This window comes from Pinus tabuliformis, chromosome 3_1 (assembly GCF_031772625.1).
Source record: "Pinus tabuliformis cultivar Carrire ecotype Pingquan chromosome 3_1, CPIR1, whole genome shotgun sequence".
NCBI classification, from domain to species: domain Eukaryota; kingdom Viridiplantae; phylum Streptophyta; class Pinopsida; order Pinales; family Pinaceae; genus Pinus; species Pinus tabuliformis.
The window spans coordinates 954,625,648-954,914,005 of NC_142301.1; the positions used below are offsets into that span (position 1 = coordinate 954,625,648).

Consider the following 288,358-nt stretch of genomic DNA (forward strand, 5'->3'; position numbering starts at 1 on the left):
AGGGGAGCCCAATCTACCACCCTCTATCCATCGGAGAGCCACTTCTACCACCGGGAATCACTGCCAACGGGAAGCAATGTTTCTACCTCGGAATCTCTGCCAGCAGGGAGCCAATGCTACAACCCGAGTAACTTTGCCAGCAGGGAGCCAATGTTATGACCTGGGAAACTCTGCCAGCGAGGAGCCAATGCTATGACCCAGGAAACCTCTGCCAATAGGGAGCCAATGCCACCACCCAAGAAACTCTGCCAGCCAGGAGCCAATGCTACGACTCGGGAAACTCTGCTAACAGGGACCCTAATGCTACCAATCGAGAAACCACAGACAATAGAAGGGATGCCACTTACCTTATGAGGCAAGGATCGTGCCTATCCCACTACCTGGTGATAATAGGAGGGATACCAATTACCATAAATGGTAAGTATCATGCTCATCCTATTATTTGTTGATTTGCCCAACTTGACCCTCAAAACTCAGTGGTAGAACACCTACATCTCTAGCTTAAGCAGGATACCACTTACCATTAGTAAGGATCACGCCTAACTCAAGCAGCTAGCACCCATTAGCCAGATGGGTGGGAAAGACATATGCCAATTGGGGTATACTCTGCATAGAGCAAGATAGGGGAACAACATCTTCCACCCTATGGGTGACAGATAGGGTGATACCCTATTGTCCAGATATCCCTCAACCCAAGAGCCCTACATCTCAATTTCTCACCCTGGGTGCTCAAACAAGGGGGGAGAGTTGGCCCAGTGTCCTCGGTCAGCCCAAACCCTTACTCTGGAGGGTCACATCCATCAATCCATGTTTCTCTCTATAGATCAGAAACATATCAACGTCCTCATATCTAATACTAGCTTAACCAACTCACTAAAGAGTTCAATCGCACTGCCTTACACAGCAATCCTCTATTTTCCTCTTCATGCAAGACATCAATTCAAATATTATATTAGAATAAATACATGTCACAAAAAGATACCTTATTCATCTTTCCTCTCATGGAGGCAACAACCACAAGCCTAAGCGTGTCTCATACAACAACATTGTCTCAATCTATGAAGATAACTCTATCCCAACTATATACACAGGATTCTTTGCCAATTGATCTCAATCTTGTTGTCGTAGTATATCATTATCATATCCAGAACTTGCTCAAACATCTCTCTAAAGAGCTTCCTTAACTAAATTGTCTTGTAGATAGCCATGCTAGCAACAATGTACTCAACCTTGGTTGTGCTTAAGGCTACGAACTTCTATTTCTTGCTCATCCAAAATTCCCAAGCCAAAGCAGCACCCAGATGTGCTCTTCCTATCAATAATGGTTCCAGCCCAGTCATCATCATAATATCCATGTAGTCTCACATCTCCAAAAGTAGTGCATCATACCAAGGTCCTTCAACATGAACTCAACGTCTAACTCCCTCTAACACTCAATCATAAGAGGCTCACTACTTGTCAAGAATAGATGTCAACATATAAAATCAAAATCAAAGGCATACCTTGGACCGACTTAGAGGTTCGAATCGGAACTGCTTCCAAGCTTCACCAAGTAACTGCCAATGCAGACATGCCAAGCTCAGGGACCTTGCTTCAAACCATACAATGTTTCTGCTCATAGAACTCTCCATCATATACTCTATGTCTATAGTGCGCTCTGTTGGAAAATCAAAGATATTATATTAAGGTTTGATTCTCGAATCTTGATAATTACTTGTGAGTGTGTTGGCTTCTTTTACTCCTTTATTATCTTGTCTTTCATCAAGCAATTATACATACATGAAGATCACAAAACAAGAGACACAAGATATAGGCACATGTCAGGGCAAAATCCCCCTCGAGGGGAAAACCCAATCAAAGTAATTCTTCCTTTCAATAGCATTCTTTGAGACTCTTCACCCTAGACCAAGACCAAACTTTCCCTCCACACCATATCAACCTCCAAGATCTTCGACCCTTTCTAGCAACTTCGACTATGCAGCAGATCCCAGCTACATGCAGCTTCTGATAGCGGCAAAACCCTAGGAGACTTCGATCTCCTAAACCAAACCACAAAACAGAGAGAATAAGGCACCAAAACTTCGATTTTTCTCCTCTAGAGACTCCCCCAAACTTGCACTTTTTTCCTCCTTCCGATAGCAGACTTCGCATCCCCAACACTTCCCAGAAGATATCAAATTGCTTGTGAGAGTGATGATTCCAAATGACTTCGACTTCCTTCTTTATATATCCTTCTTGTGGGTCGAATGAGGGTCTCTAGGCCGACATGATGTGGAGGAAACATAATTCATATTTTGCTCGATACAAAACCTTTTTACATGATCTAAAAGCCCAAGAACGGTCTCTTCGAATGTACAATGACTATAAATTCAATATTAATCCTAGGAGTCCACAATCGAGACTTTGACTAATATAATGATGACCCAACAATGAAACCCATGCTTTAATAAGTCATTGTTACAATAATAAAAATTATTTTCTTTATTCTTTTAACAAGTACATTACATAATGACTCAAGTACATTATTGAAGACAGAACATAGTTACCTTTTCCAACACGCTCCTAGTCTCGTGCATAAGATTTTAGTTTTTGTATCGTACAGGCTTAACCACACCCATAAGCCTTCTTCTGTGTGGTTGGGAGGCTTGTAGTCACACCCTTAAGCCTTTCTCCCAACAGTTGGGGCTTGGACTAAGAGAAACCTTCTCTGCTCTTATCAAAACTTGCCAAAACTTCTTTAACAACATTAGATGGTTATTCATGACCAGAAATCTTCCTTCAATAGGCAAGTGTCTTCTTCTCAAATAATAATAGGCGTTGAGATCTTATGGAGAGTTTCTCCCTCTAAATGGGAAGCCACTTTAATCATCGTCATTCAAAACATCAACCTATCTATCATAATATTGTCATGCATTAGCAACACTATCAAGTCACGGAGTCAAACTATGTCAGGTTTTAAAACATATATTCATCATAGTCTTAACAAATCATCATCAACTACTTCATTGTCACATATGAACATGTCATCAAATATTCATCAAAGATTAGTGTCATATAATTAGTCTAGCTGAAAAGTGTATCTTCAGCCATTATCATGTCAAGTCATCCATTTTTGTCATTGTCAAATTTACTAATCTTATCAAAACCTAACCAAGGTCAACAAGAAGATCTTGAGCATCAATCTTATTGTCACACTTTCACCATGTTTATCACAAGCATTAACAATAGTATCATGTTTCCATATATCAAAATCAATGAATCTAGCCTGCTTCAAGAAATTCATCATGTCTAAAATGTAAAATACTTGCCAAACATCAATATATCACATGTAGCATAGATCAAACTTACTTCCATATGTATACATAAAGGTGATATTATTATCATACCTTGGGGCTTACCTTGCCATCTAGCATTGCAGCTTACATACCTTGTAGCATTCAAATACCTTAGCAACTTGTAACACTTATTCGTCATTGGCAGTTGTGGTATTTGCATATTGTAATTTATGGATGTTATTCAAGTATTTCTTTCCTTTTCCAGCACCATCTCTTCTCTACATACACTAACTTTCTTTCCCTGCACCTTGGATGATCCTCAAAAGGTATTTGTTTATCATATCTCATCTAGAGGTTTCACACACTCAAATATTCATGCAAGAAGTATAAGCAATAATCAAAACAATAAATCTACTATCACAGAGAAATGACATAAGTTTAAAAGGTATTTATCTTTAATGAGAGATGATCAGCTCCCTCTTGAACCAGCCATCAAGAGTTAGTATTATCCATTATCCATGTAACAATGTTTCCTCTTAATATTTCCATCGACTTCATCAACAATCGGGCCTAATTGAAACTAGCCCAAGTAGGATTACACTAAATCTATCACAAGTGCTAGAACAACTTCTCACTTAACATGCTAGGGTTTCAAAACTGCAAAACACAAGCCATTATCTTATCCCAGAGTTTCTTCCAAACCCTAACCTCATGATATCCATCAAACCCTAATAACCAAATTGTCTAGGGTTTCCTTCAAATCCTAGCATTCTTTTAGGTCTCCTCCATCTTCTCTTGCTTCCATCACAAGTGTTTTCTTAGGGATGATCTCAATGACTTTTTTTTAATGCATCTTTGATACCATGTTAATTTTTCTTAGGGCTATATTGTTCTTTGCTTTAGATAATTGCATTTCATCATTTACATATTTAATTCACCCCACAGCATCATAACGTTATTCATCAACATATGCAATTATATAGAAAAAACAATATCATCATCAATGCAGCGAAACATAAAGGAACAATAGAATAAAAGCATACATACATAGAAACACCATGATTGGTCGAAGACCAGAGCGAAACCCCACAAGGGAAAAACCCTTTAAAATTAGTCTTCTTGTTCAATTGTCATTGAATGTTTCAGCAAAGAGAGAGTATAATAATCCATATCTTCAAACACAAAACTATCTAGTGAAATCAACTAAATAACATCCAAGAGATGAACCCAACAATGCTAATAATCAAAAACCTTGATTCAGAAGCATGCAATCAACTGTCAATATATGTGGTCAACTATTGAATTTTGTGGTCAATTGATGAAATAAAACCCTATTTTCCAGCCGCACAGAGAGTGTGTACATGCATGCAATTGAAACCCTCCAACCGCACGGATAAGCCTGTGTGCCTGCGGTTGCAACCGAAAATTCCATGTGGCAACCCTACAGTGGCAAATCAAAACCCTAGATCTTACGTGTGAGCTTCGGACCCTACAATTTTGGACCTATACGAACCAATCTTTGTGAACCACTTCAAACCTGTGCGAGCCAAATCAAAGAAAGAAGAATGATGATGATGATGTCCAAATGAGGGTCACTTGACTTGTATTTATAGCCATCCATGGGTGTCCAATTTCCTTTTGGGTCAACCTGCCCTTTTTGTGCACGTGGGTTTCCATATTAAAATATATTTTTCCTTAACCAAATTAATTTTTTCCAAGGGCTAGGAGGGGTCTTTCTTGACGAGGAAGAATGTCCAAAGGTGGGAATTTATCCCTGAACTGCCAAAAATTAACACAATTCTCCTTGATGCCCTCAGGGTTAGGCTTTGCTAATAAGCCGGCGAGAAGAGATCCCTTCGGTTGGATCTGCCTGAATATTTCTCCGAAAACAAAAACAAAAGAAAGAGAGAAGCTAAAAGATAGTTACGAGAAACATTGAAAAAAAAAGACCTGCAATTCAACAACCTGACCTGACTACTGTTATATATATATGACATGTTAATAAACTGTATTATGAAACATGGTCCATTCAAAAGAAATTTAAGAGCATGCAATATGCTCCCCGGATATTATATACAAAGCAATGTGAGGCAACAGAACATTTTAAAGAATTTAGGTGTGGCAACCGAAACAGTTGATTATATCAAGACAAACCAATGGAAATAACGAAAGCCAAGCAGAAATAATGAACAGAAATATCATCAGAAAAACAGCAGCATTTTGTGATAGTTGCTTATAACAGCCAGACCCAAGATATTGTCTCCTGTAAAACAATTTATTGTTTCTAGCATGGTAGCAAATCCAAGCTACAAACATGGAAATTTGCAAAAATACCTAACACACTGGTTTTCGAAGCATAATTTCAAATGGTATTTGCTTATATAATGCCAGCCTTGATGAACAAAGCAAATTTCCAGTCTGTTTCATACTTTTATAAATACATTGACCTTATATACTGAAATCTGCCTTATACTTCATCCGGACAGAAAATAGAGAATCATCGGAGATAAAGATTGAGATTAATTGTTCTTCAATACAAAAATGAATTACAATGCATTATCCACATTGTTCCTCTATTTCACTTTTCACACACCCACAGAAGGATAGGAAATTTTCTCCACAAAACCAACGATAGTAGGTAGGAATTATGAAATTTCTTCAAAGCATATCCTCATCGTCATGGTAAATATTTTCTGCCATCTGCCAAATCTGCAAAATGTTATCTTCTGCTACACTAGCAATTACCCGATCATCATTCAGATTCCATGAGAAATCCGATATCTTGCTAGTGTGCCCTCCATGAACAAAAAGCACCTCAGGTGGCCCATCTTCCTCATCTTCTGGTGTTTCACCAATTCTGCAAGACAATAAACAGAAGGATATTTTTGCAATATAAGTTGCAAAACCGAGCAGGCACCCAACCTCTAAGTTAAGCCTTGGGAATGAAACAAGATAAAATGCCAAATGAGAACGATTTGCAAATTTCGGGAAAACATTAAGGTCTTGTTTGAGGTGAAATTTATGAATAGCTATTTACAGAGTTCCGACTCAAGACATAAAACTGCAACATAAAAATACATAGACATGTTAAGAAAAGAAATTTATAACATAATCTTAAGGAAATTTCTCCACAGCAAACCAACGATAGTAGGTAGAAACTATGAAATTTCTTCAAAGCATATCCTCATCGTCATGGTAAATATTTTCTGCTATCTTGTCCCTTTATATTTTTTTCTCGGCACTCACATCATTATTCAAAAACCTTCTTTTAATCTTGAGGATGGGCAGTATCTGCCCGAAACAAAACGTCGGACGTTTCACCTACTTGCACAGTTCAACTCCCAAATTCTATCTACAAAAAGTTATAATTTAATTAATTATTATGATTTTTTTAATCTTTAACATGTGAGATGTATCATGAATCAAGTGTCTTGATGTTTATCATGGATTGATGCTTATTGGCATTTACCAGCCATTTAATTTATATAACTGTGCTAGTTATTTTAGCAGTTGACATTCCAAATTCTGCATATTGGATTTCTTGTTATCAGATAAGCCCCAAAACATTGGAACATGGGACATGCAGATACAAGTATCTAACATGCGACACGTCGATCCCCAAAACAGGGCACAAGGGACACACAATATATTTATATTCAACTGGAATTATTTCGAATGTTTGGAAGGAATGATTGTTATCCTCCTCACCTAGGTTCAATTTCTGCAAGTGACATGATTAGCTCATATCAAGTATATTGTTGTAATGGCTTCGAACCTTGTTGTTGAATGACCTTAAACCCCGATGAATAGCTTACCCTTGCTTATATATATATTACAAATACAAAAATAAAATATGGACACAGATTCAAAAATATTAGAAATCAGAATATTTACAAAATATTGATATATTGATACAACTAATTACTACATTCAATGATGATCCCACACAAAATATTAAAATGTGTGATACTCATCCTTTTAGTGAACAGCACAGTACAATTTAAAAGGGAATTTAAAAGTGTAATACTCATCCAGTAACAACGTTATTCACGCCATCAAAGAAGGGAATTTAAAGGTGTCTAATACTTATGTAGCAACAACATTATACAAATTATCAATGCGTAGCAGTTGAAAAACTAGCAACAGCACCATTTACTGTGCAGAAGTAATCCAGCGATAAAAACTAACCTTTGGTGGAGGAAGGTTACTACATGATGTATAGGCACGGGATCATAGTTTCTAGACTTTGAATGTTGATATTATCAGACACATAAATAATTTATCAAGGATGCAAACTTGGCATTTAAACATGAATCATGGCCAATAAACAAACCGAAGCTAAGAAACTCTAGAATATGCAGAAATATAAACAAACCAAAGTTTCCAGACGTTCAGAAGAATAATGATTGGAAGAGGTTATTGAGTATAACATAATACAGGGTTGTCAAGCCTAACCAGATTGCTTTTCACGCTGGGACCAAGCTCATCTTCTCAAGTGACACAACTTTAAAGGAACCCTTCTAAAGGTCACAATTAGCAACAAACAACAAAATTTTAAAGAGCCCAAACCCCATAATAAGCTGTAATCAACAGAGCAAAAGATCTTTCCTTCAAAAAAGCACTCGCTCAATTCAGACCTTGGATTCTTATTGTTTTCTAGTTTTCTGAATTTTCAAACTAACCAGGTTGCTTTTCACGCTGGGACCAAGCTCATCATCTCAAGTGACACATCTCTAAAGGAACCCTTCTAAAGGTCACAACTAGCAACTAACAACAAGAATTTTAAAGAGCTCAAACTTCATAATAAGCTGTAATCAACAGAGCAAAAGATCTTTCCTACAAAAAGGCACTCGCTCATTTCAGACCTTGGATTCTTATCGTTTTCTACTTTTCTGAATTTTCAAACTAATATATCAAATGATTGTTAAAAACTTGTCAAGGCTCAAAACAATCCTAGTCTTCGCTAAAAAGATGAGAATTAAAAAAATTTAATTTTCCTTTTTCGCATACTGGTGTCCAACATGTCGGGACACTGCTAGGATGTGTCCTAGCATGTCACATGCCTAACGCACATGATATGGACATGCAGGCACTGGGGTGCATGCCCTATCCCTTAATCTGAATCTAATCAGCTAATTTTCAGCAGGCATGCAAGTTGTTTGTGACACTACTATTTTTGGCAATTGGAGCAACAGGGATCACATGGTAAATCAAACGACATATTCTAGTTCTTTGGAAGCCCACATATTGAATAAGCCTATTGTCATCTACATACCTAAGTGCTATATTTAGCAGTGCCTATTTTTAGACATGTTATTTATAGCAATGTTTTAAAACTCCGACTCGGGTTCGGAACCGGCCGAGGATCGACTCCAACTTGGTATCGACTCAGCCGGTTTGATTTCAATGACTCAGTCATTGTAATAAATACATTAAATATTTATTTTTCTATGAAAAAACATAATTTTGAAGATTTTCATGTTTCCAAACACAAAGCATTAGAATATAGAGAGAAGACAACATATGATCAAAGTAGGCTCATGAATATATCCATTATATCAAAATGGCACCTAGTGCATTGTCCAATACATACATGATATAGAGATCAAAACAAAAACACATAACGAATGAGACTCTAAATGATCTCTACAACAAAAGTAAACTGCAAAACTGTTAAAATTGGCAACTAGGGCCAAACTCCATGTGGATCATCTTATTTATGGCAGCTGATATTTTTCTTCAATTCCTCTCTCCAAGAGGTGTAGGATTGAACTAAAGATCATTCAATTCCAACATGTATTTATGGAGATATGAATTTATTTGTATTATTTGACAATTTGTCAAGGTTGGCCAGCAAGCAAATTACCCGCAGCTTAACCTCAACATTGCACTTAAATAGAGGAGACCTCAAGTCATTTGTTACACACATCTCTCATGATCTCTCTCCACTCGTGTGGGTTTGGTGGCAAGAGAGGTCAAGAAGAATCTCTCATGATCTCTCTCCACTCATTTGGGTTTGGTGGCAAGAGAGGTCAAAAAGAAGATCTAGCTGCAGTCCTAAAGAAGGAGATCTAGCCGCAGTCCTAGAGAGGAGATCTAGTCGCAGTCCTAGTGAGAAGATCTAGCCCTAGCCGCAGATCTAAAAGGAGCCATAGCCACAGTCTCAAGAAAGCCCTAGCCGCAGTCTAGAGAGACCTATCCGCAGCAAAAGAAAGCCCTAGCTGCAGTCAAAGGGAAGGCTCCAATACGCTGTCAAGAGGAGCTCTAACCCGCAGTTAAGGGAGGCCCTAATTCCGTAGCAAGGAGACCCTAATACGCAGCAAAAGAAGAGCCCTAGCCACAGAAAAAGAGAGGCCTAATCCATTGTCATAAGGAGGCCCTTAACTGCAGTCAAGAAGAGCCCAGCCACAGCAAGAAAAGGTCATAACAGATCTGTTTAGATTGGTTGTCTTAGGGTAAGACTGGAAGCCGAGTTTGTTGGGCAGTAGGCCGAGTTTAGGAGAAGGCAAGACATTGTTGTTTAGGTGATTGTTTGGGCCTGTTGTAGGAGACCGCAGTCACAGCTAGTTGCTTTGCTAGGTTGCAAGCCATAGCAAGCAGCTAAGGTTGTTCCAAGGCAGCGTTGAGATGTACAATGCTTGCAAGAGGCAGCATGGCATAAGGGAAGACTCTCCTAGGTGGACTGCAGCTCTAGGAGGGTTAGTTTGCTGACAGCGTAGAGGGTTAAGGGCTACATATTGTGCCCTAACCAGATTTGCAAGAGCAGCAAGAAAACAGTGGAGGACAACAGCATTTTGTGAAGGAGTGTTGGGTCAATGTGTTGACTGGATTGAATCGTGATTGCAGCAACCTATTGCTGCCATGTGGAGGATCTTCCAAGCAGCAAGAAGGATGCATTGAGCTTATTGTTAAAGGCCGATGTTGGATGGGTTTGACCAAGCCACTTAGTGGAAGATTTCTATCTTGTTTTACCATCATTGACTTCTTTGGTCAAGGCCTTATCTGCTACAGTTATTAAATATCAGTTTTATATATTTGTATTATCTCTCTCTGCTGAAATATTGAAGAATATAAGAAGATTTGATCAAGGGTTTCCCCACATTGGGGTTTGTCCTTGGCTGGTGCCACATCTTGTGTCCTCTTGTCTTGGCTTGTCTTCTACTATTTATGTTTATGTTCTATCTGCATTTTACTATCACGCTGATGTGATTGCTAATCTGGAAATTGATATTGGGCTAATAAGAAAAATTGAAGTAAATTGCTCTTAAGCATAGAACATACCAGAAATTAACAAAAACATCACTAGTCACTAGTACTACTGGCTACTGCTAGAGCCAACATCATCTGGCTTAGACTCTGAATCGGAGTCAGACAAGGAAACCCATGGCTCCTCCTCCTCCTCATCACCATCTCCAACTGCAATTGTAGAAGTAGTAGCACTAGCAGGCGCAGCAGCTGCACGTTGAGATAGACGAGATATGCCCTTTTGTTGTGCCTGAGTAGAGGAAGTGTCTGCAACTGGAGGACTTGGGCTTGGGCTTGGTACAAGTGGATCTACATTCAACTAAACATTATGTTCAACTAATGCCTCCGTCTGTAAATCCAAATCAAGACCAATATCCTCATCAGAATCAAACTCTGCTCGATGACTCTCCACTACCCAATTTGATGTTGGATCAATAATTTCCAACACAACGGGATCTGTATTAGGTCTTTTATTCAACAATTAGTTGTGTCTTAGCCGGAGGTTCTATGGGACATAGACTAGATCATTTAACCGTTTTTGTTCCAAACGGTTTCTCTTCTTCGTGTGAATCCTCTCAAAGACAGACCAATTGCGCTCACACCCAATAGCACTGCAAGTTTGACTCAAAATATGGATTGCAAACTTCTGCAATTGAGGACAATGGCTACCAAATGCCTCCCACCATTGTGCTGCAAAAAAAATAGTTGTGTAATGAGTTAGCTCAACAAATTATATCCAACTTTCAAATTATAAACAATTTAACAAAATAAGAATTTGAAAATTGAAATTGTTTGTTTACCTGGCTCATCTGCTTCCCTTGCAATCCTTGCTAGGTTTTTGCCAAAGGTACCTGTGGCTCTGCTGAAACAAGTGATCTGTCAGTGTATCTCCAACTGATCACTCTCCTTAGGGACCATGCGGTCAATGCAGTTAATCAATCCATCTCTAACCTCCCCAGTCAAAGCTTTTGCCTCCAAAGCTTTATAATGATACCTTGGGTTTAGGAAAAACCCAACTACATGTATAGGGCAATGGAGTTGATTGTTCCATCTTTGATCAATGATTTCCCAAATGGGCCCATACTTAGCCACTCTATCCTTGTATGTTGTCTTTATTTGCTCCTTTGCTTGATCCATAGCCTCATAAATGAAGCCCATAACCAATCTTTCTCCATCCACCAACCGCAACACCTTAACCAGTGGCTCAGCAACCTTCACAATCTTTGCTGCCTTTTTCCAAAATATTTCTTCATTAACTTTCTTTCTCACATCTTTGCCATCCTGTTTACAAGACCATTGACATTCATTCCATTCATCACTGGAAAACACCCTTTGCAAGTTTCTATGTTGGGAAAGCATAGATTGCAATGTCAAAAAGTGAGTTGCAAATCTAGTGATGGCAGGCCTAATAGTATCCCTGCCCATGTGTGTTTCCTCATCAGGTTCAAAATCCATGAGTGATTGTAGATATATTTTGATATGCTTTTGGCATGCTCTATGGTGTTCTTGACCAAATCTATCTTGCCAATATCCTCAAGCATGAGGTCTATGCAATGTGCAGCACATGGGGTCCATAAGATGGTTTTGTGTTTTTCCTCAACATTTTACCAACAAGAACATAGTTAGAGGCATTATCTATGATGATTTGAACAACATTAGCCACCCCCACCTCTTCAACAACCTCATCCAAAATCTAAAACAACAAGTGTGCATATTTCACCCTATCAAATGCATCAACTGATTTTAGAAACACGGTTCCCTATAGGCAAAAGATAAGAAAGTTTATGATGGTACCATTTCTTTGATCAGTCCATCCATCTGACATGATGGTAAATCTTGTTTTTTCCCATGAGATTTTGAAATCTTTCAAATATTCATCAATGGAAAAAACTTATTTTTGCAAAAGAGATCCCCTTAACTCATGCATAGTAGGGCCTTTGAAGACCTTTCCAGCAGCAAATATGGCATCAAACATAGGTTCATAATATGGTGAACGAGTAGCATTGAAGGGGATATCAACATCATACCACCATCTAGCTATGTAATCACAGGGATTTTCTCTCAATTCTTTCTTCCAATGGTCATCTAAAGTGGGTTGCATTTGACCTCTATTAGCTTGAGGACCATGTGCACTATCAGAGGGAGAGGAGGGTGTGAAATAACTTTTGATATCACCCTTATTTTTCATTTTACCCTTACCCTTTTCTTGAATAGACTCCAAAGAGGGAGGAACATAGAGAAAGGGGTTGGATGCATCAGTGCAAGGGATAGATGAAGAGCCCTCATAATCAAAGTTGGGGTTGGCAGCCATCATGTGTTTTATACTCCTCTTCCTCCCAATTTCAGCTTCTATTTCTTTTTTTCTAGCTTTTTATTCCTCAAACTCCTTAAAATTTATCTATCAACTCTTTCCTAATCTCCCCAAATTGTTCTATTGGTGCTTCACATGGAGTAATTTGGCCTCTCACACCAACCAAGTGTCGTTTCAACCTATGAATTCCCCCTCCATCTCCCTTAATTTTTTTATGTAAAAAATTGTAATGCATTTGATTATCAATCATCTCAGCATATGCCCAAGCAACATCTTTCATTCTAGGAGTCGTTTTCTAATATTTGGACTTGGAAATGAAAGGAAAAAAATCTGAAAATGAAAACAAACAAAAAACAACGCTTCAATGTTCATTTCTTTTACAAAAATTACTCTTTTCAATTTCCAGATTTGCAAAAAAAAAACAAGAAAAGACAGATTTTAGAAGTGAAAAAAAAATACCTCTAGGCTCTAGCCTCCTCAATGCTGCTCCAATGGCTGCCCAAAAAGCTCTTCACTGCTCCAATGATTTCCCAAGAAACTCCTCACTGCTGCTCCAAAACCCAACACCACAACTCTTCACAAATTCCTCACAAATGCTCACACAAATCCAATGAGATAGTTGTGAGAAAATGTGAGGGGTTGGGTAGCTTTTATAGGCTTGGGAGAGGTTAAAAGGACATACAAAACCCTAAAACCAAAATTAAACCTAATTTCAAGTCTGTTTCCCTCACTTTTTGGGTCGCGGCTTGGGTTTCACTAGTTCAACCGAGCTAATTCGGGCTCGACCAAGCCAACTGGTTTGTTACCGAGTCGACCGGTTTGTTACTGAACCAGTCGAGTTGGTGATCGGCTCGACCAGTTCGGTAACAAAGCGGACTTTTGCCTATTTTTTGTATCAAGTCAGCCTGGGCAAGGGTCCGGCTCGGTCGATTCCAAGTCGGCTCAGTCGTTTTGTAAAACACTGATTTATAGTGAGTGTTGCCAAGGATGTCAATTTGGCATTGTGAGCAAGTTCCTATTTTTTAGGAGACAACTTGGCATTTGGAGGATCCTATTTTTAGGAGGGGTCACTGAGATTTTAAGCACACTTGTTTTTAGGTCGTGATGTGGTACTTACACTGTAGTTACACAGTAATGATTGGTGAGATGTTGCCATGTGTTGGAGTGTGAGGAAAACATCATTTTCGTATTTATAATTTGATGAGAATGGGGATATTGACATGTGTCTTGGTGTGGATAAAGACAAATAATTAATAAAGTTAATAATATTGTTGTCAGAGATATATTTGGAAAAGATTCCATCTTATCCATGCGAGGGATAGTTCAAGTGGAGATTATTTATGGCAAAGGAATTAACTCTTATCAATGTTGCAAACATCATGTTCACGAAAGTATTACCAAGGCACTGAAAAAAGAGAATATCAGTGAAATTAAAAAAATACAAGAATATTCATTTTTTTAATATTTAAAGCAACAATATCAAATAGATGGATTTCCAAATAAATATGAAAACATAACTTATATATAAGAAGTATAAGTTGTCTGGTGCTACATCACACATCAACATTGAATCATGTCTTGACTCATCCTCAAAATATCAACAAAAAGTATAACAAATGTATCTCATTGTCATGAGTCGTCTAAAATGAAATTAGATAAATAAACTAGTGATTTCTCTACCCCTTTTACAAGCAAAGATAATGGCTTCATAAATGGCTTTTCTTCTAGAGGAAGAAGGTCCTAGGGCTAGTGTTGGACTTTGACATCCTCTAGAAGAAGAAGCAAGAGGTAGATTTTGAGGTCCTTATTGGTGCTACTACTAAATCTAACTTGTTCTTTCAAAGTCCATGAAGGTGGTGTTGTTGGCTCACTCCCAGTCCCAGTAGTCACCTCCACTCCCTCCTCCTTCGCATCCTCTACCTCTCTCTCCCCTGCTACCCCCTCTAATGCCTCCTCTAACCAATTAAGGATCAATTCCGTGACAAACCTCTCAATCTCAACCCTCCATGTAGTAGTAGTGTCAATCCCATCCAATGACATGGAATCCATGTTAGGTGATTTCCAAAGTTGCTTCACCCATAATCAAAGATTGTAGTAGACGTAGACAATGTCAATAAGGTGCTAGGATTTGAACTTGTATGAGGGTCATGAATCATAAATTAATAATTATAATACATAATTTAGAGGGTGTAAGGGCATAAATAATAATTATAATTTATAATGAACTCAAAATTTAATTTGAAAATTTTCATCCTTTTGCACTTCTTAGTGTGTATTTTTTTAAAAACACTCTAATTGTGGTTGCATCTAAAGGAGCTACATCTCTAACTAAGCACCACCCAAATGGAAAGTTTTTGTAGATTGTGTACTCTTGCGCTATTGCTTGTCCACCAAGAACCTACAACAATAAGTGATACATAAGAAAAAACATTGAAACTTCAAAGTTGAAAAAAATATGAACAGACAATGAAATTTGAAATAAAGTGGAGATTACGTAGCATTTTGGTCTTTTTGTCCTAGATAGCCATGTCAAAGCCAATTGTTCCACCTTGCATCATATATATCTCCATTTATTTAGAAATTTATACATGTTCTTGCAGAGATAATATTGTTGCCACACAATCTAACATGGCCCTAAGGAAGGGAAAACCTAAGGGACAACTACTAGATTAAGTGACAACAATGGGGCGATGACCCAATGTCACCTCAATCAAGGTCCCCTGCTCTTTACGGACTTTCACCAATGGGAGGAGTCTCAATAGGAAGGGAAAAACTTCCAATGAATTGATCAATGATTTAGGTACGATGTGATTCCACAAAGCCCATTCAAGGAGAGACACAACAATGGCTCAATGCTTCAGGGAAGCTAAATGCTCTCCAAGAAAGGCCTAGGAAGAAATCAAGACTTAGGGTTTGAGATTTATGATTATAATAGGTATTCCTAAGATCAAGACTCCAAGTGATGGGATAGGACCTCTCAAAGAAGCTCAATGTGATGTTTTAACCAGTGTTGTTAAAATCCCGATAAAATCGCGATTTTTTCAAAAAATCGCGATTTTATCCATAACCCGATCAAATAGCGATTTTTATCCATAAAAATCGCCATCAAAAAATCGGGATTTTTTCGAAAAAATCGGGATTTTTTGTGAAAAAATACCTACTGGCGCGGGCAGCGGGCTTTTATATGCAAAAATCGATTTTTTTATTTATTCATTTGGCTGTCCGCGCGGAGGACATCAGTGAAAGCAGTGACATTTTCTCGCAAGAGGGGCAGAGGAAATCAATAGGATTAGAGTCTTAGACTTTCATTTTATTGTATATGACATTATGACATGATGAGATACATTATCATATTTTTTGTTGATATTTTGAGGCTGAGTTGGGACTCAGGACTTACTATTCAGGACATGATTCAATGTTATGTGTGATTTTAGCGCTAGAAATGATATTCAACATCTTATATATTAGTTTTTTTATCATATTTATGTGTCAATGTATTTATTTTATGTTGTAGATGGTTTAGATATTAAAAAAATTGAAAAAAAATGAAAAAAAATGAATATTTTTGTGCCAAACGATTTTTTCCCGATTTTTTCCGCTTTTTTCCCGATTTTTACGATTTTTTCCGCTTTTTTCCCGGCGCCGAATAAATCCCGATCGCGATTTTAACAACATTGGTTTTAACACTTCCAAGGGGTTCTTCACTTCCTTTGAGAGACCTAGGAAAGACTTGCGCTAGACCTAGGGTTTTATGAATAATCATGGGAAGAAATACTTCCAAGGTACTCACTAGGTCAAGGCAAGGGAGGAGAAAGGGTTTCTTATGATTTATTCCAATGAATACTAAGCTCATACAACCCTCAAAGAAGTCCCCAAGGTGAGAGAGAAAGACCTAGGTTTTCCCTCTTAGAGTAGCACCTAGGGCAAGAGATTTTATGGATGAAACTCAGGCAGATGCCGGCCAAACTTGGAGCATAGGTAGCCCAGACCCTACTAATCTTAATGTTTGGACTCTTGGATTCCTGAATAATCACCTCCCTAACATTTCATTGCAAGCCCTAGATTTCTGCATAGATAGCCTGCATAATGCATAATGCTCCAAATGAAGGCTTTGATGATGGTGCCTGCCCTCCCATGTCTCAAGGGTGAGACAAACCTCCTCTGGGCCTTGGATCAATTGCCATAATATGCTAAGTTGGTTGGGGTGCACTGGTCCAAGTGCATCATCTCGCGAATAATGTGGGCCAATGAACAGACTGTTGGGGGCGCTGAAGGTGCCCATGGCATGAAATGATGCTCTAACACATGGAGTCCCATGGCTCTCAACACATCCCCTAGGAGTGTCAATATGATCCTCTAGTGGGCTTGGGCCCCAATTAAGTTGCCCAACCCATGATGAAACCACCTACCAATTACATATAAGATCCAATGTGCTTCCTCACCATCAGGTACAATAATTCATTAGTGCATCTAAGTGAACCAAGCTTGTTAATCAAGGGCACAATGAGACTTCATAATGGGCTTCCCTTCCAAATTTGGGGCTTTAAGCTTGTAATAGTGTTACCTCCCTAGGTAGGAGTGGCTAATAAACAACCCTATTAGGTGTTCCCAACCCCTAAGGGGAAAGACAGGTCCAAGGTACATCCTTCAATTGATAGGGGTCATGTGAATAATGATGAGATGGATGGGGACACGGGGGTCTCAAAGCCAAATGCCATGGGTTCAAGGATGGTAATGATGAGGGATGTCCACATATTTAGGTGTATAGATGTAGGAGGGAGCAATTGTGGATACATGAGTTACCCCGGCCTTTGTTTTTCCACCCTTCTTCATTTTCCTTTTGCCTTTTCTTGATTTTCTTTGTATTACTACTCAAGGCTTTAGGAGATGAGAGAATGTTGTGTATGATATAAGCAATTATTATCCTCTTAAGGTGGGGCAGTTCATCGCCCTCCAGGGATTGGAATGTGCATGGGCTCCTTAATGATGTCTAGGCACTCATGGGGCCCTAAGAACCAGGGTGATGGCCATAATGATAAGGGTAGAGCTCATGCTTGGCTTTTGCCCACGTGCTATTTTAATGTCTCAAGCATCTTTTGCATTTTATAATATTATTTCCCTTTGTTTCTTGCCTGTGGCCATGACATGCTTTTAACATTATTTTGGTTGCATCAGCCTCTGGGCCAACGTTTCCAGGCCCGACCCAAACATGTGAACAAGGAGAAGGGGTGAACTAGTGCCTTGTGGACCTAGTGGTCATGTGGACCCAAAGAGAGAAGATGATGAAATAGGGCTTGTAATGTGCCTATGGGAGTGAAAAATGTGAAATGGGAAAATACGACTATGCTGCCAAAATCGGGGCTTCTCAAGTAGTGCCCTTCCTGAAGCTATAAGCCAATAAGGGAGATCCCATGGGACTAGGATTGAGGATTAACCCTCCATTTAAGGTGAAGGAACAAAACTACAGTCAAAACCCTTCCTTCTTCCAAGTCACCCAATAATCCATGCCCAATGTGCCCAAAGAAAATCAAGCATAAGCACCCAATTGCACAATGAAAAACATATATTTAGGATCAAATCGCCCACCTTCAAACGTATGCTTTCATGTTTCAACAGATGGGTGAGGGGACATACAACTGACTCAGGGAGCAGAGATCAAATGGCACAATACATCAACTACACTGGTGGTTGTCAAGGGCTGCTAGCTGTCAACTGAAGACAAATCTAGGAGAAAATTTCTCCTACGAGATCACCCACTTTTGGTGGGTAACAAGCACCATCCTCTAAACACAAGTGAGGAATCCATCTGTCACCTCAACATCAAATATGAAACAACAAGAGTGAGAAAATCTAGGGTTGAGGTAGATTCCTACAGCATGAATGGGGTGATGAAGTGTATTTTTCTGTCGCTCATCAATCACTCTCCATATCAATATTTGTTTCTCAAACCTATCATCTCCCTTGTCTTCATAATACATATGGATGGTTTCTTTGGCCCTATCCATGCCCTCCTACAATTGTCCCATTATGAGCTTGTCTCCATCAACCAACCAAAGAACCTTTACCAAACGTTCGCTAATGGCATACACCTCCCCCATTCCCACCCAAAAGATCTCCCCATATGAAACTAGCTTGCACATGGCCTCCTCCTCTGGTTTACAACTAAGTGATGAAGCATGTCACTCTAAAAGAAACATTCTCTTCACATCCCACATAGAAGTCAAGAAATACTGAACAGATATGAAGCTAGTGGCAAACCATGTGATGCTAAGATGCACCAACTCCTTGTTATTTGTAAAACCTTCTCATCATGCTAAGCACAAATGCATGTTTATATATAAATTTTGTTATGCTCTTAGTTGATTCAATCATATCCTTGATATAAGGAATTTTCCCCGTATCCTCTAAAATCGAATCAATACAACATGTGACACAAAGAGTCCAAAACAAGGTAGGATACCTCAACATAGACAACCTTCCAACAATGACATAATTCACAATGTTATCTCTTATGACTTGGACAACATTCCATGGACCTCCCTAATAAATGAACATGTCTAACAAATCACATAACAATGTTGCATCTTTAATATGTGCAAATACATCAACAGATTTAATAAACATTGTCTCCCTGGAGCAATTACCTAAGAAGTTAAAAAGGGCCATACCCTTCTAATCAATCATCCTAGTGCATCTTGTGATTACTCATGATGCCTTCAACTCCAATCTAATAGTGCAATTAGCCTTTTCATTTTGAAGAGCAGACCCTCTCAACTCATCATAAGGAGGGGCCTTATAACTTAGGTCAACAACAACATCAAACATAGGCTAACAGAATGGATTATTCTTAGCAATGTTGAAAGGAATATCACTCCATAGAAAACACCTACCCATCAGCTTGTTAGCTTCTTCCTTCTATATTTTAGGCATCAACCTGACAGAAGGTTGTGCCCCAGGTGTGGTTGAAGGAACAAAAAAAACAAGGTTGATGAGGGACCAACCATTTTGGAAGGTGATGCTAACAACCATTTTCACTTCTTAGCCCCCTATTTCTTGTAACTCCTCCCCTTGCAACTTGACTTTTTACATCTTCCATGTTCTCTCTAGCTAAATCCATATCTGCAAGTGCTTTGTTGGCAACACAGATGATTTTGCAGCTTGCTCATATGTAGATTCCCACTTCATGTCCCAAAATTTGTGCAAGGTGGTATTTAAACCAGGATATTCCCCCCATCATTTCCTTGCCACACAACTAGCAATTCAACTTTTGCCTATTGAACTCCCCTCCCCCTCCCCCGACCCCACCACCCCGAGTTCACCATATTCCCACGTAGAGTCCAAACATCATGGCATTTTTAGTCTTCAATGTAATGATTAAAACTAGGGCATTGTTATCGCAAAATCTAGCTCAAAGCCTCACTAAGCAACCTATATTAAGTGCAAGAGTGGGAGTACTACCACTACCATCTCAACAACCACTTTCCTAATTTTGGTGATGGACATAATCCACCACAAGTGAGGCTTCTCTAATAGATCTTAGGGATTGAGTAACCGAAGTTAACTTAAGTGAAATGCCCCCAAGGGTTCTAACCAACATAAAGATATAGCAATTAAGGCTTCAAGTGGATTAAGGTATAATTCCAAGATTATGAGTTTAAGGGTTCCTATGGTTTGATCTAGAGGCTTAGGTCAACCAAAAGAGACTCAATTTAAGTTCCCAAACACATACAATCAAGAAATTATACTTGGTTGTCATAAAATAGGGTTTTAAACCAAAAATTGCAGCAAGCAAATAATTTATAATAGCAAAAAGAAAAGGCTTTGAAAATTTATGATAAAAAGTATAAAATTAGGGCTAAATAAAGAGTAAGCAAGAGAATATATTACAACAAATTTTTTGTGGTACAAATATGCATTGCAACACAAAAAACCTTGTCTTGACCCTAAATAATGGCTGACAAATGTATGTAAATTAATATTTTTGTTTTTCTAATCAATTTCAAACAAATACTAACCCTAGGACAATGACATCCATGATAAACAATGTTGAAAATGTATGATTTTGTCGTAAATAAACCATAATTCACCCTTAGATCAAATAAAATAAGAAAATATGTAGGGTTTTAAAAGATTCACACAAGAGATAAGACTGGGGCCTTTCTCAATCTAGGGATAATGGAGTCTAGGAGTAAAAATCCTTGGCAAAAAGAGATGGATGTGGATTCAAATAAACTAGGGGAGACGAATTAATGTCCCTAAATCCTTTAACCCTAGCGTCTTTCTATCTTCTTGTAAGATTCAAAGGGAGGGTGTTGTTGAGAAATCTAGGGCATAGAGATTAGGTGATTTCTCTTCTTTAGATAACTGCTTGTGAATGATTTTTACTTTCTTAGATTAGGATCTTTCTTTGCTTATGTTATTAGTGTTCTTTTTCATCAAACAACTACCTATGCATAAACCATAAGGAGACAAGAGACACAGAATATAGGCTATTAGCCAAGGCTAAAACCTCTCCTTCTTGAGAGGAAAACCTGAACAAATTCTTCTTCTTATAGAGATTCCAATTGACGAATACCAAGACCAAGACCCTAGACCTTTGTGCCACTCCAAGACCAAGTCACAAACCTCCTTGATGAGATCCTTCTTGAAACAAACTTGTAGCACTTTCCTCCTATAGTCAACGCAAGTCAAACTGTCTGCACTTCTGAAATTTTTAGTCTCTTCCACAGATCTGCAACTTTCGGCCTATCTGTACCTCTATAATTTACACGTGTGGGTTGTTAGGAGGTATCTACCTTCTTCGCTTGACTAGGAGATACTATCTTGTGACTTTGGCTAGCATGTATGTTGGTATGGAGAACTTCTTCTTGGCTTCTTTGCTGACTGTGGAAACCTTACTTCAGAACCCTTAATATCAGACACGTGTGAGGAGAAATAACCAAAAATCAGTGCCAAAACAGCTCGTATTCTCCTCCTCCTTCCCATGTTGGTTGAGAGGCTTCTACTCCTGTTTCTCGCACTTTTTTGTTATGCTTCAGATGTATGACCGAAAATCTATGTAGAATGAAATCTAAGTTGGCTATAAATAGTAGTTTCCCATCATAATGAGCCAACATGAGTATATGTGAGCTAACATGTCCTTTGGAGAGTTTACATTATTCCTTTTTGAAGCCGACTTGAGGTAAGTGCTTGTGCTTGGTCTTGGAGGGCTACTTGACATTTCCATTGACTCATATATAAATATAATATGCCCAAGAAGGGTCCTTCATACATGACAAAGACTTTTATGACTAGATGACACAACTGTGAAAATTCCTAGACTCAAAGGAACCCCTACTACAGCAAATCTGAATCTACTTCACCAACTTGATTTTTAAATTACATTCATTAAGTTATTCTCCTGAATATTGAAGCAAATTACTTTTGCAGCCTACACTAATTAAATATTTGATCTCATGAAACAAAAAACAAAGCAAAGAACAAGATACATAGGACACAAGTATTTTTTGACTCAATAGTCCTCGGAAAAACCCAATGCGGGAAAACCGGTGCAGCAGCTCTGAGGGTTTTATTATTATGGAGGAGAAATATCATAATACAAATCTAGGATGCTCATCTAGCAATCCTTTACAGAGAAAATACTGGCAGAAAATGTGAGTTTTACCTCACTTCACCCGGCAGAATTTCGGCTGATCCGGCACAAGACTAGCTAACCCGACTATTTCTGCGTTGGCTCTACGTCACCTTCTCTACCCTCTGCATCAGCTCTCCTGGTTGTTCTAGCAGTTTTGGCTATTCCTGTGGTTTTGGATTCTGCGCGACAGACAACTTTTCTGCATCATCTCTCCCTGCTACTATGTTGCCTCTACATCAGCTCTCCCGGTTGTTCCAGCAGTTTTGGTTATTCCGACAGTTTTGGATTTTGCATGACAGACAGCTTTTCTACGTTAACTCTCCCGGCTATTGTGTTGCCTCTCTGCAAACTCTCTCCACCTCTCTGTTTTGTATTTTCCGGAGAGTCCTTCTCTCGGATTCTCTCTGCCCCTTAGCTGCAAGATCTCCCCAATCGATTTTCCTCCTCAGAGCTTCTCACCTCAGAAAATCGATTTCCTCAATCTCTCTGTGTGTGTTTTCAAATGAACCCCAAGCCTCCCTTTTATACTTTTCCTGTTGAGTGTTTAACTGCCGAGATTAAGTCTCTAATCAATGGCTAAGATTAAAACATGACTTGATACGCCTTCTAGATCATTCTCACCCATATTTTGATTAATACCCATTAATTTTTCAATTTCCCTAAGTTTAGACTTAGGAATTCCATTAAAAATATTAATTATTTTAATAAAATATAATTCAAGTGGAATTTCACCAAATGGTTTCTGGGTTCTTTAGAACTCATGTGCCTTAGCCTCTCCACCAAATTTCAAGGCTAGAGCACTTCCGATGCTACCAAAAAATAACACTCCCTCTTAGCGAGGAAAGTGCTCTAGCAACAATGTCCACTAGCATGCTGCTTTGTTTCTGAAGCATCTTCTCTCTGCACTACTGCTGCCACCAACATTGTGCTACTGCTACTACTGTACTGCTGCCCATGACACTGCCACTACCACTGCTGCATCTATACTACAATTCCCTCTCAAACGCTGCATCTGCTATGCTGCTAGCACTGCCACTACTAACACTGCATCCGTACTGCAACTCAGTTGTTGAGAGAAGCAACTGAAAAACATCCAAAATTAGTTGAACTTAACTATGTTCAACATAATACAATGAATGTTGGAATCTAACTGCTCCTGATTCTGACCCTTTGAATCTTTTGCGTTGTTGTTGACTCCTACACTGTGCCAACTGCATCTATCCTCCAAACACTCCACTGCATCATCTGACACTAAGTCCATCTCGCTGCTACTGAATCTTGGGCTCCCATAGCAAGGAATTGATCCAAGAGGTGGACTCCTCAAGGATCCTGCCCACATGTAGTCCTCTCGACTACAACTCAATATCACCCCATCTCTCTCCTGGAGATGCGTGGGCACTCATGGCAAACTCATCCTTGTCAATCTTTGTTGAAGCAACCTTAGGATCATGTTTCTCATCCTTGTCATTTTTCTTCAAAGGACACTAGGATGCATAGTGGCCCATCTCACCATAACTAAGACATTTCACCTTCGAAATGTTCTTCTTTCGCTTTGGCTTCTGCTATCCCTTCGATACTAGAGCTGCATTCTCCTCCTCCCCCTTCGTCTTTGTGCCACTCCCACTGCTACCACTAAGGTTGGCCTTCACTAGGTCCCTCCTTAACTCCTGTTGAATAATCGCCCACATCTCCTCCCATGAAAGTAGTTTTTCTCTGCCCAATATGCTTTGGACGAAAACTTGCCATTCATCTGAGACTCCATTCAGGGCTATCCTCACCATCGCGGTTGGCTGAGAAGTGGACCCCACTGCAGCAAGTTGGTCTCTAGTGTACTGAAGACACTAAAAATAGAGGTTCACCCCTTCTCCTTTCTGAGTCAAGGTCCGCTGCAACCTCTGCTCCATATACATCTTCCGTTGTTCAGAAGAGCCTTCATACAGAGAAGACAAGGCTTCCCACATCTCCCGGTCTATATCCTTGCCCTGCAAGTGTGAGACCACATGATCTTGAACTCCATTGAGAATGAGCCTTTTTGCCTTCCCCTGCTCAGCTTTGTACTTCTTCTTTTGATCGTTGTCAACAGGAACAACTACAAAACTATTGATGTAGGCCTTGAGATCATATTCCTCAAGAGATCATATTCCTCCAAAACAGCTAAGATTCTGGTCTTCCATATGACATAGTTGGAAGCACCTTCCAACCTGTCCTGATCTCTAAGCCCATGCCATGCCATCTCACCCAACTATCGAACTAACTCCTCTAGTCACTACTTAGCACTACTCAGCTGCTCAGCAAGTGAGAAATTCGAACTTTCTAGCGAAAAGTTCCCTGACGAGAAAATTCCCCTTCTACGTGTCTTCGTTCTTTTCCAGCAGATTTCTACCCCGACAAAAATTGCGCCCTTCAAGCACTGCGTTGAGGCTTTGCGTCACTACCTTTGCGTCTGCAAACTCACAAACTGGAAATCGTACCTCTCTATCATCTCACTCAAAGAGGGATTTCCTCGGATCTGCTTCCCGACAAGGACTGCACAATCCCTTCAAGGGGATTCGAATTGCTGCCAAATGCAGCGATTGGCCTCTCTGCTCAGCGCTGGATCTACTCTTCCTGTTATCAATCCTCTAATACCATGTGAAAATTCCTAGACTCGAAGGAACCCCTACTGCAGCAAATCTGAATCTACTTCCCCTACTTGATTTTTAAATTACATTCATCAAGTTATTCTCCTGAATACTGAAGCAAATTACTTCTACAACCTACACTAATTAAATATTTGATCTCATGAAACAGAAAACAGAGCAAAGAACAAGATACATAGGACACACTTATTTTTGAACACAATAGTCCCTAGAAAAACCCAATGCGGAAAAACTAGTGCAGCAGCTCTGAGGGTTTTATTATTATGCAGGAGAAATATCTGAATACAAATCTAGGATGTTCATCTAGCAATCATTTATAGAGAAAATACTAGCGAAAAAACTGAGTGAGTTTTACCTCACTTCGCTTGCAGAATTTTGGTTGATCCGGCACAAGATTGGCTAACCCTTGCTAGTTTTGTGTTGGTTTGTGTCACCTTCTCTACCCTCTGCGTCATCTCTCCCAGTTGTTCTAGCAGTTCCGGTAGTTCTGGATTCTGCGTGACAGGCAGGTTTTCTGCGTCAACTCTCCTGACTACTGCATTGCCTCTGCATCAGCTCTCTCGGCTGTTTCGGTAGTTCCGGCAGTTTCGGTTGTTCCGTCAGTTCTGGATTCTACGTGACATGAAGCTTTAATGCTTCAGCTCTCCCGGCTACTGTGCTGCCTCTCTGTAAGCTCTCTTCGCCTCTCTGTTTTGTATTTTCTGGAAAGTCCTCCCGGATTCTCTCTGCCCCTCAGCTACAAGATCTCCTCAACCGATTTTCCTCCTCAGAACTTCTCACCTCAGAAAATCGATTTCCTCAATCTCTCTATGTGTGTTTTCAAATGAACCTCAAGCCTCCATTTTATACTTTTCCTGTTGAGTCTTCAACAGCCGAGATTAAGTCTCTAGTCAATAGCTAAGATTAAAACATGACTTGATCCGCCTTCTAGATCATTGTCACCCATATTTTGGTTAATACCCATTAATATTTTAATTTCCCTAAGTTTAGACTTAGGAATTCCATTAAAAATATTAATTATTTTAATAAAATACAATCCGGGTGGAATTTCACCAAACGGTTTCTGGATTCTTTAGAACTCATGTGCCTTGGCCTCTCCACCAAATTTCAAGGCTAGAGCGCTTCCGATGCTACCAAAAACTAACAACAACCTAAAGGCTTACAATGGGAGCCATCACTAAAATAAAATTCCTTGCTCATGAAACCCATGAGACAAGCATTACAATAATAATTTTATTTTTCTTATTTTCATCAATTACATAAAATCACAATTTCACGTCATTATGAAGACCAAACTTAGTTACAATTTTCAACAGGAGTTAAACCTAGGTCAACTCAAGACAACTTGATGAAAAATCCTATGCAAAGGTATTCTAGTGAAAATATCAACAAAACCTTAGTGAAAAGTTTGTTAAACTCTAATTCATCAACAACAAAAAAATATTGGAAAAAGATAACTCACATTCACAAGCACATATCATCAAAAATCACCAATAATCATCCCAAAGATAGAACCATCCACAAATAGCATCCAAGAGAAGTTTGTTTCACTAGTGCTCCATAGCGCACAAGAGGGAAGACACAAATAGCTAGAACAATTGATCTCCAAGTGTGACAATAAATCCAAGGGTAAACAACCTTCTATTTATATGGGAGCTACTAGGTTAACTTCCCTAATTTTAGTCTAAAAAACCCTATAATAATAATAATCAATGATTCAAGTTCGATAGGTCACAAGTTGTCTCCCACAAATAGTTAAATCAATGAAATAACATGAAATTATGCCTTAATTAACCCACATGTGTGAGTTATGTGTCATCCAAGGGTGATGTCATCCTCCCAATGTGAGTTTTTGTAGCATCAAAGGTGTTCTAGTCTCGAAACTCTGTGGAGAGGCTAAAACACAGGAGTTCTCCATAACTCAGAAATCATTTCTAGAAATTCCACTTAGAAGTGTTTCAATTAGATTATTAGCCTATTTTTAAATATTTTCTAAGCCTAAACTTAGGAAAAGGGGTTAATTAATCAATCACAATCCAGAAAGGTGTGAATTATCTAGAAACTCACACAGATCGATCTAAAAATGATCTCAGCCATCGATTATGTTTTAATCTTGGTTGTTAGAGTCCCAAGTGGAGATTATAAGAGGAGGTCGATGGGTAGATAGAGAACACACACTTGTGATCGATTTCCTTAAGCAGTTCAATTTCCAGAGAGCGGCAACAATTGTCGAAAGAGTTCGAGCCAGAGAAGGAAGCAAAGACAGAGAGGGGCAAGGAGACTGATTCGGAGGAAGTTTTCCAAATACGAAGAGGCAGCAACAAGTGACAGAAGTATTCCACACAGAAGTTGTGCAAGGATTGCGCAGAAGCTTTAGCAGAACAGTTTGATTTAGCAGGAGAGGAAATCAATTCAGCTTCCAGAGGCCCGAAAAGTCACTTCCAGTAGTAGAGACAAGTAGGACAGCTTGATCAGAGGCTGAACAGAGCCACACGTACGAGAGGCAGTGCAAGGACTGCATAAGGGTTTGGATGGCCATATTTCTTGGAGGAGCCAGTGTCGGGATTGCTTGTGGAGTGAGAATTTTCTCTCTAATTACTTTTGTCGGATACTTGTTGATTCGATAGCCAGCTGGGCATCCATAGGCTGTACTCAAATTATTTCACTGCTGCTTAATAATAAAAGCCCTCAGTTGCTGCATTGGTTTTCCCAAGTTGCCTTTTTCCGGGGACTTTTGTCCAAAAATAACTGTCAAATAATAATACAAACCAGAGTAATGAGTTGTTTGCATCTTCCATGATGCTTTATTTTGTCATGATTTATTAAGAAACCAGACACTTTAAACATCCAGGCATAGCAAGTGCAGAATACCCTCAGTATTGAGTACTTTTGTTCTTTTGATTTGAACCTAGGTCAGTTCTATAGATTCTCATGATTCAAAATTTACAGAAGTACCAAAACTCGTAGCCTCCAGCCATAATGATTATGAGAAAATATCTGCAAGCTTTATTAATGTGAGAAACCAGGAGTTAAAAAGGGTCTCCTTTTGGCATCTTGCAACATTAGCATTTTAGAAAAAGATCAAGCTGGCTAGGGCTGCTTGCCATTCAATCCAAGGAGTTGCACCAAAAATTAAATGGGAAATCTGGGTTCTCACTACAAAATTAGAAATGCACCTTGGTAAAATATCATCAGATACAACAGTCATATCTCAGCACAAAAGCAGGATTAGGGTTCCATTAACTTTGAAAAAAGTGATTTGAAATGCAGTTGTTTTGGAAATCAGGGCTCATTGTTTTCAAGCAAATTTTGAAGGCATGGCAAGTAGGCTTCAGCCAGCTTCCGTGGAATTATCAGAGCCTCAGCAAATGTTGGGACCTGTGAAGTAACAGCATTTGGTGCTTCAAAATATCAAATGGTGCATTGGTTACGATCCCTGAGTTGAGGAGGAGTTGTCTATAAAGGCCTTGACTGTTCAAATCACTTGTAGATGCAGATAGAAGGGAAGTATTAAATGTGGAATGAAATCCCATCAAAGGGATGTGCCAATCTAGTAAGAGATGGTTGGTATCCGTGGAGAGAGGTCTCTGACTCTCTAAACACAGTCCTTTGTAAGAAGCAAAATGTAGCATACTCAAAACAGTTCATTTCTTGAGTCGGAAAACCAATTCAAAGAATTCAGGTGGAAGGAAGGCCCAATTAAGAGAAACGAGGCATGGCCTAATGGCAAATATAACTCGCTATAATGCCGTAAGAATAATGGTATGGCCTAATGGTATCATGTAGCAAGGAAATTTGGAGCTTCTCATTGTTCATCAGCTTACACCAGTACCTTCTTATTGCTAACTTTCAATGGTTTTAAGCAAGATTTTTGCAATTAACATCTGTTGTTTTATTAATAACTTGACAACACAGGTTTGTCCTCAACTCCATCAGGTGGAAGAGGGACTCGGTCACATACTTGCCCTCCACACCCAAGAAGGGGAAAAATCTCTACCTCTCCATTAAATCTTTAAATTAATTGATTTTGTATTAGAATTTAGAATATGCCTCAATTTTTACCAAAACATAAAAAAAAAACTCCCCAATTTTCCTTGCATCTGAGGTTGTCTCCGTTTTCTAAATTAATAAATTTCACTTTTTAATCACTAAGGTAATTGCTTCTAGACAATATATAATTGGAAACGTATATCCTTTTGTTGAATTGAAAATAAAGTCTCCCATATTTCAGTATGCTGACCATTTTATCTGTTGTATCAAATGTTGCAAATGTTGTTTTAGAGACTATATCACTTACGGTCCAGAAATAAACTTAACAGAGATATCAGAAAATATCAGCAAGCATAAACCTGAACCTGAAAGTTTCAGAAAATTTGACAGCCTGAATAACACAAAAAATTCAGAAAAAATTGGTAGAAATTGGAGATATTTGCAGCACTGCTCCTATCCATTTCCTGGCTACTTTGCAGAGGTGACCTTTAAACGAGCGGTATATATATATATATATATATATATATATATATATATATATATATATATATACAGCATAAAGCATGAACTTTTAATCATAGGTTTTGTATGATTATATAAACAAAATCAAGTCTACCAGAAGTTGATATAAAGTGTGCAAAAGACAACCTTGCAAGGTCCCAAACCATGAGTCTTCTGTCAGCACCAGAGGAAGCTAATATTGTCTCATTCATCGGACTCCACTCTATTTGAAAGACTTGGTCCCTGAAATCCATAGAAAAGAAAAGCAACATGAAACTCACTTGTCTGCATAGGAACGAAAGCAACAAAAGAAAACGAAATACGTTGCAGGAATCAGCAGATGACAAATTTCAATAGCTTCTACGACATTTGCACTTACATCAACAAAAATAAAGCATTCTGATTTAGCAACAAGCAGTACAAACACAGATGAGCTGAAAAGGGTGTTTATTTCAAAGCAGCCTCCCAAGATCAATTTCGGAGCCTAGTTAAGAGTCAACACCAACCTTCAAAACCAGTGACGGCTTGAAGATGTCATAATAAATGAGTAGACCAATATAGCACGTAAAAACAGATAATATCCAATTATAACTGAAACAGCATAATTTCCCCAAATTTCCCCATAGACCAGAAATGATACAGAAACAGGGGGAAGATGACTAGTCCCTGGGAAACATTATGTAGCCATTTTTCAATAGATAAATACCGTTTCCCTTCTGTGTAATGGATGGGCCCCACATTGCATTAAACATTATGTAAGCATGTTTCATAAGAGAAAAACAGTTTCCCCTTGTGTAGTGGATGGGCCCCACATTGGATTCAACTTGAAGAGTATTTCGTGTATACATTATAAGAGGAAACGTAACTTTTGTTTCACCATCCCAAAAATGAAACATGATTTTCAACAACAGAAGAAGCCGTAAGAATTGATTTATGCCTAGAATTCCATACAGCGTCACTACCTGACCAGAATTTCCTACTGGAACAAACAAGTACAATGATTTGAACAGTCTCCACAAAAGTTCACTTAATATACCAAATTAATATAAATATTAATATATAGTACTGTATCAACAGCAACAACAATATAAGTGATCGATAATTAATATCATGAATACATCAATATTAAAGTATTCCGATGGCCCTTAGCGCTAATTTTAGTCCATTATCCCAGTTGATCCTTAAGGAGAAATCATGGAATATCTTATTGTTGCTTGATTGCTTGGCAACATATTTGTTTATAATTATCGATCACTCTTTCGTGGAAGAAACTTAACAATGAGACCAAGAGAAATACCAAAAGAAAATTGTCAGCATGATCTATTGAAGGTAGTGTTGACATTTCAAGGGCAACTACATCACCTATGAGAACTTTATGATCGTATATCCAATGTTACATTTATCATTATTGGCTAAATCCAATGTTACATTTATCATTATTGGCAATTTAGCACCAACGGTGTGAAATTTAAATTATTGGCAGTACTGGTAAAATATCAGAAATTATAAAAAATTATAAGGAAATTTTAAAAAATACAAAAATAATCATTTTTTCAATATTTTAACTTCTAAAGTAAAATCAACATTAAAAACCACATTGCTACATAAATATGAAAATAAAATTGATATAAGTTGTATAAGATGTTAGGTGGTACATCTGAATTGATACTGAAATATGATATTTGTCCTCAGTCAGATGATATGATAGAATAATACAAAATCACACCAAAACAAATATAAATGTATCTCATGAGATGAATCATAGTAATAAAAACAATGTATTTCCCCTTTTTTCTTAATGGAAAATGGTCACAAAATTCTCAGCAATGTTATCAGAACCAGACCAAAAGATTGGTCGACCAAAAAATACATAAAATATTCAAATTTGAAAAAAAATATAATTCATGTGCATCCATATAAATCCAAAATATTATACACAAATATGCAAAATTTCTCATGTATATTGCAAGGGTGTGTATAACCAAATCAGCACCGAGCGCAATCCATCTTTGAATCAAAATAGATCAACAAAGAGACACTAAATGGCTTCTAAAGTCCAACAAAAAAACAATCACGCTATGACAAATAGCTACATAACATCAAATCCATTGCCTATATTGGGATCCTCCTCATCGAGGTCACACTCTAAGCATTAAAATAAGATAGAAAAAGCTTAACATGCTGGATCAATGATTTTGCTTAAGTAAGTGTACATTTTTACTAGGGTCATGGCAGAGGAGTCCAATAGTCAATGCCACCAACATCGGGGTGCATAGAGGGCTTGGTGTGCATGATTAAATGTCAGTTCCATACACTCATATATCACAGAACCCAGTAGAACCGTTGCAATCTTGTCAATCCTGAAATCTTGAAAACTAATAAGTTTGCTGAATTTTGAATGGGATCTAAATTTATGCTTTCTCCATATGAAAGATAAAGGAGAAATGTTTAAGAATTTAATATTACCATTAACTACTAGGGTATGTATCTCATGAGATGAATCATGGAAAAAGAAAATAATAGATTTCTCTTTATTTATTTGATGGGAAATAATCACAATATCCTCACAGCTCAATCCCCTAACTCACTTTTAAAAAATGAGGGTTAATAGAGCAAAAATTGGGTTATAACTTGAACCTGACAGAAACAAAACAGTAATTTCCAAGTTATCATGATAATTTCAAAAGGGAAAATTATTGTGATAAATATTGCCGATATTGTCACCTAGGTTGGTTTTGGCAATATTATCACGATAATTCTAATATCATCATGATAAGTACAACATTGGGTATATCAGCTCCTATGCATTACACCTCAAATTATATGTGCATTCGCAAACAATACTTCATGGTGATCTTTTTTCCAATTGATGTGCTATGATTTCATGTGTGTATTTCTTAATGGTTTCTTGAGTTGTTGTGAAAGTAATAAAATTCTTATATGATCTAATAGCATGTCTTAACAATAAAGAATTTATTATTATGTCTTGTGTACCATGGGGGCACATAATTGCCCTTAATAAGTGTTGTCTTGACTTAGGCCAAATCGTATTACTAGTGATGTAGTAGAGTAGCATACCACATATCTTAACCATACTTAACATTTTCCATCGTTTCCCTTTCACTACCATCCCATTTATAAAAAGATATTATACCACTTATATTTGACTTATCAAATGTCACGTAGCAGAGTCTAAATGAAAAAAATTAAAGAACAGTGATACCCCAAAAAAGCTAAAGTTAAAGAGGATGTAATGCTAAAAAATGAAGAAATATCGAGGCTAGAACTATGCCACCTCATTAAAAGGGCCCAGTCCTAAGGTTGTTGAGAAATCAGGATGCTTGTAGATTAGGGTAGATTTATCTTAACTTGATAATTACTTGTGAATGTTTGTTGGCTTCTTATTAAATTTATAGTCTCTTCATCAAGCAATTACCAAAATGTACAAAACATAAAGATCACAAGAGACAACGAACACAAGAAATTAGACTCCAAGCCAGGGAAAAACCCCACAAGCAGGAAAACCCAAGAAAACCTTCTTCTTATAGGATCAGATCAAATTGAGATATCAAAAATCCAAGACCAAGACCAAGATTGTCACAAAGACCCAAGTCAACCCTCCTCCAATCCATCTCCAACAAATCATAGTCAATAGAAGTCAACGTTGGTCAAATCTCAAAAATTTGGTCATCTCCTGAAATTGCAGGCCTGCAATATCACAGAAATTGCCTCAGAAAAATTTTATGTGTGAACATAATTAGGGAAGAAATCAACTTTTCTTCTCTTTCCTTTGACTGTCCTCTCTCTCCTTTGACTTTGATTGGTTATCTTCTTCATCTTGGCACAAAAATTGATGTGATGGATGGTTGATCAAATGAGGTTGAATTGCCTTGTATATATACATGTCTAGGAGGTTGAAAAGTTGCCTCTTTAGGTCAACTTAACCAGGAGGGCCTGTTGCCACAATCTAGCAGGGGTCCTAGGACGGCACCTAAGGGAAAATTACTAAACCAAATGACAACAATGGGACAAAAACCCATTGTCACCTCAATGAGTGTCCCCTGCTCTTTACGGAGTTTCACGGATGGGAGTGGTTGTTGAAGTTTCTAACTTTTCTTAGTTAGAAACGCTTCATGCACTTCTTATGATTTATCCTACCTACTTGTTATTTTTCTTTAACAAGTTATTTACAAAGTAAATACTGAAAATAAACACCAGTGCATGCTCAACATATTACAAATCAGCAACTAAAAGAAACAAGAACAAACACACCACATGACACCATTATTTTTGGACCAATGTCCCTGGAAAAACCCAATGCGGGAAAACCGGTGCAGCTATCTGAGGGTTTTCTTATTAAGCAATATCAGAGTACAATCTGGGTGTCAAAACTGGCCTACCCAACAGAGAATTTTCTTAGCAGCTATATCTCACAGTTTGAGAGAAATCTCTTGGTTGAAACCTATTAAGTTTAGCTATGTTCTATGCTAGAGCAATTTATTTCAATTTTCATAGTTAGCTCAATATCCTTTTCAGATTAGCAATCACATCAGCATTAAAGTAAACTGCAGATAGAACATAAATATAAATCGCAGAAGACAAGCCAAGACAAGAGGACACAAGATGTGGCGCTAGCCAGGGACAAACCCCAATGTGGGGAAACCCTTGATAAATTCTTCTTTTATGTTCTTCAAAGTTCAGCAGAGAAAGAGAGAGATAGTACATTTACAATAGAAGTCAACACTTTGACTTATCAAGATCTGAGCATAGATCATCTCCTATAACGATGATACTTGAGATCAGTTGAAGACATTCTGCTTCAACTGATTCTCCAAGGTGACGGCTTCATCTAACATAGTGTTGCAGCTTGTACTCATGTTGCACCCGTCACTGTGCTGCACCTAGTCACTGAGATGCTCCCATCATCATGCTGCCCATGCCCATCATGCTGCATCATTCATCATCATGATCTGAGACTGTTCATCCTTATCATTCTCATTATGTTGAGACTGTAACCATCATAAACATTACTGCTTATGATCATTGTGACTGCATATTAGAACATCATTTAATACTCCACGTCACTGTTGTACAAGATGTTTGTACTGCCATACGGATTTCACCGAGATCTATATTTCAGGACTGCTGTGTGAGATAACTCAGTCCCTTCATCCGAGATTTTCATCCAACCGAGATCCTTACCCTTGTCACTTCTTGTAATTCAGATCACTGTTTGCAATAGATACGTTACTGGATTATCTTCATACTGCTATTCAATATACTTAAACAGCTACAGAAGAACCACCGAGATCTGGTGTCAAGACTACTTCTTTCCATAGACAACCTTGGATTTTACCACGTTGTCACCTACAGCTACGTGGCATTAACACGGATCCCACGCTCTAGTATAACTACTTTATAATAGATCAACTACAGGTATATCATAGATGTGTGGAGGTTGAGGGTATTCATTCATGGTGACTGTGTCCTTATGCCGAGATCATTCAATACACATTGCCTGATCTATGCTGCCAGATCCCACGCTGCCAGATCAGCGAACGTTACAGGATGCCGAGAGTGCCATGACTGCACCACGGTGCAGTCAATACCTTACTACGGATGCGGCTCCCTTATGCGAAGATTCTCCATTGCTGCGTATAATGACAACATATAGAGTGTTGTGCGTACATAACTGCGTATGCGTATAAGGTGACAGCGTATAGACTGTCCACGTTGTGCGTATAGTCCATTGCCAACGGATTAGGGCATCACGTAGATGTTTTCATTGTTGTGCGTATAGAGTCTCCATGACAGTTTCTAGGGCTTCTGCGTTCAGATCTAGGGCATCATTCGTACATAGGCCAGCGTATCCTCTATGCGTCTCTCCTTCACCAAAAACCCAAAGACGTGGAGAGGAGGAGATCACATGAAGTTAGTGTACCAAATGACTTCAAGTCCTCTTCTATTTATACTAAAAACGTAGAGGTTGAATAGACATGTCGGTTGGGCTTCTGAGCCTACTCAAGTTGCTAGCCGACTTGACAATATGTTTTATAACATAAATATATTTATAACTTCATAAATACTTATCAGAATCGGATGATCTTTAGATCAATCCTACACCTCTCAATGAGAGGGATCCAATAAAAATATCAGTTGCCATAAATAAGATGACACACATGGAGTTTGGCCCTAGTTGCCAATAATCCTTCCGGCAGCTCTTTAACACAAAACTGCTCTTGCAACCCCAGCGTCTACCCAATCTGGACTACGTCAGCCCCTCTCTATCTCACGCTGGCCCTGCATTAGCCTTTCTTGTCTTGCGTCAGCCCCAGGAGGCCCTGCGTTGGCTCTGGGAGCCTCTGTGTCAGCTGCGCTTGCCCCTCTGGTGCTCTGCACAGCACTTGGTTGCCTCTACGTCACCCTCCTTGGTTATTGCGCTGCTCTCCCGACACAATCTCTATCTTCTCTATTTCTCTGTACTCAATGCCCCACAGCTACTCTCTCGGTCACTAATTCTATCTCTCTTAGCAAACCCTGCTCTAGAGAATAAAATGACTGATCATCTGGTGTGTTCTCCAAGTGACCCTCAAGCCTCCTCTTATACTTTTCCTGTTGACATCTCAATGGTCGAGATTAAGTCCCTAATCAACGGTTAAGATTAGATCTGGCTTGATCTATGTCTTTTGGACCATTCTAACACAGATTCATATTAATACATATTAATATTTAGGAATCTACCCAAACCTTTTCTAGGTATTGGAGATCTCATGTGCCCCAACCTTTCCACCAGATTTCATGGCTAGAGCACATCCGATGCTACCCCAAATCAACACTCCCTCTTAGCGAGGACTGTGCTCTAGCAATACTCCTCACTGAGTATTACTTTGATCATCCGGCATCAGTACCTGTGGTGATGCTAGCCCTTCCTGCCCAACATCCTCTGCACTGTTGCATCCTGCTGCCCATGGTTCTGCCACTACCACTGTTGCATCTGTACGACAGCTCCCTCTGCATGCATGCTGCTGATGGTCCTTTCTCCCAGCACTGCATCCGCACTGCACCTCCTCTCATCAAGTTGCATCGTGCTGCCCACTGCTGCACTGCAACTCAGTTACTAAGAAGTAAGTAACTGATCTCCCAATTGACCTCCCTGTTGGGCTAGAGACACCCACTGATGTTGAAGCTCCCTCTGTTGTTGACAAGTGCTCCCTATCTCTAACCTTTGCGCTACTACAACAACTCCCTGCATCCCGCACCGTTGCACACCTCTATGTGTTGTCCTGCACTGGTGCAACACTCATGTTCCTCTCGCACTGTTGCAGCCTGCTAGTTCTGCGTTGTCTCAGGACTCCTACATTGTAGCTCTCTCTGTCGCTCCATCCGCATCCGTCTCTACCCACCCAGGCAGTCCTGCTACCCTTCGTCGGGGCTCTCATAGCAAGGTCTAATCCAAGAGGCTGGGTACCTCAAGGATCCTGCCCCTCATCGCCTGTAATCCTCCTGACTACAGCTCGATGTCTCCCCACTTCTGCTCAAGTGGTGCGTGTGCACTCATGGCACAATCATCGTCTGTCAAAACTTCCTTCTCTGCTCGTGCTGGCACTGCCTTAGTCTCGTAAGACTCTCCCTTACTCTTCTTCCTTGGGCATTGGGTTGCATAATGACCCATCTGTTGATTTGGGGTAGCATCGAATGTGCTCTAGCCACGAAATTTGGTGGAGAGGCTAAGGCACATGAAATCTCCAATACCCAGAAAGGGTTTGGGCATATTCTAAACAGTTTGGGAGATATTAAAATAATTAATATTTTTAATGGAGTCCCTAAGTCTAAACTTAGGAAAAATAAAATATTAATGTGAATTAACATAAAATTGTGTTAGAACGGTCCAAAATTCATGGATCAAGCTAAATCTAATCTTAGCCATTGATCAGGGACTTAATCTCAGTCGTTGATTTGTTAATGAGAAAAGTATAAGAGAAGGCTTGAGGGTCACTTGGCGAACACACTGAGTTGATCAAGATTTCGACTTTCTGGGGCAAGGTTTACTGAGGAAGTCGAAAGAGTGATCAGAGTTGCAGTTGAGGGGCAGTGAATACAGAAGCAGAGAGGCAGAGATAGTGTCAGGAGGATCAGCGCAACAGCCAAGAAAGCTGACGGAGAGGGCAAAAGAGGCTGACGCAGTCCCTAGAGGCTGACGCTGGGGTTTTTCATGGGGCAGATTGGAGCTAAGGAGTTGCCGAAGTGTTTATCCGGGGTTTCAGCTAGAGCATCTGTCTCCGAAGGAGAGGTACTACTACCGAGATTATTCTTTGTTGGGTGAGTCAGTTTTGGCACCTAGATTGTATTCAGAAACTACATAATAATAAAACCCTCATATAGTTGCACTGGTTTTCCCACATTGGGTTTTTCCGGGGACATTGGTCCAAAAACAACGGTGTTACTTGTGTGCTTGTTTTGTTTCCTTCAGTTGATGATCTGTAATCTGTTGAGCATGTACTTGTATTTATTTCCAGTATTTACATGGTAAATAACTTGTTAATTAATAGAACAAGTAGGTAGGAATAAATCAGAAAGTACATGAAGGGTTTCTAACAGGTTAGACTTAGAAATTCCAACACCATCTCCTCACAATGGAAGCACTTGATCTTGGAGAGATCTTTCTTCTTCTGCTTCTCCTGCTTTCCCTCAAATGCTAGGGCCACATCCTCCTCCTCCTGCTTGACCTTGATCCCTTTGCTACTGCTACCTGTCTTCGACTGTTGTCTGATCTCTTCCTGGCAAAGAGCTGCCCACATCTCATCCCAAGGTAGGAGAATCGCTCTGCCTAGGATACTCTGGACAAACACTTCCCAATCTTTTGAGACAGCATTCAGGGTTGTCCTCACCATAAGCTCTTGATACAGTGTCACTCCTATAGCAGTCAACTGGTCTCGGATTTCATTCAGTCCTCCGAGGAGTGTGTCAATCGATTGACTCTTCTTCATCTAATATGACCTCATCTGGTTCTCGAGCAGCATTCTTCTCTGCACAGAAGTATGCTGGTACAGGTTCTTGAGAGCCTCCCACATCTCAACTATCATTTCCTTCTCGGCTATATGTGGTACAACATGATTCTTGACCCCGCCAAGGATAATGCACTTGGCCCTCGCCATCGCCTCTTCATACCTTTCATTTTCATTGAAGTCGACTGGGAAAGCTATAACCTTCAAGGCGAAGTTCTTGACACGATTCCTATCAATCACTGATAAGATTCTAGCATTCCAGACTGCGAAGTTCGATGCTCCATCCAGCCTATCCTAGTCTCTTACCCTATGTAGTGCCATGACACCCCTCTACTTCCCTCTTGGAAGTTCTCTGTTCGACTCCTCTGAGTCTCTACTTCCCGTCTAGAAGTTCTCTTTTGGACTCTCTCTGAGTCCTGATTTCCCTCCTGAAAATCCTTCTGCCGCTTGTCGAGATGCCCCCTACTCTGATCGTCTTGTGCTATTGCACTGCTGATCCAAGTTCCTCAACTAGAAACCCTCGGTAACAACTCCTTTGACCCTACTCTGTCAGGCACTGCTCTGACTATAGTACCTCACCAGCTCCACTCTGCAATATTCCTGCAGCCTTTAGACCCCAGCAACTACCTCTCTGTGAACTGCGTCAGCCCCTCTGCCCCAAGCTGGCTCTGTGTCACCCCAGATGGGTCTGTGTCAGCCCTGGGATGCCTTGCGTCTAGCCCTCTATGTCAGCAAAGCTGATCTCTCTGAGGCTCTGCGCAGTTCCCGACTTCTTTTGCATGGCTCTGGCTGGCTCTATGTCACACTTCCTTGGCTTCTACGGTGCTAGAAACAGCTTCTGTCACCTCGGGACAGCTATTTTCTGCTGCTATTGCTCCACTCGGCTAATGACTTTTAGTCCTCGTGTGATCTGCAATTTTATTCCAAATAGTATGTGCACAAACCCTTACAAAAGCCAAAACACCTAAACGTTCAAGATGAGTTTCAAAGTTGGATCTAGGACTTGAGATTTCTCGAGAATGAATCATTGGAATTGCATGAAACCTGGAGGATCAGTAGAGGAGACACCAATGCAATAGCCTATTTAAGCGGATTCGAAAATAGTCCCTCTAATGAATTTCGCAGGAAGCCCTAGCTAGGTCGTTTAGGTTTGGACGCTGAAAAATTTGGAGAAAAATACAAGGGAAGAAAGGGTGATCACGAAATTTACTCAGATTAGTGACTTGTCCTTGGGCTATGGAGTCTATGTGAATCAAAATTTGGTCGAAATTGTCTTCAAGGAGGCTAGAAAATGATGCCCTAGCGAACACTCTCTAGCATTTAGCCACCCAAGATTTATGGATTTTCATAAAAGAAAAACAAGTTTTACTCCACTAGGAACATTCATCCACTTGTTATCAAGGAGTAATATGCACAAATTTGCAATCTAACAATCTTTTACAATGATATTCAATAATTAGGGCATAAATGAAAGAAGTAGTTACAAAATTTCCACACATTAGACATTTTTCATGCAAAAATCTTCAACAAGATTACTTACAAGACAACAAGGGATATATCCAAATCCAAGATCAAGAAGATGGCTCCAACAGAGAACGCAATTTCAGCTCCAAAGATGTCAAAATGCATCAAGAGATATCCAATAAACTGTTGATTTTTGGTAGCATCAGATGTGCTCTAAGTCTCAAAATTTGCAGGGAGGCTTAGACACATGCATTCTCCAATACACAGAAATCGTTTTGGGAAATTCCACCTGCAGACAGTTTTATTAAAATAACTAATTATTTTTAATGGTCCTGTTGACCACTACATGTCAACGACCCATAGTAGTACGCCCCTTTTTTTTCACAAAAGGGATAGCGCTTGATTGACATGTCCGTGCAATTTGACTACCATCATCAGCCTGATCATGTTATTTTGTAAACCCAGTCTGCATGTGTAAATCGTAAATAATCCTAGCAGATCTGTGTCATGTATGTAATTGCCTAGGTGAACCAAATTTTCTAGTGATGATCTACATTCCGGAAGGTTTTTGTCTCACCGATCCATGATCAGCAGAGTTTTCCTTCAGCCTAACCCTAAAGCCGGAATAGATTTTGTCATTAGAATCTTAGGGGAGTCCTAGTGTGCTAGGTCGAGTTTATGTAAAAGTATTTTAGAGATAATTCTAACTATTTGGTTAGCTTAATACAAATTGCTTGATCTGCTATATTATGTTTCTGTCGCAGAACTGGGTAGTCAATGAGGATATATGTCAAATGGGTTTTCCCCCCTTCAGATGTAAAAATGTAAAAAATCATGATGTAAAGTGTCTTGAGGGTTAGAAAATGTTTTATCCACTCATAAGCCCTAGGTCCTAGGTGATTTTTCCAAAGGCTAAGTTCGAGGGTCCAATAAAAAATATATATATAAATAATAAAAAAAATAATAAAATTAAAAAATAAAATAAAATAATAATAAGTCAAAGTTTGGAGGAAATAAAAGCAAAATTTTAATTTTTAATATATTAAAATGCATTTAAAATTTCAACGGATGAGATTAAAAGAGATTTTGATCCTCATCAACGGTCGAGATCACTTTGACATGGATCACTCGAACTAGCGGTTGGGAAATTTTCCTTTAATTAGGGTTTCAGGGGTCATTTGAGATCATTCGATCTTAGAGTCGTGTGCTAAAGAAAGCTCTCTTATAATCATTTTTCATGTGCAATAAAGAAAGACTTTGGGGTTGAAATCTTGTTGGTGTTACTCTTTCGGAAATGTTGTAAGATGTTTTATTTCTATGCATAATTTTATTTTCACCCATTGATGATAGTTTTATGAAGAGTGATTTTAAACACTAGTATCTTGTTTAGTTGCTAGGGTTTGAATGATAGTTAAATTTCTGAATATGATGGCAGGTATCTCCATTAGATCTGGATTTTAGTATCGTTTTCTCTCTCTTTCTTAATGGTTGAATTAAGTTGTGCAGGATATCCTTGATTTTGAGTTTACCGGGTGTTCGGGGAAGTTCTCAGCTGAACCAACCAACTCCAGGATTGCATTTTTTGAAGAGCCCAGCTGGTTTTGATCCTGGGCTTATCATTAGAATTTTTGTTGCGGATGCATGAAGGGTTTTCTGAAGCACCTCATCTTAAATTCAAAATCTTAAAAAATATTTCTGTGGCATAATGACAGAATTGGCTTCTTAGAGTCTTTAACTTGTGAATACTATAATTATTTAGCCGATTTAGGGTTTTTAGTTTTGTTTTTTACATATTTTGTTTCTGGGTATTCTGTTTTACTATTGCAGGTTGCAGATCTGAAGAGGAGATTTTGTTTGAAGCTAGATCTAAGCCCTGGAGGGTAAGATCTGGCCTCAGAGTCAGCTCTTATAGGTGTATTTTCAAGATCTAGAAAATTTTGTGGGTTTTTCATTTGACAATCTGAGACAGCTTATTTAAAAAATTCTAAATTAAGTTTTCTGGAAAAGGTTTCTCAAGAAATTTGAGGTTTTCCAAGCCATTTGTCTACTGTCTGGGGTTTCTTTTTCGCAAGAAATTTTTCGAAATTTTTTAGGGTATGCGCTGCCCTGGGCCTGCAACAAACCCTCAGTCTTCACGCTGCCATTTCTGCGTTCTTTGCTCCACGCATATCCACAACTCCATTTGCTTTCACAGAGACCATCCCACACTGCTGCATTTCTCTTCATTGCCGGTTCATCTCCACATGGCACGCTCCTCAAACCCTCTCCTCAGCAAATCTGCCATATCCACGCATTCTCCTCATCTGCTATCACTCTTCATGCGGATTGCTTCAACGCTGCCCATGCAATACTATTTTGCTCCTCACGCAGTCAAGTCCGCATTCTCCATTTTGTTGTCATAAAAAGTGTTGCCAGCGTTCAATCCTTTGTTCAATCCAGCGTTCAAAACTGAGCCATCCTCACTCCCTAAACCCTCCTTCATTCCCTACACACTCCCTTCAAAACCTGTGGTCATCTCATTCCTACGATTCCATCCAGCTCTCTTGAAATTGTTGCTTGTCATTGCTTCCCATCTGCTCCACACCCTCACATGGCACCTGCAAAGAAATCCCCACGCAGCCATCACCAGCGCACTGCCCATCCCCGTCGTCTTCCATTTGCCCTCACTCCCATCGCACTCCTCTCCTCATGCTGTCAGCCTCAGTGTATTTCCCCTTCTTCTCCTGGATCAGCCCCCTGCCATCGTATCCTCACCAGCACGCTGCCAAGAAACCCTCGACGTCCATCCTCCTTACTCTTCCACGCTCCTGCACCTACACACAATAAAAAAAATAAAAAATAAAAAATTGATTCTTTTGTTATTGTGTATGGTAAAGTTTAGGGTTAGGCATCTGTTGATTTAATTATATTTTTAGTTTATGTATTCAGATTTTAGTTTAGAATTTTTCATTCCTCAAGTTACGATTTATTTGGCTTCATTTTGTTTGATTTTTATATTAAATATAAAAAAAACTTAAAAATCAAAATCAAAAATCAAAAAGCACTAAAATTTAGCTTTAGAGTTAGACCTTTTTTTTTACTTTTGGTTTTATAGTTTTAGTCTTAGAATTAGATATTCCTCTGGATTAGTTTAGTTTTATTTCAAATAATCAAAAATCAATAAAAAAAGTAATAATTATAATAATAAAATTTTAGATTTAATTTAGGTTTTAGATTTGAATTTTTATTTAGATTTTAGTTTTATTTAAATTTAGTTTTAATTTGTCTAAATTCTGACCTTAAACAAAAAATATATTAAAAAATAATAAAAAATATAAAAATCCTGAAAAAAGGGGGCATAAAAGTTAATGGTTTTGATTTATTTAAAGATTTTCAATTCTTTGTTTCATTTAGATTTTAGATTTATTTTCATAAAAAATAAAAAAGCCTTTGAAAAAAGACTAATTGAAAATTGAAAATTCCTTTGATGTCCTTTTTTCTATTGTGGGATTAATATTTATCATTTTCATATAGTTAAATGCGCTTAAGTTTTAACTAAAGATTAACTATCTAAAAGTGATGAATCATTTTATGAACTGGTCAGCATTTGAATTTCATGGTTGAGTAATGAATTTTGATTCTTTGAAATTTAATTGCTAGAGTTCTGTGCATTTTTTGAATATCTTGCATCTGGTGAAATTAGTCATTGCTTGGATTATATAATGCTCGTTACATGTTGGATATTTTGCAAATTTTTCAAGCAATCATTAAATTACTTCATAAGCAGCAGCAGCTAGTTAATTACTTGGTTTTTATTAACTCCATAAGGCATTGGTCTTGAGCATTCAAAGATCTAATCAAATTCTAAAATCGATCAAGTTCTTGTATCCCCTTACTTTGTCTCCCAAGCCAGCTGATTCCCAGTTGGTCTTATTTTATCCCATAGGGTCTACCCCCCTTAGCCTACTATAGGGAGACTGCTTAAACGGAGAGATTGGGGATCAGGGTGACAACCCTCGGTCTGAGCGTTGTCGCGCTGCCTGGACAATTTGTGCGACAACATTTTTTGGCGCCGTTGCCAAGGACATTTTATTCTTGGCGTTTCAACGACATTTCCTCATTCATCTTCTCATTTGTCATCATTCATTTGAGCCGGCAAAGTCAACATTTTTTGGCATCATCTCATCTTTTCCGCCATTCATTAGCCTGTCAAACGGCTAGCATTTTTTGGCATCATTTGATCTTTTCATCGCCCTATCTTTCGTCATATCATTTAATCGTACCTTTAGCACCTGGACTTCTTGGATCATTTCTTGTTTGGGTGGCGATTCCATTCCTTCCATTTATTATTTCCCATACAAGAAGCCCTCCCTTATATCTGATTGTTTGTTGCTATGTGGATCCTAGAGTTAGATTCATGTTCAAGTGGCGACTCCACTTCTTTCATCTCTTGAATTTCTTGAGCAGAGATCTCTCTCTATCGTCCATTTGGTCCCTCATTATTCATCATGGATTATTCGTTTACCCCGTGTCATTTTACTGATGTTCTCCATGATATTCCGGAAGTGGCCATTCATAAATTGCCTTTGTTCTCGGGTGGTGATTTAGTCGCTGTTAGAAAGCATTTATGGAGTTTTACTCGTATAATGTTCATATATTGTAGATCTCCTCAGTATGATCATGAAGATGTCAAAATGTGTCTATTTGTCTTTTCTTTAGAGGGTGATGCTTTGAATTGGTTTAATAATTGTCCTGAAGACTCTTTCACTTCTTTACAAGACATTGTCAATGCTTTTAAAGATAGATATGGTTATCAAGATAGCTCGCCTTGTGCCCCTAAAATTGTGCAACAGAATGAAAGTAATCTTATGAAGGGTCTAGCTGTCGATGAAAGATTTCAAGACAATTCTTCATATCAGAATGTGCCATCCACCTATACCATTGCAGATCAAATCCATGATAGTGGAAAAGCAGGGACAAATTGTAAAATCAGTGTCGACAATGAAAGGGAAAATCAGAAGCAAATTATAGAACTAATGCGGTTGGTAAAAAATATGGAGATCAATCAAGAAAAATTTGTAACTGATTACACCAATGATATGAGAACTTTATGCACCCACCTGGAAAAATGTGATAAGGAGATGGAAATCATGAAAATTAAACACTCTGATCACGTAACCGACATGCAAAGTCAGCATGCTAAGGAAATTGAGACCATGAAAGCTAATCATGACAGGGAAATTAATTTTATGCAAAGCAAGTTGTCAACTATGGATGATGAAATGACCATCATGAGAATCGATTATAATAATCAGTTGGCTACCCTGCAAGCAAATCATAAGAAAGAGATAAACTCTATACAACATTGCTTGATGACCATAAAGGCAAAGGACGACAAAGTAATAAAAGATATGGAAGCTAGTCAGATACCTCTTCAGAATAGATTATTGGCCATAGAAGAAAAGCAGGTACCACGTGTCATAAATATAGATGGAATACATATCATCGAAAACAGATTAAAAATAATGGAAGTTAATCATTCTAATCAGATGTCCATTATTCAGAATCAAATAAAGGCTATGCAAGCTAATCATGTCACTCTGCAAGAAAGATTCGTGAAAACTGAACTCAATCAAGCGAAGTTAATAGTAAGACATGCCAGAGAAATGGGTTCATTACATAAAAGGCTGGAAGAGAGGAAATCACAGGTCCCGTCTTGTTGTGAATATCCCGAGAAAGAGGCTAACTCCATTAACGAAGATTTAACTAAGAATGACATGATTGAAGAAGAAATAAAAAAGGGTCAAGTTATAACTCATGATACCTGTGCGATTGATACATCATCCTTGACAGAGCAGATGCAGAATGAAGAAAGACATGTCATGCATATCTTACATACTTCATCTGAGAGTTTCGAAGCAGAATGTTCCACATCATCAGTGATACAGCCTGCCACGAAGAAAAAACGCAAGAGAAAGAAAATGAGAAAAAGATTTGATGCATCAGATGGCCGCGAGCAACTTGATTTTCGGATAGGAAAAAGTCCTACTGTATGCAGAATTGGACATGGCACATCCGAGAAGCAGCCGACAGATTTGCCTGAAAGTAGGCAAATGCTCAGTATACACTATATTGAACGCATCTAATGCCATGGGGCATCCTCTATATTTCTAACCCTACTCCTTGTTTTTTCAGCATTTTCATTTCTATTTTAGGATTAGATTTACTTTTCATGTTACTAGATAGTTAATAAATGAAGAGCTTATATCTTTCCTATGCTTAATATTATATCATGATTTTTTTTGGATGGACGCTACTTATTTTTTGTTGTGTATTGCGTGGATGCAGATTCTGGATTCTCGCATTCCTACATTGCAACAACGTGTCCCCAAGTAGAGCCAGATGTTGACCACTACGTGTCAACGACCCATAGCAGTACACCCCCTTTTTTTTGAGATAACGCTTGATCAACGTGTCCGTCCCATTTGACTATCATCATCACCCTGATCATGTTATTTTGAAAACCCAGTCTGCATGTGTAAATTGTAAATAATCCTAGCAGATCTGTGTCATGTATGTAATTGCCTAGGTGAACCTAATTTTCTAGTGATGATCTATGTTCCAGAAGGTTTTTTGTCTCACCGATCCATGATCGGCAAAGTTTTACTTCAGCCTAACCCCAAAGCCAGAATGGATTTTGTCATTAGAATCTTAGGGGAGTCCTAATGTGCTAGGTCGAGTTTATGTAAAAGTAATTTGCAAATAATTCTAACTATTTGGTTAGGTTATTACAAATTGCTTGATCTACTAGATTATGTTTCTGTCGCAGAACTGGGTAGTCTATGAGGGTCTATGTCAAATGGGTTTTCCCCCCTTCAGATGTAAAAATGTAAAAAATCATGATGTAAAGTGTCTTGAGGGTTAGAAAATGTTTTATCCACTCATAAGCCCTAGGTCCTAGGTGATTTTTCCAAAGGCTAAGTTCGAGGGTCCAATAAAAAAAATATATAAATAAAAAATTAAAAAATAAATAAAAATAAATTAAAAATAAAATAAAATAATAATAAGTCAAAATTTTGAGGAAATAAATGCGAAATTCTAATTTTTAATATTTAAAATGTATTTAAAATTTCGACAGATGAGATTAAATGAGATTTTGATCCTCATCGACGGTCGAGATTACTTTGACATGGATCACTTGAACTAGCCGTTGGGAAATTTTCCTTTAAATAAGGTTTCAGGGGTCATTTGAGATCATTCGATCTTAGAGTCGTGTGCTAAAGAAAGCTCTCTTGTAATTATTTTTCATGTGCAATAAAGAAAGACTTTGGGGTTGAAATCTTGTTGGTGTTACTCTTTCGAAAATGTTGAAAGATGTTTTATTTCTGTGCATGATTTTATTTACAGCCATTGATGATAGCTTTATGAAGAGTGATTTTAAACACAGGTATCTTGTTTAGTCGCTAGGGTTTGAATGATAGTTAAATTTCTGAATATGATGGTAGGTATCTCCATTACATCTGGATTTTAGTATCGTTTTCTCCCTCTTTGTTAATGGTTGACTTAAGCTATGCAGGATATCCTTGATTTTGAGTTTACTGGGCGTTCGAGGAAGTTCTCCGCTAAACTAGCCAACTCCCGGATTGCATTTTCTGAAGAGCCCCGCTGGTTTTGATCCCGGGCTTATAATTAGAATTTTTGTTGCGGATGCATGAAGGGTTTTCTGAAGCACCTCATCTTAAATTCAAAATCTTAAAAAATATTTTTGTGGCATAATGACAGATTTGGCTGTTTAGAGCCTTTAACTTGTGAATACTGTAATTATTTAGCCGGTTTAGGGTTTTTAGGTTTTTTTTACATATTTTGTTTCTGGGTATTCTGTTTTGCTATTGCAGGTTGCAGATCTGAAGAGGAGATTTTGTTTGAAGCCAGATCTAGGCCCTGGAGGGTAAGATCTGGCCTCAGAGTCAGCTCTTGCAGGGGTATTTTCAAGATCTGGAAAATTTTGTGGGTTTTTCATTTGACAATCTGAGACAGCTTATTTAAAAAATTCTAAATTAAGTTTTCTGGAAAAGGTTTCTAAAGAAATTCGAGGTTTTCCAAGCCATTTGTCTGTTGTCTGGGCTTCCTTTTTCGCAGGAAATTTTTCGAAAATTTTTTTAGGGTATGCGCTGCCCTGGGCGTGCAACAAACCCTCGGTCTTCACACTACCATCAATCTTCACGCTGCCATTTCTGCGTTCTTTGCTCCACGCATATCCGCAACTCCATTTGCTTTTACGAAGACCATCCCACACTGCTGCATTTCTCTTCACTGTCAGTTCATATCCACGCGGCACGCTCCTCAAACCCTCTCCTCAGCAAATCTGCCATATCCACGCATTCTCCTCATCTGTTGCCATTCTTCACGCGGATTGCTTCAATGTTTCCCATGCAATACTATTTTGCTCCTCACGCAGTCAAGTCCGCATTCTCCATTTTGTTGTCATAAAAAAGGCTATGTTTTCCTCCATTTAGAAGTGTTGCCAGTGTTCAATCCTTTGTTCAATCCAGCGTTCAAAACTAAGCCGTCCTCACTCCCTAAACACTCCTTCATTCCCTGCACACTCCCTTCAAAACCTGTGGTCATCTCATTCCTACGATTCCATCCAGCTCTCTTGAAATTGCTTCTTGTCATTGCTTCCCATCTGCTCCACACCCTCACGTGGCCCCTGCAAAGAAATCCCCACGCAACCATCACCAGCGCGCTGCCCATCCCCGTCGTCTTCCATTTGCCCTCACTCCCATCGCACTCCTCTCCTCACGCTGTCAGCCTCAACGTATTTCCCCTTCTTCTCCTGGATCCGCCCCCTGCCATCGTATCCTCACCAACATGCTGCCAAGAAACCCTCGACATCCATCCTCCTTACTCTTCCACACTCCTACACCTGCACACAATTAAAAAATAATAAAAATTTCCAATTCTTTTGTTATTGTGTATGGTAAAGTTTAGGGTTAGGCATCTGTTGATTTAATTATATTTTTAGTTTACGTATTCAGATTTTAGTTTAGAATTTTTCATTCCTTAGGTTAGGATTTATTTGGCTTCATTTTGTTTGATTTTTATATTAAATATAAAAAACTTAAAAATAAAATCAAAAATCAAAAATCAAAAACCATTAAAATTTAGCTTTAGAGTTAGACCCCTTTTTTTTTTTACTTTTGGTTTTATAATTTTAGTCTTAGAATTAGATATTCCTCTGGATTAGTTTAGTTTTATTTCAAATAATCAAAAATCAATAAAAATAATAATAATAATAATAACAAAATTTTAGATTTAATTTAGGTTTTAGATTTGAATTTTTATTTAGATTTTAGTTTTATTTAAATTTAGTTTTGTTTTGTCTAAATTCTGAGTTAAAAAAAATATTAAAAAATAATATAAAAATATAAAAATCCTTAAAAAAGGGGCATAAAAGTTAATGGTTTTGATTTATTTAAAGATTTTCAATTCTTTGTTTCATTTAGATTTTAGATTTATTTTCATAAAAAATAAAAAATATTTAAAAATAAAAAAGCTTTTGAAACAAGACTAATTAAAAATTGAAAATTCCTTTGATGTCGTTTTTACTGTTGTGGGATTAATATTTGTCATTTTTATATAGTTAAATGCGCTTAAGTTTTAACTAAAGATTAGCTATCTGAAAGTGATGAATCATTTTATGAACTGGTCAACATATGAATTTCATGGTTTAGTAATGAATTTTGATCCTTTGAAATTTAATTGCTAGGGTTCTGTGCATTTTTTGAATATCTTGCATCTAGTGAAATTAATCATTGCTTGGATTATATAATGCTCGTTACATGTTTGATATTTTGTAAATTTTTTCAAGCAATCATTAAATTACTTCATAAGCAGCAGCAGCTAGTTAATTACTTGGTTTTCATTAACTCCATAAGGCACTGGTCTTAAGCATTTAAAGATCTAATCAAATTCTAAAATCGATCAAGTGCTTGTATCCCCCTGCTATGTCAACCAAGCCAGTTGATTCCCAGTTGGTCTTCCTTTATCCCATAGTGTTAAATTGGCAACTAGGGCCAAACTCCATGTGGGTCAGCAAATCGCAGTCAACCGTTCGCACATGTGGAGGAGAAGAAGGTTCTCTTGAAGTTGTACGACCCAATCAGATGAGGACAGAGAGATATGTGTAAGAATGAATGATGTCCAAAAGAGGTAAATGCTCCTTCTATGTATATGCAACGTTGAGGGTGAAGAGACATGTCTTTTGGGCTTCTGAGCCTACACTAGTTTGTTGGCTGACCTTGACAATTTGTCCATAAAAGAAATAAATTCATAATTCCATTTGTACATGTCAGAATGAGATGATCTTTAGATCAATCCTACACCTCTCGAAAAGAGGAATCCAATAAAAATATCAGCTTCATCATATGAGCTGTCCAAGGAGGAGTTTGGCCCTATATGCCAAATTCAACACTTCTGGATGAGCATGATCTCAAGATGTATGTCGATAGTGTGGTAGTTGTACTCAATGACGCAGATCCACTAAAGAAGTACAAGGCTGAGATGGCAAAGGCCAAGCGATTGATCCTCAAATGGAGTGAGGGATCACGTTGTATGTCACATTGTTGGCAAAGGGACAGCCAAAGAGATGTGGAATGCCTTGACTACACTATATCAAGGATCTTCCGAGCAAAGGAAGATGTACTTGGAGGAGAAGCCGAGATCAGCAAGGATGGAGAAAGGGGAACGCATTGATTCATTCCTATCAAAGCTTCAGGAAGTTTGAGATCAGTTGGCAACTATAAGATCAACACCTCAGCCTACAGAGATGGTGAGATTGGCCCTGAATTAAGTTTCAGAAGAATGGCAAGTGTTTGTCTAGAGTATCCTGGGAAGAGAGAAATTGTCGGATTGGGAAGGGATGTGGGCTGCTCTTCAGTAGGAAGAGATGAGGCGAGACTTAGTCAAGTGCAAACTTGATGGAAGCAACAACAGTGGGACGAAGACCAAGGAGGAGGAAGAGAATGCAGCCCTTGCATCAAAGGGGTAGCGGAAGAAGAAAAAAGATGTCTCAAAGATCAAATGTTTCTAGTGTGGTGAATTTGGTCACTACGCTACGCAATGTCCTCTCAAGAATAAGGACAACGACGAGAAACATGATCCACAAGCTGCAACCACAAAGATCAAGGAAGAGGAGTTCACCGTGATTGCCCAGATACCTCCAGGGGAGAGGTGGGGTGATCTAGTATTGTAGTTCGAAAGAACTGCAGATGGGCAGGATCCTTGAGGATTCCACCTCTTGGATCAATACCTTGCTACGGGAGCCCATATCAGAAGTAGTTGGATGGACCAATGTTAGTTGATGCAGAGGAGTGCCAGAGTGACAGTTGCAGTGGCTAGGAGCACTAGAGACTGAGCAGCGCAGAGCAGAGTTGGCAGCAATGTAGTTGGCACAGTGTAGAGTCAGCAACAACACAAAGGCTTCAGAGGGTCAACGCAGAGACTAGCAATAGTCAGAACTCCAGCAACAGATGCATCATGGTGAACACCTGTTCAGTATTTTGGATACTTTTCCGTTGTTGTTGTAGCAACAGTAGCAGTTGGAGAGGGTTGTAGTGCAGATGCAATGTTGGTAGTGGCAGGACCAACAGCAACACAGATGCAGCATTTGCAAGGGTTGCAGTGTAGATGCAGTGTTGGCAGTGGCAAGGCCAGCAACAGTACAGATGCATCAATTGCGAAGTAGTTGATGGGCAGTGATGTTAGACATCAGCAACGTAGAGGGAGATGTTATAGAGTCAAGGTGAAGCTTCAACAGGTTGCCTTACTAGAGCAAATTCCTCGCTAATAGGGAGTGTTGATTTCTGGTAGCATCGGATGTGCTCTTAGCCTCAAAATTTGCAAGGAGGCAAGGACACATGTATTCCATAATACCCAGAAATCATTTTGGGAAATTCCACCCAGAGACAGTTTTATTAAAATAATTAATTATTTTTAATGGGTGCCTAAGTCTAAACTTACGAAATTAAAATAATTGAGGGGTATTAATTAAACTAGGGGTGAAACTTCTAGAAGAAGACGAGGATCAAGTTGAAATGATCTAAGCCATTGATTAGAATCTAATCTGGGTCGTTGATTACTCAACGAGAAGATTATAAGAAAGATTTCGATGGGCATTTGGAAAAGACATCGAGTGAGAGATCAAGAAATCAATTTCTGAAGAGAGCAACGCAGCAGTTGTCAGAGAAGTGATCGAGGTGATTTCTTGTAGTGAGGAGCTGAGATAATTTTCCAGAGGAAGTTTTCCTGATCCAGAGAGTACAAAGCAGAGAGGGCAGAAAGACGTCCAGAGAGGCTAACGCAGGGCCACGCAAAGATACACTATGGCAATGCAGAGCTTCAGAGGGAGTTTGAAATTCTGTTGAGGAACAGTGGGGATCAAGTGTCAGAGCTGGGGTGTGAGACCGGGAGGACAGAGGGTTGAAGTTTCCAGCCAGCAGAAAATCAGAGGAGGTGCAGCACAGTCCCAGCAACAGTGACGGAGTGACTGCGTGGGTGTGAGGCAGTACTGCGCAGAGGTAGCGCAGAGGCTCATCTCCAGCGTAGATCAGTGCCAGATTTTCCAATGACAAGGTGAGATCATCTCACTACTTTTTGTCCAGTTAGATCTCTGTATAAGATTGCCAATTTGGGCATCCGAAGAATTGTACTAAAAAATTATTGCTTAATAATACAAACCCTCAACTATTGCACTGGTTTTCCTGCATTGGGTTTTTCTGGGGAAGAAGGAGGTTCAAATTTCTACGTAGGCAGCAATTTGAAACCCCAAGGGCAGTGTATTTCCTTGGCCAGGAGGGTCAATTTTTCGTGCAAATTTTACTTCTTTGAATGAGTCGACAGAGAACAAAATTTTCCAGATTGAAGAGTACCAAAGGCAGAGGGAGTAGCAGCAGTTTCCTTGTAGAGCAGATCTTCAACTAGGACGTAGATTTTGTAGCAGTTTGCTAGTGCAAATAACGTCAGGAGGAAGGAAGAGCACACACTAAGCGAATTTTTTCCTCAAGGGACTTCTAGCCAAAAAGTTCAAATTTTCCTAAGCAAAGCAGCAGTAGTTGTGTGCGGGTTTTCTCACCCCAGAAGGGAGTGCGAATAGTTGGGCAGTACTTGTGTAGAGGAGAAGAGGAGTTCCTGCCTTCTAGATGAACATGATCTCAAGACTTATATCAATAGTATAGTAGTTGTACCAGTAGATGCAGATCTACTTAAGAAGAAAAAGAAGGAGATGGTAAAAGCGAACAAGTTGATTCTTGATGGGGTTCGAGATCACGTGGTATCTCACACAGCTGGCAAAGATATTGCCCAACAGATGTGGGAGGCACTAGCTACGTTGTACGAAAGATCTTCCAAGCAACGAAAGATGTATCTTGATTCTTGAGGAGAAGCTGAGATGCACAAGGATGTAGAAAGGGGAGCATATAGACCCCTTCCTCAATAGGCTTCAGGATGTCCGAGACTAGTTGTCTTCAGTAGGATCAGCACCCCAGCTTACAGAGTTGGTGTGATTAGCTCTGAATAGCGTTTCCGAAGAATGGCAAGTTTTTGTCCAGAGTATGTTGGGCAGAGAAAAACTCCCAGAGTGGGATCGTATGTGCGCTGATCTGCAGCAGGAGGAGATGAGGCGAGATTTGGTGAAGAGCACCATCAGTGGTGCTAGCAACAGCACTGGGACGAACCAAGTAAAGGAGGAGGAAGATGGAGCCCTCGCATCTAAGGGGCAGCAGGAGCAGCGCAGGAAGAAGAAGGACGTTTCCAAGGTCAAGGGAGCTTCAGGTGTGGTGAGCTTGACCACTACAACACTCAATGTCCTCTCAGAAAGAAGAACAAGTAGGGGAAGCAAGATTAATAGGCTGCATCCGCAGAGATTGACAGGCTATCCTCTAGATTGGAGGAAGAGTTTGCCATGATCATCGAGATACCTCCAAGAGAGAGGTGGGGTGATTTGGAGTTGTAGCCCCAAAGAGCTACAAGATGGGCAGGATTCCTGAGGAGGTCCACCTCATGCATCAATAACTTGCCACGAGAGCCCAAGACATACAGTTGTTGGATGGATCAGTGGCCGTTGGTGCAGTCAGGTGCTAAAGTGACATATGCAGTAGCTAGTAGCGATCAGACACTAAGCAGCGCAGTATAGAGTTGGCAGCAGTGCATTTGGCACAGAGTAGAGTTAGCAGCAGCGCAGAGACTTCAATGACAGCGCAGAGTCTAGCAGCAGTCGGGACTCAGGTGCCAGATGCATCATATTGACCACAGTTGGTTCAGTATTTTGGATGCTTTTCAGTTACAATTGTTGCAGTCGCAGCAGCAGCAGTTGGAGAAGGAGGCAGTGCAGATGCAGTATTGGCAGCAGTTCAGCAAGGCCAGCAGCAGCACGGATGTCGAAATCAGAGTTGCGCAGTAGTTGGTGGGCAGTGGAGCTAGACATCAACAGCATAACAAGCGGTGTTACAAAGACAAAGTGTTGCTTCAGTGGGTTACAGCGCTAGAACACATCCCTCGCTAAGAGGGAGTGTTGATTTTTGTAGCATCAGTTGTGTTCTAGCCATGAAATTTCGTGGAGAGGCTAGAATACATGTATTCTCCAAAACCCAGAAATCATTTCTAGAAATTCCACCTAGAGATGATTTGATTAAAATAATTAATCTTTTTTTAATGGTGCCTAAGTCTAAACTTAGGAAAACTGATTAATTAAAGGGTATTAATTAAGTCATGGTGAAATCTTTTAGAAGAAGACATGGATTGAGTTCTAGTTAATTTTAGCCATCGATTATGTTTCAATCTTGGTCATTGAAGCCTCAACAAGAGATTACAAGAATAACTTCGATGGGGGTTGGAGAACACACTTGGAGCCACCAGGAATTCGATATTGCTAAGAAATTGAACTCCAAAGTAGCAATTGTGAGTTGTCGGGGGTGATTCAATAGTTTCGAAGCAGTGAGAGAGGGGCAAGGATAGTAAGGTGAGAAGGAAGTTTTTCCAGTCCGATGAGTGCATAGCAAAGAGACAGCGTACTCCACAGAGAGGTTGACGCAATGCAAAGAGGCAGCGCGGAGCTTCGGAGGGAGATCTGTATTTCTTGAGAAGTCGAGTTTCAGAGGTAGGAGCCGGAGTGGGAGCCCGAAGAGCTAGAAGATCGAGTTTCCAGAGCAGCAGTTGATCAGCAAAGTGAGAGAGACCTTGGTCCCAGCAGGCTGACGCAGATCTACGTAGGCTAACACAAAGGCAGCGCAGAGGCAACTAGGGGTAACTCATCTTGAGCTGAGGTCAATGTCAGATCACAAATGGAAGTGTGATTTTCCTCACTAGACGTTTGTCAGTTATTTTCTCTGTATGGAAAGCTAGATTTGAGCTTCCATGGATTTGTACTCAGATTACTACTACATAATAATCAAACCCTTAGTTGTTGCACCGGTTTTCCCACATTGAGTTTTTCCGAGGACATTGGTCCAAAAATAACAATGTATATGTGTGTGCATCTATTCTTCAGTGTTTTATTTATTCCGCAGTATTTTTATTTTTTGTAGGCTGCAATGTATGTATTTCGATGTTTGCCATAGAAAACAGCATATAATTTGTTGAGTAAATTTAACAAATAGGATAAGTATTATCAGTTGCTGCAGTAGGATTCAGGTTTCCAAATTTTCACAAGGTATTCATAACAACAGTCATAGATGTTCTCAAGTTGACAAATTTCTCTAGGAAAAGGTTATATCAAATCATCATCGACATCACCATCTACTATCAGCATCCACTAGTGGCCATATCTGGGGCGGTACCAAACCCCATGGCGTTGTCATCAGCATATCAGGACTCACTCCTCTAGAGTGATCGGTCCTCAAATCCCAAGGCTTCTGTGTAGGCCAAAATGTTGAGACCCTCAACTGGCAAGCACTCACTCACCATTCCTGGTAAGCACTCTAGGCCAAGACCTCGCTCAACCCCTCCTTGGTTATAGATCGGGTCTAGATGTTGAAAGACCTCACTACACCCTCCATAGTGTGTGATCAGGTCTAGATGTTGAAGGACCTCACCACACCCTTGTTGGAGTGTGATTGGGCCCAAGACTTCACTACACCCTTACTAGTGTGTGATCGGGTCCAAATACTAACAGACCTCACTACACCCTTTCATGGTGTGTGATCGGGTCTATCAGGTCTCCTCCGAGAGACATTCACTCAACCCCACCTGTTGAGCAGTCTGGGCCTCTCGGACCATTCTCACCATCGCAAAAGTGTCCATCCATGGTGTCAAATCAACACTCCCTCTCAATGACGGGTAATCTCCAGAAGCCTCATCTTGTCTCTTAAGTACACGAACTTTTCTCTAGGCAGCAGCTTCATCAAAATATCAATTGTCTGCTCATCAGTGGGATGTATTTGAGCCTTATCGCTCTCCTCTACACCATGTCACAGATGTAGTGGTACTTAATTACTGTATGATTTGACCCATCATAGAACACGGGATTCTCTGAAAGCTTCACACAGATTTGATTGCCACAGTGTATCACCGTCAGTTCCAACTCTTGGTCGAACAATCCTGCAAACAAACTTTGGAGCCATAATACTTCGATACAAGCCTCGCAAGCTGCAATGCACTTTACTTTTGCACTGTTGAATGCACCTGGCCTCTGCTTCCTGCTAATCCAAGATATCATAGCAGAGCTCAAACTGAAGTATACTCCCGAGGTACTCTTCCTGTCTTCAACACTTCCATCCTAGCCTGCATCTGTATATCCCAGAAGTTGTACATCCTTGTTAGCAACATATCTCAAGCCATAATAAATAGTACCACATATATATCTCAAAATGTGCTTTACTGCAATCCAGTGCTTGTGTCTCAGTTACACCTGGAACTAGCTCAATGTATTCACGACAAAGCATATGACTGCCCTGGTATTAACCAAATACATCAACGAGCCAATCAATCATAGGTACAAAGATGGAACTACCAAACTGGAATCAGAGCCTCTCAACTTCTTCAAGTTAGTCACAATGGGAGAAGCCATGGATTTAAAGTCCATCAAACCAAATGTCTGAAGGATCTCTATAACATACTTTCCTTGACTAAAGAAAATCTTGCAAGGCTTCTGCCATACTTCCAATACCAGGAAATAGTGCATCAGCCCAAGATCCTTCATATCGAACCAATGTTCCACCAAGTCTCCGGGACGGGGAGACGCACAAAGGGGACGTGTGGGAGAACCCTGAAATTTTAGGGAAATTTAGGGGAGACGGGGAGACGTCAAGGTATATATAATATAATTTTTAATTATATATATTATAAATTTATATATATGTATATAATTTTGGAATTTTCATGTTCATATTCATTGTTCAATAATGCTAATTCATCAAGATTCAATACCATAAGATTCAATAATAAAATTCAATATGAAATTCAAATATTCAAATACAATGTACATTGATCCATATCAATTATCATTCTATAATTTACATCATTCTATAATTTACATTGAAAACCAAAATAATAACTGAAACTAACATATATTCCAAACAGTTGTTTCTATATGATTAAATCAAAAAGTTATAAATAAATTAACTTCTAATATATCTGACCAACCTCTGCTATTTCGCTTTGGTTTTCACTAAAAGAATGACGATAGATGAACCACATACCTGTAATCTTACAATGCTCTTAATTTGTTCACGGTCTAGAGGTTGGAAAACAATATACTCATCAATGCGATTCATGAACTCAGGGCGGAATGTCGTTTGAGCCACTTCCATAACCCTGTTCTTCATTCTCTCATACAGTTCCTCTTTTGAGCTAGGTTCATCATCAAGCCTACTTAGAATGTACTGAGAACCAATGTTTGAAGTCATAATAATGACAGTGTTGGTGAAGCTTACAGTTCGACCCTGAGAATCAGTGACCCTTCCGTCATCTAAAATCTGAAGTAGAATATTGAAGGCATCTGTATGTGCCTTCTCAATTTCATCAAACAGAATAACTGCATAAGGCCTTCTACGTATAGACTCAGTCAACTGTCCCCCTTCTTCATAACCCACATACCCTGGTGGTGCTCCAATCAGCCTTGAAACTGCATGCTTCTCCATGTATTCACTCATGTCAATCCTCACTAGAGCTTCATCAGTATTAAATAAATAGGATGCAAGAGCCTTAGCTAATTCTGTTTTGCCAACACCTGTTGGGCAACGACTGTTAAGTGCTAACAGCAAGACGCTGCGTGGAGAAGAGTGAGGATGCGTTGAAGCTCTCGTGGGTGCAGTGAGAGCAGATGGAAGAAAAAAATGTGTTGAGGTAAGAGCATAATGAATGGCGGCAGAATGAAAACTTGAAAAATGGAGTTAACCCTAACTTGTTCATGTAATTTTTTATTTGTAATTGTTAATTTAGTTTATTTTTATTTTTTATGTTTTTTTAATAAATTAATTTTCATTTTTTTTTAATTTTTTTTTGGTTTATAAAGGGTAATTAGACAAAAATGAAGGGGGGGCGCCCAGAAGAACCCCATTTTCGGGGGGACGTCCAAAAGAACCCCATTTTTGGGGGGGACGCCCATAAGTACCCCTTTCGGGGAGTCAAGTCTCCCACATTGGGGAAACGCACCCCCTTGCGTCTCCCCGAGTCTCCCCAAAAGGGGGACGTCGGGAAACGCACCCCCGAGAGTCTCCCCGTCCCGGGTGCGTGGGGTGCGAGGGGTGCGCGCACCCCACCCTGGGGGACGCGTCCCCGTGGAACACTGTATCGAACCCAGAAGCCAATTGCTTCTTGCATTGAATGATGAGAGACTCGGCACTTGTCAGAAACAAGTCATTAACATATAATAATAAAATCACAGGTTCATTCTTTACAACCCTAAAATAAAGGTTCAAATCAGCATCGCTCTTGGGAAATCCTAGTCTCGTCAAATAGTTGTCAATATGACCATACTCTTGGAGCTTGCTTGAGTCCATACAAGGCCTTCTTTAAACTACAAACATGAGACTCCTTTCCATGCACCTCAAAACCTTGAGGTTGCTCTATGTACACCTCTTCCTCAATCACACCATTGAGGAAAGCAGTCTTCACATCCATCTGATCTAAGTTCTATTCCAACAAAGCAGCAAGAGAAATGATGGATCTAATGGAGGTGTACCTGACAACTGGAGAAAAGGTCTCTTTATAATCTTCTTCCTCTTTTTGGGAGAACCCTCTAGCCACAAATCACGCCTTGTATTTATCAATACTCCCATCTGTAGCATGCTTAATCTTGAATATCCACTTGGAAGTCACTATTGACTTCTCTTCCGGCCTTGGCACAATCTCCCAAACATCATTCTTCATGATCGATTGATATTTTTCATTCATGGCCTCCTTCCACACTCGTTGGCTAGCTACTTCTTCAAAGGCTCAGCATCAATAAGTTTAGTCATGAGACCTGTTACCGCTTAAACTAGCAGGGGACTTAAGGGGAATCCCTAAAGGGCAAATGTTAGGCCAAGGGCAACAAATGGAGTCCTAGCCCACTGTCACCTCAGCTAAGGCTCCCTTCTATTTACGGACTTTCACCAATGGGAGGAGATTCGATATGTGTGGAGTCAATAACGAAGGATGAGTCAATGGATATGAGTGACCCGAATAACCCTTTCCCATAATTTGAAAGATGAAGATTGCTCGCTTTGTAAGCAAGGTACTAGGTAATCTAGGGAAAGGAAGAGAGGATTTTAGGGTTAGGTTTATGGGATAAGACTTGTGAAGGAGTTTCCCAATCCCTAAAATCCTTGTTAGAATTGGTATCCCAGATGGTTCTTGAAGAAAGGTCTTTCAAAGGAGTGGGACACACAGGGCCAAGTGGACACAGTCTACGGTATGAGGAAGGAATGTAGCAACCAATGATATTGTTACCCTAGACAAGGTGGAGAGAGGATCAAATAAAATATAATTACTCAAAGATGTTGGTTTGACCCTGGTAAGTACTAGCCTTGGGGATGGCAAGGCAACTTTCGGTCTCGGAGCTAGGGCTTGGCTTTTCTCTCAACTCCACCATCGAAATGTCTTCAAATTTGGAGGAGGGGTAGAGGAAAGGCTAGCGCATTAGACCCTAGGAGAACGAATTTTTTAGTGGCTAGCTTGTCAGGAAATTGATGCCCTAGGAACCCTAATGTGGCTAGACTTGGGAGAAGGTGAAAGAATAAGAGTTTTGGTGACCACCCTTGGTAGATCAGTGCCTTAATCCTTCGGAGAATGGAAACTATGTTGATTATGTGTAAGATTTCTTGGTTCCCAGTCAAGGAAACCTCAAAATTACTTCACAAACCCCCTAGCTCAAGTGAAAGCAATCTTGTAGCTTTTATACTTCAAATGCACAAGAGGAATGGCTTATCAAGGTCAAATTTTAACCATAGGAGATTTCGCTCACACTACATGGCCCATACATGGAGAGAACATTATAAAAGAGACAATTCCACAATATTAAGAAATGATTGCATGCAACAATTAGCCCTAAAACAACGAAAATCCCAATCTAGCATATATGACAAGAAACAACAAGAATAACATCAAAATTTCGTACTTACATGTAGTAGAGTATATCCAACCATTCATAAATGACAAAAGAGAAGCTCCAAGAGAAGATAGACCAACAACCATACATCAAAATTCATCCATAAAAGCTCCAATTCATCCTCCAGAAAAAGTGTGAAATTCTCCAAAGAAGAGAGAGATCCAATCCAAGAGATGATGAAAAATGAACTCATCTCACTATACACAATTTAGGAGTTCAAATTAGCCTCCTTGGCCTACATAAGCCCCAAAAATAAAATAATATTCTAATAATACAACTTTTGGTGACAAGCCCACCAAACTTGTTCATAAATGACAAAGTAAGCCTCTCAAGAGGTCAAAAAATAATCTATACATGTCGTAGGGCCCTCTAAGAGACCCAATGAGATCCATGGGTGCCATAATGAAGAATACGACCCTCAAAAGTAGTGGACAAGGGGTCAGCCCCTTGTAATAACCTGTGGTGCTCCAAATAACATGTGGGGGCACACAAGTGTCCTCATGGGTCTCCAAACAAATCGAAGATGCATGTAGATCGCCGGCAAGGGTTAGGATGATGGTGTAGCTGATGCCACATCATTGTGCAAGTCTTGGATCATCTGCCAAGTGTATGGTGTAGATCCGGGGCCAGTTGGGCATGATGGATTAGGTTAATCCTCCTCGCCCAATAAGTGAACCACGAGGAATCTCTAAATGGCTATGGGGATCCATGGAGTGCAATCTGCTGCTGTGGAAGCCCGTGGCTCTCAACGCTCACCCTACATGCGCCAATGTAGCCCTATGGAGGATTAAGACCCCGTACAGGGAGACCAAACCCAAGATGGAAACCATCTGCAATCTTGCATAAGATCCAATGCATCCCCTAACCTTCCAATACAGCAAGTCATTAGAGAAATCTAGTAAATGAGCTTATCTAATCATGGACCACAGGTGGGGACTTCATAATGGCTTGCCCTTCCATAATGGGCTTCAGGATGTGCCAATGTCTCCTAAACTTCAAATGGGGTTAACCAATAATCCTATTAGGTGGTTTCTACTTCTAAAGGAGATAATATAGTCAAGGTACATCCTTCAAAAGGTGGTGGCATGTGGTAGATAGGTGAATGAGGTAGGGAATCCAAAGGGGCAGCCATGGGTCACATGCTGGGATACAAGGGTAGCTAATAAGAGGGAAGCCCACACTTGGGTTTATAATGTATAGGAGTGAGTACATGAAGTGCCCCAGCCTTGATTTTTCCACCCTTATTTATATGCCTTTGCCTTTTTATGATTTTCTTTGATTAACTGCTCGGGGCTCAAGGGGGAAGAGCATGATGTATAAGATATAGCAGTGAATACCCCCTTTTAAGGTGGGGCGATTCATTGCCCACCAGGAATTGGGACAATCATGGGTTCCTATATGATGAAGGAGGCTCATAGAACCTGGAGGAACCAAGGTGATGGCGATGATGATGGGGTAGAGCTCATGTATTTCCTTTTGCCTGTGTGCTAAATGCGTTTGTCCCAAACATCTTTTGCATTTTGTGGTACATTTTCTTGTTGAATGTGGCCATATATGCTCTTATATTTCGTTTTAGCAGCATCAACCTACGAGCTTCATTCCAGGCCATGACCCAAGGTGTGGGCAAGGGGAAGGGGTGTGCTAACCCTATGTGGACCTTGTGGAGGAATGTGGACCCAGGTAGGAGAAATGATGAATGGGGTAATAATAAGTGGAAAGAGAGTAATATAAGCATATAAGGGAGCAGGACCACGTAACCAAAATCGGGGTTTCCTATGAAATACCATCTCTAAAGCCAAATGGTCAGTAAAATAGATCCCACGGGACTAGAATGCAAGGTTAATATCCAAAAGGGGTCCAGGGGACAAGGGCACAGACCTAACCCATTCTTTCCGCCAAATCCCCCCATTAATCCATGCTAAGAAGTGTCCATGATAAGCAAACTACAATACTCAATTACCAAATGATAAAAGAAACCTTTGGGTTCAGGAGGCCCACCTTCAAACATACGATCACGGCAAATGGGCGAGGGACCACATAGCTTGCTCAAGTGAGGGAGAAATGGCACAATGAGCTAGATGGTGGCTGCAAGGAGTTGTTTGTTGTCGGCTGAGGACCATCTTGGAGAAAGAAAAAAATCTCCTAGGGATATCACCCACAAAATGGTGGGTAATAAGACCTGCATAGCTAGAAAACCTCTTAGGTTTCTTAACGTCCCTGAATGTGCCATCAGGAGTTGCATGTCATTCTGCCTCTTCTAACGTAGATCTAAGCCATGCTGGTCTTTTCTTGATCTCAGGAACAATAACTGGTTCACGAGGCCCTTCTAGCTCTTTAGGACATTCTGTAGAACTCAAACTTTCTCCCTTCGAAGCTTCACGCTTTACTTCACAGGAGTCCATAAAGACTTCCTTAGACCTCCAATATGAAACCTTCTTATCGGAGGTGACATCTTAGATGACCTCAATCAGTCGCTACTCTGGAATATAAATTTTGTAGGCCTTTGATGATTCACTGTAACCAACAAATATGCCTTTCTTTCCAGAAGGTTCCAACTTGTTCCTTTTGTCCTTAGGAACATGAATGTAGACCAAGAAACCAAAGATTCTCATATGCCCAACCTCTAGCTTTCGTCTAGAGAACGCTTCTTCAAGAGTCAAACCTTCCAGAATTTAATGAGAACTTTTATTTTGAATCTATACAGTTGTCAGCAATGCTTCTCCCCATAAGAACAATGGTAAATCCAGATCATGCATCATAGCCTTGATAGATTATTCAATGGACCTGCTCTTTTGTTCTGGTACACCATTCTATTATGGATTATAGCGAATAACCAACTCCCTCTTAATCCCAACTTCCTTGCAAAAGGAAACGAGCTCTTTCGAGGTGTATTCTCCTCCATTGTCAGATCTCAAAATCTTGATCTTATTACTTGTCAAGTTTTCTACTTCAGTTTTCAACTCTTGAAACTTGGTGAAAACTTCATCCTTGGTCTTCAAGAGATAGATCCACATCTTATGAGAGAAGTCATCAATGAACGTTACATAATACAATGAACCTCCAAGTGGTCTCACAAGCATCGGACCACATACATCAACATGAATCAAATCCAAAACTTCTTTAGACCTATTGTCACTACCTGGAAATGGTTTCTTGATGTTCTTTCCAAGTGCACAGCCTTTACATACTCCATCATGCTCTATCTGCAATTCAGGAACTCCTGAAACTATTTGATTCAATTCAGGCAATGCTCTATATTGGAGATGACCATATCTTCAATGCCATAGCTCACTTGGATTAATTTTATCATGCACTAGGACTTGAGTTGGTTGACTCACAAGCCTATATAGTCTCACATCGTAAATCCCAATAACCCTAGAATTATCTATACTAGAGCCTTTGGACCATACAAGTACTTTTCCATCCACAAAAGCTACTCTATCTCCTTTATCTTCTAAACACAAAATAGAGACTAGATTCTTTTTCAAACCTGGTACATATAGAACATCATTGAGATGCACATTATTACTAGATTCTAGCTCTATGGATGCCTTTCCAACTCCATTGACTGCATAGTTGTGTTTGTCTCCAAGCTCAACCCTTTGGAACAACCTCTTTTTTGTCATGCTAGAAAGATTTCCACTCTCTTCGATCATATGCCTTGATGCGCCACTATCTACCAAACACATATCATCATCATCTGCAATGGAACCTGTTAGAACGGAAAATAAAAATAGATCCTTGTCACCTTTAGCCTTCTTTGGATGCTCATCTTCAACATCAGTTGTGGAAACATGTTGTTTTCCCTTTCTCTTTCTGTTGTTAGGCATCTCAAGACAATCTCTTTCAAAATGTCCAAATTTTTGACAATCATAACATTGAATCTTTGACATGTCCTTCTTCTTTTGGAAAGACTTCTTATGTTGAGAGCCAAACTTCTTCTTTCCTTTGTTCTTGAAGCGAGTTGCAAATGCTTGAGAAGCTTCTTTCTTCTTGTCTCTTGACATAAGCCTTGATTCTTCTTGAGCACAAGATGTCCATAGTTGTTCAAATGAAGGAGCTTCCTTCCAACTTCTTATACCTACTGCAAATGCATCCCATGATCTACATAGACCATTGAGTGTTGTAGTCACAAGTTCTTGATCAAGGACAGTTTCTCCAATTGCTTGAATTTGGTCTCCTATTTGTGATTTTTTATGAAATAAGAAGCCACGGTGTCGTCATTCGTCATCCTCATATCACGAAGTTCACTCTTCAGACTCATCAATTGACCAACATTCTTGATAGTGTACAAATTAATTAGGGCATCATACATCTCCTTGGAAGTATCATGCTTTGTAATGTAGGGGATTAGATGATCTATAATGGAGTCTACTATAAGACTCATGGAAATCATGTCATCCTCCTTAAACTTCTCTTCCCTACTGCATCTGTTGGTTCCACAACCTTCCCTATTGCAATGTCCAAAACCTTGTACTTGGCAAGAATAAGATCAATTTTAACCTTCCAAGCTCTAAAGTTTGAGGCTCCTTCTAACTTGTTCTCAGATTTCATAGAGGAAGCCATGGATGCAAATCAACAAGGACTTGAATAAAATGATCTTCTAGGGTTTCTTCTGTTAAACACACATGGACAGCAAACAATGTGAAAGATAAATCATGTGAGTTCATTTTTTTATTAACAGGAGATGTACATTTATAATACAATGTTGTGACTCTTGGGTTTCAGATCCCAAGGTCTCTTGGACTGCTTAGTCTTTTCGGCTTCCACACTAACCCTTTAGGATTAGGTGTCCAACATTCCCCCCCTTAATCTGAAGGGTTATGTATGAGTCCAAGAAGAGAGCTGTAATACAAAATGTGCAAAAATGCATGGCAGCACTAGGCTGAATGTGCTCTATGAAATGTTGGTATAAAGGGCGGTGGTTTAAGGATGACCACCAACACTAGAATGCTTAGTGCAGTTCCCGGAACTCTTCCAAAACTGGCAAGAAACTGAAGTTTTCTGCTAGAGGAAGTGATCCTATTGTTTTAAATAGGGAAACCTTCAACCATAAAAGGGAGGTCTCACCCCGCATAAAAGGTAAAACTTCAACCTGAAAAGGGAAGTCTCAACCTGTGATGGTTTAAGGATAACCAACAACTCTGGAATGCTTAATGCAATTCCTGGAACTCTTCCAAAGCTGGCAAGAAGCTGGAGTCTTCTGCTAGAGGAAGTGTTCTTAATCTGTGATGGTTTAAGGATGACCAACAACTCTGGAATTCCTGGAATTCTTCCAAAACTGGCAAGAAGCTGGAGTCTTCTGCTAGAGGAAGTGTCCCAGATTGCCAACTGAAGGCATGTTCAGGCATCTTTGTCTCTGGCTACAACTCTGAAACTGGTGTGGCAGGTTGTGGCTCAGGCTCGCTTGATGTGGCTTTGAAGCTTGTAGATGACCATCATTTCCCCCCCTGTCAGATACAAGGTGAGATGATGGAGAAAACTCAACTGCAAGACTGTTCAATACTCTGGAACAAGTTCTGACATGTGTTTGGAATATCTTCTTGGCTGTTGATGCCCATTGCCAAGAAGCGATCCATCCAAGATGAATCTTTGTTCTTGCAGGACGTTTATTTCTGAAGCATCTGTGTGAAGAATGGCTGGTTTTATGACAGTGCTTACATGGATGAAGATCAAAACAGTGATCTTTCAAATGGCCAACTCGGTCACAGTGTTGGCATTTCACGATCTGTTGTTGTTGTTGTTGTTGTTGTTGTTGTTGTTGTTGTGGAAGAGGGGCAGAGTCTGGAACAGCTGGAGGTGAACTGTCATGAGGAGCAGGTGAACTGTCATGAATAAATCCAGCACTTTGAAACTGAATGGGCTTGGCATAGTCTGGAATATGAAAGGACAAGTCCTTGTCATATCCAAGACCAGTTTTGTGCTTGTTGTGGACAAGCTGTTCCCAAGGTTTGATGATGGGCTTGGGAAGTGCAGATTGAGTTTCTGCATCTGCATGTACAACTGCTGCTTTATCTGTAATATTATTAACATGCTGCTGATGGGTGGTTGTCTCAATGTTCTGAACAAAAACAGGTTCAAAATGATGACTCCACTGTTGTAATTCTTCCTGCTGTAGCTTTGTCTCAAGCTGCAAAAACTCAATATCTTCTTGTACATTATACAAACAGGTTCTAATATCAACCAGAGAAACTTTGCTTATTCTCACTGTATCATGATCTGAGGAATGTATGAGAGTTTTTAAGAACTCTAATATTTCAGTAATTTGAGTCATTTCTTGATATCTTTACTAAACAGAAAAAATATATCTAGATGCAAAAGTTCAGCAAATCTCTCTCTGAAAATTAGCCCAAGCAGAACAAAAGCTTCTTCCTTCCCTTCAAATTTACAAAATCAATAGGTTTTCTCTGTCAACAGCAAAACTCTTCACATGGCAGCCAAAGTTTAACCCAGACCACTCTACCGAACAATACACGAATGGGTCACTAGAGATAAAGATAAGATCGCGCAGCAATGAGTGGAGTGGAAATAGAGATGGATCGCGCATATCAATTGCCTTCTTAAAAGAATCCCAAACTCATCCCACACATTCAATGCCAATTGCAGTGCAGAGAAACGCATTAAAAAATTGTGTAACACCAACAGGCTTCGAGAGGCAGCGGAAACCTTCAACAATATGCCTCTGAAAATTGCACAGCCATTAAAATAAAATAGTACGAGATCTCTTAAAACTGGGTGCCCTCTTCAATATTATGTGAACTGTCAAATTTGGTGAATGCCTCTGAAAACTGAACATACATTAGTACGAGATCTGGTAAAACAAGTTTATCACGCAAGGGGACCAGCTTCCAGTTTCACGTGATGTACATTTAACCAAAGTTATCGGTGACTGATGGCAAGAATGACTTTCTAGCACATTTCCACTGTTTGTATCAAAGATCTTCAATTCTCCCGCATGACTTCCAGTAGCAGAATTTAAGACTTCCAGACACTTTGATAAGAGATCTATAGACATCATGTATTCATTCTATTAATTCGCCGGGCGCTCAACGTCACCTTCAAACCGCCTTTCATGTAAAGAGTCACCCCAAGCTTAGATTTCACACGTTTAATACTATCAACACTTCTAACCTTAAACCGACACAACATGGATGCCGCTACGTATTTCATTTGCAGGTAGGAGAATTCTTTTCCCATGCACAGCCGAGGACCTCCATTGTGGGTTCGTGTCCCACCGGGCGTGCCAGACTTCAACGCTTCAGGCTTCAGAGGAACTCATCAACGCTTCAGGCTTCTCCAGCTGGGCCACAATGAAAGAAGGTGCGATGGGGAAAACTATTATTCAAGCAGCGTTTCCAGCGAAAATTCTCAGATTTTGAGAAGGAGCTTCAACGCATCAACGCTTCAACGCATTCGGCTTCTCTAATCTCTACGACTTCCTAATCAATGCGGCCATGATACCTTGAAATTCTGAGCATAAATAAATCTGAAACAGGCTCCTTATTTGCACATCCTCAAGAATTTACACAGAATCGTATCAAGTCCTCTACCTCACAAGTTACATTTTCTTACATAAAAACAATATGTCATACAGAAACACAGATGCCAACAGTATATACCCATTCTCCTGCCTGAAGATCTAGTTTATTGGTAGCTTGACAAAAGCTATTTCTTAATAAATTTGCGCAGAAATTTCATACTTCAATACCACTTAGACTCAAACCATATTCAGCTAAGAGTCCCCACACACAAACGAAAAAATAAAAATAATCCCTCTAAAGGAGCGGATTCAATTTCTGCACACCGCCGATAAGTCAGAAATCTCAGCATGGATGTAAAGATTACGAGCAGGTTTCTCCGCCATTTTGGATCTGGAAACTCTCCGGAATGAATCCATGAAAAAGTACCTGGAGTTCTGCAGTGAAAGCGCGTAGCGCCTTATGATCTCAGACGATTTATTCAGTCAATTCGCATTCGACAAGAAGGTCGCAGTGGTGAAGGATGTGAAGATTACGAGCAGACCGATTCAAGCCCGTGCAGATCTACCAGAAGAGAAAAAAGGAGAGATTCTATTGAATCGGATTCAGAGAATGGAATAGACAGCGTTGTGGAGAGATTGCAGTGGCGTTTCATGAACCAGAAACGATGCCAGAGCACTAGAGCGTTGGCAGAGAGGACAGAGACAGCGCTCATACCATGTCAGGCATAACCGATACATTCAGGTATGCGCAGAGAGGGGCAAACGTTTATAAAAAACAATGCGCAGTCTCTGGTAGTCAGAGAGCGCAGGGCATTCAATAAAAATCAGAAACGTTTTGCAGTCAGGTCAGCAGCGTGAGAGAGGGCAGCGTTTAATACCATTCACTGTCACCATGTCAGGCACCAGTATTCATGCGTAGAGAGGCAGTAAAAACGCACCAGTAACAACGCTTCTATGCATTTATCAACGCTCAGGTAAAAAACGCATCAACTCTCAGGTGTATTGCACATTCAGGAGGGCAGAGGGCGCAGTGTCAGGGCAGAGAATGAAACGCATGACAGAGGCAGCGCTCAGGTATGAGCAGCTCAGACACAGAATTATGGGCAGAGGTGCAGGACTGACGTGCACATAACAGGCCACAGAAAAACAAGCGGCTCTGATACCATGTTAAACACACATGGACAGCAAACAATGTGAAAGATAAATCATGTGAGTTCATTTTTTTATTAACAGGAGATGTACATTTATAATACAATGTTGTGACTCTTGGGTTTCAGATCCCAAGGTCTCTTGGACTGCTTAGTCTTTTCGGCTTCCACACTAACCCTTTAGGATTAGGTGTCCAACATTTTCAAAGGTGATCTCAACGCCCCTTCTTTACCAAAGCTTTGATACCATGTTGATTTTCTAAGTGCAATATAGACTAGCACAATATTTCTGAAAAACTGATAATTACTTTTGAAGTAGATATTCTTTTACTTATTCCAATATTATCATTCAGTAATTATACTTCAAAAATTCAACCATAAAGAACAATAGAACAATAGTGATCACAATGCATAGAAAGAAGACAAGATTTACCTTGGGAAAACCCACCAAGGGGAAAAACCCAGCAACCTTTTCAATAGAGAAATTCTTTTGTTCAACAAGAGACGCACCTAGGCCTATGGTCAAATCTGGTCTTCCCCTCCAAGTCAAGCCTCCCATTATGATCTAGAAATTTAGTTTGCCTGTCTTGACCCAGAATCTCGGCCCTCCTGCAATTGCCAGTTGTTGAAAATAAGTGTAACTAGGTTCGGTCTTCATAATGACAAATCTTGTAATAATGTAATTTCTTTGTATCAAGAAAATTTTATATCGATTGCTTGAGTCATGGGTTTCATGCTCAAGAAGTTTCTTGATCTAGTTGTGGCTCCCATTGAGAGCCTTAGGTTAGGTAATTTAACGTGAAGACAATCATGTATTGTTACACTTGAAAAAAATGTAATTTTTATAAGTCAAAAGTCTTTCAAGATAATGGTTGAAATACTCCAAAATGTACCCTCTGAAATGTTATCAAGAAGCTACTCGAAATGATTTCTTTTCATCAAGTCGGCCTGATCAAGGGTTCATGTCGGCCAAAAGGATGAGAACTAAGGCCTATATATAGGCAGCCAAGATACCTCCTCAACGACACATTCGAACTTGGTCTCTAAGAGAAGAATAGTTGAAGTGAAAGGTCGAAGAAAGGATCCACGGTCCAGCAAAGAAGTCTGTTCACACGTGCGGCAACAGATCCAAGATTAGGGCATCATCTTGTATGGTCATTTTGTGAAGTAAAGGGTTCGATCTTGAAGCATTTTGAAGGAGAAAAACACCAAGAAGAAGTCTACAAGAGAGCAAAGGCATAGGAGGGCTAGAAGAGCCCTAACACCTCTCTTACGTGTGACTGTTTCCTAAAGAATTGCAGACCTATCCTCGCTGTTCTAGGACAGTGATCCTCTCGGCCTTAAAAAGCTTTGTTCCAAGGATAAGGTTAGGGGTATTGGTATGGGAAACCAATCTCCAAGGACAGCGAAGGAATAGGAAGGCTAGGTGAGCCTCTCCTTGAGCTAATGAGTAGCCTATTACAGTAAAATTGTAGATCTACATTGTAGAAAAAAGTTGCAGGAAGAAGAACTTGATTGGGTACATTTTGGATGTATTGTCATCTTGATCTTTGAAGGTGTTCTTGAGTCAAAGTTTGGGTCTTGGAATTTGTCAATAAAGATTCTATAAGAAAGAGTCCAAAGGGTTTTTCCTCTCACTATTTGGAGAGGTTTTTGCCCTAGCTTGGAGCCTACATCTTCTGTACTTGTGCCTTGATGATCTTCTTGTTTTGATAGTTGGTTGATGATAACACATCATAATAATAAGTAGAACATAAGTGAAGAAAAGATATCACAAGCAGTTATCATAGTTAAGAGAAATCAAATTTTTAAATTGCCATAGATTTCTCAACACCAGTCAATCTAGAATTTTAGCCCCTGCAGTTGCCCAAAATTTTGGCCCCTTGCAACAAAATGCCTAGAAAAACTACGAACCAGGGAGAAGAGAGACTATCCACACGTGAGCATTGCAAGAGAGAGAAAGAGGGTCAAATTCGTCTTCTTCTTCGTCCTATTAATCCTTCTTGTCCTTCGCTTGCTTGCCCAGGAGATGTCTTGTATGTGAGATGTCAATTTCCCAAGTGGAGGAGACCAAACTACCTTTATATAATGATATGTCTTGGCCGAATGGGTGTGTCTTTTGCCAAAGCCGACTTGACTTGGAGGAAAGTCGACTTAGCAACTTTTGGAGCCAAAAATTACAACTTAAAAATTCAAATTTTCTTCTTTAAAAAGTTGCAATGGGACTTTGACTCAAAATAAATTTTCTTTTGACTCTAAGCATTTAAAATATGCTTTAAAATAATAAATACAAATACATCAAGTGGCCAAATATACATTACGAGGACCGACCATAGTAACAAATTCAACAGGACTAACCTCCCAAGCAGTGTTGCGAAAATTGCGATATTATCGCGATAAAATCAAAAAATCACAGTTTTTTCACTTAATCGATAATATCACGCGATTTTTACGAAAGTTTTTTTTCCCAAAAAATTGCTGAAAAAATCGCAGAAGGAATTGTGGACTGTTACAAACAAATCTGAGATCCATTACTTGGTTTGAAGAGTCTAGTGTGTCTTCTGAAAATCGATGGCATGATGTGACAACCAGAACTTGTGGAACGAATGTATCAACGCTAGACTGCCATTTTTGTATTCTCTGCATTGTCTGCAATTCAATCTCTGCGTGGAGCTTGTTTGATTCCTGTTAATCGTGGAAGGAATGTGAATGCCCAACAATGTTGGCTCTTGCCTATTAGTGAAACACCCAGATAATGCACCCAACAAATGTATATCTGGAGCTGCAACGGTTATTATTTTTGTATTTTCCGACTTTTTCCCGATTTTTTCCCAATTTTTACGAATTTTTTCCGACTTTTTCCCCTCGCTGACATTATCCCGATTACGATTTTCGCAACATTGCTCCCAGGTCAACTGAGGGAACAAGAATATAGTCATGATTTGTCAATCATCCAGATCACCCCCTGATTCATATTAGTATGCCCCAAAACATTAAGTAAAAGTATATGATTACAAAATGGTTAAAGTACTTGTTGATGGATGACCCACCTTCCTTCAAGAAGGAACAATGTTGCAGGAAGCATCCCCCCCCCAGTTCTAAGGCCCAAAGCACGTCCCGTGCGGATGCATCCAAGAAGCGTCCCCGGAAGCGCACGTCCACCTGTTTGGGATGTTTGTTTCGAGTCTAAATGCAAAAATATATATATATATATATATATAGCAGACGCTTCACTTCCTAGATTTTTGGAAAATGACGCTTTCGCGTCCCCACTTCCAAAAAACGTCCTTGCTTCGTGCAACATTGAGAAGGAATGTTGGATGGGAGAAAGAAATCTGACTAGAGCAATATGTGGATGATCTATGGCATCATGTCATGTGTTGATCAATAAGGTTGTTGGCTGGCTGGCTGTCCAAAGAGGAGAAAAAATTCTCCTATGGGTTACCCACTTTTTGGTGGGCAACAAGCCTTATAAAGTGTTGGATGTGGATCATGAATCCTCGAACTTAGAACTTTCTCTTGCTGCTCTTAATATTGATGATCATGAATTTGGAACCTCTTCTTCCATTCCACAATCCACTTTTTGAACATGCACCTTGTTCTATTTTTGATGATTCAAATGAGGATGAGATGGATATATATTAGGCTTTAGCTCATGTTGTATTTTGGCACATAAAGCTTTGTATATAAAGGCTGATTTGGATATATAGCCTCACTTATGATGGTTGTTTTTGGATATTGCATAATGTGATAAGCTATGGCAATCAATATAGACATGGGCTTCCTTCTATGTCATTTGTGTATATCATTCTTATTTTCTTGAATCATAGCATTTTACAATTAAAAAAAAAAAAATTATAGATCTCATATTTTTATTTATCATGTTTCACATTTCCAAGGGATCACATTTCCACAGCAGTCCCATTACCAAGTCTTGTGCAACTTAGAAATAAGCCTTATCAAGACAATAGTGTGGACAAGAGTTCTGACATGTTGCTAAAATTCTTGTTAGAAATATTTAATAGCTATTAGGTACTTACTACAGGTAATGGATATCGTAATGGCATTTTCCAACTGGAAGCTACAATGTTTTGAGTGAACACGGTTTGGTATCTACTCACCGAGTCACCATAGATGTGAAATATGCTTATGCCAGTTTTCTAGTTGAAGTTAAAACTTTATAGTAATACCGTCATGTCTTCAAGACAAAGTGCCTGAGGACCAATCAACAGTAAATTTATTTCGCATCACATGTATGATACTAAGGGGATATACATATATTGTTACTGCTGAATTTTATCTTCTGAAATAAAGCTCCCTTTGCACACCCGCAACAGTTCTAACTAAGAACAACTTTGTTATACCACCGAGTGGGCTCAAGGACACAAGCAATTCCAATCAAAGAGAAACTTACATAAACAGGCATTCTCAGCATAGATCTAATCACATCGTCATGTACAACATAATCAAAGCAGTAAATGGTACAAAACCACCACATATCCTTAATGCTGAATTTTATCTTCTGGAATAAAGTTCCCTTTGCATGTCCTCCACAGTTTTGACTAAGAACAATTTTGTTTTACCGCCAAGGGGGTTCAAGCACACAAATAATTCGAATCAAAGAGGAACTTACATAAACAGGAATTCTGAGCATAGATCTAATCAAAGTGTCATCTATATCATAATAAAACAGTAAGTGGAACAAAACCACCACAACTACTAACACGGGAACTCAAATCGAGGTTTACAATTGAAAAAATAGTCACATCAACTTGAAATAGAATGTATAAGATTCAAAATACTTTGCTCCCATATTAATTTGTAAGCAGGATCTAGAATGTTGAAGACCTGGATATCTTTATCGTATAGATACGAGAGAGATTGGACAGCTCCTTCATAAGAAAAGTAGCCAAATTAAAACAGACAGTGAGAACTTAGAACTATCTATCTGCATGAGCAACAAATACATATTGAAATGGTTCAACTAATTGCTTAATACAACATAAGGATACTGTGATTATAGCTTGAAAAATCAATAAGACTGGCCTCTCTAGGTTTAAAGGCTAATATTGGGCACCCAGTTCAGTTTTATAATAATAATAATAGTAGTCTAATTTTAAAGTAACGGCCTAGCCAAACACCAAATTGATGTATGAAACCCCTTCTTTGTGGCACAAAGGACCCCCTCCATACAGTGATTTGACTGCTTAAGTCTACTGAGGTGTACATACTGTAAACCCCTCCAGATTTGAATCTGTGACCTCCCAAGAGGAAACATATGCTCTTAACCATTAGGCTCACTCAAGCTGTAACAAGCTGTAAAATATCATGAAATAATAACAGATCAAGATACAGAAAACCCACCCTCTCTCCCCCCCCCCCCCCCGCAATCCTGTCTTGACAAAAAGCTCATTTGAATTAACAAATTAATCAAAAGATTTGTTCCATTATATTCTCCATAAGGCAACTTATACAACAACACCAAAGTTCAAATTAATGTGTGCATTTTTATAAATAGTAATGTAAACCAGAGGAAAAGCAACATACGTATGATTGGAAAATGTATGTAACGAACAACTGAGTTTCCGAAGATCAAATAATTTGACAGTTTTGTCCATTGACCCTGTTGCCAACAGCCACTCATTGAACGGACTAAAGGCCAAAGAGTTAACCTGGTGATACACAACCCATTAAACATTAGGAAACAATGCATTGCCTTCTAGAACCAAAGTGTAAATCATTAATTGTTAAAATGAACACCACGTTAACTGAAAGTACAAGAAGCAACATCATGGCATCAACATATGAAATAATCCAAAATATGCAGAGGGAATATACTTGCGCTTAACAGTAGAACAAATTTTCCTACAGCATAGGTACCAAATACAAATCGAAGAGAGAGCAATCCCAAAACTTACTTGAAAACCAATACAAAATAATCAAGAGCGATGACACATAAAGAATCAAGGGAACATGTTGCGTTTAATTAGAGGGCATCAAATAATTATATAAAAAATGCAAAGTATTGAAATGACTGTCTCAATTTGGATGCAATATCTTGCTAGCAATCAAGCATCTCTTCCTAGTCATGCTTTCCAGTAACAGTTCATGGAAACCAACGCATCTCTCAAAGGGAAGAATATGCAGTATCCGAATATTTGGCAAGATTAACTTTTTTCCTAGGCAACCGAAAAGAAATAAGAAAAGAGAAAAGTGCAACATGAGCATGTCAAGAAGATGGAAACATCAAAACAAATTATTACACAAAACGATCTATGTCATTATTGTTAATTTGGGGTAGCATCGGATGTGCTCTAGCCACGAAAATTGGTGGGGAGGCTAAAGCACATGAGATCTCCAATACCCACAAATGGTTTGGGCAGATTCTAAACAGTTTGGGAGATATTAAAATAATTAATGTTTTTAATGGAGTCCCTAAGTCTAAACTTAAGGAAAATAAAATATTAATGTGAATTAATATAAAACTGTGTTAGAAGGGTTCAAAAGTCATGGATCAAGCCAGAGTTAATCTTAGCCGTTGATTAGGGACTTAATCTCGGCCATCGAATTGTCAACAATAAAAGTATAAGAGGAGGCTTGAGGGTCACTTGGAGAATACATGGAGTTGATCAAGAATTCGATTTTCTAGGGCAAGGCTTGCTGAGGAAATCGAAGGAGTGATCAGAGTTGCAGCTGAGGGGCAGTGAATACAGAAGCAGAGAGGTAGAGAGGGTACCGGGAGCATCAGCGCAGAAGTCGGGAGAGAGGGACGCAAAGCCAGCTAGAGGCCACGTAGAGCCAGTCAAGGCCCACACAGAGACAGCTAGCAATGGCGCAATGCCAGAGAGAGCCAGGGTGGGTGATGCAGAGGCTCCAGAGGCTGACGCAAGACGAGTTGGGGTGACGCTGGGCCAAAGAGGCTGATGCAATCCCTAGAGGCAGACGCTAGAGATTTCGTGGGGCAAATTGGAGCTAAGAGCTGTGGGATTGTTCATCCGGGGTTTTAGTCGGAATATCTATCTCCGACTGAGAGGTACTACTGCTGAGATCATTCTCTGTTGGGTGAGCTGGTTTGGCACCTAAATTGTATTCTAAAACAGCTTAATAATAAAACCCTCAGATAGTTGCATCGGTTTTCCCGCATTGGGTTTTTCCGGGGACATTAGTCCAAAAACAACAGTGTCACTTGTGTGCTTGTTTTTTTCCTTCAGTTGATGATGTGTAATATGTTGAGCATGCACTTGTATTTATTTTCAGTGTTTACATGGTAAATAACTTGTTAATTAAACAGAACAAGTAGGCAGAAATAAATCAGAAAGTACATGAAGGATTTATAACAGTTAGACTTAGAAATTCCAACATGGTATCAAAGCGTGGTTGCAGATCACAAGAGAACTGAGGGCATCAGCCGAGCAGAGCAACAGCAGCAGAAACAGTTGTCCCGAGTGACAAAAGTTGTTCCTAGTGGAGAAGCAGCAAGGGAGGGGTGACACAGTGCCTGTGTCATCAATTTTGAGCCAAGAGGAGGAACAGTGCAGTGCCAGAAGGGCGCAGACCTAACCTACACAGTGCCCAGTCATCTTTCTCAGTCAGGAAGGATTGACGCCCGTGGCCAAGAGGTGTGGATTTTGCTGGTGTTGGGATTGCGCAAAACCTAGAAGCTCTAACCTTCAATTTGTGAGGCATAGGAGGTTGCGGGTAAGTTGCGGAGTGAAGCTGGTGGGGTACTATGGTCAAAACAGTACCTAACAAGGCAAGACCAAGGAGTAGGGAGTTGTTGTCGAGGATCTCTAGCCAAGAAATCCGGATCAGTGGTGTAGTTGCACTAACGATCGGAGTGGAGGCATCTCGACATTGGCAGAGGGATTTCCAGGAGGGAAATCGAGGCTCAGAGGGAGTCACACCGAGAACTTCTAAAAGGGTAGTAGAGGAGCAACGAAATGGCAGTAAACGGGGTAAGAGACCAGGACAGACTGGACGGAGCCTCAAACTTCGTAGTCTGGAAGGCCAAAATCTTGTCCGTTCTAGACAGGAATCGTCTCAAGCACTTCGCCTTGAATACGATAGCGATCCTGGTTGAGAACGACAAGTACGAGGAGGCAATGGCGAGGGCCAAGAGCATCATCCTTGACCCCGCATCATCCTTGACAGGGTCAAGGACCATGTAGTCCACATATTGCCGAAAAGGAAACAACAAAGCAACGTGGGAGGCCCTGACGAAATTGTATCAACATACTTCCATGCAAAGGAAGATGCTACTAGAAAATCAGTTGCGGTCATACCAGATGCATAAGGGAGAATATATCGACACCTTCCTCGGTCGATTGAAGGAGACCCGGGATCAATGACTTCCATAGGGGCCACGCCGGATCAAGAATTGATGGTGAGGACAGCCCTGAACGCAGTCTCAAAAGACTGGGAGGTGTTTGTCCAGAGCATACTGGGCAAGTCAACCCTTCCAAATTGGGAGGAACTGTGGGCGGCTCTTCGCCAAGAAGAGATCAGAAGGCTGACCAAGGCGAGAAGCAGCGGCAAGGGGGTCAGAATCAAGGAGGAAGAGGAGGATGCTACCCTAGCATTTGAGGGAAAGCAAGAGAAACGGAAGAAGAAGGACATCTCCAAGGTCAAATGTTTCCATTGTGGGGAACTGGGTCACTATGCGAGCCAATGTCCAAGGAAGAAGAGCAAGGGAGAGGCTTCCAAGACCAAGGTTGCGCCAGCAAGGGCGGAGAAGGAAGTGGAGATAGATGATGACTGTGCCATGAGTGCTCACACGCCACTTGAGAGGAAGTGGGGAGACATCGAGCTATAGTCAGATGGACTACAGGCGATGAGGGGCAGGATCCTCGAGGTACCCAGCCTCTTGGATTATACCTTGCTATGGGAGCCCCAAAGAGGAGTAGCAGTACTGGCAGATGTCAGTAGAGACGGATGCGGATGGAGCAACAGAGGGAGCTACAGTGTAGGAGTCCCAGGATAGCATGAGGTAGCAATGCGAGATGCATGGAGTTGTTGCAGCAACGCAGAGGTCAGAGAGGGAGCACTTGTCAGCAACAGAAGGAGTTTCAGCATCGTGGGTGTCTCTAGCCTGACAGAGATGTCAGAGTTGGGAGATCAGTTACTTACTTCTCAGTAACTGAGTTGCAGTGTAGTAGTTAGCAGTGGCAATGCTATGGGCAGCACGATGTAGCATAATGAGAGGGGTTGTCATACGAATGCAACAGTGGCAGTGGCAGGGCCATGGGTAGCAGTACATGAAGCAGTAGTACAGAGGATGTTGGGCAGCAGGCCTAGCATCAGCACTAAGACCAATGCCGGATGATCAGAGTGATGTTCAGTGAAGAGTATTACTAGAGCACAGTCCTTGCTAAGAGGGAGTGTTGATTTGGGGTAGCATCGGATGTGCTTTAGCCACAAAAATTGGTGGAGAGGCTAAAGCACATGAGATCTCCAACACCCACAAATGGTTTGGGCAAATTCTAAACAGTTTGGGAGATATTAAAATAATTAATAATTTTAATGGAGTCCCTAAGTCTAAAATTAGGGAAAATAAAATATTAATGTGAATTAATATAAAACTGTGTTAGAAGGGTCCAAAAGTCATGGATCAATCCAGAGTTAATCTTAACCATTGATTAGGGACCTAATCTCGGTCGTTGAATTGTTAATGAGAAAAGAATAAGAGGAGGCTTGAGGGTCACTTGGAGAATACACCGAGTTGATCAAGAATTCGATTTTCTAAGGCAGGGCTTGCTGAGGAAATTGAAGAAGTGATCAGAGTTGCAGCTGAGGGCCAATGAATACAGAAGTAGAGAGGCAGAGAGGGTACCGAGAGCATCAATGCAGAAGCTGGGAGAGAGGGAAGCAAAGCCAACTAGAGGCCACACAAAGCCAGTCAGGGCCCACGCAGAGGCAGCCAGGAGCTGCACAGCGCCAGAGAGAGCCAGCATGGGTGACGCAGAGGCTCCAGAGGCTGATGCAGGGCAAGTTGGGGTGACGTTGGGCCAGAGAAGCTGACGCGGTCCCTAGAGGCAGATGCTGGAGATTTCATGGGGCAAATTGGAGCTGAGTTGTGGGATTGTTCATCCAAGGTTTTAGCCAGAATATTTGTCTCCGACTAAGAGGTACTACTGTCGAGATCATTCTCTGTTGGGTGAGCCGATTTGGCACCCAGATTGTATTCTGAAACTGCTTAATAATAAAACCCTCAGATAGTTGCACCGGTTTTCCCGCATTGGGTTTTTCTGGGGACATTAGTCCAAAAACAACGGTGTCACTTGTGTGCTTGTTTTTCCTTCAGTTGATGATCTGTAATGTGTTGAGCATGTACTTGTATTTATTTTCAGTATTTACATGGTAAATAACTTGTTAATTAAACAGAACAAGTAGGTAGAAATAAATCAGAAAGTACATGAAGGATTTCTAACAGTTAGACTTAGAAATTCCAACAATTATCAAACTCCCCTAGCTCCTCAAGCTTGTTCAATGGCACGCCAACCAATCCCTAATACAAATCTGCACCTCCACATATCTCTAACCTTTGGATTGACATCCCTTCAGGTACTCAGATATCTTCATATACTAAAGCTGTAAGGCACTATCAATTGTACTCGTTGCTTTGATCTCCTAGAGGAAGGTCATAGCAGATAAAGTTAATGGACTAGATAAAGTTATAAGCAGATGAAATTCTCTTAGCTGTAAAGGAATAGCAATTTAATATAGTAAACGAATAAGAAGTAAACAAAGATTTGGAGCTCAGATCCCACATATCCTCCATCACCTAATCAATTTCCTTTGGGCTATGATGAATCAATCCTCCCTCACCTCCAATATGTTGAAGGGGCCACTGATTTTACAAATGAAGAAACTGTTCACAATGCATCCTACCCTCATCAAATGTGAACATTGATGCCGCAACAGCCCTTGGAGAGGGGTACCAAGTGACAACAATGGGGTAGTGGCCTGTTAAGTTTAGATAACAATAGTATGCTCTATGCTTAGCACAATTACTTCAATATTCCTTTAGCAGCCCAATTTAGATTTCCAATAGCAATCACATTAATCAACAATCACATTGACAATAAAAATAGACAAAACATGAAACAACGTGCAGAAGACAAACCAAGACAAGAGAACACCAGATTTGGCAGATGCCAGGGAAAAACCCCAAGATGGGGAAAACCCTTTGATCAAATTTTCTTATTATTATATCAAATGTTCAGCAGAGAGAGAGAGAGTACAAATACAAGAGTCAAAGTCAAAATTGAATTGCCAAATCACTGTTAAAACAACCCTGTCAAATCTGCAATTTTCTGCAGCAGTCAACAGCCCTAACCAACAGGACCTACTGAAAATGTGACAATAATGTTAATGTCCATTAATACCTGCCCACCCATATAGAGTTGTTTGATCCTGATCAATTCTATCTCATCTCCTCCTTATACAAGCTAATCTTTGGCATTTGCTTTTCAAGCTATGAAGGTGGGGGTGCATGAAGCCCCTATAGCTAAAGCCTTCCTAGACATCTCCTTATAAAATAGGATAACCAATGACATGGAATTAAATGCCAAAGAAAAATTGCATGTTATAGAAATCAAAGATCTTGTTTATAGCACCCATCTTTCTTCAACGACCTCTTTTCACTAATTTTGAAATCTGATTTACTCCTTGTTGATACAATGGATTGAAGTTATGAAGAGACATTATTGATAGAAAATGTTCCTTAGTTTTTTAGGCCAATTGCAATTTCAGTATTTCATCCTTTTCTTGCAAGGTTAATTTTGTGCTTAGAACTCCCATTGTAGACATGCACAAGAGGTGCTATTTCATCATATTATAACTCCCACCAAAATGACCACCACAAAAGTGAACCATGTATGTGACCCACCAATGTATTTAGCTTTGAATCAGATTATTTTTGTCACATTTTGGAGGATGGATTTCTGTGGGTTGTAATATGTATAGACCCATTGTGACTCCTAACAAAACTTTGTAAGGCCACTTGTTTCCAAACACACGTCCAGCTGCAATCCCACTCCATGTTTTGCCAATCTGGCTAACCTCCATTTCCTCATCAAATCTTGATTGAGAAAACTGGATCCTTTTGTCTTTGGTATAGGACCGACTTGTTTTAGTACAGGATTTTCAAGTTTTGATGTCTAAAAGTAAAAAACTGAAACTAGAATCCTTATAACTTGGAGATAAAACTTTGAAAAAATGCTTTTACTCGCTCTAAAGTCACAAGAAGCTCCCTTACCTAATCCGAGCTGAAAATCTTGCCACGCCAAGACAAATATCTCCTCCAAACACAAAAATGGTTCTTGCCACTCATCAACTCTTCTCCTCTTGCTGGCCTTGCCTCCCTTAACTTGCAAAATAGAGTTTTAGGCTTTCAAACCACAACGGAGATTTAAATTGCCCAGTGGGAACCTTTCATAACAGGAAAGTGGAAAAAAAAAATTAAAAATTAATAAATTAAATTGTTTTTATTGTTTTTCGACCCCAATTATAGGTAACAATTGAATGACATGCATGAGGATCAATGGATGTCCTAGAAGGCAAGGGAAATCCTTTGAACCTCGCAATTAGGAAAGGAACACCCATGCATTTCATTTGTCTTGGACTCTTGGAGATAGGGAGCATTTCCTACTTGTCCCACATCCCCAGGATGCAAGAAACATAGGGAATGCTTACCACACCCCTAGACACATGTCCCTGTGGTATATTATGTTTTCAAAAACTAAGAAATCAAAAAGAGGCTATTATAGGTGCCATTATTTGACCCCAACAGCTCAGCTCAACTGATTGTTATCAATGTTTTTGGGCATTTAGATAGTTATGTGCTAGCAAGTGCTTGATTCAAATCCTCTTAAGTGAGGCATGCTATTCTATGCCAACAAGTTTACTAGAGATGCCATCCACAACTGTTGGGAAGCATACCTTGGATTTCCCTATGAGGTTTTCCCTTTAAAAAATAAGTGTCATTGACTTAAAAATCCAACAAAAAGCAATTGTTTAGGTTTGCTTTGAAAGTTTCAAAATGTACAAAATCATTATTAACCAACAAACAATGACTAGCTTATGATAATTATTAATAATTTTTGAAAGCTAGATTTTGGCAAGTTTCATTTTCTAAAGGCTTGTGATGCATTCCTAAGCAAATAACAAGGAAATAAATAATAAATTATCATACTAAGGCTAATCCATCAATTATCATTTAAAGATAAATCATCCCTTCATAAACATTAAACAAATCAGAAACAAATTATGACACCATGAGAGGACAACCAGATCAGTTAGAGTGGAGTAGTGTTATTGTTGAAAAGTGTAATTAGGTCCGGTCTTCATAATGACATGCATAATTGTGATTTTATGTAACTGATGAAAAGAAGAAAAATAAAATTATTATTGTAATGCTTGTTTCATGGGTTTCATGAACAAGGAATTTTATTTTAGTGATGGCTCCCATTGTGAACCTTTAGGATTAAGTCATCTAGTCATAAAAGTCAAATTGAGTCTATGTCATGTAAGAAGGACCCTTCTTGGGCATGTTACATTTTATATGAGTCATTTAATAGGTATGAAAATCCCTCCAAGACAAGCACAAGACCTCTCCTTGATGTCGGCTACAAGATAGAATTAATTATCTCCTCCAACAGACATGTCGGCTCACCCTCTTCATGTCGGCTAATTTGAGGGGGAAACCACTATATATAGGCAGCTCGGCCTCAGTTCAGATCACCAAAAATTTCAGAGAAGTACAAGTCTGCAGTTTGAAGTGCGAAAGAGTAAAAGGAAGAGCCTCCCAACCAGCGAAGTAACAAAAGAGAAGAGTGAAGTTCTTAAGGGTGTTTTTGGGACTGTTTTAAGGACAGAAAAACTTCTATACATGAAGTCTGTTGCAGCAGTGAAGGAGAAGTCTGTTGCAGTAGTGAAGGCCGAAAGTAAGTCTGTTGCAGCAGTAAAGGAGAAGTCTGTTGCAGTAGTGAAGGCCGAAAGTAAGTCTGTTGCAGTGGAAGCCAAGGAGAAGTGCAGTCCTCCTAAGAAGCCGAAGTGGAAGAAGGGCTAGTCAAGAAGGCCGAAGGTCTAAAGCAGAAGGAAGCCAAGGTTGAAGAAGAAGCCAAGCAGGAAGAAGGAGCTGAAGGTTGACTATCATTGACTAAGGATCTTGTGTATTGGTCTTGGAGTGGCAAATAGGTCAAGGATCTTGGTCTTGGTATTCGTCAATTGGAATCTCTATAAGAAGAAGAATTTGTTTGGGTTTCCTCTCAAAGAGTGTGATATTCCTACTTAGTGTTTCACTAAGTGAATATCGAATTTTGCTCAATTTTGGCATATTACATTGTTTCACTTAGGAGAAGTGGGCTTAGGGGACCCACATTCGATTTTTGGCATGAGAAGCACCCCAACATTAGAGTTCGATGGAAAGATTGTGGCTTTGGTGGAGTGTGGGGGCCACCACAAAGGAATTCCACATGGAGAGTACGCTCTCATTGGAGCAAAATTGGTGAGGGAAATTCGATGTGGGCCCACATGGGCAACCTTGGAGGCAAATTGACAAAAGGAAGGAGGGGCTCTCATTTTTCATCATCATCTATCATTTTCAGAATTTGTCTTTTGACAAAAGCACACTTGAGCAGTGAGCCAAGCTTGCATGTTTTGTTTAGCACACCGGGTGTTTCTGAGTGGAAATCCCAACCCTTGCTGCAGTGGACTTCGAGTGCTAGCCCTAGGAGGGGGTTCTACTTCATCCCAATTCGTACCAGCAGCAATGAATCGAGTTACAACAACAGGGAGAGTTACTCAACGCAGGGACTGCACAATCATAGCTACAGGCACTCCGGGAAGTTGTGGAGATAGGGGAGTTTGTGGAGGAAATTCAGAGGGAAGGCTTGGGGAGCCTTCTAATAGGGTTTGCAGACATTTTTGGGGCATTTAGCAGCAGAATCTTCAGGTGGGTCGATTTACCCAACAGGGGAGTCAATCAAGCCCAAGAGGGTCGAAGTTTTAGGGTCAAGCTTTGGCCAAACCCTTTTATGGGTTATTATGGGTTTCTTGAGTAGAGGTCGAGATTAATTTCCCAGAATTTTCTAAGCAGCGGAGAGGGCTCTAACAGCAGATCATTTCAGGCAGCAACACCTTTCTGGGCATTTACAGCGCAACACTTGGGCCGAATTAGCAGCAGATTGGAGGAGGGTGTTTCATTGTTCATTTTGGGCTTTTGCTAGCTTGCCTAGAGCAAGCCCAGGTGCACACATTCCAGCACCTTGTTGTACACCTCTTTCCATTAATAAAATGAGTACACAATGCAGTTTGGATGCCAATTTCGTGGTCTGATTGTTTGTTTTGATTTCATGGTGTGTTTGTCTATTTTGCTTTGCATATTTACTATTAATTTTCCCTTAGGGATATTACATTGGTATCAGAGCTCATAGACTTGGCACAGCCTGTGGGAGCAGCGCAGTCTATGACACCAGAGGATAGGCAGAACGTGACATACTGGAGGCAAAGGTATAGAAGCAAGGAACGACAATTAGAGATCACCTGTGATCCTATGACTACAGAACCGGAGGTAGAAGAAACCAACATGGGGGACAATGAAGGAGGAGGAGAAGAAGTTTGCCCAACTCCTACTGAAGGCAGTGCAGGATTTGTGTCAAAACATTGAAGGAATGGGCTAGCGAAATGGCAATGGCAACAAGGGCAAGGGAGTCCAAGGGGATTTCCACTATGGAGAAGGATCTAGCACTTCACAGCACCATGCATCTCTCGATGCCAACATGCCATTTATTCAGAATACACCCCCTAGATCCACCATTCCTACAATTCTACAATCTGGAGCAAGTGGGCAACCAGAGCAGGAGGAGGCACGTTATGGGGACTATTTCCTGGAGTATCAGTCATATGGCCCTGATTTTGGGAGGGTCATTACTTTCAAAGATTTATGTCAGTTGAAGGGCAACAACAAGCCCAAGGGACAAAGTGGAGGAGGTTACATGCAGGGGACAGATTTGCAACGCACTGTGGGGAGGCTATTTCTCCCAACCTTCGATGGGTCCTCCAAGAGCTCGGCCAAGGCATGGGTCAAAAAGTTGGATGTTTATTTCCAGCTGAACCAAATGACAGAAGGAGAGGCAATCAAGATTGCCACATTGCATCTGGAAGGGGAAGCCCACAACTGGTGGTTCCACGGATTGACCAAGTTGGAACTTGGGACATGTGGGAGTAATTGCCTATGATGATTTCACTAGGAGGGTGTTGGAGCGGTTTGAGAGGAAGGATCTGGATGAGTATTTCGGGGCTGACAAGGCTCAAGCAGACCGAGAGTGCAGAAGCCTACATCTCAAAGTTTTTGCGATTGTCTCTGATGGTGCCTAACTTGTCAGAGTCTAGGAGGATCTTCATGTTTGTGGATGGGTTAGCAAAGCCATTGCGCGGGTTAGTGAGGTCCAACAAGCCCACTACATTACAGGATGCGGTAGGGAGAGCCTGAGATTTACAGGATGCCCTACCTAGGGCACGGGCACCATTACCCCCTAGACAGGGTTTCCAGCAGAGGGGGAAGGACACCAGGGCTCCACCACCGAGAGCCAATCAGGGGCATGGGCAGCTGGATGATGAGACCCGGAGAGACCTCAGGAGGAGGAAACTGTGCTTCACTTGTCAGGAGTCATGGGCACTAGGCCATAGGTGTGCAGTGGGCAAGGCCCACTATATCGAGGTCTTCTCTAATAGTGATGCAGAGGATGAGACCTATTTTGAGATGGGTGGAGAGGACAACACAGCACCTCGGGGGGGAGGACCACCACCACCACCACCACTAGCAAGGGGAGTTTCCTTCGCTCCTACTGGAGGGGTCCTTGCATCACTGCGTGGGGTGCCCAAATTCTTGACTATGAGGATTAGAGGCATTGTTCAGGGGCAGCATGTATCAGTTCTGGTGGATAGTGGGGCTACCCACAATTTCATTGATGCTCAATTGGTCCAGAGGAAGGGCATCACAACTGAGGAGTTTGAGGGATTCTCAGTTCTTGTGCCTGGGGACAGAACCATGCAGTGCACTTGTTATGTGCCAGCCTTGACAGTGACCATGGGGAACTACTCCATGACAGATCATTTCTTTGTGGTGGATGTACTGGACACCAACGTAGTGTTGGGATTCCAGTGGTTTTGTACGCTTGGCAGAGTCACAACAGATTGGAGAAAGTTGGAGATGGAATTTGTAAGGCCAAATGGCAAGACCGTGTTGCCTCGAGGGATGCGCTCGTACCCACCACAACCTGTTTTTGCCCACAGGATGGAGGCTAACATGAGACATGGAGACATTGAGTGGGCTGTGGAGTTGAGGATCTCAAAGGCTGGGGGAAAAGTCCAAGCCACCACATCCAGAGATACAGGCTATCCTTGACAGGTATCCAATGGTGTTTGGGGACATACCACCGGGACAACCACCTGACCGGGGGTTTGAGCACACTATCGACTTGGAGCCAAGGGTGTATGCTCGTCATCACGACCCCTTATCGACATCCCAAGGCTTACCAAGATGAGATCGAGAGGGCCATCCACGAGCTATTCGCATTTGGGCATATTAGGCCCAACTCTAGCCCTTTTGTTTCATCAGTTGTGCTGGTGAAGAAGAAGGAAGGGTTCTACTCCTTAATCATGTGCATTGATTATAGGGCCCTCAATAAGAAGACGTTGAAGAACCGCTACCCCATTCCCCGTATTGATGAGCTGATGGATGAGTTAGGGGGAGCTAAGTTCTTCTCGAAGATTGAAATGTGGTCGAGGTACCATCAGATCCAGGTGAGGGACCAAGATGTCCTGAAGACAACATTTCGGTGCCATTATGGGCACTTCGAGTTCCTGGTTATGCCCTTCGGGCTGACCAACGCACCTGCGACATTCCAGTCATGCATGAACCACGTGTTTCGTAGGCAGTTGAGGAAGTTCGTGCTGGTGTTCTTTGATGACATATTGATTTACTGTAGAATGTGGGAAGAGCATTTGCAGCACCTTGAGACGGTACTGCACATTCTAGAGGAGCAGCAGTTCTATGCCAAATTGTCCAAGTGCGAGTTTGGGTTGACCAAGATGCTCTACCTAGGGCACATCATTGGGGAGGATGGTGTCAAAGTACATGAGTGTGAAAATTTCTGAATCTAACACATCAGAAACCCCTACTGCAATATTTGGTTTACTATCTCCTACTTGTTCTTTACATTAACAAGTTATTTAAACACATAAATATCAAAGTAAACACAAATGCAACCTTCACAGATATACAGATCATGCACTGAAGTAAACAGGAACAATAACACAAGGGACACCATTATTTTTGGACAATCATCCCCGAAAAGACCCAATGCGGGAAAACGGGTGCAGCGTATAGAGGGTTTTATTATTAAGCAAATTTCTGAATACAACTAGGGTGCCAGAAATGGCTCACCCTTCAGAGAATATCCTTGGCAACAATACCTCTATCCGGAGACAAATATTTCGGCTAATCGGCAACTAGATAAACAATCCCACAATGACTCTGGTTGTTCCTTGTGCTGGACAGCGAAAGCTGCTCCACGCACTCCTCCGAAACTGCGTCACCCTTCAAGAACTATGTCACCCTCTCCAGCTCTGCATCAATTAATCAGCGCCCAGTCTGTCCCACAAAATCACCCAGCACTGCCTCCCAAGCCTTCTGTGTCCTCTGCATCAGTTTGCTTTTGCGTCAACCTCTACGGCCTCTGCGTCCTCTGCACTGGCCTCCTTAGCCTCTGCGTCAGCCCTCCTAGGCTTTGTGATGCCTCTTCCAGCACTCTGTTGCCTCTCTGATATGTATTCTTCAACCTTGGATCGAAATCCTCTTGTTGAACTGCCCCTCGCTACAACAGATCACTCACTCGATTTCCTCAGCAAACCTTGCCCCAGAAAATCGAATTCTTGATCTCTCTTGGTGTATCTCCAACTAACCCTCAAGCCTCCTCTTATACTTTTCCTATTGATGAATCAACGGTCGAGATTAAGTCCCTAATCAACAGCTAAGATTAGATCTGTCTTGATCCTCGTTATTTAGAACTTTCTCACTCATAATATTAATACACATTAATATTTTAATTTTCCTAAGTTTAGACTTAGGAACATCATTAAAAAGATTAATTATTTTAATGTCTCTTCATTCGGGTGGAATTTCTCCGAACGATTTCTGAGTCTTGGAAATCTCATGTGCCTTAGCCTCTCCACCAATTTTCATGGCTAGAGCATATCCAATGCTACCAAAAATCAACAAGGAGAAGATCAGCGCTATCCAGGATTGGCCAGAGCCCCAAAATGTGACCAAGTTGAGGGGATTCGTGGGCATTTGCACTTATTACAGGAAGTTCGTGAAGGGCTTCTCCCAGTTGGTTGCACCCCTCACATACTTGACAAAGAAGGGGATCTTTGAGTGGACCACTACAACACAGGAGGCATTTGATCGCCTCAAGGAGGTCATAAGTAGTTGTCCGATGTTGGCACTTCCTGACTTCACTCGACCTTTTGTGTTGGAGTGTGATGCATCAAGAGTGGGTGTGGGGGGCGTATTGATGCAGGGGGGGCACCCCATAACGTTTGAAAGTTGAAAGCTACTGCCCCATGAGCTACTTTACTCCATCTATGATAAGTATATGTTGACCATCATCCATGTGTTGGCCAAATTCAGGTAATATTTGGTGGGGAACAGGTTTAAGGTCAAGACCGATCACAATAGCCTCAGGTTCTTTTTGGAGCAGAAACAATTACAGGAGAGGCAGCAGAAGTGGGTGAGCAAACTACAAGCATATGAATTTGACATTGAGTATGTCAAAGGGAAGCACAACGTACTGGCTAATGGGTTTTCCAGGAGGCCAGCCACTCTTTCCTTGAGGAGCATCGCCCCGAACTAGAGGGCGCAGTTATTAGTGGAGTACTCCAAGGACAAGTTTGCATGTGAGGTCCTTGATGGGTTGGTGACAAATGATCGGTATCGGGTGATGAACGAGGTGATCTACTACCGAGACCGGATTTACTTGGTACCCAACTCCCCGCTGAGGGAGAAGATTCTACAGGTTGCTCATGATTCACCATTAGCAGGGCATCAGGGGTTCACAAAGACATATCAGACCATTAGGGAGCACTTTGCGTGGAAGGGCCTCAAGGATGATGTTCTGAGGCATATCCGAGAGTGTGACACATGCCAGCGGAACAAGGGAGAGCATACACACCCTGCAGGCCTATTGCAGTCGTTTCCCATTCCGGAGGGGAAATGGGAGAGCATATTGATAAATTTCATTACTGTGTTGCCCACAATACAGGGCAAACACTGCATCTATGTAGTGGTGGACCGCTTGACGAAGTACGCGCACTTCTTCGCCATTCCAACCCAGTACTCAACCTCACAGGTGGCCGAATTGTTTTTCAGAGAGGTGTTTCAGTGACATGGTCTCCCGAAGACCATCGTCAGTGACCGAGACAGTAGGTTCATGGGTGGATTTTGGCAGGATCTATTCTGTGTTAGTTTTTGGTAGCATCGGGTGTGCTCTAGCAATAAAAATTGGTGGAGAAGCTAAGGCACATGAGTTCTAAAGAACCCTGAAATCGTTTGGTGAAATTCCACCCGGATTGTATTTTATTAAAATAATTAATATTTTAACAGGGTTCCTAAGTCTAAACTTAGGAAAATTAAAGTATTAATGAATATTAATCAAAATATGGGTGAGAAAGTTCTAGAAAGTGAATCAAGTCAAGTTTTAATCTTAGCCGCTGATTAGAGATTTAATCTCGGTCGTTGAAGTCTAAACGTAAAAAGTATAAGGAGGCTTAGGGTTCATTTAGAAACACACACGGAGAGAACGAACTGATCTGGAGTTCGATTTCTGGGGCTAGGAAGCTGAGAATTCGAACTGAGTGATCATTCTGCAGCAGAGGGGCAGGGATAGTTCAAGAATATTGGGTAGAGAGGCGGAGAGCCACTAGTGGAAGCAGCGCAGCAGCTAGAAGCATTGACGTTGGGCCAATCTGGGCCCACGCGGGCCTAACACAAAGCCAGAAGGGCTAGCACAGAGCGCAGAGCAGATGCTGCCCTGCACACAAAAATTAAAATTGCCGAGGCGCTGCCAAAAAAGCCAAGAGAGGTTGACACAGAAGCTGTAGGAGGCAAAAGAGACAGCGCAAGGATGACGCAGAGACAACGCAAGGATGACGCAGGGCCAGCACAGAGATAGTCGAGGTTAGCCAGTTCTGCTGCCAAATCAGCCAAAATCTGCCAGGCGAAGTGAGGTAATCTCACTCAGTTCTCCACCATTATATTTTCTCTGTTACTGCATTGCCGAGAGGGCATCCAACGTTGTATTCAAAATTATTGCTTAATAATAGAAAACCCTCAAAGTTGCTACACCGGTTTTCCTGCATTGGGTTTTTCTGGGGACTATTTTGTCCAAAAATAACGGTGTCCTGTGTATCTTGTTCTTTGCTCAATTTTCTGTTTCATGTAATCAAATTTAAAGTAGCGTAGGCTGCAAAAGTAATTTACTTCAGTATTCAGAAAATAACTTGATAATGTATATTAAAGTCAAGTAGGAGAAATAAATTCAGTTTTGTCGCAGGAAAAGAGCGAAGAAATTTTCTTCTCAGAGGACTTTTCTCGCCAAAAGTTCGAATTTTCACTTGTCAAGCAACAGACCAACGCTGAGCATTGACTAGAGGAGTCAATTCGACAGTTTGGGTGAGATGGCATCGCATGGGCTCAGAGATCAGGACAAGTTGGAAGGAGCTTCCAACTATGTCATATTGAAGACCAAAATCTTAGCTGTTCTAGTAGAGTACAATCTCGAAGACTACATCAAGAGTGTTGTGGTTGTTTTCGCTGACAATGATCAGAAGAAGAAGTACAAGGCCGAGCAGGCGAAGGCAAAGAGGTTCATACTCGATGGAGTTTGAGATCATGTGGTCTCACACTTGTAGAGCAAAAATAAATCCCGAGAAATGTGGGACGCTTTGTCTTCACTATATGAAGGTTCTTCCGAACTGCAGAAGATGTACTTAGAACAAAAGTTGTAGTGGACATTGATGTAGGAGGGAGAAGGGGTTAACTCCTATCTTCAACATCTTCAGGACACCAAAGACCAACTTGTTGCAGTGGGGTCTACTCCTCAGTCTACCGCTATCGTAAGGACGGCCCTGAATGGAGTATCAGATGAATGGCAAGTCTTCGTCCAAAGCATATTGGGTAGGGAAATACTACCTTCATGGGAGGAGATGTGAGCAACCCTTCAACAAGAGGAATTAAGGAGGGATCTGGTTAAGGTCAACCTCAATGGCAGCAGTGGGAGTGGCACAAAGACCAAGGAGGAGGAGGAGAACGCAACTCTAGCATCAAAGGGACAGCAGAAGCATAAGCGGAAGAAGTGTTAGTTTTTGGTAGCATCAAAAGTGCTCTAGCCTTGAAAATTGGTGGAGAGGCTAAGGCACATAAGTTCTAAAGAACCCATAAACCGTTTGGTGAAATTTCACCCGGATTGTATTTTATTAAAATAATTAATATTTTTAATGGGGTTCCTAAGTTTAAACTTAGGAAAAATAAAATATTAATGGGTATTAATCAAAATATGGGTGAGAATGATCTAGAAGGTGGATCAAGTCATGTTTTAATCTTAGTCGTTGATTAGAGACTTAATCTTGGTCGTTGAAGACTCAACAAGAGAAGTATAAAATGGAGGCTTGGGGTTCATTTGGATACACACATAGTGAGAGAGAATTGGTCGGGAGTTTGATTTCTAGGGCTAGGAAGCTGAGAAATTCGAACTAGGTGATCATTCAGCAGAGAGGGGCAGTAAGAATCCGGGAGGACTTTCCAGAGAATACTGACAGAGAGGCGGAGAGAGCTTGCAAAGAGGCAGCACAGTAGCCAAAAAAGGTTGATGTTGGTCCAGTTTGGGCCCACGCAGTCCTGACGCAGAGCCAAAAAGCCCTGCGCAGAGTAGAAAAGTTGCATGTCACGCAGAACCAAGAACTACTGGGAACAGCCGAAACAACCGGGAGAGCTAACACAGAGGGCAGAGAAGATGACGCAAAGCCTACACAAGGCCAGCACAGAAAAAGTCGGGGTTAGCCAATCTTGTGTCGGATCAACCGGAATTTTACCCGGTGAAGTGAAGTAAAACTCACTGAGATTTTCCGCCAGTATTTTTCTCTCTAAAGGATTGCTAGATGAGCATCCTAGATTTGTATTTAGATATTTCTCCTGAATAATAATAAACCCTCAAAACTGTTAAACTAGTTTTCCCGCATTGGGTTTTTCAGGGGACTATCGTATCCAAAAATAAGTGTGTCCTATGTATCTTATTCTTTGCTCTGTTTTCTGTTTCATGGGATCAAATATTTAATTAGTGTAGGCTACATAAGTAATTTGCTTCAGTATTCAGAAGAATAACTTGATTAATGTAATCTAAAAATCAAGTAGGTGAAGTAGATTCAGATTTTCTACAGTAGGGGTTCCTTCAAATCTAGGAATTTTCACACAGTATCAGAGCATTGATTTTGAAACAGGAATAGTAGATCTAGTGCTAAGCAGTGAGGTCGAAAGTTGCACGTGGCAGCAATTCGAATACCCTTGAAGGGATGGCGCAATCCTTGCCGGGTAGCAGATCTGAGGAAATCTCTCTCTGAGTGAGATGACAAAGAGGTACGATTTCTAGTTCATGAGTTTGCAGAGGCAAAGGGAGTGACACAGAGCCTCAGCGTAGTGCTCGAAGGGCACAGTTTCTGCCGAGGCAGAAATCTGCTAGAAAAAAACGAAGACACGTAGAAGGGGAATTTTCTCCTTAGAGAACTTTCTTGCCAGAAAGTTCAAATTTCTCACTTGCTAAGCAGCTGAGCAGTGCTAAGCAGTGACTAAAGGAGTTGGTTCGATAGATTGGGTGAGATGGCATCACTTGGGCTTAGAGATAACGACAGGTTGGACGAAGCCTCCAACTATGTCCTATGGAAGACCAGAATCTTATTTGTTCTAGAGGAATATGATCTCAAGGCCTACGTCAAAAGTGTTGTAGTTGTCCCTGCTGACAATGATCAAAAGAAGAAATACAAACCCGAGCAGGGGATGGCAAAGAGGCTCATTCTCGATGTAGTTCGAGATCATGTGGTCTCACAATTGCAGGGCAAGGATACAGCCCAAGAGATGTGAGAAGCCTTGTCTTCTCTATATGAAGGCTCTTCTGAACAATGGAAGATGTATCTAAAGCAGAAGTTGCAACAGACTTTGATGCAGAAAGGAGACGGGGTGAACCTCTATCTTCAGCGCCTTCAGGACACTAGAGCCCAGCTTGCTGAAGTGGGGTCCACTCCTCAGCGAACCGCAATGGTGAGGATAGCCCTGAATGGAATCTCGAATGAATGGCAAGTTTTCGTCCAAAGCATATTGGGCAGAAAAAAACTACCTTCATAGGAGAATATGTGGGTGGCTCTTCAACAGGAGGAGTTAAGGAGGGACCTAGTGAAGGTCAACCTCAATGGCAGCAGTGTGAGTGGCTCAAAGACGAAGGAGGAGGAAGAAAACGCAGCTCTGGCATCGAAGGGACAACATAAGCCAAAACGAAAGGAGGACATTTCGAAGGTGAAATGTTTCAGTTGTGGCGAGTTGGGCCACTATACATCCCAATGTCCTTTGAAGAAAAAGGACAAAGATGACAAACATGATCCCAAGGTTGCTTAAGCAAAGATTAACAAGCATGAGTTTGTCATGAGTGCCCACTCATCTCCAGGAGGGAGATGGGGCAATATTGAGTTGTAGTCAGGAGGACTACATGTGGATAGGATCCTTGAGGAGTCCCCCTCTTGGATCAATTCCTTGCTACGGGAGCCCAAGATCCAGCAGTGGCGAGATGGACTTAGTGTCAGATGATGCAATAGAGTGTTTGGAGGAAAAATGGAGTAACTGGGGACCAGAGACTGATCAGCGCGGAGCAAGGTTGGCAGCAATGCAGTTGGCACAGTGCAGGAGTCAGCAGTAGCGTAAAAGATTCAGAGGGTCAAAATCAGCAGCAATCAGATTCCAACATTCATTGTATTATGTTGAACACAATCAAGTTCAGCTAATTTTGGATGCTTTTCAGTGGCTACTCTCAGCAACTGAGTTGCAGTACGGATGCAGTGTTAGCAGTGGCAATGCTAACAGCATATCAGATGCAGCGCTTGAGATGGAGTTGTAGTACAAATGCAGCAATGGCAATGGCAGTGTCATGGGCAGCAGTATGGTAGCAGCAGCAGCACAGTGTTGGTTGCAGCAACAGTGTAGAAAGGAGGTGCTTCAAAATAGAGCAGCATGCAGGTGGACATTGTTGCTAGAGCACTTTCCTCACTAAGAGGGAGTGTTAGTATTTGGTAGCATCAGAAGTGCTCTAGCCTTGAAAATTGATGGAGAGGCTAAGGAACGTGAGTTCTAAAGAACCCAGAAAAGTTTGGTGAAATTCCACCTGGATTGCATTTTACTAAAATAATTAATATTTTTAATGGGGTTCCCAAGTCTAAACTAAGGAAAATTAAAATATTAATGGGTATTAATCAAAATATGGGTGAGAATGATCTATAAAGCAGATCAAGTCATGTTTTAATCTTAGTCGTTGATTAGAGACTTAATCTCGGTCGTTGAAGACTCGACAGGAAAAGTATAAAATGGAGGCTTTGGGTTCATTTGGATACACACATAGTGAGAGAGAATTAATCTAGAGTTCGATTTCTAGGGCTACAAAGCTGAGAAATTCAAACTAGGTGATCATTCAGCAAAGAGGGGTAGTGAAAATCCGGGAGAACTTTCCAGAGAATACTAACAGAGAGGCGGAGAGAGCTTGCAGAGAGGCAGCGCAGTAGCCAGGAAAGGCTGACGTTGGGCTAGTCTGGGCCCACGCAGTCCTGACGCTAGGCCATAAAGGTCTGCGCAAAGTAGAAAAGTTGCCTGTCATGCAGAATCCAGCACTGCGAAGAACAGTCAGAACTGCCGGAACAGTCGGGAGAGCTGACACAGAGGACAAAGACACTGACGCAGGGCCAGCGCAGAAATAGCCAAGGTTAGCCAGTCTTGTGCCGGATCAGCCAGAATTCTACCGAGTGAAGTGAGGTAAAACTCACTTAGATTTTCCGCCAATATTTTTCTCTCTAAAGGATTGCTAGATGAGCATCCTAGATTTGTATTCAGATATTTCTCCTGAATAATAATAAACTCTCAGAACTGTTGCACCGATTTTCCCGCATTGGGTTTTTCCAGGGAAAATTGTGTCCAAAAATAAGTGTGTCCTATGTATCTTGTTCTTTGCTCTGTTTTTTGTTTCATGAGATCAAATATTTAATTAGTGTAGGATGCAGAAGTAATTTGCTTCAATATTCAGAAGAATAACTTGATGAATGTAATCTAAAAATCAAGTAGGTGAAGTAGATTCAAATTTGTTACAGTGGGGGTTTTTTCAAGTCTAGGAATTTTCACAAGAAGGACATTTCGAAGGTGAAATGTTTCAGATGTGGCGAGGTTGTTCCACTTTGCATCCCAATGTCCTTTGAAGCAAAAGGATAAAGATGAGAAACATGATCCTAAGGTTGCTCTAGCAAAAATTGACGAAGATGAGTTTGCCATGAGTGCCCACACATCTCCAAGAGGGAAATGGGGCAATATTGAACTGTAGTTAGGAGGACTACATATGGGCAGGATCCTTGAGAAGCCCACCTCTTGGATCAATTCCTTGCTATGGGAGCTTGAGATTCAGCAATAGCTAGATGGACTTAGTGTCAGATGATGCAGTAGCCTGAGACCAGAGACTAATCAGCATAGAGCAAGGTTGGCAACGGTGCAGAAATCAGCAGTAGTGCAAAAGATTCAGAAGGTTAGAGACTAGTAGCAGTCAGATTCCAACATTCATGGTATTATGTTGAAGTTTTGAACACAGTTAGTTCAGAAATTTTGGATGCTTTTCCGTTGTTGAGCAGCAGCAATTGGAAAATGACGCAGTGCAGAGCTAGCAGTGGCAATGTTAGCAGCAGATGCAAAGGGAGCTATAGTACAGATGCAACAGTGGCAGTGGCAGTGTCATGGGCAACAGTATAATAACAGCAGCAACATAGTGTTGGTTGCAGCAACAGTGTGAAAAGGAGATGCTTCAGAGACAAAACAGCGTGCAGTTGGACATTGTTGCTGGAGCACATTCCTCACTAAGAGGGAATATTAGCTTTTGGTAGCGTCGGATGTGCTCTAGCCATGAAAATTGGTGAAGAGGCTAAGGCACATGAGTTCTAAAGAACCCAAAAATCGTTTGTTGAAATACCACCCATATTGTATTTTATTAAAATAATTAATATTTTTAATGGGGTTCCTAAGTCTAAACTTAGGAAAATTAAAGTATTAATGGGTATTAATCAAAATATGGGTGAGAATGTTCTAGAAAACGAATCAAGTCAAGTTTTAATCTTAGTCGTTGATTAGAGACTTAATCCGACCGTTGAAGTCTCAACGAGAAAAGTATAAGAAGGAGGCTTGGGATTCATTTAGAAACACACACGGAGAGAACAATATGATCTGGAGTTTGATTTCTGGGGCTAGGAAGCTGAGAATTCGAACTGAGTGATCATTCTGCACCAGAGGGGCAAGGATTGTTCGGGAATACTAGGCAGAGAGGCAAAGAGCCATTAGTGAAGGCAGTGTAGCAGCTAGAAGGACTGACGTTCGGGCAATCTGGGCCCACGCAAGCCTGACTCAAAGCCAGAAGAGCCAACATAGAGTAAAAGATGCCCTCCACGCAAACATCTGAAACTGTCAGGGGGTTGTCGGAACAGCTGGGAGAGGTTGACGCAGAAGCTCCAAGAGGCAAAAGAGACAGCGCAGGGCTGACGCAGAGCCTGTAAGGCTGACGCGGGGCCAGCGCAGAGATAGTCAGGGTTAGCCAGTTCTACTTTCGTATCAGCCGAAATCTACTGGGTGAAGTGAGGTAATCTCACTCAGTTTTCCACAATTATATTTTCTCTATCACTGGATTGTCGGGAGGGCATCCAGCATTGTATTCAGAATTACTGCTTAATAATAGAAAACCCTCAAAGTTGTTGCACCGGTTTTCCCGCATTGGGTTTTTCTGGAGACTATTTTGTCCAAAAATAATGGTGTCCTATGTATCTTGTTCTTTGTTCAGTTTTCTGTTTCATGTAATCAAATTTAAAGTAGTGTATGCTGCATAAGTAATTTACTTAAGTATCCAGAAAATAACTTGATAATGTATATTAAAATCAAATAGGAGAAGTAAATTCAATTTTGCTACAGTAGGGGTTCCTTGAAGATAAGGAATTTTCAGATTCCGATTGGTGGGTACTGAGCTCACCCCGAGTACCAATTACCACCCTCAGACAAACGAACAAACGAAGATAGTTAACAAGTGGTTGGAGGGCTACTTGCGTAACTATGTGACAGGGCAATAGAGAGCGTGGATACAGTGAATACTGCTACAACACTACGCATCACATGTTTATAGGTATGTCGCCATTTTTTAGCTTTGTATGGTTATGATATGTTATCTTTCGCTGACATTATGTTTGGAGACAGTAGGACCCCAAGGGCCAAGGACAGGATACAGGAGAGCCAAGATATATCGAGGGTTCTGAAGGACAACCAGCAAATGGCCCAAAATAAGTAGAAGCTTTATGTAGACAGGGGTAGAGTTGAGAGGCAGTTTGAAGTTGGGGACTTGGTATTTTTGAGGCTCCAGCCCTACAGGCAATCTACCCTCAAGCATAAGGGGGCCGAGAAGCTCAAGCCCCATTTCTATGGGCCTTATCGTGTCACTCAGAGGGTGGGGGAGGTAGCATATGAGCTAGAGCTACTCCTGGGGAACCGGGTGTACAACATTTTCGTGTGTCTTGCATAAAGAAGGCACTGTGACAACAGGTTATAGCTACTATGGAGTTACCCCCTATGGACGATGAGGGGCATTTAGTGTTCGAACCAGAGGCTATTTTGGACACCAAAGAGAGGCATCTGCATAACAGGGTCATCAGGGAGTTTTTGATTCGATGGAGGAATCTACTAGATGAGGATGCCACGTGGGAGGGGAAACAGATACTACAACATCATTCTTTGCAGTTGCTTGAGGACAAGCAACACTTTGGCGAGGAGGACTGTGATATTCCTACTTAGTGTTTCACTAAGTGAATATCGAATTTTGCTCAATTTTGGCGTATTACATTGTTCACTTAAGAGAAGTAGGCTGAGGGGAACCACATTCGATTTTTGGCATGAGAAGCACCACAACATTAGAGTTCGATGGAAATATTGCGGCTTTGGTGGAGTGTGGGGGCCACCACAAAGGAATTTCAACCCACATGGAGAGTACGCTCTCATTGGAGAGAAATTGGTGAAGAAATTCGATGTGGGTCCACACGGGCAACCTTGGAGGCAAATCGACAAAAGGAAGGAGGAGCTCTCATTTTTTGCTCATTATCTATCATTTTCAGAATTTGTCTTTTGACAAGAGCATGCTTGAGCAGTGAGCCAAGTCTGCATGTGTTGTTTAGCACACCGGGTGTTTCCGAGCGAAAATCCCAGCCTTTGCTTCGGTGGACTTCGAGTGCCAACCATAGGAGGGAGTTCTACTTCATCCCAATTCAAACTAGCAACAATGAGTCGAGTTGCAGCAGCAAGGAGAGTTACAGCAACGCAGGGACTGCGCAGTCATAACTAGAGGCACTCTGGGAAGTTGTGGAGATCAGGTTTTTTGTGGAGGAAATTCGGAGGGAAGGCTTGGGGAGCCTTCTAACAGGTTTGCATACATTTTTGGGGCATTCAGCAGCAGAATCTTCAGGTGGGTCAATTTACCCAACAGGAGAGCCAATCAAGCCCAAGAGGGTCGAAATTCCAAGGTCAAGCTTTGGCCAAACCCTTCATGGGTTATTCTGGGTTTATTGAGTAGAGGCCGGGATTAATTTCCCGGAAATTTCTAAGTAGCAGATAGGGCTCTAACAGCAGATCATTTCAGGCAGCAACATCTTTCTAGGCATTTACAGCACAACCCCTGGGCCGAATTAGCAGCAAATTGCAGGAGGGTGTTTCATTGTTCATTTTGGGCTTTTGCTAGCTTAACTAGTGCAAGCTCAGGTGCACAGATTCCAACACCTTGTTGTACACCTCTTTCCATTAATAAAATGAGTACACAGTGCAGTTTGGATGCCAATTTCGTAGTTTGCTTGTTTGTTTTGATTTCATGGTGTGTTTGTCTATTTTGCTTTGCATATTTACTGTTAATTCTTCCTTAGAGATATTACAAAGAGTAAGAAGTTTTGGCCCTGGCTGATAGCCTGTATTCTGTGTCTCTTGTCTCTTTCTGGTTTATGCATTGGTATTTGTTGGATGAAGATGAACACTAATAACCTATGTAAAAGAAGATCCTAATCTAAAGAAGTAAAAAGCACTCACAAGCAGTTACTAATAGAAGAGAAATCACTTAATTGCTATGTCCTAGATTTCTCAACAGTTATAACCCCAACAAGGGTCCAATCACTCAAAAAAGTGGTCAACACATTCTTGTAAGGGAGCTGTTGATAAGCAGTTAAGCTATCATGGTTGTTAAATTAGGCTAATTGATCAAACACCAAAACTGTGTAAACAATGTCCAACCTCTTGATAAGTGGGGCATACTTGATAGATTCAAAAGAAGCTTCTGAAAGTACATATTAACATAACAATCATTATTCAAAACATTACGATGACAATGCCTCAATATGGATAAAATGTTTTAAACACATTACATTTCCTTAGGATTGCTCAAATACTCCATAATCCCACAAAGAAAGTCACATTTTTTTATCTGCTAGTATTATACCTCACTCTGATGAGCTACAACTGATTGTTGAGGCTTGTTAGGTGCAGGTGTACGCATGTCCCATATGAGCAAATGGCAATCATCTCCAACAGAGCCAAAAAGGTATTCATGCTTCAAATGCCATGAAACATCCCCAACTGCCCCCTCATGGACCTACATCAAAAATTAAAATTTAGAAATGTGAAGTTATGTTCCTTGAACAATGTTGACATACACAGGCTGACTGAAAGAAATGCTTATTGATCCATTCATAACTAATCTGTAATGAACCAAAAGAAGACAAAAACAAAAACAAAAGGTACTGGAAAATTTCATCTAATAGTGTATTTATGGAGAAATATAAGATATACTACCAAATTAACAATACATGCTTTGCATTAAACAAGCATCAAGGTTAATCTATTAAACAACAAAATAATGATTAAAATCAAAGACAGACAAATATAAATCAGTGATAGCGCCATTTCTTAAAATTTCACCAGGGGAGAGTTTATGATCCTACAATGTGTAAAAAGTTGAACGAGAACTAAAAATTCCGTGGGAAAATGTTTAACAGTAAAGAGAAAAATGCTCCAGACTTTGCAAGGCTTGCAGGTCAATAAATAGTTTAAATTGACTCTTGAAACAACCTAAAACTTCGTATCATGTTCTTTTAGCTCTACAACAGTATAATATAGGTGTCAACCAGAGTTCTAGGCAAAAAGTTGTAACTATTGCATTGAATGGACCGCTTTAATGGATGTAAAACAGAAAAGCCATGAACAGAGAATCCATGATATGGATGACTCTTCTACCCAACAGGAATGCCACATTAGCTGCCACATAATAACAAAAACAATAATTATAATCTAATTTTAAGGTCACAGCCAAGCCAAACACCAAATTGGTGTATGAGAACTCCTTGTTTGTGGAACAAGGGACCCCCTTCCACACAGCGATTTGACTGAAGTCTACGAAGGTGTACATGATCTAACCCCTCTGGATTTGAACCTGTGACCTCATATCCATGCTTAAAATACATTATAAATGACACTATTCTTAATCTCTGTATATTCCAAGTAGGTTCCAAGACAAAACTTAAAGACTACCATGAAGCGAAATCATCATCTCTTCCATGTAAAAAGGAATCGGTTGCCTAAAAATACAGCTCTTGATTGCAGCATCATTTAACATACCATAAGGTGAATCAATTTTTTTCTTTAACTGAGTCTCCATTAGTGAGTGCTATTGCTTCCTTTCCATTATTATTTATTATGCTTGAAACAAAGTAATGCATCAAATTTTAACATCAAAGCATAAATGTGATACCAGACAATATCAAGCATTCAATACAAAAAGCCAATACAAAGAAACAGAAGGGCCAAAAATAAGGAGACCAGAAGCAAGGCACCATGTCCATACAAGAATTTGATAAAATTCCATAAAGAAAAGACATAACAGATGCAAGACAATATTCATGATGTGAAGGTTCATATAAAAGAGCAGATGAATGTAATGACTCAGAGGATGTCAATTATCTCCACTTCGACTTCAACACAGACAAAGAACAAATATCCAACACATAACCAGTTCAAGTTAAACCTGACAAATGGCAGACCGGTTGTAATTCCAAGGCAACATGAAAGAAACTCAGATTACAGTTTGGGGCGATAAAATTATCAGACAGATGTAAACAATCTAACACCAACAAACTAAAGCAGGCAGTAGAGAGAAATGTAATCTCTTTAAATCAGAAAGAAAACAGAGCAAACAGAGATTGGTTGGCAGACACAAGCAGAAAAATAAAGTAACTTTAAGTGTTCAAAAGCTCAATAGGTCACAAGCCGACCTAGAGGATAGCTCTCAAAATTATAAAACATAAGAAAATGCCTCCTTTTACTCCACACATGTGGGAGAAAAGGCTCTCTGAGCATGATCTCATCCTCCAAACGTGAGTATCTCAATCAAGAAATGTACTAGAAGTGAGGTCATCCAAGAGTGCTCCTCACTCCAAGTCATCTCATCAACATGACAAGGTGCATCCTCCAGTCACAACGCCTCAACCACATGTCATCATCAATAAGCCCACATCATCACCCTATGGCATACATGGTTGAAAACCTATGGCACGACATCATCATCAAGGAGTGTATTATCCCTCTAAAAGGATCATAAGTCATTATCATCCTCAACAAGGTCTTGGAACAAGGCAACACCCATCAAGAAGGTGCAAGGCCAGCCTAGGGGCATCCTGGTTCCTCTAGAGTACATCATCAATCTTGGCAATGTCCTAGCTTCTTAGTGCAGTGTTTCAAATTTTGGAGGTGTGGAAGGTGTCATACATCAGTGCTAGGCCTTCTCAATAGCCAACGCTTGAAGCAAAAAAACTTAGAGTTGTTGTGCTTTAAATGTAAATACACAATGTATTGTAGTAATATACTTATTAATAAGATGAAATGTACAAGGATGATGAAGGTTACAATGAGGGCCTTTATATACCTAGGCAAGTGCCCTTTCATGACTGAACATGTCTTTATATTTAACTAATGACTATTTAATAATCATTGCTATGATTATCTATTTATATTTATTTGTATTTATTGTATTTTTTATATAAATTATATTCATAACATTGCCCCTCTTCAAGAGCTTTATCCTCAAAGCTTAATCACTGATAAGTTTCTTCACCTTAATCGCTAACAATTTTTTCGCTTTGCTCACGTCATTTTCAGTAAAGTGTAAATGGTCACTGGTACATGTATAATTTGCTGGTAATACTATCTTGGAACTAGAGTTTATGTATTTCTCCTTCTCTTTTCTTTATTTTTATTTCCACTTTCATTTTTCTATTTTTTCTTAAATTAAATAATTAAATTAATTATATAATTAAAACTTTGTAAAGTAATAATTATATAACTTGGGATTATAAATTATATTATATAATTAATAAATATAAAATCTTATAATTATAAATTATACAATATAATTATTAACTTTATAATTGATAATCAAAGAATCAGGGGTCAACGGACAGATGGGATCAAAAGTCACACAATGGTTTCGAAAAACACTGCAACAGTTGACGCAATGTTGGAGGGACACGAATACAACAAAACGGGGTTGGGGAGACAGCGTTTAGGCGGACCAGAAACGAGTGGTCGATGGTTGGACATGGTAGGAATATGGTCAACTGCGTCAGGGAAAAAAAATGGTTTGCACAACAGGAATATGGTCAACTGTGGCATGGGAAAAAAAATGGTCCATGCAGCAGGGGATCAGCACAATCAGCTAGTAAATGGAATTGGTCGAACAGATAACGGCTGAGAGATGTTGGGAATGTAGCGGAAATGTTAAGTGTGGCAGTTGGGAATCAATGACCGCGAATGGTTGGACGATGTGGTCGGAAGCGATGTATGCATTGGCGTGGACGGTGGGGGATAGGGCGGAAGGGGGGTAAGCAACGGCGAAAAAATAATAGATACAAGGTAACAGGACTTGGTGCGATCGGGTGTGGTCGGGGAAAAATAGGCAGACAACACAAACCGGCGGCAAGGTGATATTCAAACGATAGTGCGGACGACGAAGGGGTCTGGAGTTGAACAGCGGAGTGGTTGTTGATGCGGCCTCCACAATTGTGATGAAAAATCACCTAAAATAGCAGCTCGAAAGTTGTTTGTTAAAGAAGATGTTAAGGCTGCAAGTAGCTCAAAATCCAGTCCTTGCTCCTTAAGCTTTGTAATAATCTGACTCTGTCGATGTTCAAATTCATTTTGAACATCTTTTGACTGTTGCTTTAGGGTTGTCCTGATTGGAGCATTTGGACGAGTCTTCCAACCATATAATCTATCCACCTTATTCAATGCAACCACAAATGGTGTGTGTCACATTTTCAGAAGATTCAGTGACTCAATCATTTGGGATTCCAAACCATGCATGATATCAACAACCAATATTGCAATATCACATAAACCAAAACCACGTGATCTCAAATTTGTGAAGGATTCATGCCCAGGTGTGTCAATAACAAGTAATCCTAGCACTCTTAAATTAGCATCAGCCTTTATCTCTTTGGTTCTCTCCCTTATATTTTCCATGGGAAAGTATGTTTCTCCAATCTACTGAGTGATCCCTCCTACCTTGCCTTCCTGCACATTTGTCCAATGAATACAATCGAGCAGTTTTGTCTTCCTAGTATCAACATGACTAAGGATACAACAGATAGGTGAGCGTAAATCATTTGAACTCCTTTTTGACAGTGCCTCTGCCTTCCTTGATTCTCGTTTTGTAGTTGCCTCTCGTCGTTTCTTATTTCCTGCATCCTCTTATCTACTATCAGTCTCTTCACTTTCAGGTTGAGGTTGTTGGACCTTTTTAACTGGTGGAGCAGGTTTAACAGGAGGTACAAACTTTGCCACATTCATAGTTATCGGTGTTGAAGTAGGAACAATGTTGTTTTGGATGTCGGCACTCTTAATAGACAAGGCAACATCCTTTTCATCCCAAATTTTTGCATCCCAATGATCTTCCTCCTCTTCTATTTCTAATTTCTCTTCTTCCATTTCCACGTCTGGCTTAATCTCAACAGGCTCAACCTCCAATGCACTTGCCTCTTCTGGTAGGTGGCTATCATCTAGGGCATCATGACTTGTAGTCACTGCAACATGCTTAGCTGCCACAGCATCAGCAACAATTGGATTGTGTCTCTTCTTCTTTGTTTCATACTTCGGTTTCTTGGTCATAGTAGGATTTTCCTCTTTTGAGATATCTGATGCAACTCCACTTTGATTATCAGTGTTATTAAAGTCACCATAAGGAGATCCTAATTAAACATGTTCAACATTACTTCCTTGGTTAGAACATTCTTTATTGTTAGTCTTTTTCAAATCAATGTCCTTTTCCATTGTAAATGTTGAATTTGGTGTTCTAAAAGCCTTTAATGATTCTACATTTTTTTATTTGTTGTATTTGTTGTAATGCTTCTCCAATTTCATTTAACAGTTTAGATTTATGATATTCGCTTAAGTCCATGATTTCAAGACCTAAACTTAATGGCAAATTGTGCAGTGGCTAACATCCAGAGGATCAGATGGCTCTGATACCATTGAAGCGCAAAACTTAAAGTGGTTGTGCTTTAATTTTTAAATGTAAATACACAATGTATTGTAGTAATATTTTTATCTATGTTGCCAGGAAACGTGGCTTCGGGGATGGGTCCGGGGGCGGGCACAGGGACAGGGATGGGTACGTCATTTTTTGAAACAGGGTGCGTGGGTTCATCAAGGGTATATTATAATTTATATATATATATATATAGTATATTTTATAAATTATAATATATATGAATTTGTATATTTTTCAACTTTAAACAAGAAAACTAAAATATTTATGATTTAAACTTTAAATATTTAAACATGCACATCATTGAACATTCAACATTCACAATGAAATTTCAAAATTTCTAGTTTGATATCAAGGGAAAATTGGAGTTTACGTATTAATAAGAATCATGATATATGTCCATTGTCATACTACATTCAAAATTTGCCTTAATGCATCTCCCAACAAAAACTAGGAAATTTTAAAATACTAAAATAAAAATAGCTAATAGTGAACAATGGCTTCCTCAACCCATGTCATCAACAACACTCAGATCTTCAATTAACATGTTCTCCAAATAGGAATCACTCTCATCTTGAGGTTCCTGCTCATCCATAACAACTAGAGGTAGCTCAATAAAGCCATCTAGTTGTATCCCCTCGTCCACACACATAGCATCATCTGTGTATTGGTCTAGTCCCTTGAAAGGACCCTCCTTGTACCCAGGGTCTTTTCGACATAAGAGACAAAGTGTGCTATGAATGTTGTTAATTTTAGGCATGTTCTATGCTGATAGCAAATTTACTTCAATTTTACATATTAGCTCAATATCAATTCCAAATTAGCAATCACATTTAGCATGATAGTAAAATGTAGATAGAACATAAACATAAATCGCAGAAGACAAGCCAAGACAAAAGGACACAAGATGTGGTGCTAGCCAGGGACAAACCCCAATGTGGAGAAACCCTTGATCAATTATTCTTATATGTTCTTCAATAGTTCAACGGAGAGAGAGATAGTACATATACATCAGAAGTCAACATTTTGACTTATCTAAATAAGAGCAGAGATCATCTCTAAGAATATGACACATGAGGTAACTTAACTGAACTCAGATGAAGGCATGCTGCTTCAACTAATCCTCCAAGGTGACTCCATCACCATGCGGCACCTATCATTGTGTTGCACGATGCTGCGCCATCATACCATGTCCAGCATCAATGAGTTGGACCATGTTTCACCATCATTGTGTCTCACTATGCTGCATCTTTCATACTGTTGCAATATGCATCATACCATGTTGCGCCCCTTTACATCATCATGTTGCTCTGTGCAGTGCTGCACTATACATATTGATGTCATGTACAATGTTGTCTACTTACAGCATTCATCATAAGACACCAAGGTTGCTTGCTATGGTGCTATGGCCTGCGGCCTAGCACATAGCAATGCCAATGTTTTTGAACAGCGTAATTGATTTGGGCATTATGTTTGCTACAACAGCCCTAACAAATTCATCAAACAACCCTTACAATCTAAGGCCTAGGCAAGGGAGACTTATCTTCAACCGTGCTGTTGTTCTGGGCATAAATCTGCTCCAAACCTATCCACGTTGCCCTTGTTCTGAGGTGATTAGGCTTGTTGCCTATCACAGTTCAGTTGTCATCTACAGCTCACCCCAAAACCAGTTTTCCTTACCTTGATTGTTGTCCAAAAAACCTTGATTAGGCTCCTGAAGATACTCGCTGAAGCAACAGCCCTACACATAGCTCCTAAAAGGCTCTAGGTAGCCTCTTTTCCCACGCAGTAGTAGCCTCTCTTATGCGGCTCAATAGAAGTGCCCTAACTGCCTTTACTCCAGCATCTCGATGCTCTTGAAAAGCCTTCAAGATAGGCTTGCGAGGAGCCTCCTCAACATGGCCTAACCTCCAGCGCTATGATCCTTGAGACAACCCTAATCTCGGGCCTGTTTGCACCCTCAAACAGCGCTCAAACTAATCCGCACTCCCACATCAACTCGTCCTCTAATATAGGCTCTCCACGTTGTCTTTAAGTGACCTTACCACGTTGTCTTCAATTCCTCTTTGTTGCGTCTAAGGGTTGTCCTCCATGACAGCGTAGAGTATTAGGAACCCTTCCATAACAGCGTATAGGATTACGGCATCATGACTTCGTTTAACTAGGGCATCCTCATCATCTTCATCACTGTGTTTAGGCTTTCTTCTCCATAGTTTCGTTTAGCTAGGGCATCCTCATCATAGTTGTGTTTAGGGCTACATCCTCCTAGATTTATCTTGCCACTAAAACCCAAAACAAGTGGAGAGAAATCAAAAGTGAAGTGTGTCTAAATGACTATCAAGCCACCTCCTTTTATACTAAAACGTTGAGCACAAGTGGGGGTTATTTGGTTGCTCGACGACCTTGAAGAATTGTCTCATAACACAAATAAATTCATATCTCCATGAATACTTATCGGAATTAGATGATCTTTAGATCAATCCTACACCTCTCGATGAGAGGAATCCGACAAAAATATTAGCCACCATAAATAAGATGACCCACATGGAGTTTGGCCCTAGTTGTCGATTTTAACACTCCCACTCAACTAGGGAGAACTCCATCCGCTGATCCATCTTCCAGACTGTGCTATCTTTGTCATCAGTGCCCTGCACTGCTCTGCTGAACCATGAAGAAGAAGAATTGATCGAGAATGTCTCACACCATTCTCTACTGACCCGAAGTCAGTCCCATAAGAAGAGAGTGTGTCATACCACTCTTACTGATCCCAGATCAATTCCAAAAGAGAGTGAGTTATATAACTTTTACTGACCCAAAGTCAGTTTCATTGATCCCAGATCAATATCAAAAGAGAGTGTCTCAAACCACTCATACTGACCCGAAGTCAGTTTCATTGATCCCAGATCAATATCATCCTAGCATAGGGAGTACAATAGTAACACGATGCGTCCATCGGTACTACTATGGTCCCTATCCTCATTTCCCTACTCATTGGCCAGATGAGAGGTACTTCCCATGAGTCCCAGACTGCATGGGTAGGATGTCTCGGCAGGAGAAGGATGAACCACTCATCCTGCCTACATGTCGCAAGGGGTATCCCAGGGGAAGGCTGAACCACTCACCCTGTACACAACAAATCACTAGGGGAAGGCTGAACCACTCACCCTATGATTGTGTCTCGGCAGGAGAAGGATGAACCACTCATCCTGCCTACATAGCAAACCACTAGGGGAAGGTTGAACCACTCACCCTATGGTTGCTCATCACTCCACGATGTACCCCCAAGCCCCCCGAAGCTCCCAGAGCTCAATGTCCATATCATATAGGACCCTTAAGAGAGAGTCTCTCCATGACTCCTAGTCGTTCTCGAAAAGTCAAAAATTTGACCTTTCCCAGGGGCTTCGACAAAATGTCGACAACCTGCACATCAGTCCCAATGTGATGGAGCCTTCTTGCTCATCGATGTACCATATCCCAGATAAAGTGGTACCTGATGTCTATATGCTTGGAGCGATCATAGAATACAGGATTCCTCAACAATCGAATCCCCCTCTGGTTGTCACAGAAGATCACAATGGTATCCAGCATGTGTCCAAACAGCTCACTGAAGAGCTTCCTCAACCAGGCAACTTCACACAAGGTCATACTCGTAGCTATGTATTCGGTCTCAGCGTTGATCAAAGCAACCGACTTCTACTTCCTGCTCATCCAGGATATCGTAGTAGAACCCAAAGAGAACCAGCACCCAGAAGTGTTCTTGCGATCCTCCACACTGCTTGCCTAGTCAATATTCGAATAATCATGCAGCTTCACATTTCTGGCAGTGTATCTCAATCCATGAGAGATTGTGCCCCGAAGATATCTCAGAAGATTCTTGGCACCAATCCAATGAGGCTCAACCATAAATGAGCTCAACATGCTAACTGTAAAACATATATTCGGACAGGAGTTCACCAAGAACATCAATGCTAGTATGAGTTTATGAAGCTTAGAGGCATTTCCCAAATCAGGTCCGGCATTACTACCACATAACTTCTGAAAGTTAAGCTCCATGGAGGTAGTCACGGGCTTGCAGTTTACCATTCCAAATCTAGAATCCAACTCCCTCTTACTTTTGCAAATGAGAGAGTTTGCACCTGTCAGGAAGAGGTCATCCTCATAAGGTGCCATTATGAGAGGTCTATCATCCACAACCTTCAAGCAATGGTTTGGATCAGCTTCACTCCTAGTGAATCTCAGTTTCATCAGACAACTATCAATCCTCTCATATCAAGCCCGGGGTGTTTTGCTTCAAGCCATAGAGGGCTTTCTTCCACCTGCATACATGAGATTCTCGATCATGAATCTCAAACCCCTCGAGTTGTTCCAAATCTATGGACTTGGTACATAAGAGGAATGGTCCCCTTGTAACATTTCAGACATGTACCTCCATGCTCTTCTTGAATTCAAGCATCCCTGACACCATTTGACTCACATCGGGTAGGATCCCATAATAAGCAGACCTCCGGTGCTATAGAAGAGATGTGTCAACTAACATGGTCCCCAATGGACTTCTTGCAACTTGATACAAATTGCCAACCCTTAACCCAAGAATAAAAGCATCTTTGAAAATTCCATTTTCAAACACATACCTTTCGATCGATGAATGCCACCATGAAACCTTTGATTTCCATTGCCAAAATGGACACCAGGTTATTCTTGAGATCAGGTACATAAAGAACTTCTTGTTAATGAATCGTGCTACCCTTATCCAATTGAAGGGTAGCATTCCCTACACCCTTGTCGGGATAGGTGGCATTGACTCCAAGTATAATCCCCACGATTGCTTCCATCTCTACCAAATTAGAGAGAGCTTCCTTGTATCCGATGAAGTGCCTTGAAGCACTATAATCAATAAGCTAGATTCCCAAAGACTTTGGAGGAGTAGTAGTGGAGAGGGCCAATATAGGATAACACTCTTTTATCTTATCAGAAACAACATTTGATTCTTCATACCTTGGGTTCCTTGCTTCCTTTAAAGAGTCGGCTATTTCCTTGATGCCCTGCATTACCTGTCATTCCTCTAATCTGTCCCTGGAATGATTGTTATCGTCATCAAGTGATGTGTCCTTACCATTTGGACACTCATTCGCATAATGGCCAAACTTATTGCAAGCAAGGCATCTGTGTTTCCTTTCAACCTTAGATCCAGACTTCCATTGAAGTGATCTTTCGGTAGGCCATCAAATGCTTCCACTCGCCACTCGGATAATATTCTCTGCTTCGACCTCACCCTTGGTGAATTTGAAGAGGGATGAGGAACCCATTGAGCATTTTGTCCTTTTGTCCTTTTCAACTGTCTTCGATGATTGCTCTTTCACTCTTGCTTGGGCTTTGTCTTCACCTCAGCTCTAATACCATGTTAATTTTAGGCATGTTCTATGCTGATAGCAAATTTACTTCAATTTTACATATTAGCTCAATATCAATTCCAGATTAGCAATCACATTTAGCATGATAGTAAAATGTAGATAGAACATAAACATAAATCACAGAAAAGCCAAGACAAGAGGACACAAGATGTGGTGCTAGCCAGGGACAAACCCCAATCTGGGGAAACCCTTGATCAATTCTTCTTATATGTTCTTCAATAGTTCAGCAAAGAGAGAGATAGTACATATACATCAGAAGTCAACATTTTGACTTATCTAAATAAGAGCAGAGATCATCTCTAAGAAGATGACACATGAGGTAGCTTAACTGAACTCAGTTGAAGGCATGTTGCTTCAACTGATCCTCCAAGGTGACTCCATCACCATGCAGCACCTATCATTGTGCTGCACCATGTTGCACCATCATACCATGTCCAGCATCACTGAGTTGCACCATGTTGCACCATCACTGTGTCTCACTGTGTTGCATCTTTCATATTGTTGCACTATGCATCATACCATGTTGCGCTCCTTTACATCATCATGTTGCTCTGTGCAGTGCTGCACTATACATATTGATGTCATATACAATGTTGTCTACTTACAGCATTCATCATAAGACACCAAGGTTGCTTGCTATGGTGCTATGGCTACAGCCTAGCACATAGCAATGCCAGTGTTTTTGAATGGCGTAACTAATTTGGGCATTACATTTGTTGCAACAGCCCTAACAGATTCATCAAACAACCCTTACAATCTATGACCTAGGCAAGGGAGACTTATCTTCAATCGTGTTGTTGTTCTGGGAACAAATCTACCCCAATCCCATCCACGTTGCCCTTGTTCTAAGGTGATTAGGCTTGTTGCCTATCACAGTTCAACTATCATCTACAGCTCACCCCAAAACTAGTTTTCCTTACCTTAATTGTTGTCCAAACAACCTTGATTAGGCTCCTAAAGATACTCGACCTCCTAGCTGAAGCAACAACCCTACACACAGCTCCTAAAAGGCTCTACGCAACCTCTTTTCCCATGCAGTAGTAGCCTCTCTTCTGCGGCTCAATAGAAGTGCCCTAACTACCTTTACTCCAGCATCTCGGTGCTCTTGAAAAGCCTTCAAGATAGGCCTGCGCGGAGCCTCCTCAACTCAGCCTAACCTCCAACTCTTTGATCCTTGAGATAGCCCTGATCTTGGGCTTGTTTGCACCCTCAAACAGCCCTCAAACTAATCCGCACTCCCACAGCAACTCGTCCTCTAATATAGGCTCTCCACATTGTCTTTAAGTGACCTTACCACGCTGTCTTCAATTCCTCTTTGTTGCGTCTAAGGGTTGTCCTCCATGACAGCATAGATTATTAGAAACCCTTCCATAACAGCGTATAGGATTAGGGCATCATGACTGCGTTTAGCTAGGGCATCCTCATCATCTTCATGACTACGTTTAGGCTTTCTTCTCCATAGTTGCGTTTCGCTAGGGCATCCTCATCATAGTTGCGTTTAGGGCTACATCCTCTTAGATTTCTCTTGCCACTAAAACCCAAAACAAGTGGAGAGAAATCAAGAGTGAAGTGTGTCTAAATGACTATCAAGCCACCTCCTTTTATACTAAAACGTTGAGCACAAGTGGGGGTTATTTGGTTGTTAGCCGACCTTGACGAATTGTCTCATAACACAAATAAATTCATATCTCCATGAATACTTATCGAAATCGGATGATCTTAAGATCAATCCTACACCTCTTGATGAGAGGAATCCAAGAAAAATATCAGCTGCCATAAATAAGATGACCCACATGGAGTTTGGCACTAGTTTCCAATTTTAATAAATGTACACTAACTTCTTTGCCTTCTTTGAGCCCAACCTATTTCTCTGGCACTAGTTTCCAATTTTAATAAATGTACACTAACTTCTCTGCCTTCTTTGAGCCCAACCTATTTCTCTTTACTGAATGGATAAAGGCATAAGTACTCCAATTCCTCTCGCAAGATGAAGAACTAGCTACCTAGAATATTAGGGGAAGCCCATTAAATTAATTAAAAATTTAAAAATAAAAACTAAAATGAACCCCAAAGAACCCGATTTTGGGGTTCCAAGTACCCATCATTAGGGTTCTCCGTACCCGTCAAGACAAAAGAACCCAATTTTTTTAACGGAGAACTCGGTTCTTCATAGAAGAACCTAGTTCTTATGGGTTCTTCTCAGAAGCACCCGTACCCGAATCCGGTACTTGGGGACGAGAACCTAGGACGGGTTCGAGAACCCCACCCCCGGGTTCAGGAATCCGTGCAACATAGATTTTTATTAATAAGATGAAATGTACAAGGATGATGAAGGTTACAATGAGGGTCTACTTATATACCTAGGCAGGTGCCCTTTCATGATTGGACATGTCTTTTAGACATGCTTTATATTTAATTAATCACTATTTAATAATCATTACTATGATTATTTATTATTTATATTTATTTGTATTTATTGTATTTTTTATATAAATTATATTCATAACAACGTTCATCTCAGTGTGGTCAACGTTGTGGCATCAAAGACCATAAGTGCTCTCATGTTGGGCTAGATGTCCTCATTAATGTGCTAGGAAGTGTCAAGCCATCCCTCAAACCTCGGAATAAACACATAAGACATACCCTCAAAATCAAGCGAGATCACAGTCATTAGGTAAAAAAAAAATGAAAGCATCATAGTGGACCATACCTTACACTAAAGACACAAAAGTACTTCACACAAGCATTGCCTTCAAACATCTTTTTAGCTAATGATTTGTAAACATGTTACCACATTTAGGTATGGAGGACGATCCCAAGGCCCTATTAGGTGCTTCCAACCCTGAAAGAAGGATAGCTTCTAGGTCGATCCATCAATCAATACGTGCATGTGAGTACAGTGGACATGGAAGGGACGGACTTCATGGAAGATGCTATTGTCTTGGCACCAACTAAGGGAGGTCCAACATCTTAAGTGCAATGATATGAAGACTAGGCAATCATCAGACCTCAATTACCTCTTTCCTCAGCCTATGTTTACCATCCCTTTGATACACCTTTTACTTGCATAGCTTTGGTTACCAACTTTCTTGATGTAATCCAATACCCCTTTAAGATCTAGTGGTTTCTTGCTCATCAAGGTTGGGACATTCATTAGTTACTTTCATCTAGATAGATCATGATATGCCCAGAATTGGGTATGTGCTAATAGGGGGTATAGAGTTCAAGCTAGGCTTTTGTCCAGACGTTGCTAATTGTCCCAGCGATCCTTTCCATTTTACATTGTCTGTCATTTGTGGTTATAGATGATTTTATCATTCTTTCAACTGCATCAACTTCTTAAGGGAAAAGTTTTCAGGCCCTTACTAAAATATGAAGGATAAAGGGTGCTAGTATTGGTGACAAACTAAGAAACCGGATTCGTGCTTAGGCTCCCTCGTGTCCCGAATCGAACATGATTCGGTGGGAAACGTGTCCTCTGGATCGTGTCCCAATTATGGGACACGTGTCCTGATTTTTGGACTATCGCGCGGGTTGGGCCATTCTAACATAACATTTCTCATTTTCTCTTGTTGTGGGTTTGTTGTGGGTGTGTGAGAGCAAAGAGCAAAGGGTGTGGGAGCATTTTGAAGGCAATTCAAGCAACAGGTAAGTCCATTTTGTCTATTTTTTTTCATTTTTATTACAGCAGTTTGCACGTGCAATTTTTTACAAATTTGTATATTTTTTCTTTATTTTTTTACAACATTCATGGCTCAATCAAGGGCAGTAGGGAAGGGGCTAAGGAAGAGGAAGAATGTCCCCATTGGAGATGCCCCCCTTGTTCCAATTTCATCAGTGTCTGCAAGTGTTCCCTCTATTGGAAGTGGGGCTGCAACAGCAACTTCAAATGTTGAGAGAAGATAGCAGCCTCAAGATAACAAATATCCCTTATGGAAATATGTCGCAAGAGGGCAAACGCCAGGCAGCAAGATGAAGGGAGTTGGCAATGTTGCTTGGAAATGCAACTATTGCAACAATCATTTCATGAGCACATATTATCGTGTGAAAGCTCATTTGTTGGCTTTACCAAGTTGTGGAATTGCAACATGTACACGTGTCTTTAGCTAAGAAGAATGAAATGGAAAAAGAGGCCAATGTTGGTATGGCAAAGGTGGTTGCAACATCTAAAAAAAACAAGAATGACGATCCCCTTCCATTCTTGAGGAAAAGCAGCAACAAATTTCCATTTGTGAGTTCTAGTGGGGGACAAACAGCAAAAAGAAAGGCAATGGGACTTGGTCCAATGCACAAGATTTTTCAGAAAGAGAAACGGGAAGAGCTTGATCTCACCATTGCTTTTTTTTTCTATCAGAACTTCATATCCTTTAATGTTGCACGCTCACCTTTATTTATTGAGATGTGCCGAGCTCTAACTCAAGGGGCTCCATCAAGGCATGTGCCTCCTGGGTCAGAGAAGCTTAAAACCACATTGTTGGCAAAGGCAAAGAAAGAGGTAGACAAAATGCTTGAGCCTATTAAATCAGCATGGCCAACATCTGGGGTTAGCATTGTTTCTAATGGATGGACAAATCCAACACGACACACACTCATCAACTTCATGGTGTCTTCCTTGAATGGTCCAGTTTTCTTGAAATTAATGGATGCACTTGGACAATATAAGGATGCACAATATGTGGTTGAGTTGTTTATTAAAGTTATTGAAGATGTAGGTGTTGATTCTTGTGAGCAAAACATTACAAATAATGCCCCTGTTTGCAAGGTTCTTGGCATGATTGTGGAAGCTAAATATCCACAAGTATTTTCGACACCTTGCATTGTCCATTCTTTGAATTTAGCACTTAAATCTATTGCTTCTGATGTGCTTTGGATTGGAAGCATTATTGAGGATGCACGGCATATCCACAGCTTTGTACAAAATCACACAAATTCCCTCACTATCTACAAGGAGTACACCAATCTATCATTGTTGAAGATCGCGGATACACGGCTTGCCTCTTCATTCATCATGTTGAAGAGGTTGAGGGGGCCATGCTTATTTCAGAGTTTTGGTCTTTTTGGAGAAAGATAGATCAAGCAGCCTCAAAAAGAGTGAAGGACACAGTGTTAGATGATGCTTGGTGGCAAAGGGTAGATCTACTTATTTAGATCATGGACCCTATCATTTCTTTGCTTTGATTTACAAATACAGACCAACACATCCTAGGAGAGGTTTATGAGGGATGGGATTCCATGATTGAGTCTGTGAGGAGCATTATTTTACAGAGTGAGTGCCCCGAGTATGAGACATCATAAGAGGCCTTCTTCACCACCATACAAGATATTCTTGTCAACAGAAGGGAAAAGAATTGCACACCTTTACATTGGTTGGCTCACTAACTGAACCCAAAATACTACAGCCATGAGTGGTTGAATGGTGGACCTTCCCGCAGATTCCCTCCTCACATGGATGGTGAAATTTCACAGGGGAGGAAAGATGCATTGAGGTGGATTTTTCAGGATAGAGCATCCCTTGATAAGGTGGAGGATGCCTTTCCAGAGTTTTCCACTGGCACTGGTCGATTTGCAGGATATGAAATGATTAGAGAAAGGGAGGCTAAGAAGCCCTATTCTTGGTGGGCAACTCATGGGGCAACAAGCCCTCCTCTATAGCAGTTAGCCATGAGGCTCCTCTCTCAGGTGACTTCATCCTCTTGTTGCGAGAGGAATTAGAGCACATATCGGAATTTATATAGTGTCAAGAAGAGCAGGCTTGAGCAGTCCAGGGCAGAGGTGTATGTGCACACCAACCTTCGTCTTATTTACAAGTAGAGGGATGAGTGGTTGAAGGAAAAGACAAAGATGTGGGATGTCTTTCCTAATGATATGGGTTTGGACAGCAGTGTTGAGTTGGCATTGGCCAACTTGGATCTTAATGAGCCAATGCTATAGCCTGTCACTTTTGATGATGGTGATATTGTAGAGGGGTCATTCTCCACACCAACAGATGCAGAGATGACATTCGATACAAAGGAGGAGGATGCAACAGAGGAGCGCAGTGGTGACCATGCTGATGAGTACAGTGATGTTGATTTTGATGATGAGAATTGATGACTCATGAGCTACCCACTGCCTTGAGGCCTGTAGTTGTTTTGTATTTGCTATTTCTATTTGCCATTGGCATTGTTACTACCTATGTGACACATTTTTATTTTGATGACTTAATGAGAAAACTACAGTATCTTGTCTTTCTCCTATTGGATCATTGATGAATATGTATTATGTCACAATTGTGTTTGTATGCATAATGTTACTTTGTAATTTTGTGAAACTTGCATCTAGATGAAGATCTATGTTTGAATCAATGAATTTGTATCATGAACGAGAATTTGTGTAAAAAATATCTAAATTTTAATATATATATATATATATATAACGTGTCTTGTTCAAGGGGGTCAACGTGTCCATTTTCAACACTCGAATCCTCGTGTCCCCGTGTCAGGTGAATTAGGTGACAAATGACTATCAACCTAAACAATGGAGATGAATAAAGGGACATATGGAAGGTGATAAGTACGGATTACCATGGACACACTACATCAACCAGTGCCTCCTCTTTGTGCCCCTCCTAGAAAGCGGAAAGAAAATCTTAAGGAAGGTCACACTAGACTAGAGGCAAAGGATAACCACCAAGGTCAAGTGTGGAACAAGGATACAATCAAGAATGGTGAATCCTCCAACTCAACTTGTAATTCATACTATACTGCCCTTAACATTAAATCAAAGGACGTAATTACAGGAATGGTTAGTGTACCTTATAATAAATGACCCATCGTCCAAGAAGTAATCAAGATGATGGAAATCACTGACCAAGACATATGTGGAGAGCTCTTAGGCATAACTACCTATGGATCATCAAAGTTGTTGGCTAGCAAGCCGAACAAATAGAACATTTTTTTCCTAGAGGTTATCCACTTGGGTGGGCAACATTCCCCATTTCAAGATAGTCCTTATTCTCATGGCATATGCTAACTTCCTCTTGGCGACATTAAGTTGGAATCATGTTGGTCAGTTATGACCTAGGTCAATATGTGAGTCTTGGGATGGATCTATTAGGACACATGATATAGGGGAATTTCTATGATCTATCGCTTTTCATATGTAATTAAAGTGTTGCTCGAGTTCTAAAGGTCATCATATCTATTGCAAGCACACTTATCTTATGCCTAAACATGGACTCCCATCTCATGTATTTTTCACACTTTAGCAATAGACTCTTGAAGATGATTTTGCAATTGATCATACAATTTCACATTTCTCGAGGTATTTTCAGAAATCTCAAGGTAGTTTATGCATCCCAAGGTATTGGTCATATCATCTGAGGTACTTTTGTGCTATTTCTACATGTATGGATCTCCTCTTGACATGTTATATTGAAGACCCTTGAGTACCCTCTTATGTCATCACTTTTTCAGTTATTTCCTACTTGATATAAGGGCTAACCTCACAAATGTAGACGTCATAGTATCCATTCAAGAATTTTATGACTTATTTTGACTTGGAGGGTCACTTTCCACCCTTTTTGTATGTTCCTTGTTTGATATGTTGATGTGGTCATACATTGGAGACATCATTTGAAGACTTATTGTAGTTTTCGATTGATTTGGTATCATCGGACAGGTGTTCTAGTCTCGATTTGTGTCTAAGAGGCTAAGGAACACGAGATCTCCAAAACACAAAAAAGGTTTTGTGAGATAAGCTTGCGAAACGCCTTAATTAAATTAATTAGCCATCATTTAAATATTTCCTAAGTCTAACTTAGGAAAAGTGGTTAATTAAAGTGAATTAATTGAGAAGATCGACTTACACTCTAGAGGCTTCCAAAAAATGAATTGGATCAAGTCTAAGATGAACTTAGTCATCGATGAGGATCTGATTATGGTCGTTGAATCTCTAGCGAGAGATTATAAGAGCAAGTCAATGGTATGGAGAAGGACACAAGACGGAGAGTGAGTTACCTTAGTAGATCGAGCTACCCAATTGCAATGATTCAGCAAGGGAGAAAGTTCAAGCCAAAGAAAGAGCATCAGATAAAGGGAGCAGCAGATAATTTGGAGGAGGATTTCCGGAGAGTTTCCCAACAGTTTTCTAGTACTAGAGAGGCAATAAAATGGAGGCCGAAATTATATTGCAGAGACGTCAAGCAACCAAAAACCCCAGTGCCAGTTGCCGAAAAGAGATCGTTTTAGTTGTTGGAGGCTGGAGATCACCCGAAAGGCAGAGAAAGTCATTCCAGAGGTAGAGGGAGGCTGGGCAACTCAGTTACAGTTGATTAACAGGCAATGCGAATTATCCAAGCCAAGCAGTGTGAATTCCAAGAAGAGCGAGTTGTCAGTGAGAGGGTTCGAGCAGGCCTGAAGGAGGCTGAATTGTTTGCAGAAGGGAGAAAATTTTCTCTTATTGATTTTGCCAAATTATTTCCAGAGGATTGCCAGTTGGGCATCCAATTGTAACAATTTCCAAATTGTTGCATAATAAAATAAACCCTCATCTGTTGCACCAGTTTTCCCTTCTGGGTTTTTCCAGGGACATTAGTCCAAAAATATTGGTGTCATTTTTATGTGTGTGCATCTATTTCTCAGTTCCTGATTTTATTTTTCGTGACATATTTTTTGGTGAAGATTGTAATTGTGAATTATTCGTTAATTGTCGTAAACAATTAAACTACTAACAACTAGGAGAATAATATCCAGTAATTGCAATGAAGGAATTTTCACATGGTATTAGAGCATTGCTGATCGGATACGAGGCTCAAAAGCAAAAGATTAGTAGATCATGCAGTTTTAGAGGAAGCCCTGAAGCACAAGGTTCAGATCTGTGCAGGCCAGCTAGGCAGTGTGAATTGATGGGCAGGAAAATCGATTTCCAAAAGCAGAGTGCAAGAAAAGTTCAATTTGCCCAAACCAAAATTTCAATAGGCAGAGTGGATTTGTCGAGAAGCAGTTATGGTGAAAATCAGTTGATTCATTGAGCAAATCTAGGTGCAGAATTTGCAGCGAGGGTTACAGCTGCAGATCTGCAGAAGGCAACAAGAGAAAAGCACAATAAGAGAAATTTCCAAAATTTCTCAAAAGGGTTTCTAGATCCAGTTTCAAGGAGTAGATCCACAATTTTCAGTTGCAAAGGGTCATAGTAAGAAAAGTAATTTGCCAATGCGAGTTTGCAAGACTAGCTAGTTCGAGTTGCAAAGGTTACAGTTCGTGTGCCAGTTCCCGGAGAAGGATATTCGAAATGTAGAACAAGTAGTCTCAATGAGCAGCTGAAGGAAGTATATTAGTAGAAGGACATTCGAAGGCAATCTGCGCATTCTTCAGGGAGTGCGAGTAGCAAAAGGAAAGTAGAGTAGGAAGGAGAAGGAAATTTCCAAATAAAGTCTCTAGTTTATTTGAGTTTCACAGAGATGGTCGCGGCAGATCTCAGAGATCATGATAGACTTGATGGAGCCTCTAACTTTGGTGTCTGGAAGGCCAGGATGCTATTCCTATTGGATGAGCATGGTTTGAAGGAGTTCATGACAGCAGTTGTAGTTGAACTGACAGATCCTATCCAGTATCTTGACTACAAGAAGGATATGGCCAAAGCTAAGAGGATGGTCCTAGACGAGGTTCGGGATCATATCGTCCCACATATTGCAGAGAAGAATATGGCAAAGGACATGTGGGAGGTCGTTGTGAAGCTATACCAGGATCCATCAGAGAATCATAAAATGATTCTCAAGGAGAAGCTGAGGACCACAAAGATGCAGAAGGGTGAAGGCATTACTTCCTATCTCACCAAACTTCAGAATGTCTGTGATGAGCTGGCAGTTGTAGGAGAGAACTCTAATGACAAAGAACTTGTGTGAGTTGCTATAAACGACTTTTCCAAAGAGTGGGCAACTTTCATTCAAGGAATTACTGGACGAGATAAACTGCCAAATTAGAGGGGCCAAAGGTTGAGAAGGAAGAGGAAAATGTAGCCCTTGCCAGTAAGGGAAAGGTGAAGAAAGGTCCCAGCCAGGGACAAAACTCAAAGGGAGGCGAGAAGAAGAAAAAAGACTTGTCGAAGGTCAAATGCTTCGGATGTGGTGAGTTTGGTCACTACATCACCCAGTGTCCCAAGAGAAAGAAGGACAAGAAGGGGCAACAGCATACAGTAGCTTCAGTAGAGATAGATGAGTTGACCTCCAAGTCAGAGTAGTTTGCATAGATAGTGGTTATACCTCCAGATGGAGGAGGAGCATGAGGCTTTGGAGTTGCAGGATTGGGTAGGGTCTGAAGAGGCACCACATCGAACAAGTGCTTCCTCACGGATCATTACCTTGGCTAAGGGGGCCCATAGTATTTAATAGCAAGAGGAAAGAGATGTCAACAAGGCACAGTCAAATCATGAGAGACAGTGCAGAGCTAGTTGCAATCAGATACTAGAGGGGCACAGAGGTAGGTGGGCGCAATCAAATACTCAAAAGACAAAGTAGAGCTAGTTGCAGTCAGAAACTCAGGACATAGTTGCATAGGCAGTGGATCAGTTCTAAGTTGCAATAGTTGTTGCAACAGCAGCAACAACATGAGATTAGATGCAGCATAGGCAATGTTGGCAAGAGTGCAAGGAGGCACAATGCAGTGTCAACAGCAGCGCAGATGCAGAGAGATTCAGTTATAGGGATGGCAGGTGCATTAGCTTGGTGGACGGTGACAGTATGTTGCAGATGTCAAACACCAACAGCGTGGTCCAACTACAGAGGAGAGATTTTGGGGAGAGAACACCTTCCTTACTAAGAGGGAGTGTTAGTTTTCAATTGATTTGGTAGCATCAGACATGTGTTCTAGTATTGATTTGTGTCTAACAGGTTAAGGAACATGAGATCTCCAAAACCCAGAAAAGGTTTCGCAAGATAAGCTTGTGAAATGCCTTAATTAAATTAATTATCCATCATTTAAATAATTCTTAAATCTCACATAGGAAAAGTGGTTAATTAAAGTGAATTAATTGAGGAGATCGACTTGTGCTCTAGAGACTTCCAAAAAATGACTTGGATCAAGTCTAAGATGATCATAGTCGTTGATGAGGATATAATCATGGTCATTGAAGCTCCAATGAGAGATTATAAGAGCAAGTCGATGGGACAGAGAAGGACACAAGAGGGATAGTAAGTTACCTTCTCAGATCGAGCTACCCAGTTGCAGTGATTCAGCAAGGGAGAAAGTTGAGCCAGAGAGAGGGAGCAGCAGATAATTTGGAGGATTCACGGAGAGTTTCCCAACAATTTTCCAGTGCCGAAGAGGCAATAAAAGGGACACCAAAATTATTCTACAGAGAGGCCGATCCGCCAAGAACCCCAATGCGAGTTTTCTAAAAGAGATCGTTTCAGTCGTTGGAGGTCAGGAGATCACCTAGAAGGCAAAGCGAGTCATTTCCAGAGGCAGAGGGAGGTTGGACGACTCAGTTAGAGCTGATTAGCAAGCAGTGCGAAATATCCAAGCCAAGCAGTGTGAATTCCAGGCAAAGCGAGTTGCTAGTAAGAGGGTTCGAATAGAGGCTAGAGGAGGTTGAATTGTTTGCAGAAAGGAGAAAATTTCTCCAATTGATTTTGCCAGATTATTTCTGGAGGATTGCCAGTTGGGCATCCAGTTGTAATAATTTCCAAATTGTTGCATAATAAAGTAAACCCTCATCTACTACACCAGTTTTCCCTTCGAGGATTTTCCGGGGACGTCAGTCCAAAAATATTGGTATCATTTTTATGTGTGTGCATCTATTTCTCGGTTCCTGATTTTATTTTCCACAATATTATTTTTGGTGAAGATTGCATTTGTGAATTATTCGTTAATTTTTGTAAACTATTAAACTACTAACAATTAGGAAAATAATATCCAATAATTGCAATCAAAGAATTTTCACACTTATAAGCATGATTAGAGAAGTCTTCCACTTCTTGGGGGCTATTTCACTCCATTCATGAGGTCATTCCACCTTTGGATGCTAGACATTGGCTTGATTATTCCTTGGAGGTCTATTTCACCAGGATTTGAAGCTTGTACCATACATTTGAGGAGAAGCTTCAGCTTATTCACCCAAGTTGACTTCATTCTTGAGGGTTGACCTCCTAACACAGAGGGTTCATCATTCATGTGGCATGTTTTACTTATATCTTGACTTAATCTCCTTAATTTTGTGGACTACAACTCACTTTTCTAGGTCTCTTAGGCTAAAATTAAGGAGATTAACAAATAATTAAGAATGAGAAGGATGTAGAAGTTTCCTCTAAATATAGCGGCTCTCCTTTCATTCCAAACTGTTATTGTTGTTGGATAATACCTGAGAATACAATTTGTTGAAGAATTACCTATTGGAGGTTTTGGTGTTTGTTACCCACCAAAAGTGGGTGAACCCTAGGAGAAACTTTTCTCCCATTCATCTCTTCCAGTCAACAGCCAATAGCCCCTGATAGCCACCGAGTAACTGATTTGATGTGCCATTTATATCTTATATCTTCGCCACCCACATCACTCATATGATTCCTTGCCCATTTGCCAAGAGCACATGTTGGAAGGTGGGTATCCGACCCAAAAGGTACTTCATTCATTTTGCATTCAGATGCTTATGTTTGTTCATATTTGGGCATTTGGCATGGATTAACGGGTAACTTGGAAGAAGGAAGGACTTTGACTATAATCTTGTTCTCTCGCCTTAAATGGGGGCTTAATTTTCAATCCTAGTCCAATGGGACCTCCCCTAATGGCCCATGGCCCAGATTGAGATAGTGTAGTCCCATCTCTCCTTTTCCATACTTACCACTTTCCATCTCACATGATAAGCCCTATACTCCACCTTCATTCTTCAACTTTAACTAACTATTGGTTCACTGGGATTTGGTACTGATATATCCTCAATACCTGTGTTTGGCCTAAAAATTTGCCCAAGGAGGTTGATGTAGCTAAAATAGAAGTGAAGAGCATATAATGGCCACAAACAAAACAAAAGAAAGAAAATTATAAAATGCAAAAGATGGTTGGGACTCATAAATTAGCATGTGGGCAAAAGCCAAGCATGAGCTCTACCTCCATATTGTGGCCATCACGCGGTTCCTAGGACAATGTTGCATTGCCACATCATGAAAAAGGAACCCTTGCATGTCCCAACCATTAAAGGGGTAATAATTGTTATACATCATACAAAGCATGCTCTCATTCCTTGGAGCTTCGAGTAGTAATACAAAGAAAAATCAAGAAAAAATAAAAGGCAATTAGAGGGGTGGAAAAACAAAGGCCGAGGTAACTCATGCATCCACGATTGCTCCCTCCTCACATCTATACACCCAAGATGTGGAGCTTCCTTCATGTTGGTCCCTTTCACCATGGCACTTGGCCATGAAGTCTTCTCCCCCTCCTTTCCATCACTATTCACATGGCACCTATTGATTAGAGGGTGGACCAAGGACATGTCTTTCCCCTTAAGGGATGGAAACACCTAAGAGGGTTGTCCATTAGCCACTCCTACCTAGGGAGGTAATACCATTACGAGATTAAAGCCCCAAAATTGGAAGCGAAGCCTTATAATAAGTGTCAATTTGCCCATTACTTTCAAGCTTGGTCCACTTAGATGCAAAAATGACTATATGTACCTAATGGTAAAGTTGTAGCATTGGATAGTGTGTGTGATAGACAGGTGGTTTCATAATGGGTTGGGCAATGTAACTAGGGCCCAGGCCCACCAGAGGAGCATAGTGACACCCCCAACTGATGTGTTGAGAGCCATGGGACTCCAACCAGTTGTAGAGCATTATTTGTATCCATGGGCACCTTCAACACCAACAGAGCTCCTACACTTTGCCCTATATCATTTATGGGATGATGCACCTGGACCAGCATGCCCCCAATTAGCTTAGCAGTACTATAGGGTCAAGCAGTTGATCAAGGGCCCAAATGAGGCTTGTCTCATGCCTTGAGACGTGGAAGGGCTAGCACCATATTTAATGCCCTCAATGTTGGAAGAAAATCAAGCATTCACACCACCCATGAAACCCATCTTTGTGCCACAAACCCAAAATTAGGGTCCACATCATGATTATGACAAAGATTTAGGGGCCAACTCCTAGATAGTGATTAAAGAGGGCTTCTACACTTGTTTTAGCGCCATGTTCCCTCAACCCTTGCCTAGAAGAGGCTTACACATGTATGACGCCAACTTTTCTTCCATTATGGCTCACACATGTGGGAGAAATCTTATGTTTTTGCATTGGATACTAGGTCGACTTGTGACCTAGCCTATGTTAGCACATTATGTTATGTTCTTAGGGGCATTAGGCTAAAATTACTTTATGACTCCTCATATAAATAGAGGAGAGATGATTGTTGTATCTCATCATCACATCTTTGGATTTTCAGCCTCATTAAGGGAATTTGGACTTGTTCTCTAATGGAAGAATTGGATATATTGGATGCATTTTGATATTTGGAGTTGATCTTGGATATTCTTTGGAGCTATTCTTTGGTCTAATGGAAGAAAATGTTGCATGTTATCTTGTCAATGCACTTAATTGTTGAATATCTATTTCTTTATGTCTAATGTATGGAATAATTGATTCTAGCTCATACTAAATTGTGCCCTAATTTGTTGAAGATTAATTGAATTGCTATCTAGATGAATATTGCATGCATTACTCATTCGTAGTATGCAATTGGCAAAATTCGGCAACCCGAATCTTATTGCAGCAACTGGAAATTATTCACCTACTTGTTATTTTTAATTAACAATTTATTTATTGTTTCCTACAGCAAATACTGAATAACTTACACTGCGGCCTACACAAATAAAACTACATAAGAAAAAACGTTGGAAGAAATGTTAGCACACACACATAACACAGTTATTTTTGGACCAATGTCCCCTGAAAAACCCCCAACTTGGGAAAGTCGATGCAGCAGTGACGGTTTTATTTTATTATGCATCAGTGAAATCAGAGTACATCTATGAAAGCCCAACGAGCAATCCAAACAACAAGAAAATCTAAGCAAAATACTTAAGGGAATACCCTTCTCCCACAAGTAATCTCTGGCTCGGCTTTCCCTACCAAAATAAGACCTCCTGGAGCTCTGCATCAGCATTTGTGCTGCTCTGCGTAGCTGGCTAGATGGCTTGCTTCAAACTGGCCTCTGATGAAGTCATTTTGCCTCTGAATGTTGAGGAAATCACCTCTCCGACCCTCTGGGACTTCTTCCCGGCCTCTGGAACTAAGAATGATTTTCCTTCCTCCAAATCAAATTGCCTTGTTGAAGCAACTACGTTGCCTCTCTGGGATAATCAGCTCTCTTGCTACTGCCGATCCGGATCACTCTCTGCCCCTCTCTCACTGCTTCGATTTCACTGGCTCTCTCTCTGGCAACTAACTACTACTACTCAAGAAATCGATTGGCTCATGAAATCGAACTGCTGAAGTGATTTCTCCAAGACCCATCGACTTCCTATAATCATTTGTTGAGACTTCAACGGCCAAGATTAGATCTTAATCGATGGCTAATATTAACTTGAAGTCGATCTGTGTGAGTCTCTACAACATTCACACCTTAACTTAATTAATTTTGATTAATTAGTCATATTCCCTAACTTTAGACTTAAGAAATATTTAAAAACTGACTAATAATCTAAGAAAGTCATTTCTAGGCGGAATTTTAAGAAACGGTTTCTAGGTTTTGGAGATCTCATGCATTCTAGCCTCTCCACAAAATTTCAAGGCTAGAACACATTCAATGCTACAAAAACTAACAACAATGAATTGTCCTAGTGGTGAACTCCTATAAGCTCTCCCATGAAAAACCATTTTTCCGTTGCATGGATAATGCTTAAGATTTTGTTGCTAGGGCATCAAATTTCGGCCTCCTTGGAAACATTTTTGGCTAATCTATTTCATCCTAGACTCCATTCTCCCAAGGGAGAAGGGACTAGTCCAATTGGTTGGTGATCATCCTCTATTTTTATCCATGTTTTCTCTCCCTAATTCGACCCTTTGAAGCCAAGCTAGGAAACTAGGGCTTGGTGCAAATCCCTAGGCAAGTAGAGTTTTGGTGGATGGAGAGACTAAACATCAAGGGGATAGTATTTGAGATAAAATCTATCATTTTGGTGGGCAGCCACTTCATTCATAAATTTTCTTGCCCTAGTTGTCTACATAAGAGAGAAACCCTAGTTTTGTTGTGCTTCAAATTAAGGCCTTTCTTGAAGGTTTCATGAGCCTTGGCCTCGCTAATATACATTGTTGGAAACCTTTTCTCCTAGCCTTGGCCTCGCTAATATACATTGCTGGAAACCTTTTCTCCTAGCCTTGACATTTGGTTACTTCAACACTCAACCCCTCAATCAAACCCTAGGTCTTGTGCCTCATCAAATAGATCTATACCAAGAAAGCGAATTGCCTCCCAGAGGAGCCTTGAACCTAAATTGTGCCTTTCTTGTAGAAACACTTATCATGTCACCTTATCCTAACCTTAGAATATCCATTATGTGACCTTTATCATATACTGGGACTCCTCCCATTGGTGAAAATTTGTAAAAGCAAGGGGTTTTGGCTATGGTGGTAGTAGGCCACTACCCCGTTGTTGTCTCTTGGTCTAGTTTCTGCCTTGTAGGGTTTCCCTCTCCAAGACCTGCTAGATTTTGCGGCAACAATGTTCATTCTTGGAGCTTTCTCTTTCTTGGTTAATTTCTTGGTGCATCAAAGATTTCTTGTGATAGTTCAAGAAATCTACAAGTTTTCAAAAGCAATTGATTTGAAGGGTAAGTCTACCACTCAGAAGGAAGACATTTTAGGGTTCCATCCCTCCCTTCTTCCTTTGTTAGCTTAGGTAAGTGCTCAATCCTTCTCTTTGTTTTTTGTCTTGGTTCCTTGGCAGGGGTTTTAAGTATTTTATTCAATTTATAGTTGATCTTGTTAGTGAAAGGTTTTTCCCTTGTGGAGTACCATCTTGTAGGGCCTTGGTCTTCACACCTTATCTAATTATATAAGAGATTATTCTACGTGAGGTTTATAATCTCTTAACCCTAATCCTTAAGATAAGAAAGATTAGCTCTTAGAAGAGCATATTTCTTGGCCCCATAAGCCCTAGTGGGAATAAGGCACTTGACTTCTACCAACAACTAACCAAAACCCTAAAAGCTAAAATCTTTTATTTTTTACTGTTTAAAAAGAAATCTAATAGTCAAAAATCAAAATTTGAATCTCTTTCCTAGTCTAGTGAAAAGATCATTGATCGTTTCATTCCTAGACTAGTTTTCTTAAGGGTTTGTGCTTAATTGTTTATCTATAACCCTAAAAAGGAAAAATGGCCCTATAGAATTGTTCTACAAGGTTTTATCTAATGATTCGTGGACTACTTCAAGGCTTTCCCAAATCTAGAAAATACATAACACAATAAAATCAGATTTGGTGAAACCCTAAGGCTAGGATTTGATGCTTGAAGCATTGTTATCAAAACAAGATTGAAACCGGTTAAACCATCCAATCTAGCTATTTCAGGCATTAACCAATTTGATCGATGGCACAAAACTGGAAAAGGCCAATTCAGTACCAAACTAGTCGTTTTTTGCATAGAACCGACTAGTGCAGTGAACCGGTCGGTTGCACTAGTCGGTTCTGTACAATGCAACTAATGACCATCAGAAAGCAAATTAAAAATAATAGTAATAATAATTTAGGAGTTGGGTGGCATAATATTCAACACTAGTGCCTACTCATGCCATGTAATTAATGGTAATGTTAAATTAATAAAGTAAAAGGATATCCTTTTACTTAAATTTTTAACGTTATCATTAATTGTTTTAAGATGCTTGAGAGTGGTTTCAACCTCAATTAATTTCATATGGAGAGAATAGAATTTTAGATCCCACTCAAAACCCAGTAGGCTTAACAATTTAGAGGATTTCAGGACTGGAGGGATTGCAATATTTCCATTGGATTATGTCATGTATGAGGGTTTGGAACTAACATTTAATCAAGAGCACCAAGATCTCTATGTACCTCAATATTGGAGGCATTGATTATTGAACTCCTTTGTCATAACCCTACTAAGAATGTACCCATCACTCAAACAAAATCTCGATTAGACATGTTAAGCTTTTTCCATCTTATTTTAATGCTTAGAAGGTGATATTGATGATGAGGATCCCAATATAGGCAATGATTTTGATGATATGTAAGTATTTGTTGTGGACTGGTTTTTTTGGACTCTAGAAGCCATCTAAAGCCTCTTTGTTGATGTATTTTTGGTTCAGAGATGCATTGCAGTTGGTGCTCTTTTTGGTTATATGCACCTTTCCTTGTTGTATATATACGAGAAACTTTGCATATTTGTGTATAACAGTTTGGATTCATATTGATGAACATATATATATATATATATATATAAGTCACATGACAAGAGGACATGTATATACGAGTATTACACATGAGACATAGCAACCCTGGAAATAGGACACGAGGGACACGTTTTATATATATATATACATATATCATCATGATTCATATCTGTAGATGTTTTAATTTCTAAAAAATATGGATCAGGCACAATATTTCAGTTTTTTCTAACATACATACATATATATATATATATATATATATAAGTTGCACGAAACGGGGAAACGGAAACGAGTTTCCGAAACGGGAAGCGAAACGAAACGCGACCTCCCCAAATTTTGGAAACGGGGAAACACGAATATATATATATATATATATATATATTAAAAATATTTAAAAATTATTATTATATATATGTGCAATCATAAAGCATGAATGATACATTTACATTATATGATTATAATTTATTACATTTAAACATTAAGATTAAATTTACATCACATTTACTCATGAGTCATGAATGATCACATAATGAAAATAAAAATATAGGAAAATCCAAAATCAGCCTTTATTTATATTAGTATATGAGGTTGCAAGTACAATAAAGACTATAAGGCTGCAAGAACTATAGAGACAAGTCACAAAAGACTAATCCTCATCATAACAATCCTCATCAAAAATAGAAGCAGCACAATGCTCAACAATGGATGGTAGTGCTGAAGAAGATGATGCACCAATTCCACTATCAGATTCGGCCTCAATATTCAAGGCAACAAGAGAGAGATCCAAATCAGGATTTTCTGCATCCACATCCCATTCTTTAGAAGGACCACTGTTGTATTCTGGACCCCTACAAGATGCAAGGCGAAGGTTGGAGTGCACATAAACAAGATCCTCTGCTTTCTGTGAGCCCAACCTATTGCGCTTCACAGAATGAATAAAACCATAAGTGCTCCAATTCCTTTCTGCTGATGAAGAGCTTGCCACTTGTGAAAGAATACGAATGGCAAGGTTTTGCAAATGTACACCATTTGCTCCATGACAAATCCACCACCTAACTGGATTCATGGTGCTTCTCTCCTCCAAAGCTGATATATCTGCATAATCATCTATTCCTGCAGCAAAACTGGCAAATTCCTCCTTTACCTCCCTATGTAGATGAGAAGGAAACATTCTGATAAGGGCTTTTTTCACCCCAATAGCCACCTCTCTATCCTTATGGGGTGCCTTCCTCTTCCCATTGCTTTTAGCAATAAGCTCCTCATCATAAAATTTGGGGTTCAAAGCATGTGCTAAAGTGTGCAATGGTGTATTGAAATTGTTCCACCTATCAACAATGATTTTCTTGATCAAACCAGCAAAATGATCATCAACAAACAAAAGTTGTGGAGACTCCTGCGAAATGATTTCCATAGTTTTCTCAACCATGGAATCCATGCCATCATATACCTCTCCCAAGAAAGGTTGGTCAGTGTCAGCACTCCGGAGAAGCTCAAATGCAGGGGTTGTGAACTTTAGCAAGAAATCTACCTTGCTCCACCAATCCTCATCAAGGCACAATCTACGCACCATAGATCCCCGCTCTGAATCTGCTTGTCTCCACTCAATCCAAAGTTGACTCACCACCATAGAAACTAATGCATGCTTAACATCAACAAGGCGGCACAACATCACGAAGTTTGAGGCATATCTTGTCTCAGCAACTTTTAACAACTCCAATTTGGAGTACTCTCGAAATATGGCCTGAGACTGGTGGTGGTTGGTGATGAATTTGATAATCTCCCTTGCTTCCCCTGTGAGTTCCTTTATCCAGGAAATTTTGTTGTCGATCTCCTCTAAGATCAGATTCAGATTATGGACAATGCATGGTGTCCAAAAGATGTGGTCATACCTCCCCTCAATAATTAAACCTGCAGCTTTGCAAACCGATGCATTATCCGTGATCACTTGCACCACCTTGTTAGGCCCTATTTGTTCAATAGCTTTTATAATAACATCAGCAATGTATTGTGCATCTTTCACCTCTCCTGAGCAGTCTTCTGCCTTGATAAACATTGCCCCTTTGGGGGAAGTGGCAATGATATTTATCAATGGTCTGCGCCTCATATCTGTCCAACCATCTGAGACTATGGTAACCCCAGAGCTACTCCAGGAAGAACGAATTGGAGCTAAAATGTCCTCCACAAGGTCCTTCTCATTTTTGAGAAGCTGGGTTCTGACTTTCTCATAGTTGGGCCCCTTGTACCCTTGAGGAGCTTTGTTAACTGCCCTTATCATATCTTGCCAGTAAGGAGAGCGAACAACATTGAATGGGATACCACATGCATCAATGCACCTAGCCACTCTGGAATCAGTTTCTTCTCTTGCTTGCACATTCACCAATCTAGCAATTCTGCTATCCTGAACTGAAGGGGATGCCCCTGGGCCTCTGGTATTTTTGGGTGCTGGTTGTTCATGTTGTTGAGTGTGACCAGCTCTCCTCTTTCTTGCTTCAACTACAATCCTTGGCTCAATGTTAGATGGAGCTTGAGTAAGCTCATCATGCCTTCTCTTAGTACCATCCGCCTCATCTTGCTCTCTTTGATATGCCCTCCTTGCCAACGGATCTGATGTTTTTGTGCAACCTGAAATCCCCTGTCCTCCTCCATGCAATAGATGCGCCTTCACTCTTGGGTAGGAGCCCTTGTACGTATTATTGCAAAGATTGCATCGCCATTCCCATGAGCCACCACCTCCACATCTTTGAAGCTTCGTCACATGCCTCCAAAGAGGATAATATTCAGCCCTTGGGTTGGCCCTAGGGATTGAACTTGCAGCTGCACTTTGGCTGGAAGCCATTGCTGCAAAAATAAATTAAAATAACAAATCTGTAAATAATAAAAACGTTTTTCATATTTTTGGTTGTATAAACCCTAGAAAAATTAAAGAAATAGTAAGAAAAAAACTAAGAAATGAATGTGGCTTACCCAAATTAATTTTCTGTGGCTGAATCTACCCTAAAATGCCAGAAAAGAGGAGAAATATGGTTGCAGCTGAGCCAAATCTGCTGCAAAAATAAATTTAAAAAACAAATCTATCAATAAAAAACGTTTTTCATATTTTTGGCTGCCTAAACCCTAGAAAAATTGAAGAAATAGTAAGAAAAAACTAAAAAAATGAATGTGGCTTACCCAAATTAATTATCTGTGGCTGAGACTACCCCGAAATGCCAGAAAAGAGAAGAGAAATATGGTTGTAGCTGAGCCAAATCTGCTGCTACTGAAATCTCTTTCTCTTGCTGCTGAAATCTCTTTCTCCTGCTGCTGAAATCTACTTTGCTCACTGCTCAAAACACCCTAGCTGAAACAACTGCCAGTCTCCAAGAGAAATGACTTGCTGAATAGTGTGATGAGAGAATGAGACAAATTGCTCTTTTATAACTTTAGAATAGGTTTCTAGAACATCCCGGAAACCTAAAAAAAAATTAAAAACAAATTAAAAAAAAAAATTTAAAAACAACACATAAATTTGGGGAAACGTGGCTCGTACGGCCTGGAAACGCGTTTCCGGCCGTACTGCCACATTTCCGTTTCGGGAAACGTGGCAGTACAGCCGGAAACGCGTTTCCAGGCTGTACGGTACGCGTTTCCGGGTTTCGTTTCGTTTCCCGGGAGGAAACGACCCCTAGGGCCACGTTTCCTGCAACATAGATATATATATATCATGAATCATGATGATATATATTTAGTATTAGTATTTACTATTTGGTAATTTAGTAGTTACTTTATTAATTTACTACATCAATTATGTTCATTGTTCATGTTATTAACAATTGTTCAAGCACATAAGAAACTGCTCACTAGAAATTTAGAAATATCATGATTGATAAAATAATACTAGAAACTTAGAAGAACTTGTGATCTGTGGTCTCAATGTGAAGTTGTGAGCACAGGACTCAAATTCAACGAAATTCCTCACACTGCACAACAAATTCGATTACGGCGATGAACAATCAGAAAAAAACCCAAAAATAAACCATGTCGTGGGTTTTAAATGTCATTTTTTGTGGGACACGTGTCCTAAGAGCCAAAAATGTTAGGGCACATCTTTGCCACGTCCAAAACACGTGTCTCGATTGGAGGACACGAAAAAATACATTTTCGACACGTTTTAGGGCACATTTCGTGTTCAACACGTGAAATACATGACACGAGACCCTGAGGGACGTGCCCTGTGACTATATATATATATATGTGTGTGTGTGTTTTTTCAAATTTTGTATATTTATGTATTTTTTGGTTAACTGTTTTTTTTCAATTCTGGTCTAACTCTCAATTTTGGGGTCAACCAATTCAATGACTAGTCTGGTTTTGATAACATTGGCTTAAAAGTTCATAATTACTCATACCTAGCCACGTCCAAAAACACGTGTCTCGATTAGAAGACACAAAAAAAAAACGTTTTCAACATGTTTTAGGGCACATTTCGTGTCTAGCACCTGAAATACAGGGCACAAGACCCTGAGGGACGTGTCCTATGGCTTGATACATGTTTTTTTCAAAATTTGTATATTTATGTATTTTTTGGTTAACTGTTTTTTTTCAATTCTGGTCCGACTCTCAATTTTGGGGTCAACCCAATGTTACTTGGGAGCGGGAGCGAAAGCGGGGAGCGGAAGCGAAAACGGGAGCGGGAGCGGCATTTTCAGAAGCTCCTGATTTGGGAGCAAATCCTGGAGCGATTTTTTAAATATATATATATATATTATATTTTGATACATATATGTCAACAAAAACATGTAGAATGATGAATTAGATATAAAAAACATCTACAAACATAGATTGATCATTGAACCATATCACATCAATCATCTAGAAGTTATAATCTTCATCAACCACGTCCACAAGTTAGTAACATACATATTACAACTACAACATATTCAATCTCATGAATCATGATTCATCAAATTCAATCTTAAAGTTTCAACTTCAAGCTTTCAAAATTGAAAATTCAATATATAACATTTATCATCATTGATCACCAAAGTTGTACTTGTAAGCTAAGTTTAACCATTACAAGAAATAATATCTAAGTTTCTAACTGTTAACATGAAATGAAATGTTATAAAATGAATAATGAAATGAAATGAAACAACTTTAGTCTTTCACGAAGCATCATATTCATAATTCACAATCATTACCAATGAGTTATAATTGCCAACTTCAAACTTCAAACTTTCATTGTCACAGTCATATATTGTTTACAAAAAAATACATTATGATATGAAAGAGTCAAGAGTCAAGGACTCAAGACTCAACAATTATGAAAACTAATAGAAACTAGAAAAGACAAGTAAACTATAAATCTACATGTGGCCCTTGCCACGAGAGTCTCCTGTATGAGCAGGTCGTGGTGGTCTTCTAGGAGTCTCCCGCACAGACCGACGACCAAAACTAGAAGGCACATGCCCTCCACGTGAGGGTGTAGATGGAGGTGGCGACAGCAAAGGAACAAGACTCGAAACTCGAGCACTGCTACTGGATGGTGGAGGTGGCATGGCTGCTGCAGCTGCTTCATCTTCATCCCTTATAAGTTCCTCTTCCAGTTCTTCAAGATGTATAGTGCCATCCTCCAAATTGTCATCCTCTGGGTGGTTGTCCCAAATTTTATATGTTGGATCCTCATAAGCCCGATCACAGTAATGACTCAACAACCTCAAGTTGTAGTGCACATAAACCAAGCTTTCTGCCCGGTTTTCATTGAGTCTGTTTCTTTTCACATTATGTATGAAGTTGTAGGTGCTCCAACACCTCTCTGCAGAAGAAGTATTTACAACCTGTGATAGAACTTTTTTTGCCAATTTTGGCAAAAGTCCCTGGCCGCCATATGATTCCCACCATGTGAGAGAATCAAATTTGTCTCTGTCTTCCATTGCATGGAAGGTACCAAACAAACCAGTGCCACTGAAGTATCTGCCTATTTCAAGGCGCACAGCTGCACATTCCTCCCTGTCAGGTATCAACTTTTTTAATGCATCCAAATATCCTCTAGTTACCTCTGCATCTAAATGGGGTTTGGTCCTAACCCCACCCCCTGGCGCAGGTTGGCCCAACCGAGATGTAGAGTAGTATTTTGGCGTAAGGATATACACCAAGCAATGTAGTGGAAGATTAAGTTTATTCCACCATACACACACAATCGTGAATCAGTTTGTACAAGTCGGGATCATTGTTATGAACAATATCTTTTATTTGCCCCAACATGGTATCCACTGCTCATTCACCTCACCAATCACTGGTTTATCTGTATCTGCAAACCGAATCATGTGATAAATGGGCTTGGTGAATTCCAATACTTGCCTCACACTTGACCAAAACATACCATCAAGAGCGGCCTCCTCCACCAGTTCAAAACCTCGCCTGTCAGCTGCATTTGTAGCCCTTTCCTTTAATACCTGCCAGTGTGGACTTGATACCATGCTAGCCAATGACTCTCTTACCTTCAAAAGGCGCCTGAAGGTGAGGTAATAGCTACCAAATCTAGTCCTCGCAATCTTCAACAACTCCAATCTTGAGTGACTACGGAAAAAGCCATGGGTATTGCTGTGATTTGTAATAAATTTTATCATTTGTTTGCCTTTCTTGTACAAATCACCAATCCATTTGTATTGTTCATTTTTGTTCTTAACAACATCATGCATCAAAAGGTTCAATGTGTGAACCAAACACCCAGACCAAAATATGTTGGGGTATTTATCCTCAATAATTGCTCCCGCTGCCTTACAATTAGGAGCATTATCAGTGATGACTTGGATGACATTGTATGGCCCAATACGGTCAATTGTTTCAAGTAATGCTTCTGCAATGTTGATGCCAGTCTTGAACTTCTCTGAGTAATCATATGCATTTAGAAAGATGGCACCACTAACAGACCAAGCAAGAACACTTATCAGTGGCTTGCCTTTTACATTTGTCCATCCATCAAATACAATGGACACCCCATGGTCAGTCCAAGAACTTGTCATTATATTCAAAGAATGTGATATTTTTGCTTTTTCATGATCAAGTCTAATGGTTCTTGCCTTGTCATAACCACGGCTCTAAAATCCTTTAGGGGCATCATTTATGGCAGAAACCATTTCGTGCCAATAAGGTGAGCGAAGAACATTGAATGGTATCCCACATGCATAGAGAAACCTGTAAACTTTGAATCCACATCATTCCTACACCCCTCATCAAGGAAATCTGATATTGTTCTACGCCTTAAAGCTGGTGACCCTATGCCTCCATATCCACTGCCTTGGGAGGATGTTGAAGGAGTCCTTTGTGCTTGTGATTGTGAGCTTGGTTCAAAGAAACCCCTTGAATTTTTAGATTTGTATTGCGCTTCCTCCTCTTCCCTTATGTATTTGGCTCTATCTGCTGCTGACACAGCTGCACAAGTTTTGATTCCTATTTGTTTATCCCCATCCCATGGCCTCTTCCCGCAGAGGTGTTTTCTGGCACGAGTGTATGAACCTGTGTAATTATTGTTGCAATGGGAGCAATGAAATTTAGTGGTTCCACCCCCTTTCCCTGCTTCAGGCCTGTTAACATATTTCCACAATGGGGTTTGGTCTTGTTTAGTTTTTTGAGAGTCATGTTCACCCTCCTCCAGCTCCTCCTCACCGGGGTTTTCATCAAATCCACTTTGTCCCCCTCTTCATTTTGACCCCTCCTTTTCCTACTCTTCAGCACCATAATAACCAGAAAAGGGACCAAGAAGAAGAAAATGCCAAGAAATATAACCAGGTCCATGATGTTTGAAATTTGTAGTTTTGAATCTGCAAAATTTAATGGGAATGGGAATGAGAAAATTAAAAATGTATTTAGTTTTACTATTTACTATTTATTAATTTTATTTATTTAGATTCATCATTCATCATTCTAGAATCTAGAAATAAGTTATAACTTTACTAACCTACTAAATTACTAAGTTACTAACCTCCTTGCAGGCTTGCTCCTTGCTCCTCGGCGCTCGCTCCTCGCTCCTCCTCGCTCCTTTGCACAATCTCCGTGGCTCTCCTCCAACTCCCCCAAGCCCTTATAAAACCAAAAAAAAATTTAAAATAAATTTTTTTTGGTGTCTGAAAAATTTTGTGCACGCTTTTCGCTCCCCGCGCCAGCACGCGTCGCTCCGAGAGCAAAAATTAAAGCCCGAGAGCGATCGGGAGCGATCACTCCCTGATCGCTCCCAGGATTTAATTTTCGCTCCCGAAGTCGCTCCCTGTTTTGGCAAGAAGCACAAATTTTTTTATCGGGAGTGCGCTCCCGACTCGCTCCCGCCCGGAGCGCGGATTGGGAGCGGGTTCGGGGGGGGGGGGGGGGGCGCTCCCCAGCAACTCTAGGTCAACCAATTCAATGACCAGTCTGGTTTTGATAACATTGGCTTAAAGGTTCACAATTACTCATACCTAGCCTCTTTCATTTTTCGATTGTTGCTACAAGTTTATCTGGTATGTGAAACTTATCTCTAAAGTGCTTATAATTGTTTATATTTCATTTATAAATTTTATTGGTGAATTTTAGTGCTAACATTGGAAAACTTAATAGGAACTCACCATCATTTTATAAAGTTCTTATTTGTTTCATTCTTATATATCTTTGGAACTTGATTCTAACACTCGTTGGGCTATTATTTCATAGCATATATCTTGTTCTAGTGAAATCATCTAAGACGTCTTCTTCTCAAGTGGATAATCTCTCTTGGATGGCTCCTCCTTCACTTCAAATCTGAAATTTCTGCATTAATTGATCACAAAAAAGATTTAGAAGTTGTAGACAGCTCTAAGTGTGTCCTCATCTTAGCATATAATTGGTTGGTAATCAAAGTGCACATTGCACCATTGATTTACACTAGTTGATTACACTAATTGTGCCCTAAAGCAGCTTGAAAATGGTTTATATTCAATTAGCTCTGTTACCGCTCGAATTAGCAACCTCGACAAGGTCCAATCAAGGTGCTAAGTGATAAGCACACAAGAGATGTACCCACTATCACCTCAGCATAATATCCTCTCACTGAAGATCAACTCCTACAATCATGAGGGGTATCCCAATACCTTGATTGCTTCACCAACAAGTTAGTAGAACAATGCCCAAAAACCCTAAGCTATGTGACAGGGTTTGGCAAACCTGAAGGTTCAGGTTCGAAATTCGCCGAACCTGAAAAAAAAAACTGAAATTCGTTCAGGTTCGTTGAACCTGAACGGTGAACCTGAACGAATTTGAACCTAATCGAACCTGATCGAACCTGAAAATCGAACCTGAAAATCAAACTTGAAAATCGAACCTGAACGTAATTTAACACGAATTTCAACGGTTTTTTTTAAGGTTGGATGGTTTTTTTTGGGCAGTTTTGGGTCGCATACTGGTTTTCTTCATCGCTTCCCACCAAAATTTTCTTTATAAACGATGGTGCTGGAAGGATTTGGCACAAGCTGTCGAGTGCGTTTGATTGTCTGTATGCTGTGGTCTTGCGTTTGAGATCGCTATGAGTGTGGTCTTGCTGCGGCCTGCCCAGTGTCGGGATCGTTGTGACTCGTGAGTGTGGTCTTGCTGTGAGTGTGGTCTTGCTGCCCAGTGCCGGGATCGCTGTGAGTGTGGTCTTGCTGCCCAGTGCCGACACCTTCGAGCTTCAGCCTTCGGCGTTGACACAGGTACCGCATCGACCCTCTGCCATCCGGTGACTGGTCATATTATCATATAAATTATGCGATAGCAGGATTTTCAATTTAATAATCTTATCATGAAGTTATCTCCAGACTCCAATTATGTGTTAATAATTTCATTGCTGCCTAGTTGTTTCTCATTCCGTTTCTGTTCCCGTTGTCATTCCCATTCCCCCATTGGGACTACATTTATACACCACCATTCTTTTTTATATGCATGATATATGCAGGGAGGGGAGTGGGTACACGTTGCTTATCCGCCAAAACTCTGTAGTCCTTTTTCTTGTTCTGTTTTGTTTCTCGTTATGTTTATGTTTCCTGTTTCTGGTAAAGTAGATTTCTTATCCTCCAAAACTCAATTTTACAGTCGTGTTGTATGCTGTGAGGGAAGTGGTTCACGTTTCTTATTCCCCAAAGCCCTTGAAGTCCTGTTTCTTGTTCTGTTAACCATGTAGTCCTGTTTCTTATTCTGTTTATGTTTACCGTTTCTGGTAAAATAGGTTTGGACTCTGGATTGATATTTTTAAGAATGCGATAGCAAATTTCCTGTGAATATAAAGCAAAGTAATTCCTAGGACTTAAGTAAGTCATGAGATGTTCAAATAGGAAAATCGTCTTTGACGTTGGTGTAGCCCTGGTAGATTTGGATGAAAATCCAAACATTTAGATTTGCTTTTTCTTAGAAATCTGTTATCGGAAATTTAGTATTTTACATGTATGGAAAAACCTCAGCCCTACCCAGAAGGTTCTTCCAGCCTTGAACCAGGACAGGAGCCTCGTTTTTGGAGGAAACTTGCGTACCCTAAATAGCTTGCATTTTTTTGTGCCATTTATGTTAGTTATCATTGAGAAGGCATTCCGAAAGCTAGGTTAACATCTTTTGAACTCTCAAAATCGCTTTAATTTCATTTGTAAATACTAGTTTATTCCATTTGGAAATACTCTTTTATGAAGCCTTTATTAAGCTGAAAACAGCCTGTATAGCATGAACAAGGGTGGGAGCTTCATTTTGAAGGAAACTTGGGCATCCCATATACCTGGTACATTTTTATGTCATTTATGTTAGTTGTCATTGAGATGATATTACAGTTGAGTTTTCCGAGTAATTATGTTCAGGTCAGATTGATAAAAATAAAAAAGGTAAGTTAATCTAATGCAATCTGGGTTAATTACTCAAAATCATAAGAAATTTGGTCTTTGCAAATATAGTAAACTAAATGAACTTTGATAATGGGCTCCACAATTAAGTTGGTTAAGTCATGTAACAAAGTCTTGAAAGGTTGAGTGAATTTCATTCTTAATACTCAAAATAAACTCATTTTTTCCACAACAATATCTAAGACTAAGCTACCATCCTTGGCTGTACTTGGCAAGTTTGATGATTGAATCCTGCAACAAAGGCTTCAAAAGCTTCGATGAGTTTGACCCTGAATGCCCAAACAAAAACAAAAACAAAACTAGCATTTCTAAAAAAAATCGGCAAGTTGATGATTGAATAGTGCAATAGAGTCTTGAAAGGCTTCAATAAGTTTGACCCTGAATGCCCAAACAAAAACAAAACTAGTATTTTTCTTCAGTTTTTCAAATTGTTTTTGAGAATTTATGACTTTTCGTCCACTTTATGTTAAATTTAATTTGATAGGAGCATTGGGGATCGTCTTCTTCCACTACCCATCTGTCCTTTCGTAGTGAAATTGGTGCCTTTTAATTACATCTCCAATTTTTTCAATTGGGAAACAAATATAATCTTGGATTCTCTATGAAGGGCTTCACAAACATTCATAAAAGTACCTTTGTCCACTTCCTAGCATCCTTTGGTATTTCTCAAATGTACAAGATATTGGCTGCTTTGGAAAGTTGGAAACCCCTAACATTCATAAAGTAGCTTTGTCCTTTGGGATTTCTCAAATGTATAAGATATTGACTGCTTTGGAAACCAGATAAAACCCCTCAGAGTTATTATATTATAAGTTCGAAATGATAGTGGCGTGCATTTTATGTTTTTTTTTTTAAATTAACCTAGTTATTTTTTATATTTTTCTGTTTCAATTTAATTAAGATACAAATTTTGGTGCATTTTGGGTGTCGTTTCATCCAAATTGATAAGAAGAACGACCATTAATAATAATCGTAAGATTTAACCTATCATTAATAATCAATTCTATGTATGACAAAAATTGTGCTTGTTTGAGGATTGGCATTCAATCTCACTAAATAGAGAATGAGAAGTAAAAGAAAATTGTGCAAAACCATGTATCCTAGGAGGCAGGACATAGTATGATTCAATAGATTTTTTTTACTTCTTACTTTTTAATCAAGATATCAAGTTTTATTTATATTTGAATTTCACTATTTTATCATTTATTTAAATTCGAATCTTAATATGCCATTGCCAACAAAAATGCAGACATATTTGTCATGGCACCTCCAAAGTCAACGGCAAAAGGATGGAAATATGTGGAGAAATTGGACGGGCCTCATGGGAGGCATTTGAAATGCAAGTTATGTAATAATGAGTTTTTTGGATCTTTAACTAGAGTCATGGACCACTTACTTTCTGTCACTAATGGCAAAGGAGGTGGCGTTGAAGGTTGCAAGAATGTGTCTGCAGAGCTCAAGGAGACACTTCAGAAAGATTATGACAATATACAAAAGGCTAAGAAAGTGAATGAAAACAAAAGACAATGTGTTCAAACAGAAATTGCAATGAATTACAATTCATTATCTGCAATTTCTTCAAGCACGGTTGGTGTTGGGAGTTCATCTCAGTCAAAGATCAGTAAATCAAGTGGGACAGCTACATTAAATACTCTTTGGAAGCCCATGCAGAAACAAGAAGTTGATGATGTTGTAGCTGATATGTTTTTTGAATCTGCAATTCCATTTAATGTGGCAAGAAGCCCTTACTTCATCAATGCGTGTAAGATGATGGCAAGTTTTGGTAAAGGATATGTCCCTCCTAGTTCTGAGACTTTAAGAACCACTCTTTTGAAGAGGTCAAAAGAAAGAGTTACAAACAATTTGCAGAAGATCAAAGACTCTTGGAAGGAAACAGGGTGCACAATTTTATCAGATGATTGGTCAGATATGAATCATAGACCTATTATTAATGTGTTGGTTTCTTGCCCTAAAGGGGTACTTTTTTTGAAAGTAGTTGATGCATCAGGGAATAAGAAGACCTCTGAATTTATTTTCAAGATTTTAGAGGAAGCTATTCTTGAGGTTGGAGAAGAAAATGTGGTCCAGGTTATAACTGATAGTGCTTCAAATTGTGTCAGAGCAGGAAAAATGATCATGGATAAATACAGAAAAATATATTGGACACCTTGTGCTGCTCATTGTCTTGACTTATTGTTACATGACTTGGCAAAGTTTCCATGGATTAACGAGACAGTTCGGAGGGGGAAACAAATTTCTCACTTCATATTTAACCATCAACTCACATTGAGCTTGTACAAGAATAATGCATCTAGAGAGTTGCTCAGGCCTTGTGACACCAAGTTTGCCACATATTATATTACTATCAAAAGGCTAGTTGAAGAAAAAGGGAGTATAAGAGGTGTTTTTTGCAACAATGAGTGGGAAAAGTCTCATCTTTCAAAGGAAGCTAAAGGAAAGGAGTTGGAATAGGTGATTTTAGGGAATGCTTTTTGGGACAATCCTCAGAAGGTCTTAAAAGTATGTGAACCAATTGTTGATATGCTTCGCATGGTTGATAGTGATACCCCTTCCATGGGTTTTGTTTATGAGGGCATGGATCGTGCTAAAGAAGCCATTGCAAAATATTTTAATAATGAGGAAAATGAGTACATTGCAATATGGGAGATGATTGATGAAAGATGGAAGATGTTGCATAGTCCTTGACATGCAGCAGCTTGTTATTTGGATCCTAGACTCTTTGGGATATAAAGAACAAATGATGCAAAAGTCATGAATGGCCTTTATGATGCAGTTGAACAGTTGGTCCCTGATCTAGAAGAATGCAAGAGAATTAGAGAGTAGCTCCGAGCATACAAGTTGGAAGAGGGAATATTTGCAAGGTCTAGTGCAATACAAGATAGGCCCAATATTCCTCCAGGGAGATGGTGGCAGTTTTATGGATCAGAGACTCCTGAATTGCAACGTTTTGCAGTTTGTATTTTGAGCCAGAGATCAAGTGCCTCTACTTGTGAAAGGAACTGGAGTAGCTTTAACCATATCCAGTCCAAGAAAAGAAACAAATTATTGTCTACAAGGTTGGAAGACCTTGTTTATGTTCGCAGTAATTTGAAGTTGGCCTTGAGTAGTGTGGCCAAAGATGCATCTAGTTCCTCCCAGCCATGGTTTGATGCTGATCTAGAGCCAAAAGAAGATGATATTAGCACTGATGGTGACTCACTAGATGAGCCAAATGTTGGAATTCCATCTATTGATGACTTTGATGATTACCATTCTAGTGCCTTTACTATGCCATCTGCACATGGTGATTGAGAGCTTTTTTATCATAGTAGTAGGCCATAAGTATAGATTATCTATGTTTTTTGAATTTCCTTGAACAATTTTATGGATTATAACTATTTGGCAATGGTCCTTATGACTTCCTTATTATATTAGCATTGATGATGACTCACTAGATGAGCCAAATGATGGAATTCCATGTGTTGATGACTTTGATGATATTTAAAATTTTGAAAATTGAAGATGTCCTACAATGATGTGTATGTTTAAATTTTGATCATGTTTTGATTATGTGATTTTTTAAGAGATTACTAGTATTTGACATTCATTTAAATTTTGAAGACTGAAAATTATGTCATTTCTTTTTGCAAACTACTATTGTGTATGTTTACATTTAACTAGATGTTAGAATGATTACATTATTCATGTATGTTTACTAATAAGAATTTGTATTCATGTGTTTATGGATCAATTTTGAATTTTCTATTATTTTGTCATATATATATATATATATATTGAAAAATATGTATAGTCGAACCTAATGCCAAACCTCATTCGAACCTGATCGGAAAATTCGAATTCGAATCGAACTTAATCGTTGTCGAACTCCAATTCGAACTCGAACCGTGTGACATAGACCCTAAGTATGATGAAGGTTAGGAGTTAATTAAACAGAAGTGCTAAATCTGATATGTATGTAAATAATGCTGAAAATACAAACCAGCACTTAAGAAAAAGTGAAATACCTCCAATGAATACTATATTTGATGTCACAAGTTGAGGTAAGGGTGCATACACAAGTGAGGTGGTTTCTCTTTAAATTCTTCCTGATTGTATGACCTAAAAAAGGATGAAATTGCTGCTGTCCTGCACTTCCAGCACCTGTAAATGATGAAAATATGCAGAAAACACAAGTTTGGAGTGTCTTTCAAGCAACCCAGGGGTGTGGAAATGCACTAGGATAAAGTATCCAAGGTGCTAAAGCTAGGGCTATGAAATATGAGCAAAGTTGTTAATTTTTGGTATGTTCTATGCTTAAGAGAAATTTACTTCAATTTTCTTGTTAGCCCAATATCAATGTCCAGTTTAGCAATCACATTAGCATGATAGTAAAATGCAGATAGAACATAAACATAAACAGTAGAAGACAAGCCAAGACAAGAGGACACAAGATGTGGAACCAGACAAGGACAAACCCCAATGTGGGGAAACCCTTGATCAATTCTTCTTAGATTCTTCAATAGTTCATCAAATAGCTATCGATCCTCTCATACCAAGTTCGGGGTGCTTGCTTCAAACCATAGAGAGCTTTCTTCATCCTGCTTATATGAGATTCCTGATCATGAACCTCAAGCCCCTCGGGTTGTTCCACATCTATGGTCTTGCTATTACTTGTAAGTTTTCCCTCGGTACATCCCGGACATATACCTTCATGCTCTTCTTTGAACTCGGGCATCCTTGTCACCATCTGTCTCACATCAGGTAGGGCCTTACAATGAAGATGGGCAAACCTCTGGTTCCTTAGCTCAAATTGAAGAGATGTATCACAAGACATGGTCCCCAATGGACTTCCTACAACTTGGTACAAAGTGCCAACCCTAAACCCAAGAGTAAAAGCATCTTTAAAATTCCTTTTCCAAACATGTACCTTTCCATCGATGAATGCCACCTTGTAACCTTTATCTTCCATTGCCGAAATGGACACCAGGTTCTTCTTAAGGTCAAGTACATATAGAACTTCTTGTAAACGAATCGTGTTACCTTGATTCAATTGAAGGGTAGCATTCCCTACACCTTTTACGAGATAGGTGGCATCGTCTCCAAGAATAATCTCCAAGTTTGTTTCCTTCTCTATCAGATTAGAGAGAGCTTCCTTGTATCCGGTGAAGTGCCTTGAAGCACCACTATCAATAAGCCAATTTCCCAAAAAGTCCAGACGAGAGGTAGTGGAGAGGGTCGATATAAGATAATACTCCTTTTGCTTATCAGAAACAACATTTGATTCTTCATACCTGGAGTTCCTTGCTTTCTTTGAGGGTTGACCATTTCCTTGATGACCTGCATTCCTTTTTCCTTTGTCATTGTACCTGTCATTCCTTCGATCATTGTTGTTGAAGTTGCCCCTAGAATGATTGTGATCATCATCAAGTGATGTCTCCCTTCTATTTGAACACTCCCTCGCATAGTGGCCAAACTTATTGCAAGCAAAGCATCTGCCCTTCCTTCCACCCTTAGATCTGCACTTTCCATTGGCGTGACCTCTAGACCCTGCATTATTTCTCCTTTTGGCAAGAGCGGAGAAAGCAGTGGGATTGCCTCTATTAGAAGGTATTTCTTGTTCCACCATTCTTGTTTCTTCCTGAATGCATCTTGACATCAATTCTTCAAATCTCGAAATTCGATCATTATTGAGAATAGTGGTTCTAAATATATACCACTCGGGTGGGAGCCCTCCAAGGGTAGTGATAGTAAGTTCCCTATCAAGAATGACTTCTCCAATCGATAGAAGATCATTCTTGATCTCAGTGATCCTTAAGAAGTAGGATTGAATATCCTCGTCCTTGCCCTTCTTAATATCCTTCAACTTATTTTTGAGGAACAAAATTTGATTTGCATCACTAACCTTGAACATGCTTACCAATCTATCGTAGATCTCCTTGGTGGTGTTCAGATCGGAGATGTAGGCCACCAAACGCTTGTCAATGGAATCTCTGATAATCTTCTTCACTTTGACTTCACCCTTGGTGTACTTGTTCTATGTAGCAGCTCGTGCATTTGATGAAGGTTCAGGGATTTTACCCTTCACATAATCGAACACTTCTTGTTCTTCCAATGTCAAATTAAGAGACATCTTCCATCCGTGATAGTCAGAATTTTCACGAAGCTTGTCTTCAGTCGGGAAGTGGGATGTGGAACCCATTGAGCCTTTTGTCATTTCCAACTGTCTTCGGTGATTGCTCTTTCACTCTTGCTTGGGCTTTGTCTTCACCTCAGCTCTCATACCATGTTAATTTTTGGTATGTTCTATGCTTAAGAGCAATTTACTTCAATTTTCTTGTTAGCTCGATATCAATGTCCAGTTTAGCAATCACATTAGCATAATAGTAAAATGCAGATAGAACATAAACATAAACAGTAGAAGACAAGCCAAGATAAGAGGACACAAGATGCGACACCAAGCAGGGACAAACCCCAATGTAGGGAAACCCTTGATCAATTCTTCTTATATTCTTCAATAGTTCAGCAAAGAGAGAGATAGTACAAATATACAAAACTGATATTTATGACAGCAGCAGAAAAGTCCATCATTCTACTAATGATGATTGTTCTAAGATGCAGCCCTGAATTCTTATGATAGTCTTCAAACATTCACAAAGAGAGTTGTAGCATATCCTTTTAGTAGATCATCAATCTAGTAGCCCTCCACATAACACTACTACAACATTCCTCTGATTGCTTGTTGCTCCTACAATTTTGGTTAGGGCACAATATGCAGCCCTTAACCTTCCACGTTGTCAGCAAAATAAGATCTTCTAGGGATGTGGTCCACCCAGGAGAGTCTCCTCTTTATCCACGCTACCTCCTATAAGCAATGTACGCCTTAATGCAGCCTTGGAATAGCCTCGCAAAGCAACTAGTTATAACTATGGTCTCCTTCAACAGGCCCAAACAATCATTAACCCATGCCCAAAAATAACCTTTACTACTACGTTGTCACCTACAGAAACTCATGCTTCTTCCACGTTGTCAATCAGGTTTATTCTTGCCGAATTAGGGCTCCTTTTATGACTTCTCTATGTTGTGGATTAGGGCTCCTTCTAGCTATGTATAAAAGCCTTATTTTGTTGTGGTTAGAGTCTGTCCTTAGCTGCGAATTAGGCATCTTCTTAAACTGCGGATAGGGCCTCCCTCTAGCTACAGATTAGGGCCTTCTTTGTTGTGGATAGGCCTCTTCTTGACAACGTCTAAATCTCTCTTGACTGTGGCTAGATGACCTTAGTTGACTGCGGCTAGATCTTGCTTTTGTTGCAGATTAGGAGCCTCTCTTGACTGAGGCTAGGGCCTCCTTCTTTTGCTGCATATGGGGTCTCCTTACTGCAGAATAGAGCTCCTCTTGACAATGTATTGGGTCCTTCCCTTTGACTGCAGCTAGGGCACATTTGAACTACAACTGAGTCTCCTCTTCACCTGCGGCTAGATCTCCTTCTCTAGGACTGTGGCTAGATCTCCTTCTTGACCTCTCTTGCCACCAAACCCAAACAAGTGGAGAGAGATCATTAGTGATGTGTGTGTAACAAATGACTTGAGGCCTCCTCTATTTAAATGCAACGTTGACGTTGAGCTGGGGGTTATTTGGTTGCTGGCTGACCTTGACAAATTGTCAAATAATATAAATAAATTCATATCTCCATAAATACATGTCGGAATCGGATGATCTTTAGATCAATCCTACACCTCTCGGAGAGAGGAATCCAAGAAAAATATCAGCTGCCATAAATAAGATGACCCACATGGAGTTTGGCCCTAGTTGCCAATTTTAACAAAAATAGCAGCCCAGCATAAGCTTTATGCAATAAAATACAAAGGTACAGCAATCTGAAATAATAATGCATATATTGGCGGGCTAATCTTCCTAAGGTCAAGCCCGAATTATCTCCCAATAAAAATATAATATTTCTTAGCACATTGGAAGGCTAAAAATACTTTTAGATAAGATGAATATACAAGTTCCCATTTAGTCATAGGAATGTCGTGGGGTTGCAAGAGACCCACTGGCTGACAATGGTCAGCCTTCACTTGTTTACATTCAAGACATTTTGCAACGAGTTGAACAATATCGCACTTCATGCCTGCCTAAAAGAAGAGTTTCTTTGTATTAGCATACATTTTCTTTACGCCAGGATGCGCACAATACATTGCTTTGTGGGCTTCCTTAAGAATGGTGTTTCAGATATCTCCACTATCAGGAATATGCATTCTACCATGGAATCGTAGCAGTCCATCATCCTCTAGTTCATATCCCTCAAACTTAGGTTCTTTTGGGCATTTACTATCAAGCCCAGATCTTACTTTTAAATACCAGCTATCTTCTTAATACAACTAAACCAATTAGAAGCAAAACTAGTGTTTATATGGTTAGGTCTCACCTTGTTTTCTTCAAAACCTAGGCTAGTGCTTCACAAATCCTTGTAGAGGATGGCTACAATTTTATTCCAAATTTGGAAAGACCTTCGAAAACCCTCAACAAATGATATTAGAGAACAAATAATCCACAAAAAGATAGGGTTGCTTTACCTTAGTCTGCTAGCTATAGCTAGAGAGGCACAAAACCCAAAAAATGTTCACCTTGGAAAGAGACTATTTTTGATATTTTTATTTTTTGGACTTTTTGGTATTTTGTCTTTTAATTTTGGTTTGTCAAATTTATGGCTACCCAAAAGGTGTTATTAACCCAATTAATTATTTCTTGTTACCTATTCACGACACATTAATTCTTTTGCGAGAAGTAACAAATAATAACACAAACAACGCCAATCACAAATAAAATTACAGGGAATATACAAGAAACCGATCACACAATTTACACCAGTATTTTTGGACAAAACATCCCTAGAAAACCCCCAATGTTGGGAAAACCAATTTTCAGATCTAAGGGCTTTTTATTAATATCTTCAGCAAAAATTGCTATTGAGAAATTGCAATTGCTTGCCTGACACTGGCAAAGCTTCGACAATATTTTTATCTTTACTTTTGAACATATCAAACTTGAAAACTTCGCAGTTTCCCTCTGCAGATCAACTAGGCTTTTTCCTGCAATTCGCACTCCCTTCCTGCAATCGCATTGGCTAATTGGGAACTCACACTACTCTTCCCAGCAATTCACACTGCCTCTAGTAAATCAAAATAGCAATATATACTGCCTCCTGCAACTCACACAAGCCACTCGCACTACCTCCAACAATTTGTGTTGGCAACTCTATCTGGACTTCTGGCAACACGCACTGGTAAACTGGCAAACTCGCACTACCAAACTTGACCTCCTTCTGTTGAAACAATTCGGCCTTGATAAACTCTCTCTGGAATTCAAAAACTGGAAATCTATCCGATGAAGAATAAACCCAGAAATATCTCTCCTCAATCACTATTGTTGAAACCTTCTAATGCCTTCTGAAAATCACCCACTCGAATGATCTCCAATGCTGCCCATCGATTCCCTTTATAATCTCTCATTCACAAATGAAAGGCCATAATCAAAAGTTCACATGATCTAATCGATGGCTAAGATCATCTTAGAAACTTTCTACAAACTTCTAGAGGGAAATCGATCTTATACCAATTAATGTCAATTAATTATTCACTTTCCCTAAGTTAGACTTAGGAAATAACTTTAAAAAATCACTAATTGACATAATTAAGATATTTTTCCTAGGTGAAACTTAGGAAAAATTACATGGGCATGGAGATAATTAATTCCTCCATGTTCTTAGCCTTCATGACACCTCTCAAGACTAGAACACCTGTCCAAGCTACAAAAACTAACACTCCCTCTTAGAAAGGAAGGTGTTCTCTACAACACCCAACTTACCCCTAAAGAAAATAAACTTTCCTTTACCCAAGGCCTTTGTCAAAATGTCTACAACCTGCTAATATGTGGGAACATATTGTAGTCGAACTGATCCACACTATACACAGTCCCTAATGAAATGGTATCTAATGTTGATGATCTTCGACCTATCATGAAACATTGGATTCTCAAATAGCTTAACACAACTTTGATTATCACAATATATAATGGTCAACTCCATCCTCTGACCAAACAATGCCACTCGCAGCGTCTGAAGCCATATGGCTTCACATGTAGCCATGCTCACTACCATGTATTTTCCCTCTGCAGAACTTAATGCAATTGACGTCTGCTTCCTGTTGTATCAAGAGACAACCCCTATCCCATGTTGAAGCAACTGTGAAAGTTCCTTGAAATGTAGCAACTGGAAATATTTCTTCTAACTGATAAATTAATTATGCAGTTTATTTTGTTAAAGACAAAATAATGAAATATTCACATCGCAATTTCTTCGCCAAATAAAATACTACAAAAGCAAAAAATAGGAACTAAGAATACTAGCACACACAAAAATTTTGACATCATTATTTTTGGACAAAAGTCATAGGAAAAACCCAATGTGGGAAAATCGGTGCAGCAACTGAGGATTTATATTTTATTATATGCAACAGAAAATTTGAGTACAATCTAGATATCGAAAACTGGCAATCCTACAGAGAAAATACTAGCAAAACTATTGTGAGGAAATTTTCCTCACCCCACGAACAATTCAGCATTGAAACTAGCCTCACAAACCCCTCTGTGAATTGCCCTGCGTCGCACTCTACACAGGCACAATTTCGCACTGCCTAGATCTCTCTCCAAAATGCATGTCCAGCCAGCCACTGACTTTGGAAGTGTCTCTCCTGGCCTCTGCAAATTTTTATTGCCTCTGGATCTCTAAAACGACCTCTTGAATCTACAAATGGAACTACCTCTTAGGGGCTACTACGTAGCCCCTGCGCAGCCTCTCTATGGCTATCTCTGCCTCTCTGCAAATGACTCCCCAGAACTGGAAATCCTTCCTCTGAATACTGTTGACCTCTCCTACCACCTGCAACTCACCCACTGGCTCAATCTCCACTGCTGAATCACTCCCGCTACTGAGAATTTGAACTACCTAGGGCAACTGAGTATATGGCCTAGTGTGTTCTCCATCTACCCATCAACCTCCTCTTATAATCTCCAGTTGGGACTCCAATGGCCAAGATTAAAACTTAATCGATGGTTGAGATCATCTTCAAGTCAATTTGTGTGAGTTTCTAGAGAATTCTCAGCTTTCTCAATTAATTACCATTAATTAACCAGTTTTCCTAAGTTAGACTTAGGAAAATTTTGAATGATGATCAATTAATATAATTGAGTTGTCTCGAAGTCCAGAAATGATTTATGGATTTTGGAGAACTCGTGTTTTAGCCTCTCCACGAAGTATCGAGACTAGAACGCCATCCGATGCTACAAAAACTAACACTCCATCTTAAAGAGGAAGGTGTTATCTCTAGTGTTGTACAACTACCACAACACTCTGTCTCTGCATCATCCTCCCATACACGTTGTTGATGTTTACCAACTATAGTTGTCTACTACTGTCCATCAACCATTGCACTGACTCTGATTCATCTGCTACTAACTGTAGTTGAACCATGTTGCATCTGTTTTGTTGCTAACACTACATTGTACATCTTGTATTGCTGCCAACTTACATCTGCACTGCAACCCAACTAACACTCTCTCTCAACTGTTGTTGCTGCCACTACAACTAAGAAGCATCCAAAATACTTTGTCCCTACTATTGAAACGGGTTCTCTACTATATCCATCTATTCTTTGAAATAGACAAACTTAGCTCTCCCTAGAGCTTTCGTGAGTACATCTGCAATCTGCTCTTCTGTGAAAACATATTGTAGCTAGACCACTCCATGCTGCACACAATCCCTGATGAAATGACATCGAATATCTATGTGTTTCGACCTATCATGAAACACTGGATTCTCAAAGAGCTTCACCAGTAGCTTTCGAGACCATATAGATTCGCACATAGTTGTGCTAGCTACCATATACTCTGCCTCTCCAGAGCTCAGTGCTATTGACTTCTGCTTCCTGTTGCACCAACAAACCATCCCTGATCTAACATTGAAGCAGTGTCCAGAGGTACTTTTCCTGTCCACTAAACTGCCTGCCCAATATGCATCTGTGAATCCACATAATTTGACGTCATCCCCTCGAGTATATTTCAACCCATACTCTATTGTGCCTTGCAAATACCTCAAAATATGCCCTGTTGTTGTCCAATGCACTCTCTTCGACTCCACCATACACTGACTAAGAGTATTGACCACGAAGCAGATATCTTACAAGCTGCGGTCAACATCCTTGTCATCCGATGCGTCTATCTTCTTCTAGTTGGTGATCATGGGCATAGACATGGGTCTACAATCCTACATTTTGAATCTCTTCACAATATCTATAGCATATCTCCCTCGACCAAAGAAGATCTTCTTGTCCTTTTGCCACACTTCCAATCCTAGGAAATAGTGCATCAACCCCAAATCCTTCATATCAAACTTTGTTGTCAAGTTCCTCTTGCGGTCTTCTATGAGCCTTGATAACCCTATCAAGAAGAGGTCATCCACATACAAAACTAGGATGAGCGGCTCATCCTCTACTATCAAGTAGTAAAGGTTGGGATCTGCGTTACTCTTGACAAATCCCATTTGCTACAAGTAGTTGTCGATCCGACCATACAACGCCTTACGAGCTTGCTTGAGCCCGTATAGAGCTTTCTTGAACCCACACACATGAGTGCGCCTCTCTTGAGTCTCAAATCACTCTGGTTGTTCTATGTACACCTCTTCTTCTATCACCCCATTCAAGAACGTTTTCTTGACGTCCATTTGGTGAATTTGCTACCCCATCTAAGCTGCTAGGGATATAACTGACCGGAGAGAATTGTATCTGGAAACTATGGTGAAGGTTTCTTTGTAATCTATATCTTCCTTCAGTGCATACCTCTTTGCCCTGAACCTAGCCTTGTACTTCTCCACACTGTCGTATGCAACGTACTTGATCTTGTAGATCTATCGAGAACCTACAACTCACCTGTCCTCGGGTCTCAGTACCACCTCCCAAAAATCGTTCGTCATGATAGAACTGTACTCTTCTACCATGGCATCTATCCACACCAGATGTTGTGCAGCCTCCTAATAGCTTAAAGGTTCTTCAACCTGTGCCACCAATGTTTGGTATATGTTAGGTTGTCTGCGATCTCTCTTGTTCATCCTAGAAGCTCCAAAAAACTCCTATGCATCTCTTAATGTCTGAAGAACTTCCTTATTGTTTCGACCACTAGTGGTAGGAGGTTTGACCAACTCCTTATACTGCCTTTGTTGCTCCGTCTATTGCGAAATCACTAGATTCCCTACACCTGAGGAAATTCTAGTACTGGTCATTGCACTAGATCCCTGTGACTGTCCTACTAGCGATCCCACTCGCTGCCCCTATTGTTGGACCAAGGGAGCTTTTGCTGGCTCACTCTGACCACCTATTGGCATCTCGCAAGACTTCTTGAAGACTCTTTCCCTCATGAATTTTACGTCCCGTCTCACTACGATCTTCCTGCTGCTAGGAACATTGATCCTATATGCCTTTAAGGTTTTGATATACCCAACGAGGAACCCCTTTTCTACAGTTTGATCCAACTTGGTGTGCTTTTCATCTGGCACATGGTAGTAAGTTATGTTACCGAAGATCCTAAAGTGACTTACCTCAAGCTTCTTTCCTGAGAAGATCTCTTCCAACGTTATCTTCCCCAATGCCTTATGAGGAATCCTGTTTTGAATATACGTCGTTGTGTTACATGCATCTACCTATAGAAACTTTGGCAGGTCCTGGTCATATAACATTGCTTTTGCAGCCCCAACTATAGATCTGTTCTTCCACTCCACTACCCCACTCTGTTGTGGGTTGTATGGAGTTGTCCACTCAGTTTTGATGTCTTCCTTCGAACAGAAATCTCTGAAGTCTTTATCTGTATACTCTCCACCATTATTTGAGCGTAGCACCTTGATCTTCTTCCCTGTCACATTCTCCACCAGAGCCTTAAACTCCTTGATGTGATCGAAGACCTCATCCTTGGTCTTCAAGAAGTAGTTCCAAGTTTTCCTGGAATGGTCATCAATAAAGGTGACAAAATACTTGTAATGTCCCCGTCCCCATAGGAAGCTTATGACGGAGTCCACTAGCCTAAAGTGGTTCCCGTTAGGCTAAAGCAGTGAAATAATTCATAAGGGGGCTAAAATTTGCCTAAGGAGACTTTATTAAAGGAGAAAGGATGATATTTCCTAGGCAAGTTGGATGTCACTTTAACTTTATAAAGTGGAGTATCATAAAGTGACTTTATAAAAGTGAATTTAGTAAAAAGAAAAAAAATAATAATAAAGAGAGAAAATGGAAGGTGAACATGAAAAGACAAAAGGGAAGGCAAAGATGAAAAGACAATCCTAAACTCATTAAATAAGGGAATTGAGGAGACTCTAATTCATTTGTGCATTGTGTGAGTTTGAAGAGAGAGCTCTTGGAGAGAGTGGAAAGAGGAAGTTGAGGACTTTAGAGCCCTAGCTGCCATTGCAAACTTCGGTGTTGCAACGAGACCCCCTAGTCTGGATATGAGAGTGAAGTCATTCAGATTTCACCATTGAGCTTCAATGGAGAACGAGATTTCTGAGAAATGTTGAGGTACTCAAGCTTTATCAATCGTTTTTATATCTTTATACAATATTTCCCATTTCTTTTGATAGGTTGGAGATTTTCATGGAGAATGGAGCACCAAAAGCAAATATGAGCCAATAGAGAGAGATTGTGTACAAGAGCAGTAATTTCTCCAGCTTCCTGGGGCCCACGAATTATCTGAAGGAGCCTGCATATTTTATTGTGGGGACCAGCCTACATATGTCCCACAGAGTAAAAGCGGAGAGCCTCATGTGACTGGATTTTCAAGGAAGTTATGGCAACGAATTTCTATACACGAGTGGCACGATTTTTACCCTCTAAGTGAGCTAAGTTATTTCAATTTTATTATTGGGCAGCGGCCATAGCAAGCACGAGTTTTCTAACAAGAAGGGGGATGAGTTACCTGATATATTGTTGTTGGTTGGTCTATTGGTATTCTGGGTCAATTTTTGCCATACCAGAATGAGTTTGTCCCAGTTTGGATGCCAATATAGAGGTTAAGTGTGTGGTTGTATATTCTTTTCACAGGGTCGAGTATCTGAGTCTATTTGTCGACTGTGGGAAGTGTGACTTACTGCTGGTGTGATATCAGTCAAGGGGATTGTTGATAAAGGGACATGGACTTGTCCTGTAGCGAATTATGAACTAGTTGAAGCGTGGCACCTCTAGTAGCAGCGTACATCACTACAAATATATTCATGCAATTATCTCAGGTTTTCTCTCTGTAAAATTCAAATTCTTTGAGACTCAAGGGTGAACTGATGGGTTTTTTCTTTATACAATGAACAGCCTCCCTTTGATAATATATGCCATGGCTAATGCTTATTTCTGAATTTAAAATGAAATATCAGTCTTGGTGATAAGTTGATTTCTCTATATGTGCATGTCACTGTGTATATTTTTGGCACCTGTAAATATTTCTCACCTACAGAGGTGTACAGTCAAACTGCTTGAAGAAAGAGACCACTGAAATTTTTAATTATAAACCCAAAATTTTATTAGAAGTTTGAGCAGTTCCTAAGTGAGAATTTTATAGTGGTATCAGAGCCTTAATCTTGCCTCAGACGTTGGGTTTGGCTTGAAAACAGTTGACTGGAAAATTCATGACAGAAGAAAATCCATACACAGGGATAACATATAGGAGGAAGCATACTTACAAAGAATCAACTCCCCCTTAAGAGTAAGATATCCCTGATACAAAGAGTGAAGAGATGCCAGAGGGGGGCAAGGGATCAGAGAAGACACCTGAAAGACCAGATATGGGGGATAAGGAGGAACAAACTTTTAATAGCTTACTCAAGGCCATAAATGACTTGGCCAAGGGCTAAAAAGAGATGGTGGAGGCAATGAAGGGTATGACACACACAAGGGCTTCCACTGGAAAAGAGCCATTGAATGGGGAAGGGTCCAACAGTGTTGAAAGCAGTCAAGCCCAGACTTATGTACAAAATCCATCCCGCACTGATAGCAAAATGGCCAGACCCAATATGCCTCAGTTTGTGCAACAGGCTGCAAAAGACTTAACAGAGCAGGTTGATTTTGGAATCCCTTATGCAGATTACATGGAACAATATCAATCTCTAGGACGAGATTTCCGCACTGCTATGAGCTTCACTGATTTCTGCCATCTTCAGCTAAAGAGCAGGCCCAAACCATCTCAGAGGTTTCCAAGGTAGAATCATGAGCTGCAGAAAACACTGGGGAAGGTGACCATCCCCTATTTTGATGGGTCGTCCAAATACTCAACTAGATCATGGGTGCAAAAATTGGACACTTATTTTCAGCTACATCATATGACTGAGGAGGAGGCTATCAAATTGGCCACCTTGCACTTGCATGGTGAGGCCCATTGTCACACGGTTCGGGTTCAAATTCGAGTTCGACAACGATTAAGTTCAATTCGAATTCAAATTTTCCGATCAGGTTCGTATGAGGTTTGACATTAGGTTCGACTATACATATTTTTCAATATATATATAGATATATATGACAAAATTATAAAAATTTCAAAATAGGTCCATAAACACATGAATACAAATTCTTATTAGTAAACATACATGATTAATGTAATCATTCTAACATCTAGTTAAATGTAAACATACACAATAGTAGTTTGCAAATGAAAAACTGAAATGACATAATTTTCAATCTTCAAAATTTAAATGAATGTCTATAATGTCAAATACTAGTAATCTTTTAAAAAATCACATAATTAAAACATATACATTACAATATCAATCATCTTAGGACTTACATAACCTAGCAAACAGAAAAATATATAATTATTTGATAATATTCTTATAATTTCTTTAAAATTTTCGTAAATTAAAATAAATTTAAACTAATTTTCTCATATAAAAATATTTACATTAATAATATTTAATGTGTCTACATATTTACCTTATAATTAATATATAACCATTTAAATGAAAAAGTAAATAAACTTTTATTTTAAATTTTTTTTTTGAATAAAAATTTATTTAAAAGATTTTTATTTTTTTTTAATTTCTTTTTATTTTCGAGCCAGAGTTCATTGAGTAATTTTCCTTAACCTACTTTATTCTTTGTTTTTTAAACAAATTTTTAACGCTTTGGACAAATAATTCTTTTTAGTATATATCGTTTTCATTTAAAAATATATTAATTTTTAATTAAACGGATTTTTAATTCTTTTATAATTTTAAAGAAATATTTAATAAATTTCTTTAGTATTTATCTTTTTAAAATAATTTATTTGATTTGGCAAAAAAAATGAAAAATGAGAAGCCAGAATTTCTTATCTCTCTGACCACAAATATCTGCGATCAAAAATACATAAAATATAGATTAAAACAACACGTTATGAAGTTTGGATTTTGGCGTATGCATTGATGACATCATGATCGGAATAATTTCACATGCAGAGTTTGCAAGATGCACGAGTCACACTCAGATCAATCCTCATGGCACTCAGAAATTCACACTGCACACTCTGCTCGAGAGTCGATAGTGGAAATTCATTGTTTAGCTTGTGGAAAATCCTTTCAACGGCATGGTTTATAAACAAAAAAAATGGCGGGAACAGGGTTGCCGAAAACCATTGTGCGCCCATGGTTTTTTTGCTAAACAGTTAAATAAAACCTACGAACCCTAAGATCGAACCCCAATTTTTTTTTCAAATTCGATTAAATTCGCCTTCAAGTTCGCGTTGAGGTTCAAATTCGATTCGATTCGAATGGGGTTCGGCGAACCTGAACGAATTTCAATAATTTTTTGAGATTCGCCGAATTTCGAACCTCAAGGTTCAAGTTCGGCGAACCCTGTGACATAGGTGAGGCCCATGAGTGGTGGTACCATGGATTGGTGACGATGGGGCATAACAACATAACCTCACACATAGAGTTCACTCAAAGGCTTATTGAGCGCTTTGACAAGAAGGATCCAGAGATACATTTTGGAGAGTTGGCACAGCTCAAGCAAACAAGTAGCCTAAAGGCTTATATTGCAAAGTTTCAAAGATCAATGATCATGGTTACAGATATTTCAGAAGCCAGATTGGTGATGCTATTTATAGAGGGGTTGGCAGAACCTCTACGTGGATGGGTCAAGAGTTTCGAACCCACCACTCTTCGTGCAGCAATCAATAAAACCAAGGACTTACAAGATGTAGCTTCCAAAAATAGATTCACTCCTAAACCTTCTTTCCCTCAAAAGGGTAAAGAGGTCAAGCCCTTTCAAAAGGAGTGGACCGGGAAACCAAAACTGGATGAGGAGACCCGAAAAGAGTTGAGGAAGAAGAAACTTTGTTTCAGTTGTCAAGAACCGTAGGCACCGAGACACAAGTGTGTGGGCAAAGACAAAGAAGGCAAGGCCCACTACATTGAGGTGTACTCAGAGAGTGATAGTGATGACAATGATGCGGAGCAGGCACACGGACTGGTACAAGGACCAGCACAAGAACAATTACAAGGGCAGATGCATCAGACCGTGGGAGGTGAGTCCTTGCATGCAGAGGGCAAAGCTCCTATTCTTTCCTCTATGTCAGGATTCCCTAGATACCATACCTTCAGAGTTAGAGGAGTGATAGCTGGACACAAAGTGACAGCACTGGTTGACAGTGGGGCTTCTCACAACTTCATAGATGTAGAGCTGGTGGAACAAAGGGCAATTCTTACAGCAAAATTCGATGGTTTTACAGTCATCATACCTGGAAAACATCAGATGAACTACAACAAGTACATCCCCAAGCTATAGCTCACCATGGGAAACTATATAGTGACAGATGACTTCTTCGTAGTTGATGTGTAGGATGTTAATGTGGTGTTGGGGTGTCAATGGCTTTATTACATAGGAAAGTACACCACAGATCAGCGAAACATGGAAATGGAGTTCAATGATCCAGTGGATGGCAGGAGGGTAGTCTTGAGAGCCATGCATAAATACCCATCGAAGCTCGTGTCGTCCAACCACATGGAGGTTGTATTGAGACGCGGAAATATCGAGTGGGCAATAGAGTGCCTTATTACAGATAACAAACAGGCAAAGAAGCCACGACCACACTCAAATTACATACAAGTATTACTTCGTAAACATCATAAATATTTCGTTGATATTCCTCCAAGTAGACCACCAAATAGAGGCTTTGAGCATGTTATATAACTCGAGGAGGGTGTACAGACAATAATGACCACTCCTTATCAACATCCCAAATTGAAATTGCTTGAGGACAAGCAATCTTGGGCGGGGAGGACTGTAATGTCCCCGTCCCCATAGGAAGCTTATGACAGAGTCTGCTAGCCTAAAGTGGTTCCCGTAGGCTAAAGCGGTGAAATAATTAATAAGGGGCTTTAAATTTGCCTAAGGAGACTTTATTAAAGAAGGAGAAAGGATGATATTTTCTAGGCAAGTTGGATGTCACTTTAACTTTATAAAGTGGAGTATCATAAAGTGACTTTATAAAAGTGAATTTAATAAAAATAAAAAATAAAAATAAAGAGAGAAAAGGGAAGGTGAACATGAAAAGACAAAAGGGAAGGCAAAGATGAAAAGATAATCCTAAACTCATTAAAGAAGGGAATTGAGGAGACTAATTCATTCGTGCATTGTGTGAGTTTGAAGAGAGAGCTCTTGGAGAGAGTGGGAAGAGGAAGTTGAGGATTTGGAAGCCCTAGTTTCCATAGCGGACTTCGATGTTGCAACGAGAACCCCTAATCTGGATATGAGAGTGAAGTCATTCAGATTTCACCATTGAACCTCAATGGAGAATGAGATTTCTGAGAAATGTTGAAGTACTCAAGCTTTATTTATCAATTGTTTTTATATCTTTATACAATATTTCCCATTTCTTTTGATGGGCTAGAGATTTTCACGGAGAATGGAGGCACCAAAATCAAATATGAGCCAATAGAGAGAGATTGTGTATAGGAGCAATAATTTCTCTAGCTTCCTGGGGCCCACGAATTATCTGAAGGAGCCTACATATTTGATTGTGGGGACCAGCCTATATATGTCCCACAAAGTAAAAGCGGAGAGCCTCACATGACTGGATTTTCAAGGAAGTTATGGGAACGAGTTTCTATACACCAGTGGCACGATTTTTACCCTCTTAGTGAGCTGAGTTATTTCAATTTTATTATTGGGCAGCGGCCATAGAAAGCACAAGTTTTCTGAAGAGAAAGGGGACGAGTTACCTAATATAATGTTGTTGGTTGGTCTGTTGGTATTCTTGGTCAATTTTTTCCATACCAGAACGAGTTTGTCCCAGTTTAGATGCCATTATAGAGGTTAAGTGTGTGGTTGTATATTTCGAGTATCTGAGTCTATTTGTTGACTATGGGAAGTGTGACTTACTGTTGGTGTGATATCAATCAAGGCAATTGTTGATAAAGGGATGTGTACTTGTCCTGTAACGAATCATAAACTAGCTGAAGCGTGGCACCTCTAGTAGCAGCGTACATTACTACAAATATATTCATGCAATTATCCCAGGTTTTCTCTCTCTGTATGTTCTGTAAAATTCAAGTTATTTGAGACTCAAGGGTGAACTGTTGTTACATATTTGCAATTTCTGGGTTTTCTATTTGATGGGTTTGTTCTCTATACAATGAACAGCCTCCCTTTTGATAATATATACCATGGCTAATGCTTATTTCTGAATTTAAAATGAAATATCAATCTCGGCGATAGGATGGTTTCTCTATATGTGCATGTCATTGTGTATATATTTGTCACCTGTAAATATTACTCACCTACAGAGGTGTATAGTCAAACTGTTTGAAGAAAGAGACCAATGAAATTTTTAATTATAAACCCAAAATTTTACTAGAAGTTTTAGGCATTCCTAATTGGGAATTTTACAATACTCGGCCCCACTGAAAGCTCTAGTGGACATAGGGCCATAAATGTCTGAATGTATCAGTCCCGATACGCCACCTGCTCTATTGTCACTTCTTGGGAATGTTGCCTTAGCATATTTTCCAAGCACACACCCTCTACACACATCGTGTTCCATGCGAAGTTCTAGAACACCTGTTACTGTCTCCCTAAGCATTCTAAGTGCTCCATTATGTAAATGTCCCATTCTCCTATGCCATAGCTCATTCAGGTCTTTCTCCCTGACACTGTCATTGCTTATCAGTGCAATTGGAGAATTGAGTTGCAACCTGTACAACTTGTTGCTCCAAACTCTAACCTATTTCACCCTCTTCCAGCTTGGGTGTTTAACAAACACCTTCTTCCCAACAAAGTGGACATCATATCCCTTATCCTATATAACTGGGATACTGAAATCAGGTTCATATCCAATCTCGGCACATGCAGCACTTCTGTAGTGTTGGTACTTGCACCTGACTCCCTCTGAAAATCAATGGTACCTCTCCCTATCCTATAACTGGGATACTGAAATCAGGTTCATACCCAATCTCGGCACATGCAGCACTTCTGTAGTGCTGGTACTTGTACCTGACTCCCTCTGAAAAACAATGGTACCTCTCCCTACTGGAGTGCACTTGGCCTTGTTTCCCATCGTAATCTGCAAATTCATCTGCTCTTCTTTGTAGCTAAAGAAATATTCTCTAACCCCTGTCATGTGAGTTGATGCTCCACTGTCAATGTCCTAGACACCCTGTGAAGTTGAGCTATTTATTTAAGCAAGCAAATTTGTCCTCTAACCTGGAAGACAATTTTGAAGCCCCCTAAATATCAATTTTTTCCATGGCCATACTGGAGATATCTGGAGAATCTACTAAAGACATCCTGAGTATAATTTTGTGTGTTATTTCTCCTCCACCCATCACTGATTCTGCTCTAGCAAATTGTTGCAAAACCCTTTGTGCCCAAACAAGAAATCTATTATGCGAAAATATTGAATTGTTACTTCCTCTGCTTGCTAGAATCACTTTTCAAGAAAAATCAAACTTTCCTGCAACTACAACTAGAAAATTGAACCCCTGTCCGACAATTTGCATTCCCTGGCTAGGCATTGTGCAGCGTCTGAAAATTTCAGCATGCTGCTCCCTTTGAACAGCGGAATTTTCTCTCTTTTGTCTCTAAGCTTCTTATCTGTCAATTACGCTTTGATACCATGTGAAAATTCCTTGAAATGCAGTAACCGGAAATATTTATTCTAACTGATAAATTAGTCATGTAGTTTATTTTGTTAATGGCAAAATAACTAAATATTCACACTGCAATTTCTTCACCAAATAAAATACTATGTATTACGCTTGTCGCCTACACGTACCAGCTAGAAAGAAAAGCCCTTAATCCCACAAGGTGTGGTTAGTGGCAAGAACTAAGAGATGGCATTGTCACCTATTCCCAACTCTCTTCGTCTAAGCTATCTCCTAGGTTAACTAAGGGGGGTGATCCTTAATGAAAAATTATATGATATGAGTCTCTAGGAGATTAAGTTAAGGTTAATTTGTATTATTTGTCATTAATAACTTGTTTCCAAGAATTAAGCAAGCATATGAATAAATAAGCCAATTTCAATGATAAATTCAAAGCATAAACCAGTGCCTTAAAGTAAATAACAATAGCTTGCAGAAAAACAAAAGAAATCAAGATACAATGATAGGTAACCCTACAAAATCAAATGTTAGACCAAGCTAAGCATGTAAACATCAATTGCAACTATAAAGGTAAAAGTACTTGGAATTAAATGCCCAAATGACAAGATAATGACATCAATTACTCATGAGCTTTAATGATCATCAAAGCAACAAATAATTGAAATAACTTTGAAATAGAGTTGCACCAATGAAAGAATTTCCAAGTACAAGAAAGTTAAATGTTGCAAAAGTAAAAGAATTCACGATACTTGCATAATAAATGCATCTCGAAATAAAGTGAAATAAACAAGACTCAAGTAAATCCAAGATAGTATAAGTAGGAAAATTGCATTTGCAAGAAAAGTAAAGATGTGATGTAGATCTGTTCTTTGTTTATTTTACTAGTTGCATTTAAAAGAAAAGTTTCAATTGAACAGTAACTCCTATCCCCAGACCTCAACCTCGCCCGGAAATATGGATCTCATAGTGAAGATTTAATAGGGATGGAGGGTACCTAAAATCTATACAATCAACTTAAGTTAGAGGTCAATTTTAGTGATGTTGATGCATGTAAAATTCCCAAGGTAGATTGCAATGCTTGAAAGTGAATGAAATAAGATTGATGCCCAAAATAGTTTTGCTAAGGAAACTTTAACTTGAAAAAATGAAAGATAATTAGCTTGACATAAAAATAAACAAATTCTTTGGAAAATAAACTTGCCCAATACACAATGCTTCAATATTCAAGATAGAAAAATGTAGCATAACAATGAGGCATAAGTGATTATTAAACAAGTGCCAAGCTAAATATATCAAAGTTTGCTAGAAATAAGAGAGTTGCTTGCATAAGAGTAAATTGCTTTGAAATAGAATGTGAACTTGTAGCTTGTAGCAACAAAGATAAATGGTGCAAGCTTGTAGCAAACTTTAAGAAAGGAAATGTGATTTGTGTTACTTTCCAATTAGAGCATGCATGTTATGTGAAAATGAAAGAAATGGAAATGTTAACAATCAATCCACCCACAAGCCTTTCTCCCTAAATGGAGAAATAGGATGCCATGGGTAAAACCCACGCTCCCACAACAAAAACAGAAATTTTTATTATTATGGTGTTACAATGAGGTTAGAGCCTCTTAGAGGGCTGCCCAAGGAATAATGGAAAGATACAATATAAGATCTTGCAATAACACGGAATTCCCTTCAAACTATGGGAGCCTCAAGAGATGAAATGATTCTACAACTTGAGAGAGTAAGCTAATAAAAAGGCACACGGACTTGCCTCCATGATAGGTCATCCAAATGCCCACGACCTCCTTGAAAAGAAGCTTGAACACTTGAGGGAAACTACAAAAAAGATGTTAGGGCTGCAAAACTAAGACATGGTTTGTGTGCAAAAAGAGAGCATGCAAATACATGAGTATGCTACAAAATAATGTACAAAACTAAATCAAGTCATGGGAGAAGACCCCATCACTTGTCTAGCTTGTTAAAAGCTCTTGATTAACTAGATAAGGAAATGAAAGCACAAGATCAAAAGAAAATCATTTTTTGAAATTTTAAACTAATGCATAAACTATGTCAAAAGGAGGACCCTGCAAAACAAGCACTTCGAAATACTAGACTTATGAGATTCAAATAATGATGAGAGCTCCTTGAAAACTAGGCGAAAAGTGGGTTGATCTCTTGAAGACTTCCCCTCACGCTTGCTAGTTGATCCAAAAGATGGTCTTCTACAAAATTTCCAACACACATTAGCTCATATGGATTAATCAATTAACAATGGTAAGATAACTCTAGAAATTTGTATGAAAATGACTAGAGATTGTCTACACCTAGAGCATATTCATAAACCAATTGCAAATGCAAGATAGCTATACATCTACAATTCTACGAAAGCATATGAGAAATGAACACATTAAAGCACAAGCAGGGAAGAGCATATCATCAAAGAACCAAGCACATGCTCCAATGAAATAACAATCATGAATGAACCCCAAAGTCTTTTTATTGATATGAAAAACAAGTGTACATAGAAGCAGAGCTTCTCCAAGCACAATAGCTTTTTGCAAAAGATACAATATGAGAGCTCAAGGTTCTATTATATAGAAGAATGGGTAGAGATCCCAATGAAGAAACAAGTGCCAAGTGTGATGATGATGATCCCAAAGCTCCCTCATGCAATTCGAATTCCCCAGAGAGACCCACGCAATCCTTGAGAGGCCAACTTGTTGTTGAAGAGGGACAAGTGTATATGGGAGTAGAGTGGTAGGAAACCACTCTCCACTCATCTCCAGTGAAACTCCAAGTCCAAAGCCCACCAAAAACTGACTCATCATGCAAATTCGAATTTCCTTCATTAAATGTGTTTTTTTCTTTGAGAAACTCGTGGTCCCCTCCATGGAATTCAATTTCTTTGGAGCACATGTCTTTTCTTTGAATCTAGGAGTCCACATCACCTTGGAACTTCACTTTAACTCATCAATGATTTTCCACCTCATTTTTGTGAAAAATCGGTCCCTCGATTCCTATTGCAACAACTGGAAATAATTCTCCTAATTGTTAAATTAATTTTAACAACTTATTTACTATGTGCTACAGCAAATACTGAATCAATCACATTGCAACCTACACAAATAAAACTGCGAAAGAAATACTAGCACACACACATAAAATGACACAGTTATTTTTGGACCAATGTCCCGAAAAAAACCCAACTCAGGAAAATTGGTGCAACAAATGAAGGTTATATTAATATGCAGCAGTGAAATAATATGAGTACAACTGGATGCCAAAACTGGCAATCCTACAGAGAAATACTGGCAAGAAAATCTAGTGAGGAGAAATTCCTCATTCCACAAGCAAATCTCGACACTGACCTCAACTCAAATTGAGTTGTCCAAACTGCCTTTGCGCAGTCACTGCGTCACCCTAGCGCAGTTGTTGCTACTCTCAGTGTGGAACAACTTCTCCTCAAGCTGTCTGACAAGCTGTTGTTTGTAAAAACGTCTCTCCTAGCCTCTGGAACCTTTGCCTAGCTTCTAGCACTGAAATTTTTCTTCTCCCTAGCAATTTGACTTTGCCTCTAGAAGCTACTATGCTTCTCTGCGTCAACCTCTCTGTGGCTTCTCTACCTCTCTACAAATGCACTCACCGGATCAGGAAATCTTCCTTTGGCTTCACTATCAATACCCCTTTCTCATTGCTTCGATTTCTCTAGCTCTCTCTCTGGCCGTTGAATGTTGCTACTCAAGAAATCGATTTGCTCATGAAATCGAACTGGACAAGTGATTTCTCCAAGCCCTGTCGACTTCTTCTTATAATCCTCTATTGAGACTTCAACGGCCAAGATTAGATCTTAATCGATGCTTAGGATTAACTTGAAGTCGATTCGTGTAAGTTTCTAGAACATTCACACCATAACTTAATTAATTCTAATTAATTAGTCATATTCCCTAAGTTTAGACTTAGGAAATATTTAAAAACTGACTAATAATCTAATTAAGTCATTTCTAGGTGGAATTTCCAAAAACGATTTCTAGGTTTTGGAAATCTCATGCATTCTAGCCTCTCCACAAAATTTCAAGGCTAGAAAACATCCGATGCTACAAAAACTAACACTCCCTCTTAGCGAGGAATGTGTTCTAGTGTTGCTACCCCCCTATAGCAACACCCTGTCTTTGCATCATCCACTGTCACACTGTTGATGCCTGGTTGCTGTTGCCCACCAACCATTGTGCAACTTTGATATTTGTTGCATCTGTGTTGTTGTTGACCCTACAAAATTGTTGCCAACACTGCATCTGCACTGCAACTCCCTCTCCATCTGTTGTTGCTGCAACTGCAGCATCTGCAACTAAAAAGCATCCTAAATATTGAATCAGCTATGATCAGTATGATGCATCTGTCACCCGAGTCTCAGGCTGCTGCTAGTATCTGCGCTACTACTGACTTTGCATTATGCCAACTGCACTGTTGCCAACTCTGCACTGCGCTACCCAGCATCTGCCTGCAACTAGACTCTGCATCTGTCACTCTGGCATCTGACTACATCAACTGCCACTGATCCATCTTGCTACAAAATATTGTGGGCCATGTAGCAAAGGTATTGATTCAAGTGGTGGACCTCCTCAAGAATCCTACCCATCTGTAGCACTCTGAGGCTACAAAACAAAGTCACCCCATTTGACTCCTAGGGGTATGTCAACAAACATGGCAAAGTCTTCCTCCAACCTGAAGGACAACCCGTCAATCTCTGCTGAAGCTGACTATTTGTCCTGCTTCTCCTCCTTGTCCTTCTTCCTAAGAGGACACTGGGTACTGTAGTGACCAAACTCACCACATCTGAAGAACTTGACCTTTGACAGGTCCTTCTTTTTCTTTCTCTGCTCCCCCTGTCCCTAACTAAGACCCTTCGATGCGAGGGCCACATTCTCTTCCTTCACCTGCTTCGATCCGCTGCTGCTGCCAATGATGGAGCTCTTCAATAGAGATCGTCTCAACTTCCACTGCAAATCGGCCCACATCCTGTCCCAACTTGGCAAGGTTTCTCTGCCCAAGATACTTTGGACAAATACCTGCCACTCCTCTGAGACACTATTGAGTGCCAATCGTACTAGCTCTATGGGTTGAGGCGCTGCCCCAACAGCTGACAACTGATCCCAGATCTCCTAAATCCTGGTGAGGAAGGGGTCTATGCTTTCCCCTTTCTGCATCCTAGTGCATCTCAGCTTTTCCTCCAAGTACATCTTTCGCTGCTTGGAAGTGCCTTGGTACAGCGTGGAAAGTGTATCCCACATCTCTTTGGTCATTCCCTTGGCTGCTATGTGTGATACAACATGATCCCGGACACCATCTAGGATCAATCTCTTCGCCCTCGCCATCTCCTTTCGGTATTCCTTCAACTAATCTGCATCCGTGGGGGTAGCTACCACTGCATCAATATATGGCTTCAGGCCATATTCATCCAGAAGGAAGGACATCCTTGCCTTCCAGATGACATAGTTGGAAGCACCATCCAACCTGTCCTGATCTCGAAGTCCAGCAATGGCCATCTCAAAATGATGTTGAAAATCTCTTCCCTTTCTGCTCAACTGCTACTACTCGGTCGTTGCTCAGCTACTGTTACTCGGTCGTTGTTGTTACTCGGTCGTTGCTGCTACTACATGGGCTTGGAGATAATTAATTCCTCCATGTTCTTAGCCTTAATGACACCTCTCAAGATTAGAACACTCATCTGAGCTACAAAAACTAACATGGTTGTTGGATTCAGGTCTAATTTCTTATCTCCACTAGTGATTTGAAATTACTATGACTGATTTTCAATTACTTAAAGTGTGAATGCACCTATCATCAATTGAAAAACCAATGAGCAACTGAAAGGTAGAATTGACGAAATGAACAACAAGAGGAAAGACAGAGGCACAACTTGATAATGCAACTCACCCAATTTGGGCTAAGTCTCCAAGCACACTTCAACTACGCAACAGAGATGTGGAATACAATTTAAGTACTTTGTTACATCTCATATGGATCTCCAGTCTACAACACAATGTCTTCACCAGCTCTAGTAAGATTGTTGCAATGATCTCATGCTCTTCCCACTCTCGATCTGCATGAAAAATGCTTTCAAAAGCTTCATTCTTTCGTTCTTAGAGAAAAAATGATATTGCTTGAACATTATGTCAACATGTCAACCCTCTGGTGCACTAGTTAACACGCAGAGTTTATATTTGACAAGTCTCGAGTTCCATCCCGAGACCTTCCCATTATTCGGACTTTGGCCTTTAGTCCTTGCATAAAAACACTATTGCGCCAATGTTTCAAAATTGTGCACCCTCTGGTGCAATGGTAAAAGCATTGTGATTTAAACTAAGAGGTCACAAGTTCAACCCCCTTACATAGGGTGATCACCCTTACTACCACGAATAAGTTGATCATGTAGGTGTCTTGCACCCGAAGGAGCATTGTAGCATTGGAGACTTAGACATCATGATGGCATTATTCACGAAACACACATGGAGAAGAAGTGGCTCACTTGAAGGAGAGTTGGGCATCTTGGAGGAGGGCATTGAACCATAGATGGCATGGATGCACTTCGTTATTTGCATGGAGGCTTCTGCGTGACTTGAGAATGCTTGGGTTGAGGGAATGATCATGTAGGTGCCTTGGACCCAATGGAACACATGGCTTAGGAGGAGCATTGAATATTTGGAGACTTATAGAGGTGGACCATTGCACCATCTTGAGGAGTGTTCACACCTTGGAGCCTTGCTTGGTGGACATCTTCACCTTGGAGCTTGACATGTGTTACTTGCAGAGAGAGCACTTCACATGTGAGCCTAGCTCTTATGGAAGGTTGCTTGAAATGGATTAGCACCACGTCATATTGTTGAACACAGTTGCCTCTCATATAAATAGAGGAAGGAGAGAGTTCATTCTTACATCCAATCATTCACCATCTTGTGTTGGAGATGTGAGTGTAATGTACTAGCCTTTCTTTCTCCTTGTACTTCACCACATTATCACTCTGCTTGGAGCACTAGGGTTCTTGGAGAAGTTCAATAGTTTTCTAGGGTTATAGTTTCACCCTAAAGGAGGTAAAGAAGCTACGGTTCGTGATAAACTCTAGTAGATAAGGAAGCATTGTTCTTGTAGCTCTTGTGAGACAAGAAGATTAAGGTTTTGGAAACCCTAGTGCTACTTGTTACGCTTGATTGAGAAGGAGAAGAGAAGATGTCTAGAACACTTATGGTAGACAAGTGTCAAAGCCAAGGAGGACTTGATATTGACACTGGCATGTTGTGGATCTTTAGTGGTGGTTGGGGTTTTCATGGTTTTCCCTAGCTACGGTTTGAAGAGCTAGACATTTTACCAGCTTTGTGATAAAGGTCTGGTATGTACACGTACTTCATTTATTATATATATATATGAAGTTTTCAGTTGTCCAAAATTGTTAACCGCAGATTTGAATTTCAGCTCACATAGTCTTTTTAATTGGTTAATTTCCAACACATTTCGTTCATGCTGATTTCATGTAATTTTGACATATAACTTAAAGATGAAAGAGCAGAAATCTGGTTTCTGCTTGCAAAAGTGTGTCCTAAGGGTTGAAACTTGGTGGCATTTTTTTGGTATCTTTTCTCTTGAGCTTCCTAGTGTGTTAGGTTGAAGTAAAGTAAAACATTGGCCACTGTTTACTGCTGTAAATTAAAATTTCAGATCAACCTTAAGGCAGGAAGTTCACAGTGATTGGATCCAGGAAGCCTCCAGTGTGAGGTGAAATTTCAACAAGTTCTATACCACAATTGATAACTTAGGTGAAATTTTGCTTTTTGAGTTCAGATTAAAGGCTCCCACACCAACCATTTTTATTGTAAAATGATCACTTAAGGTTCACAAGCTAACCAGGACAGTTGCTCAACATTTATTGATTTGATATGATCTTTGTTAAGATGCATAGCATAGATTCTCAGACCCTCCATGGACAATCACTTTTAGCAATAGATGCTCTATATACAGTGTAAGTAAGAGGAATTGTTTAAGCACATGCAAGGAACACTGTTTAAAGTTTCACCTTAAATATTTGATTGGCCTCAAGCACTTTCTTTCCAAATGCAGCGTTTATATCCCACAAGCATATTTGTGCATCATTTGAACCACTTAGTAGGTGACCTTCTTTGAGAGGGCTCCACGACAAACCATATCCTTCATTAGAATGACCTTTCAATATCAATTCAGGATTGCAAACCCTTTCTTGAGGAGCCTTTGATGGATGCTTGCTGTAATCAAACACATAAACATCTGAGCTCACTGTCTTCGTTGCAATGACAAATGAATTTTGTGGCATGTAGCGAGCCTTGTTAACTTCTCCTTCATGATTAATCTTCTGGATTATTTGTACCTGGAAATAAAACAAATAGCATCATGAGAGAGGTAAATACTAATGGCATTGCAATCGGAGTCTCTGCAGTCATGTCTGAAAGGTATTTTATTGCAAAAAATCAGAAGACCATCTATATTTTTGCAAAGAAAAACTTGAATTACAAGAAAAATTGTTTGATTTATCGAATAGATATATAAAATGTAATGAATAGCTGCAAGACATCCTCTCAAGGATAGCACTGTGCCCATAAGCACGAATCTCTTATAAACAGAACCAAAGTTAATTGCACAATAAAGTTTTATATGCTTGACAAACTCCCTAATGGTAGTAACACTAAGCATAGATATCACATGCAGAACTCATCTCAACTGATGCTACTAATTTCTTTTTTTGATGACATAGAAATGTCTTCCAGTTTAATGCAAGTCATTCATTGTTGATGTTAGGAATCGGCAGAAACTCCAATAGAAATAATGACCTTCAAAACAAAGCATAACTCTACAGAAAATTTGGTGGCCACAAATATGAGTTGATCACATGGCCTGAGTATATAATTACATGCCAAAGGGCTACTTTCTCTGGGCTCCAAATGTTTTTCGTTTGGGAATTAGAAACAATTATATGAAAAATGTTCAAATATCTTTCTCAGCCATTAACCATTGGAACTCTATGCTTGCAGGAAATGCATTATTTGCCACCTACAATCAACAGAACATGGAAAGGACTACTTTGAAAGACCTATTCAAGTTTAAAACAATTGGGCACCAATCTGATCTTCACACTGGCAACATTATTGCCTCAAGAATTAAGTGGTCGCATTGAGAATTAACAATGCAGCTGCAATGACAACTTGCATCAGTAAGCAGCAAGAAGCACAAACAACCATATACGAAAATATAACGCTATGATATAGTTGTTGATGAAGCATACAGTTGACAGATTTCAGTACATTTTTTAACAAAAAAATGTATGGAAAAAATACACACCTGTAGCCAAAAGTCCTTAAAGCATTAAGCTTTAATAGAATTTCAGTTGCTACTGCTGAACAAAAATTTAAAACATATCTTTTTCCTAACAAATAATGTATTGAATTTTCATTACTCACTTGATATTTACCTCCGAGTTTTTCTTCGAATAAAAATTTGTTGCTAGTTTTTCAATGATTTTATTAAAAGATCATTGAAATCTTGTTCTTTGTTATTTTAATGTTTAAAAATAATCCTAACTTTCTAAAGTTCAGCTCCCAGAACCAAGAAGACTCTTAATGTTACGAAAATAATTCATATAAAAATGATAAATATAAATATAAATATAATAATAATAAATAATAATTAATTAACTAATGGTTAGTTAGTTAGTAATGAAGAGGCATGTCTTAGAGACATGAACATTCATGAAAGGGCACCTGCCTAGGGTATATAAGCAGGCCCTCATTCTCATTTGTAATCATCGCGCGTCAATTCTTTTATAATATTCAATATACAAATTACCTGTCTTACAATGGACATTTACGTCTTTGAAGTATTTTAAAGATTTTTGCTGCATATACGACTTTTGGTCGTTACATTGGTATCAGAGCCACGTTAGTTGATTCTGGCCTTTGGCCATTAATCTCTGTCAACTTTGTTGTCGTCACAAGTTAAGTGTTTCGCTTAATTAAGCTTTGGAGATTCTGCATTTCGCCATCAAGCCCTTGGCCACTTACAACAAAAAGAGGTTAAAAAAAGAATTGGAGAAAAAATTAAAATATATATATATATATATATATATAATTATAATTAAAAAAATAAAAAATAAGATCTTTGGCCATTGACATTTCAATGATTCTAGTAAAAATAAAATATAGTCCGATGTAAATTTTGAAGGAGAACATTCATATATATAAAAAGGTTCTACATTATTGATAAAAAGTGCATGATAAAGTCAAAAGGGAATCTTTCCAAATATCTTTAAAACTATACATAAGAGAAGGAAGAGTAGATAAGATTATCTTGATTCTTCATTAAGTGGTTTACAATCTCGTGGTTTTAGCAACCCATGGTAATTGCCCATGATATTTTCAAGGTAAAAGAAGAACAAAAGGAATACAAAATATCTTTATGTAAATGGTAAGTTTTAATTTTTATATAGAAAAAATTAACCAAGTCAAAGGCACATAAGTGGACATATATTTTATATTAAACCCCAAAGAGGTGAATAGCCACATTTCACTAGGATTGTAACTTTTCGAAAAAAAATAAGAGATTATAAATATATATAGAAAAAATAATTATTAAAAAAAACCAAAACAAAATAAAGTTAAAAAAAAAAAGAGTTCAAGGAAAGCAAAATTGTTGAGAATATAAAAAATATAAATATATAAATAAATATTATAAATAAAAATAAATAAATAAATAATTAAATTACCAAAGAAGGTTATCAAGTCAAGAAAAATGGAGCATAATTTGAAAATAATGAAGGAAGTAGTCAAGATGAGTCCCACACAACAATCACTATTTTGGACTAAATGTCCATTTTGTTTAGACGAAATTGGATATACTTATATTAAAAAAATGCAATTTAATGTTGGCATTATGGTTCAAGTGTTGTCCTTGATGGCAACTCACTCAGTGGATGGTACAGGTGCTCAGAAGTTGGTACAGGTGATGGCAACTTAATCAGAAGACAGATCTCAGTACAGCATGCCAAGGAAACTCATACACGCTGTTTCGTTAAGCCCAAATCGCGTGTACACGCAAGTTCGTTTCAGAAAAAGAGCGTGTATGTGGAAAAGTTCCTTTGGTTCATGGTGGTTAGACCTTGGAAGTTGTGCCTATGATTTCGGACCATTATGTCTCGACGGGCGTGTCGATCCCTAGTTTTAAAGTTGATGGTATTGTGTTACTATGGTTTTGGCTCTTGGTATTGAGAAAGGCCTAAGGCTATATAAGGAGAAGAAGATCATTAGGCAAAGATCATCTTTCGACAAGGCATGAATATCTAAGAGAGAAAGAGATCTGATATGCAGGTTCTGAGTTGGTTGATCTAAGCCAAGGAGAGATCACATCGGTTAATGGAAGACTAGATCTAAGGATAGATCGGGATCTAATGGTTTGAAATGCACTATCATGATATGGTTGATTATGCGTATTTCTAGATCTGCATATTGTCGCAATGTTACGTTCTGAGTCTAACTAATATCTGGTACAGCTGCAAATTGAGAAAGTTTATTTTTAGATCTGTACGCAGGTTGGCTTCGGTAAAAGAGCGTGTATACGCGGGTTCTGCTCATTAAAGTAGCGTATATCTTTTGAAGCTTGATTTGGGTTTACAGTGGGGTCTGACTGTTATTGCAGAGTTCTGTAGTCTGCACTGTGTTCTGGTAACTGGTGATTGACAGGGTTCAGTGGTTCAGTGATTCAAAGTTTGGAAATTGAATGAATTGTGGTCTTCAGATTGTAATGTTGTGCTTCAGGAATATCCAAGTCTGAAAATGTATGAAAAGTGATACCTGGAAGAAGGAAGATTGTAGGTCAACACCTACGTACTAGTATCTTGGCTAGTACAAGAGCAAAGGGGGGTTGGAGCTCCCTTCCAAGGAAGTTTGGAGAACGAGAGAAGGTTGAAGCCTTCTGCAGGTTGTAGCCTGCGTACTGGTATAAGGCTGCACCAGTACAAAAGATTGTAAACTGAAGTTTCATATTAAGAAAGATAGAGACAACTTGCAGCAGGTGGTTTTCACCCACATTGGGTTTCCACCTTATATCTTGGTGTTCATGTGTGTGGCTTTTTATCTGTTCTGTTATACTGCACACGTTTACTGTTAATATGATGAATAATGTCCTGATGCACTTAATTGAAGAATAAGCCAACTAAATTGTGAGTTTTCTGCTTATACGCTGTTTTACTTCGTCACAGTAGCGTGTACACGCTGGTTCACTTAACTGAAGTAGCGTATATGTTTTTGGGCATTTAAAAGTTTGATTAATCTGATAATACTGATTCACCCCCCCTCTCAGTATTATTTCCAACAATTGGTATCAGAGCAGGTCCTTCAGAGAAGCTTGATCGCTTGAAGGAAGATCATTCATCATGAGCAACTACGAGAAAGAAGCATCAATCAGGCCACCGGTTTTTGATGGAACAAATTTCAATTATTGGAAGGTAAGAGTTACTGCATATCTTCAATCTCTTGGTACAGAAGTTTGGGACATTGTAGAAAAAGGCTATGCTTTTCCTTCAGCTACTCCTACAGATCCAGATGAAAAAAAGGCATATGAAACAAATGCAAAAGCAGTCGCTACCCTATTAGGAAGTATATCTCAAACAGAATTCATGAAGGTCATGCACTTCAAATCAGCAAAAGAAATATGGGACAAAATGATCACTAGCTATGAAGGAGATGAACAGGTAAAGGAAGCTAAACTTCAAACACTCAGGATTCAATATGAGACTCTCAGGATGTATAATGATGAAAGTGTGGCTAATTATTTTCTCCGGGTAGATGAGATTGTTAATTGTATGAAAAACTTGGGTGAAGAAATAAGAGAAACTATAGTAGTTCAAAAGGTTCTAAGATCTTTATCCCCCAAGTTTGAATCTAAAGTATCTGCAATAGAAGAAAAAGAAAATCTCCGTGTTCTCACTATGTCTCAGCTACATGGAATTCTAACCGCTTATGAAATGAGAAAGGGAGGTCCATCTGACAGAAGGGAAGCTGCTTTTAAGGCATCAGGAAAAGAAGATTACTATGAAGCAAGCCATGTTCCAGAAGAAGAGGAAGAAGAATCAAATTTTGTCAGAAATCTTCAAAGGGGTTCTGGAAGGTTCAGAGGTAAGCTACCTTTCAAATGTTTTGCTTGTGGGAAAGTAGGTCATTATGCTGCAAAATGTCCTTATAAGGATAAAGGAAAAGAACCTACTAGATGGAACAAGAAACAAAGTACAAATAGGAAAAGCTACTACACCCATGAAGATAGTGATGGCTTATCAAACAGTGATGAAGATGAACAAGGTAATAAATATAAGCTATTAATGGCATTTGAAGATGATGATTATGAGGATGCTATAGATGTGGATAATCTCTATAATGAAATCACTAGACTCAAGAGAAGCATAGAAGAAAGGAATGTGATTATTGATACTTTGCAATTTCAGATTGATGAAAAGGAAAAACATCTTGAAAAACTAGAAGGTGAAATTGTTGGTCTCAGAAAAGAAATTGAGAAAACAAAAACTATTAATCTTAAATTTGTCAAAGGATCTGAAACCTTGGATGAGATTATTAGTGTGCAGCGGTCTCCTCTAAACAAAACAGGTTTGGGCTATAATGGAGAAACCTCTCAAGCATCCACCTCAAAAAGTTATCTTGATGCAGCAAGAGGAAATGAGCGGAAGAACAATGAAGATAATCAGGTAAAGCAGGGACGAGTTACAAACAAAAACTATCAGGGACAATCCTCCTTAAGGATGAACAAAAGCTACAACCAACCACAGGTAAAATCTTCTCAGTTTGGCTCAAGAATAGATGAAAATAGAAATTACAATCAGTTGGCTGGTAGATTCAATAACCGCAGAAGCTTCTTCAATGGACAATGCTTTTCTTGCCACAACTTTGGTCACAGAGCAGCTCAATGTGTTGCATATAAAACAATCATGACTAGGGAAGCTCAAAAACAAAGAAGTATGACAGGGATTACAAAAAGAACCTATAACAACTTTTCGGTGCTTGAAAATGAAGTTGAATGTTCTATTTGCAATAATTTTGGTCATAAAGACTCTGAATGCAGGAGCAGGTTTCAGGAGAAAAAGGAACAAGCCACAAGCACCAAAACATGGAGAATAAAGGAACCTCAAACAGAAAGATGTGGGATAGCATTTTATGCAGAAGGACAGGAAAATCTATGGTACATTGACAGTGGATGTTCGAAACATATGACAGGTGATAAAGAAAAACTTGAATCTTATTCTACTTTAGAAAAGGGAAAGAAAGTCTCTTTTGGAAATGATACTCCTGCTACTATAAAAGGAAAAGGTATTGCTCCTTTAAAAGAAAAGGTCAAGGCTGGAAATGTTTTGTATGTTGATGGATTGAAACATAATCTTCTAAGTGTCAGCCAGATGTGTGATCAAAAAACAGAGGTTATTTTCAGATCGAATGGATGTCTTGTTCGTGATCTTGATACAGGTAAAACAGTTCTCAAAGGCAAAAGAACTCCAAATAATCTGTACATATTTGAAGAAGAACAACAACAATGCTATCTTAGCAAGGATGAAGAGCACTGGTTATGGCATCGAAGGTTGGGACATCTAAGCTTCTCACAAATAAGGAAAGCATGCAAATATCAGGCAGTTCGCGATCTTCCAGATATCAAAATTCCAGACAACACCATATGCAAATCTTGTCAGTTTGGAAAGCAGACCAGAACTAACTTTCCAGAGAAGGAAGGATCAGCTAGCTTGCCTCTTGAGCTAGTCCATACAGATGTATGTGGTCCATTTAGGAAAAGGTCACCTCGAGGAGAAGAATATCTGATATTATTCATTGATGATTTCTCAAGGTTTGTTTGGTTAGGGCTTATGAAGCACAAAGATGAAGCATTCGAAAAATTCAAATCCTTCAAAGCATTGGCCGAAAATGAATCAGGACACAAAATCAAGTGCCTCAGATCTGACAGAGGTGGGGAGTTCACATCAAATGAATTTTTTGATTTCTGCGATGAACATGGGATAAGAAGAGAATTCTCTACAGCTAGAACTCCTCAGCAAAATGGGGTTGTGGAAAGAATGAACAGAACTATCCAACAAATGGCTCGTGCTATGCTCGATGAATCAGGTACTCCTGCAACCTTCTGGGGAGAAGCCGCACATGCTGCTGTTATCATTCTTAACAAAACAAATGTCCGAGTAAACAGCACTCAAACACCTCATGAGCTTTGGAGTGGTAAAACTCCTTCCGTGAAGCATTTCAAAATCTTTGGGAGCAAATGTTATATTAAGAACACTGATGAGCAACTTGGCAAACTTGAACCTAGAGCAGATGAGGGCATTCTTCTTGGTTATTCTCCACATAGCAAAGCATACAAGTGCTACAATAAAAGACTTGGCAGAATTGTTGACAGTATTGATATAGTGGTTGATGAGAAGGGATATATTCCTAGGCAAGTTCATCATGAAGAAGATGAAGGTTACTCTCAAAGGCGAAATGATGAAGAAGAAGAACCTCAAGAAGAAGAAGAATCTCAAGAAGAACCAGAGGAGCAGACAAGAATAGAAGAGAAGACTCCATCCAGATATGTCCAAAAGAATCATCCAGAAACTCAGATTGTGGGGCAGAAAGAAGCAGGAGTACAAACAAGAAGGACACTTGCAGAAGCTTCAAGCTACTTGGCTCTACTCTCCTCCATTGAACCACAAAATGTGAAAGAAGCATGCAAAGATGAATGTTGGGTCAAAGCAATGGATGAAGAACTTGAGCAAATCGAAAGGAACAACACTTGGGAATTAGTTCCTAGACCAAAAGATAAGAATGTAATAGGAACAAAATGGGTCTTCAAGAATAAGTTAAATGAAAATGGAGAAGTAATTAGAAACAAGGCCAGACTTGTTTGTAAAGGGTATGCACAGCAAGAAGGAATAGATTTTGAAGAGACCTTTGCTCCTGTGGCAAGACTAGAGGCCATCCGAATGTTCCTTGCTCTCTCAAGCTTTCAAAACTTCAAGGTATTTCAAATGGACGTGAAATCAGCCTTCCTGAATGGAGACTTAGAAGAAGAAGTATATATTGAGCAGCCAGATGGGTTCATTCTTGGAAATGATCCAAACCTTGTATGCAGATTGAAAAAGGCTCTCTATGGGCTCAAACAAGCCCCAAGGGCTTGGTACTATCGGTTGGACAAATATCTTCACCAACAAGGCTTTTCAAAAGGATCAGCAGATAGCAATCTCTATATAAAAGTTGAAAATAACAAATTGCTAATTCTTGTTGTTTATGTAGATGATATTATTTTTGGCAGCAATGAAGAAACTATGAGTCAAAACTTTGCCTTGGTTATGCAGAAAGAATTCGAAATGTCACTTCTTGGAGAATTGACATATTTTCTTGGATTGCAAATCCAACAAAATGAAGGAGGTATCTTCTTGTCTCAAACCAAATACCTCAAGCAGATCTTGAAGAAGTATGGCATGGAAGAGTCAAAACCAGTATGTACACCCATGGTTACAGGATGCAGCCTCAGTGCAAATGATGAATCAGCAGCAGTTCACCAACCCACTTATAGATCCATGATTGGGAGTTTGCTTTATTTGACAGGTACTCGACCAGATATTACACATGCAGTAGGGATGGTTGGAAGATTTCAAGCCAACCCAAAGGAAACCCATCTTCAGGCAGTCAAAAGAATCTTCAAATATCTTCAAGGGACCCAAAACTATGGCTTATGGTATCCTAGAAATACAGATCTCACTCTTCATGCTTACACAGATGCAGATTGGGCTGGAAGTGTGGATGATAGGAAAAGCACAAGTGGAGGTGCTTTCTTCATGGGTTCCAGATTAGTATCTTGGTTCAGCAAGAAGCAAAGTTCGATTGCCTTATCTACAGCTGAAGCAGAATATGTGGCTGCAGCATCTTGTTGCACACAACTTCTTTGGATGATGCAGACCTTGCAGGACTTTCAAATCACTTGCACTCCACCTGTCTCTATCTTATGTGATAATACAAGTGCAATCAGCATTTCAAAGAATCCAGTCATGCACTCAAAGACCAAGCACATACCAATCAAGTACCATTTTCTTCGGGAACAAGTGCTTGAGCAGAAGGTCAAATTGGAGTATGTTCCTTCTAAGGAGCAAGTTGCTGATATTCTCACAAAACCACTGCCCAGGGAAACTTTTGAATATCTCAGACAAAAGCTGGGAGTAGTTGATGCTTCATCCTGTTGTTGAAATTTGTTTGTTCTACAGAAAAGTTGGTATACGCAGGTTACGGAAGGGATATGAGCGTATACACGCGGATTTATGGTGAGTAAGTCGCGTGTATGCTGGACGCTTGTTGCAGAAAGAATATCCGCGTACATACGCTGTTTTATACAGGATAAAACGCGTATATGAAGTTCTGAACAGCAAAGGAAAACTCTGAAGTTCTGAACAGCAATAGGAATGTCAGAAGTATTCAGGCACAGTTTCAGGGAGTGCAACAGGCACAGGTTCAGGGGGAGCAGCTCAAAAGTCTCATAAAGCATTGTTGGCATTCAGATGTTTTGGTTGTTGGTTTAAGAAGAAGGAGCTCAGAAAGAAATTCTAGTTGCTGATCTAACAAGATGTTTATCAGATGCTGCTGGTGTCTTTTCTAAGTCTTGGTCTAGATCTGTTGTCTCTATGTCTTTCTTGTCTCTTTTATGGTGTCAAGGTCATGTAACGGCCTTTGTTGGTTTCCCACTATGCCTGGGACGAATGATGAAATGTTCATGTATTATCATGTGTCTTCACATGGTTAGGTGGATGAGTCAATATTGGTATATCCCCACTAGATTGGGTGATGAATGTATGTTGAGTCTTTTGATGATAGGAAGGTCTTCTTTAATGTATAAGTCTTTGTTCTTCTTGAAGAACATCTTTTGCAGATCTTGCCTACAGTCAAGGGGAGCATGAACAGCACTTGGTAAGCAGGACGGATAGATTGGTACACTTTGGCATACACAAAGGGGGAGCACACTTGGAGATTTCAGCATGTACTCAGGGGGAGTATGGACAGCAGTATGGACAGCAGAAGGAATACCAAGGAAGAGAATATTTTGGTCCACCCTTTGCCCTTGATGTCAAAGGGGGAGAGTGACTTGGTGTGGTGGTTGCCATCAAGTCCAAAGGGGGAGATTGTTGGCATTATGGTTCAAGTGTTGTCCTTGATGGCAACTCACTCAGTGGATGGTACAGGTGCTCAGAAGTTGGTACAGGTGATGGCAACTTAATCAGAAGACAGATCTCAGTACAGCATGCCAAGGAAACTCATACACGCTGTTTCGTTAAGCCCAAGTCGCGTGTACACGCAAGTTCGATTCAGAAAAAGCGCGTGTATGTGGAAAGGTTCCTTTGGTTCATGGTGGTTAGACCTTGGAAGTTGTGCCTATGATTTCGGACCATTATGTCTCGACGGGCGTGTCGATCCCTAGTTTTAAAGTTGATGGTATTGTGTTACTATGGTTTTGGCTCTTGGTATTGAGAAAGGCCTAAGGCTATATAAGGAGAAGAAAATCATTAGGCAAAGATCATCTTTCGACAAGGCATGAATATCTAAGAGAGAAAGAGATCTGATATGCAGGTTCTGAGTTGGTTGATCTAAGCCAAGGAGAGATCACATCGGTTGATGGAAGACTAGATCTAAGGATAGATCGGGATCTAATGGTTTGAAATGCACTATCATGATATGGTTGATTATGCGTATTTCTAGATCTGCATATTGTCGCAATGTTACGTTCTGAGTCTAACTAATATCTGGTACAGCTGCAAATTGAGAAAGTTTATTTTTAGATCTGTACGCAGGTTGGCTTCGGTAAAAGAGCGTGTATACGCGGGTTCTGCTCATTAAAGTAGCGTATATCTTTTGAAGCTTGATTTGGGTTTACAGTGGGGTCTGACTGTTATTGCAGAGTTCTGTAGTCTGCTCTGTGTTCTGGTAACTGGTGATTGACAGGGTTCAGTGGTTCAGTGATTCAAAGTTTGGAAATTGAATGAATTGTGGTCTTCAGATTGTAATGTTGTGCTTCAGGAATATCCAAGTCTGAAAATGTATGAAAAGTGATACCTGGAAGAAGGAAGATTGTAGGTCAGCACCTACGTACTAGTATCTTGGCTAGTACAAGAGCAAAGGGGGTTGGAGCTCCCTTCCAAGGAAGTTTGGAGAACGAGAGAAGGTTGAAGCCTTCTGCAGGTTGTAGCCTGCGTACTGGTATAAGGCTGCACCAGTACAAAAGATTGTAAACTGAAGTTTCATATTAAGAAAGATAGAGACAACTTGCAGCAGGTGGTTTTCACCCACATTGGGTTTCCACCTTATATCTTGGTGTTCATGTGTGTGGCTTTTTATCTGTTCTGTTATACTGCACATGTTTACTGTTAATATGATGAATAATGTCCTGATGCACTTAATTGAAGAATAAGCCAACTAAATTGTGAGTTTTCTGCTTATACGCTGTTTTACTTCGTCACAGTAGCGTGTACACGCTGGTTCACTTAACTGAAGTAGCGTATATGTTTTTGGGCATTTAAAAGTTTGATTAATCTGATAATACTGATTCACCCCCCCTCTCAGTATTATTTCCAACAATTGGTATCAGAGCAGGTCCTTCAGAGAAGCTTGATCGCTTGAAGGAAGATCATTCATCATGAGCAACTACGAGAAAGAAGCATCAATCAGGCCACCGGTTTTTGATGGAACAAATTTCAATTATTGGAAGGTAAGAGTTACTGCATATCTTCAATCTCTTGGTACAGAAGTTTGGGACATTGTAGAAAAAGGCTATGCTTTTCCTTCAGCTACTCCTACAGATCCAGATGAAAAAAAGGCATATGAAACAAATGCAAAAGCAGTCGCTACCCTATTAGGAAGTATATCTCAAACAGAATTCATGAAGGTCATGCACTTCAAATCAGCAAAAGAAATATGGGACAAAATGATCACTAGCTATGAAGGAGATGAACAGGTAAAGGAAGCTAAACTTCAAACACTCAGGATTCAATATGAGACTCTCAGGATGTATAATGATGAAAGTGTGGCTAATTATTTTCTCCGGGTAGATGAGATTGTTAATTGTATGAAAAACTTGGGTGAAGAAATAAGAGAAACTATAGTAGTTCAAAAGGTTCTAAGATCTTTATCCCCCAAGTTTGAATCTAAAGTATCTGCAATAGAAGAAAAAGAAAATCTCCGTGTTCTCACTATGTCTCAGCTACATGGAATTCTAACCGCTTATGAAATGAGAAAGGGAGGTCCATCTGACAGAAGGGAAGCTGCTTTTAAGGCATCAGGAAAAGAAGATTACTATGAAGCAAGCCATGTTCCAGAAGAAGAGGAAGAAGAATCAAATTTTGTCAGAAATCTTCAAAGGGGTTCTGGAAGGTTCAGAGGTAAGCTACCTTTCAAATGTTTTGCTTGTGGGAAAGTAGGTCATTATGCTGCAAAATGTCCTTATAAGGATAAAGGAAAAGAACCTACTAGATGGAACAAGAAACAAAGTGCAAATAGGAAAAGCTACTACACCCATGAAGATAGTGATGGCTTATCAAACAGTGATGAAGATGAACAAGGTAATAAATATAAGCTATTAATGGCATTTGAAGATGATGATTATGAGGATGCTATAGATGTGGATAATCTCTATAATGAAATCACTAGACTCAAGAGAAGCATAGAAGAAAGGAATGTGATTATTGATACTTTGCAATTTCAGATTGATGAAAAGGAAAAACATCTTGAAAAACTAGAAGGTGAAATTGTTGGTCTCAGAAAAGAAATTGAGAAAACAAAAACTATTAATCTTAAATTTGTCAAAGGATCTGAAACCTTGGATGAGATTATTAGTGTGCAGCGGTCTCCTCTAAACAAAACAGGTTTGGGCTATAATGGAGAAACCTCTCAAGCATCCACCTCAAAAAGTTATCTTGATGCAGCAAGAGGAAATGAGCGGAAGAACAATGAAGATAATCAGGTAAAGCAGGGACGAGTTACAAACAAAAACTATCAGGGACAATCCTCCTTAAGGATGAACAAAAGCTACAACCAACCACAGGTAAAATCTTCTCAGTTTGGCTCAAGAATAGATGAAAATAGAAATTACAATCAGTTGGCTGGTAGATTCAATAACCGCAGAAGCTTCTTCAATGGACAATGCTTTTCTTGCCACAACTTTGGTCACAGAGCAGCTCAATGTGTTGCATATAAAACAATCATGACTAGGGAAGCTCAAAAACAAAGAAGTATGACAGGGATTACAAAAAGGACCTATAACAACTTTTCGGTGCTTGAAAATGAAGTTGAATGTTCTATTTGCAATAATTTTGGTCATAAAGACTCTGAATGCAGGAGCAGGTTTCAGGAGAAAAAGGAACAAGCCACAAGCACCAAAACATGGAGAATAAAGGAACCTCAAACAGAAAGATGTGGGATAGCATTTTATGCAGAAGGACAGGAAAATCTATGGTACATTGACAGTGGATGTTCGAAACATATGACAGGTGATAAAGAAAAACTTGAATCTTATTCTACTTTAGAAAAGGGAAAGAAAGTCTCTTTTGGAAATGATACTCCTGCTACTATAAAAGGAAAAGGTATTGCTCCTTTAAAAGAAAAGGTCAAGGCTGGAAATGTTTTGTATGTTGATGGATTGAAACATAATCTTCTAAGTGTCAGCCAGATGTGTGATCAAAAAACAGAGGTTATTTTCAGATCGAATGGATGTCTTGTTCGTGATCTTGATACAGGTAAAACAGTTCTCAAAGGCAAAAGAACTCCAAATAATCTGTACATATTTGAAGAAGAACAACAACAATGCTATCTTAGCAAGGATGAAGAGCACTGGTTATGGCATCGAAGGTTGGGACATCTAAGCTTCTCACAAATAAGGAAAGCATGCAAATATCAGGCAGTTCGCGATCTTCCAGATATCAAAATTCCAGACAACACCATATGCAAATCTTGTCAGTTTGGAAAGCAGACCAGAACTAACTTTCCAGAGAAGGAAGGATCAGCTAGCTTGCCTCTTGAGCTAGTCCATACAGATGTATGTGGTCCATTTAGGAAAAGGTCACCTCGAGGAGAAGAATATCTGATATTATTCATTGATGATTTCTCAAGGTTTGTTTGGTTAGGGCTTATGAAGCACAAAGATGAAGCATTCGAAAAATTCAAATCCTTCAAAGCATTGGCCGAAAATGAATCAGGACACAAAATCAAGTGCCTCAGATCTGACAGAGGTGGGGAGTTCACATCAAATGAATTTTTTGATTTCTGCGATGAACATGGGATAAGAAGAGAATTCTCTACAGCTAGAACTCCTCAGCAAAATGGGGTTGTGGAAAGAATGAACAGAACTATCCAACAAATGGCTCGTGCTATGCTCGATGAATCAGGTACTCCTGCAACCTTCTGGGGAGAAGCCGCACATGCTGCTGTTATCATTCTTAACAAAACAAATGTCCGAGTAAACAGCACTCAAACACCTCATGAGCTTTGGAGTGGTAAAACTCCTTCCGTGAAGCATTTCAAAATCTTTGGGAGCAAATGTTATATTAAGAACACTGATGAGCAACTTGGCAAACTTGAACCTAGAGCAGATGAGGGCATTCTTCTTGGTTATTCTCCACATAGCAAAGCATACAAGTGCTACAATAAAAGACTTGGCAGAATTGTTGACAGTATTGATATAGTGGTTGATGAGAAGGGATATATTCCTAGGCAAGTTCATCATGAAGAAGATGAAGGTTACTCTCAAAGGCGAAATGATGAAGAAGAAGAACCTCAAGAAGAAGAAGAATCTCAAGAAGAACCAGAGGAGCAGACAAGAATAGAAGAGAAGACTCCATCCAGATATGTCCAAAAGAATCATCCAGAAACTCAGATTGTGGGGCAGAAAGAAGCAGGAGTACAAACAAGAAGGACACTTGCAGAAGCTTCAAGCTACTTGGCTCTACTCTCCTCCATTGAACCACAAAATGTGAAAGAAGCATGCAAAGATGAATGTTGGGTCAAAGCAATGGATGAAGAACTTGAGCAAATCGAAAGGAACAACACTTGGGAATTGGTTCCTAGACCAAAAGATAAGAATGTAATAGGAACAAAATGGGTCTTCAAGAATAAGTTAAATGAAAATGGAGAAGTAATTAGAAACAAGGCCAGACTTGTTTGTAAAGGGTATGCACAGCAAGAAGGAATAGATTTTGAAGAGACCTTTGCTCCTGTGGCAAGACTAGAGGCCATCCGAATGTTCCTTGCTCTCTCAAGCTTTCAAAACTTCAAGGTATTTCAAATGGACGTGAAATCAGCCTTCCTGAATGGAGACTTAGAAGAAGAAGTATATATTGAGCAGCCAGATGGGTTCATTCTTGGAAATGATCCAAACCTTGTATGCAGATTGAAAAAGGCTCTCTATGGGCTCAAACAAGCCCAAGGGCTTGGTACTATCGGTTGGACAAATATCTTCACCAACAAGGCTTTTCAAAAGGATCAGCAGATAGCAATCTCTATATAAAAGTTGAAAATAACAAATTGCTAATTCTTGTTGTTTATGTAGATGATATTATTTTTGGCAGCAATGAAGAAACTATGAGTCAAAACTTTGCCTTGGTTATGCAGAAAGAGTTCGAAATGTCACTTCTTGGAGAATTGACATATTTTCTTGGATTGCAAATCCAACAAAATGAAGGAGGTATCTTCTTGTCTCAAACCAAATACCTCAAGCAGATCTTGAAGAAGTATGGCATGGAAGAATCAAAACCAGTATGTACACCCATGGTTACAGGATGCAGCCTCAGTGCAAATGATGAATCAGCAGCAGTTCACCAACCCACTTATAGATCCATGATTGGGAGTTTGCTTTATTTGGCAGGTACTCGACCAGATATTACACATGCAGTAGGATGGTTGGAAGATTTCAAGCCAACCCAAAGGAAACCCATCTTCAGGCAGTCAAAAGAATCTTCAAATATCTTCAAGGGACCCAAAACTATGGCTTATGGTATCCTAGAAATACAGATCTCACTCTTCATGCTTACACAGATGCAGATTGGGCTGGAAGTGTGGATGATAGGAAAAGCACAAGTGGAGGTGCTTTCTTCATGGGTTCTAGATTAGTGTCTTGGTTCAGCAAGAAGCAAAGTTCGATTGCCTTATCTACAGCTGAAGCAGAATATGTGGCTGCAGCATCTTGTTGCACACAACTTCTTTGGATGATGCAGACCTTGCAGGACTTTCAAATCACTTGCACTCCACCTGTCTCTATCTTATGTGATAATACAAGTGCAATCAGCATTTCAAAGAATCCAGTCATGCACTCAAAGACCAAGCACATACCAATCAAGTACCATTTTCTTCGGGAACAAGTGCTTGAGCAGAAGGTCAAATTGGAGTATGTTCCTTCTAAGGAGCAAGTTGCTGATATTCTCACAAAACCACTGCCCAGGGAAACTTTTGAATATCTCAGACAAAAGCTGGGAGTAGTTGATGCTTCATCCTGTTGTTGAAATTTGTTTTGTTCTACAGAAAAGTTGGTATACGCAGGTTACGGAAGGGATATGAGCGTATACACGCGGATTTATGGTGAGTAAGTCGCGTGTGTGCTGGACGCTTGTTGCAGAAAGAATATCCGCGTACATACGCTGTTTTATACAGGATAAAACGCGTATATGAAGTTCTGAACAGCAAAGGAAAACTCTGAAGTTCTGAACAGCAATAGGAATGTCAGAAGTATTCAGGCACAGTTGCAGGGAGTGCAACAGGCACAGGTTCAGGGGGAGCAGCTCAAAAGTCTCATAAAGCATTGTTGGCATTCAGATGTTTTGGTTGTTGGTTTAAGAAGAAGGAGCTCAGAAAGCAATTCTAGTTACTGATCTAACAAGATGTTTATCCGATGCTGCTGGTGTCTTTTCTAAATCTTGGTCTAGATCTGTTGTCTCTATGTCTTTCTTGTCTCTTTTATGGTGTCAAGGTCATGTAACGGCCTTTGTTGGTTTCCCACTATGCCTGGGACGAATGATGAAATGTTCATGTATTATCATGTGTCTTCACATGGTTAGGTGGATGAGTCAATATTGGTATATCCCCACTAGATTGGGTGATGAATGTATGTTGAGTCTTTTGATGATAGGAAGGTCTTCTTTAATGTATAAGTCTTTGTTCTTCTTGAAGAACATCTTTTGCAGATCTTGCCTACAGTCAAGGGGAGCATGAACAGCACTTGGTAAGCAGGACGGATAGATTGGTACACTTTGGCATACACAAAGGGGGAGCACACTTGGAGATTTCAGCATGTACTCAGGGGGAGTATGGACAGCAGTATGGACAGCAGAAGGAATACCAAGGAAGAGAATATTTTGGTCCACCCTTTGCCCTTGATGTCAAAGGGGGAGAGTGACTTGGTGTGGTGGTTGCCATCAAGTCCAAAGGGGGAGATTGTTGGCATTATGGTTCAAGTGTTGTCCTTGATGGCAACTCACTCAGTGGATGGTACAGGTGCTCAGAAGTTGGTACAGGTGATGGCAACTTAATCAGAAGACAGATCTCAGTACAGCATGCCAAGGAAACTCATACACGCTGTTTCGTTAAGCCCAAATCGCGTGTACACGCAAGTTCGTTTCAGAAAAAGAGCGTGTATGTGGAAAGGTTCCTTTGGTTCATGGTGGTTAGACCTTGGAAGTTGTGCCTATGATTTCGGACCATTATGTCTCGACGGGCGTGTCGATCCCTAGTTTTAAAGTTGATGGTATTGTGTTACTATGGTTTTGGCTCTTGGTATTGAGAAAGGCCTAAGGCTATATAAGGAGAAGAAGATCATTAGGCAAAGATCATCTTTCGACAAGGCATGAATATCTAAGAGAGAAAGAGATCTGATATGCAGGTTCTGAGTTGGTTGATCTAAGCCAAGGAGAGATCACATCGGTTAATGGAAGACTAGATCTAAGGATAGATCGGGATCTAATGGTTTGAAATGCACTATCATGATATGGTTGATTATGCGTATTTCTAGATCTGCATATTGTCGCAATGTTACGTTCTGAGTCTAACTAATATCTGGTACAGCTGCAAATTGAGAAAGTTTATTTTTAGATCTGTACGCAGGTTGGCTTCGGTAAAAGAGCGTGTATACGCGGGTTCTGCTCATTAAAGTAGCGTATATCTTTTGAAGCTTGATTTGGGTTTACAGTGGGGTCTGACTGTTATTGCAGAGTTCTGTAGTCTGCACTGTGTTCTGGTAACTGGTGATTGACAGGGTTCAGTGGTTCAGTGATTCAAAGTTTGGAAATTGAATGAATTGTGGTCTTCAGATTGTAATGTTGTGCTTCAGGAATATCCAAGTCTGAAAATGTATGAAAAGTGATACCTGGAAGAAGGAAGATTGTAGGTCAACACCTACGTACTAGTATCTTGGCTAGTACAAGAGCAAAGGGGGGTTGGAGCTCCCTTCCAAGGAAGTTTGGAGAACGAGAGAAGGTTGAAGCCTTCTGCAGGTTGTAGCCTGCGTACTGGTATAAGGCTGCACCAGTACAAAAGATTGTAAACTGAAGTTTCATATTAAGAAAGATAGAGACAACTTGCAGCAGGTGGTTTTCACCCACATTGGGTTTCCACCTTATATCTTGGTGTTCATGTGTGTGGCTTTTTATCTGTTCTGTTATACTGCACACGTTTACTGTTAATATGATGAATAATGTCCTGATGCACTTAATTGAAGAATAAGCCAACTAAATTGTGAGTTTTCTGCTTATACGCTGTTTTACTTCGTCACAGTAGCATGTACACGCTGGTTCACTTAACTGAAGTAGCGTATATGTTTTTGGGCATTTAAAAGTTTGATTAATCTGATAATACTGATTCACCCCCCCTCTCAGTATTATTTCCAACATTTAAGATGTCCAAGGTGTAAAAGATTATTTAGTATTGAAGAGAATAACGATAATAAACAGATACAAATAAAACAAATAAAGGAAGAAATCACAAAACTTCAGCAAAAGAACGAAGCATCAGAGAAGAAATATAAAAATCTCAAAGATCGGTTTCATGAAAAATCAACAGAAAGTAATGAGGAGATTTTGCGCCTCAGAGACCATAATAAAAAATTACTTGAACAGGTCAAAAAGTCCAAGATTAAGAAGCAAAAATTAAAGCAAGAGAACGAAAGTTCTAAGGAGAAATTCAACGAGAATCTATCGAAGAAGGAAGAAGAAAATTTGCGTTTAAAAACTCTGAATCAAAGGTTATTAGAAAAGATCAAAAATAAAGAAAAGGATATTACGGAAAAATAAAGATCATACCATCTTGTAACAATGAAGATGATAATTCCGCGACCAACAAAAAAAGAGAGCCAACCTTTCATCAGTAAGCTTTGAGGACAACGCTTTTTGAAGAGAGGGGCAATGTTACGAATATAATTCATATAAAAATGATAAACATAAATATAAATATAATATTAATAATAAATAATAATTAATTAACTAATGGTTAGTTAGTTAGTAATGAAAAGGCATGTCTTAGAGAAATGACCATTCATGAAAGGGCCCCTGCCTAGAGTATATAAGCAGGCCCTCATTCTCATTTGTAATCATCTCACATCAATTCTTTTATAATATTCAATATAAAGTTACATGTCTTACAATGGACATTTACATCTTTAAAGTACTTTAAAGATTTCCATTGCGTATACGACTTTTGGTCGTTACACTCACGAGATTATATATAAAATATAATACATGTAATAGAGATATAATAACACATATACCAAATTTTTATCATAAAGGCCGAAAAGCATTATTGTTTATTTTATAGAAAATTCACAACTATAAACAGATTCCTCATAAAAAGTTTGGGATTGCTTGAAAGGGGCAAAGCTACAAATAGATTGTTGTTACTGATTATTGGCAAAATTGTTTTTACTATGAAGCACAGAGAGGGTCCAAGGAAAGAGTTTCATAATTCCAAATGATTACAAGCATGTTGATTGTGTACTATGAAGTAAGTACATGAAAAACTTGTAGCAAAGGAAATATGATATCATAATAGAAGAGATTTTTATCATGAAAAAGAGATGTAATATGAGGTATTTGAAAGAAGGGGAGGGATGCACAGTGTTGAGATGATGGTGTAAACTTTTCTTCAAGCCAAAGCCAATGTCACTTTGTAATCATTAATATTTTTTATTGCTACATTTCTAGATTTGGCTTAAAACAAACCTTGTCAACACTCATTTATTGTATTTCTAAGTTGCTAAGTCCAAATTAGTCATCATAGTGGGATTTTAACCGCTCTCGGGGAAAGCGCCATACCCTTTTTGTAACATGATCTTGAGTTATCACTCTCTTTATACAGGAGGTTCATTCCTTGAGCATGCAGACACCATATACTATTGAACTCTCTTGTTCCCGATATCTTCTTTGTGCTTGGTTATCTTTCTCCTTAGCATATTCGTGCACTCACTCTCTAGTACACTTGTAATCAGCTCTAGCACTACTATTTTGGGGCTATCTTGGCTATTATTACCAATTTCTCTCAAACACACTTGTGCGAGGGCATCTTTTCTCTCCAAGGAGTACATTGTCCTAGTGTTCTTATTTTCTCCTTCATGACTATTACCCACCCAGAGTGGGTAACCCCTAGGAAAAAAATGTTCTCCCATTCTGATCAACTTGCCAGCCAACAACACTATGATAATCTACAAATAGCTGACCTCAAAGGCCCTCCGCCCATACCCTGATCAGTACTTTATGACATTTAGATTACTTGTCAAATTAAGGTAGGTCATGATAATCTACAAATAGTTGACCTCAAAGGCCCTCCAGCCATACCTTGGTCAGTACTTTGTGACATCTAGATTACTTGTCAAATTAAGGTAGGTCATCCATTATAAGGTACATTAACCATTTTCATAATCAAGTGCTTTCATTTAATGTTCAAGAGCATTTCAGTAAGGACCACGGGTTGAATTGGATGATAGACCACTTTTGGTTGTATTCTTGTTCCCATGCTCCACCTTGGTGGTTATCCCCAACCCCTAGTCTAGTGTGACCTTCCTTGAGGCCTTTTTGTCTATTGTCCAAGAGAGGCGTAAATAGGAGGCAATGATTGATGTTACATGTCCATGGTAATCCATGCTTATCACCTTCCATCCATTCACTATATCTACATCCCATCTTCAAACTGTGTTACCCACCAAAAGTGGGTGACCCCTAGGAAAAACATTTCTCCTATTCATATCTTCCAGCCAGTAGCCAACAGCCCCTGACAGCCACCTTGTAGTCGATGTGACGTGCCATTCATATTTCCACGACCTGGATCAGTCAGATGTTTCCTCACCCATCTGTCAAGAGCACATGTTGGAAGGTGGGCTTGTGATCAAATGGTACTTTATTCATTTTGCAATCGGGTGTTTATGCTTGTTTGTATTTGGGCATTGCCCATATGTCAAGAGCACATGTTGGCAGGTGGACTTCCGATCAAAAGGTACTTTATTCATTTTGCAATCAAGTGCTTATGCTTGTTTGTATTCGAGCATTTTGGCATGGATTATGGGTTGACTTGGAAGAAAGAAGGGTCTTGGTCGTAGTCTTGTTCCCTCACCTTAAATGGGGGGTTAATTTTCAACCCTAGTGCAGTGGGACCTCCCTAATAGCCCATGGCTTTAGGAAGGGACACTACTACCATGATTGACATAACATAGCTCCATCTATCCCTATTCCATACTTACCACTTTCCATATTACATCACAAACCCTTATTCCACCTCCCTTCTTTGGGTTCAACTGACCATTGGTTCATTGGGATTTGGCACCCGCACATCCTTGTACCTAGGTAGGGCCTACAAATGCACCCTAGAACGTTGATGCAACTAAAAAAATAGAAAAAGAATATAATGGCCACAACAAAAACAAAAGAAAAATCAAAATGCAAAAATGTTCGAGACTTACAAATTAGCATGTGGGAAAAATCCAAGCATGAGCTCTACCTCTATCATATGGCCATCCCCCGGTTCCTGGGCCAATGTTGCCCTATCTCATAGAAGACAAGGAACCTTTGAATGTCCCAACCCCTAATGGGCAATGAACTACCCCATCCTAAAGGGGGTAATAATTGTTATACATCGTAGAAAGCAAGCTCTCATTCCTCAAGCTACGACCAATAATACAAGGAAAAAATCAAGAAAGTAAAAGGCAATATAGAGGGGTGGAAAAACAAAGGTCGACGTAACTCATGCATCCATGATTGCTCCCTCCTCACGTTTATACACCCTGGATGAGGTATTCCATCATAGCCACTCCCTTTGACCATGGCACTTCGCCATGAGGTCTTTACCCCTCTGTTCCATCCTTATTCACATGGCACCTATAAATTGAAGGGTGGACCAAGGACATGTCACTTGCTTTTAGGGGTTCGGAAAACCTAATAGGATAGTCTATTAACAACTCCTACCTAGGAAGGTAACACCATTATGTGACTAAGGCCACAATTTTGGAAGACAAGCCTTATATGAAGTGATGTTGTGCCCATTTATTTCAAGCTTGCTTCACTTAGATGCAATAATGATTAATCTACCTGATGGTGAAAGTTGCAGCACTGGATATTGTGTGTACTTAGCAGGTGGTTCAATCTATAGGTCTCTGCAACTTAACTGAGGTCCAAATCCTCCAAAGGGGCATATTGACACAAATAGGTGATTTGTTGAAAGCCATGGGACTCTAGACAATTGTAGAGCATCATTCAGAGCCATGGGCACTGTTACCCACCATTTTGTGGGTGATATCCCTGGGAAAAAAAAATTCTCCAAGATGGTCCTCAACCGACTATCAACAGCCCCTTACATCCACCAACTAGCTCAGTGTGTCATTTCTCTGCCACCTTAGCCAACCATGTGGGCCCTCACCCATATGTCATGATCGTATGTTTGAAGGTGGGCCTCCCGAACCTAAAGGTATGCATTGTCATTTGGTAAGTGAGTATTGTAGTTTGCTTGTCATGGACACTTTTGGGCATGGATTAATGAGGGGATTTTGTGGAAAGAATGGGCTAGGTTTGTGATCTCGTCCCCTAGACCACTTTTGGATATCAACCTTGGATTCTAGTCCCATGGGATCTCTTTTACTAACCATTTGGCTTTAGGGATGATATTTCAAAGTGGTAGAGAGGAGCTCTTGGAACTTTTGGAAGGATACAATGAAGTTTTGAAATGTCTTGATACTCCTTATAACTTGGAAAATCGATTTTTGGCTTCATAGTGGAATGACATCATGTGTACTTTGACAAAGTGACTAATGATGTGATTTGTACTGCAACAATGTTTCTTCAATAGGAATGTTACATCTCCATGTGATGTAGATGTACTTTGATTCTTTTTTAAAAACTTTATTCCCTAATTGCTAACTCCCATGATGATGACCATAATGGATGACATGACCATGATGGTTGTTTGTGACCTTGAATCAGTGGAGGGAGTAGCAATGACACCTAGACAATGACTTGGAACCATTTGGCAATCAAGAAATATGTCAAATTTTATTTGAAAATATAATAATTTGACCTAAGACTCCATCAACAATAAAGAGAGAAAAATTTGATCACTGTAACTATAAGACTCTAACATTGGCTCCAATGGGGATGGCAGCTCCTTTAGGAGGTGTCAAAAACATCGTAGACCAGCTAGCCTTGTTTATTGGGCAATGGAGTCACTGCAGCTATAATATTCAAACTAATTTCAAATCAAACTGAAAACTGACTGTACACTGTCAACTGCAAACTCTACTGGAAACTGACACTGAAAAAGATGCTCAGAATGTTGAGCTTATTCATCACACCTTACCTACCCCAACTGATCCATAAATCCCCTGATCAAATAAAATGGAACAACCAATGCAACCATGCAAGCATTTTATCCACTGATTGAATTCTTTGCATATGCTTGCTTACAAGCAAAATAGAAATTATGCATGATGACAGCTCCAATAAAAACTTGCAAACAAATCCAAATTTGGTAGGTTTGAAAAAATTGGATCCCCTTGTTGACTCTAGAAATGATGCAAAAGATCATCATGAAAGATGAAATTGTTGTTCAAAAACACCATGTCACACTTATTGTAGAAGAAGAAAAAGTTATTGATCCTAATCATTTTGCTGCTAATCTTTGTTCCCATAGATCAGAAAATCACTATTTTACGTATTCACTCCAAGCCACGTACGAAGATAAAATGAAAAATCAGCTTGTGGAGAAGCAATCAGCTGATCCAATGTGTATGCTTGATGACATTACTTATATGGATGATTTACCCAAGTATGATCAGTATGATGATGATTATGTTGTCGAAGATGATTATGTTGTCGAAATTGAGGCTAACTCTTCAAAGCAATCAGCGACATGTTTTTGGGAGGAGGAAGCTCAATTACAGCAACTCAAATATAGCAATCAGCCTATGCATATCAATCATGATAGCAATGAAGAAAATGCATAAAATTTCAAAGCAAGTGAAAGGTCTTTGCCTTTATGTTTCGCTTCATTTCAATTTCTAAGAGAAAACTTTCCCAAGATTAGAAATCAACAGTCTTTCAGTTTTGATATTGAGCACGGAGAAGATAATGAACTTCTTGATTGGGACTCCTTACCCTTGTGTTTCTCCTCATTTGCAAAAATAAGAGAAAACTATAAGCAAGCAAATAAGCGAGTTGTCAACAGTATAAATGGGAAACCTTCTCATGAATCGGTTGAGGATGTCACTTGTGATATGGAAGCTTCTTTCACTCCAGAATCGCAGCCACTGAGTTACATTGAGTTTCAAACCACAGATGAAAGCTTAGAACCTGAAACATATTATGAATTGATGCAGGATAATTCTGTACCATTAAGTTTTGATTCATTTCAATTTTTGAAGAAAAATTTTGATAATATCTCTAAAGCAAAGAATGACAAGCCTATAGAAAATCATGTAGTCTCATTGGAACCAATGTATAACAAGTTGCAGCAGTCTTCTTAGGTTCTCCATGATCCAATAGTTGATGTTTTGGATGATATTTGTAGTCAAAGTCCTTCTCCATTAGCTAGCTATGAGCCTAAAAACAAAGATGATAAAAACTTAATCAAGCAACTGGCTTCATTGTCTTGTTTAGCAAGAGTCTCATTACAAAGTTCATCCGAAAATTTGCAGTCATATCAGGACAATTACAAGTTGGAATTTGTTAAAATTGGCAACTAGGGCCAAACTCCATGTGGGTCAGCTTATTTATGGCGGCTGATATTTTTATTGGATCCCTCTCATCAAGAGGTGTAGGATTGATCAAAAGATCATCCGATTCCGATAAGTATTTATGGAGATATGAATTTATTTTGATTATGGAATTATTATCAAGCCGACCAGCAACTTGAGTAGGCTCAGAAGCCCAAAAGACATGCCTATTCATCATATACGTTTTTAGTATAAATATAGAGGACTTGAAATCATTTGGAAGACAATTCTCTTCATGTGTGATCTCCTCTCCACGTCTTGGGTTTTTGGAGAAGGAAAAACACATAGAGGATATGTTGGCATATGTACAAATGATGCCTTAGATCTAAAATGTAGAAGCAATGGTCATGACGAATTCTATACGCAGCTAGGGAAGGGTCTATCCATAGCCGTAGAGAAGACCGTCCATACCAAGCTGCAGTAATGGTAATGAAGACGCAGTAAGCCCTAGCTGCAGTGGCCGCAGTGAAGCCCTAGCTGTTGTAGCCACAGTGAGGAAACCTCAAACCTAGCCGCAGTAGCCTAATACGCTGGTCACTGATCCGCAGCAATGGAGACTCCTCACATGCATGCCCTAATCTGCTCCGTTGTCACATGGAAGAAGCCGCAGTGATATAGGGTAGCCGCAGTCATCAAGGGAACGTTGTCCAAAAGCCCTAATGAACGCAGTCAAGAGAGCACTCATAATATATACGCATAGTTATGGAACACACAGTTATGGAAACCCATGCAGTTCATACGCTATCCAGAAGGAACGCAGGTCAATGACAGTGATACACTGTGTGTGAGTTATATGCTGTGTATGTATATGCTGGTCAATGGACAGTGATACGCTGTGTATGAAGACTCATATACGCTGGTAAATCCGCAGCAAATATACGCTGGCAAATGAGACATATATATACGCTGGAAAATGAAACACATACGCTGGTAAATGGAGGCTCATATACGCAGGCAAATCTGCAGTACAACATATATACACACAGGCAATGGCAAGGTATATATACACAGGCTATGGCAATAAATATCTATATTAGGTGCAGTCATAAGGACGTAGCTGTGAGTGATGTATATGGGCAGCATGTAGCATGATGCATGATGTATATGGGCAGCATGATATATGAGCGGCATGATGCATGATATATATGGGCAGCATGATGTATGAGATCATGTGCATGGGCAGCACAATGATACATGGAGCATGGACAGCATCATAATGAATGTAATCATAAGCATGGGCAGCTTGATGATGAATGAGATCATGGACATAAAGGGCAGCATGAGATCATGGTCATGGGCAGCATGATGATAATCATGATTAGTGCAGCATGGTGCAGTATGCAGTGGTGCAACAAGTGGACCAGATGCAGTACTATGATAGGTGAAGCCATCACCTTGGAGAATCAGTTGAAGCAGAATGTCTTCAATTGATCTCATCGTTATACGAAATGATCTATGCTAGATCTAAATAAGTCAAAGTGTTGACTTATGTTGTAAATGTACTATCTCTCTCTCTCTTCTCTGTTGAACTTTGAAGAACATAAAAGAAGAATTGGTCAAGGGTTTCCCCACATTGTAGGGTTTGTCCCTGGCTAGCGCCACATCTTGTGTCCTTTTGTCTTGGCTTGTCTTTTGTGAATTATATTTATGTTCTATCTGCAGTTTACTTTAATGTTGATGTGATTGCTAAATGTGAAAATTTAAATAAATTGCTCTAGCATAGAACATACCTAAAATTAACATGGTATCAGAGCTGAGGTGAAGACAATGCCCAAGCAAGAGTGAAAGAGCAATCACCAAAGACAGTTGGGACAGGACAAAAGGATCAATGGGATCATTATCCCTCTTCTCATTCACTAAGGGTGAAGTGGAAGCAGAGAATATTATCAGAATGGTGCAGCGGAATTTCTGATGGCCTACCTAAAGATCACTTCATTGGGAAGTTCGGATCTAAGGGTGGAAGGAAAGGCAGATGTCTTGGTTATAAGTTCGGCCCTTATGCAAAGGAGTGTCCGAATGGCAAAGATGCAGGTCATCAAGGACACGGCCGACTCTTCAAAGAAAGCAAGGAACCCCAGAATCTCTTTTATGTACCTGATCACAAGAAGAACCTCGTGTCCATCTCGGAAATGGAAGTCAAAGGTTTCAGGATGGCACTCATCGATGGAAAGGTACGTGTTTGAAAATAGATTTTTCAAAGATGTTTTTGAGTTCAGGGTTGTATTAAGTTACAGGAAGTCCACTAGGGACCATGTCCATTGACACATAACACCGGAGGTCTGTGAGTCAGATGGTGATAGGGAAGCCTGAATTCAAAAGGAGCATGAAAGTACATGTCTGAGATGTACCGAAGGAAAATCTTACAAGGGGACCATTCCCCTCATGTAACAAGTCCACAGGTTTGGAACAACCGAGGAGTTTGAGATTCATGATCAGGAATCTCATGTATGCAGGTGGTAGAAAGCCCTCTATGGCTTGAAGCAAAACACCCGGGCATAGTATGAGAGGATCAACAGTTGTCTGATGAAGCTGAGATTCACTAGGAGTGAAATCGATCCAAACCATCCGAAGGTTGTGAATGACAAGACCTCTCATACCGGCACCTATGTCTGACAAGTGCAAACCCTCTCATTCGTAGAAGGCAGAGGGAGTTGGATTCCGAATGTGGAAAGATAAACTACAAGCCTGTGACTACCTCGAGGATCTTAACTTTCAGAAGTTATATGGTAGTGATGTCAGACCAGATTTAGGAAAGTTCTTGGTGAACTTCCGTCCAGACATATGTTTTGCAGTTAGCATGGTGAGCTCATATTTGGTTGAGCCTCACTGGATTGGTGCCAAGAATCTTCTGAGATATCTTCGAGACACAATCTCTCATGGATTGAGATACACTGCCGGAAATATAAAAACTACATGATTATTCGAATGTCGACTGGGCAGGCAGTGTGGAGGATCACTAGAGCATTTTTCAGTGCTGGTTCTCTTTGGATTCTACTTCGATATCATGGATGAGCAGGAAGCAGAAGTCGGTTGTTATAAGTACCGTTGAGACCAGATACATAACTATGAGTATGACCTCGTATGAAGTTGCCTGGTTGTGGAAACTCTTCAGTGAGTACACATGATGAATACCACTGTGATTCTCTGTGACAACCAGAGGCGGGATTCAATTATTGAGGAATCCCGTATTCGACGATTGCTCTAACAGATAGACATCAGATACTGCCTTATCTGGGATATGGTAAGTTGATGAGCAAGGACGCTCCATCGCATTAAGATGATGTACAGGTCGATACACTTTGTCAGAGCCCCGGGGAAAGATCAAATTTGTGATTTTCCCAAACGACTTGGAGTCGTCAAGAGACCCTTGTACAAGGGTCCTACATGTTGCATACATTGAGCTCTGGGAGCTCTGGGGGCTTGCGGTTCTTACTGGAGCAACATACGACCACAGGGTGACTCACCCTCCCCTGGTGGTGCGCACTGGGACAAGATGATTCGCTCTCTTGTGGGACAGGATGATTCGCTCTCCTGTGGACAAGATGATTCGCTCTCCTATGAAACAAGATGACTCGCTCTCTTGTGGGACAAGATGATTCGCTCTCTTGTGGGACAGGATGATTCGCTCTCCTGTGTAGCAAGATGATTAGTTCTCCTGTGAGGTTTGGATGATGTGTTCTCCATGACGACTATGTAGCAAGATGATTAGTTCTCCTGTGATGTGTGGATGATGTGTTCTCCATGACAGTTATATAGCAGGATGATTAGCTCTCCTGTGAGGCCTGGATGATGTGTTCTCCATGGCGATTGTGTAGCAGGATGCTTAGTTCTCCTGTGAGGGCAAGATTGATTAAGTTCTCTTGTCGAGGCATCCTACCCATGCAGTCTAGGACTCATGGGAAGTACCTCTCATCTGATCAATGAGCAAGGAAATGAGGATAGGGACCATAGTAGTACCGATGGACGCATCGCTGTATCTAACGTACTCCCTATGCTAGGATGACCTTCATTGATCTGGGATCAATGATACTGGTCTGGGACTAGTTGTAGTTGTACCTACTATGACGCTGACTTCGAGTCGATTGAGACTGGTCTGGGACCAGTGGTACATACTCTGAGACTGACTTCGAGTCAGTATAGGACTGGTCTGGGACCAGTGAGAGTGGTACATACTATGACGCTGACTTCGGGTCGGTTGAGACTGGTCTGGGACCAGTGGTACACACTCTGAGACTGATGATACTGGTCTGGGACCAATGGTAGGAGTGGTACCCACTATGACGCTGACTTTGGGTCGGTTGAGATTGGTTTGGGACCTGTGGTACGCACTCTGAGACTGACTTCGATTTAGTGGAGAATGGTATGAGACATTCTCGATCAATTCTTCTTCTTCATAGTTCAGCAGAGCTAAGTTGAGCAAAGCAGAGCCAGCAGAGCTAAGTAGAGCTAGGCAGAGCAGTGCAGGGCACTGATGGCAGAGATAATACAACAAGACATATGGATCAACGGATGGAGTTCTCCCTAGTTGAGAGGGAGTGTTAAAATTGGCAACTAGGGCCAAACTCAATGTGGGTCTAAATATTTATGGCAGCTGATATTTTTATTGGATCCCTCTCATCGAGAGGTGTAGGATTGATCTGAAGATCATCCGATTCCGATAAGTATTTATGGAGATATGAATTTATTTTGATTATGGAATTATTATCAAGCCGACCAGCAACTTGAGTAGGCTCAGAAGCCCAAAAGACATGCCTATTCATCATATACGTTTTTAGTATAAATATAGAGGACTTGAAATCATTTGGAAGACAATTCTCTTCATGTGTGATCTCCTCTCCACGTCTTGGGTTTTTGGAGAAGGAAAAACACATAGAGGATACACTGGCATATGTACAAATGATGCCCTAGATCTAAAATGCAGGAGCAATGGTCATGAAGAATTCTATACGCAGCAAGGGAAGGGTCTATCCACAGCCGCAAAACCAAGCTGCAGTAATGGTAATGAAGATGTAGTAAGCCCTAGCTGCAGTGGCTGCAGTGAAGCCCTAGCAGTTGTAGCCACAGTGAGGAAATCTCAAACCTAGCCGTAGTAGCCTAATACGTTGGTCACTGATCCGCAGCAATGGAGACTCCTCACACGCATGCCCTAATCTGCTCTGTTGTCACATGGAAGAAGCCGCAGTGATATAGGGTAGCCGCAGTCATCAAGGGAATGTTGTCTAGAAGCCCTAATGAACGCAGTCAAGAGAGCACTCATAATATATATGCACAGTTATGGAAACCCACGCAGTTCATACGTTGTCCAGAAGGAACGCAGGTCAATGATAGTGATACGCTGTGTATGAGTTATACATTGTGTATGTATATGCTAGTCAATGGACAGTGATACGCTATGTATGAAAACTCATATACGCTGGTAAATCCGCAGCAAATATACGCTGGCAAATGAGACATATATATACGTTGAAAAATGAAACACATATACGTTGGTAAATGGAGGCTCATATACGTAGGCAAATCTGCAGTACAACATATATACACACAGTCAATGGCAAGGTATATATACACAGGCTATGGCAATAAATATCTATATTAGGTGCAGTCATAAGGACGTAGCTGTGAGTGATGTATATGGGCAGCATGATGCATGATGTATATGGGCAACATGATATATGAGCGGCATGATGCATGATATATATGGGCAGCATGATGTATGAGATCATGTGCATGGGCAGCACAATGATACATGGAGCATGGATAGCATCATAATGAATGTAATCATAAGCATGGACAGCTTGATGATGAATGAGATCATGGACATAAAGGGCAGCATGAGATCATGGTCATGGGCAGCATGATGATAATCATGATTAGTGCAACATGGTGCAGTATGCAGTGGTGCAACAAGTGGACCAGATGCAGTACTACGATAGGTGAAGCCATCACCTTGGAGAATCAGTTGAAGCAGAATGTCTTCAACTGATCTCATCATTATACGAAATGATCTATGCTAGATCTAGATAAGTCAAAGTGTTGACTTATGTTGTAAATGTACTCTCTCTCTCTCTCTTTCTCTGCTGAACTTTGAAGAACATAAAAGAAGAATTAGGGTTTCCCCACATTGTGGGGTTTGTCCGTGGCTAACGCCACATCTTGTGTCCTCTTGTCTTGGCTTGTCTTTTGCGATTTATATTTATGTTTTATCTGCAGTTTACTTTAATGTTGATGTGATTGCTAACTGTGAAAATTTAAATAAATTGTTCTAGCATAGAACATACCTAAAATTAACAGAATTGCACGAGAGTAAGGATGAAAATGAAAGTTTATATTCATGGTATAAAGACCACCTAGAGCATAATTACAATCTGTTGGATGAGCTAAACCTCAGTGCATATTTGTTTGAAGATCCTTTTGCACCATTTTTGGAGTCAACAAGGGGATCCAAATTTTTCAATCCTACCAAATTTGGATTTGTTTGCAAGTTTTTATTGGAGTTGTCATCATGCATAATTTCTATTTTGCTCGTAAACAAGCATATGCAAAGAATTCAATCAGTGGATAAAATGCTTGCATGGTTGCATTGGTTGTTCCATTTTACTTGATCAGGTGATTTATGGATCAGTTAGAGTAGGTAAGGTGTGATGAATAAGCTCAACATTCTGAGCATCTTTTTCAGTGTCAATTTCCAGTAGAGTTTGCAATTTATGGTGTACAGTCAATTTTCAGTTTGATTTGAAATCAGTTTGAAGATTATAGCTGCAGTGACTCCATTGCCCAATAAACAAGGCTACCTGGTCTACGGTGTTCTTGACACCTCCTAAAGGAGTTGCCATCCCCATTGGAGCTAATGTTAGATTCTTATAGTTACAGTGATCAAATTTACTCTTTCTATTGTTCATGGAGTCTTAGGTCAAATTATTATATTTGTAGGTTTTAACCTCGTACAAAAATTACCTGCATACGAATTCTAAAACACAGAAAATAAACAATGCGAGAGCATAACACATAAAACACATATACACAGAGATTTTCCCCTGGATCCCAAAACTGGGACTACCAGCTTGATTTTTCATTATGTTCCTTTCAATGCTGCAATACATATTTATACATGTCAAACCATCCAATACCATGGACCGAAAACCATCGCGTCCAAAACCATGGACCGAAAACCATCGCATCATGTGCGAAAATCATGCACAAAACCATAGGTGAGTCCACCCAACCTAATAGAGTCCAAAACCAAAATTTTGACCCCATAGAGTGGGGTTCCCTGCACCCCTCAAAACCCCTGTGACCCCCCCGCTACGCAATCGGCACAATGAATGGGGGGCTCCGCCCCCCTCTAACGCCCCGGTTAACTACATGGGCTAGTCGTGGAAAGAATATAACACAACCCAACATTCTCCCACTTGTCGTTTTCTTTCCACATGGGGCCACAAGAGAGGTTAGTCATTTATCCAACCCTGCAACGCCCATTGTTTCTCTACACCAAGAGAACTTCTCAGAGCTCACAGATTTTGTCAATGCATCTGCAGTATTCTTCAAAGTGTCCACCTTTACCAGCAACACCTTTTTGTCTTCTATCATATCCCTCACAAAGTGATACTGAACATCAATGTGCTTTGTCTTTGAATGATATGCAGGGTTCTTTGCCAAGAAAATTGCACTTTGGTTGTCACAGTCTATCATTATAGCTCCCTGTACTAACCCCATACTTGAACACAATCTTTGCAACCAAACTTCTTCCTTGCTTGCATGAGTCGCTGCCATGTATTCTGCCTCTGTAGTTGATAGTGCCACTACAGATTGTTTCTTACTCATCCAACTGACTACACCTCCAAATAGGTTACACATACCCACTTGTAGATCTTCTCTAATTTAGATCTCCAACCCAGTCTGCATCAACAAAGCGACGAACATCCAACACTCTGTCAAATCCTGGTCTTCCTTGGTAGCACAAACCATAATCACTAGTGCCACGCAAATACCTGAAAACCCGTTTCACTGTTGTCCAATGCTCCTTTCCTGGTTTTGACATAAACCTGCTCAATACTCCCACTGCATGTGCAATGTCTGGTCTAGTACAGACCATTGCATACATCAGGCTACCGACTGCACTTGCATATGGAACACGGGACATGTCCTCTTCCTCTTCTTGTGTCTTGGGACACTGTTTAGCAGACAACTTTACACCTGCAGGAATAGGAACTTTCATCGGTTTACTATCTTGCATATTAAACCTCTGCAGTATTGTCTTGACATACTTCCTCTGGTTTAACCAGAGCTTCCTCTTTTCCAGTCTCTTTTAATTTCCATGCCCAAAATATAGTTTGCAGCACCAAGATCTTTCATGTCGAATTTGGAGGACAATTGGGTCTTCAAATCCTGGATAATTTCTTTGTCATTTCCAACCAACAACATATCATCCACATAAAAGCCCAAATAAATAACACAGTCACCAATTAATTTAAAATACACACAATGATTTGCTTTGCTTCTGGTGAAACCAAGTCCCCGTATAAATGTATCAAATTCTAATACCACATCCTTGGTGACTGTTTTAACCCATATAGAGACTTCTTTAACTTGCATACCAGTTCTTTCTTACCCTTCACCGCAAAGCCTTTAGGTTGCTTCATGTAGATCTCGTCTTCCAGATCCCCGTGAAGAAATGTTGTCTTCACATCCATCTGTTCTACCTCAAAATCAAAAGCAGCAGCAACAAATAAAGATAATCTAATAGAAGCTACCTTGGCAACAGGAGAAAAATATCACCAAAATCAATTCCCAGCACCTGAGAATAACCTTTTGCTACTAACCGAGCTTTGTATTTCTCCACCTTTTCCTTCTGCATTTGTCTTCTTCTTGAACACCCATTTGCTTCCAATGGGTTTCCTTCCAAGCCTCATTTTTGTGCAAAGATGCCATTTCATCAACCATGGCCTCTTTCCAAAGTTTTCCATCCTCCGAATCTACTGCTTCTTTCACAGTTATGGGATCATCATCAGTAATAGATAAAGCAAAATTTAAACAGAAAGCAAATGGACTATACCTTTTTGGCTGCCTTCTTTCTCGAACTGATCTTCTCACGCCCGGAGTTTGTGGCTCTTCATCTTCTGATTCCTTCTCTACTGTAGAGTCTGATTCTTCTTCCTTTAGCTCAAACTCTATCTTCTCAGGTTCCTTTGGTTGGACTTCATGTTTAATAACATCTTTCACCTCTCTGAACACCACATCTCGACTGTACACAACCTTCCTTGTTACTCGGTTCCAAAGTTTATAACCCTTTAAACCATCCTTATACCCAATAAAGATGCACTTTTCATATTTACTATCCAACTTGGTTCGTTTCTCCTTTGGAACGTGTACATATGCATCACATCCAAATACCCTCAAATGTGAAAGAGTGGGTTTCTTACCAGTCCATACCTCTTGTGGAGTCTTATCCTCCAACGCTGATGAAGGTGATCTGTTGACCAGGTAACATGCTGTCTCCACCACCTTTGCCCAGAATTTTTGTCCTAACCCAGCACCACTAAGCATGCTTATTTCCCTTTCCATCAACGTCTTGTTCATTCTCTCTGCAACTCCATGTTGTTGAGGTGTATATGGAGTAGTCTTCTGTCGTGCTATACCACACTTCTTACAGAATTCTTTAAATTCCTTACTACAAAACTCTCCACCATTATCTGTCCTAAGCACCTTTATCTTCTTCTCTGTCTGGTTTTCCACCAGAGCCTTGAATTCTTTAAACCTGTCAAAGACTTCAGATTTCTTCTTAAGGAAATATATCCATGTATTCCTTGAGAAGTTATCTATAAATGATACATAGTACACAGACTTACCCAGTGATGGAACCTTCACAGGTCCAAACACATCACTATGCACAAGCTCTAATATATGTTTCGCCCTATTACCACCAAAGGGGAAATTCACCCGATTCTGCTTCCCATATACACAATTTTCACAGAAATCAAAATCCAGAGAGCTATTACTCATACCTTCCACCATACCTTTACCATGAAGTATTCGAAAGCCCTTCTCTCCAATATGTCCAAGCCTTTGATGCCACAGCATGGTCTTCTCTCTAGAGACCACTAGATTTTCTGCTCCACTTTCAGGAACCACAGAACTATTGCACCCATCAACAACCGTGCTACCTTGCAGCTTGTACAGAGTTCCAATCCGAACTCCCCGCATCAATACCAGTGCTCCCCGAACCATCTTGCAGGTATCCTTCTCGAACATTGTTTTTACACCTGCATCATCCAACTTGCTTACAGAAATCAGATTTCTAGCCAATGCAGGAATATGCAGAACACCTGGAAGTGTTCTAACCCTTCCACCTTGCAACTTCAACTTTACTTTTCCGCGACCAACGATTCTAGCCTTCCTATCATCCCCTAAGAAGAAATCACCACCATCGTATTTCTCATACTCGCAAAACCACTCTCTATAGGGAGTGAAATGAAAGTATGCACCTGAGTCAATCAACCATGCCTCATGATCTACATGTGTAGTTGAAGAAGCCAAGTACACATCCCCACCTTCATCTGAGGTGGTTTTCGCCTCTGCAGAAGGAGCATCATCAGATCCCTTTCCTTTATCAAGAGCTTTAGATTTACAGTCCCTTTTGTAGTGCCCTTCCTTTCCGCATTTTCAGCAGACCACCTTTACAAGTTTTCCTGGAGATTTAGATCTCCCTCTAGATTTAGATCTCCCACTCGATGAATTATTTTTGTTTCTATTCTGGGACAGTCCTCGTACAAACAAGACATCACCATTCTGGCTCTCCATATTTTTCCGTCTCATCTCCTCCGTCAGCGAAGATGAGACTATTTCATCAAACTGCAAAGCAGTTGCATTGCTACCTATTGCAATAACCAGACTACCCCACGAATCTGGTAGAGAACACAACAAACTGATGCACTTATCTTCATCTGAAATTTTGATAGCAACAGATGCTAACTGACTTACCACAATATTAAATGCGTTCAGATGCTCTGTCACCGAGTCTCCATCTTTCATCCTCAGGCTATACAACTTTTTCCGTAGGAACAGTTTATTCACCAGCTAAGTCACCTGACACGGGGATTCGAGATTCGTAGGATTCGGGATTCGTGGTGTCAGATTCGGACACGTTGACCCCCCGGAACAGAACACGTAGGATTCGTTATATATTATTTTATTAAAATATATATATATATATATATATATTGAAATATATATATATATATTAAAAATTAGATATTTCTTACACAAATTTTAATTAATGATACAAATTTATTGATTTCAAATATAGATCTTCATCTATAGCTATTAGCATGCATAGTACATACAAAATTCAAATACATGTCAATCTATTATCTATTTCTTATGCTTGGCCCTCTTGCCACCACGAGAAATGTCTAATTTTTTAGTCTTGTTGGAAAATCAGAATCTTTGTCATTAATATCACCCTCTAAGCATTAATATCCAGAGGTATCTTTGTCATTACCTCTGTATCTGTATAGGGATCTTTGTCATTAATATCACCCTTTAAGCATTAACATAAGATAGAACAAGCATAACATGTCAAGTCAAGATTTTGTTTGAGTGATGCGTACATTTTTAGGAGGGTCATGATACAGGAGTTTGACAACCAATGTCACTAACATCAAGGTACATAGAGGGATTGGTGCTCTTGATTAAATACGAGTTCCATACCCTAATACATGACAAAATTCAATGGAAACATTGCAATCCCCCAATCCTAAAATCCTGAAAAACTGATAAGTCTGTTGGATTTGGAATGAAATTTAAAATTCTACTTTCTCCATATGAAATCCAATGAGGCCGGAACCACTCTCAAACATCCTAAGTCATTTCATGGTAATGTAAAAATTTAAGTAAAAGGATGAAAATGAAGATTAAGGAGATTGTCACTTTTACTTTAAGAATTTAACATTACCATGAATAGCATATCAATACTAGGGCCTAGACTTGATTATTAAGCTGCCAAAACGCTTGCCAAATGAAATTATGCGTGGCTGTAATGACCAAATGCGGCTTTTTCATACCCGTGCAGGTCACTTTTGCCGCCTAATGAGTTCTGGAAAACAGGACACGCTGCCAAAATCGTGACACGCAATCGGATTCGACGTGTCAAAATAGGACACGACGTGTCATGGTTTTTGGACACAAATCTCGAGAGAATCGTGTCGGACACGATGGATTCGGGATTCGTGGGGCCTATAGGATGAATCCGATTATCTAGTTCACCAGAGACTTAAATTGATACAAAGTCCCTAACTTGTCCCACAAAGCCTTCATCGTGGCTTCCCATGATACATTTGGCAATACTGAATCTGAGACACACAATCGTATTGTGCTCTTTGCCTTCCGATCCAACTTCTTCCATTCTTCATCAGACACTCCTGTTGGTTTAGTACCTAGATCTACCGCGATCCACTGATCTTTATCCACCAACAGATCCTCCATCTTGAGTTTCCACAACTCAAAACCCTGACCATTAAATTTTTCAATCTCTATCTTTCCACTGCTCGCCATCTTCTTTCACCACCAGAATCGATCTCACAGATCTCCCACTGAACAGGGTCTACCACAAGCCCTAGCGAAACCCCTCAGCAACAAAGGCGTCCCCTTGAAGCCAAAACAGCTCTGATACCAAATTTAGGTTTTAACCTCGTACAGAAATTAACTGCATACGAATTCTAAAACACAAAAAATAAACAATGCGAGAGCATAACACATAAAACACATATACATAGAGATTTTCCCCTGAATCCCAAAACCGAGACTACAAGCTTGATTTTTCATTATGTTCATTTCAATGTTACAATACATATTTATACATGTTGAAGCATCCAATACCATGGACCGAAAACCATCGCATCATGTGCGAAAATCATGCACAAAACCATAGGTGGGTCCGCCCAACCTAACATAGGGTCCAAAACCAAAATTTTGACCCCATAGAGTGGGGTTACCTGCACCCCTCAAAACCCCTGTGACCCCCCCGCTACGCAATCACGCAACGAACAGGGGGCTCCGCCCCCCCTCTAACCCCTTGGTTAACTACGTGGGCTAGTCATGGAAAGAATATAACACAACCCAACAATATTTTCAAATGAAATTTGACATATCTCTTGATTGTCAAATGGTTCCAAGTCATTGTCTAGGTGTCATTGCTACTCCCTCCACTGATTCAAGGTCACAAACAACCATCATGGTCATGTCATCCATTATGGTCATCATCATGGGAGTTAGCAATTAGGGAATAAGGTTTTTCAAAAAGAATCAAAGTACATCTACATCACATGGAGATGAAACATTTCCTATTGAAGAAACATTGTTGCAGTACAAATCACATCATTAGTCACTTTGTCAAAGTACACATGATGTCATTCCACTATGAAGCCAAAAATCGATTTTCCAAGTTATAAAGAGTATCAAGACATTTCAAAACTTCATTGTATCCTTCCAAAAGTTCCAAGAGCTCCTCTCTACCACTTTGATACTCACCATAGCCATCAGACATTCAAATTTTTCCACCACTGCTCTTTTCATCTGTTTGTTGCATTTCTAGAGAAAGGTTGCTACATTTTTCATTTGGAGATCAAAGAAAGGAAGAACAAGTTCAGTTGTAGTTTCAAATGCTTCAGAGCTTCTGTAAACAAGTAAGTCAAGCTTCATAAACCCTTTATGCAGTCTCTCTTTCCTCAGAGATAGACTAAAAATCCATTTCTAGGGTTTTGCAGCGGTTTTGCTGCGTTTTCTCCTTTCGTGGTCTCTAGCTTCTTTTGAGAGGAAATCTCCTTGTTTCTAAGCCTACATATCCTTTATTACCCTCATTAAACATTCCCCTTAATTCCCTCATTTCAACATTTTCCCCAAAAAACCTAGCTTTCTGCTTCGTTTTTCCCTAAGTCTGTGTTTCTCTCTTTTCACCCCTTTTTTCTCATTCTTTTTGAGAAAATCCACCTCCATTCTCTTCCTGACATCTATCCCTACCCCCCATAATTTTCTCATAATTTTTTCTACCTCCCTTTCTCCTCATTCCCTTCCCCATGTTGTTGAGCTTTTAGCACTGTTTTGCTAATCATAACTTGTGCCCTTTCCTTGTTTGAAACTAGGGTTTTCTATTAAAGTGAAGCTAAAAACATGGTGAAAACCAGTGAAGGGAGGAAGTATAAGGCAGGAGAGATTTCTAGGTATAAGCCAACTCATATGCAAGAGGTCAATTCATCAGATTTCATCAGAAAATCATTTGAGCAAGCAGGCTATCTAGGGTTTTGTCAAAAAGTGCTAGAGGTGGGTTGTCATCATGATTTAACAAGCCTACTAGCCATTAACTTCAAGAAGAACAAGGCCACTATAGCAAGGGTGAACTTTCCAATATCAGAACAAGTCATAGCTCAAGCAACTACTATCCCTAATCAAGGTGAAATTTGGGTCAAGGGAATGGACTTGGACCTAGAGCACTATAAAATGTATTTGAAGCCATACTATAAGGATTCTCCTTCACACATATTTCCTAGTAGGCAGTTGTTAGATAAGTACAGCCCTTTAATGAAGACCATCCAGAAGTACTTCACTTGTGAACGCAGGTTTAGCAGGCTTTACCAATATCACATTAGGTTACTAATGCACTTCACCTCTAAGAAGCCTCTGAACTTACCTAACTATCTTTTCAAAAGCTTGGTAAAGATGATAGAGAAAGTGCAGTCTAAAGGTAAAGATCATCAGCCTAGCATCTTTCATCATGCCCTAGTGAAAATGATAATCCTCCATCAGCTAGCAAGAATCAACATGTCATGGGAAAGTTTCTTGGAGGTAGTTGCTCTCCTACCTGTCTCCAGCAAGTCAAAAAGTCAAAACACTCCATCATCTTCCAGACCACAGGGAGTTGAATCATCAAGCAGACCATCAGTAACAAAAACCCAGTCTAAAGCAGATATATCAAAGTCAAACAAGAAAGGTAAGAAGTTGGCTTTTGCTCCTGAGCTAGAAACAGAGATGCCTAGATCTAAGCCTAAAACTAGGTCTGAGGCAAAAAGACTACCTAAGGAGATTGTCAGTGAAGAGGCAATTCAAGTTGAAAGCATGAGAGAGGAATCACCTAAGAGCAAACATGATTCACCCTTGCAAAATGAAGAACAAGTACCTCCGGAATTTGAAATGGCTGACCTAGGAGAACATCATGGAAATAAGGTAGCAGATGACATAATCAAAGAGAAAGATGCACAGATTAGAGAGCTGAAGGATGACCTAGCCAAAGCCAATTTCATGGTGGCTTTCCTACAGCAGGAGAATAGACAATTATGCAGCAGAGCAAGTCACAAGAAGACCCTCCATCAGCAAGCAAAGCAGGTGTTTTGACAGCAGAAGATAAAGGTAAAGCAATCATTGATGTAGAGCAGTTGGAGGAGAAGAACATTCAAGTACAGCCTAGGAGACCTAAGACAAGGGAAATGGCTAGAAAGGAACAGCATGTAGAAGATCCATCTCCTCCTCAAGCCCAAAATACCATAGATGACACCATAACTGCTGAAATTGAGAAAGACAAGGAGTATTGGCTTGGGAGAGTAAATGAACACTTGGAGAAGCTATTGAAAAAAGCAAACAGAGATACCACACTACAAAGAAATATGGCAAGACATTATTATACTAGGAACATGGTTTGCAAAGTTAGGGTGAACAATATGAAGAGGAAACTCAAAAGGGCTCTAAGGAGACTCAAGGCACTCAAAAAGAGGGACAACTTAGACCTATTGGTTGATGCATCACTGTTGATGTAAAGGCAAGACAAAAAGGCAAAGAAAAAGGGAAACACAGTTTTGAAACTTTGAAATTTTTGAACAACAAAAAAAAGTATCCTACAGAAACGCAGCAACTATTTGTTGCGCTTTTCCTCAAGAGGTCAAAAATCAAACTTTCAAGCATGATTGGATAGATTATGGCATATGGATACCAGAAAATTACTTGAGGATGTTTGAGGAGTGATAAATTTGCAGAAAATGATCAAAATGTGCCTTTTTTACACCTTGTTGCCACCTTTCCAAGACTGTTGTTGCGCTTCTGGACAGTCAGTTTTGGGATCAAGTTTGAAGAGGCTTAAATCATGTTTTTGAATGGTTTAAAGGCTCCAGGGTGTAGTGGACACCTCCAAGTTTCTTCACAGCTCTTCGGAAATACTCAAAACCTCATTCAAGTCATCAAAATTTCAAGTCAACTATTTGCTGCGCTTCTGTGTATGAAGGCTTTTACTACATGTAAATGGTGAAATGTCAAATTAGGTTAATGTAAATAGTTGTCTTACGATTTTATCTAATGTAAATGGGTTTGTTAATGATTATTATTGTAAAGAATCTTGTAATTAATGCCTTGAGAGATAAGCTCAATTAGTTAGCTAAAAAGAGGAAAGTTGTTTCTAACTCCCCTAGAAGTTGGCAGTGATAAGATAGGTTCATGAATTGGTTCCTATGGAGCAGGATTCGACCCCTTAGAGGGGAAATCTTGTTATTCATCTATATGTATTCAAAAACAAGTCTAAGAGAAGGGTTGGATACTAGAGGTAGATACATTTTGGAACTAGTGAACTCCATTTTTTGCAGAGAAATAATATACAGTTGCAGCTATTTTTATGGGATTCATGTGTTGTGGTCAGTGGCACTGTTTTTCTCATGTTTTCTTATGTAATTGATTGTTAGATGTTTCTAGCAACCATCTATACTTCTTCTTATGCTTAATCTCTTAAGTGTTAAACAAAATTCATTGCCTAAATGCTCTGTTTTGTTTGAGATTAGCATTTAAGTGTTTTCCTTCCAGATAAGTGAATTCATGCATGTATGCTCACTTAGTTTCTTCTATCTGATTTCCTCACTACCATACTACTACAACAAATCCATTTGTGTCTCTGATTACATCTATCTTGCCTCATTTAATGACTGCAACTGATCTTTTGACCTACTTGGATCTATTTCCTAAACCTAGTGCTTCTTATCCAGCAAAACCTAAATCAAAACCCTATTGTGCAAAATATGTAGCCTAAAATTTTGATATTTCCACCATATTTTGGTTGAGTCATAGAGAGAGCCATCTCTGACTTGGTAGGGCTAGCTACCAAGTCAAAAGTTTGGTTTGTGGTTACCTTTTTGGTTTCTCTTCTCAGCGTTGGGAAACTAAGGAGTGTTAACACAATGCACTACCTAATGAATGGAGCAACTTTGTATCAAGTATCTATGGAAAGAAGGAAGCCACTCCATTTAGTGAACTTTGGTCACTATGTAAGATTAACGAAACTAGGTTGAAAGCAAGAAGCGATGTTGGATCAAGTAAAAAAACTCAAGCATATGTTGCCATCGCTAGAAAGAAAGGAAAGTTTGGAAAGTTTGATCCTCGGGCGAAGAAGAAGATCGACATGTCAAAGATCCAATGCTATGAATGTAATGAATATGGGCACTTTAAGAGGAATTGTCCTAAACTCAAGAAGGACAACAAGAAAAGAAAAGATAGAAATAAAGCCCTATATCACTAAAGAAGTAGAAGAACCTGAAAAGAAGATGACAAAGAAGGAGGAAGTCATAGATCTCTACTATGACTGACATAACCTCCTACACTTAGTTCTTTTTAGTTTTATAGAAGATAGTTGTCATAATGGAAAGCATCACAATATGATAAGATGCATTGTAGCAAGGTAGATGACATCATCATAGAGGCATAGAAGTCTATATGGTTGTCGCAGTCATCATGATAGAAAGGAAGTAGATCATGACATCTCCATTGGAAGCATATAAGGACAACCGAAATAGCAATATATGGTTGAACAAAGTCATCTAGCAAGATAGAAGATAAAGAGATCATCATACATCATCATCATTAGAAAGGAGCATTTGCAGAATGAGGATCATTAAGATCCTCCATTGGAATCTTTGTTAGAAGATTCACCTATACTTAAGAAGAAGCAAGTGTCTCGCAGATGGTCTACATTCCACCTTATGTCAGATCTACAAGTTAAAAATATAATGGTATGATGACAAAGATGTGCAGTGTGACAAGCTGGTTGAAGTACTTTCATCTTCAAACAAGGAAAGGAAGTTGCCCAAAGGTAGTCTAGATGGCCACATGAAGGAAGAGGTATGTATATATTTGATAGATAGATAAAGTCATGTCATCATATGGTTGCAGATAGAATGGGTAGAATGCTCTATCTCATGAGCATGATAAAAGAAGAAGAAACTCTTCCTTTAGAAAGATACATGAAGGCATGTAGACAATATGACTTGAACTCTTCTAAATATTGATGTGATATGACCTCATGGAGAATATGAGGTGGTTGACATTCATAGTTCGTATGAAGAAGGAACTATGTATAGACAATCTTGAGGAAGCAATATGTGAAGAGAAGGTGAAATAAGAGTTTGTGAAAGATGTATCTATAGTCATGTAAGATAAGATAAGTAATCAACATCTGAGAACAAGAAGGATTAGCTATGACATCTCCATGAAGAAGGTATGAAGACCTTGATAGGTATGTTGGAAAAGTTAAAGTTAAAACCTTAGTAATATGGGTCTTGGAGATGGCTTCATACATATGCAAGATGTTGATGTTGCAAGACGTTGATGTCATGACGAAAGGCCATCATAAAGAGGTAATTTTGATTTATTGTTCATTTTGATTTTTTGAAAAATCGTCCGATTGGGTTGAAACAAGGCTACCGAAAGAGAGTTGTAAAAGTCACCTACAACCAATACTCATGTGATTGGATGGAAGATCTCGAAAGAAACATGACTTAGAAGAGGTAGTTGTATGAAGAAAAACCAAATGTGGAATAAAATATCACTTTCCAATGAAGAGAAGGATGATATGACTATTGGTTCAATACTATGGTTCTTTGAAGGGAAAGTGATGGAGAAAATGGTCAATGCCCTACGATAAAGTGATGATGAAGAAGATGAAATTCATGACATGATGCAGAAAGAGGAGCCCTACAAGCAACTGATAATACCATGATCTCCACCAGAGAGAAGATAGTTGTTGTTGAAAACAAGTCCCTAGTTGAGAGGTAGCTTGGGCAAATCCCTTGTTAAAAGAGAGTTTGGGAATATTCCTTTTATAGGAATGTGTAGATCCTCCCTAGTTGAGAGGGAGAGATAGACACATCATTCTTATCTTCATGTTATGAAGAATGAATGGAGGATTGGACAAGCCTCTGAGATTGATTCCAATATTCTTTGAGGATATCCAATAGGCAAGAGTAGTCGGAGAGGAAATTCCTTGAGGATGTGTTATTCCAAGACAAGAAATTTCTTGAGGATGTGTTATTCCAAGACAAGAATGGCCCTAAAAGGACATACCTTGTGAACATCTGGATGGGGTATGTGCCTGGAGAGACAATGATGAAAGGTGTCTATTAGTCATTGTCTTGCCAGCATTGTGCTCTGATCTCGTGGAGAGATAGAGTTGTTAGTCAAGGCCACAATGTTAGTTGATATGATGAGATGCACAGATATAAGTTGAATAAATAGCTTATGAGATGGCTTACCAATCTGACTCTTCTTATGACAATTCTTCAATATGAGAAGGTCCAAGTACCATGTATGGATTATGAATACCTCCCTAGTTAAGAGCAAGTGTTGAAATGTGTAACTAGGTTCAGTCTTCATAATGTCTTCACTTAACCGAGAAGAAGACAGCCAAGGAGATGTTCGAAGCATTGGTAGGATTATGCCAGAGCAAGGCAATAAACTGGAAGATGATATTGAAAGACATGCTTCAGACTACACAGATGACCAAATCTGACTCATTAATGAGTTATCTAATGAGGATCACATAGCTTCATGAGACGCTTGCAACAATGGGAGAAAAAGTAGAAGACTTAAAATCAATAAATGTGGCATTGAATGAGTTCTTAAAGGCATGGGATTCGTTCATCAAAGGAGTCTGTGCTTGAGATAAACTACCCACATTTGGTAGGCTCAGGGATGATTGCATACAAGAGGAAATCAAGTTACAATCAAAGGGCAAGATCAGCAAGCAAGTAGATGACAAGAATGTGGCTCTGATTGCAAAAGGTGAAGGAAAGAGCTCAAGCAAGAGTGAGGAGTCAGCTTAAAAGAAGAAGAAGAAGAACTTGACTAAGCTCAAGTGTTTCTCCTGTCATAAGACAATACACTATGCTTCACAATGTCTATAGAAGGACAAAGGCGCATGTAGCTAGCTGCAGCTGCGTCGGCAGAAGCTCAGGAAGAGTTTGTCTGGAAGTTCGAGACAGAATTCGCACTTGTTTCCTACCTTACCTCGAGCATGTTAGGTTTCAGAACCCAACACCTGACATTTAATTCTTAAAATAAAAAACTTACTAAATAAACACAGAGCTAGGTTCCTAACAAAAGATTCAACAAAAGCAATTATAATGATCTCAATCACAATGATACAAAACAAATTTATGCTCAATCAAATCAGTTCATCATTACAATGACTTGAAACCTACTTTGGCTAAGGTCTTGGGATAATGGCCCAATTGAGAAATTACATATACAACAATAAACCTGAAGTTATCTACCTGATCAAGCCCTAGATCTGTCCTCAATCTGGCTGATCTAGATATGTCTCCCTTACTGCTCCTTGCACCTTCCTCGAATCCGGCACACTTGAGTATCACACTCCTCTTCCTAAGGCTAGTGTCATTGTATGGTGTGTCTTCTCCCTCTCCCTAGCCTTGCTTTTATAACTTTACATTGAGCTAAATCCCTAACCCTAATATCAAAGTGATTTATGGCGAAGATTAGATCTTACCTCACTTGAGATTAACCACTACGATTAAAACTTATTGTTACCGCTCAAACTAGCAGGGGTCCTACAAGGGGATCCTATAGAGCAACTACCATGTCAAGTGGCAAGAATGGAGCGACAGCCCATTGTCAGCTCAACTAAAGCTCCCTGCTATTTATGGACTTTCACTGATGGGAGGAGTCCCAGTATGAGAGGAATCACTAGAAATGACATATCAATGATGGAATGAAAGGTGAATCCTAAAGCCTATTCATAAGAGAGGCTCAGATAATGGGCTTGCTATGGAAGCAAGATGGATGGCTCTCTTAGAAGGGCCAAAAGGATGCCTAGCCTTAGGGTTTGAGGAGTGTTACTTGAGAAGAAGTGCCCAAGATCAAGAAATTCTAGAAGACTAGGGTTTCGAAGTGATATTTGTGAAATTAAAGTTATAACGCAATGGGACTGCTACCCATCACTTTATGTGTAATATCCCTAGGAGAATTTTTTCTCCAAGATGGTCCTCAGCCAGCATCCCCTTGCAGCCACCAGATAGCTCGATGTGCCATTTTCTCCGCCACCTGAGCCAGCCTTGTGGTCCCTCGCCCATTTGTTATGATCGCATGTTTGAAGGTGGGCCTCCCGACCCCAAAGGTATGACTTTTCATTGGTTTAGTTGAGTAATTTTGTTTACTTATCATGGACACTTTTGGGCATGGATTGGTGGGGGGATTCGGCGGAAAGAGTGGGCTAGGTTTGTACTCTTGTCTCCTCTGCCCGATTCAATAGTTAGCCTTGTATCCTAGTCCTGTGGGATCTCCTTTACTGGCCATTAGCTTTAGGGCTGGCACTACATGGGAAATCCCAATTTTGGTTGCATGGTCCCGCTTCCTGACACCATATACATCACTCCCCTCCATCCATTTTAACCCCATTCATCACTTTTCCCTTCCGGGTCCACATAGGGTTAGCCTCCCCCTCCCCTGGTCCACACTTTGGGTCGGGCTTGGAACGATGCCCGAAGGTTGATGCAACTAAAAAGAAAGGAAAAAGCATAATTTGGCCACTTACAACAAAAAATGTACAACAAAATGCAAAGATGGTCAAACATACAAATTTAGCACATGGGCAAAAGCCAAACATGAGCTCTACCCCTCATTCATGACCATCACCCTGGTTCCTATGGGCCCTAGATGAGCCCCCTCCACATTAAGGAACCCATGATTGTCCCAACCCCTGGTGGGCAATGAGTTGCCCCACCTTAAAAGGGGGTATCTACTGCCATATTCTACACATCATGCTCTCATCCCCTGGAGCCCCAAGCAGTTATGAAGAAAAATCAATCAAAGGCAAAAGGCATATGAAGAAGGGTGGAAAAACAAGGGTCGAGGTAACTCATGTACCACGATTTGCTCCCTCCTACACTCATATACCCAAGTGTGGGCTTCCATCATCATAGTTACCCTTGTACCATGACATGTGGCTTGGAGCCTTCCCCTGATTCCCACTTCGTCCCATCACTATATCACATGCCACCTACCCATTGATGGATGTACCATGGACATGCCACCCCCTTTAAAGGATGAAAACACCTAATAGGATCCTTGGTTAAACCCCCTTATTGAGCTTGGAGACACCTGTACATGCCAAAGTCTGCTATGGAAGGGCATGCCACCATGAATTGCCCACTTGATTCCATGATTTGTGAGCTCTTTTACTTGATTACTCTAATGATTTGTTGTATTCAAGGTCAAGGGGACGCATTGGATCTTATACCGGATTGCACATGGGTCTCCATTTTGGGGTTTAGTTTCCCTTTACAGGGTCCAAGCCCTCCAGAGAGAAACATTGGCACTTTTAAGGTGAGCGTTGAGAGTCATGGGCCTCCACCTTCGCAGAGAGTACTTCATGGATCCCCAAAACCATTCAGGGATTGCATGTGTTCCACCTTTTGGATGAGGATGATGCACTTGGATCACCATGCCTAGTCGACTCCACACTTGGAAAATGTTTTAAGGTCCAAATGAGGATGTGTCTCACTACAAGAGACAAAGGGAGGGCTTATGTCATCATCCTAGCCCTTACAAATGGTTTACAGGCATTATCGATCCACTTGGAGACCCATGAGGATGTCATTGTGCCCCCACACCCACTTGGGAGCACCACATGTGACTTGCTTGGAAAACAAGGGGCCAACCCCTTGTCCACTATGTTTGGAGCCTTTTCACTCAACTTGGCACATTTGGACTCCATCAGGCCTCCTCAATTGCCCAACGACTCATTATATTCATTATTTTTCCCTCTTGAAAGGATTTTATTTGTATTGTTGAGCTATCTTGGTGAGCTTGTCACTAAGTCATGTCATTATTATGTATTATTTTACTATTTGGGGCTAAATTAGGCCAATTAGGCAAATCGAATCCCCTTTAGAGTTGTATAAATATGAGAGAGGTTCATTCTAACCTCTCATCATCACTTGGATTGGATTAGTATCTCTTGAGAGATTTTTGCACTTTTTGTTGGGATAACTTTTGGAGCTTTCTTGATGCACTATGATGTTTGGATTTTCGCTATTGTCTTTGGAGCTTCTTTCTAATGCGAAATTGATGAATGGATATACTCTCTCTCTCATGTAAGTCAAAATTTTGATGCTATTGTTGTTATCTTACTTGTCAAATGCATGTATCTTGTTATCATTGTTCTTGTATGGGTTAATGTAATGCGAAATTCCTCTGAGACCTTGAATAATTGATTAAATGCATGTGTTGAGCTTTGAGGGATTGGGTGAATGTTCCTAGAGGCACCTCTTAGGTTGAAGACCTCGAAACTTTGTCTCCTTCACAAATTTGAAGTATAAATCCCTATTGACCTAGTTGTTGCCCTTAGAGAGGCTAGAAAAGATCAATTAGGGCTCCTTAGCTCACGAAAATTCTCAATCTATGTGTATCTTGACTCCATTAAGCCCAAGCAATAAGGCATTAATCCTTGTATCCCTTTGGTGGTCAAATTTACCTCTCTTTTCTTCACTTTTCCAAATTCTAGGCCTAACCCTAGAGGGTCACCTAGGGCATCAATCAAATTCCTTTCTAGCCATCCAAACACCTCGATTTTGGTCCACTACTGCATTGGGGTTATCTCTAGAGGTCCTCCAAGTTTCAAGCAAATCTGACAACAGAATCTTGAGATATAAGAAACCCTAGCCACAAGACCAATTCTTGCCCTAGCTTGATTTGGGTTAGTGTCCTCATTGGGATCATTGCATTCAAAATTTCAAAGAAAATTAGTCCTTTGATCTTATTCTCTTCATTAATTATGCCAAGCCCCTCCTTGATTGATCAACTCCATACCTTAGAGACCTAGATTAGGTCCACTTGGCTTCTCTATGGTCCCACAAATCTACAACTCAAATTCCACAAGGATTACCTAGAAGCCATTTCTTCATTGGGATCCTTGAGTCTAAGAAACCCCTTGTCAAGGCATATCCCCTAAAACCTAGACTCAAGTATCCTATTAGCTCTTCTCGGTGAGCCCATCACCTTGCTTCTTAAGCAATTAAGCGATATATTTGGGTCTCTCTTGTGAATAGGCCCTAGGAATCACCCTCCATCCACCCATTGATCTATTCGTCCTTATGATTCCTCTCATACCGGGACTCCTCCCATCAGTGAAAGTCCGTAAAGAGTAGGGAGCCTTAGCTGAGGTGACAATGGGCTACCGCTCCATTGTTGCCCTTTAACCTAGTAGTTGCTCTATAGGACCCCCTCCTACGACCCCTACTAGTTTGAGCGGTAATAGGGACCAAAAAGAAGCCCAAATGGGCCTGAATAAGGTCAAGGGTTTGGATTGGAGCAACAAATGGATGATCTTGACCAAGTTGAGGAGAATAGGATCAAAGGAATTGAATTCTTCTTGGAATTTGAGTGCAATGATCCTAATGAAGCCACCAACCAAAGGACACCTAGGGATGAGAATGGTCTTCAAGCTAGGGCTTGAAATATCTTGAGATTCCACCATGGGATCAACCTCAAATTTGGAGGACCTCTCAAGAAGACCCCAGTGCAGTAGTTGACAAGTTTTCAAGGATTTTCAATGGCTAGAAATGATTTTAGATGATGCCCTAGGAGGCCTACTAGGTTAGGGCTTAGAAAGAGGGAAGGGAGGTGAGAAGAATATTCGTTTATGATCACCTTAGGACTAGACCAGTGCCTAACCAATGAGGAGAAGGGAATCTAATGAAATCAATGTTTAGGAAGGCTTTAATTCCAATCAAGGAGTTTCCCAGCAACTTTGTATGGCCCAAGTAGCAACTAGGTTACTAAAGGAAATTTATACTTCTTTTATGTTGCAAATGATGACTTATCAAGGTAAATCATGAACAATCATGTACCCCTAGGACAATAATTCACCATACTTCACAATGATCATATGAAAAATCCCTCACAAAGACAAGACCAGCAACTTCGCATAAGCCAAAGAGCAACTACACCAGCTTCATGAACAAAAATATTTCATAGATAATTTCATGAGACAAAATTACAAAATAAGCATGAAAAGGTACTCACAAGTATAGTGAAATTATTCCAATCATCAAGATGCAAGAAAATTGAAGCTCCAAGACAAGAAATTAAGCTCTTCCAAACATCGAAATGCATTAAATCTCCAATTCATCCATCAAAAGGCCCAGCGAAATTTCCAGAAGAAACAAATGATCCAAATCCAAGTGATGATGAAACTCAAATGAGCTCTCATCAATTTATATCCTTCCTAAAGAGTTTGATTTGCCTAATTAGGCCTAATTAAGCCCCAAATAATAAAATAATGTGCAATAATAACATCCCTTGGTGACAAGCCCACCAAGATAGCTCCATAATACAAAAATAAGCCTCCCAAGAGGGAAAAATAGTGAATACAATGAGTCGTTGGGCCCTTGAAGAGGCCTAGTGGAGTCCAAATTGTGCCAAGGTGAGAGAATAGGCTCCAAACATAGTGATCAAGGGGGTGGCCCCTTGATATCCAAGCAAATCAAATGTGGTGCCCCTAAGTGGGTGTGGGGGCACAATGACATCCTCATGGGTCTCCAAGTGGATTGATAATGCCTGTATACCATCTGTAAGGGCTAGAATGATGACATAAGCCCTCCCTCTGTCTCCCATGGTGAGACACATCCTCATCTAGGCCCTGGAACATCTACCAAGTGTGTGGTGCAAGTGTGAAGTCGGTTGGGCATGGTGGTCTAGGTGCATCATCCTCATCCAAAAAGGTGGAACACGAGCAATCAATGAATGGTGTTGAGGGATCCATGAAGTGACAATCTGCTCTCTGCTATGGTGGAGGCCCATGGCTCTCAACGCTCACCCTACAAGTGCCAATATGACCCTCTAGAGGGCTTGGACCCCGTATAGGGAGACCAAACCCCAAATGGAGACCCACCTGCAATCCTATATAAGATCCAATGCGTCCCCTTGCCTTCCAATACAACAAATCATTAGAGTAATCGAGTAAAAGAGCTTACAAATCATGGAATCAAGTGGACACTTCATAGTGGCATGCCCTTCCATAGTGGGCTTTAGCATGTACGGTGTCTCCAAGCTCAATAAGGGGGTTAACCAAGGAACCTATTGTGTGGTTTCAAACTCTAAAAGTGGTGACATGTTCATGGTACATCCATCAAGTGGTAGATGGCACATGATATAATGATGATATGGAGTAAGGCATCGGGGAAGGCTCCAAGCCACATGCCACAATACAAGGGTAGCTACAATAGGGGAAGCCCACACTTGGGTATATGAATGTAGTAGGGAGCAATCGTGATACATGAGTTACCCCGGCCTTTGTTTTTCCACCCTTCTTCATATGTCTTTTGCCTTTGACTGATTTTTCCTTCATAACTACTCACGGCTCCAGGGGATGAGAGCATGATGTGTGGGATATAGCAGTGATTACACCTTAAGGTGAGGCAGTTCATTGCCCACCAGGGGTTGGGACAATCATGGGTTCCTTAATGATGAAAGGGGTCAATATGAGGGACCCTAGTAACCAGGGTTATGGCCATAATGATAGGGGTAGAGCTCATGTTTGGCTTTTGCCCACGTGCTAAATGTGTATGTCTCAGCCATCTTTTGCATTTTATGGTATGTTTCCTATTGAGAGTAGCCAAAATATGCTTTTTCTTTTCTTTTTAACTGCATAAACCTTTGGGGCATTGTTCAAGGCCCTACCCAAGGTGTGGACAAGGGGAGGGGGAAGCTAACTCCTTGTGGACCCAATGGACAAATGTGGACCCAGATGGGAAAAGTGATGAATGGGGTTATATAAGCGAAGGGGAGGTGATGTATATGGTGTCGAGACCACGCAACCAAGATTGGGTTTTCCCATGTAGAGTTATCCCTAGAGCTAGTAGCCAATAAAGGAGATCCCACGGGACTAGGATACAAGGTTAACCATCAAATCAAGCAGAGAAGACAAGAGTACAGACCTAGCCCACTCTTTCCGCCGAATCCCCCAACTAATCTGTGCCCAAAACTGTCCATAATAAGTAAACAAAAATACCCAACTACTCAATGAAAGACGATACTTTTGAGGTTGGAGGGCCCACCTTCAAACATACAACCATAACAAATGGGAGAGGGACCACATGGCTGGCTCAAGTGGTGAAGATAATGGCACATCGAGCTTTCTGGTGGCTGCAAGGGGTTGCTTATTGCCGTCTGAGGACCATCTAAGAGAAAAAAAATCTCCTATGGATACCACCCATGGATGGTGGGTAAACTTACTTGTTGAAAAGTGTAACTAGGTTCAGTCTTCATACTGAGAGGGGGGTGAATCAGTGTTTCTTTTCAATTGTTATTTCCAGTTAGATTCTACACAATTAGAATCAAAGAAATGAAAAAACTTATTATAGAAACAAGAAGGATAAAAATCCTTTTATCAAATGAAAGAGTACAATGAGGGTTCCAACCCTTCAAAAATTTAGGCACCAACCTATTGCCAAGCACCAACTTGGACTTAATGAGGCTTCGACCCTTTCTTCTCCAAGGCACCAACCTTGTGTTTATGGGCACCTACCCAAAGGACACCAATCCTTCCTTGCTACTTCAAGTGATACCAATAAGTTGCTCCTCCCATTGAGGTAAGTTACTCCAAGGTCCTTTGCTGGAATCTTCACCGTTCAATTTTGCACATGTTCAATTAGCTCCAAAAACTGTGCTTGACTATCCAATATAAGTCTCCACAAATCCGAGTGACTGTTCGTGGTCCAGGCTTCAACAATCACAATTCCAAATTGTTGTACGTGGTCCGAGCTTCATAGTTTCGAAGTGTTGTAGGTGATCCAAGCTTCACCAATCAGAGTTGCGAAGTGTTGTAGGTGATCCGAACTTCACTAAACCCAAATCCAAATTGTCACTGTTCCAAAAAGAAATTTGAGCCTTGATCTGATGTAACTGTGATGAAGTCTGAGGTAAGGATTATACCCAATAGGTTTAAGACTAGTTCGAGGCTTCCACAAGATAGTTGTCTTAGATCTCCACAATACTTATAACAATCCGAGCCACTTCAAGTGATAATCCTTTGTAGTCCGAGCTCCAAGTGTTAAGTCTGAGTCTCCCAACTATCACTGCCCACAAGACCAAGCTATCATAGGTATCTCTACAGATGGTTGCCTCAGATCTGAGTAACTGTTTTCACTATTCCGAGCTCCACAACACAGGTTCAAGGTATATATATTGAGCCCTCAACAATCTGAGTTTTAACAAGTCACAAGTTTGTTGGAGCTTTCGAGGTCTGCTTCTTGAGAACTTAAATGATAACCCAATCACAAAAGTATGCCCAAACAATAAACTTTTTTTTCCCTCAGCCTCCTTGGTTCACGAGATGTGAACACTTATCACCTTTCTGTCTTCCTATGATGATCTTCACCGAATTGAATGATTGAAAATTGAATCTCGGACTGTGTATTAATAGTCTTTTCGTAAGGAGGAATGAAGAGACACGTCCCTTCAAGCAAGCCGACATGAGTAAGTAGTTTAGGTCGGCTTAATGTCCAAAATAACATTCTTTTCTTAGAAAATTTGTATCTCTCAGATTACTTGGAGTTTCGGGCTAAATAATAGCTCATTAAAAAGCTAAAATTATGCTCTAAAGAATGGTGTAGGTCTCATGGTGAGTTGCAGCCTTTAAGGAGGTGAAAGAATATTTTTAATGTGACTGGTGCAAAATTAGACTTCCTCTTATTAGGCTTCTTCATTATAGGCTCATGATGTTATCCATGTCATCATGTCATATGCAGCATTGTCATCATGTAGTCTTCCATCCTCATCTAGTCCTTCACCAAGAGTGGTCTTCTTCATCATCCATTAAGATCACTGGAGGTAAGACATGTCATCTAGCACCCTAGAGAATTTTCCATTTCGGCCACTGCCATATTGACATCAATGACAACCTAGATTAACAATCTCCCCCTTTGTCATTGATGGAAATATTCCAACTTTTCCTCCCCCTTTGACATCAATGGCAAATGGGGTGCCGATAGACTCCCCCTGTCATGCTGCTCCCTCTGTCATGTTGCTCCCCCTGTCATGCTGCTTCTTTGCTTGATTTCTTTAATGTGATGCAAGAGCAATGACCCCCATCTTTTGGCGAAGGTGTTCAAATGCTTCTCGTGGAAGAGGTTTTGTAAAGATATCTGCAATTTGCTCTTTTGTATTGATGTATTCCAACTTGATGTTTTGTTCAACAACCTGTTCACAGAGGAAGTGATATTTGATTGGAATATGTTTGGTCTTTGAGTGCATTACTGGATTCTTTGAGAGACTGATGGCACTAGTGTTGTCACAATAGATGGTGATTGGTTGTTTAGTTTCTATGTTGACATCCTTCAAAGCTTCCTTCATCCATAGTATCTGTGTACAACAATCTGCAGCAGCTATATATTCAGCTTCAGCTGTGGAAAGAGATATAGATGATTGCTTTTTGCTGAGCCAAGATACTAGACAATCTCCCATGAAGAATGCATTTCCGCTGGTACTTTTTCGATCGTCCACGCTTCCAGCCCAATCAACATTGGTGTAAGATGTCACTGTAAGGGTTGTGCTTTTGGAATACCAAAGACCAAAATCAGGAGTTTCTTTCAAGTATCTGAGAATTCTTTTCAAAGCCAATAAATGGGATTGTTTAGGAGCTTATTGAAATCTTCCCACCATTCCTACTGCTTGCATAATGTTGAGTCTTGTAACAATTAAGTATAGGAGAGCTCCAATTATTGACTTGTAAAGAGTTGCATCTATCGAGGAGGATTCATCATCTTTGCTCAACTTGTAGTCTGTGGCCATCAGTGTGCTCATTCGTGCACAGTCTTCCATCCCATATCTTTTAAGCATGTCTTTAAGATATTTTGCTTGAGATATGGACATGCCTAATGTGGTTTGAGATACTTAGTCCAAGGAAGTAAGATAACTCAGCAATCATCAACATTTCGAACTCTTTTGACATATTTAAAGCAAACTCATGGCTCATCTCATCATCATTGCTAGCAAAAATCAGATCATCAACATAAACAAGAGTGACTAGTAATTTTCCTTGTCCATCTTCATGTAGTTATTACTTCCTGCCACCCCCTTTTTAAAGCCTTGTTGTTGTAGATAGTGATACAATCTTGCATACCAAGCTCTAGGAGCTTGTTTCAACCCATATAATGCCTTTTTCAACTTACATACAAAGTCTTTTCCTTCTTCTAGATCAAACCCTTTTGGTTGCTCCATGTAGACTTTTTCCTTGAGTTCCCCATTCAGAAATGTTGATTTTACGTCCATTTGATAGATTTTGAATCCTTTTAAGCAAGCAAATGCCAAAAACATCCTTATAGCTTCTATACGAGCTACCGATGCAAAGGTTTCTTCAAAGTCGATTCCTTCAATTTGTGAATAACCTTTACAAACAAGTCTTGCCTTATTTCTAATGATTTGTCCATCTTCATTCATTTTGTTTTTGAACACCCACTTGGTTCCAATTATATTTTTATCTTTTGGATGAGGTACCAGCTCCCATGTCTCATTCTTCTCGATTTGAGACATTTCTTCTTCCATGGCTTCCACCCAATGAGGATCCTTGCTTGAGTAAAAGTTTTTGGTTCTATCATAGATAAGAGAGCAACATCATCTTTCCTTGGTGTACTTGTCATCCTTCTTCGGGTTTGTATTCCCTCATCTACATTGCCAATAATCTGCTCTTCTAGATGATGTTTTTGAAGGAATTTCACTTTTGAAGGAGTTTGAGATGGTTCTTTTTGTTTTTCTTGATCTTTTTTCTCTTTTTCAAGTTCTTCTTCGTTTTCTTCAATGAAGGGGTCAACTTCATGATCTTCAATTTCCTTTTCTGGAAGGGCTTCATCGATCTTCACATCAATGCTTTCCACTATTTTCCGTAGTCGATTATTGTAGCATTTGTAAGCTTTGCTCCTAGTAGAATATCCAAGGAATATTCCTTCATCAACCCGAGAATCAAATTTTCCTAGTGAGTCATCATTAATCTTTATGAGGCATTTGCTTTCAAAAATTTTGAAGTATTTTACTAAAGTAGGTCTTCCTTTCCATAATTCATAAGGATTCTTCTCATTATTTGGTCTTAGTTGAGTTCGATTCAAGGTATAAACTATTGTCCCGACTGCTTCTCTCCAAAATTTTGGCTGCAAGTCAGCTGCTAGTAACATTGTCCTTGCCATTTCTTGAATGGTTCGGTTTCTTCTTTCAACTACCCCATTTTGCTTGGGTGTTCTAGCAGTAGAGAGTTCTCTTTCGATTCCATGTACTTTACAGAATTCATCAAATTCTTTTGATGTGAATTCTCCCCCTCTATCCATTCTAAGACATTTAATCTTAGAATCCTTTTCATTTTCTACAAGAGCTTTAAGATTCTTAAAACATTCAAATGCTTCAGATTTATATTTTATGAAATATACCCACATCATTCTAGTATAGTCATCAACAAATAAAGCAAAGTACCTTTCACCTTGGAGCGCTGGAGTTCTAGTTGGCCCACATAAATCTGCATGAATGATCTCTAGAGGTTTTGATGTTGAGAACTCCTTAGTCTTGTGGTTGGTTCTAGTTTGCTTACCATGTTGACATGGGCCACATACAGCTTGATCTGGTTTGAACATCTTTGGAATGTCCCTTACTACATTAATTTTGCTAATATTGATCAAGTTATCAAAACTTATATGCCCCAATCGCTTGTGCCATAACCAACTTTCATCTGTTTGACTCAAGTAACATTTATCTTCGTGGATTTTGCTCAAGATGTAAACGTTATCTGGTGTTCTTACTCCTTTAGCCACAAGTTCTCCTGAGGATGAGTTTCTTATTTCACAATCTTTGGTGCTAAAGACAACATTATGTCCTTGGTCACAAATTTGGCTAACACTCAAGAGATTGTGTTTGAGTCCTTCTACCAGCAAAGCATTTTGAGCCTTTCCTTTTCCATTAACAAGGGCAACGGTCCCTTTTCCAGTGATTTTAGCAGATCCACTTCCAAAGGATACACTTCCATCCTTATTGTTCAATGAGACAAACTTCTTTTTGTCACCTGTCATATGTCTTGAGCACCCACTATCCACAAACCAATGGTTTTCATCACTATGAGCACATAGAGCTAGGCCACATTTATCCGTATTGAGATTCTCCCTTCTTGCTTCTCTTCTTTTGAGTGGACAATTTTGTTCGTTATGTCCATAATCATTACATAATGAGCAAATTGGATCAAACTTGGTCAAAGGATCAAAGGAGTTATAAGTATTGATTTGTGCTTGCTCTTTCAGACCACGTGGTTTATTTGTTTGATCCTTTAATCTTGGTGCTTCATTCTTACAAGCCATGCAATGTTTAGCTTGATGACCAAAATTTTCACAATAATAACAATACCCAAAAAAGATTGTTTGTTACCTGTTGTAATAGCCATGACTTGAATCAACATTCTTCCTTGGAGTTACTCTTTCTTCATTCTTTGGATTTAAGATGGGCCTTTGATGAGATGACTTTTCTTCTTTCGGATTGCTAGAAAGTATGTCGGCATAGCTTCTTGCATTATCCTTAGTACTTGATGATTCTCCTTTAAAACCAATCCCTAATTTGTCATATTGAGGTTTTTGAGCATTAAGGATATTGTCAAATGTTTGAGAGCTTTGCCAACTCTTTTTGGCTTGCTCCAATTCCTTCCTTAGAGATACTATTTCAGCTTCACGAATTTCTTCCTTTTCTTTTAGCTTATTTTTCAAGAGGTCTTCCCTTCTTTTTGCTTCCTCCTTTTCTACCTTCAAAGAAATGATCTTAATTCGTAATTTCTCATTTTCTTCAATGGCACTCATTAACAATTCATCTACATTTCCTTCTAGTCCTTAATCATCATCATTTGTGAATGCCATGAACAATACTTCTTGGCTTCCAGCATAGTCATTTTCTTCATCTGATTCATCATTACCTCCTTTGTGATGAGGGAAATTTTTAATTGATTTCTTCTTGATGATTACAAATTCATCTTCATCAGACTCATCTTGCTTAGAGTAGAAATTCTTCTTATCAAAACCTTTCTTTTTGTATACCATCTTTTTAGAATCTTCCCCATTGTCACTATCATGTTTACGAGGACATTTTGTAGCATAGTGACCTATTCTTCCACAATTGAAACAAATAAGAGGGTACTTACCTTTTAGCTTGGATCCCTTCTTGAGCCTTCGTACAAATTGTGCTAATTCGATTTCAACATCGAAGTCATCACTGTTGGTATTCCATCCTTTTCTTCCTCTTGTTGATTTTGAAGCTTTGAATGCTGCTTCTTTGGAATTTTGGATTCCTTTCCTCATTTCATAGGCAGTGAGAATTCCATGAAGTTCATCCATCTTGAGGGTGTCTAGATCCTTCATTTCTTCTATAGCACTCACTTTGGAGTCAAATCTGTCAGGAAGAGATCTCAGAATTTTTTGAACAACTATACTTTCTTCAACTTTTTCTCCTAACCCTTTAAGGGAGTTGACAACTTCAGTCACACAAAGAAGGTATGATGCAATATCTTCTTCGTCATCCATTTTAAGACTTTTGAATTGTCTTCTATGAGTTTGAAGCTTTGCCTTTTTAACTTTAGAATCCCCATCATATAAGGCAATCAGCTTGTCCCATACTTCTTTGGCCAAGTCACAATTCATGACTTTTGTAAATTCAGAGTCAGTGATTCCACTAGTGATGGAATTTAAAGCTTTGGCATTTGCAATGTAAGCTTTCCTTTCATCTTGATCAGTTGGAAGAGTGGAAGGAGCAATGTACCCATTCAAAACAGAATGCCAAACTTCAAGTCCAAGGGACATTAAGTAGTAGGACATTATTTTCTTCCAAAAACCAAAATTTGTGCCATCGAACAAAGGAAGCCTCCCTAACACTTCTTGATTTTTCATTGTGACTAAGAATCCTTCTTCCAACTATTAGGTTGATTATGAAGAAGTTGGCTCTGATACCAATTGTTGGAAATACTGAGAGGGGGGTGAATCAGTATTTCTTTTCAATTGTTATTATGTCCAGTTAGATTCTACACAATTAAAATCAAAGAAATGAAAAATCTTATTATAGAAACAAGAAGGATAAAAATCCTTTTATCAAATGAAAGAGTACAATAAGATGTGAGGGTTCCAACCCTTCAAAAATTTAGGCACCAACCTATTGCCAAGCACCAACTTGGACTTAATGAGGCTCTGACCTCTAGGGCTTCGACCCTATCTTCTCCAAGGCACCAACCTTGTGTTTATGGGCACCTACCCAAAGGACACCAATCCTTCCTTGTTGCTTCAAGTGATATCAATAAGTTGCTCCTCCAATCGAGGTATGTTACTCCAAGGTCCTTTGCTGGAATCTTCATCGTTCAATTCTGCACATGTTCAATTAGCTCCAAAAATTGTGCTTGAATGTCCAATATAAGTCTCCACAAATCCAAGTGATTGTTGGTGCTCCAAGCTTCAACAATCACAATTCCAAATTGTTGTAGGTGGTCCGAGCTTCATAGTTCTGACGTGTTGTAGGTGATTTGAGTTTCACTTATCACAGTTCCGAAGTGTTGTAGGCTAAGTTACCAGAAAACGGATACGGGTACGGGGTTTGAAACGGATACGGCAAATTTTCAAACAATCTGGATACGATACGGCAGGAAACGGCACACACACACACACACACACATATATATATATATTAAAAATAAGAATTTCATATTACCATTCATATTTCAGAATCTAGATTATCATCTATGATCTATCATGATTCATCATCATCAATTCAACATATGCCATAACCATTCAACATTGTCAACATCATTAACGATTATCGATAAAATTTGAATTGTGCCTCAAAGAAAAGCATAATATATTAATACATCCAAAAACAGTAAAACAGGGTTGATGAAACTTCAAGAAAATGGCAAGTAGTTAACTTTTTTTATATAACTTCAAGAACAGGTTTGAGGTTTCTCAATCGGAAACCAAGAGAGTGAATTTACTAACTTGGAAAGAACTTCATCGGGAACAAACACACGTTAATCAAAACTACATGATGGCATAGTATTATAAAAACATCTGCACCAGAACAAATCACTGATTCTCCAGACAGAAAAAGATTTGCTTATTGCCATTAAGGTCCAAAATGAATTATTATTTTTATTTATTCTACAAGACGTTGGAAAGAACTATAAATAGTTCAACCTACCTCACAAAATAAAATATTATTTTTATTTATTCTAACATATGTTGAGAGAATTATAAAAGTATCCTAAATGGGCGAAATAGATCAATAGAGCCTACACAAAACACAACATGAAGAAATTAGATGGACTTGGTGGCCACATCAATGCCCTTGATACTAGATAATGGGGATGGCCCCATCATGAGGTTGACCAAAACGCCATAATATGGACGGCTCTCTCTACAACGCTCAGGTCAACCGCATGGTTAAATCATCTCCTGTAAACCATATCTTCGTGGACCCGAAAACTAAACCTGTATGCGCGTCCTCAAAGACCAGAGTTCAACGAAAAGAGATGTAGCGTTGAAATACATTTTTGCCCCTTCTAAGCTCGATGCATTAATTATATCAAAAAATCCCTTTAGCTGACCACCCATGAAATATCGAGCTCATAACTTGTTTTAACATGGTTCCGTCCAATTTATCATACTCGGCCGCTGCATAAACGATGCGGATTGGCAAGGTGCTTAGCTGTAATGTGAAGGCGGCCCATTAAATTTTCCAGATTACCATTCATTCGGTTTAAGAAGCGATCCCTGATAAAATTTTTGATATACAATAATGGAATATGGCTGCCAGAAAAAATGGATGCGGTATTTGCGGACCTCAAAACAGTTTTTTTTGCTGTAAAACATTTAAAAAATTTCCAAATATGTTTTAGAATTTCAGAAAACGTTTTCAAATTTTTAAAACAGCACGTTTTTCCTTAAAAAACGCCATTTGAAAAAAACGTCCCGTATCCAAAAACAAAAAATGGCACCAAAACATTTTTCTGGCGTTTTTCCGACGTTTCATTCCCGGATCCGTATCTGAAACGGGAAAACATTGTTTCGGGGGTTAGGGTAGCCGTTTCCGGTAACTTAGGTTGTAGGTGATCCGAGCTTCACTAAATCCAAATTGTTGACTGTTCCAAAAAGAAATCTGAGCCTTGATCTGATGTAACTGCGATGAAGTCTGAGGTAAGGATTATACCCAACAGATCTAAGACTAGTCTGAGGCTTCCGCAAGATAGATGTCCAAGATCTCCACAGTACTTATAACAGTCTGAGCCACTTCAAGTGATAATCCTTTGTAGTCCGAGCTCCAAGGGTTAAGTCCGAGTCTCCCAACTGTCACTGCCCACAGGACCAAGTTGGCCTCAAATGATCAAGTCAGCCCCAACTCTTGCAAGGGTTTGACCCCAAAGTCAAAACCCACCTCTTGACTCACATTTATATTGTCATTTGTTAGACCTCATTTGGCATCACATCACACTTAGTCATTCGACCAATAACAAGGAGATCTATTCACACAAATGAAGAAAAGGAAGAGGATTGACTTCTGCGTTGACCAGCTTATTTGAATTTTGTTGACCAGTGTTGACTTGATTTGTTTCTCTCTTGTTTGACCAAGCCATTGACTGAAGTTTGAAGGTCGAATATTCCTTGGTTTATTGACAAAAGATTTGTCTTTGTTTTGGGCCATTGACCAAAGTTTGACCATAGTCAAACTCTGAGATTTGACCGAGCTTTTTGGTGGAAATTGCAGGACCGAATTTCGGCCCTTTGACCAACAACCTCAGGCCGAAATTCGACCCCTAGAAGAACCATCTAGCACATACTCAAGGAATTAAATGAAATCAACATCATGGGTATAACAACCATAAGAATATCAAAGTGGACCATATTTAATGTCAAAGACATCAAACAACTTGACACAAGTATCATCTTCAATTGTCTCACTAGCTTGTGACTATATGCAAGTTGCCAGATATAGGTATGGGAGGGTTATCATAGGTTCCTATTAGGTGCTTCTAACCATGAGGAACAATTCTTAGGCTGACCCTTTCAAATGATGGGTGCAATGCGAAAGGTGATATGGTCAAAGGTTTACTTTATGAAAGGTATCATAACCTTATACTAAGTTGTGTAAAAACGTAATCCATGGGCACCTCTATAGAGGGAGCGCTTAGCTACTTGACTTACCTTCCCTCGCCTTTGTTTTTCCAAGCCCCTACTTTGCCTTTTGATTTGCTTTAATTGGTTTGTTTAAAAAGCTTCATTGATTATCATGTAAAGATGATATAATCCCCCTTTAATGATGGGTGATTCATTGCTTCATCGAGGTCGATATGTTCTTTGAGAGTTCCTTTTACTTTGATAGGCATGAAGTATGCATGGAACTCTACAGGTGAGTGGCTATATAAGTGAGAGTAGAGCTCAAGTTAAATTGGCTTTTGATTTGCTTCACATCCCTTGCCATTTGTTTTCATTTTAACATTTGGCTTATGCTTTTTTCCTTTTTTACAATTGCATCATCCTCGAGTACTTCAACATCTATGATTAGGTATACAAAGAACCAGTAAAACCAATCAAGATATGGGATAATGAAGCAAGGGCAAAATAGTAAGCATTAAGTATGACTACCATGGACATGCTATGATCATCAAAGCCTCTTCTTTGTGCCCCTACTAGACAACGAAAGAAAGAACCCAAGGAAGGTCACATTGGACTGGGAACAAATGATAACCACCAAGGTGAAATAAGAAAACAAATATATAACCCAAGCATCATGATCTATGATCCAATTTCAACCCATGATTCATACTAGAATGTCGAAAGCATTAAATGAAAGCACTTGCATGCAATAACGGTTAGTGTACCTCACGATAGATGACCCCACCTTCATCAGATGAACAGGCTAAACAAATGAATGTATTGACAAAAGAATGGGTGAGAAGCATCTATGGTTGGCTATTTGTGGATCAAGGTAAGGGTTGTTGGCTAGAAAATTGCACCATAGGAGAGAAATTTTCTCTTAGGGTTAGCCATGCATATGAATGGGTAACAAGGAACATCCTCAAATCTAGTAATATGGAAGGTTGTATAGAGTCTAGACCGAAGCGTCATGGAGGCCATAAGGGAAGACGAAATAGCGCTCTCCCCTTCTGCTACAGAGCACAGCGCTCTATGAAGCATTCAATAGTGATATATGTTCATTTCTTTCCCCCTTCTATCAAGGCTAAAATTCAAGAAGCTAAAAGGGAGGCAAGGCTAGAACATCGTTTTATTATAGACGCAAATGTGGAAGCCAAAGTTGGAGGTTGAGTCACAAATATCAGAGTACCACTACCATAAATACGAGATATACGCAGACCGTTAACATCTACTAGTAGCTAAAGACAAGCATGGAGAAGGTGTGAAGCACTTAGAGACACAACAGAAAATCATGTTCTGTATAGATGAGCTTCAAAGGAAAACAAAAAATCTCAATGATAGAATATTAACTATGGCAAAAAGGCTAGTTGATTTGGAGTTCTTAACTTCAGATGAAGAGGAGAGGGTCACCCTTATACAATACACGATGACTCAATGTCGAAGTAAATGGTCTCTCAATTAATTTTTATGTTTCTCTATATCAGCAACAAGGTTGCAAGTTTAGCTATCAACAATAGTAACTCTGTTAGTAGACAGGCAAATAGATTAAAACTATATTATCTAGTCAATTTTGTTTTCAAGTTCAAAAAGTTTATCATGTCCAAAACTCTCCTGCTATTCTAGGGGTCTGGTTTCCCTTATAGTAGATTAGTAGAACTAGACATTTTTGTATATTCTGTAATATCTCAGTAATATAAACCCGGACTAATTAACAAAAGGACAACATATTTTTGGCAAAAAGAAATCATTGATCTTTGATCCCCAATGATGTTTCCCACAATAACAAGATTCTTTTTTGATATTGTTTTTTGTGTGTTGTTGCCTTTCATATTGCCTTGATGATGAGCAAGAATTTATTCAAAACACACCCATAACAAAACCAATCATGCAATGACAAACTAAAAAAAACAATAACAATCTTTTTTTCCACAAATGTATCCATACTAATATAAGATTCTTATTGGCTTTGTGCTTTTAGATAGCTTCTCTTCTCCTATTTTTCCGAGGAAAACATTGTGGGGAAACCCACATGCACTTCCCCGCATTTCATGGAAGGTATCCAATGTAAAGATATCAACACTTGTTGCAATGTTTGACTTGCTGAGAACATCGAGTGAGGCACAAAATGGAGGCACCCAACCTGAGGGATCAACATTGAAACCTCTTACATGAAACTCAAAGCACTCAACCACTAGAGCTACCTTACCAATCTAGATAACTTGTCTTTTAAGTTGCAAAAAACACAGTTAAACCTTCAAAATTCCCCAAATAGTATCATTATATTTTTCAGCACTTGTTGATGTTACAAGTTAATACATTTCACTCATGGGGGAATAAGTTGGCTTGAATACTTCCCAAGTCTAGCAAATACAAGCAACAAAAATCCTTGCAGTAATTGAATTCAGGCATGCATCAAAATCAACTTGTCCTTCAAAAAGAGACGTGGTGTTAAAAAAAATATCAACGCGTTAAATCTGGTTATTGCACATACATTAATATTTGCACGCGGTTGTTCACATTTGTCATATATTGAAACAAATGTATACGCATGTATCACTTGTACGGTCTAGTGACAAGGGGGGTTACATATTATTTCAGTACCTTATGAATTAGTCATGACGATAGATATGTAATGCAAGAAAGATTTGGTGGGTAGACTTTGTAATTGTATAGGGAGACTGGGCTCAAGTAATACTATTGGTGTACATGCACTTAGACTAGCTGTGTTGGTGTACATGCACCTAGATTAGCTCCAGTTAACTTATTGCTTGCATGTGGCACATGTACACATTAACATAAGATAAAGCACACTTAGCTTTAGTTAGCTTTAGTTATTGCATGTACAACTAAGCTTAACTTAGTTGCTTTTATGTATTTATTCTAAAACTAATATTGTAGAATCAATTTTTTATTCTTTTCTCAATTCTTGCTCGCTTCCTTCCTTCTCTTGCAAGCTTGTTTATTGTTTTGCAGATCTAGATCTGTGTATCTCAAAAATCTTACATGGTATCAGAGCACAGGGATTTGTAATCAGTGCACAAGCAATTTTATTTGCAGGTTCAGAAGATTGAAGCAACAACAAAGAATGGAGTCTAAATTGGAGTTTCCACAATCGGCAATTCTCACTCCATATAATTATTTCGAATGGAAGCCAAAGATTCAACTTCATCTCAGAAGTAGAGGCTTATTTCGAATAACCATGGAAACGGAAGTTGAACCAACATCGGCAATGGAGAAAACAAGATATTTCAATCGCATGGACAAGGCCTTCGGCATCCTATGTTTATCTATTTCTCCAGAACTGCTATTTCATGTTGAATCATGTTCAACTCCAAATGAAGTATGGAAAATTTTGGAAGGATTGTTTGGAAAACAGGATGAAATGCAAGGTCACATTCTCGAAAATGAGTTAAACTCATTAGATCCGAGAAACTTTGAGAACATTCAAGATTTTTTCACAAGGTATAAAGCCTTGTTGGTTCAGCTGAAAGGATGCGGGATCGACAAATCCAAGCAAGAAAATCAGTTGATTCTTTCCATTTTATCAAAACTTGGTCCAGAGTATGCAGTATTCGTCTCTACATTCCACACAGTCAGATCTGCAACTGGTGCAGCTTGGAAGATGCCCTCACTGGATTCTTTTATTCAGTGTTTGATGCATGAGCAAGATAAGCTCATCAAAATGGGCACACTTAAAAATTCCAAAGCGCATGCACTTACTGTGCATGCAAAAGGAAAGGCAAATTCCAAAGACCATCAGAAAGGAAAAGGGAAGAAGGATCCTGATTCAAGAACGGGAGGACATCCCAAACCCCCTAATGGATCATCTGGCTCAAAGGAAAGGAAAGGAACGAAAGGGCAATCAATGTGCAATTATTGCCACCGTGGTTTTCATCCTGAATCTGCATGCATGAAGAAGACTATAGATCTTATGGCGCAGACACTCCAGCAACACAATCTTGGAGACCACATTCCTGAGAATGCTAAGAAGAAGTCTGGAGAAAAAGCACCAGATCCAAGAGGTAACGGGCATGCTTTGATTGCTCTTCATTCTGCACCACAAGAATGGATCATCGATTCAGGAGCTTCACATCATATGGCTTCTTCAAAGGAATCCTTTTATTCTCTACATGCATACTCAGGTCCTCCCATTCTCATGGGGGATAATTCTGCAGTTGCAGCAACTGGACAAGGAAGAGTGCAATTCGAAGATGGAAGTTTTGAAAATGTCTTGCATATTCCAAGGCTTTCTGTGAATCTTCTCTCAGTGTATTAGATGACACACACAGGCAGCGGAAGGAAAGTGGAATTTACCCCAGATTCCGTGAGCATTTATGACATGCAAACCAATTTGAAGATTGCATTTGGCAAGGTAAATGATCAATCTCGTCTGTATACATTTTCTGATTTTGTTCCTCAATCAGATTCTATTTTGCTACTTACGCATGCAAATGAAAAAAGTAGGATTTGGCACGAGAGATTTGGGCACTTGAATTTCAGATATATGCAACAGCTTAGTAAGCAAGGGATGGTCAAAGGATTGCCAACCATTGAATTTTCAAATGGTGTTTGTAATGGATGTGCTCTTGGAAAGCATCCACAAGAAAAATTCGAGAAGGGGCATGCATGGAGAGCCTCTTCACCTTTGGAACTTGTACACAGTGATCTCATGGGTCCATTTCCAGTGCTTTCAATGAGCAAAGCAAGATATGTGTTGTCATTTACAGATGATTACACGAGATTCACTTGGGTTTACTTCTTGAAACTCAAGTCTGAAGTTTTTCAACATCTAAAGATTTTCAAAGCGCATGGGGAAAATCAGTCTGGAAAACGCATCAAAATACTCCGCACAGATAATGGGACGGAATATGTCAACAAAGATATCAAGAATCTTTGTGATGAAGCAGGCATACAGTTGCAGCATACAGTTCCTTACACTCCACAGCAAAATGGCGTGGCTGAAAGGAAAAATAGATCTTTGAAAGAGATGGCTAATTGCATGTTGCAAGCAAGATCTCTTCCGTCGAAATTGTGGGCCGAAGCTATTAATTGTGCCTCATACATTCAGAACAGATCTCCTCATAAATCTGTTACTGGAAAAACACCTTTTAAGGCTTGGACTGGCATGCAACCTGAAGTTAGTCATTTCCGCATTTTTGGATCTCGAGCATGGGCCCGCATTCCTCCAGAGAAGAGAAAGGCTTTGGAGCCTCAAAGCAAAGCATGCATGTTTGTTGGATATTCTGATGAAGTCAAAGGGTACAGATTGCTTGATATCCACACTAAAGAGCTCTTTATTGAAAGGAGTGTAAAGTTTGACGAAGATATTTCGCATGCACCAGTAGATGAACTTGTTACCAAATTTTCATCACCACTCATTGATGAGTATGCAGATGAAACTTCAGACCAGCGTTCTGATGAAGATGAGTCTTTTCCTGTGACCCCTGTTAGACCACCAGTTGTTGAACATCGAGATCATACTTCTGCATGTAGTTCGGAAGATTCTCGACCACCTTCAACACAAAAATGGCGCAGCATGAGTGATATCCTTGATGATCCTGCCTCTATCCCTCTGTTTGAGGAAGATCCGCAAGCACTCTTAGCTATGGAGCCATCCATGCCCATGCATGCTTATATGATGCATGGATCTGATCCACAAACTTATGCAGAAGCAAATGGGCATCCTGAATGGGAAGTCGCCATGGATGAGGAATATAACTCTCTCATTGAGAACCAGACTTGGGATTTGGTTCCGCTACCTTCAAATCGCAAACTTGTGAGATGCAAGTGGGTTTACCGGACCAAGAAAGCATCAAATGGCCAAGTTAGTCGATATAAGGCACGATTGGTAGCAAAAGGTTTTCAGCAAGTACATGGTGTTGACTATGATGAGACTTTTGCTCCAGTGGCAAAAATGGATTCCATTCGGCTAGCTCTCTCCATTGCAGCAGCAAGAGGATCGGAGGTGCATCATATGGATGTGAAGAATGCCTTTCTTCATGGTGATCTCGAGGAGGAAATCTACATGGAGCAGCCACCGAGATACATGCAGAATTCACCTCTGGTATGCAAACTAAAGAAGTCTCTCTATGGCCTCAAGCAGGCACCTAGAGCATGGTATGCAAAGATGGATTCTTATTTGTTATCTCAAAATTTTGTACGCTGCAAATCTGATTCCAATGTTTATTTTCTGAAGAAAATTGACTCCTTGTTGATCATAGTACTCTACGTAGATGATCTTTTGATAACGGGTAGTTCAGCTTCTGTCATTACTAACATCAAAACTGCATTGCATAAGCGGTTTTCTATGACAGACATGGGCTTGCTAAATTTCTTCCTTGGACTAGAGATCCATCAGCATGATTCTGGCATTACCATTTCTCAACCAAAATATGCCAGAGATCTTTTGGCACGATTTCACATGAGTGACTGCAAGCCAGCAGCCACACCTTTCTTATCAGGGATAAAGCTTGAGAATGGCAAAGACACACCATTGGTTGATTGCACATTGTATCGCCAGCTTGTGGGAAGTCTTCTTTATCTCACTCACTCCCGTCCTGATCTCTCCTATGCTGTCGAAGCAGTTTCCAGATACATGCAGGAGCCACATGAGTTACACTGGAATGCTGCAAAGCACATCCTTCGATATATCCAGGGGACAATCACCTATGGGATTCATTATGCAGCCAATTGTTCTTTGAATCTCATCGGGTTCACAGATTCAGACTGGGCTGGCGACACCATTGATCGCAAGTCTACTTCCGGTTATGTACTTAGTTTGGGATCCGGCCCAATTTGTTGGTCAAGTAAGAAGCAGGCTGCCATTGCTTTATCATCAGCACAGACCGAGTATAGAGGAGCAGTCAATGCCACTATTCAGGCAATTTGGCTACAACATTTCCTATCTGAGCTTGGGATTAGTGTCCATCATCCAACTGTCATCTGGTGCGATAATCAAAGTACGCTAAAGTTTTGCAGAGATCCAGTGCAGCAGCAGCGTACCAAACACATCGAGATCCACATGCACTTCATTAGAGAACTCATTCATGATGGGATCATCGATCTTCAGTATTGTCCTAGTTCCGAGCAGATTGTTGACATCTTCACCAAGACTTTCACTGAGCAGAAGTTTCGATTCCTGCGAGATCGTCTCGGGGTGAAGGACACGACTGCCTAGCAGTTGTCTTTTCTCTACTTTTGCATTATATTTTGAGGGGGGTTTTCTTCCCACTGGGTTTTCCCTCTTTCCTCCTTTTTATGCATTGTATATGGGTACCTAAAATGGTCGTGTTGCCGGGACTCATTCATTTTGCATCACACTCACCTAAGTTATGCTTAAGGGGGGGTGTTGGTGTACATGCACTTAGACTAGCTGTGTTGGTGTACATGCACCTAGATTAGCTCCAGTTAACTCATTGCTTGCATGTGGCACATGTACACATTAACATAAGATAAAGCACACTTAGCTTTAGTTAGCTTTAGTTATTGCATGTACAACTAAGCTTAACTTAGTTGCTTTTATGTATTTATTCTAAAACTAATATTGTAGAATCAATTTTTTATTCTTTTCTCAATTCTTGCTCGCTTCCTTCCTTCTCTTGCAAGCTTGTTTATTGTTTCGCAGATCTAGATCTGTGTATCTCAAAAATCTTACAAATACAATACTTTTGTCCATTTTGGGCAAGTAAACACTTTTACTGGGTTCAAATAATATAGTTTTTGAATCCCATCTTGGCATTATGATACATATTACGATTTTATCGTTTTCTTTGGGAATCTGAACATGGACCTCGATGTCTCTATGGAATTTGAACATGGGCATCTAACATCGGAAATCCGAGCCTTTAATCAATATATGTCTTATATTTGGCACGTACTCTCTCCTATCTGTGTTGGTGTTGTTGCTCCACATCATTTCTCTTCTCAACTGTCAAATATATATTTAGTTCTTAGCACATGGATATCACACGAAGACAGATAATTATGGAGATGGAGATATAGAGAAGCTAGGACATATAGCAAACATCATCAAAAGTTTGAAAACAAATGCATGGAATAACAGGTCAAGAGGTTGATTCCCACGGAAGAAACAATACCACTTCAAATAAGTTGGGGGGAGGAAATGATGCCGGAGGCCTACCTTGGCTTCGGTGGATTCAAAACCTCCAATGATGTTATCATCAGAGTTTTGCAGGGGAATCTGGACCTCTGCTATCATCAAATAATTGGGCTCGTCCTCTGATGTATGAGTACCCACTATCATTTTCTGCAGGGAGTAGTCCGCCGTGGATGATTGGTGGCGGTCGGGGAGCCACTGAACAGTGAGGGAAGGCCATTCCAGCGCATGAGTTATCACTAGATCGTATAAGAAGGGTGTGTTCTTCTTCCATATGTTGAATTCTTCAACCGGGTCGGCCGCATTTTCGTCTCCCATTGCCATCGCCATGCTTTCCTCTGACTTCTGCTACTTTTCTTCTCTATTCTATTGCACACACCATTACAGTGCCACCATATACCACTTGTTTTCGATTTTGTGCTCTTCGACTGTCTCCCGCCAAAATAACCCCAATGGACTCGTCAGTGGAATCCCTAAGTGGTATCTGCATACTCGACAATTAAAATCAATCAAAACGCGTTTGTGCAAAAGGAAGGGTTTTCTCGCGCCCAAACAAATAATCAATGCTAACTTTTTCCTGACAATTTTTTTTTAAATAAATGATTTTCTAAAATGTTTAACTTAAACAAATAATCAATGCTAACTTTTTCTTAGCCCTTTTTTTTTAAATAAATGATTTTCTAAAATGTTTAATTTAAACAAATAATCAATGCTAACTTTTTCTTGGCGATTTTTTTTTAAATAAATGATTTTCTAAAATGTTTAATTTAGTGAGGGGTTTGTCGAGAAGTTAGTAGTATTTATTGTGAAGCTTCACACAAAAAAGGCCTAATACATCAACCAGAGGAAGGTCTGATAAGTTATCTTTAGCTTCGTGGACATTAAAATAATTTCTTTCTTTCTTCCTTTCTTCTTTCTCTAACCATGGGAGAAAAAAAAATTGATTTCTTAAAATAATTTTTTGGAAAAAAATTGTGTTTGAGAATTTAGTTTATTCAATGTTTTAGGTGAACAATCTCTTTATCAAAAGGGAAATAAAAGCTTTGAGGAATGGCGTGGGTGGAGTGCCCGCTCTAAAGATTGTACAAACTAAATTCACAAACATAATTCTTTTCTAAAGTTTCATGGTACAATATGAATAACTATAAAAATATGAATAAAATTAATAAATAGTTTTTCAAAATGCCTAAATTTTATCTCAAACATCCAATATATTTATTAAATATTATATTATATAGTTATAAAATAATATCTAACAATAACATTCAACAAACAGCGCAGAGCGTGAACATTCAAAAATAAATTAATAATTTTTCAAAATATTTAAATTATATTTTAACTAGTAAATATATATCAAAGAGGGTGAACCTGTTATTGTTAGTTACTAGATACTACATACTAAATGGTTGTAGAGCAATGTCTAATCATAACTATATACTAAATGATGGTTGTGGAATAATGCATATTTAAAGCAAACAACACAAAGAGTGTGCTTCCAAAATTTAGTAGGTTGGAAAAAAATAATGTATTGATATTGTAATATGTATACATCTCTTCCTAAGAAAAACAAAAACAATTAAAGCTAACGATTAAGCATTTTTAAATATTCATATTCTTGTGAGCATTGAAATTTGATCATCCAAATGTTTGTTATTGTATATTTTGATTGTCAAAATTAGTTAAATTTTTTAATGTAATATGTAAATATTTATTGCAACTAGCTAATTTCTAAAACGTTTTGAAAAGGTAAACACATTTTCTAATTAATAGAGAAGATGTTTGTAAAAGAAGAATGTGCAATGAGGCATGTAGACAAGAAGCTTAGCTCTAATATTTAAATTTCTAGAAGACAGGAGGTGTCATTGCAATGTGCATGCACAATTTATGTGTTTTCTTTATAACTAGCTACACAACATTTCATTACAAATAATTAATGCATTTCAAAATAGTTGCATTGTTGTTTTGAACAATACATTTAGATATTCAATATTAATGCAACTGTCAAAAGGTTGAAAGGATGTTGATACTTATGTAATACTACAAAATTCATTTATACCTCAAAGATTCTATACATTTATTATATAACCACCCAATGGTTGTACAATATTGCATAGCGCAAATTGAAATACACCTATTATCCTAAATTGTGATCATAAGATTTAATTGTCTTGTTTTAATCTTTATGGTGTGTTTCATAAATCAAACAGCTTGGCTCTTACAATCTTCTATCCATGGCCACCTTTCTCAATTCTCTTGATCACCAAGCGCCTAGTTCTAACCCCCATCATTTCTCCATAACTTAATAAAGCTTCTTGAGATTAGTTGTGAATCGTTATAGAGTAGCAAACTCTAGAGGTCTTATTTATCTTCTTACCAACAATGAAGGGATTTCCTAGTGGCTAAGGGAGTTTTAGTTATTCTATTTCATCTCAACCATTATTTATAAGATATTGATGGCAATCTAAGAATTGATAGGTTTGTATATTATCAAGGCCATAAAAATTATCTACTAATAGATTTGAACAACACATGCAAATCAATGATCTAGGCCTTGTATTCATAAGTTTTAGTGATCCTCATAATGCCTTTTTTGCCAAGAGGGGCTTCTTCATCCACATTAAATGTCAACTCCACAATGGGTATGGGCAAGTTCTAAAAAAACATTGTTGTGGATTATCAAAACAAGAAGAACTAAAAGAAGTGGAAGAAATAAAGCGTTTTCTTTTGCATATACATATTATATTTTAAAATATTTGATTTTTTTACAATATAAAAATACATTTTATGTTATTGATTTTTATCCATTTTTTTAAGAGATAAAGTTTCAAGTACAAGCCATGAACATTATATGTGAAAAATGGGCATTATTTGTTGTTCTTTAACATGTAAGCAAAGATACTCACATCATTGATTATACGAGGCTTGATCCATAACTTTTTGAACTTGGTGTGTTTTCTAATGTCATCGTGAACTAAGCCCTACAATGAGGCTTGTTATTATATTATCAAAGTTTGGACTAGACCATTTTGTCAAAATGTTTTTCATCGTGCTGTTGACCTGTTTATCAAAATGTTTTAGTTTGAATATTATGTATTCTTCTAAGGCAATCAAAGCATCGTGTCTTTGTTGTGCATAAACAACTCTAATGCGATAACCTAAAATGCAAGTCTCGAAGAATAGATCTCTAACTCGATAAACATGATGTTTTCCTGGCCATATACTAATAAAGATGGGTTTAGACATCATTTTTCTTGCTATATTTGTTAGCCCACAATGCAAAAGTTAGTTTTGTATTTTATTTACAAGGGCTATTCTCAATAATCTCTTTTAGACGGGTCTTAGATTTTTCTAATAACCTTCAAATATTTATTAGTCGATTTGCCTAACGGATTACTTTGTGAGTAACAAGTAGCTAGAACATAGACAATAATATTGAAATTCAACAAAAAGGCAATGATCTCGGTAGAGAAAAAAGTGAGACCATTGTCATTTATAATGTCGGTTGACAAACCAAAATAAATGAACCTATGACCTGTCGAGAGAGGGGCTTGATAGAACCAATAAAATCGAACTTCCACTTCACAATGGAAACACCAAAAAAATGAATAACAAACATGGAAATAATTTTGCCTCTTCCCACCAAGTATTAGCATTCTTCACAAATCATAATGAATTAAGACACGCCTTTCAAAATTGAACACAATTAGAACCAACCAACATATTCTTATGCATAATAGCTTTGGTTGTACAATGTGTTAAAATAAATGAATGACTATGAAATATATTTTCTCTACTTCTACTCTGAAAGGAATTGTTATCTCGAGATCAAACCTCTCTTTAAAATTTTGTTAAACAAAGCTCACATAATATTGAGATTCGACTTGATGACAACCTCTCAGCTAATCGTTATATAAAGGTTGTTTGAATTTGTTCCAAGAGGGTTAATTCAAACATTTGAAGAAGCCAATGGTTTCTTAGTGAGAGGGTGATCACCATGATGACCAAATCCTAGTGGATTGATCTTGGCCCCATGGAATTGGAAATATGAATCAACCAACTTGTTGAGTGGAAATTAATTAACATTTCAAGGTAGAAAAATAATGGAAATTTGCAATGCTTGTTGGGAGAAATAATATCCCAATTGATACCTGGGGTAAGAAAAGTAATTACTATAGAGAATTTATTCAACACATAGATCAGTTCATTGCTAAGAAGAATGTCAGTTTGTTTGATCAGTCATTAACAATGTTTTGTCAACTAGGTAGAATCTCTAGTGTAATTATTGGTGAATTGATCGATAATTGAACCACTAATCTAATTGTTGTTGGGAATTGTGTAAAGGTTTGTCATTACATAAAAACACATAGGCATGGGTAAACTTCCAAACCAACAACATCGCCTTGACTGGGTAGTTGGTCCCATGTTCCCAGGGTGGTAGATAGTCTAGGGGATTGATTCCTAGAGGTGTGGTGGTTAGTCCAACACCCCCATTCCAACATAACTCAAGGGAATCAAACTTGGTCCAAGGCTATATTACCATGTAAATGTTTTTTGTTACACAAAAACCCATGGGAATTAGTAAGCTTGCAAACCAACATCTCCTTGAGTAGGAAATTAGCCCCATGTTCCCAGGGTGGTAATTAGTCCATGGGATATATTCCTAAAGATACAATGGTCAGTCCAACACTTTTTTATTTAGTTTGATTTAATGTTTCTAGAACATCTTTTTTGGAAAGAATTCAACATGCCCATGGAGTTTTGGCAAGAGTAAATAAAAAAGTGTTGGACTAATTGTCACACCTTTGAGAATCAATGCCATGGATTATTTGCCACCCTGAAAACATGGGACTAAATACCCACTCAAGGTGATGTTATTGGTTTAGAAGTTTACTAGTTCCCACGATTTTTATTTTAAATACAAACTTTTACATGGTATTAGAGCCTTGGCCCGAGTTCAATTCCTCCAAGTTACATCGAAGGGAGGGTGTTGGACTAACCACTGCACTTCTTTCACTACTACTTGACCACATCCCTTAGCACCATTGTGGCTTGGTACAGTATGTTATTCCATATGTCTTTCCTCCACTAAAAGCTTTGATACTAGTTGTTAGGAATAAAAATGTGAGAGAAATAATTAATAACCAGCAATAACAAAACATAGGACAACAACATGATTTTATCCTAGAAAACCCAAACTAGGAAAAGGCAATGTCAATAGATCTATTAATATCCTTAACCAAACCTAGCTAATATGGATAAGTGAGCCTTCAATGCACGCCCCTAGGCACATCACAGTGTAATGTCTCGATCCATTTAAATGATTCATTACATGCAATCGATGGGCACAATACCATGGGTTACCAAAACTATGAGCCTGAAAACCACCACTCTTTACCTAAAACAAGACATAACACAATGAGTTATTCACCAAGTCGAGGATAAACTAACATCCCCACCTTTAAACTTGAGTTAGGAATCTAGCATACCCTTCCAAGATGTTAATTAATCCATGGGATACACATGCCTGACAAGGTCTTCCATTCATATGCCTGGTTACATGAAATTACAATCTTCTTTACCTAAAACAAGACATAACACAATGAGTTATTCACCAAGTCAAGGATAACCTAACATCCCCACCTTTAAACTTGAGTTGGGAATCTAGCATGCCCTCCCAACATGGTAATTAATCCATGGGATATATATATATATATGTGTGTGTGTGTGTGTGTGTATATATGTATATGTATATGGTAATTAGTCCATGGGATATATTCTTAGAGATGCAGCGATTAGTCCAACGCTTTTTAATTTAGTTTGATTTAGTGTTTTTATAACTCCATATGAATGGATTCAACATGCCCATGGATTTCGAACAACAATAACTCAAAAAATGTTGGGCTAATTGTCACACCTCTAGGAATCGATGCCATGAAATATTTGCCACCATGGAAACATGGGTCTAATTGCCCACTCAAGGTGACATTGTTGGTTTGGAATTTTACTAATGCCCAAGTTTTTAGTGTAATGAAAAACCTTTGCATGGTATCAAAGCGTTGGCCCAAGTTCTATTCTCCCAACTTACATCGGAGGGGGGGTGTTGGACTAATTGTTGCGCTTCTTTTGCTACTACTTGACCACATCCCTTCGCACCATTATGGTTTTGCATAGTATGCACTTCTCTATGTCCTTCGTCCACTAAAAACATTGATACTTGTTGTTAGGAATCAAAATGTAAGATAAATTAATTAATAACCGGCAATAATAAAACATAGAACAACAACAACATTATTTACCCTAGAAAAGCCAAACTAGGAAAAGTCAACATCAATAGATATATTAATATCCTTGACTAAACTTAGCTAAGATGGCTAAGTGGGCCGTCTTTGCTCACTTCTAGTCACATCACTGTGGAATGTCTCAAGCCTTTTAAAGGATTCATTACATGCAATAAATGGGCACGATACCATGGACTACCAAAACCATGGGCTTCAAAACCACTACTCTTGACCTAAAACAAGACCTAACATAATGACTCTTTCACCAAGTCAAGGATAACCTAGCATCCCCACCTTTAAACTTGACTTAGGAATCCAACATGCCCTCCCCCCATCATATAAGTCTATGTTTATACTTTACTGGTAATCTACCTAAGGTACACATGTCTGACCAAGTCTTCCAGTCATATGCCCATTCACATGAAATTACAAATTTCAAGGTCATTACAACACACACACACGCATAGTCCCATGTTTCCAATATGGTAACTAGTCAATGGGATATATTCCTAGAGGTGCAATAGTTAGTCCAACACTTTTTGAGATAGTTTGATTTAGTGTTGCTAAAAGTCCATGGGAATGCATTCAACATGCCCGGGGAGTTCTAACAACAGTTAATAGAAAAGTATTGGACTTGTTGACCCTGCCGCCTACACCTACCTACAAGTCAACGAGAAAAGTCTTCAACTCCATAAGATGTGGTATGTGCCAGGGAACTAAGAGAAGGGGTTGTCACACTAAATCTCTTCTCTCGTCATTTAAGCTATCTCCTAAGTTAGCTATGGGGGGTGGTCCCTAAATAGAAAACTATGTTAAAAGAAATGTGAAGTTCTAAGAGAGATGTTAAAGTGAAAGTGGAATATTTTTAAGAATTATCAGCAAAATATGATATGAGCAATAAAAATCATTAACATGATAAAACCATAAACCAAGTGCCTTAAGATAAATTGTTCAAGAGGAATGAAAGATACATTTGCTCAAAACAAAAGTAGAATGCTTCCAACAATCAAAGCAGTTGGTCCCATGTTCCCAGGGTGGTAGATAGTCTAGGGGATCAATTCCTAGAGGTGTGGTGATTAGTCCAACACCCCCCATGCCAACACAACTCAAGGGAATCAAACTTGGTCCAAGGCTATATTACCATGTAAATGTTTTTGTGTTACACAAAAACCCATGGGAATTAGTAAGCTTGCAAACCAACATCTCCTTAAGTAGGCAATTAGTCCCATGTTCCCAAGGTGGTAATTAGTCCATGGGATATATTCCTAAAGATACAATGGCTAGTCCAACACTTTTTTATTTAGTTTGATTTAATGTTTCTTGAACATCTTTTTTGGAAAGAATTCAGCATGCCCATGGAGTTCTGGCAAGAGTAAATAAAAAAGTGTTGGACTAATAGTCACACCTTTGGGAATCGATGCCATGGATTATTTGCCACCCTGGAAACATGGGACTAAATGCCCACTCAAGGTGATGTTATTGGTTTAGAAGTTTACTAATTCCCATGGTTTTTATTGTGAAGACAAACTTTTACATGGTATTAGAGCCTTGACCTGAGTTTAATTCCTCCAAGTTACATCGAAGGGAGGGTGTTGGACTAACCATTGCACTTCTTTCACTAGTACTTGTCCACCTCCCGTAGCACCATTGTAGCTTTGCATAGTATGATATTCTCTATGTCCTTCCTCCACTAAAAGCTTTGATACTAGTTGTTAGGAATAAAAATGCGAGAGAAATAATTAATAACTAGCAATAACAAAACTTAGGACAACAACAACAACAACAACACGATTTATCCTAGAAAACCCAAATTAGGAAAAGGCAATGTCAATAGATCTATTAATATCCTTAATCAAACCTAGATAAGATGGATAAGTGAGCCTTCAATGCACACCTCTAGGCACATCGCAGTGTAATGTCTCGATCCATTTAAATGATTCATTACATGCAATTGATGGGCACAATACCATGGGGTACCAAAACTATGAGCCTGAAAACCACCACTCTTTACCTAAAACAAGACATAACACAATGAGTTATTCACCAAGTCAAGGATAACCTAACATCCCCACCTTTAAACTTGAGTTAGGAATCTAGAATACCCTCCCAAGATGTTAATTAATCCATGGGATACACATGCTTGACAAGGTCTTCCATTCATATGCCTGGTTACGTGAAATTACAGTCTTCTTTACCTAAAACAAGACATAACACAATGAGTTATTCACCAATTCAAGGATAACCTAACATCCCCACCTTTAAACTTGAGTTGGGAATCTAGCATGCCCTCCCAATATGGTAATTAATCCATGGGATATATATATATATATGTTCCCAAGATGGTAATTAGTCCATGGGATATATTCTTAGAGATGCAGCGGTTAGTCCAACACTTTTTGATTTAGTGTTTTTATAACTCCATATGAATGGATTCAACATGCCCATGGAATTCGAACAACAATAAATCAAAAAATGTTGGGCTATTTGTCACACCTCTAGGAATCGATGCCATGAAAGATCTGCCTCCATGGAAACATGGGTCTAGTTGCCCACTCAAGGTGACATTGTTGGTTTGAAATTTTACTAATGCCCAAGGTTTTAATGTAATGAAGAACCTTTGCATGGTATCAAAGCATTGGCCCAAGTTCTATTCTCCCAACTTACATCAGAGGGGGGGTGTTGGACTAATCATTGCGCTTCTTTTGCTACTACTTGACCACATCCCTTACACCATTATGGTTTTGCGTAGTATGCACTTCTCTATGTCCTTCGTCCACTAAAAGCATTAATACTTGTTGTCAGGAATCAAAATGCAAGATAAATTAATTAATAACCGACAATAATAGAATATAGAACAACAACAACATTATTTACCCTAGAAAACCCAAACTAGGAAAAGTTAACATTAATAGATATATTAATATCCTTGAATAAACTCAGCCAAAATGGCTAAGTGGGCATTCTTTGCTCACTTCTAGTCACATCACGGTGTAATGCCTCAATCCTTTTAAAGGATTCATTACATGAAATAAATGGGCATGATACCATGGACCACCAAAACCATGGGCCTCAAAAACACTACTCTTGACCTAAACCAAGACCTAACACAATGACTCTTTCACCAAGAAGGATAACCTAGCATCCCCACCTTTAAACTTGACTTGGGAATCCAACATGCCCTCCCCCCATCGTATAAGTCTGTGATTATACTTTACTGGTAATCTACCTATGGTACACATGCCTGACCAAGTCTTCCAGTCATATGCCCATTCACATGAAATTACAAATTTCAAGGTCGTTACAACACACACACACGCATAGTCCCATGTTCCCAATATGGTAACTAGTCAATGGGATATATTCTTAGAGGTTCAACAGTTAGTCCAACATTTTTTGAGATAGTTTGATTTAGTGTTGCTAAAAGTCCATGGGAATGCATTCAACATTCCCAGGGAGTTCTAGCAACAGTTAATAGAAAAGTATTGGACTTGTTGACCCTGCCGCCTACACCTACCTACAAGTCAATGAGAAAAGTCTTCAACCCCATAAGGTGTGGTTGGTGGCAGGGAACTAAGAGAAGGGGTTGTCACACTAAATGTCTTCTCCCATCGTTTAAGCTATCTCCTAGGTTAGATATGGGGGGTGGTCCTTAAATGGAAAACTAAGTTAAAAGAAATGTGAGGTTCTAAGAGAGATGTTAAAGTGAAAGTGGAATATTTTTAACAATTATGAGCAAAATATGATATGAGCAATAAAAATCATTAACATGATAAAACCATAAAACAAGTGCCTTAAGATAAATTGTTCAATGGGAATGAAAGATACATTTGCTCAAAACAAAAGTAGAATGCTTCCAACAATGAAAGCAAAGCAATCGTGAAATGGAAACAAACACGTTAGCACAATAATCAATACAAGATATAAAATGTTTTCAAAATATAATTAATGCTTAAATCAAAGCATATAGATATATCTTGCAAAAGGAAAAACAATTAGTGTTTTACTTGCAAAAGGAAAATGAAATATGTTTGCCAACATAAAATATTCAATCAATGACAAGTAGAATGGACAATTTCAAGTACAACCATAAGATGTATTAGCATGAGATGCACTTATACTAGATTTGGATGCAATTAGTCTTAGTTATTTTTAATCTAACATGCCTAAGCTAAGTGAGAAATCCTCCTCTTGAGCTCTTACCAAGGGGTGACTGTAAGGAAGAGGAGGCGGGGGCACAAAGGTGTCAATAAGATACTCGTCCCCTGAGTCTTACGATCCAGCGTGTGCCTTCGTTTCTACAAGGGGACAAGCGACCTTCATAATTGCAGGGTCACAAAACTTTTACCTTACTTCGTACTAGATGGAAGAACTTTCCAAGAAAGTCTTTTTTCCCTATACTTTCTATCAACCAAGCTTATGCTTGGAGGTTAATTTTAGTGAGGCTTTGGAAGACTAGCTTGGAAACCTTCCTATACTAAAATGCCTAGATGAGAGTGCAAATTGTGTTAATTCTCGAATTAAAATATACCTACATGCAAATGCTTCATAAATGGAAAATGAGATAGCTTGTAAAACTTTGAGAATTTAGCATGTAAATGAACTCATATGTGCTTGCATGGATAAGAAGAAAATGAAGTAGATAGCTATGATTGTTCCAATAGAATTGCTTCAAAAGTTGCAAATGTGTATAATAAAAAAAATGTGAAGCATGTACTTGAAGGAATAATAAAAAAATTGCCACAATGTTGAATGTTTGTACATAAAATAAAATTTACTCAAAATTTACAAGTTGAAGCATATGCATGTAAGAGATTTAAAATTAGGATAAATTGCATATGGATTGGAATGAGTAAATTATTAAGCATGAAATTAAGTGTTTAGAAGTAAAGAAAACTAGATGCCAGAAATTTAGCCAAACCATAAGAATTCCCTCCTCAAATGAGGAAGGGGGATGCCATGGGAAAAACCCAAGCTCCCTCAAAACATAAATTTTATTTTATTAGAAAATGAGGCCCTCTTATAGAAATGAGGGGCTTGGGAAGAGCTTACAATATGCACTTTAAACTTACTCTTTCCCAAAGTTACAAGTGTAATATTTTAAAGATTTACTTGTGAGATGTTACAAAGTAAAGGCCTAAACCCTTGAGGTGAATAATGGTTACAATTCCTCAAAAGAATGAGGCTTTAGAAGAAGAGGTGAAGTGATAAGAAGGAGGTACTTGGACTTGAGGTTCCAAATGGAAAAGGGTTCCTTAGCTTATGCTTCAGCTCCCTTTCTTCAAACTTGAATTGCCTCCAAGAACACCTGTGGGATCTTTGATATCCTTGGAGGTGACTATTCCAACCGAAGAAGTCCTCGCACTCAAATAGACTTGGCAACCTATCCTTTGAACACACAAATTCCTGCAAACCAATTTTTAGTGCAAAAGAGACTTGGCATATAGAGGCCAAGCTGAGCTTGTCATTCAACCAAAAATAACAAGCTACAACAAGAGCACAAAATATACAAAGCTCAAACAAGATTTGAGATAGCTACAAATCTCCGCTCCCTAGACAATATTGCCCTCAGCCAAATGAACAAAAAAACCAACTAGATAGCAATGTAAAATCAAATGAATAACAGCATCAAATGAAACAGGTATACCTCATCAACCAAAGAATGCACCACAAGAGAGGCTAGTAACCCCAAAGACTTTCACTTTATTTAGCTCGATAATAATTCAGTATAGTAACAATAAGCACAAGATTCAAAAACCATGCCCAACAATGAGAGTTGGGTTGCATTTATAAGAACCTGGGAGAAAAATGTATCAACAAGTGGCAAGAAGCTGACAATCCCAAAGTAAAAACGAATTTGCAAGTGGCACCAAAAATTGCCCAAGTGTAACCAACTGTTGTAGGTGACTATTAGCACATGTTCTCTGAGTGTTGTGAAATTTTATAGGTGTCATCTTCATAAATCAACATAGATATCCATGGCTTCCAATTGCTTTTATAGTAGGAGTGGTAAGGAGACAAATTATCATTAAAAATCCAAGGCAATGACACCTCTCCAATCGAATCAACAAACTGCCCACCATTTGCCTTCAAATTGTTGTGCGTATATCTGTTTCTGGACAATGTTCAATCTTTTCCTCATGTGCATATTCATTGAGTTGCCATGTGTAAAGTTTAAGTGAAAGGAAGTGTATAATGTGGAGACAAACTTTAATCATACTTTAATGACAAACCTTTGATTTCTCGCAACATATTTTTGTGCTGAAAATTCTTTTAATTGGGACTGCGTGGAGTTTCATTTTGACATGTGCATATTTCCCTTTGATAAACCATACGTAGAGTAGGAGGGTGAGGTGGGGTCCATTCCCCACTCACACTTTTAACTTTAGACTTTGGCTTAAATCAAATCCACTATATTTGAATTAAATCACAAGTCATTTTTTAGCCATACGTAGCATTTCATGCAACCAACGTGATACTTTTTGACTTGGCACTTGGCATATTGACTTTGATTTGTACCTTCTGTGGTGGGCCCCACATGGATGCCACATCATCTCTTACTTCTCCACATAATTTCCATGTCAAAATTTGACTTATTTTGACTTTGGAAAATTTTCTAAATTTTTCCAATTATTCATTTTTTTTTTTCCTCATTTTTGCCATTGACATTAGAAAAAATGGATTTTGAGTCACTAATAGTTGTTTTTTGACCCTCAAAGTGGGTCCTAAGATAATGTTGGGCCTTTGAGGATTAATTTAGAGTAGTCACACTCCCTAGACATTTTTGAAGGCCACTTATTTACATCATTATATAAAAATTAATTAAAAAATCTCATTTTGCCGAAAAATTTTAATTATTAAAAAATCCTACTTAGACCTAGTTAAATTCCGCGAAATTTCGGATATGACCTAGCATGGTAATATAAATTGACTTTAGACACTAATATGCATTAGGTTCTCAACCTCCAAGTCGTCACCTCGACTTTGGGGTAATGCAATCAATGAAAAAACTTATAACATTATTCGCTGCTAAAAAGCAGGAATAATTAACCAAGTAAAATAACACTCCAAGGTGTACTCACTTGTTGATCGAGTCCCAACACCCTATGCCCATTACATGGATTTATTCATCATGCTAGTGACATTTATACAATATCCCCATAGGGCTGCAAAATCTGAGGACTGAAAAAGAAAATGAGAAGAAGTAGAGTTTAAAAATTCTGGTAATATGATGATGAGTGAAGGTACAAGCATCCTTTCATACATCCTTGGGCATGTAGTCTTCATATAATCCTCAGGTGCCACTCCAGTGGTCAACAGGACTAACCATCACACCGTTAGGAATCGATGCAATGGACTATCCACCACCCTAGAAACATGAGACTAATTGCCCACTCAAGGTGATGTTCTTGCCTCGGAAGTTTACAATTGCCCACAGGTTTTTGTGTAACGACAAACCTTTAAATGGTATCAGATCCTTGGCCCAAGTTCGATTCCCCCAAGTTGTTGAAGAATGTAACTAGTTTTGGTCTTCATAAATTATATTTGAGTCATAATGAAATGTATTTATCAAAAGAAAGAAAAAAGAATTTATTATTATTATTATGACATATTAAAGCATGGGTTTCATGCTTGGGTCATCACGTTTTATGTCAAGTCCCCATTGAGGACTTCTAGGATTTCTACTGAGTCATTAGAGTCATTATCCATTAAAAGAGACCCTTCTTGGGCTTTTGAATCATGTAAAAAGATTTATTATTGAGTCAAATAAGCTATTTGTCACCTTCAGACCATGTCGGCCTTAAGGAGATCAAGTCGGCCTCAAACAGGGTAATTCGAACTCAATAAAAGCCTATATATACAGTGCATTTTTATCCATTTGGAGCACTTACTCTCACACAAGTTTGATATCCAAGAGAAAGAGCAGAAAAAGTGCGAAGTTGCAGAAGAAGGAGAAGAATTGCTCGAAGGTCGAATTTTGGGTCATCTCTCTCACACGTGTGAATTTGCTGGGTTATTTCTGGAAGATCGAAGTTTTTATTAGGTTGAAGTTTTTTTTGGGCTAATTGTTGGGTCGAAGATTTTGCTGGGCTACTGTTGGGTCAAAGTTCTGCTAGATTGAAGTTTTGTTGCTGCTATTAGGTCGAAGTTATTGCTTAAATGGTTATCATCCATAGAAGGAAGAAATGGTTGACTTGTTGTGGAGGAAGTATGTGTCTAGATCAAGAGTCTTGTATTATCTCGTGAAACTATTAAGAAAGAGTTGTTGACTGGGTTTTCCCCTAGATAGGGGCTTTTCCATAGTTGTATGCCTACATATGGTGTCTGTGATCTTTGTGTTATTGTTTTGGTAATTGTTTGATGAACTAAGATAAAAGAGGAACATAAGAATATCACAAGTAAGTATCTATATAAAGAAAATCTTTCTTCCTTTCTGATTTTCTAACATGGTTTCAGAGCTAAGGTGAAAAAGGAGGGAAAAGGCAGCTCAAAGATCTATTGAAAGGAGAATAAGGAGTTTTAAGAAGTTTCATAAAAAGGATCATATAAGAAGTCAAGTCTATCATCTTCAAGGACAATGTCTAACTCAATGAAGGCAGAAAAAAAATTAGAGGGAACATCCAACTACAGGGCATGGAAGAAGAAGATAGACCTCATCCTCGAGAAGAATAAAGTATTGGAATTAGTCAGAGGAAAAATAAAGAAGCCTACTAATGAGTCAAATAATGCAAAAAAGGTAAAGTTTAGGGAAACATAAATATTGGCCATGACTCTAATGGTGGCTGGAATAAAGGATAACCTCATTCCATATATATCCAACATAGATTTTTCTCAATATATGTATGAGGCATTATCCAAATTATTCACTATCAAGAATCTTGGTCAAATATCAAGTCTTAAGAATGAATTAAGATCTATAAAAATGACAAAAGAAGACATTGTGGCATCCTTCTTTGTGAGAATAGCTAGAATAAGAGATGAACTCCAGGCAATTGATGAGATAGTACCTGAAAAGGAGCTTGTAATCACTACACTTCTAGGATTACCAACATCTTGGAGTGCCTTCTCATCAGGTCTCAATAGTTGGAAGGAAACTCCTACATTCGAACAACTATGGAATGCATGCAGTAAGGAAGAAGTCAGAATTTTTCTAGTAAGCAACAAAGAGAATGAAGAGGAGAAAATTTTGAATGCCTATTCCGCTCATCACAAGAACAAAGGAAATTTTGAGAAGTCCAAAGGGCCTAGAAGGAAGATAGACCTATCCAAAATTGAATGATACAATTGTCACAAGATGGGTCACTATAAGAGTGATTTTCTTGAGAATCCGAGAAATAGAAAGAAAGATAGGGAACATGCAAAGGTTGTTAATGAAGGACTGCCAAAGAAGAACAAGAAGGAAGAATCCAAAGTCAAAGACATATTTGCTAGGGACTCTTAGAGACTCTATCCTTCTACTCTAAGTTTTAAATTGATTTGTATTTTTTAGTTTTAGTACTTATAGTTTTAACATACTTTGGAAAAACATTGTTGAATTGTTTTGTTAAAGTTATAGGTATCGCTCAAAGATTGGAGTAAGAGGGAGCCCTCACCGTTTTCCAAAGATAAGTATCTTACTTTGTGTATTATCTTTTATATTTGATTTTCCTTTTCTTATCTAAATGTGTTTATACTAGATGTTAATAACTTTTCCTTTTATATTTTCCTTATTTAGGAAAAACTTGTTGATATGCTCAAGGGCCATGAAGAAGATCTCACAAGACAAAGAATTGGAATTGATGTCTTATAAGGTATGTCTAGAAAATAACTCAAAGGTATGTTTTATATCGTAAGTCATGTTTTCTTCAAGATAAAGGTACATTAACTCATTCTAAATGAATATGCCTTACATTACTAACAAGTGTTATGTCTCGGTGCCAGCATCAAAAAGGCAGCTTCAGAACATTTTAAGAAGATGTATAGTGAAGACATGGAGGCTAGCCATAGCTCTAATCTTCTGGACTTTGTTCCCCACCTTATCACTTCCAGAATGAATCAACTGCTTGAAAGAAAAATCAACAAAAATGAAGTCAAGGACGCCCTCTTTGCAATGGATCCCGACAAAGCCCCGGGACTAGACGATTTTACAGCTAGATTTCTCCAGACCTATTGGCAGATTGTGGAGAAGGAGTTTTTTAAAATGATTCAGAAGTCCCAAGATTGTCAGAAAATTGGAGGTTGCACAAATTCAGTGTTTCTCACCCTTATCCCTAAGGAAAAAGGAGCAAAATCATTCAACAGATTCCCCCCAATTTCCTTATATAACATTAGATACAAAGTGATAACCAAGGTGATAGTGAACAGGTTGAGAAATATTCTGGCCAAAATCATCCCGCAGAATCAAGGAGGATTTATTCATGGCAGACAGCTTGTGGATAACTTCACCCTGGTCCAAGAGGCGATCCATTCCAGTCTTCATCAAAAAGAAAAAGGTATGGTCATTAAACTTGATCTAGCAAATGCATTTCATCGTGTAAGGCATAGCTTTTTGATGGACGTTCTGCACAAGTTAGGTTTTGGTCAAAATTTCATCAACTGGATCCGAGCTTGTATCTCGGAGCCCTGGATTGCTCCCTTGGTGAATGGTAGGGCTGCTGAATTCTTCAAAGCCTCTAGAGGGCTGAGGCAGGGGTGTCCCCTCTCACCCTTTCTGCAGGCTTCTGTCCTCAGCTTTTATTTAGATAAGAAATAGCAAGATCAAGAAATAGTTGGCCTGTGCATAACAAGAGGGGTTAAGAACATCAATCACGCCCTTTTCGCGGATGACACCTTGCTGCTGGGGGCTGCAACTCCACTTTCAGCAGTCAGATTTAAAGAAGTGTTGGAAGAATACTGTGAAGTCTCGGGCAGCGAATTAAATAAGGGAAAATGTCATATCTACTGCTGGAATATCTCTGCTTCATCCGCAAACTCCATTGCCAGATGTCTAGGTTTTGTAGCCTCTTCAAATTGGACCTCTTTTAAATACCTTGGACTTCCCATCTTCCATAAGAGGGCCTTGAGCAAAGACTGGAATCCTCAGATAGAGAAATTCAAATAAAAAATGCAGGCCTGGGGATCTTCATGGCTCAACATTGCTGGCAAAGCAGTGCTTATTAAAGCAGTTCTTAGTAGCCTACCTTTATTCCAATTCTCTGTTCTCCTCGCACCTGTGGGAATCCTTAAGAAGATGGAGGAGCTAATCAGAAATTTTTTCTAGAAAGGAGGCAAGCAAAATGAAAAGAGGATCCCTCTAGTCAACTGGGGAATTGTCACCAGACCGCTTCAGGAGGGAGGGCTGAATTTCAAAGATCTCTGTGCACAAAACTTAGCCATGGGAGAAAAATTGATTTGGAAAATCATAGCTCCCAAACCAGGTTGGGTACACTTAGCACTGTGGAAAAAATACTTCAGAGGACAGAGACTCCGATGCCTGGATCAGCCCAAATCCCATCTCAGAACCCCATTCAGCATGCTCTGCAACAAAGCTGGCCCTCTGATAAGAACTCACTCCTTCTGGATACCTGGAAATGGTAAATCTATCAATCTGTGGGACGACAGCATAATGAACAGGCCCCCGCTGGCAGAATCAGACTCCATGACCGAGCTGAAGAGTTGGATGACGGACGCAAATATCAAAACGTTGTGGGATTTTTCGAATTGGAGCGGTGACTGCTGGGCTGGTTGGAAGCAGCTCCCGGTTCCACCCGCATTGCAAATTGACTTTGTTGCGTTCCTAAAAATTATGCATGGGCTGGCTCCTTCCCACGCTCGGAGGAAAGACGTGCGTGGCTGGGGTCCGAAACGGGATGGTTACATGGTGGCTCTGGGCTACGCCAAGTGCATGGAACGACCTCACGTCCCTCCCAATCCTGCACCTTGGTTTGGCATCTGGAATTTTCCCTCTATTCCAAAAATCGACCATTTCTATTGGCTGCTCTGCCATCAAAAAATCCTTACAGATGACAGGTTACAGAAAAGGGGCTTTTTCGAGCCCTCAAGATGCACGTTATGCAAGGAAAGCCCAAAATCCGCCCTTCATCTCATGATTGAGTGCAAATTCGCAGGCCTTATTTGGCAAGAGCTTCTTAGATCATGGAATTTTAAGTTCACCTTCCCCTGTTCCGTCCCGGACCTGTTTGCTGGATGGCTGGCCAGATACCCAGGCCCAAATCCAAAAAACAAAATCATCAAGGCAGCTTGGACTGCTCTGCCTAAACTCATCAGCTGGCAAATTTGGTTAGAGAGGAATAGAAGGATATTCAAAAATAAAGAGCAGGACTTCAGACTTGTTGCAAATACAGTGAAATGCCAGTTAATTGAGTGGCTGAGAGACAAAAGGGATGATACAAATCTATGTCAGCAAGATATTGAGTTTGGAGCTGCACTCAATCTCCAATTCCAAAAATCGACCATCATACCTATCTCCCTCAAAGATTGGCAAATCAGGAAAAATGAGGAAGAATTTCAATCCTGGATTTCCAAGCAAACACTTCCTTCTCTCTTCTTTGACGGGGCAGCCAAGGGAAACCCAGGAATTGCTGGTGCAGGAGGGCTCATTATAAACTCAGAAGAAACTTCTATCCATAGATATGCTTGGGGATTGGGTCACTCCTCAAGCATGCAAGCTGAAGCGTTGGCCCTTCTTCAAGGGATCAAACTACTCAAACAGTTGGGCCATAAGGAGGCTAATGTCTTTGGTGATTCGCAGGTCATCAACAAAGCAATGGTGACCAACACTAATCCAACAGATCTGTGGCTTGCAAGGACGATTACAAGGATCAAAGACATGATAAAGCCCCTGAATTTGAAATTCTTTCATGTTCTGAGAGCAAACAACAAAGAGGCAGACATAGAGGCAAACAAGGCAGTCCAGCTAGTTGTTGGGACTATTCTCAGAGACAAAGAAACCTCATGGGATCCAATCCCCTAAGCTTCCATGTTTTACTGCATTTCATTGAAACAGTTTGTATGCAGTCACAAGCTTGGGAAAGCAGCAGCAACAGTTCACATTATAAAATGTAAAAAGAGGCGACTCATAAGCGTATGTGCTATGTCCCTCTTGTTGGAGAGGCGCTCAGAAATCAACTTCACTATCTGTAACCTGAATTGTGGCTTTTTGCCAAATATCTAATGAAATCCCATAACCGTTTCTGTAAAAAAAAAAAAAACAAGTGTTATGTTTCAGACCTTTGAATCATAGAGGTTCTTGTTTGGGAGATTAATCATTAAATTGAATCTACCCACATTAAAATCATTATGTTTGTTGAACCCTAATAGGTTCTATGTAAAATCATAACCTAAGGGTATGTCACTGTTAATGTGATAAACCCTAGTCTACTCAGGGTTATTGATGAAATCTAGAAAATACTATTCTTTTGATGTTTGGGGTTTTGATGGTGAATGTCATGTTTTAGTATTATTATGGAAGCCCTAGTATTTCAGGGTTGGATGGTAATGTGTTCCTAGACCTTGAGGTTTTAGTAAATTAGGGTTTAAGTAAAATCCTTATGTATCGAGAGTACCCTCCTAGGAATGAAACCCTAGGTGTATGTTTGTCTGTCTGGTCAAAACCCTAGCCTAATCGAGATTGATATATGTCTAACTTTAAATGTATTAATATTTGTGTCTTGGGTTTACCTAATGGATATTGTTGTGATATGCTTGTCCATGATTATGAAATCCTAGATATATGTGTTAACCAAAATTATTGATGTTAATAAAGTTATAGGGTTTGTAACTAAGCCCTGGTATAAGTTTGATATTCTAGGATATGATGTGATGATATTGTTTCAAAAGTAATGATAAAATCTAGGGTTTACAAAAGGAATGGTCATATGGTTGAAACCTTAGATTGTGTTGTGATTGGTTTTTTTTGTTGACATCTAAGGCTTAGTGTCTCTTTTATGGAATCTAGGATGTGCATTAAATCCTATTAGAAGTCCAACATATGAATTCCAAAGTTGTTAGATGCATTGTAAGTGTACTTATTTGAATTTCTTCTAGGGTTTGCAATATATTATAGTAGAGCGTGCCATATCTCTGGAAGAAATATTGAGACCCTAGATATAATGAAGATTGTTATCCTGATTGAGTTGCTCAAAAGTCTTGATGATGAAGTCTAGGGTTTATGACAAAACCTTAGCAATAAGTTGAAGTATAAAAGTATGTGTTTCTTGTTGTTTGAGAACCTAACTAAGTTTAGGTATTTAAAGTCCAATGCTCCCATTATTGTATGATTATGATATGGTTAACTTCATGCTTCTATATGTATTTGGTTGTACTTGATATCTAAGTTGTGCAAGTACATAATATTCAAGATGTTGAAGATATTCGAAGTAAAGTTGATTTGGTTGATAAGCATGATGAAGGAAGATGACTCTGAAAAGGATGGAAGCCATGAAAAATTCTCTGATGTTATGGAAAAGAAGTTGATATCTCTAAGTTAAGAGGGAGCCTGGATAAAGAAAAGAGTATAACTCCTAAGTTGAGAGGGAGAGCACATTATAGTCATGATGGATACCTCAAAGAAGAAATTGGATAATGTATATTAAGTTGTTGTTGAAAGAAGGAAAACATGATTTGGTTGTTGCATGTGAAGTAGGAAAGGAAGTTGAATGATAGAGGAAAACTTTGTCAAGATTTTATTGGGAAGCCTCTAAGTCCTACTAGGATAAATTGTTAAGTAGCATCAAGATGTCAGAAGACCCCGAAGGTTTGTGTTTACTCATGAGTATTTGAAATGTTTTTATTGATTGGGGTTGTGACTGTTCAGGTAAATCTCTCAAAATTTTTGAAAATCATGCTTGAGGTTAGAGAGATTTGATGTGTTGAGGCATTATGTGTGTAAAATACATGGGAGGACATTTGGTCGACGTATGTGTTGATGTCTAGTTCACGAAGTTGTAGGGAGGGTGGCATTGGTCATAGAGCTTTGACCTTGCATTACACACCTAGTTCCCTAGGTTGATGGTTAGCAAGCCTAATGGTACCTAGAGAGGTTGAAAGCTTTAGTCCATCTTAGTCCCACCTGGATAGATTGCTCTAGTCAAGAATCTAGTCCATGGCACCGTAAGTGCCTAAACTCTTCATGGTTCATGTGTTTTGAGATCTTCCATGTACTTGTATATGTATGTATGAATACCTCCCTAGTTAAGAGGGAGTGTTGAAGAATTTAACTAGGTTCAGTCTTCATAAATTATATTTGAGTCATAATGAAATGTATTTATCAAAAGAAAGAAAAAAAATTTATTATTATTATTATTATTATGACTTATTAAAGCATGGGTTTCATGCTTGGGTCATCATGTTTTAGGTCAAAGTCCCCATTGAGGACTTCTAGGATTTATACTGAGTCATTAGAGTCATTTTTCATTAAAAGAGACCCTTCTTTGGATTTTGAATCGTGTAAACATATTTATTATTGATTCAAATAAGTTATTTTTCACCTCCACACTAAGTTGGCCTTAAGGAGATCAGTTCGGCCTCAAACAATGTAATTCGAACTCACCATAAGCCTATATACACAATGCAATTCGATTCATTTGGAGCACTTACTCTCACACAAGTTAGATATCCAAGAGAAGGAGCAAAAATAGTGTGAAGTTGAAGAAGAAGGAGAATAATTGCTAGAGGTTAGAATTTCTAACTCATCTCTTTCGCATGTGTGAATTTGTTGGGTTACTTCTGGAAGATCGAAGTTTCTGCTGGGCTAACTGTTGGGTCGAAGATTTTGCTAGGCTACTGCTGGGACAAAGTTCTGCGAAATCGAAGTTTTATTGTTGCTACAAGTTGTTGCTTCTAGGTAGAAGTTATTGTTGAAAGGGTTATCATCTACAAAAGGAAGAAAGGGATGACTTGGTGTGGAGGAAGTTTGTGTCTAGGTCAAGAGTATTGAACTATCTCGTGAAACTATTAACGAAGAGTTGTTGACTAAGTTTTCCCCTAGATAGGGGTTTTTCCATGAACTACACTGCCTCCAAGGACTGCGCATTACGCAACCACAATGCTAAAAAACAACCTATTGACCTCCAAAAGTACGCAATCTTGCCTCCTACCTAATCTCTTTTTGCGCATTGCGCAATCCTAGTTTGCAGTTTTCCTCCTTAACTCCTTGAATTGTGCATTCCAACTACCTAGTCTGCCTCCAAACCTACGCATTGTGTTGTTATAATGGGCAAGCTTACCTAATTGTGACCCTCAATTTCATTATACTTCTTCCTAGGACTCCAGAACTGCACATTGCACAGCTGCAAGCCTCATTCCCTCGCTCTTGTCTTGTGAAACTGCGCACTGCACAATCCCTGAGCCTTCCTCTCAAACCAGTACTCATTTCCAGGCCAATCAAATATTTTCATGAAGAAAGTTAGACTAGGAGATTTCTAGATTGATGTTGTCTTGTTATGAGTGAATTTCACTTGCAGGTGCTATATCTTGACATAACAAGATGATGGTCAAAACAGAGGAGAAGGAGACCATGCTAGAAGACACTTAAGAAGTTGTAAATATAAGATGACCATTGAACAAGAAAATTAAGGGACACTATATTTCCATAGAGGCTGGGAGATAAAGATCACAATGAAGACTCCCCATTCTCAAGCCTATTGAAGGAGGAAGAGGAAGTACATGCAACATATTTCATGAAGACGCAAATATAGCAACACGAAGAGAAGCTTGACATTGACACATCATCATCAAATCCATGTCATCAGTGTCAATTCATGTCTTGTTAAGGTGTCATTTCAAGAGTCATATGAGTCACCATGTGCCACATCATTTGTGGATGTAATTATGTAATTTGAATAAATTAGAAATGTAAAGTAAAGTGGAAGTCCAAGAGTCCCCTATATAATGTAAAAAGTCATGTAGAAGTCAAAGAGTTTCATGAGAGTTCGAAAAGTCATATGGAAGCCCAAGAGTCATGAGGGGAGTCCAAGAGTCACAAGAGAGGTGGAGAGTCACCTCATTTATTATATATACACCCTCATAACTCAAGCAAAGGAATTTTCACCTTGGCTTCTCCTACCAGGAATTAGAGAGGAAGATAGTTCTTTTGGAGAGCAAGTGGTAGCCCTAACGCCCCACTATTTCAACTAGTGGTGTTCATTGTATCGATGTATCTTGGAACTTTTTCTTAATACTTGAAGCTCATTGAGCAGACACACTTTCATGCATATGTCGTAGATGTTGTAGGACTATTCTTTGAATGTTTGCGGTATATGTTGTTGTTATTTCGTACTAAAGAAATTGAACCATTTCAGTGGCTTTGGTGCTTATCTTATTGAATGTGTGTTGTACTTGTTTTAGCGATCGCTACTTATATGTGAACTATTTTGCTAGTTGATTAACGATTCTTTCATATAGATGCTCTTGTGTTTTTATTAGATTAGTACTATTACTCTTATCTTAAGGACTCACTTTCGTTTCCCTACGGTGAAATAACTTTGATACATCCTGCAATTGAACATTTCACAAGGCATACTCACTTCTTTATTCAAAGGTACATGTACATTACTCTCTTGAGCTAACTATTGCAGCCAAGGGAAATCTTTAAGAACAGTGGCAACCAAGCCTTATTTATGGAAAGGCTCCTATACCAAACAATGCAAAGTCTAATTAGGACTTCACATTAGGGAGACCCCCTTGTATGTTGGCAGGCTCCAACACCGTCGACATTATGGTGCTAGAATGAGGGAAAACACCTTTTTATGGTTAATAATTCACCACATCTTAACAAGCAAATTTATGTGCAAGGTAGTAACATTTTAATTTCCACTCCAACTCATACTCCTAAGAGAGAGGAAACTTCTCATCCTAGTCTGGGACAAGCTTTTGAAGTTACTTATGATCAGCTCTGGACAATCCGACCTATTACTCGTTAGTTTGCAAGAGCTCTTGGTTTACTCCTTGTTGTTGTTATTCTACCTCATAAACCTGTAAAGAAAGAAACAACTCCCAGTGGTGTATTGGTTTCTTTGGTGGAAGATTTGGTTATCACAACCCTTGAAGAGTTAGTTGATCCTGCAGGAAGAACGAATCAACAAGGGGAACTTCCGCCTATTGAGGAGAATTTGGACAATGAAGGGGAGGATTTTTAGTTTTCTGATGAGGAACATCTTGATTATGATGAAGACTTTAATGGTGAAGGAGAATGCTCTTCAGACTCAAAAGAAGAGGAGGAGAAGAAGACATGGTTGATGCAAACTTGGATCATATGGCCCAAGGGCCACTTTCTCTTTCGAGTAATCTTCATAAAATTCCAAAACACCTGGAGAAGTTGTTGCCAAAGTTTGATCATGATAAAAAGACCAAGGCCAAAGACCATATTGATGATTTCTACATGCATTTACTAATGCTTGAGGCACATTTTGACGACGTTGTTTGGAGAACAATTCTGTACACTGTAGAGGGTAGAGCATTGGTATGGTATCATAGTCTTCTAGCCAATTCAATCCATAGTTGGATGGAGTTTAAGAATCTATTCTTAGAAGAAAAAAAAAATAATGATAAAACTCCTGCCATGTTTTTAAAAGAACTCGGTAGTCTCAAAGTGGGGGACAAGGAAAGAGTAAAAGGTTTTAATCATAAATTTATTCATTTTTTGAATAAGTTCCCCACAGATGTGCAACCACATGATTCTATTACAAAATATTATTACATGGTTGCCTTGCTAACTAAAATTTTTGCGTTCATTAAAAGAGCTACAAAGGAGACTTTGTCTTTAAACTTCGCAGAAGCTCTTGTTGTTGAAAAGGATCTGCGTTCTATTGGAATAATTTAAGACACCGACGATCCTAAAGACTCAAAGGAAACTGGTAAGAAAACTCAAGCCTCTTCTTCCAAATATAAGGAAATATATTCTTTTGATATGGAGAGCTTGAGAAAGTCTTTGAAGTTGCTTACGAATGAAGTATCTGAATTATGTGAAAATTCCTGCACTGAAGGAACCCCTACTGCATCAAATATGAATCTACCTCACCTACTTGATTTTTAAATTACACTCATCAAGTTATTCTTCTAAATATTGAAGAAAATTACTTCTGCAACCTACATTAATTAAATATTTGATCTCATGAAACAGAAAACATAGAAAATAACAAGATACATAGGACACACTTATTTTTGGATACAATAGTCCCTGGAAAAACCCAATGTGGGAAAACCGGTGCACAAGACTCACTAACCCCGGCTACTTCTGTGCTGGCCTTGTGTCAGCCTTTTAAGCTCTACGTCAGCTCTTCTTCCCTTTGCATCTGCTATCCCAGTTGTTCTAATAATTCCTGACAGTTCCGGGTTCTGCGTGACATACAACTTTCTCCTCTGCGCTGACCCTTTTGCCTCTACGTCAAGGTTGTATGGGCCCAGATTGGCCCAACGTCATCTCTCCTAACTACTACACTGCCTCCATAATCTTTCTCCGCCTCTCTGTCAGTATTCTTCGGAAATTCCTTCTCCCGGATTCTCACTGCCCCTCTACTGTTGAATGATCACTTAGTTCGATTTTCTGAGCTTCCTAGCCCCAAAAATTGAACTAGAGATCAATTCGTTCTCTCTGTGTGTATTTCCAAATGAACCCCAAGCCTCCATTTTATACTTTTCTTGTTGAGTCTTCAACGACTGAGATTAAGTCTCTAATCAACGGCTGAGATTAAAACATGACTTTAGCTGCCTTCTAGATCATTCTCACCCATATTTTGATTAATACCCATTAATATTTTAATTTCCATAAGTTTAGACTTAGGAACTCCATTAAAAATATTAATTATTTTAATAAAATACAATTCGGGTGGAATTTCACCAAATGGTTTATGGGTGCTTTAGAACTCATGTGCCTTAACCTTTCCACCAATTTTCAAGGCTAGAGCACTTCCAATTCTACCAAAAACTAACACTCCCTCTTAGCGAGGAAAGTGCTCTAGCAACAATGTCCACCTACATGCTGCTCTGTTTCTGAAGCATCTCTTTTCTACACTGTTGTTGCCACCAACACTGTGTTGTTGTTGCTACTATACTGTTGCCCATGAAACTGTCACTGCCACTGCTGCATTTGTACTACAACTCCCTCTCAAACGCTGCATCTGCTATGCTGCTAGCACTACATCCGTACTGCAACTTAGTTGTTGAGAGAAGCAACTGAAAAACATCCAAAATTAACTGAACTTAACTGTGTTCAGCATAATACAATGAATGTTGGAATCTGGCTGCTACTGGTCTTTGACCCTCTGAATCTTCTGCATTGTTGCTGACTTCTACATTGTGCCAACTGCACTACTGCCAACCTTGCTCTGCTCTGATCAGTCTCTGGTCCCAAGCTATTGCATCTGTCCTCCAAACAATCAACTACATCATTTGGCACTAAGTCCATCTCGCTACTGTTGAATCTTGGGCTCCCATAGTAAGAAATTGATCTAAGAGGTGGACTCCTAAAGGATCCTGCCCACATGTAGTCCTCCCGACTACAACTCAATATCGCCCCATATCCCTCCTGGAGATGTGTGGGCACTCATGGAATACTATTCCTTGTCTATATTCGCGGATGCAACCTTTGGATCATGCTTCTCGTCCTTATCCTTTTGCTTCAAAGGACACTGAGATGCAAAGTGACCCATCTCGCCACATCTGAAACATTTCACCTTCAAAATGTCCTTCTTCCGCTTCGGCTTCTACTATCCCTTCAATGCTAGAATGTGTTTTCCTCCTCCTCCTCCGTCTTTGTGCCACTCCCACTGCTTCCATTGAGGTTGACCTTCACTAGGTCCCTCCTTAACTCCTCTTGTTAAAGAGTCGCCCACATCTCCTCCCATGAAGGTAATTTTTCCCTGCCCAAATGCTTTGGACGAAAACTTGCCATTCATCCAAGACTCCATTCATGGTTACCCTCACCATCGCTGTTGGATGAAGAGTTGACCCCACTGCAACAAGCTGGTCTCTAGTGTCCTGAAGATGTTGAAGATAGAGGTTCACCCCCTTCTCCTTTCTGCATCAAGGTCCACTGCAACTTTTGCTCTAGATACATCTTCCATTGTTCGGAAGAGCCTTCATAGAGAGATGAAAAGGCTTACCACGTCTCCTAGGCTGTATCCTTTCCTTACAAGTGTGAGACCACATTATCTCCAACTCCATCCATAATGAGCCTCTTTTCCTTCCCCTTCTCAGCCTTGTACTTTTTCATTTGATCGTTGTTAGCAGGAACAACTACAACACTTTTGGAGTAGGCCTTGAGATCATATTCCTCTAGAACAACTAAGATTCTAGTCTTCCATATGACATAGTTGGAGGCTTCCCCAACCTGTCCTGATCTCTGAGCCCATGTGATGCCATCTCACCCAACTGTCGAACTGAATCCTCTAGTCACTGCTTAGCAAGTGATAAATTCAAACTTTCTGGCAGAAAGTTCTCCGAGGAGAGAATTCCTCTTCTACGTGTCTTCATTATTTTCTAGCAGATTTTTGCCGTGACAGAAACTGTGCCCTTCAAGCACTGCGCTGAGGCTCTGCGTCACTCGCTCTGCCTCTACAAACTCACGAGCTCGAAATCGTACCTCTCTATCCTCTCACTCAGAGAGAGATTTCCTCGGATCATCTTCCTGGCAAGGACTGCGCAATCCCTTCAAGGGGATTAAAATTGCTACCAAGTGTAACTTTTGGCCTCTCTTCTCAACGTTGGATCTGCTCTTCCTGTTTCAAAATTAATGCTCTGATACCATGTCAAAATTCCTGCACTGAAGGAACCCATACTGCAGCAAACCTGAATCTACTTCACCTACTTGATTTTTAAATTACATTCACCAAGTTATTCTCTTGAATACTGAATAAAATTACTTCTGTAACCTACACTAATTAAATATTTGATCTCATGAAACAAAAAATAAAGCAAAGAACAAGGTACATAGGACACACTTATTTTTGGACATAATAGTCTCTGGAAAAACCCAATGCGAGAAAACCAGTGCAACAGTTCTAAGGATTTATTATTATGCAGGAGAAATATCTGAATACAAATCTAGGATGCTCATCTAACAATCCTTTACAAAGAAAAATACTGGCAGAAAATCTTAGTGAGTTTTACCTCACTTCACCCGAAAAAATTCCGGCTGATCCAACAACAAGACTGGCTAACTGCGACTACTTCTGTGTTGTCCCTATGTAAGCCCTATTTCAGCCTTTTAGACTCCGCGTAAGCTCTTCTGCCCTCTACATCAGCTATCCCGGCTGTTCCGGCAGTGCTTGGAAGTTCTGACTTTTGCGTGACAGGCAACTTTCTCCTCTGCGCTGACCCTTCTGGCTTTGCGTCAAGGCTGCTTGGGCCCACACTGGCCCTGCATCAGCTATCCCGGCTACTGCGCTGCCTCCACAATATTTCTCTTCCTCTCTTTTAGTATTCTCCAGAAAGTCCTTCTCCCAGATTCTTACTGCCTCTCTACTGCTGAATGATCACTTAGTTGGAATTTCTCAGCTTCCGAGCCCCAAAAATTGAACTCGAGATCAATTCGTTCTCTTTGTGTGTATTTCCAAATGAACCCCAAGCCTCCATTTTATACTTTTTTAGTTGAGTCTTTAACGACTGATATTAAGTCTCTAATCAACGAGTAAGATTAAAACATGACTTGATCTTCCTTCTAGATCATTCTCACCCATATTTTGATTAATACTCATTAATATTTTAATTTCCCTGAGTTTAGAATTAGGAACTCCATTAAAAATATCAATTAGTTTAATAAAATACAATCCGGGTGGAATTTCACTAAACGGTTTGTGGGTTTATTGTCTAAAGTTGGGGAATAGACAGCTACTGCACTTTCCATCAGCCGTAGCATTCAGAGAAAACATGTTCCCAATGGAATCATAACATGACTGCTATGATGACGAACTTTGTAGATACCTTGCTAGCATATAAACAACCTGACCAGAGTGATGAAGCAAATGAACTTACCGTGACTGAGAAAGTTCAAGTGTTGGACACTCAGTGAATATGTTTGGTGTTATATACAATGCTGAAAAGCAAAGTGTTGATGAACCATCAGTTAGTGAAGTTCCTCCTCAAAAAATAATTGGTCATTGTAATTTGACGAGCAAAGGACCTATTTATGAGCAAGAGATAAAGAAGCAGTTGTTGAGAATAATTCTTCCACCTTCTAATTCATCTCAGAATTTGCATAACAAGTCTAGAAGTGCTCCCCTTCTAAGAACACTTCCACCAAGAACAAGAACAAGTCCACTACTCCTGAAACTTGAAACAAAGCTACACCACCTAATACATCAATACAACCTATTAAGAATGAAAGTATATGATTACAACATTATTGAAGACATGAAAAGAGCTTTTGCCAACATTCCAATTTTTAAACTCGCGAAGATAATGAGACAACGAGAAATGATTATCCAAGCACTCTCATCGTACTCTTCAGCAGGTAAGGAAGTTTTTGCTTTTCAAGTTATGTCTAATAACTCTCGTGACATCATTGAGTCTATAGTGAATGCTGTCAATTTAAATTCTAACATTCTCTGCCCCTGTTTATTTTAACATTTGAAATCTTTAATTTTAATGTCCATAATTGTTTGGATTATTCTGGTGCATTTGCAAATGTCATGCCATTATTTGTTGCTAAGAAAAATAACGCTAAATGGGAAAACATTGATGCCCATATCATACAATTGAACAGATCATTAGTTTAGGAAATTGGTGAACTTCGCAATGCCATCATTCGCTTGTCATCAAACCATATAGTTAACGAGTACATAAACATTGTTATTGTGAACATTCCCAAAGCCTATGGTTTACTTTTGAGTAGAGATTGATTCAGTAAGTTGCAAGGGTATTTCTCAAATGACTGGACACATTCATGGCTTCCATATAAGGGAAAAAACAATCAGATTCAAGTAAAAAGCGAGCCCTATATGAAATATACCATGACACCACTTGAGGAATAAAACAAGGCAGTTGGATTTGTAGATGTTATTTTCAAAAATTGTTTTCTTGAAGTAGATCACAAATGTTATCTAGCACAACCTTTACCCATTCCACCTGATACAAAGTTGGAACTCCTTCCTCGAAATCCAACTTATTAGTGTAGGACATAACTCTATTACTGCTAACATTTGGACATTGTGTTTTGATGGTTCAAAGATGCAGGAGGGTTCTGGAGCTGGTTGTATTTTAATAGACCGACAAGAGAATAAACATTTGATCTCTTGTCGCTTGGAATTTAAGTGCACTGACAATGGCGCTGAATATGAAGCGTTCATTTTGGGTTTAAAGAAATCCATCGACTTGAAGGTTGAAGTACTCAGAGTAATAAGTGACTCAAAAATTTTTACACGCTAGGCACGAAATACAATACATTTTGTGTCACTTAATCTCATAAATTATCAGCAAGAGGAATGGCATTTGATTTCCCATTTCCAAGCTTTTAATATAAATTGTGTTCCTTGAATTAGTAATGTTGTTGTTGATACATTAGTTAATGTTGTTGTTGGGTCCTAGATATGCTATTGTATTGGTTATACAAACCTTTCATTTACAAGTCATATTGATACCCTTACAACATATTTCGTAACTATTATATTACCAATTTTCACCAAATGCATTAATTTTACCTTGTGGTTAATTATTAATGATTTATTTTATTTTTAATGATTAAATGAGTTTTTAATATGGTTTTATCAATGGCGGTTTACTAATGTGGTTATGTGGCCAAGAAGTATGTTCCACTACGAAAATTTCTATATTTGTATCACTTCAACATTTCTGTACTTAATTCTGCATTTGCACGAATGGACAGAAAAAATTCAAAATTATAAAATATGTTTTTCTTTTCTCTAGCATGGTAAATTAGGTGCCACATGGGCCTAATATACCGGTAAAAGCCTTGGAATATACCTAACTCACACGTGTGTGATCCTAGCACATGATTTAAGCTACAACCAAAAATATGTAACAGTTTTGAAATTGTCATGTTCTACCTTGATTTTCATGCATGTGATGGCGAATCGCAAGAATATGGAAAATGGGTTTTTGGAAAACATAACAATTTACTTGGATCTAAACCTTTTCAAAAAATTCGATACGGTTTGAAAGTTGCAATTGGTTCTTTGAAGCAGTTCTGTACAAAATTTCCGCAAAATCCAGATTGGCAAAAGTATCTAAACAGTCAACTTCATGCACGATTTCCGAGGCCATGGAATTGAAGCAAGAAATTACAAGAGAGGTTTTTATTGAAACTATAACAATTTAGCATCCATAGAAACATCTCCCTAAAATAAATCATGGTCGAGAAGATATGGTTGGTCTTTTAACACCAATTTGTATAAAATTACACAAAAATTAGAGTTGTGAGATTTTCCTCTAAAGTTGTAAATTCGTTTTCCAAGTTTAGGGAATTGGACCTTATCCTTCCTCAATGGATTTTATGTATAAATAAAGCCTCAAAGGGTAGAGGAAAGGAGTTTGTTCATTATTGTAATAGAATATCAATGATTAGTTTTTGGAGAGATTTAGAGAGTTGATTTGTAATAGTGTTTTTGATGTGAATAAAGAATTGATGGTTGCTTAATTGTGGTACGTCTTCTCAGCTTGATTTGATATTTTCTTACTAGCACTAACCTCTCGGGAAGGGCCCCTCGGTGTGGGTAAGTGTTGCTATGCCTCATGTGTTTTGTAGATTAGTCTTACATCTAGCAATTTAGTTTTATTTTGCAATGAATTTATGTTAGATAAAACTCAGATCTATTCACTTTCATGCTTTCAATTTAGTTTGTAGTACTTCTCTTTAGGTTTAAGAAGTGAATTCCATTCCATTGATTCTTCTTTGTGCAAGATTAAGATCTTATTTTCAACATTTGATTGCATATTTTATTTGATGTTTCTTTTCAATTTTTCATTAGATTTGTATTTCACATAGTATTAGATTTATTGCTCTATTTTCATATTTGTTAAGTAGAATGCATTATGATCAAATTCAAATTGATTTTTCTTAGGCTTAAGAGTCAAACAAATTTAAATTGGTTTCTTAACATGTTTTAATATTCAGAATTTCAATTTACAAAATTTCCGTACTTAATTCGGTACTTATTCAGAATTTCAAATTCCAATCTTTCTGTACTTAATTCAGTACTAGGTTCTGTACTAGAACAAGGTATTAAAAAATATGTAATTTGCAGTTTAGGATTCTTTAATTGATTGGAGCTTTGCAGCTACTTGATAAAATATTCCTACAACGAATAAGAACCTACAATATATCTCTAAGCCTGCTTAGCATTTATTTTTTATAGTTTGTTAATGCATTTCTTGTAGTTTATTGCCTTGTTTTCTTTACTTGCCTCGCACGCTTTTGCTTATAGTTTTCGGCATTTACTTTTCTGTAGTATGTTTAATGGGTTTTTATCACTATAGGATTAAAACCAATGAAGTTTAAGGACCTAACAACCTACCTATATAAAACCACATGAACATTGTTAATGAAAGATTGTGGTTCAAAACTTGATAAGCATTAGAGTCCCATAGTCTAGTGACAAGTGATAATCCTTGGTGATTACTTCCTTCTAGTGTTAGTTGTTAGCATATGCTAGAATAGGCTCTAATCCTACATTTCCTGTCCTTGCATCTCTAAGTGTTACGATCCCAGATTTCGATAATTAAATGTTGGAATTACAATACATGTAATTCCACCTACATTTTTGGCATCGTTGTCAGGGAGGTGGTAAAGGGATTAGAGCATAGTTTCTTTCACAATTTTATTGCATGATCTTAGTTGCGGGCAACTAGAGGGTGGGGAAGACGGTAATACGTGAGTGAAGAGCCACACATCCGCTTTGGTTTGGGGTCTTTCCAAAGTATGGTTGTTTCTGATTGACATTCTAGTTTCTTTTTCATACACATAGAATCAAAGGTAGGATCTAAAGCCTCATTTTTCTTTCTTTTCCTTTTTAAGTGTGTTTTCCTTTAGATTGATTCATGAAAAGAAGAGAAGCCTAACTTGTGTGAACAGATAACTTGGTGACAGCAGGATCCTAGTAGCACGATGACGCTTCAAGTACATGATTGGTTTGCTTGCATTTGTTTTAAGTGTGTTTTCTTCTTATTTATTTAGGATTTTTAATAAGAACTCCATACACTAATCCATGTGCATGACAGGGATTAGCAACCAACAAAGCAGTATTCAAGGATGATCAAGATTTTGGGAGAACTCTCTCAAATACTAGCAACAACTGGGATCTCTGCTTCTCAAGAAGAACAAATCTTGACAACAGTCAAGAACTTATTTGCCTCTCCAGAAGTGATAGAAGAACAACAAATCCATGAACCACATCCACAGGAAGATCTTCACCCTTGTAATTTTGTCGAAGAAACTAAAGAATCATGGACCACATCCAATGGAGAGCAACCATTAGAACCTGAGATTGAAGAATTTTTGACATGCCTATCTATGGATCCTCTGAGCACACAAGAGGATAATCATCTAATGCTAGAAGATCTGCATGGCACGGTAAAGGAGGATATGCTAAATGAGCCAAATAAAGAGGTAAACCAAGAGCATTTTAATTTTGTTGAAAGTTGGTTTCAAGCAATTATAAGGCCATACCACTCTTTCATTCTTCCTTACTTCTTGACATCATCATTAAAACAGTTGGATCTTCATACTCAGGTATGCATTGAAGATTATATTCTAAACTTGAGTATGAATGCATTTTTATACCTGTTACGCACATGGTTACATTGGAAATACTCATATACTCGAGGAGAGGAATTTATTTTTCTTAGGTAGAGTAGGATAATAAATAAATAAATAAATAATTGATGCATATAATAGTTAGCTTAAGTTCTAAAATATAGTGCAACATCTTTCTCATTGTTTTGTATAAGTGGGGATGTTAACAACTAAAAAGCAACTAGTTGAAAATAAGAGATCTATGTTCCTATAACAAATTTCTATTAAGGTTTCTTTCAGTTGCATATTGTTTTACCACTTAATATTATTTCAAACAACAACATGGTTCAACTATTATATTGCTTTCCCACTTATTATTTCTTTGTGATAATTAAATTTGTTACTAGTTTTTCTTTTCAATAAAGTAAGCTATGATAACTTTGTTTGGAAGTTGATGTGAAGGTAATATCCTTGATGTCCATAGTATATATCAACTACATGGTACCATATTTCATCTAACTAGTACTCAAAATTTGGTACCTATTCACTATTTTGCAAGACAAAGCAGGATTCAAGGATCTTGTTCATTTGGGGACGCTTAAATACTGGAACAATGTTTTCAAAAGCGGAAAATACATCTTTGTCAATGGAATGGAACAATTGGGTGAGTATTTTATGATATCTTTTTTTCTTTCCTTAAGTTTTCAAAAATGTTGCATTCATGATTTATTATTAAGACCACTATTTCACGAAGATGATCGAATAAACAATTTTTTCCATAGAAGTTGAATCAAATGATAATTCAAAATTATTTATAGCTTATATACCCTTTTGTTTTGGAATTTCATTTCTCTTATTCATATAGATTTATGATTATCAATACCAAATAGTTGCTCAAAATATAGTTACCAAAACATACTAAGGGGATTAAAACAAAATTATGAAGTCCATAACACCAATAAAAAAATCAACTTGAATACTATGACCATAACACCAAACCATGATATCCAAGCATCTCTATTAAGGCTTGCAAGAGAGTTACTGAAGTCTCTACTCATAGTGGAACACTACTTTAAAAATCAAAAGCATATATGAAAAGTATGATTCGTAGGAATTTAGGTATATTTTGGTTATTTTTTGGCAACCTCATCCATCTCACATTAAAATGAGTCATTCATGCTATGTCCTTTGAGTACCTATAAGCACCTTATGCATCCAAGACATTATGCAGGTAATCTAAGTCACTTTGAAAGGTGTCATCCTATGCCTTTAAGGAGATTTATGAAGTCGCTCCCCCATCTACCAATTGCAAAAGCAATATCCATAATATAAAACTAAAATGGTAGGAAACATGGGACTAGAGCCTTCAATGTAAAATAGGTTTAAGAGGTTAACCTGTCGAGGCTATGGACGCATGCTGGAAGTGGGTAATAATCTCTGATACCACTAGGCAAACCCATCGGGGCTATGGACGTTGGCAGGCAATGGGGCATTCTACCTAAAGAAGTGTCAACCAAACGGAGGCTTTTGTCTACACGTACGATGGTTACTTTATAGTGTTACAATAAAAATGAAGCATGTGTGAATGAAGTCAAGGATAAAAACCAACTATGGCCTTAAGGTAACCTTGAGTCCTCTATCATTGGTTTTTCATACTATATATAAGATTTAATTGTCTTAGAAGTGGGACCTATGATCAGAGAGAATTAATAAAACTCAACTGCAAATCTTATCTGTAATACTTGGATAACTATAAGACTTTGGGATTTGCTTAGTAATAACTAATTTTTCATTGGTTCATCATTTGTTGTGATCATAAAAATCCTCCTACCTACAAAGAAGGAGAGCCCCTTAAATTTATAAAATGTTTATTTTTCTTGAGCATAAAATTGTTAAAGATTGATGAAATCATATGTAATGAGTGATTTGAAATTTCTTTTATGCTTGGTGTTAGTTTAGCATAATTTTAATAAATATGAGATGAATTATTTTTGTTCAATATTCATCTCATTAGTTTCATTGTTTTGTTTTTCAGGTCCCTTTTTGTACTAGAGCCATCTCAGCAACCCTCCTCACTTCTTCAGTACCTCACCTTGTTTGCATGAGGACATGCAAAACCTCAGGCATGGGGGAGTGGTTGTTGGGATCTTTTCAACATCTTCATTTCATTCTCTTCAACTTCCTTCAACATATCAGATTGACACTCATCAAATCTGGCTCTTCCAGATCATTCCAGACTCTCAGCCTTACTCTGTTTTATCTTCAGCTTCATACAACTTCCATTGCAGCCTGTAGTACAAATCAAAGTCTGAAAGGTATACTTGAGATAAAACATGTTTAAAGGCTCTTTAGCTCATTAAAATTTAAGGAATCTTGATGATTAACCACTTCCTATTTCTTCACCTTTTTTAAACCACCATTTCCAAATCCATTAATGCATATTCTAGTTTCCAAGTCCATATTTATTTAGCCATTATCTTCATTGTCACCTTATATCATCCATCATTCCTTCCTAGTCCATATTTTGTTTGCATGAGGGAATGCAAAGTCTTAGGCATGGGGGGATGTTGGGTCCTAGATATGTTATTGTATTGGATATCCAAAACTTTTCATTTACAAGCCATATTCATACCCTTACAACATATTTTGTAACTATTATATTACCAATTTTCACTAAATGCATTCATTTTACCTTGTGGTTAATTATTAATGATTTCTTGTATTTTTAATGATTAAATGAGTTTTTAATATGGTTTTATCAATGATGGTTTAATAATGTGTTTATGTGGCCAAGGAGCATGTTCCACTACAAAAATTTCTATCTCTGTATCAGTTCAGCAGTTCGGTACTTAATTCTACACTTGCACGAATGGAGGGAAAAAAATCAAAATTATAAAATATGTTTTTCTTTCTCTAGCATGGTAAATTAGGTGCCACATGGGCCTAATATGTTGGTACAAGCCTTGGAATATACCCAGATCACACGTGTGGGATCCTAGCACATGATTTAAGCTACAACAAAAAATATGTAACAATTTTGAAATTACCATGTTCTACCTCGATTTCCGTGCATATGATGGTGAATATCAAGAATCTGGAAAATAGGTTTTTGCACAACATAACAATTTACTTGGATCTAAAACTGTTTCCAAAAATTCGATATGGTTTGAAAGTTACAACTGGTTCTTTGAAGCAGTTTTGTACAAAATTTCTGCAAAACCCAGATTGGCAAAAGTATCTAAACAGTCAACTTCATGCACGATTTCCGAGGCCATGGAATTGAATCAGGAAATTCCAAGAGAGGTTTTTGTTGAAAATATAACAAGTTAGGCTCCATAGAAACATATCCCCAAAATACATCATGGTCGAGAAGATATGGTTGGTTCTTTAACACCAATTTGTATAAAATTACACAAAAATCAGAGTTATGAGATTTTCCTCTAAAGTTGTAAATTCATTTTCTGAGTTTAGGGGATTGGATCTTATCCTTCCTCAATGGATTTTATGTATAAATAAAGCCTCAAAGGGCAGAGGAAAGGAGGTTGTTCATTATTGTAATAGAAGAGATCAATGATTTGAAGAGATTTAAAGAGTTGATTTGTAACAGAGTTTTTGATGTGAAAAAAGAATTGATGGTTGCTGAATTATGGTACATCTTCTTAGCTTGATTTGATATTTTCTCAGTAGCACTAACCTCCTGGGAAGGGCCCCTCAGTGTGGGTAAGTATTTCTATGCCTCATGTTTTGTAGATTAGTCTTACATCTAGCAATTTAGTTTTATTTTGCAATGAATTTATGTTAGATAAAACTCAGATCTATTCACTTTCATGCTTTCAATTTAGTTTGTAGCACTTCTATTTAGATTTAAGAGGTGAATTCCATTGCATTGATTCTTCTTTGTGTAGGATTGAGATCTTATTTTCAACATTTGATTGCATATTTTATTTGATATTTATTTTCAATTTCCATTAGATTTGTAGTTCACCTAGTATTAGATTTATTGCTCTATTTTCATATATGTTAAGTAAAATGCATTATGATCAAATTCAAATTGATTTTTCTCAGGCTTAAGAGTCAAACAAATTTAAATTGGTTTCTTAACATGTTTTAATATTCATAATTTCAATTTACAGAATTTTCGTACTTAATTCGGTACTTATTCAAAATTTCAAATTCCAACCTTTATGTACTTAATTCGGTACTAGGTTCTATACTAGAATAGGGTATTAAAAAATATGTAATTTGCAGTTTAGGATTCTTTAATTGATTGAAGCTTTGCAACTACTTGATAAAATATTCCTACAACGAATAAGAACCTATAATATATCTCTAAGCCTGCTTAGCATTTATTTTTGGTAGTTTATTAATACATTTCTTTTAGTTTATTGCCTTGTTTTCTTTTCTTGCCTCGCACGCTTTTGCTTATAGTTGTTGGAATTTACTTTTCTGTAGTATGTTTAATGGGTTTTCATCACTATAGGATTAAAACCATTGAAGTCTCAAGACCTAATAAGATACATATATAAAACCACATGAACATTGTTAATGAAAGATTGTGGTTCAAAACATGATAAGCATTAGAGTCCCATAGTTTAGTGACAAGTGATAATCCTTAGTGATTAGTTCTTTCTAGTGTTAGTTGTTAGCATGGGATAGAATACACTCTAATCTTGCATTTCCTGTGCTTGCATCTCTAAGTCTTACGATCTCGGATTCGACAATTAAATGTTGGAATTAGAATACGTATAATTCCACCAAAAGCTGTTGCAAGGTTGTCATCTTTAAAGGACAGATTTTCAATTGAAATTCTTTATAGGTCATCTATGCCAGAAAATATAACTAACTTTCATGTTTTTAATGACAACCAACAAATACTAGACTTTATGGCGAACGTTGATGTGTTCAAGGACACATCAATTGATGAGGACGAGCAAAATAAATCATTGCAGGGACCAACTCAAGTGAATAAAGGAAACCCCATGCCCAAGGGTACGGTATCTTTGGAAAAGTTGTAAGACCTACAAAATTGCTTCAAGGAACTAGTTAATGCAAAGACTCATTGTTCCACTTTGTCACATGAACAAGTGAATCTTGGTACAGAAGAGGATATGAAGTATGTAAATCTCGGTACCTATTGCACACCTCAAGAGCGACAAGCTTTCATCTGCCTCTTTAAAAAATATCGAGACGTGTTCGCATGGACATACAATAATCTGAAAATTTACAATACATGGATAATCCAACATGTGATTCCCATCAAAGAAGGGGTTAAACTATTTCAGCAGCAACCGAGAAAAGTTCACCCTACGCTTGAACCCCTCATTAAGAAATAACTTAGAAAGTTGTTGGATGGTCAAAGCATATTTTAAAGTTTTTCATGTGACATGGGTCTCTAATATGGTTATGGTAAGGAGGAAGTCCAAGGAAATACATTTATGTCTTGATTTTCACAATTTGAACCAGGCTCGGACGAGGATAACTATGTCGTGTTATCAATGGAACAAATTCTATAAACAATATTGGGGTCAAAGATGTTCTCATTGCTAGACGATTTTTCTGGCTACAACTAGGTTCTAGTAGTAGAACCCGACAGACACAAAACAACTTTCAGGACCAAATGAGGTACTTTTACATTCAAGCGAATGCCTTTTGGGCTTATTAACCTTGGAGCTACATTTCAACGAGCTATGGACATCACATTTTTCAGTTTGAATAGACAAAGTGTTGTGGTTTACATGGATGACGTGACAACATTTTCAAAGAAAAGATTTGATCACTTGCATCATTAGAGGCAACTTTTCGAGCGATGTCTCAAATATGGGATATCTTTAAATCCTAAGAAGAGCATTTCAGAGTGCCCGAAGGAAATCTATTGAGCCAAATTATTGCAAAGAGTGGGATTAAATTGGACCCAAGAAAGGGAAAATCTATCACTTAGATTCCCTTTCTGGTGAATAATAAAGTTATGCTATCCTTATTAGGGAAAATCATTTTCCTCCGTAAGTTCATATTTGATTATGATCAGGTAGTAAATCCAATACAAGAGATGATCAAGAAGGATGCAACCTGTAAGTGGGATAAAAGGGAGAAATATGCCTTTGCTCATATCAAGCAAGGAATTATTGAAGCTCCAACATTATATAGTCCACATTTTGGCAAATTTTCTAGTTGTATACTTTCGCTTTTGATACTTCTCTCACAGTCATTCTCATGCAAAAGGACGATCAAGGTAATGAGTGGCCCATATCATTCATAAATTTTGGCTTGCAAGGACCTGAGTTAAACTAGCTTGCCATTGATAAACAAGTGTATGCAATATACAAGGCAATGAAATATTTCAGGCTGTACCTTTTGAAAAATCATGTCATCATCTTTGTACCTCCCCCAATGGTTAGATCATTTTTTTTTCAATAAGAGATAGGTGAAAGAAGAGTTAACTAGATGATGAGCTTGCAAGAGTATGATCTTGAATTTAATCTAGTTCACACTATAAAAGGCCATGGTCTATGTCAGCTCGTGACAGAAGCGGTTAGCACACAAAAATAAGAGTCTATTAGGTGGGAGCATGAAATGAAAATGTACAACATTGAACGAGCCACTCTGCATTCACCTCTTGGTACGTAGATGTGTGACAATATCTTGAGCATGGTACCCTTCCCTCACACTTATCAACATGACAAAAGAGGGCTATTCAAATTAAAACTTTATCATATCAGTTGGTACATGGAGTGTTTTTGCAGAAGCACTGTAATGCGGTCCTACTCAAATGTCTGGAAGCACCCGATTCAGAAAGGGTATTATGAGGTCTCCATAATGGGCCAACCGGTGGACATTACACAGGTGACACTACTACATACAAGATCATGCAAGCTGATTACTATTGGCCCGCACTTTTCAAGGATGCTCATGCTTATGCTTGCAAGTGTCCAGTTTGTTAGAAATTTGTTGGTCATGATAGAAAGTCAGCTGCCCCATTACAGCCGATTGCTATAGAAGATCATTTTCAACAATGGGGATTGGATTTCATTGGCGAAATATTTCCACACTCATCGAAGCAGCACCGATACATCCTAACTGCTACAGACTATTTCACACAGTGGACAAAAGAAGTTCCTCTCAAACAAGTGAATGAACAGGAAGTCATCAATTTCCTCAAGCAAAACATCATCACTAGGTTTGGTGTTCCTACATCACTTGTTTTTGGTAATGCAACTTATTTCTCATCACTTAAAATTTACGATTTTGCATTAGAAAATGGCATTGTTTTGAAACATCTAACTATTACACACACGGTAACATTCTTGTTGAGTCAACCAATAAAAATCTGATTCGCATTATCAAGAAAATTGTTTACTCTAAACAAAGAAACTAACATAATGCTTTGGTGAATGCTCAATGGCTTGACCATGTTACGCCTAAGTCGTCTCTGAAAATTTCTCCTTACTTTCTGGTGTGTGGGAAAGAAGCCATCGTACCTCCAAACATATACCTACCAACCCTTCAACTTTCTCAAGAGTCGTGGGATAAGCCTTGTCTTATGGTTCAAAGTAGGATAAACACTCTTTTGAAGTTATAGGAAGAAATGATGAAAGCTAAAAAGAAAAAAGTTATCTATCATAATCATATCAAGCGATGGTTTGATAAGAAGTCTGCAGGGAATAAATAATTAAGTGTGGGAGACCTAGTATTGAAGTGGGATAAATCCCACGAAGAGAAAGGGAAACACACTAAATTATAGTCCATGTGGATTAGACCATATGTTGTTCATGACAAGCTTGGCCACCACACTTATCATCTTCAATCATTAGATAGGAAGATGGATTCTCTTCCTGTCAATGACCAAGATCTTAAATAATATTTTCAATAGTAGTCTAGGGTTGTGCCCCTACCTGATGTACATATTTCTTTTCTTGTCTTTAGTTTGTCTGCTTTTTCATGTTATGTTCGGTATTTTCCATTGTCTTTTATGTTGTCCTCATGAATAAAACCTTGTGTGAAAGTGTTTTCTTTGGTTCCAATGCATGTGGCAAAATTAAAAGGGCTTGTAACACTACAACATGTAGCTAACCTTGAGTCCTTCTTATTTATCTTGGTCCATATCTTTCGGTCAATAGTGTTTCAATGTAAAATATGATCCTCCTGTTATGAGAGATTTGTGTAGAACCATGACACCTATATCTATTATAGGAGTCTCATTTCTTAGCTCAGATCTATAATGTTTCGATGCTTTGCATGCTGATCCAATCAAGTAGAGAAAGACAAGGGGAAAATCTATAACGAGCAAACCTACATCAGAGGTTATATATATGCTTCTCTAAAGGAACAACCTCTTCTGCTCTCAATAAGTTGGTATCCCTCTTCCACCCCACTGAAATAAATAAGTTCCTTAACGCAGTTCTATAAATAAAATAAACCAGGGTGAAAGAAGAGAAAGGCTTCTCGCGCAAAGAGGTGAAGCAAGAAACTTCGCTGGGGTACTGATCAGGATCACGAGCAGTGAAGCAATGCTTGTGTTCTTGTAGTGACTTTGTCAGGGTACTGAACAGGCTTGCTAGTAGCAGAGCAACACCAAAGATGAAAACCCATACTCTAATTATCTTAACTTGTAAACTATATTACCCTTCTCCTGAACCGAAACAATTATGATATAGCTAGCTTTATGAATGTGTTTAACTGAGAAAGGAATGGAGGGGACTACATACATAATTGGGTTAAGTGGGAAAAATAAAGCTATCCATGTGATGAATCAATACTTCTTGATGAACTAGGCCATGTACATAAAGTTAGACCAAGGTAGAGAAGCTAGAGTCCTACTAGTGTGTCACCAAGTGTTGTCGCTGCTACAAAACCCTCCAAAATTTTGTCATATATCCAAATTTCAGAGCCTACTTTGACCTTGTGAGCTCGCATCTCTAGTAGCAAGAGAAATTCCATGTAAATCCCCTAATTTTTTTAGTCCCTTTTGGAAGAAAACCTAAGTGTAGTCTTTTGGCATGGGAAGTGTCATACATTATGAAAGAAGAGTTTTGGTCTATATTAAGATGAAACTTTGGTACTGATGGGTCCTATCTATCATATAGACATGTACTAGACCCATTCCCAAAGTTTTATGCATTGTTGTAATAGTGTCATCAATGTCATCGCAAACTATATCTTAAGTGTCGCGCCAAGAGGGGATTGTTGTTTTGTTGTTGCATTCGGGGGATTATGTTGTTTCTGGGTGCTAAGTGTTCTACATTGTGTTGTTGATGGTTCTATGTGTGTGATCATGTTCAAATCCTACCCTGATTTCATCTTTGCCTCACTGATACCACACTTAGTCAAATTCTAGAAGATTTCATGCCTAACCAACCTGAGCTCACTTTGCCCCTCTGAATCGCGCATTGTGTAGTTGCAAGCCTCAACCTGCATCCATTTCCTCCTAGAACTGCACAATGCACAATCACAGTGCTAAAAAACAACCTCCTGATCTCTAGACCTGCACAATCTTTCCTCCCATCTAGTCTCTTTTTGCGCATTGTGCAATCCCAATATGTAGTCTATCTCCTTGGCTCCTTAAAATGCAAATCAATTGCTGAGTCTCCCTCCAGAACTACGCATTGTGCAGTTACAGTGGGAAAGCTTGCCTCACTGTGACCCTCAACTTCACAATCCTGCTTCTCAGGCCTCTAGAACTGCGCATTGCATAGTTGCAAGCCTCAGTCCCTCACTCCTCTCCTCTAGAACTTTGCACTACACAATCCCTGAGCGTTCCTCTGTGTCTAGTACTCAGTTCCAGGCTAATCAATGATTTTCATGAAGAAAGTTAGACTGAGATATTTCTGGACTGATGTCATCTTGTCATGAGTGAATTTCACTTGCAGGTACTATATCTTGACATGACAGGATGATTCTCAAAAAGGAGGAGAAGGAGACCATGGTAGAAGACACTTGGGAAGATGTAAAGATAAGTTGACCATTGAACAAGAAGATGAAGGGACACTAGATTACGAAAGAGGGTGGAATATCAATATCATAGTGAAGACTTCATATTCTCAATCATATTGAAGGAGGAAGAGGAAGAACATGCAAAATCTTTCACGAAGACAAAAATATAACAATGAGAGGAGAAGCTTGACATTGACACATCATCATCAAGTCCATGTCACCAGTGTGAAGTCATGTCTTGTCAATGTGTCGTTTTAAGAGTCATATGAGTCACTATGTGCCACATCATTTGTGGATTCAATTATGTAATTTCAATAAATGAGAAATGTAAAGTAAAGTGGAAGTCCAAGAGTCACCTATAGAATGTGAAAAGTCTTGTAGAAGACAAAGAGTCTCATGAGAATTCAAAAAGTCATATGGAAGCCCAAGAGTCATGAGGGGATTCCAAGAGTCACAAGAGAGGTGGAGAGTCACCTCATTTGTTATATATACACCCTAGTAGCTCAAGGAAAGGAATTTTCAGCTTGCCTTCTCCTACCAGGCATTAGAGAGGAAGATAGTTCTTTTGGAGAGCAAGTGGTGGCTCTGACGATCCACTATTGGAGCTAGTGGTGTTCATTGTATCAATATATCTTGGAACTTTCACTTAATACTTGAAGCTCATTGAGTCGACACGCTTTCATGCGTATCTCGTAAATGTTGTAAGACTATTCTTCGAATGTTTGCAATACATTTTGTTATTATTTCATACTAAAGAAATTTAACTGTTTAGGTGGCTTTGGTGCTTATCTTATTGGATGTGTGTTATACTTGTTTTAACGACTATTACTTCTATGTGAACTATTTCACTAGTTGATTAACTATTCTTTCATATATATGCTCGTGTGTTTTTATTAGATTAGTAATATTACTCTTCTATTAAGGACTCACTTTCATTTCCCTCCGGTGAAAGAATTTTGATACATCCTACAATTGGACATTTCACAAGGCATACTCACTTATTCATTCAAAGGTACATGTACATTACTCTCTTGTGCTAACTATTGCAGCCAAGGCAAATCTATAAGAACAATGCCAAGTTGGGCCTTATTTCCGGAAGGGTCCTTATACTAAATAATGTGAAGTCTAATTGGGACTTCACATCAAGGAGACCCACCTACATGTTGGCAAGTTCTAGCACCGTTAACACCTGGCCAAGATGGCTAAGTGAGCCTTTACTGCTCAACTCTAAGTGCATCAAAGTGGAATGTCTCAAGCCTTTTAAAGGATTCATTACATGCAATTCATGGGCACAATATCGTGGGATACAAAAACCATGGCCATACAAGCCACCATTCTTGACCTAAAACAAGACTTAACATAATGACTCATTCACCAAGTCATGGTTAACCCAACGTCCTCACCTTTAAACATGACTTGGTAATCTAGCAAGCCATCCCCCCATCATCTAAGTCTATGTCTAGACTTTATTAGTAATCTACTGGGGGTACACATGCTTGACACATCTTCCAGTCATATGCCCATTTACACACACGTGCACAAACACACACACACACATTAAATTAGCCTCATAATATATTTTTCAATAAAAAAACTACATGTTTTGAAATTATTGCTACATTTGCACACAATTCTATTGTCAATTTTTAAGGGAAAATTTGAATATTGACAAGATTGCAATCTATAAAACATGATGTGAGGAATTGTAAGGTCATTGTGAAGGGAAAAACATATCTTGATGTGAAGATATTATGGAAACTATATAAGAAAAGATTTGGAACGAAAGGTTGCAAACAAATATTTATTTATTTAGTCAAGTATACATCATACCCAAAACCCGCCTCTTCTCTTTAAAGTTTAGGATAACACACTACAATGAAGAAAAACCATCATTCTAGTTGCTACTAAGTACCTAGTGTTGTCATGTACCACCTAACCAATGTCCATGTTACAAAATTCTTACCTATCAACATATTTGATTTTAGTGGGCTTGATAAGGAACACTCAATGACATATATAGGAATATGGACAAGATTATTCTTATGTTCACCATCGACTTTGGATTCATAAATGCCCTTCTTATCATCATCCTATCCTACCATTTTTTTCTTTGCCATCCTTCTTTTTCCTATCACCACCACATTGCCTTGTCTCTCCCATTCTTTCTTGCCCCCCTCCTAATTATTTGCATCTTTCTTATGAAAGATGATCTGCTTATGTGCCATATTTAATGTTGAACATTGCTATCTCAATGCTTTCCTAGATTCAAATTTATAGATCATTCGAGAATTATATTCTTGATTAGGTCTTTCAGTCATATGCCCAATCACATGAAATTAAAATTTACAAGGCCATTAACACACACACCCCCGCGCGCACACGTACACCCCCGCGCGCGCACACACACCCGCGCGCGCGCGCACACACACCCGCGCGCGCACACACACATAGTCCCATGCTCCCAATATGGTAATTAATCCATGGGATATATTCCTAGAGGTGCAGTGGTTAGTCCAATACTTTATGCTTTAGTTTGATTTAGTGTTGCTAGAACTCCATGAGAATGCATTCAACATGCCCATGGAGATCTAGCAAAAATAAATTAAAAAGTGTTGGAATAACCATCACACCTGTAGGAATCAACTGCATAGAATATCTGCCACCATAGAAACATGGGACTAACTACCCACTCAAAGTGATGTTGTTGGTTTGGAAGTTTACTAATGTCCATGGGTTTTTGTGTAACAACAAACCTTTACATCGTATTAGAGCCTTGGCCCAAGTTCGATTCCCCCAAGTTACATTGGAAGGGACATTGGACTAACTATTGCACTTCATACGCTACTATTTGACCACATCCCTTAGCACCATTGTGACTCTCCTCTATATGTCCTTCATCTAAATTTTATAAAATAAAAGTATTTTATTTTAAAGATTACAATTTTTTTAAAATTATGTAAAATTTGATGAGGTCAAAGAAATAGTTATTTTTGTCACTTTGCGACCTATTTTTGACCATTTTATATGTTAGAAATCCAATATAACTATCCTTTCCATATTTTAATTCCATCATCTATGCATACAAATTCTATCTGAGCTACATAGGTTACAAGCAATGATTTTTAAAGGTAATATACCTTCTTCTTCTTTCTTTTTTTTTTTTAATATCGTTTTGCATGTTTTATTCATAAAAGTGAGTTAGAATTTAAAGTTGCAAAAATTGACAATTTCTATAGTTGCTTTCCAGTTTTGTAGCGAAATCAGAGGTTGACATATTTCGAGAAACTATTCAATGAAACCAAAAGATGGAGTATGTGGCAAAAAGTACTGGGAAGGTTATCCATCTATCAAGCGCAACCCAAAGGCAATCGTGTCACCACCACAACTCGGTCAACACCTCAACCAACAAGGAAAGCAGTGCCAGATTGCGTAATAGGTTTGCATGGAATCATGATAGGGCTACATGGTAGAGCATCGTGGAAGAAGATCAAGGGTAAAGTATTATGAACGAGATTTGATGATGACGATGGTCAATATTTCAATCTCCAACACCCATACAATATGAATCATCATTACTATGTTCTAAACTATAGCCATAAAACACAAAGTCATTAGTACTCTAT

General features: G+C 39.2%; 1 protein-coding gene and 1 pseudogene across 1 annotated transcript; both read right to left on the reverse strand.

The window, feature by feature from the left end:
- Nucleotides 1–5,632: 5,632 nt before the first annotated feature.
- LOC149190959 (histone-binding protein MSI1-like) lies at nucleotides 5,633–241,399 on the reverse strand. Its single transcript, XM_089412317.1, has 6 exons — nucleotides 240,894–241,399; nucleotides 170,044–170,370; nucleotides 100,110–100,262; nucleotides 74,803–74,927; nucleotides 29,743–29,838; nucleotides 5,633–6,132 (listed from the first exon to the last, which is right to left on the reverse strand). Exons 1-6 carry the CDS (start codon nucleotides 241,197–241,199, stop codon nucleotides 5,934–5,936), a joined length of 1,206 nt encoding a protein of 401 aa, XP_089268443.1. The 5' UTR covers nucleotides 241,200–241,399; the 3' UTR covers nucleotides 5,633–5,933.
- LOC149190960 (chaperone protein ClpB3, chloroplastic pseudogene) lies at nucleotides 57,678–58,269 on the reverse strand (annotated as a pseudogene).
- Nucleotides 241,400–288,358: the final 46,959 nt, after the last annotated feature.

Bases quoted from the DNA above. Each gene is read 5' to 3' on its own strand.
- LOC149190959 (XM_089412317.1), bottom strand. From the start codon at position 241,199: ATGGCGATGGCAATGGGAGACGAAAATGCGGCCGACCCGGTTGAAGAA. The intron at 170,371-240,893 runs GTAGGCCTCCGG...TTTTATTTCCAG, and splicing joins TTGAATCCACCGAAGCCAAG to GTACAAATAATCCAGAAGAT. The intron at 29,839-74,802 runs GTATGTTGCTTT...TATGGATTTCAG, and splicing joins CATACATTTTCCAATCATAC to GGACCAAGTCTTTCAAATAG.